This window comes from Felis catus, chromosome A2 (assembly GCF_018350175.1).
Source record: "Felis catus isolate Fca126 chromosome A2, F.catus_Fca126_mat1.0, whole genome shotgun sequence".
In the NCBI taxonomy this organism is placed as follows: domain Eukaryota; kingdom Metazoa; phylum Chordata; class Mammalia; order Carnivora; family Felidae; genus Felis; species Felis catus.
In genome coordinates this window covers 122,201,846-122,486,079 of record NC_058369.1, presented here as the reverse complement: position 1 = coordinate 122,486,079, position 284,234 = coordinate 122,201,846, and the positions used below count along the sequence as shown (strand labels likewise).

General features: G+C 52.2%; 4 protein-coding genes and 1 long non-coding RNA gene across 18 annotated transcripts in view; 1 reads left to right on the top strand and 4 right to left on the bottom strand.

Moving 5' to 3' along the window:
- ADCYAP1R1 (ADCYAP receptor type I) overlaps window positions 1-85,529 on the bottom strand; it is a 100,703-nt gene extending 15,174 nt beyond the window's left edge. For 2 of the 10 annotated variants that reach the window (XM_019825655.3, XM_019825656.3), the window contains exons 1-13: window positions 44,347-44,748; window positions 32,715-32,853; window positions 31,092-31,197; window positions 17,061-17,168; window positions 14,470-14,490; window positions 13,387-13,428; window positions 10,886-10,995; window positions 10,181-10,278; window positions 9,596-9,728; window positions 8,508-8,661; window positions 8,011-8,071; window positions 7,408-7,477; window positions 2,810-2,901 (exon numbers count right to left, since the gene is read on the bottom strand). In XM_019825655.3, the coding sequence (XP_019681214.1) occupies window positions 2,810-2,901; window positions 7,408-7,477; window positions 8,011-8,071; window positions 8,508-8,661; window positions 9,596-9,728; window positions 10,181-10,278; window positions 10,886-10,995; window positions 13,387-13,428; window positions 14,470-14,490; window positions 17,061-17,168; window positions 31,092-31,197; window positions 32,715-32,765 (1,046 nt within the window). In that variant the 5' untranslated portion in view covers window positions 32,766-32,853; window positions 44,347-44,748. Of the gene's footprint in view, window positions 1-2,809; window positions 2,902-7,407; window positions 7,478-8,010; window positions 8,072-8,507; window positions 8,662-9,595; window positions 9,729-10,180; window positions 10,279-10,885; window positions 10,996-13,386; window positions 13,429-14,277; window positions 14,446-14,469; window positions 14,491-17,060; window positions 17,169-22,694; window positions 22,886-31,091; window positions 31,198-32,714; window positions 32,854-44,346; window positions 44,749-85,285 lie in introns of those variants that run through there. The other 8 variants (XM_045052559.1, XM_019825657.3, XM_003982912.6 and 5 more) reach the window with 8 other exon arrangements.
- Window positions 19,708-26,045, top strand: LOC123383930. 2 transcript variants are annotated; one of them, XR_006594358.1, is made up of 2 exons: window positions 19,708-20,240; window positions 23,513-26,045. It is a non-coding gene; the product is annotated as an uncharacterized LOC123383930 (long non-coding RNA). The 2 variants fall into 2 exon arrangements; XR_006594357.1 differs by lacking the exon at window positions 19,708-20,240 and adding an exon at window positions 22,878-23,017.
- A 19,937-nt stretch (window positions 85,530-105,466) lies between the features above and the next one.
- On the bottom strand, window positions 105,467-128,075 carry GHRHR (growth hormone releasing hormone receptor). 2 transcript variants are annotated; one of them, XM_023250472.2, is made up of 13 exons: window positions 127,540-128,075; window positions 115,055-115,157; window positions 114,830-114,937; window positions 114,184-114,281; window positions 113,033-113,130; window positions 112,199-112,331; window positions 110,811-110,964; window positions 110,470-110,530; window positions 109,885-109,954; window positions 109,093-109,184; window positions 108,397-108,526; window positions 107,680-107,721; window positions 105,467-105,903 (listed from the first exon to the last, which is right to left on the bottom strand). In XM_023250472.2, the coding sequence occupies exons 3-13, from the start codon at window positions 114,897-114,899 to the stop codon at window positions 105,778-105,780; spliced, it is 1,074 nt and encodes a 357-aa protein (XP_023106240.2). In that variant the 5' UTR covers window positions 114,900-114,937; window positions 115,055-115,157; window positions 127,540-128,075; the 3' UTR covers window positions 105,467-105,777. The 2 variants fall into 2 exon arrangements, with proteins under 2 accessions (XP_023106240.2, XP_003982958.2); XM_003982909.3 differs by lacking the exon at window positions 127,540-128,075 and adding an exon at window positions 117,267-118,533.
- Window positions 128,076-139,891: 11,816 nt separating this feature from the next.
- Window positions 139,892-153,002, bottom strand: AQP1 (aquaporin 1 (Colton blood group)). The gene is made up of 4 exons (XM_003982907.5): window positions 152,535-153,002; window positions 143,110-143,274; window positions 142,723-142,803; window positions 139,892-141,982 (listed from the first exon to the last, which is right to left on the bottom strand). The coding sequence occupies exons 1-4, from the start codon at window positions 152,922-152,924 to the stop codon at window positions 141,803-141,805; spliced, it is 816 nt and encodes a 271-aa protein (XP_003982956.1). The 5' UTR covers window positions 152,925-153,002; the 3' UTR covers window positions 139,892-141,802.
- Window positions 153,003-171,997: 18,995 nt separating this feature from the next.
- MINDY4 (MINDY lysine 48 deubiquitinase 4) lies at window positions 171,998-282,666 on the bottom strand. Of its 3 annotated transcripts, none has more exons than XM_045052558.1 (18): window positions 282,494-282,665; window positions 274,245-274,364; window positions 270,037-270,272; window positions 266,827-267,022; window positions 260,912-261,342; window positions 231,616-231,674; window positions 226,310-226,416; window positions 223,716-223,832; window positions 222,402-222,490; window positions 213,405-213,506; window positions 211,509-211,572; window positions 210,374-210,439; window positions 204,623-204,690; window positions 191,975-192,038; window positions 188,723-188,884; window positions 182,448-182,628; window positions 181,842-181,914; window positions 171,998-172,430 (listed from the first exon to the last, which is right to left on the bottom strand). In XM_045052558.1, exons 1-18 carry the CDS (start codon window positions 282,554-282,556, stop codon window positions 172,382-172,384), a joined length of 2,247 nt encoding a protein of 748 aa, XP_044908493.1. In that variant the 5' UTR covers window positions 282,557-282,665; the 3' UTR covers window positions 171,998-172,381. The 3 variants fall into 3 exon arrangements, 2 of the variants coding, with proteins under 2 accessions (XP_044908493.1, XP_011278752.2); XM_011280450.4 differs by having other exon boundaries at window positions 266,827-267,073; window positions 282,494-282,663; XR_006594356.1 differs by lacking the exon at window positions 171,998-172,430 and having other exon boundaries at window positions 188,671-188,884; window positions 266,827-267,073; window positions 282,494-282,666.
- Window positions 282,667-284,234: the final 1,568 nt, after the last annotated feature.

Sequence of the window (284,234 nt, the reverse complement as noted above, 5' to 3'; positions counted from 1 at the left end):
TCAGGCACAGCCCTGAAATCTCCTCTCCCACCAGGTCCTGCCCCTTCCCATCCCCCCGATAGTCTCCCCTCCCCCCACAGCAGACACCTCCCAGCTCAAAGCACTCTGGGAGGGGGGCAGTTCTCTCTACAAGGCTGGATCCCATTGGGGCCGTTTCTTCCAGGAAGCCTTGCTTATACACTGATTGAACACCATCTCTCATCTGTCATTTCCTCGAGGACAGGAAAGATGGTATAGTCAAGCTTAGAGCCAAGGGCTGGCGGCACCACAGCTATGGCTTCACTTGCTCCTACTGGATTCATTGCACTACACTGAAAACTAGCTCCCTCAGCTGTAAAAAGGGATGCTTACTCAGCCCAGCAGATCACTGGGTGTTCGTGGGCACTAAATGTGCGTGGACGGAGCTGCAAGTGTTGGCAAAAAGCCTGCAGTCCTCAGCAGCACCGTCTCCTTGATTATCCCTCACTTTCCACCAACAGGGTCTCCTTGACCCTGGAAACACTCATGTAGGTTGCTAAATGTCAGGGGATCAAGGGCCCCTCATCCTGTGTTAGCCCTCCCACCTGGCTTGCCAACCGCACCTGAGTTTTTTGTCTTTGGGGCTTGAGACTAGCACCAAAGAGGATTCTCTGAGATTGCAAGGGGATTTTTTTTTTGTCCACAGCAGAAGCAAACCAACCAGCTGGTTCTTAAATGTACTTAAATGTATAAATCACTCTTACAAATGGCTGTCTATGCATTAGGAAGGCCGGACAGGATCCTACAGCTCCCAGTCTGGGAATATTTCGGAAACCCTGACCCCACACTTCCCTCCCACCAGACCTGGGGAGCTTCTGGCTGCCTACCACAAGATGTCTAAGCTGGTGAAGGGTGCGTTGGGGTCAGTAGAGTGTCCTTATTAGGTTGCAGTTGGACCCCTGTGTGTGTCCCTGTGGGAGGGAAGGAAGGGGGAGCCTCCCAGAGAAGAGATCCCAGAAACCCCAGAAGAAGAAACCCTTCTCAGAAGCAAGCAGAGAGTAGGCGGACCAAGGCTGGAGCTCAAAGGAAAGAAAAGGCCAATTTAGCTGCCAGTAGCTTCAGATGTCAGAAACAACTGCATGGGAGGCATTCGGCCCTAGAGCAGTCCACCGTGTGGCTAGACATAGGACGAGAGCTGACGCCAGACAGGGAGGTGAAGGGAGCGGCAGGGCTCTGTTTTGTGGGTGCTAGAGACTAAGGTAGGAATGATCCCTCTAGGGAAGTTAGTCAGTCACAGGGAGCCAGTCCCACTGGTCCCCCAGTGCAAGGCCTTAGAGACTTTATGACTTGTATGCATGACAAATTTTTGACTACATAAACACATACAGATAAGCAGGGGTTGGTAAAAAAAACAAAAACAAAAAACACTTGCAAAAACATGAAAAAAAAAAGACAGTAAATGGACAGCAAAAAAAAAACAAAAAAAAGGTAGGGGGTCTTTTCCAATGAAATGTAATCATCCTTAAATGCAGGGAAAACAAGGCTGACCAAGCCAGGCCCTATGCAGATCCCCCAGCCCCACGGGAAGGACTTCTACAAGGCAGGCGCCCAAGCTGATCACACAGACCCAGGGCAAGTTCTGCATCTCTGGGGAAGCCCTAAGGATCTGGGATGGGTCTCTGGGTAGTTCCTGCCATACCGTGTATCCAGGAGAATGGCCGGTGGGGAGAACCCTCCGGTGGGGTCTCTCTGCTGCTCTACTTGTCCACTGGCAGCCATCAAGGTTCTGAGCCCCACTGGGTTGGAGTCTCCAATGAAAACAGGACCAAGCCCCCACTGACACCATGAGAATACCTCAGCTCCTTCTAATCTGCTCTTTTCTTTAACAACTAAAGAGGCAACACATATGGCTTCCACCTTGCCCATGGACAGACCCCAGAGAACGCCCTCAGACTTTCTGTGCCCATCTGACCCCACCAGCCAACCACAGGGGTTCGACCTTCCCCCCCCCGGCAGCAGCAGTGTCCCCACACCCCACACACCCAGCTGGTCATTCTCCTGATCATGAGGCAAGAAGGGTGAAATGGAAGCTTCCCGGTCTGATTCAGAATAAGTGGAAGGCTGGGAGAGGGGTGGCAGAGCAAGTGGGGCAAGCTGTTAGGGACGTGACTGCGAAAAGATTTGTAGGAAGCAAAGCCAAACAGCCATGGAGGTGGAGAAAACCCTACCCTCAATGGTAAGTGTTGCCTGGGGAACCCCAGCTATGTCAAACATGTCAGCTGTCCCTCTGGTCAGGGAAGAGGGAGTTATAGGAGGAAGACCAGGCCCGAAGATAGAGCTTCCCTGAAAGAAGGTGGAGAAGAGAAAGAATCCCCTCTTCCAATAGCCAGCAAGAATGTCCACCTGGTTCGCTAGTCGGGGCTGAGCAACTTGCTCAGCCCCACTGGGCTGGGGTGGGGACATCAGGCAACAGTGCATCCAGTGGCATTCATGAACTTCCCACAGAACCAAGATCCCCCAAAGGAAATCCAACTGTGAAACAACTAAGACCCTAACTACCCTAAGGAATCTGGTGTCTTCCATATTGCTTTTCCTCATGTGACACAGGGTCTGACCATCTCTTCCTCTCTCTCTCTTCCCTTCCATGTGATCACCATGTGGATTAGCTCCTGGGCTGGCTAAAGGATAGGCAAGGCAACTACATTTTAAAGGCACTTTAATCAGAAAGAAGTCTTGCAAATGCCGCTGCTGGTTTACCCTGTCAGCAAAACCTAGGCCTTCTCCTGTGACCTCGGTGCAGGGCCCACATAGCTGTTGGAAGTGACTATGGCATTCACACAATGGTACTTACAAGTAGATGCTGGACTCGTTGCCTCCCATGTCTGGAGACTGAAGTTTCTGCACGAGGATGACGATGATGCCAATGAAGAGCACAAAGTTAACCTGAAGAGCAAAGAAAAGACAGAAATGATTCTGGGCAAAGACTTGCCACAGCTCTCGCCTCTGCATGGACTGTCGCTGCCCCAGGAGGACCCTCTCTGATCAGTCAAAATCCCATCTAGACTTAGAATCCAAGATGGCAACGTGAGAACACTTGTTTGCCTCCCATTTACTATTGCTGAAATGACAGAAGAGATAGAAGGAAAAGAGTTTCATAAGAGCACTGAGAAAAACTGAGTATTTCTGGCTCATGACTGAGCCAGAAAAGTAGGCAATTTCTAGAAGAGAAAGCAAATCGGATCGGGGTGATGGAAAACAATGCCAAACAGACAGAGAAGAGGCTCCTGCCGAGGTGAGAGCTGTCCTCTGGAGAAACTCCAAGCTCAGAGTAACTGAACATGGGGAACCAGAAAGGACAACCATAAGTATTATTAATTAAAAAGCTGCCTGGGAACGACAATGACAGCATTTACCTTCAGATGAAGATCAGGGACAAAATCTCTCTAAACAGAAAGGGGAGGACAGGGAGCAAACTAATAGAAACAAGGTGCAATGAAAGGACCATACAGTGACATCATCTGGATGGAGCCAAAGCAGTGCCTGGAGAAAAGAAAAATGCAGAACTTGACACTAACTTACTAAACATAGTAAATATCGACAATAATATAATGAAGCATTCAAATCAAAAGCTAGGGGGAAGTGCCACAGTTTTAACTTACACAAGAAGGAAATTAATAAAGATAAAAATGCATTATAAAGAAATAGGAAAAAGGTAGATGATCAATAAAATCTTTATTTGGGGGCTTTGTTTTTTTGTTTGTTTGTTTCCACAGATCAATTAGAAAGATAAAGCATGCTCTATGAAGTCAGGGTTCTCTCAATGATCTCCATTACAAGCCCAGCGTCTACACAGTACCTGGAATTCAGCACAGAACACTGCTCACTGCAAATGTTAGTCGATCCAAAAGGAGAAAATACAACTAAACAAATTTAGGGATCAGAAGGAGGACAAGACAACAGATGTATAGAATATTTTAAATCACAAGGGAAAATCAAACAAAATGGGAAAATAGAAATTAACAAAATCGAATCAAGAAGATATAGAGGGGGGTGCCTGGGTGGCTCAGTCGGTTAAGCGGCCGACTTCGGCTCAGGTCATGATCTCACGGTCCATGAGTTCGAGCCCCGCGTCAGGCTCTGTGCTGACAACTCAGAGCCTGGAGCCTGTTTCGGATTCTGTGTCTCCCTCTCTCTCTGCCCCTCCCCCGTTCATGCTCTGTCTCTCTCTGTCTCAAAAAATAAATAAACGTTAAAAAAAAAATTAAAAAAAAAAATGAAGATATAGAGGGTGCCCGAGTGGCTCAGTCAATTTAGGGTCTGATTCAAGTTTCTGCTCAGGTCATGATCTCATGGTTCATGAATTTGAGCCTTGTGTGGGGCCCTGTGCTGGTGGCATGGAGCCTGCATGGGATTCTGTTTCTCCCTCTCTCTCTGCCCCTCCCCTGCTCTCTCTCAATAAATAAACTTAAAAAAAGTTAAAAGAAGATGTGGAAAATCTAAGTAGAGCAATGTCCTTAGGAGAAATTGAAATAAACTAGTCAAAGATGTATGCATTAAAAGGCATTAAAATGCAGATAACTTTACAGACCAGTTTCTTAATACCTTCAGGGAAGATGTAACTTACAAACTACCTTATTTGCTTTTGTTTAAAAGCAAATAAAAAGAAAACCTCACAAATTACTTATTAGGCTAACAAAACTCTACTCCAAATCCCAGACAATGAAGAAAGCATATAAATACACACACATACACACACACACACACACACACCACACACCACACACCTAACACTAGAGAACAAAGAACAATGCAAAAACTACAAACAAAATGTTAACAAATAGAATTTAGCAGTGTATTAAAAGAACAAACAGATCGTGTCCATAAAGGTTTTACACCGGAAGTTCAGGGGAAAAAAAACAAATCTACTAATATTTGTCACATTAACAGATTAAAACAATAAACTACCCTTCTCCCCCATAAGATTGGTGAATAGTTCAGTAATCAAAACATCAACAGAGACATGAGAAATGAGCACTCTTGTATTCTGTTCATTTGATATCTATGAAAATGTTAAATGTACGTACCCTTTGTCCCAGAAATTCCACTCCTAGAGATTAATTCTAAAAGATATATTCACACATATTCAAAGATACACACAAATATATCCATTGTAGCATTGTTCATTAGGAAGACAAATTGGAATATTATAAACGTCCATCACGAAGGGATCACTCCAGAAAATGTTTCCAAAACATATTGGATTTCCTGATTTTTAAAAAATACACACTAAAACAAGCCAGGAATAGGAACTTTCCTGGTTAAATGAAGAATAACTTCCCAAAACTATATAGCAAACACCATCCCCATCAAAACCTAGGAATAAATGATATAAATACTAGAAAGAGTAAAATTATTTTCATTTACAGATTATGTAATGTTCTACCTAGAAAACCCATGAAAACCAACTGAAAAGGGACAGGAACTAATAAGAGAGTTTAAAAAGGTAACCAAGAAAAGGTAACCAAAAATACACAATAACTAATAGTTTCCCTATTAGTAGCCCACTAGAACATACAATGACAGAATGAGTCCCAGATTCAATACAAGCACAGAATGGAAAATACCTTGCAGGTAAATTGGACAAGACAACTAAGAAGCTATACAAATGACTCTATGAGAAAGGCTGAATAAATGGAGAATCATGTCATGTTCTTGGAGAGGAAGATTCCATATTTTTTTTTTATTTTTTTTTTTAACGTTTATTTATTTTTGAGACAGAGAGAGACAGAGCATGAATGGGGGAGGGGCAGAGAGAGAGGGAGACACAGAATCGGAAGCAGGCTCCAGGCTCTGAGCCATCAGCCCAGAGCCCGACGCGGGGCTCGAACTCGCGGACCGCGAGATCGTGACCTGAGCCGAAGTCGGACACTTAACCGACTGAGCCACCCAGGCGCCCCGGATGATTCCATATTTTTAAGAAAATCACTTCTCCAAATTAATTTATAAATTCAATGCAATTTCTCTAAAACTCTTGACCAGACTTTTTTTTTTTTTTGCAATTTGACAAGGATATTTGAAAGTTCACTTGAACAAGTAAGTGTGCAAGAAAATTTTGAAGGAAAAAAGAATAAAGAAAGGGATATTAACATACCAGATCTCAAAACCTGCTACCAGGTTAATAATAACAAACACAAGAGGGCATTCACCATGGAAATAGCCTAATAGATTAGTAATATAACATAGAAAGTCTGGAACTAAATACAAGAAGAATGTATTGAATGTTCATGATAAAGTAACATTTTAACATAATAGAGAAATGATGGTCTATTTAATAAAAAAATTAAAAGGGTGGAATGTCTATCCAACTGGGGGAAAAAAACTAAGGAAGATTAGATATCATTTCAGATTAGACAAAGAAATAAAAATTTAGCTTGACTGGGGTGCCTCAGTGGCTCAGTCCGTTGAGTGTCCGACTCCTGATCATGGCTGAGATCATGACCTCACAGTTTCATGGGCTAACGTCAAGCTCTGTGCTGACAGCATGAAGCCTGCTTGGATTCTCATTCTCTCTCTCTCTCTCTCTCTCTCTCTCTCTCTCTCCCCCTCCCCCACTTGTGCTCTCTCTCTCTCTCCCCCTCCCCCACTTGTGCTCTCTCTCTCTCTCTCTCTCTCTCAAAATAAATAAATAAACTTAAAAAAATTAGCTAAATTAAGGACATATATATAATAATCCAACCCATAAAATTGTTATAAATCAGTTAAAAATACTTTTATATCCTAGGATGGGAAAAGACTTCCACAAACAAGAAATAAGTTTCAGAATTCATGAAGACAAAACCTGATAGTTTGACTGTAATAAAATTATGCAGTCTTGTAAACACACTGACGTGTTTAACCAACAAAGCATTACTATCTTTCAAACAGTTAGAAAGACAAGTGATCAAAGCAAGCAAAAGAAAAACGAGCAAAAAAGAAATAAACAGGTAATGACCAGAATAAAAACAAATTTTCAATAAGTGCTTGGAAAAAAAATACTTCACTGCACCAGCAATGTGGAGAGATTCACGTTAAAACGATGAGCTACCATTATTCCCCAGAAGAGTATGCAAAAATGTAAATGTTTGATATTTTAAGTGCAGACAATGATAAGAGGTACTCTTTCCGGCCCAGCAATTCCATTTCTAGAGATTTATTCTAAAGAAATACTCATGCTCAAAATTATGCACACAACTGCTCCAAGTAGCGTATTTTGTTATGAGGAAAAATGAGATAATACAAATGTCCAACACTAGTGGGATAGCTAAATAACTTGCGTATCCATGTTCCAGAATATAATGTAGCCATGAAAAGGAAAGAGGATGGTTTGTAAAGCGACCTCTGTATTTCCTCTTCTCCTGTTTTCTGCCCAGGCCCTGTCTCTTCCCCCCTCCTTGTCTCAAGGATACTCACCATTATGGAACCAACCACAGGGCCTTTGATCACCCACCACAGAGCTGTGTTGTCATTCATATCCCAGCAGCTGAAAGACAGAGAGAAAGAAGAGAGATTAAGCTCAGGGCTGGGATGCCCACAGGACAATGCCCCTGGCCCCACTGTGGCACTTTTCCCCTACAGCTCTCTGAGGAGGGGCTGACTGGAAAGAAAGTGCTCAGGCATGCTTGCAGACCCGAGCCCAGTTCTGGTTCTTCTAGTGCCCCGGGACTTCCCTCTGCTCCCTGTCAAGGCAGGAAGTGGAGCACAAGAGTTGGAGTCACCAATGGGCTCCTGGGCAAGGGCCGTGTTTCCCCTTCAGGCCCAGGGCTTGTGGAGGGGTGATCTCACCCCCAACACTCTTCCTCCTCTCCCTGAAAGGAAAAAAGACACTCAGAGCTGGGCCCAAAAGTAGAAAGGGACTCCGAAGCCCTGCACATTCTCACTAGGTTCTGGCTGAGATGTGACCATGTGGTCCACCTGTGGTAGGGTCAGGGTGTGGGGGTGGGCAGTCAATGTTAGGTCGGAGCAGCCACTGAGGCCCGTCGGGGCTCTCGCCCTGGCCCTCGGGTATGTACTCACCCTGTGTTGTCGAGGTAGAGCCTCAGCACAGCCCACACAGACACACACACGGTTGGGGTCCCTGGGAGAGCAAGAAAAGAAGCTCGGTGATAACAGGAAAACCCACGGGCCCTGGGTTCCCCTCAGATTTGGGGCTCCCAGAAGCCGCTGTCCCCACTCAGACAGGGGGTTCTGACCCATGGGGCAGGTCTCCCTTTTAGATCTGGAGTCTTGGGGACCCTAAGTGTCCTCATACCTGGGCCTCCTGGGGGTTCACGTACCCGTAAGACCCTGGGCTATCTCACTTCTCAGAAGGACTCCTGAGCCTATCACCTCTTTCTGATGGTGGGTTTCTATGGGCAGGAAGAGCAAGAAACGGTCCAAGAACCAGAAGCACACCATCAGCTGCAGGGCAGGACAGGGCCTCCCTCCTCTGACCTAACACACCCTGACCGCGGGACCAAGGACGTACCTGGCCATGAGGCCTGAGCCTGTCCAGGCCACAGCCAGTGACCTACCCCAGCCTATAATGGTGTACCAGTAGAAGTATCTCCTCTCAGGGAAGAAGGTCTCCACCAGCAGGGTGAAGAGGTATAGGCCCTCGATGAACAGCCAGAAGTAGTTGGACACGACACAGTAGTGGAAGAAAACCATTATGGCCTTGCATTCCACCTGCAAAGAGGACAGGGAGGGTGAGGGAGGCATGAAGCTCCCACTGTTGGCCCCCACCCAGCCCTGGAAATCCAGCCCAACAGGACCGGGTAGAATCCTGAAGGTCCTACAGCTCTGACATGCTGGGATTCAAACACCCCATGGGGCTGAGGGACTCAACATTCCTGGATTCGAAGAGTTAAAAATGTAGCATCCTATGATTCTGAGTCGAAGCTGCCCATGGAGGCAACTCTACACATGCCAGAAAAGAGTTGGGCCGGGGGCGAGCACAGAACCCTCTCCCCTCCCCAGGCTCATTCTCCCAGGTCTTTCCTGTTCCTTCTCCAGCCCCTCCAGGTAAGGTGGATACAGAGGACCCTGCAGGAGGCTCCTTGGTAAAATAAAGGTTTTGGACATCAAGGGGGAATGCTCTTGGCCCCCAGAAATCTCAGAGAGACACTGCCCCCCCCCCCCCGCCCCAGCTCCAAGTATGCCCTCCTGGGTCAAGACCCTATGCTCTGGGATGTTCTTTCCATCTTATTCCATCAAAGCCTGTATTTTCTGCTTACCTCCAAACGGTATGACAATTGGGGAGGTAGTCTGGAGAAAATCCAAGCCAAGCAGCCCCTTGGCTCTGTCATGGGTTAGTTAAATGCCCAGGGGCCAGGCCAGCCCTCTCTCTGAACCTAGTTTCCTTCTTGGGCAAGTGGGACTTGGCATTTCCACTCTCCCTTCCACATCTGTTCTGCCAAGTACATGTACAGAGAGAGGGACAGGAAACGACATCATACGGGGATCTCACTGGCTACTAGCAACCTCAGGGTCATTCCCGGATTTCCGCATTCACTGGGGACAATGCCTTAACCTGCAGAAAAACACCTGGATGACCGGGTGCCGCAGGGAAGGGAGTCCTGGGAGGGCAGGAGGCCTTTCTGCCAGGGCCCGGCTCACTCACGGTGGAGATGAAGCAGTGGTTGCTGTCCTGCTCCGCATAGAGGATCCAGTCTTTGATGAAAACGGAGATGGCCCTCAGCATGAATGACACGAACAGGTTCATGTGGATGAAATTGCGGGTGCAGTGCAGCTTCCTATGCCAGCAAGCCAGGGGAGGAAGAGGCCTTGAAGCAAGGAACCTGTTCCACCCCTCCACTCTGTGGTCTGCTTTGGGCCAACTCCGCGGTTTTGTCTCAGGGGGTCCCCACCTTGCCACCTCCTCCCCACCTCTCTAAAGCCTCATTCACTGCCAGACTTTGTTGCCTGGCTCCACTATTCCGAGAGGCCAGACTTTCCCCTCCTGTCTATCTAGGATAAAAGTGAGGAACATAGGTCTACCTTGCTGGTGGCCCTGGACACGTCAGTGGCTGTCTCTGGGGTCAAGTTTCCCATCTGTTAGCCTAGGGGTGGAGGAAATGTCCTTGCCCTCTAAGGGACCTCCAGGGCTGATATCCAGGGGCAGGGGTGGGGGGTGGGGGGGACAGAGAAAGGGCTCTGAGCTAGGGTGGGCTGCACTAGCTCAAACACAGCTGGGGGAGGGTCTTACCGGAAACGACACAGGATGACCATGGCAGTGGTGAGGGTGACAAGGGAGGTGCTGTAGCCAACTGTGTACAGGGCCTTGACCGACAGGTAGTAATAGTCCTGGAGCAAAGCACAAAACACTCAGCGTTCCACACGGGGCTTGCCCCAATCCCCCAGCCCCCTCAGGCCAGGGCTTTCCCACCTCGGGGACCACTACCCAGCTCCTCCTTTCTTTCTTGCCGCCTCCTCTCCCTCTACTACTCTGCCCCTCACCCCATCCCCCATGAGTTTTTTACTCCCCTCTGCAGTGTCTGTATTCTGCTGACATTCGGTAAACGCTGGCTAAATAGAGGGGCACCAACCAATCAGAATAGCCTTAGCCTGGAGAAGTGTCCAGGAGGCCCCCTGCTGAGCCCAGCATCAACCTTTCAGTTGTCGGGCCACAGGAAGGTTGAGCACCCTAGAAGAGTAGCCAGAGAGGTAGGGGACATGTGGTGGGGGCTGGAGGAACTCAGACAGCAAACCAGATGCTTCTTGGCCCAGAATGAATGAATAAAAGTCTTGCCCTCTGTGTATCTGCCTTGGGTACACAGCAGGTGCTCGTGGGCTGCCTGGGGACCTGAGCTTCCTGGGGTCCCAATAGGAGGCAAGGCCTTTGCTGGGAACACCCTGCCACGGGCCTCCTCGGCTCCACCCCCACCACCTCCAGGTGGGGACAGATACTCACCTGGTCCCCGGTCTCTGATTCATATTCATCGAACCCACAAGCATCCACATAATGAGGGAACGGCTCCGACCATCCATCCTCAGTGCAGTTCCGGCTCACCACCCTCATGTCTGCAGTAGAACAAAAACTCAGTGAGGCATGGAAACGATTTAAAAGGACCCTGAAATTCTCACTTGAAAATTACTTCTTCAGTGGGAATTTCTGGAAACCCATATGCCCATCCAGGAAGCATGGTGACTGAAGGTTCACAAAATCTTCCAGTGTCTGAGGGAAAATAGGGATTGCTGGTGCCCTTAAGCCTTTACACAAAGGACACTGGGGAGGACCAGGCACTGCAGATCTCTTAACAAGCGGTGAGGGGACCGAGCCAGGATGAGTCCAGCCTCCTCCTCTTCTGGAACTGGCAAATGTTCACCCGGGAAAGGCCTGAGCCCCTTGCCTAGGCCCTGCATCAGCACTTGTCAAATTGCAATGGGCAGAAAGGAATGATGTGAGGTCATCATTGCAAACCCCGCTGCGTTCCAACCCCCAGATTCTGGTCCAGTAACCACCTCAGGTGTCTGTGATGTAGGAGCTCCTGTCATACACGGGGAGCTGCGAGCCTTCCAGCAGCAATATCCGCACAAAGGGGACACACGGCTTGCTTAATTAACAAGGACCAGACCTCCATTAACCTAGCGCCAGATCTTATTAAGATATGTATTTAAGTTTAAAAAAAAAAAAAACAAACTTTTGTCTTCCCAGGTTTAGAGGTCTGTTTTCTGTCACTAATGCGCTTTAATTTTCTTTTGATAGACTTTAAAGGCCATTTTGTAGGACACCAAAGCAGAGGGAGTCATTTCCTGTCTACAGAGTGGAATCTAGATTGGTTTTTGCCCTGCCTGGGGCCTTTTAGCCTTTAATGATTGCTCATTTCATCCTCCCCTCTCCTGACTGTTTGTAAGGGTGAACCACAGACACCCCATGGAGGGGAGAAGGCAAGCAGCCCCCTCCGCCTCCATCCCTGCACTTGAGTGTGGCCCCAGGCTGTCCCCTGTCCCCAGACTGGCTTTCTGGGAGCTTACCTGGTGTATTAGGACACATGGGAATGTTTTTTTCTTTTACAGGATTCAGGGGCCAGAAAATTGTGTACAACAGGTAACATCTATGGAAAAGGGGCCTCCAGAACCCGTGTTTCTGGAAGGATCCCCCTGCTGTGGCCAAGGCCACCTCTGGGGAGCTCAGGAAGGAGGAAAGGGCAGAGACCAAGACCAGAAACCCCTCCGCACTTTCCCAACCTCATGTCCTTGCCAGCTGAGTTGGAAGAGCTGGGGCCAATTCTTTTTTACCAAGAGAGTCAGAAACATACTTCCTGGGACTCTGGGAAGCAGCAGAGGGTGGGTGACCCCTTGCATAGAAGACAGCTCTGCCCCGAGTGGGGGATTACTGGTTTCCATTGCTTCTCGAGTCTGGAGTCCTGTGACACAGGATGAGGAGGACGTCTGCCAGGCCCAGGGAAAGAAGGAGTCACTTCTGTCCCACATTTTGATGCCAAATTCTTTCTTCCAGCAAATCCATGTCAGGCTGTTACTGGCTGGCGACCTCCTTCCAAGTCCCACTGAAAGTCTGCATGTCCTGGGGGAATCAGGGCCTTGGCCAAGTCCCTTCTCATTTCTGGACCTCATCTCCTCTCTGCTTTGCCCACATCAGGGTGGTGGGAAGAGGAAAGGGAAGCTGCTTTGAAAAGCAATTTTGTAAAAGTGTCCTAGAGGTAGAAGCCATTTCCTTTCTTTTATTTTCCTTCTTTCTCTGTTTCTTTTTATAAGACAGTGTGGGCACAGAAGCGTATAAACCATTTTGTTCAGAACTATTCCACGAATTTGCCACTCTATTGTTCTGATGGAAATCTCCAGAAGATGGAGTACTCTCCAGAATGTCAAAAACTTGTAGTGGCTGTGCCTACTTCACTAGGCTATTTTGCCCCAGCAATTTCATAGGAGCACAGAATTTTAGGGCAGTAGTTCTCAAAGTGGGCACCCTTCCCAGACCAGCCCATCAAGCAGGAACCGGGAGACTGGCTAGAAATGAACATTCTCAGGCCTCACCCCAGGCCTACTAAATCAGAGACTCTGGGGGTGGCGTCCAGGAATCTGAGTTTTAATAAGCTCACTAGGTGACAGATCACAGTGAAAGTTCGAGAACCTCCACCGCACCTTTGGAAGTTCCAAACTATCAGGGGCCATCTGATCTAGGGGATCTGTACTTGGGAGTCCACAATGAGGCTTCGAGAGAGCTGCACTCCCACAGAAATTATATGCACAATGTTCTATCTGAGCACACGAGTGCAAGTTTCCCTGGAGAAAATTCACAGCTTTTTCAGAGAAGGAGAGCGACCCGTCAAAGATCACACAGCCACAGAAAGGCACTGACTGCCCTGGAATAGGGGCCCCCAAGCTCACGCGTCAGCAGGTGCCCTCCCTCCAGCCAGCCCCTGGTTGGCCCCAGCTTACCCATAACCTCACCTGAGAGATCCAAGGAGTTACTGTCAGGGAAATCGAACTCTCCTGCAAAGCACAAAAGTGGGCATGAGTCAGCACACACAGCCATCCACATGTGGAGCCATACATGGTATACTCTCCACCCTGGTAGCCCAAGGCCATCCCTGGTCCAGACGACAGAGGTGGGGTCTTGGCCAAAAGGCCTCAGCGCACATGGCAACCACACACCGCTCTGACACACCATGCCTTCTAGCATCAATCTCATTTGCTTTGTATTTCCGTGATGCTAATGATGGCCCATGACTCAGTTCTCCCCACCGGGCAACAGGAAGTGGAAACGGGATATTGTCAGGAAGGTGGGAGGGCCTCTGGACTGGGAGGGGAATGGAAAAGGATGACTGGCCCTTTTCCAGAAAAAGGCAAGGAGCAGCAACATGGGTCCCGGCCTTGGGTCTCTTCTTTGGTCTGCAAGCCTCCGTCTCAGCCCCAAACCTATCTCATCCTGGATGAGCCCAGGACTTCATCCTCAGACATTTTTTTTCTTTCTCCTGACTCTTTATTCTCACCTCCATCCTTTCTTATCAAGAATCCCCTGCTGGCAATGAACCCTCGTTTCCTTTCCACTTCTCAAAGTCCTGCTTTTAACACGTAGCTGACATGCCACCCTCTCCAGGAAGCCTCTCCGGACCTACTCATTATCCCAGCTGCATGCTGCATAGCGAGGTCTCCCATGCGCTCAAGCCTGCCCTACATTTCAACTTCACAGCCACCAAGGATGTCAGTATCTACGTGGGCTCACACACACATTCAGGCCTCTATGTATGCTTGGGCACACGGGTAGGCTCATTTTCCAACCCCTCCATGAGTGTGTCTCATACTCCCAAATCAGCCCGTGAGCACCCAACACCAAGGCACCTGTGCCTTCCATCTGCCTGTGTCCCCCACCTCCCGGATGGCCAAAGGTGGCTGGTGTGGGGAGAACCTGGTCTCTGATAAGCCTCTGCTTCCGCCCCCACCCATTCCCAGCAGTCAGAACTGGGCTCTCGCTGGATGGACAGACGGACAGATAGATGATCAGCAGCCTGTCTTCTCCAAGGTTCCTCTTACCAATGGTTTCCATCTCCCACACTGAAACAGAGAAGGAGAGACAACACAGAGGTGAACAAGGGGGCTAATGGTGAGTCTGCTCTCACTGGGTCCTGTCGATTTCCTCCCTCTCCCGCTCCCTACTCCCAGACTCTGCTGGGGACCCAAGGCCATGAGGACTACAGGCTAGGGGTGGGCCAGACACGGGACCCAGTTAAGGAGAAATGAGAGGAGGAGAGAGATCAGTGCTCTTGTATCTTCAATAACCTGCAAAGCAACAACTACTACAGCGAACAGATTCAGCCTTGGAAACCACAAAACAAGAGGAGAAATGCCATTCTCAACTTTCTAAGTATTTAAGGCAAATCTCACTGATCCAGCTTTGTGAACAGAGATGCTAAAAGGCCCTGCCTTAATGAGCCATTAAGAATCAGGTGTAAACAACACATTCATCGTGCAATTGCCAGAGGGAGGGATATAGTGCGAAGGTCTTAAATCTTAAAATCTTAATTTACTGCTGATTCATGTTGCCTTTTTTGTTGTTGAAAAGCAGCAGTCTTGCCATGGTACCTGACTCAAAGTGGATGTGTAAGAAACACAGTAAATGGTGAATGAGAGGAATACGTGCACGGAGGAAGTGATGAAGGCGGTTTCCATAGGAATGCATCAGAGATGCGGCTGAGTCACCTGCGGTCACCACACCTGATGCCCCGCCATGCACATGATACCCCGCACCCCAGCGCTTCCTGAGTTTGTCTCCTCTTTCAAATTCATTTCTTGTCCTGCTCTGGGTCACGCCCAGTCCCCCAGTTTTCAGGATGAGACAGCCCAACTGCCACCCTCCCCCTGGGCTGGCAGGTCTGGAGGTGGGAGGTGTGGCTGAAAGCTCCACAAGGGGAAGTGGGGGGGGGAGGGGAGGGGGGGCATTGTAGCTAAACCCTGCTTCCGTGGTCTTTGCATGGGGCCTTGCACCCCAACATACTGCCACCTTCTGCAAGTCCCTTCCCCTCTGGGCAGGGTCAGGGGTATTGTAGAGTAAAAGTCCCAAGAGTAAAAGAAAATACGCCTCTGCCTCTCACAGACAGGATGGGGGACAGAGGTAGGCAAGACTCCCTAGTGGACTGGAACTTGGAACTCTCCAGTTCTAGAAGGACATTGGCCTAAGCCTTAGGCAGGTGAAACAGGAAGCTGAGGGCCAGGTGGCAAGGTCCTGTGCATGACCACACAAGTGACTCAGATCCCTCTAATCCCTCCATCCTCCTCTAAACAAGGTTCCAACCCAGGGCTCAGCAGTCAGTGGGCCAGTTCTCAGGATATCACGTGCCTAGAGTCCAGCCCTGCTTCTTCTCCCTGCCCCTACTACCTTGGTGCCCTGCTTCCCTTGATGGCCACAAGGAGTAGGGTGAGGACCAAGGTCCGGCTATAGGCCCCTCCCAGAGTCAGTGTGGACTGGCTGGACAGCAGCCTTTCTTAGGAATCTACAAGGTCCCAGCTGAAAGGTGGGAACTGGCCTGGAAAACCCAGCGGACTCACCCCCAAAGAAGAGATCTGCATGATCCCCTTTTCCTCAGACCCCTGCCCTTGGAGATGTAGTCATTAAGGCCTTGTGCCTTTAGGCAGAGCACTGCCCCCTCTCCTCTGCCTCCTGTTCTTACGTCTTTTTTTTTTTTTAAGTTTATTTATTTTGAGAGAGACAGAGACAGCGTGAGCAGAGTAGGGGCAGGGAGGGAGGAGAGAGAGAGAGAGAGAGAGAGAGAGAGAGAGAGAGAGAGAACCCCAAGAAGGCTCCACATTGTCAGTGCAGAGCCCGACATGGGGCTCAAATTCACAAACTGTGAGATCATGACCTGAGCCAAAATCAAGAGTTGGATGCTTAACCGACTGAGCCACCCAGGCACCCCTCCTGTCCCTACGTCTTGAGTCATACAACTCAGCCACTGCCCACCCCTAGGACTCTCAAATTGGTCTGGGGCCCCTGAGTATCTCCATAGCATATCAATGGCCCCCCAAGACCTGAAACACAGACACGTCCCAAACTGAGCTCTTTGTGACAACATACCCAGTATCTAAGTGGGTATGTGAGTGTGGACATGGGCGAGAGTCTTACATCCAGCTGCCTAAGGGTGTCTTGTTGTGTGTCCATATCTGGGTGTCTCTCTGAGCCTCTGAGCATCCGTGCATGAAGTATATTGATAGTAACACCAACTAACATTATTGACCATTAAAATGTGTCAAGGCCTGGACTGAGTGACTACCACATGCGTTCCTCCACTGATTCCCCAGTCACTATGCCACATTCCCATTTGACAGCCTAGGGACAGAGGGGTGAATTGCCTTGCTCCAGGCCCCACTTGGGTAAGTGATGGAGCCCACATCTGAGAGCACATTGCCTCACGCATACGGCACATCTCCACATCGACCTGGGGGCCCGGTCTGCAGGTGCCTCCATGGCCCCGTGTGGACCAGGGTCTGTGGTTTCACCCTCCCACCAGTATGGGAGCTCTGGAGTGGGGAATATCGGCCTTCAGGGTGTCCCAGGTAGGTCGGGGGCCCAAGTGTGGGGAGCAGACTAGACCAATTGAGGCCTAAAGAGGTCCCAGGGGGAAACTCACCTTGGTCTGGGTTGAAGATTCGGAAGAGTTCAGGGCAGCTGACGAGGACCATCTCCCCCACACGGGCAGGCTTCCAACACGTGAGGTTATCCCACATCCCGGGGCAGCCTGTGCGGAAGAGAGCCGTGGTGAGGGGGGCCCAGCCCCACACATGCACATGCACCACACACACGCACACGTGCAGGGGTTCACATGTGCACACATACACCCTCGTGAGCCAGGCCCTTGCAGTGGGAGGGAAGAGTTTCCTGGAGGGAAGGTGAGGCTTACTGTGTGAGGCAGGGCTCAGCCTCATCCCTGAACACCCCTCAAAGAGGAGCTGGGACATTTAGGAGTTCCTGGGGTGGGGAGGGAGCTCTCATCTGACTTTGCATCTCCCACAGCCCCACGGTGCTGGCAGGACTGCAGGGAAGAGAGAAACAGAGCAGCAACAGGACAGGGCGGGATCAGTAAGCATGAGAGGCCGGGGGTCTTTACAGCAACCTCCCGTCATCCCGCACCAGCTCCCCCCAGTCCTCCAGGCCTCCACTATCACTCTGGGGGCCAGCTTCAGCTCGGCCTCCTTGGTGGGCCTTCCCTGCCCCTAAGGGGGTGGCTGGGAACTGGCTGGCCAGAGGGTGCTGCTCCAGGGCCGCACCTGCCTTCCAGATGGCAAGGCTCTGACACCTGAAGGAGGAGGGCAGAGGCATCCAGGCAGAGGCCTGCATGGCCACAACCCGGGACTGTGAAGGGACGCAGTGCGGGGGGGGGGAGGGGGCGGGGGGCGGGCGGGGGGACACAGGCCCAGTTCAGGCAAATACTGAGAGCTGGAAAGGGAGGAGGGAGCAAGGACAGGCTGAGGGGTGTCTGGGAATCATCCAGATTTGGGTCTCACTGGACATGCACTGCTGGGAGCAAGAGAAAGATGACGAACTTGACGACCAGATAGTATTTGGGGGCTCAGCAGACCCTCCTGCCCCTCTGCCCACCACACATCCTCTCTCTCCTTCCAGCTCCCGCACTCCCTGTGGCCGCTTTCTCACCTCCCTTCATGCCCCACCCTTTCCTGACTCTACCTCCCTCTCCACTGAAATGTCTCTGGCCTGGGCCACCAGCCACCCACAGCCCACCTCGTCACCCTGGCAGGGCTTGCCCTGCTGACCCTGTGTGAATGCAGGTGCTGGTGGCCACCCTGGCCCTGGCCTCTCCCCTCTCACCCTGGACAAGACCACTGGCTCATGGACTTAAGGACAGAGCTACACACAGACAACCTCCCCATCCCGAGTCCTGCACTCCCTGAAAGCAGCCTCCCGTGGCTGGATATCCCCAGCATAAAGGGTCCGGGGCAATCCAAACCCAGCATGTCCAAGACTCAACTCAGCATCTCCTACTAAAGCCTGATCTCCTGTCTCAGCCCCAGCTAGACACCTAGACTTGATGTCGCCTCGGTTGACCCTCTGGCTAACCTAGTCGTCTTCAAACTTTAGCAAGCACCCTTAGCCCGCATAATTAGCTAAATCTCTCTTTGTAAATCTGTAGATCACGCATTCTTTCTTAGAAAAGAACAGAGCCCTTCTGCATGTCACCAACCTGGCCAACCTCCGAGCACCATAATGTTGTCTTTATAGCTGGCACCATGGAGTGGGCATGTAATCAAGAAATGTAACAGACCACCGCACTCCCTTAACTGATTAACTGCCCTATACCCATTTAAACAAATCCCTGTTGGTGGGGGGGGGGGGTGGGGGGGTTGCCTCGGAGGCTCAGCTGGTTGAGTGTGTGACCTCGGCTCGGGTCATGATCTCACAGTTCCGCGAGTTCGAGCCCCACACGGGGCTCCCTGCTGTCAGTGCAGAGCCCGCCTCAGATCCTCTGTCCCTCTCTCAGCCCCTCCCCGCTCATTTTCTCTCTCTCAAAAATGAATAACCATTAAAATTAATTAATTAATTTAAAAAATAAAAAAAATCTCTGGGCCAGGCAGAAACCTCAGAGTTGGCCTTTGGACAAGGCTGCCTTCTCCCCAGTGGCCAGCTTCCTGAACAAAGCCTATATTCCTTTCCAATCAAAATTCATCTCTCGAGCATTGGCTTTTTGAGCAGAGGGTAGCTGAAGTTGGGTTTCGGTAACAGACCACCCTTGCTGTGTCTCCTTCTCCTTGTTCCAGGTCTAACTGAACACCGTATCCTGTTGGTTTGACTTCCAAATATTTGTGGAATCCATGCCCTATTCTCCATCCCCCTACCCCCACCTAGTTAAGGGGCAACCTACCTTTCATTGGGACCATAGTCTCCTCCACCCCACACAGCTATGACAGTGATCTTTCCAAAAGGAAGATCCAGCCTGGTCATACAGCCCACCCCACCTCAAGTCCTTAATATGGCCCCCAAGGCCCGGCCCTCACTTTCCCCTCACTTTTCCCCTGGCAGTTCACCCAGGGAAGGGGCATGAAGTGAGAAGGGCATGGAGGAGGGAGCCCCAGGGAATCCCACATTTACCAGGTGGGCAGTAGAGGTACATGTGGTGATGTAATTCCTAAAAGGGGACAAAGGTGGAGGAGAGAGGTGGCTACATGGGCGGGGCGGGGGGGGGGGTCTGACAGCAGAATACAGTTTCAGGAAGAGACCCACATCCTGCTGAGGGGTCTATAAATAAGGGCTTTGGAGAGGGCTTCTCTACCAGATAAGAGACAGCCAGTGGGTGACCCACAGTGTCCCACCCCACAGAGCTGTTGTGACGACTCATGAGTTCATACATGTAAAGCTCTTAGAACTCCAGGCTCACTCAATGCATGTTCACCGTTGTTACTGTCATTAATTTCATTATTTCAATTAGGTGTCCCTGAGAATCATTCCCCTGAGACAGGCCCAGGCAGGGAGAAGCAGCAGAGCCCTGTAAGGTGAGGAGAAATGCCAGTGGGGTGCCACCAACAGGTCACAGAGGATGCCTGGGCAGGCACTAGCCGGGACAGGGGGTCTAGGACTGGCCTCATGTGCTCCCAGCCTCTCTGTTGGGGCCCATGACAGACTTATAGGAGGCGTTTGGACAAGAAGGCACCCAAAGCTTCCAAGTGCAGAAAACCCAGTCTCTCAGAATTCAGATCTGACTATTTTGGAATTCACACCCAGTCACGTTGGCATATAGTCTCCTGCTCCTGGAATGACCAAGCTTGGGAGCTGGAAGCACCATAGAAAACTCTGAAAGGTAACAAACCAAGAAGACAAGGACACTGGGGCCAGAGGGGAGCAGGGTCCCAGGCCTCACTGGGACCACCGATAATATCCAGTGATCGCCGATTCCTGTCCACCCTTCACAGCAGGACATCCAGCCGGCATGTGGCTGCTTATGACATCATGTCCTTGAAAGAGACCCAACAGCACATCTTTGGCTGCCACGGTCCATGCTGATGGTGGAATGGCTATGGAGTGTGGCTGTGTCTGGCCCGTGCCCTAGAAGCCCCAGCCAACAGATGTTCCCTTAATGTGGAACATTAGGCCCTGGCAGTGCCAGCTGCTACTGCCAGCTGACATTCCCAAGGTCTCGGACCACTCTAATTTCTCTTTTTGTTTTTTTTGTGTGTGTGTGTTTATTTATTTATTTTGATAGGCAGCGAGCATGTGCAGGAGGGGCGGAGAGAGAGAGAGAGAGAGAGAGAGAGAGAGAGAGAATTCCAAGCAGGCTCTGCACTGTCAGTGCGAGGAGCCCAATGAAGGGCTCAAACTCACGAACCCGAGAGATCATGACCTCAGCCAAAATCGAGAGTTGAATGCCTAACTGACGGAGCCACCCATGCGCCCCTCAAGCCACTTTCAATAGAGGGAGCATAGTCCTGAGGGCTGAAGGGCAGGGAAGGATAGAGGGCTCAGGCAGAGGTGCCAGGAGGGGAGAAGGGGACCCCCAGGTTGGAGGCCAGAGGTGCACAGGCATGGTGGGAAATGCATTCTCAGTCCAGGGCTGCCCTCCCTGGCCCCACTGCCCCGACAAACATCTACCAAGGGGTATCTGCCAAGGTGTGCGACCCTTCCCCGTGGCCTGCCACACTATCAAAGCCCTCCTCATGCCTCCTTAGGCTCCCAGCATGGTTCCCCTCCAGGGACTAAGGGTCCTAGGAGCAATTCCTACAGCGTCAGGGCAGATGGAAAGACTAGAACTAAAATCCGTAACTCGATTTTAGTGACAGAGCCAGACACGCTCCACAAACTGGGCCCAATCCCAGTACCTGGCCTTAGAAGACTGTAATATCATGATATAATAAGAACTATATGTTTGGTCTTCGTCCCAGGTCCCAGGCAGAGCTCCTAAGTCCTTGGAATTTCCTCAAGAGGATGAGACTGTCTTTTGTTATTCATAAGCCCCTTTCAACAACTCCTGAGTTTATGCTAATGAGGTGACTCTTGGCTGCTGTGGCTGGTTGCCAGGGGAACCAACCACGTGATTTCAGCCGCGCCCACCAACCTCAGAGGAGGAGGGGCTAATCACCAATGGCCAAGGGTGTAGTCAATCATACCTACATTACAGAACTTCCATAAAAACCCTAAACAATGGGGTTCCAAGAGTTCCAAGAGTTCCAAGAGTTCCTAAACAATTGGTGAACACATCCACATACTAGGAAGGTGGTGCACCCCAAACTGCACAGGGACAGAAGCTCCTGCGCCTGGGATCCTTCTGGACTTTGTGAACCCCTTCGTCTGGCTGTTCATTTATATCCTTTAGAGTAAACTGGTAAACATGTTTCCCTGAGTTCTGTGAGCCATTATCACAAATTATTGAACCTGACAAGGGGGTCATGGGAACCCCCAATTTGTAGTCAAGTCAGACAGAAGATTGTGTAACATGGGGACTCATGATTTGCAAAATTGGTGTGTGAAGTGGCAGGGGTGGGGTGGGGGGCAGTCTTGAGACTAAGACCCTTAACCAGTACGGTCCATGCTAACTCCAGGTAGTTAGTATCAGAAGTGAATTAAATTGTAGGGAGACCATCTGGGGCCCACAGAAAACTGGGGAATTGCTTGGTGTGGAAAACTCACATATTCAATGTCAGAAATGCTCTGAATAGAGACACAGTTCTCCTTTAGGGGAGCATGTCCCTGACCCCATCGGGAGCTCACAGACCTCTGCCCACTGGGGGCAGGAGGAAACTCCAGTGGCCACATCAAGGCTTCCCAGAATGCCCATGCACACTTCTACAGCTCCCCCTCTCAGCCCGTCCCTGAGGGAGGTGGTGTGGGCTCTGATGGGGCCTGCTCTGAATCCCCCCCAGAAACCCTTTCTGGGGAGATGAGGACAATAGGATCTGGGCTCTGGAAAGAGCCTTGAGTTTCTCTAAGTAAGGACAGCAACTCGTTTTCCTCCCACCCCCACAGAATATATCCAGCTTCTCTATCCCCATCTGTTCGGGATACCGAAACACCTTTTCTCCTTCTCTTCTCCCTCCTCCTTTTACCCTTTTTTTTTCTTCGCATTCTCCCCTTACCCTCCCTTTTATTCTCTCGTTTATTCAAGAAACTCTGTGTCTGTTATGAGTCAGACGCTGCAGAGCAATACAGGAGTGAATAAAACAGCCCTAGTCTCTGCCTGCACAGAGCTTATAGTCTGGGGGTCATGACAAACATTTTGCATTTTATGCTAAATGCTAAGAAGGCTCAGATGATGAATTACTTTCCTATGCTACTGCAACAAAGCAGACTCGGTGACCTAACTGCCCCAATTTCTTACGGTTCCGGAGGTCAGAAAGTCCAATATAGGCGTCACTGGACTACAATGGAGATGTCTGCAAGGCTGCGTTTCTTCTGGAGGCTCTAGAGTGAGTCCATGTCCTTGTCTTTTCCAGATTCAAGACATTCTTTGCCCTGTGGCCCCTTTCACCATCTTCAAAGCCAGTAGCAAAGCATCCTCAAATCTCTCCTTCTCTGACCCTCCCACCTCCTTCCTTCCCTTATAAGGACCCTTGTGATTATACTGGATCCACCTGAATAATCCAGGTAACTCTCCCCATCTTAAGATCCCTAACTTAATTACACCTGCCAAGTTCCTTTTGCCATGTAAGGTAATACATTCACAGGCTTTGGGGATCACGACGTGGACATCGTTGGTGGGGGCATTGTTTTGCCTCCCACAGATGCGTTTTAAGACAAGGAGTCACATGGTCTGATTCAGCTGCGTGGGAAGGTAATACATTTCAAGAGCAGCAAATCAAACATGGAGACATGTCTGTTAGGATATGGCAGAAGTCCAGGGGATGGCGGAGGGACTTGATGTGGAGCCAGGACAGCGGAGATGGAAAGGCATTCTGTGTAGGTGAGCTGGGAGGCAGAACGGATGGGCTTGGTGACAGACAGGCCAGACATGGCTGGCAAGTGCACTCATCCACATTATGCGGCTGAGTTCTCACCAACAGTATGTGGAGGTGACGAACTGCTCTCAAAGGCTCCCCTCACATAGTCCGCGCCCTTTCTCTCCCTCTCCCTTCTCTGTAGCATCCTTGGAGGCCACACGTTGAGGGTGGCAGTGTCCTGAGATGGAAGGAACCCAGATCTCTGAACGACTGTGCAGAGTCAAGCCCCACCTCCCACCTCTGCCAATCACACCGCCTATGACGTGTGCAAGCAATCGAGACTGGTGTGCTGAGTCTCTGCAACTTTCAGGTTTTTTTTTTCAGTTGGTTGGTTTTTGCTTTTTGTTACTGCAGCAAGAAGTCTAGGCTACCTTGACTAATGCAGTGAAAGAGAAGGAGGTACCAAGGATGCTACCTGGATTTCTGGCTTGAGGGTCTGCGTGGCTAGAGAGGTTTGCCATTCCCCACAGGGGAGAGAACCGAGTGAGAAGCAAACGGTGGAGGGTATTGGGCTGCAGCTCAGGAGTCCCGTTTGGAGCGCGTTCAGTTTGAGGTGGTGCCAAGAGCCAAGTGGAGGTAGATTTCAAATAGGCGGTTAGATAAAAGTCCAGAGTGCAGAGGGGAAGTCGGAACTGGAAGCAGGGAACAGGGACCGGTTGGCACAGGGGTGCGTGGTAGGGCCACGGACCTGGATGACAGGTCCCGTGAGGCGGTGTGCATTAGAGAAGAAAAGGGAAGACAATAGGGCCTGGCCTCAACAGAAGAAGGCATGCCAGCATTCAGAGGAGGGGCTGGCAAAGAAGACGGAGGAGGGGTGGCCAGAAACATAGGGAAAACCAGACGTTAGTGACATAGCAGCCAGGAAAGCAGGCTCCAAGGAGGACACGGTCAAGTACATCATACACTGCTTCCCTCCCCTCCTCCCCCCTGCAGAAGAGGTCAAAACTCAGAATGGCTCCTATCCCCTGCGAGAGTTCTTTGCTTTGACGCCCCCAAGCCTCCCGCTTCACCTTTCCTCTGGTTCCCCAATTCTACAAAGTCCACCTGTGCCCTCCTGGCTCAGTCTGCCTGCCCCCACCCCCCGCCCCAACTCAAAGTCTCTATGGCACCACATCAGAGGAATTCAGACACCTCAAGTTTCCTGCTCCAGGGGACAGCCCTGTGCACTCTTGAGGAGCTGCTCCCACTAAGACACTGCACAAAGCAGCCAATGAGAGGAAGTGCCTTGCAACAGCAGGAGGGGAAAAGACCACTTGGGCACACTGAACAGAGAGAGAACACAGGGCCATTAGCCTCAACTGGAACAAAATAAGGAGCTAATCGCAGGTTGTCATGGTGATGATTTCGTCCAGTTCCCCACAGTGCTCAAAACCCATGAGACCAGGGGCACCAAAGGGACTCAGACAAAGACGCCGTCCTCCCTTTGAGGATGCTTGGGTATTGTTAGAACAAGCCCCTCATTTTAGCACACAATTCAAGGGTAAAAAATGATTCAATTTACTGCAATTTACTTTACAGCCAATATTTCTGATCCATAAAATGGGGACCAGCTGTGATCTCAGTGCAAGGGGCATCATCGGGGGTTGGGGACTGAAGATGCAGCCCTCCCCTCTGGAAGTCAGTGGTTCTCGAAGTGGGGACCCCAGACCAGGAACACCATAGAGAACTTGCCAGAAATACAGATGTTCAGGCCCCACCCAGCCCCACTGAGTCAGAAATTCTGGGGCTGGGTCCAGTAATTCTGTGTTTTAACAGCCTTCCAGGAAGTTCTGATGCAGGCTCAAGTGTGAGAACTACAAGACTAAAGAAAAACCAGTTTGGACAGAAACGGAAGCCTTTGTCAGACAGGGGCAGTAATTTCCTCCGGGTGAGGGTCCCTGTAGACCCCACTTCTCATGCTGGGGGCCCGTTCAGTCTCAGAGCGGCAGGGAGGTGCAGTCGAGAAGCTGATCTTGCTCCTGGGGTGAGGAGCCTAGGCCCAGCCCTGAAGTGGCCCCCCTTCCTCCGGGCCTCTCCTCTTCTGGTGAGAGTGGAGGTGGGGGCTGGGACGCAACACTTTGCACCCAGGACAGGCCTCAGGGACTGGATCAGAATAGCAACAAGCAGGCTTTCTCATCTTCCCTCCAAGCCTCTTCCCTCCTGCCCCAGCCATGGCCACCGTAGGCTTCTTCCATCTTTTCCAGAGTAGGGGGGACCCCCAAGGAGGACCACACCCAAAAAGCCCACGGAAATGCAGAGAGGGCCTCCAGGCTGTGGAAGCCCACAGCCCTGCAAAGGGGAAGTGCTGGCTGGACTCACCCTGCACGGGCAGGCCACTTGGGCTGAGCAAGGAGAACAAAGCCACCAAGCCAGCAGGCTATGCCTGTGACCTGTGTGGGTCCCGGGGACTCTCAAGAGTGGAGGGAGACACCGTTCCCACGCACAGGAGTCCTTTCTCCTTCTCTCTGGGCACAAGAGCACTGCGGCACAAAGGGCACCCCCCGGCTAGAAGGGCAGACCTGGGTCCTGTCCCAGAGCTGGCTCCAGCCTTCTGTGTGACTCAGCCAGTGACTGCCACCTCCAGCCTCGACCTCTCCCTGGGTCACGTGACAGAGCTGGACTCAGTGCTGTCTCAAGCCCCATTGAGCTTTCAGGGCTTAGGATGAGGTACAAAACCATTAAATATAGCTCCTCAATAACAGTCTCAATACACATCTTTAAAACACACCAAGGACACTGTGAACAAAACCACGTAGTGGTCCGTGGCCTGACCTGTATTTTCTACCCTCTTCAGCTGTCTGCTGAGCTCCGGTACCTTTCCCCGCTACCCCAATCCCACCCCTACATCTCTCTGTCCCTTGGCTTCTACTCCGAAGGCCACTCTGTGCATTACCATGTCCTCTTTGGGGTGTCCCAGGGACAGACAAGGATTTGACCAGAAACAGCTGCCTTCGTGGGAGCTGCCCACAGCCCCAACCACACACGCACGGTAGCATGGAACAACCTCACCTCCAGCAGACCAGTGTCCTCCTTCCAATGCACTCACTTCACTGGATTTACAAGATGATGGGGAAACATACGAAATACATATAAATATATTTCTAGAACAGGTCAGTGCATTACTGTGAGTTCACAACTCACAGTTACTGGAACAAGCCGACAGATCTTCTTTTTCCATTTGCAAGTGCATCGTGCGCTTAGGGACAGAAGGGGCAGGGGAGGGGCAAAGAAGGGGTGCAGCGAGAGGGCTGGCCTCTCTCAGTTCACCCAAGCACGGACTGGCAACCCCATGCCAACTGCCAATTCTCCGTTACATCTGACTCTTGGCTAAGAATGAGCTCCCAGCCTGGCTTGCTTGTGCTCTGGGACCTGTTCCCTCATCCAAGACGACGTGGGCACCCCGTGGATGCTATCCTCTGCCCACACCAATGGTTCTCAAACTTGGATATCCTGTAGAATCATCTGAAGGCTTTTAACACATACTTTTAATAACCTCCCTCCCCCGCCCTGCCCCCAAACGCTGATCACATGGGCCGGGGAAGGGCCTGGATATCAGCATCTTTAAGTGCCCCCCGGGGTTTCTAACGCACTGCACCCAGCACAGAGACGAACTGCAGCCTGTATTTCACAAGCAGGCTGAATCGGAAGGTCCAGCAGCCTGGCTCGGCTGCACAACAAGGATGCCGCAAGGACCCGAGGCTCAAATGGAACACACTGGGGAAGTGAAGGGGCTAGCAAACTCTCCCCTGTCTGCTGACAGCAAGACCGGTGCTCTCCCAGAACTTCGACACTAGAAAGATGCCCAGAGGCCACATGCTCTGAAGCCCCCTGAGGAGGGCTTCTTCCAACCTCAGCTTGTAGGGGAAAACCCCTGTTGACCACGGGCCTGCAGTGAACCGGGCTGGACACTCCTGGGTCTCTCCTTCCACGGCACTGGCGCTGGGGCCTGGGCAACCCGGCCAAGCGGGTCACTGGAAGCTGAGGCCTCATGCTATCCTGGCCCCTAGAAACACAAATGCCCTTTAGCCTTTTTGTAGCCAAGTGAAGTACAGGCCTCTGGGGGCACGTTGAAGGCCCTCCTCACCTACCTCTCTCTCCAGCCTCATTGCAACTTCCTCTTGCCAAGTGATATTTCACTGCACAAGGCAGGAGGGTGTGGTTCCGCACCTCTTCTGAGCCACAGAACAATGTAGAGGTTAAGAGCAAGGACTCCAGAACTACCAAAGGCACACGCCGGCCCCTCCTTCCCTGGCTGCGGGACTTACCAGGTAACGGGCTAACAAGCTCACTTCTGTGAGTCTGCGGAGCCTCAGCTGTAAAATGGGAGGGAAAACTCTGCCCAGCCCACGGGTGGCTGAGGTTACGTGAGCTACACCATGCAACGATGTGCGAGGGAAGATTCGGAAGCTGCCCCTGGTATTTAAGTGCCAGCTGTTTCGGTCCCCACCCACCCTACTCACTGTTCCCTTCCTACCTTTATCGGGTCGTCCCCCACCTGGAGGTCTCTCTCCCCTTCCCATGCTTCTCCATCAGCCTTCTGCAGCCTGGATCTGGTTCCCAGCCCCTCCTCTGGTCTTCCAGAAAACCTTTCCAGATTGTTCCAAAATGCACTGCCCTGTTTCCTGCAGAGACTTCCACACTTCCCCAGAACTCAGATCTAGCAGAAGATGGGAGGGACACCCTAGAGGCAGTCCACACTGTAAGATGACCACCCTAAGTAACTATAACATACATCTCTGCCGAGTACTCAGCAAATGTCACACGTCACCCTTAGCACTTTCCACGATTGGCACTAAATGCAATAATCTTATTTGATAGGTATTATTTTCTCCTCCATTTTGCAGACCGAAAAATGAAGGTGTTGAGTGCCCTTCACAAGGTCACTTGGCTGGTGATGGGGGCTAAGGCCTCAGGGTATCCTATCCTTCTTCCGAGGCAGTGTATCCCAGTGGTTGAGGGCACAGAATGCCTGGATATAAGTTTCACTTCTGCATCTTATTGAACTGTCTCTAAGCAAAGTATAAAACCTCCTTGTGCCTCAGTTTTCTCATCTATAAAATAGGGGTAATAATAGGCCCTACCTCCTCGGCTGCTGCAGAGGGAGAAGAAAAGCACTAGCACAGTGACCAACACAGGGTAAGTCTATATAAGTATTGACTATTAACATGATCCATCCCACCCCCACGTTTTAATAGAGAATGTTCTAAGCCACAGAGAAAGAAAGGGCCACAGAGATGGTGGTCCATCTGGGCCCTCAGCCTCCTTTTCTTTTCCACCTGTTGGCTGCCTTTTGACTTTGCTTAATAAGGTTTCAGCTTATCATGTGAGTTGAAAGAATGAGTGAGTGAATGAGTGGGTGAACAAAATAAACGAGAGTGACTGAGAGTGAACGAGGGAGTGAATGAGTGAGTGAATGAGTGAATGAATGAGTGAGTGAATGAATGAGTGAATGAATGAGTGAATGAATGAGTGAACAAATGAGTGAATGAATGACTGAGTAAGCAAATAAGTGAGCAAATGAGTAACTGCCTGAATAAGAGAATGGGTGAGTGAATGAATGAATGAATGAATAAACAAATGAATGAGCAAGTGAAGGAATGAATGAGTGAGTCAATGAATGAGTGTGTGGGTGGATGAGTGAATTTCTTCCACAGACCTGGGGTCCCTCACCCAAGTCCAGTTTTGAGGGTGACCTGTGGTGGGTCCTGACTCACAGGGCCCCTAGGACTCTCAGCCAGACCCTCTCTGTAGCCCACCCCCAGCCACCCCCTCTCTGTAGCCCACCCCTCCAATTCAGGGTTCCAGATACAGGGAGTTACCAATTCCCCTCCCCCTCCTCTTGCTGCTGGGGTCCCCTCAGCCTAGAATGTTCTTGCCACTCATCCATCCCTGGGCTTTCACTTGCCATCACGTGTCTGCTCCTCCCTAAGCCTAGCTTACGGGTTTCAACCTCAGGAATCACCTGAGGAGCCTTTAAAAATCATGACTATAATGAGCTGTGGTTCTGATTTAATTGGTTTGGATTGTGGCTTGGGTACATTTTTCTAAAAGCTCCTGGTGATTCTGATGTGCAGCAAGGTTTGAGAACCAAGAATCTGGTATAAATACCCCCTTTTCCATAAATCCTTCCCTATCTTCCCCACAGAGAACTCCTTTCCCCCTCTTCTGAGCATCACTGTGTGGGGGACAGCGAGACCCCCTCCCCCCACTCCCCCTGGGGAGGGAGTCCATCACTACATCTGTCTCACTCATGCTTCTTCTTCAAGAACACCCCTGTGGGCAGGCCTTCATGTCCTTTCCTAACCCAGGGCTCCCCAAATTGCTGTACAATTAACCTGCACCCCACCCCACCTCCACCTCTACTCTTCCCTCCTGGATGCTTCTCATTGTTCAACCCCAAGTGTATCTGAGACCTGCCCTGGGCTGGGAAGCAGGGCACCTCGCCTGATACCCACTCCCACCCCTGTGTGGTCTAAAGAGTCCCTGCCCCCAGGGCTCCCTGCCTCCCATCTCCTGGACTAAAGGCTTGGACCAGATATTCATTTGGTTTCCTGCAACTGTTGTGCCCATCTGGGCCCCCTGCTTCAGCCTCCCTGGATGGCGGGGCCTAGAATCCACTTTCGGCCTTGGTTAGGGCTAAGCCAGAGCCCGGCCCGGAGGGAAAGGCCAGCATGGCCAGGAGCAGCTTCATTACCAGTTAATGTTCACTGACTGTACAGGGAGCTCAGCCCAGAGGGACCGTTACATTTAACTGGGCTGCCGATTAATCAAGTATTTAAACAGATGGTGCTCAGAAGAGCTCCTCATAAATGGGGAGGATCCAGAGGGAAAAGTGGAGCCCTCTAGTCTGGGCAGAGAGCCCAGCCTCCAGCAACTGAGGTGCAAGTGAGGCCGGCAAGACCTCCAGGGATGCCCCCACCCCCAAATCCCCAAGCTCCCACACAGACCCTCTTCCTGGCCCCACTGGGACTCAGGAAGCTGAGGGTGCCTCAGCCCCATGGGCCTCGGTGTCCCATCTGCAATGGGGAGTCGGGAAGGGAGGGTTACACAGACCCCTGGTTCTCAGCCAGGGGTCATGCCACGCCCTCAGGACATTTGGAAAAGGTGCAAGGGATTTTGGGTTGTCACTGGCATCTAACGGAGAGAGCTCTGGCTGCTAAGCGTCCCGCAGCGCACAGCCCCATCCAGCACCAGAAAGCAGTACCCACCCCCCCCCACCCCGCCCCGCCACAATGCTAACGGCAGCCCCAGGAGAAGGACTGCAGCCAGGAGAGGGGTTCCTCCTGCAGCCTTGTTCTCTGGCTTCTGATGGAGTGAGCAGAGGAAGAGGGAAATGACCCCACACTGCCTGCCCTGAGCTGCCCAGGTGCTCTCTGGCTCGGCCACTGGCAACAGCTGTGTCCCTGCTGCCACCAGGCCCGGGCTGCTTGCTAATGAGCTCTCTAACGGCAGCTTCCCAGCTCAGACACCAGCCCCCATGGGAAAGAAGTGGCCACAGCCAGACACCCAGAACAGCCTCCTCCAGAATGAGACATCCAGGGCAGGCTGTCCCCGAGGAGGGAAACCTGAGGGTCCTGCCCAGAGCAGATCCAGGACTCCTCGCCCCGAAGGGCTTTCAGAAGGACCCAGGTACCTGAACCTTCCATAATTCTCTACAAAATGGCCAGAGGCTGGGACGCCAGTTTCCAAAGGTTGGGCTGGATACGCTGGGGACGCCAAGCCTTCCTCACCACCCTACTCACCTGGGAAGGAGTCATTCAAGCCCATCAGGTCGTTCACCCTCTGGATCTTCTCCAGGCACATGGCTTGCTCCTTCTTGAAGATGCAGTCAGAGTGCATGGCAGTGACCTGCGAGGGACACATGGGATGGACGGTAGGAACGAGCCGGGAGGTTCATGTACAAGCCCTTTTACCTAAGCCCCAGGGGCAGTGTGTGAGGGATGGGGAGCAGAAGCAGGAATAGTGCCAAAGAGATTTCCAGGCCAGCAGGGGCCCCGGACTCCACTTTACCACAGATTCCCTGAGGCTCTTCTTCACCAATTCAATGTGTGGCCTTCAGTGGACTCCACCCCACCCTGGGTCTCAGTTTCCATGTGTTATAATAATATCAACAAACACATATATAACATTATATTATGCACATGCGTTATTCTGTCATATGCACGTACACCTCAAGAACACTACAGAGTTGGTACTATTTTCATCATTCTCCATTTGACAGATGTGAATCTAAGCACAGAGACATTAAGTAACTTTTTCGAAGTCACACAGCTTAGTAGACCATACAGCAAGGCTCTGAACCTAGAGCAGTCTGGCTCCAGAGACCACGAGGCTATTGGTGTACCTTAGGGAAGCAAGTAGGGGGTGGGACACAGAAGGGGCTTAGAAAGCTCATCCTCTCTCTCCTCTGGGGACTCAGAAAGGAGGTGCACTCCCAGGGGTGGCAGGCAAGGGAGCAGTGGTTGCATTCAGCGGGACCTACTAGCTGCTCTCATCTAGTCCTGCCCACATTTTACAAAAGCAGAAACCAAGACTCAGAATATTAAAAAGTTCCTGCCCAAGGTCACACAGCCAGCTAGCGGCAGGTACTACATTTAAGCATAGGACCAAGTAACTTCAAAGCCCATGCATTACTATCATGACAGCTGTGTTCTAATACTATCACTTTAACTTAAAACTCTGGGGCAGGGATGGTCCTTCAAAGGGATGTCTGCAAATACGGAGGCAGGCACAAGGCATGTTGAAGGATCCAGTCTAGTCTTGACTATTCACAGATGTTTTGGCTTCCGGGGAGAGGGGCAAGCTTCTCCGTGGTCACGCAGTAAGGCAGGAAAGAGGCAGGACTGGCATCCAGGGCTCCGAAAACAGCTCATCCACTGCTGGTCTAAATTCCCAGGTTGAGAGGCAGAAGCCAATGCCTAGGAACCCTCCTCCCTGACCCTTCCCGTGTTCAGGAAGAGGCATGAGCAAAGAGCAGGCTTCTGAGCTCTAACCTAGCAGAGACTCATGGGCTGGGGACTGGGATCAAAATACTTTCTGCCGCTGTGACTAGGGCCCCTGCATACAGTGAAGCAGGTTGTATACTGCACAACTCTAAAGGTTGCCACACATGTCACCAACATAATAGATTTATAAATTGTGTCACAATTTCTGGCCAAATGAGTACAGGGTCTTGAGGAAGGGGCACCCTTTGTAATTCACACAAAGGCACTGAATGGCCCAGTGGGGGTTCAGGCAGAGACACCAGCCAGGTGAACTGAGCTTGGCTAAGGGCATACAAAATACGCAGCTTCTTCTCTGGAATGAGGGTTCAGATGAGCCTGGGGCTCCAAATGATCACAGAGGGGAGGGTCCTGGGCTCTTACCACAGGCAGCAGGAGGAAGGCAGCCAGAGAGGCCTGCAAGATGCTGGCCATGACGCTTCTCAATCCGGAAGGAGGCTCAGGCCAGCACTGCTCGCCTCCCACTCAGAGCAGCGCTGGGCAGCCCCAAGGTGTCTACAGGCTAGAGAGAAAGGAAGGCATGAGTCCTGTGGGTCCAGTGGCAGAGGAGGGGCAGGGACAGCCCTTCTTCTTGACACCCCCCCCTTACCTGTAGCAAGGCTCTCAGTCTCCAAGGGTAACCCACCCCCCGCCTTTGTCCATGCATTCTTTTTTTTTTTTTTAATTTTTTTTTTCAACGTTTATTTATTTTTTTGGGACAGAGAGAGACAGAGCATGAACGGGGGAGGGGCAGAGAGAGAGGGAGACACAGAATCGGAAACAGGCTCCAGGCTCTGAGCCATCAGCCCAGAGCCCGACGCGGGGCTCGAACTCACGGACCGCGAGATCGTGACCTGGTTGAAGTCGGACGCTTAACCGACTGCGCCACCCAGGCGCCCCTGTCCATGCATTCTTTATTCTTCTATCAAACAAACGCCTGCTGGGCTCCTACTCAGTGCTAGGCTCTGGGGATGCAGTGGGAACACACCGGCTCAGGCCCCCATCAGACTACCAGAATGGTCTGGATGGCTTTCCCCTCTGCAATGGACGACTGTCTCCCCCTATCTCCCTCCACTGAGACAGAGTTTTAGCTGGCACATGTGTGCCCACCCAGCAGGGACATTTCTTGGTCCCTCTTGCTCTCAGGTGCAGGCATGCGGTGAAGCTCCCACCTACGGAATACAGCTGGCAGGGCCACGTGTCACCTCTGTACCACCTGTCCATAATGCAGCACGAGCTCTCCGCTTCTGCGCCTTCGCCCTTTCCCGGTGCTGGACCCTACAAGCCTGGAAGGTCTACCTAGCGCCGGACTGCTACGTGAGAAAGAACCTCTCGCCACAGAGGGTCACTGTGTTCCAGCTGCCGAGCCTGGCCCGCTAGCAAACAGAACCTCCTTTCACCCTGCCTCAGCCCACCTGACCTCCAGGATAAAGCCTCTGCCACCGCAACATACAAAACCAAATGAGTGCTGAAAAGCATGCTCCAAGGGGGGGGGGGGGACTCTAGAGGACTGGGGCTGCTGGTGGGCACCAGACAAGGTACAGGGAGTCGAGTACGGAGGGCATGGGAGCCCTGGCACATTCCCAGGGGAAGAGCCTGGTCTGCTTCTCAAATCAATCGTAAACGCATATTCCTTTCAACCTTGCAATTCCACATCTGGGTATCTGTTGAGAAATATTTACACTTGCCCAAAAATAAAAATAAAAAAAAAAAGCACATGCAACAGTATTCACTGCAGCATGGCTTAAAATAGCATCAACAGCAAAAAACGAAGCAACAAAGCATTCATCAAGCAGGCACTGTTAATAGGTCCCAGTAGCCATGCAATGGAATACTACACAGTAATTTAAACATTGTTATTTTTACTACTATTAAATTATTAATAAAACAATTCCATATGCCTGTGTCAGGGCCACCACTAACCCATAGGTGCCTGGTTCAGAGACCCGTGGGGGCTGCGTCCTTAGTCACTGCATACACCCCCCCACAGTGGGCAGAGCTGCCGTTACCCCGGTTCCTTTGTGCCCCTGGCCCTCTGCGCACCCACGCATCCTCCTTCTCTGCTGGCCTCTCCAAGCGCAATCTGGTGACAAGCAAGTACCCACAAAGGAGAAAGAAAATGAGCCACAGGAATGTGCAACAAAAGGCAGCCCTGTCTTGCCCACCTCTTGCTCGACCTACTCAGGGCCCACTCAGAGATGTTGAGGAAGGCCTTGGGTATCCCCAAGATACGCTCTGAGAGGCCCCGGGGGCCCTGAAGGTGCTGGTGCAGGCTCTCCCTCGCGGGCCAGGAAGGACTGGGCAGGCTGGGGAAGCGCTGATCCCATCATCCCCAGGCGTCCCGGGGCACCAGCTGTGCTGGACTCGCAGGCTTTAATTTCTGCACCCATTCCCAGGGCCCTCCACACCTCTGGTGATCACGGGCTGCTTCTGGCAATGACCTGTCACTGGTGGTCCCCAGAGGGCTCGGGGACCTGCACCATCCGTGGGAGCCTACAGCCCTGTCTGCTGAAACAGGAGCCGACACTCCTGCCCGCCTGGCTGGAACAGAGGGATGCCTGGCCCCGGGCCCCTCAGCACATGCTGCAGGCTGTCCCTCTCTCGGCCAGCGGAGGGCTCAGAGAAGCCACCGTAAGGCAGAAAGCCTCTGAGATCTGAGCTGCCTCTTCCGCACCTACGACAGTGTCAGACAGGCTGGAAGGCTGGTGAGATGTGAAGGCAGGTGGGCCTCCACCCCGGGCAATGCCAGGTAGCCCCGGCCCCTGCATCAGCCCTTCTGGCGGGGGGCCAGCAGCCTCAGCCTCCAGCAGCCAGCCATCACCTAGACCACGTGCTTCTGTGGGTCTCAGCTTTCTTAGCCAAGAGGAAGGCGACTCCTCACCTCAGCTCCCTCGTGGCCAGCAGGGCCCAGACAAGAGCCAGAGAAGGGAAGTGAATATACAGCCCGTGTCGCCAAGTGGACGTAGCGCTCCTTCCTCAGGGGCCACCTCTCCTATACTCCCAGCAAGGCGCCACCACAAACATGAGCTAGCTGCTGCTTCAGCCCTCTTGGGGGAGGCCTCTGCCCTGGGGCACAGAGCGACGTTCCTGGAGGAAGACAGCGGGCAAGAGCACTCAGAAGTGAAAGCAGAGAGCTCCCTGCTGTCAGCGACACCCTGAGACGGCAAAGGCACCACCAGCTTCCTTCAGGATGGGGCTCCCACAGGCGGACACTTGCTTCCTGCTCCCCGATCCCCGACCCTGGTCCGAAGGTATGCTCACACTCAACCGGGATGCCCATCAGGACCACTGAGGAGCATTTAAAACTACCCCTGGCCTGGGGCGCCTAGGTGGCTCAGTCAGTTGAGCATCTGAGTTTTGGTTTTGGCTCAGGTCATGATCTCACAGTTCATGGGATCGAGCCCTGCGTCAGGCTCTGTGCTGGCAGTGTGGAGCCTGCTTAGGATTCTCTCCTTCTCCCTCTCTCTCTGCCCCTCCCCTGCCCGTGCTGTCTCTGTCTCCTTCAAAATAAATAAATAAACTTAAAAAAAAAAAATAGCCCCAGCCCAACTGAGTCAGTCTCTCCGGGGCCGGGGCTCCGACATCAATGTTGTTTACAGCTGTCCAGGTAGCTCTCACGTAGAGTAGGGATTTTAAAGGCCCTGTTTTGACCTTTATTAGAATGAAGAGAGCTGGTCCGGAAGAGCAGGCAGCTTCCACGGCTCTGCTTGCTCTAGGGGCAAGTGGGTGGTAGCAGGCAAGCAGAGAATGAGTTCATGTTTGAGAGCAGGCTGATTTCTGATTATCTCCTCTCTCTCTCTCCCTCTCTCTCTCATACACACACACACACACACACACACACACACACACACACACACACACACACAGGTTCACGGAGAAGAGCATAAACACCTGTCAACCCCACAGAGACAAAGAGAGATGTTTATCCCCAGGGTACCCACTGGAGGCATCAGTACACCGCCACGTGTGGAATACACAAAGGTGGAAGCTCCTTCAGGGACTGCCAGACAACTCCACGCGCATTCACACGCTCCTTCACAGAAATGCAAAGGCACATTCAGAATGCAGAACAAAGGTACGCACAGATGCGACCACACAGCATCGCAGAGATTCACGCGTGTTTATCAGATTCTTGATCTGTGCCCCAATACACACACTGATTCTGCAAAGGCATCCAGATGTACAGAGGCAGTCAGAAATGTCTGGATTCAGGCACGGGCACACACGCACAAACATGCGCACGCTCACGCGCTCGCCCGGGGAAGCCAGACTTGCAGGATGCTCACGCCTGCTCTCCGCAGGCCAGCTCCTTCCTCGGCCACAGCTGCGCTGAATTAAAAACAAGCTGGAGCAGAGGCCCCAGCCCAACCATCCCCCAGCTCTGCTTTGTCACCAGGCTGCTTAGGCGATGATGTGAAGCAGCCCAGTGACGCAGGGTGGAGGGGCTGGGGTCTTCCCAAACACAAGGCCTCGTCTGGGACTCGACCAGTCTTCCCGATTCCCACTGTTGCCCTCTTTTTTTTATTGAGATACGTAACTGGCATATAACGTTATAGTGATTCCAGGTGCACAACGTAACAATTCGAGATTTGTACGTATTATGAAATGATCACCACAATAAGTCTAGTTCTCATCGTCACCACACAGTTACAACATTTATTTTTCTTGTGACGAGAACTCCTAAGATCCACTCTCTTATTCACTCTCCCTCCCCCTCCGACCCACTACAGTCCGCCCCCTGCCCAACTGGACTCACCAGTGAGAGAGAGGGTGGGAGCTCCCAGGCCTTGATCTTCCCATTCCCTCACCTCAGCTGGAGACCTCAGGGATCACCTCCTCCAGCCTTTGCAAGAGGAAGGTCTCCTCAGCCCCTCCTGGCACTCCTGCCCTCCCCCCATCCATACCCTGACACCCACCTGCACCACCCTCGCTGGACGGCACTCAGAGTCTCCAGCTGTTGGCCACCTGCCCCAAACCCGCCCCTCTTGTGGGCCACATGCACGGTTCCCCTGCCCTCTGACACGCGTCCCTTGGGTCTGCCACCTGCAGCCCTGTCAGCTGCTCCTCGTCCCGGCTGCCTCCTTCCTCTGCACTCCTCCAACCTGCCAGTGACCTTCACACAGGACAAGGTCAGGCCTGGCTACTGTGGTCTGGGGTTGGACTCTCCCCTCCCTGAGCACAGACACTGGGCTCTTTTGGCCCAGCCACGCGGCAGACTCAGGATGACCTGGTCACTGATATTCCCAGGTTCGCTTTCCTGGGTCCGGGCTCTGCTGGGGCCACTGGCTTTTACAACTGATCTGAGAACAATTCAACTCTACTCCCTGGCATTTACTGTGGTGGACTTGGGGACCATTTTGCTAGAGGTTTTAGCCTTAGGACTTCAAGCGAGCCAGTTTTGCTGTGCCTCAGTTTGACTGTAAAATAGAAATAATCATAATACCTACCTCAGAGCTATTACTCTGCGATACCGCCAGATTCATGTAAGTAAACCACAGAGTATATAGCATAGCCTGGTTCCAGTGAGGGCTATACCTGCGTTAACCATTATTAAGTTTCTTACTACCTGTGTCCAAGTTTTTGCACCTCTTGGTATCACCTCTATCCCCATAGCCCTGTGTGACATTCCAAATGGGAATGACCAGACTGCTGCACCTTTATTTGCTAATGATTAACATTTATTAAACACTCAATATGTCCCAGGCACTCTTCCAAGTGATACATTTGCATTAACTCCTTTCACCTGCTCAAACCTCTGAGGTAGTCACTAGCATTATCCTCATTCTATAGCTGAGATGACTAAGGCACAGAGAGGCTAAGTAACTTCTCCAAGGTCACACAGCAAATAGGTGGTAGAGCTGGGAAGGGAACCCAAGCAACCTGGCCCCATAGCTTGTGCACGCCTTCCCTACACTCCTGCTATTTTTTGCCTTTGGCAAGAGAAAGATCAGCTCAGAACTCATCTGTATGTTACTAGTGATCCCTCTGACACCTTTGGGGACTTATCAGAACTTCTGCTACCCCTTGCCCATATTTCTATATCTGAAACACCTTCCTTAGGAAGAGTGAATTATAGACACAGCATTTCACACCTGATATGGGCTTTCAAGGCCACCTTCCATTATCACTACTGAGTTACCTGTGGGGAGACTGAGACCAGAGAGGGGGAGATACTTCCCAAGTTCGCACAGCAGAGAGTACTGGAGTCCTGTCTGACAAGAATGGGTGTGTGACAGATACCTGGTCTAGCGGGGAGTCCGCTCCCCCTTCCATACTGGGGAGGCCCTCCTCAGGCCCCATCAGCCCAGTGACTGATGGCAGCGGGAACAGACAAGAGCAGCCGTGTCCTCCGGTGAGCCACTGCGCCAAGCACACAGGAAGACAGCATCATCAGTCAGCACACCGGAGCCAGCGGTGACTCACCAGGCTCCCAACTTTCTGCATGGAGTGGGAGGGGACTCAGAGACCCTCTAGCCATCCCTCCCTGCCCCACACCTACAGGATGCTTTCTGCTGCCCTCTGGCTGAGGACGACCCAGCCCCCAGGATGGGGTGCTCACCTCTCTCCAGCGGCTGGTCCAGGGTCTTCAGGGGAAAGCTCTGATGTCTTTCCACCCTGTTCTTCTGGGCCAGCTTTGCCTTACGGATGCTCCCACAGTGGGAGGGCAGCGCCTCACCTTCCATTAGGCCACACAGATCTAGGTCCTCCTGACCTCATGGGGCTGGGGCCATCTGGGCTATCCCCGATTGAACTCCTCTGGCCACTCAGCATCCCTCCCTGTCACCCTGCAGTGCCAAGCCTGACCTAAGACAGATGATCCACGAGAGCCTTGCTCGCCACATACTCCCTTTATTAATGAGCCTGCCCCCCCCAGTTCCTTCTCTCCCTCCCAGTGCAGGAAACCAGGGAGGGAAGACTGAAAGATAAACATTACCCCCCCCCAACCCCTGCCAAGCTCACCCCTCAAAGGGAGAGAACTACACTTGCTTCTGGGAAGGAACAGGGAAACTCTAGAACCTCTTCCTCCTCGGTAGGGGCAGAGCCGATGAAGAACAGAACCCAATGCCTGGGTAAGGGGCAGCCTGGCAATCGCAGGATAAATCGTTAATGCTGATGCTCCTCTGGGTATTCAAACCTTCCCCTTTCAGAACCTCGCCACTGGGGTCCTGTGCACAGTAGGTGACGGAACGCAGGTCCCTAGAAGGGCCCCCATGGCGCCACCCACACCCTTCATTTTACATGTGAGAAACCTGGGCTCAGGGCAGGGAAGGGCTAGGCTGGAACACATGTGCACCTTGGTACTGTTATCGCATTTCACTTGTGAGGGTTTGAGGCCCTAAGAAACCAGGAGACTCTCCCAAGGTCATGTTGCAAAGCCTTTCCACACTGACTAGTCCAGGCACATCTCCTGTCCTGGAGGGGGGTCCTGGGAGTTCTCTGCCAGGGAGAGCCCCGCCCCCCTCCAACAAACAACAGCAAGAGAGGAGGAGAGGGGGAGGAGGAAGCAGAAGACAGAAGAAGGGGAAAGAGTGTGTATAGCAGGAAGGGCATCCTGGAAGGCGGTGGGAGGTGTGGAGGGAGAGGCTGGAAAGGGAGGGGAAGGGAAGCCAGGAGTAGAGCCCTGTTTGTTGACAGTCTAGTGAGCCCCTCCCAGGCACGGAGGGACTGAGAGCGTCTCACCATCTGTCTGACGCTTGTCAACCAGCAGTCCCTCCTGAGTGGGTATGAGCCCCTGGAAGGGAGGGCCGGCTCTGATCGGCATGTGCCCCCATACAGGGTGGGGACCCAGAGAACTCTGACGAGTGCCTGGTGAGTGGGCTTGGGAAGGCGACCTGGGGGTGCCGAGGGGCTCAGCAAGGTGTCAGGAGGTGGGGGTGGACAAGAGGGTGGGAGGTTGGTGCCAGTCTGCAGGTGCTGGAGACCCTGCCGCCTTGGTCCCTGGGATAGGGTGGGAGCACAGAAGAACCGTAAGCAGGGGAGTGCAGTGAGAAGCTTCCTGGTGAAGCAATACTCCTCAGAAAGCTGGCAAGCTGAGCAGAAGGGGAAAAACCCACACTGAGGCCATTTTCTGGATTCAGGGTAGAGGTGATGGGGGCCTGGGCAGGATCCAGAGACACGGGAAAAACAGGAGACGAACGCCTCCCTGGCCCACTTCAGGGGAAAATGGCAGGCAGGAAATGTCAGAAGGGAACAAGAGGGAGGAGAAGAAACCAAAGGCAAGACCTGGGTCACTACACAGCCTTAAATCAGAAGCTGGGAAATCTGAAGGAGGCTACAAAGGAGCGATTTATTTATTTTTTTTCTCGGTCAAGCCTCGGCAGTGCCCATTTGTCGGGGGGGGGGGGATGTTGAGGACAGGTAAGGCACCACAGCACTGAAATGAGAGCACCCAGCTACTCCTCAAGGTCAAACCCACCTCCCACCACCACCCTGGCTGTATCTGCCTGGGCTGATCTCACCCTTGTCTGAGAACCACCAGCCCTCGATAAGGAGACCCTCCCTCCCGCCTGCGCCATTTCAAGTCTCATTCTGCTCCCTGTGAGTTTCAAGTCCCGTTGGAAACATGAGGCATGTCCAGGCGCTCTCACATCTCCCTCCTGGTGGAGGTGGCATGGACCTGGACACGCAGGGTGAATGGGTAAGGGGGTCCAGGACCTGTCTGGTGAGCTGAAGTGACATGATGTCATTTCATTTTCATGAATGTTGTCTCCAGGTGTCCTCGGCATAGGAGATTTATCACATGGACACAGCGGAGGCCTGTCTGGAGCAGGGGTGCTGAGGTTAGGCAGGGAGCCTCTCCTGGCACGTACCCATTAAGCAGATGGGCACTCAGAGCTCCAGCCAGAGTGGAGGGAAGCATCCAAGGCCACCTAGGGCAGCTTGGGCTCCCAGGACTAAGCCTTGCCTTCTTCAGTCTTTTAAACCACTTTTCTCCTCTAACCTTAGAGCCAAGAGGTTGGCAAACACTTCCAGGAGGTCAGAGCCAGCCTGTCACCTATTTTTGTACAGCCAGTGAGCCAAGAATGGTTTTTCCATTTTTTTAAATGGTCAGAAAAACATTACAAGACTCATATTTCATGACACGTAAAAATTGTATGGAATTCAAAAATTTCGGCATTCGTAAACGGAGTTTGTCAGAACACAGCCATGCCCGTTTGTTTTGTTTACGCATCATCTCGAGTTGCCTTTATGCTACAACAGACGAATTAAGCAGCTACAACAGGGTGTATGGCCAGAGAAGCCTAAAATATTTACTATCTAGCCCTTCACATAAAAAGCTTGCCAACCCTCAATGTAGTCTCATTCAACACACGCACTTTTCTCCACTCCATTCCACGTGCATCTGGACTCTCATTAAGGAAGGTTTTTGTGATCTCCCTCAAGCAAATAAATGTCTGAGTCCCCAGGTATCTGTGTGCCCAGATCTGTGTGAGGCGGTGTGTCCCAATGTCCATATATCTTTCTGCTGTTGCATGTTCTGCCCCACCTCTCTGGCAGGTGTCTTTGGAAACCTACATGCCTCCCAGGCAGTGTGTCACTCCCTCTATGTGTGTCACTGTGGGGGTGGCTGTCACCATGTGCCTCTTGACGGCATCCAGGGCTCAGTACAAATGTCGCAGCTGAGGAGTTTCCAAGCCTGTATGTTGCCAGGCAGCTGGACCACTAGGCAGGCACGTTCGGTCTCTGCACTCAGATTGCTCTGTTCAGGAGTGGCTGAGGTTTCCAGGGCCTCTAGCCCTACCAGTGTGGAGAGCCCCCCAGGCGGCCCTGTTTGGGGCATCAGACCTCTGCTCACATACCTCCCCAGACGGGAAACCCACTGTCACCCCACGTGTTGGCTCCATGCTGGGTGGCTCTCAGGGAAGCGAGGCCTTCCTGGCACTGAGCTGAGCCCCCACTCTGTGCCTGGCACACCTTGGTTCTGCCCTCTGGCAGCCAGCACAAAGCGTCCTCCACTTAACCGGGGCCAGCCAGCCCTTGGTCAATGAAGTCTTCGTCCCTGCAAGGCTAGAGACCTGGGACATTAAATCTGAGGCCACATCCCCAGGAAGAAAGCCACCTTGTGGCCTTAGCTCTTATCTTTCTTAGCCTCTTAGTTGCATATACTGATCTGTAAATACCTATTTTATGTGTTTGTTTATTTTACACAAATTGAGGGAGCGTCCCAAAGTAGGAGCCTGGCAGGGAGGGGTGGTCACATGAAAAAAAAAAAGTGTCCCAAAGTATTTCTCCAATCAATCCCCTGACGGGCTGAACTTTACACAAAAGAGAACTTTAATGGACGCTCTAGCCTGATTAGTCCTCAGAATGTAGGGAAGGGTCCCTTGAGAGGCTCCCCACAGACTCCTGTCCTCATTGCACACAGGGGCAAACAGACTAGAGGTAGCTTGGCCCAGATACAGACCCACCAATGAACCATCTGGAGAAGAAGGGGCCAGGTCTGCATCCTCTGTCAGCCCGCACACCTGTTGATGGATTGGTTAGAAGCTTTGACCAAGGGCCCACCCCCATGTGTTCTGTCTCTAATCATATGTTCCAATTCCAGCTTGTGTCCAGACTGGCACCTCATTGCCCTCCCCAAGGTCAGTCAGTGGGGAGCAGGAGCCCCAGATTCAGCTGGGAACTGGGGGCTCCGCCAACCCCACCTGCAGCCAGCACCAAACTGAGACTGGGACCTCCTGAGAAAAATCTGGGTGCTGCTGTTGCCCAGCCCCCAAACTCACAATTGTTCATCCCCTCCATTAGCTCACATCCATTCCAAAGCCTCTAGCCTGACCTGATGCTTGTCTGCTTCCACCCAACAGCAGTCCCAAGGCAAGTGGCCCTCCATAGACTAGTGTAGCCCCATCCCATTCCCCAGCCACCATCCGCCCCCCCCACCCCCACCCAGGGCTGTTCACTAGAAAAACTAAATGCTGTGGTTTTTTTGTTTTTGGTTTTGGTTTTTTTTTTTTTGGAGGGGGGTGTTTTGTGGGACACCGTATGGCCTGGGTAAAGTCAGGGAGACTAACTGCGCTAAAAGTATAGAAATGGTCTGGAGAATTCCAAGGGGTCCACCACCCCTCTCCTCCCCCTGCAGTTTCCGGAAGGGGGCCTGAACTCCTTCCAGTGGTGAGGCTCCACTCCCCAGCTCCGTGTGAAATGCAATCAGCTTCTGGCCCGGGTTCCCTCCAGAGTGGCTAGCTTCATCCACCGCCCGTTCTGGCCCCCTCAAACCGCCAATGTCCCGCCCAGGATGTGGCCCCCCGCCTCCTGCAGCTGCAGCGGGAGCCTGTGCCTTTAAGGCAGTCGGCAGGGGTCTTGGACTGGCCTAAGGCAGCCCGGGAAGGCCGGTGCTTTTCTCCCAACAGCCCCCTTAGGACGTTTTCTGCGAGACCAATGAAGCCCAGGCATCAAGACCCCAGCCCCTCTGCGCCGCGGGAAACCGAGAGAGGATGCTCTTATGAGCAATCCCAAATGTGTCACTACAGGGGGACATTCTAGGCGGGCCCTGTCCCCCACGCATCCAGCACATCGCCAGCCCACCCCTAAAGCCCCGTGAGGACTGCGGTAGCCAGCTCCCAGAGACCCTCCAGCGTCACCTTCCCGATCCGCGTAGGCGCGCCCGTCTGCCTTGGAAGTAGGGAGACAGGTCCCCTCTGGGTCCCTCCGGCCGCAGTGCCTTCCCAGCCCCTGGTCCTCCCTCTGGCACGGGGAGGGGAGGGAGGTGGCCCCCTGGGGGATGCAGGGATCGCTCGCCCCGAGTACTATCCCAGATATTGGGGGGAGGGGGAGTGGGGAGAGGCTGTCAGATTGTCGCGCACGAAAGGAGCAGCAGTAGGAGGGGGCTTCGTTTTGGAATCGGGAGGCTGGCCGGCGTTGGCCCTGGCCCGCTCTCCGTCGGTGGAGGACGCGGCTTGGGGGGGGGGGGGATCACGGGGCTGGAAGGAGTCCGCGGTCCCCGGGGGGCAAAGGTTCCCGATCGGGGGAGGGCGGGCGCGCTGTGGAGGGGCAGGGGCGCCTGGGCGGCCCTTACCTGCTCACAGCCTGGCCTCGCTGCGGGGCTGCGGGCGGCGGGCCGGCCCGGGGCAGACTCCACGCGGAAGGCGCACAGCGGCAAGTCCGCGCCCCGCGCCGCCTGGGGATGGGGAGCGTGTGCGCCGAGAAGCGCGCGCCGAGCCCAGGTCTCCGCGTCCGTGTGTCGGCCGGCGGCGGGTGTCCGTGGTCCCTGCGCGGCGGCGTGTGCGTACGCGCACGCGGGGACCGCGCTCGCCTAGAGCCGCCGCCGCCGCCGCCGCCGCCGCCGCCGTCAGTCACCGCCCGGGACCGGAGCGCGGCGCCCCCCGTCTGCACCCGCTCGGCTAGCGCCGCGCGCCGCCCAGCCGGCTGTGCCTGCGGGAGAGGCGCCGCCTCCGCCGCGAAGCCAGGCCCGGGGCCGGAGGGAGGCGACCGACCACCGCCTCCGCCGCGCACTTGGCAGGCTTGGGGAGGGGCGTGCAGACCAATGGGCGACCGGGGGAGGGGTTAGGCCGGGGTTGTGCTGGAGAGCGGGACCCCGCCCGCCGGGTTTGCCGGGCCTCGCCACAGACACCAGCAAGAGCTGCGGCTGGAGACCCCGGAGCGAGCGAATGTGCGGAGGCGATGACCTCCCCTCCCCCTCTGTCACCGGCCTTCTACAGCTCAGGGTTGGGCTTCGCTGGGGCTCACTGCCCTCCTTTCACCTTCCTTCCCCAAGATACCTAGAGGGAGAAAGCCCTTTTCAAACTTCTCCCTTCCAGGTCCTCACGAGTCCCTGTCCATCTGGCTGAGCCTGCACTTCCTCCTCCTCCGGGAAGCCTTCCTTACCAGGCAAGTCCAGACTCTGTTCTGGTTACTCTTTGCCCCCACAGCCTGGGCCTAGTAAGGTCAGCTAGCTTTGGCCAGCCTGGATGTCCTCAAATGTGACCCCCTGGAGAGCAGCTCTAAGGCTAGAGACAGGTTGGGGGAGGGGGGCGGGGGGATTACAGCAACTTAAAATGACACTGCTCTGGGGTCAGGCTGCTTGCTCCAGTCCTCACTGTGCCAGGGCTAGCTCTGTGAGCTTGGGCTGCTGACTTGATGTCTCTGAGCCTCAGCTTCTTCACCTGTACATGGGAATCATAATACCTATTCCTGCCCCTGCCCCAGGCCCATCTTGACAACAGCATTAAGTAAGAATGGTACATGTACCCCATAGTAGGTTCTCACTGGTTTTATTTATTCACTAGTGAATAAATTACTATTGCTACTGTTATTGTAGTCCTGCACAACCTCCTGCTAGTACAGGTGTTTAAACTAAGGTTTAATGAAGGGAACTAAACTGGTCAAGGTCATATAGCCAGTCAGGAGTGGAGCTGCAGCCTAACTGAAAAGAGTTGCCCACCCCACTCCCACCCCCTTGCTCCTGCCTGTCCCTGCTCTTGGGTTTCTGGTCACACCCCAGGCTTGAGCATCCCAAGACCTCCCTCCATACCCCCATCCACAGTTCCGCAACCAGCCTGTCCTTCCCCAATCAAGTAAGTTATTGTCCAGCCTCCCTTGGGCCAAACTTTGGGTGTGGCCACCTCATTAAGGAAGCCGCAAGAAGGAGAGGGAGGAGAAGGACATGAGGCTTTCCTTGGGGATTTGGTTCCAAATGAGAAGAGGAATCCATGACGGAGACTTAAAGGAGGTATGTGAGGCCCCAGAAGGATGCAAGAAGTTCCTAGGTTCACACAGCGACTTGGTGGTTTCTCTTCACTGCACAGTGAACACTAGCCCCTGCTGGTACTCCACACTGTGGGTCTGCATGAAACACATTCCTCTCAGTCCAGGAAAACTTCCTGGAGGAAGAGAAGGTCAGTCCTTCTCTGTGTCAATAAAGAGTGACATCCCTCTGGAGAGAAGAGAGCCAGGTGCTGCACTGTAGTCAGACACACAGAGAGGACCTCCCTCTGGACCTGGCTACACCCCTTCCTAGCTTGTTGCCCTAACCCCTGGGAGCCTGCTTCCTTCCTCTGTTGTGAAGATCAAATGAGATGCTGTGTATGAAGGTGCTCTGTAAACTATGAAGTGTCTTGAGAGAGAAGAAAGCCTGCCAGGAGTCTCAGAGTCTGGAGGAAAACAGGGAATTCGGGATAGCAGGGGCCCTGAGAGTGTGAGAAAGGGTGGAAATCAAGAGTCACCTATGGCAGGCCAGCTCAAGCTGGAAATGCCAATAACCAGGGCCCCAGAAGAGGTCCCCTTGGCTCTGAAGTTCTGCATTCTGTTCCAGGTTTATTCCCTCTTTTTATACTTAGTGCTCCAGTTCCCACGCAGGGTTCTGGATCCCCTGCTGTCTGTTCTGTGTCCCCACATGTATGTCTTGGTGTGGGCAGTGAACGCTTTTTTTAATTGGTCCTGGAGGGGGCACCGCTCTAATTCTCTCCAAAGTGCTGTCTGGGCCAGCTGACCTTGTAGATGGACTGCCTGGTAACATCAGCCTGGGGGAGGCATGGAGGTGAACAACAGAGCTGGGGTCCAGGAGGCTTGTCTACCTGCCTTTCCTATGAATGAAGTGCCTGAGCCCAGAGGGACCACAGGACTAGACCTGAGGACACACAGGCAACTTAGTCATCAGACTGGGGACTAAAGCCTATGTCCTCGTGCTCAACTTGGTGGCGTTCTACCTGGTGGGCTGCCCCCATTATGCCGGAGGCCCAGGCTGGGCTTTTTACACCCTGCACTCTTCTCTGCTCATCCAGACAGAGGCTCTGGTCTCTCCAAATAAGCTTGGTTCTCCTTGAGCAGCAGCTACACCAATTCTGTTTCCCAGGCTGGGCTTCCCCAAGGACAGGGCCAGAGTCTCCCGCTTCTTCTGAGCCAGCCAGCCCATTCTCACCCTACCTGCCTGGCTTTGGGAAGACTGGAGGCTGAGGGCCCCACCCTTGGGAATGGTGCCCTCCCAGAGGGCCCCTTGAGTCACCTTCTCTCTCCTAGGGAGGGAGGCTGGGGGTCTTTTCAACAGCTATTCCCTACCCTGAGGTGCTCCCTGCCTCAGCTCCCTTCCACAAGCCAGCCAGCCAGGCGGGCAGCAGCTGAAAAATATGGGTTTTAATTCAATTTACTGAGACATGGCTGAGGGAGATGGATGTCGGGCTGCCCTACCCAGCATTCATCTCTCCTGCACAGCAGTGCCCTCCATGACTCCTGGCCCCCTATCCCAGCCCAGCACAGCCCTTACGCTGCTCAGTCAAGGAGACCACACATTGGGAGGACACGGAGGCATTTTCACTGTAGATAGCTGACATTTGCTGAACAGTCACCTTGCCTTGGGGCCAGTGCTTCTCAACAATCGTGGTGCTACAGAGTCCCTGGGGAGTTTTGAAACTATACCTATGCCCGGGCCTCACCCGAAATCATTAGGCAGTTGGTCTGTGGTGAGGCCTGGGCAAAAGTATTTAAAGCTCATTCCAATGTACAGCTGAGGTTCAGAACCACTGTCATAGGCCCTCTGCTAAATGCTTCACATGTGGGCATCCCAAGGTGGCATCCTTGCATGTCCAGAACTGGTTATATGTGTACTGGGATACTGTCCCTCAGCCTGCTAGGCAGGGAAAGTTTGATTCCGAAGGCCTTCTGATCACCTCCTGCATCCGTGCTGGACTCAGACAGCACAGGGAGGCTCTGAGAAGCCTCAGGTACACCAGGGAATGCCTACTGGAAGGCCCGGAAGCACAATAGGACAAGTAGCAGGGAGGCTTTGGAATGCTCAGCCCCCCTGCACATGGGTAAATGATGCCCATTGCCACCATCAAGGTCCCCTCCCCCACAGAGACACAGGCCACAGGGACATTGCAGGTGTCAGGGCCTGGGCTCCCCTGGGATGGTTTCCATTCCAGAAACAAGCCCACCAGGTCAGGTACTGTCTTATCCCCTGCCCTCTCATCTGAGGTCAGCATCCTTATCCCATGAACCAATGCCATCATCAAGCACCTTTTCAGTTCCCCTGTGGACACTGGTCCTCAGGACCCTCGGGATTCTCTGAGAAACCAAGGCAGAGAACATTAGGCTGCCTATATCCATGGTTTTTAAACAGCGCTCCAGGAGCCCTGGAAATCCTTGAAGCTGCCTCACCGGAAGGCCTCGAGTACAGGAGGAAAGGAGACTCATCTTCACAGCTGAGGAGTCCTGAGTCTCACTGTCCTGCCCCCCGCAGGGCATGGCAGGGGATAAGGATGGACCTGTCTGGTGTCGAGAGAGGTAGGACCAGGGGACCAGGGACTTGGAACCTAAATTCTAAGTGCAGATGTGACTGGTTAGCACCCCATTTCACAGACAAAGCAAATGAGGCTCAGAGAACAGAAACGACTGGCTCAAAGTTACAAGGCTAACTGGTGACAGAGCTGGGCCACATACTACATACATCTCTGGACTTTTCCCTGTTCCATGACAACTCAGAGAGTTGGGAAACGTGGGTGTATTGGGAGTCTGATGGCCAAAGAAGTAATCCCTTAAAGCCCAGAGTAAAAGCGAGAGATGCGGTCTTCCTCCCCCATGTTCACAAGTACTCAAATGCAGCCTCAGGCTCAAATATGCATACTCCTGAATATACATACTTGTGACACATGAATGTACTCCACACACATACACGTGTGTATTTCCATCCAATATCTATGCCCAGAGGGACATTCACAGAGGGTCCAAGCATGTGCACACGCACCCACAAGGGCACCATCCACAGATCTGCGGTATGAAAGTACATCTTGTCTACCAAGATGGAGAGATGTTCTCTCTCCTGCAGAATTGCATGCAGGCTGTGGGCCTGTCTGCGGAGGCCTAGCTTCTTCACTGTCAGCCAGTGACATTTCTCGCTCATCTTCCATAGTCCCCTCCCGGGGAACTCAGCTGTCTACCCGTGGGAGCTGACTACCCTGCAGGGGACCCTGGTTGAAGGAGCAGGCGCTGTCTGTTCTCCTCTCCAACTCCTCTCTATCCACAGGACTTCCTTTGCTCATCCCTGCCCCGTCCCCTCCTCCATCTTTGGCACACTGGAGTTGGTATAGAGTATTCGTCTTCTGCAGAAAGAACCCCTCCTGGGCATCCTACAAATGGGCCATATTGTGTGTGCTTGAGAGCCATATTGCGCACGCCCTGCCCTCTGATTGCTAGGGGCTTGGTCGCTGCCCTCGGTCTGGCTCCAACTCCTACTGGGATGCATACCCGCTCCCCTCTGCCTGCCCTCCCCGCCCCCTTGCAGATCCCACACTCAAAGCCAAGTCCCGCTTGCTCTCGCTCCAGTTTCTTCAGAGCCTGACTTGGCCGCCTTGAAAATAACAGTGCACCCAGCCCACCACCAGTCCTGGCTTTAACACAGGGCCTCGGCAAGCACGGAGGTGTGGAAATTACAGATAATTTGTGTGGGAGGCAGCAGCAAGCATGAGGCACGGATACAGCCGTTCCCAGAAAAGCAGCTCAGGATAATAGGGGCCTGAAACAGCCTGAGCCCTGACTCGGTGTCGTGCAAACGATGCTGATAATTATATTAAAAGTAGGGCAAATAGAACGTTCTTTGACGACCAACTTTGGGAGCAGGTTGGCAGCTGATGAAACAACTCTTTGCCATGGCAGATGGGAGCATTGTCTGCAAGGAATTCACTGGGGCACTGGGGGCTCTAGCCCTGAGCAGGGACCGGGAAACTAGTTGCAGCCGGCAGGATGGGGTTGACCCAAGGCCTTGCATACATTCAAGGGCAGGGTTTGTATATCAGGTTTCCGTTGCTGTGTAACAAGTTACCACAAACTTAGGGGCTTAAAACAAATCACACTGATCATCTCGGTTTCCTTGGGGCAGGACTGCAGCCGGGACCCCTGCTTAGGGCATCACAAGACTGCAATCAATCAGAGTGTCGGCCAGGCCTGGGGTCTCAAAGGAGGCTGGGGCTCTTCTCTCAAGGTTGTTGGCTGTCTGTTGCTCATGGTTGTGGGGCTACAGCCCTCGCCTTCTAGAGGGCCCCTGCCATCCCTGCCATGTGGTCCTCTCTACAACATGGCAGTTTGCTTCTTCAAGGCCAACAGGAAAGAGCCTACTGCCTCTCTGCTCTTGATTTCTAGACCCTCTTTTAAAAGGTTAGTTCAGACCCTCTCAGAGTAATCTCCCTTTTGGCAAATTTAAAGTCAACTTATTAGGGATTTTAACAACATCAACAAAATCCCTTCCCCTTTGCCACATTACTAGCCTAAGCAAGAAAGTAAAATCCTATTATATTTATAGTTCCTATTCATATTCAAGAGGAAGGGCTTGTATGGGCTTGTATACTGGCAGCAGCAATCTTGAGGACCTCACAACTCTTGTCTACCACAGTCCCCATCACCTGGAGCCTGGAATGTGAGGAGTGGGGTGGGGGCAACCCATTGACCAAAGATCCCTGAGGCCAGAGTCTGTGTCAGTTCTGTTCCATCTCCAGTGCTTGGCATGAAGTCAATGCTCAGGAAATATTTTCTTGGTTGAATAAGTGAGTCACCAACTCCTAACTCCATTGTACAGGTGTGACAGCCAAGGCCCAGAGAAAACAAAGAACTGTTTCAAGTCACTCAAGGCAACAGATGACAAAGGTGAACCAATGATGAGCACGACCATGTGTTGAGTATTTACTATATGCCAAGCACCATGTTCAGCTTTTTTATTAGCTCCTTGAGTCATCATGAAGCTGTAGGATTAGGGATTATGATTACCCCAGGATTACAGACAAAGAGAACAAGCCTCAGGGAAGTAAGATAACTTGTCCAAAGATGCTATTAGCACAATCATAAAGCCAGAACTCAAGCTCACTTGGCTTGATCCAAGTGTCCCTGATGTCCCCCCTTTTCTACCCTGCACTGCCTGTGTCTACGGGCGGGACAGACAGACAGCATCATCAAAAGGCCAGGTGTACGGGATGGTCAAGGATGCTCAGCCACCTCCCCCCCACTCCCTGCTTCTCACCACCATCACCACCCTCCTTCTTCCCAGGGGGATTTAGTCCTCACATTATCACTCCATTTCACACTGGGCCACAATGTGTGTGGGGTTCTAATTATTCATAATTAGCTAGCCTGATTAGTCCTGTCATGACAGGATTGTCTCTTTCAGTTCTTTCTTTTGTGTTCTGAAGGCACTTCTCTGGAAAGGAGGGGACTCATCTGCATGAGTAGGGAGAACACAAGGGAATCTGACTGGGTTAGCAAAGGGACTTTTTATGGCCACAGAGACAAGCACCTCTTGGAGCCTGCCCCTCCCACCAGATCCCCATGGGAAGTTTTTTTTTCAGCCCCAGAATGCAGAGAACAAGGGTCCTGCACACTGGAGGACTGGGCCTGGCTTACTCCCCATACATGCACCTACATCACCCCCTCACCTCTGGGAAGTCTCTGGTCACATGTCCCTGCCCTCCCTGTGTGACAGCACCCTCTCTCCATCACACTCTACCCTCTTACCCTGCATTATAACACAGTGGGTAAGCATAGATTTTGGAGCCAGACTCCTGGGTTCAAATCATGGTTCTGCTAGTTGGACAAATTATGTAACTTTCTGTACCTTGATTCTCTCATCTCTAAAGTGGGACTAAACAATAGCATCTATTTTTTCACATTATTATAAAACTTAAATAAGTTATGTAAGGCATTAGAACAGTGCCTAGCACAGTGCAAGTGCAATAAAATATTAATTATTCCTTTGTTTGCTCTTTTTATTTACAGCACTTAGTGCTACCTGCACTTAGTTGCATATTATTTATCTATTTGTTCAATATTTGTCTCCCCTAAGAGAGTGGAAGCCCCTCAAGGGCAGGGTCTCTCTTTGCTCATTGCTCTATTTCAGCACCTAGAGGGCTTGGACAGTGTTTGTTGAATCAGTGAGTGAGTCCCGCCTTCCATCTTCCCAGGCAACAGTTTTATTATTCTCTGAAAGTTGCTCCTTAAAGAGAATAAAAATGCAGCTCTCTTGCCCTCATCACCTTCTGACCTCTGTCACCCTGGTTCATGACTTCACTCTGGAACCACAGACCCCTCTGTAATACAAAAGCCAAATTCTAGAATACGCTCAAATGCGCTGAGACCCGTGTCATATAATTTGGGGATCGTAGAATTCATAGATTCCTAGAATGGACTCCAGGATTTGGAGAATTCCAGAACGGAACTCTGGAATCCCAGCTTGTCATCTGAGAATTACTGATAGGACCTAGGAATCTTGGAAAGGAGGCCCAGAATTTCAGAAGAGATTGTTGGAATCGGGTCATTGGGAGAATCTGGTGCGACCAGCTGGCTCTGCTTTGCTGGCTTCTTTGCAGTGATGAAAACACAAGTGATGCCGGTGCTCAGAGCAGAGGGGCAGGGACAGGGGCCAGGACGGCGGTGGGAAAGGGCTCCCCTGTGAGGGTTGCTAGGCGCTGGCACTGGCCGAGACAATGCGGCTGGCGGGGAAGGTAGAGCCCAGGGCTGCATCCTAATCAGGATGCAGGGGGAGGATGGGAGGGAAAGGTTTGGGGCGGCATACAGTGGGGCGGGCATGGCCAACCCTAATCCCATTACAACTGGTCATCCAGCTGCCAGGGCTGGCTAGGCACCAGGCCCGGCTGTGCCCTTTTCTCCAATTGCAGTCTCAGGCTGCTGAGGACTTTGGATTCAGAATGTTCTCTATCTTACTTTGAAGTCCAGACCCCAGAACAGGAGTATGGCTGCATCCTGAGCCCCAGGGGACTAAGAGTTAAAAGGGAGGTGGTGGCAAGGGGACTAGAGAGTGGAGGAATTCCTCAAGGAAATGGACTGACCCGGAGTAAAATGGTAGTACTTTGTAAGAAATTTTGGATATAAGACAGAGGTTCATAATGGACCTGACGTGTCCAATAAATGGACACCTGACGTTACTTCTACCCTGAGAACTATCTCAGCCCCAAGGCAACGCTTTGACCCATCTAGACACTGAACCCTGACCTTGTCTCAAATTGGCCTCTAATCCCAGTCTCAGAGGAAGTCCCTGCCCTGGCCACAGACTGACTTATAACCCTTTGCCCTCACCCAGGACCAATCCCTGATCCCAGCTATGGATTCCTCCTTAGTGAGCACACAGATCTCTGAAAATAGACTTCACTTCAAAGAACCCCAAAGACCAGCAGCGTTCTTTAAAACAGTGAAATAAAGCCCCCTGGCTTTTGGAAACTCACAACTACAAAGACCACTCGAGCTGAACTCCCACTCAGAGCCCAGAGCGAGCTGACTCACCCTCACTGTGTGGAGGGGTCTTCTGCCCAGAGGTAGCTCTGCTCCACCCCGGGCGTCTTCCAACGTGAGCGAGAGAGTCTGGAAGGAGGTTGATGGACCAGGGTTAACCTGACCCAGAGGTTGGAGGCAGAGACGCTGACCATGGTGAGAAGGTTGGGTGAAGTGACCAAAGAGGTGGCCGTGGGGGTGGTGGAGGTGGAGTGGCTCTGGGGACACTGATCTTGATGATTTCTGACAGTAGAGAGGACAATACACGTGAGTATCTGTAAGCTTGGCAGTAGCCACCTGCCCATACGGGTCTCCTAACTTCCCTTCCTCAGTCGCACTCTCCTCCTTTCTGCCACCTCGGCTTCAAAGCGTGGCTGGTTTCAGCATCTTGCAGTAGGTCACTGTTTTCCTCAGTGAGCCTGGCGCTTTTCGAGGAGGAACTCTGTACCAATTCAAGTAACAAATAAACTTGAGTCTCTGTATGCTTCCTGCTCTGCTTTCTGCATCTCCAAGGTGGGGGGACAAACTGGCCTCTTCCATCAATACGGCTGCTTCCCCCCTTGGGCCCTTAACACGGCCGACCCACACGCCACTCGCTCCCAGGAAGATCAAAGGAGTCCTGGCGGGAAGAGATGGATGGACCCGCAGCTGCAGTCATCGGGACAGAGGAGTGAGAAACCGTAGACCCCAGAGCCGGGGCTGTGCCAGCCACACCACACAGGCGCAGCGTGGCCAGGATGTGAAGGCTGCGGGGCAAGGCCCTCTACCCCCTCGACAACTTTCCTCCTTTAGTGCCTTGTCCGAATCTCCCCACCGGGACTCATTCTTCTTCAGTGACGAGTGGGAATGTGCAGTGCAGAGCGCCGTTGTCTGGTGGTAAGAGGCCTGCCTGCTAATCCGGGTCACAGCACTGCTTCTGACCGATGCTTCTGCCCCCCACCCCTGCGTTCAGTTCGCAAGTACTGCATTCAGTACAGGGGGGGGCGTCTGGGTTAGGACACGTCTTTATTGCCAGGCTGTTGTTTGCAATGCACACCCTTCGGCGTTCTGAATCCCGTTCCAAGTGCTAGTGGCGTTGCCCGGCCACTGTGGCATTCAAAACGCGCCTCTGCATTTTCAGCGCTGCCCACTCTCTGCTCCCTTGAGAACCATTTGGGGAGGTTGTCTCTGCAGGGCTTGCAAGGGGAACAGCCTCGAAACTGTTTCGCCAACATCAGCCCACCACCCACCTCCAGGCTTTATGAGAGAAGGCGAGAGGTTTAAACAAAAACCCCTGGGGATACGCGGAGGGTGGAGTGAATTAGTGCTGATCACACGTGTTACATTCACGAGAAACCCCTTTATGGACCTATCCGTCCAGTGGGAGCGACAACAGCCACCCTCACTACACGAGGAGATAATCCTGCACCCCCAAGCTTGTTTAAGCAAGGGGGTCTTTCTCCTTCTTGCCACTCAGTGGCCGTGGTCGTATTTCTAATTTTGTGTTACCTCAGTTTTCCCAGAGGGAAAATGTGAAGGATAATGGCATGTCGTTATGCTACGGGGTTGTCGTGAAGATTAAATGTGTTTAAACAGACGGCGCCTAGGATGGTGTCTGGTATCACTGAGTCCTCTGTAAATAGTAGCTATTACTACCTCTACTTTCCTGCCCCTCCCACTGCTGTCATCACTGCGCTCCCCCCCCCCCACCTCCCCCTGACCCAGGGCCTGGCATTCCATAGACACTCCATCTGTGTTTGCTGAGCTAGAGTGCCTGCAGCCGTGGCGTGTGGCAGGGGGGCGGGGGGGGGGTGCGCACTGTCACCAGGTGGGCGAGTGCACACCCCAGCCCTTCCCATGCTCACTGTGCATGCCACTCAGCGCCTCAACCTCCCTGACAGGCTCAAGGGAGCCGAGCAAGCCCTTCTGAGACTAGAACTCAGAAGAAAGTAGAACTCGGAAGTAAGGAGAACTGGAGCAGGGAGTTCTTCTCGTGCTTTCTTCCCATTTCTTCCCCTCTAAGGTTGAACACGTTGCCAGGATTCCCTCCCACCCCCGCCCCAAATGGCTGCCTTTCTGGTCGCTTGACTTATGACAACCTTGGTTGGGTAGAGAGTCCCAGGTCAACTGACTCAAGTAGGACATCTCCCCAGAGGTCCGTATCCGTATGTCCAACAGCCCAGCTGACATCCCAGCCCAGCGCTTCCAACACTAAATGCAAGATCCTGCTCCAGTGTGCACCCCTTCCCACTGCCCCATCTCCATAGATGGCACCACGTTCATCTCCTTGATGAGCCCAAAACCAGAGAGTCACTCTTGGTACTTCTCCATCCTTCACGATTCACCTAGGGAGCCACCATTTAGTAAAGGATGCTCTGTGGGCGAGGCCCCATGCCAGGCACCGAGGTTGCAGTGGCCCTGCCCTCCTGGAGCCTACACTCAAATGAGTACCCAGAACTTAAGCAATGATCATACAAATAATATAATACAACTTGTTATGCTGAAATTAAAGAATAGGGGGCCATAAGCCTAGGGGTTAAGGGAGTTTTCTAGAGTAACTGTCAGTTTATCTCAGATCTGAAGGACAAGTGCAGGGAGGTGGGAGGGGGTAGAAGAAGGTGGGAAGGGGAGAATGCTGCAGCAGCAAAGGCATCAAGAGCAAAGGCCACGAATAGAGGTGGCCTCACTCAACACATGGGACTCAGACCAGTGTGGCTGGAGGACAGACAGCAAGGAAGAGAGGCTTGACTTGAGGCCAGAGGCCCGATCAGATTGTGAGGGTCTTGGGGGCTGATCAAAGGGCAACAAAAGCCCTGAGACTTTACCCTAAGAGCAGTGGAGAGAAGCTGCTGAGGAGATGATCAGGTCTCCTTTGCATTGAAATGATATCACCCAGGATGCAAAGGAAAAACCAGGCTGGAGGATGTGGGGAGACCAATGAGGAAGTTGCAGTGTTGCAGTGGATGAGGAAGGAGATTATGGTTTGGGCTCAGGGAATGGTGGGAGAGGGGGGTAGAGAGAAGGGGGGTGCTGGAGACCATCTGAGGAGATGAAATCAGCGGGACTACATTTCCCAGCTTCTCTTGCAGCTGAGTGTGAGCCTGTGACAAAATCCTTCTCGATGGGACGTGAGCAGAAGTAATGTGAACAACGTCCAATTTGTGCCCCCAAAGAGGGGCTTGACCTCCTCTTCCTCTTCGTCCTTTCCCACTGGCTGCCATGGGGATGTGATGGTTGGAACGAGAGCACCACCTTGGACAAGGAGAAGAAGGCTGCTTATGAAGAGGAGCAAAAGCACCCATTTGAGGAGGAGCCTGGGTGCCCAGTGGTTATGGAGCAGCCACAGCAGCCCAAATTGTCCACCCAAACTTTTATGTGAAAAAGAGGGAAACTTCCATTCTGTCTGGGCACCGCTTATTTAGGTCTCTCTGTCCTAGGTGCTGAATTGGACCTCCATCGAGTGGCAATTAGACACTAAGAACATGGACAAGAAAGGCAGGGCTTCCCTCAGGTCTTGAACTTATGCCACTGAATGCAGGTGATTGGGGTTCCTCAGAGAGCCCTGAGGGAGAAACAGGCTGCACGGTGGGGTGAGATGGGGTGTACAGATTATGAACTTGATGGGCAAGCTGAGCTGGAGGCATCCTAACAGGAGACAGGAACAGACGTGAAGGGAGCAGGTAGGGAGCTTCAAGGACAGGAGGCAGTTGGAAGAAAGTGCAACCAGGCAGTTCCTGGAGGACTCAGCAGTTCCCAACCCCGACTGTGCAAGAGTAGACAACTAATTCTGATTCTTGGGCCCATCCCCGAGATTTTGATTTGTTAGGTCTGGGACAGGGGCTGGCATCCATGTTTATTAAAATGGGTGGGGTGCCTGGGTGGCTCAGGCGGTTAAGTGTCAGACTCTTGGTTTCAGCTCAGATAATGATCTTGTGGTTTGTGAGTTCAAGCCCCGCAACAGGCTCTGCACATATATGTGGAGCCTGCTTGGGATTCTCCCTCTCTCTCTCTCTCTCTCAAAATAAATAAACTTAAGAAAAAAAAAAAAGCTCCCCAGGTGATCCTCACGGTGCAGGGGGTGGGCAGAGGAAGCAGGGGTGTGGCCATAACCAAAACCACAGGAACAGATGAGATGCCTCAGGAAGGATGGTGGAGTGAGAAGGGAATCTACCCGCCCTCCCTCCCATGCCTCCCAGGACAGCGGAGGGGAGAGAATGAATGATCCAGAGCAGCCACCCAGCTATCCCCATCCTAGTCCTCACATGGACTGCAGTAAGGAGAGCCAAATAGGAAGCACAATGGTCCTCTCAGGAGTGATAAGGCTTTAAAGCAACAAAACTGGTTCTTTCCCCTCCTCTCTCCTTCCTTTCCTCCTTCCTGGGGCTCCCTGCATGTCACTTGTCACTCATTACTCACTCAGGAAGCTGCTCTAGCCTTCACTGGACCTGGAAGCTGACCTGGCCAGAGCCTGCTAGCAAGGGGCTCCGCCTTCCCTCCAGGGAAGGACCCCCTGCCCAGGGCAATTCCATGAGGCTGTCACTGCAGCCACGTGCTCTGTCTGCAATGCCAGGCCGGCCTGCGCAGTGAGCACGCATACACACACACACACACACACACACACACACACACACACGAGTGAGTCATCGGGACATCTACTGCCTCCGCTCTTTCTAGCCATCTTGTTTTCCTGGACTTCAAATTGCTCATCTGTAAATATCCCTCCACTGGGTCCCCACAGCACATGGCCAATGTATGTTCTGGGAGGTGAAAGTGGAAGGTGGCAAGGGTCAGCCAGATCTGGTGTGAACATCCGTGCTGCCGTGCCCATTGTGTGACACTGGGTGAGTTATGCAGCATTTATCCCCTCTGAGCCTGTGTCTTCATCTACAAATTACTTAGCATAAAACCTAGAACATAGCAGTAGTCAATAATATATATTAGCGACTTTTGCTCTTAACAGGATTTTACCAAATTCCGAGAGGGTTGTGAGCTAATATGTCAGGAAAATGCCTGACCTGGAGTATGTATTCAGTGCATACTGGTTCCCTTTCTTCCTTCAAGTTTAATCAAGTAAACCTTCAGCGCGGTGCAAGTGTAAAGTCCGCAGACTGCCAGTTCTCTGTAAGGGTGAGGTTTCTGCCAGTGTCATGGGCTGGTGGGGGAAAGGGCTTTGAGAACCAGCCCCTGTCATGACCATCTACAAAGTGGGAAGTCAATCATTCTGCTTGGGGTTACTCCTGCAGGAGCAGATGTGAAAGGTCAGACACAGGGCCAGGGAATAAAATGTGCAGCCTGCGGGGTGGGGAGGAGCTCTGGGGCAAGAGGTCAGTGGTGGCATGGGGTCGGGGAGGGGGCAAAGGAAGGCCTACCAGACAATGTCTCTTGGATGGGTGGGTACATGAATGGATGGAATCCTAGAGCCCCCGCTGGGACCAGAGGACCTGGCAGACTTGAATAATCAGATTCTGAGCACCTGCCCTGAGGCTAACAGATCCTCCTGCCCCTATCTCTGACTGCTGTTGCTCCCCTGGGCCAGGATGGTGCAGTGGGCCGTGGTGGGAGTTGCTCTCCCAATGCCCGGCCCGGAGTCACCCCTCAGAGCCCTGAGTTGGAGGGTTTTCCCAGGGCTGGCTACGACCTCAGCCCACAGTCCCCCCACTGGGACATGTCAGCAGGGCCTGAAGAACTTGAAGGCGTTTTTCATGTATCCGGCCCCAAAGTCCTGCTCTTCCCACCTTCCCCTTTTATTCCTTCTCTTTCTGCTCCCCCAAATGAGAAGTAGGGTCCAAACTGAGGCCACGTCTCCTTGCACTCTGCTGCTTCCCTCCGGGGCACTCCCTGCCTTCCTTCCCCCAGCACCTGGCCTACCTTTTCAGGCAGGCCACCAGTCACTACCTCTGTCTGCAGAGCCCGGCCACGGTATTAGAGTGCCCTTGGTGGAGCCTTGAGGTGCTCAGAGAGGGAGAACGTGCCTGCTGGAGTCCAGCATTCCTGAGGCCCTCGGTGGCAGAATGGCTTCCAAAGATCCAGGCCAGTGAGCTCACATGCTGGGCTGCAGGCTGAGCCTGGTCTCAGCGGTGGCCAGTCAAGGGACGTAAGGGGAGTAGCTGCTGCCTGGAGTTGGGGTTCTGGGAGCTCTTAGTGGAGGCTCCTGAAAGTTCTGGCACATGGATGGGGTTCTACTAACGTTTGTTGCATACATTATTCCCATGCGGGGGTTTAAACACCGTCCTCCAACTCCCCTCATTTTGAGACTGAGCGATGTAGTCATGGAGAGTAGATGGCGGTTCCCCCCTGTCCCTGCAGAGGGCCACTCTCTTCCTACTTTACACCCAGAGTCAGAGAGCTCAGCTGGCCTTGCCAGCTTCTCCTCTGGCAGGATACGCTCTTCTCAGCTGGCCATCAACAAATCCACTCCAGGTGTTAGCCTCCGACAATGCCCTGAAAGCTCCCTCCTGCCAAGGGCACCCCAGCAACTGAGTGGTCAGCCCCGCGGCCCCAAAGGTATGAACAGAATTGGCAGGAGTTCAGACAGAGGCCCTCCCTATTAACGTCACGCGCCCCCAGCCAGCCCCTGTGGGTGTGAGCAACACCAGGCACTCGGCAGAAGCTAACACAATCGGACTGCAGAAATCCATGAAAAAGAATGGGTTTTCTTACTGCGCTCCGAGGCTTTAATTTCCTGTGTTTGCCCCCAAAGGGCTTTTTCATCGACAAAGCACTTGGTCCTGTGGGCAGTGCGGTTGAAGAGAAGTTGCTGATGGAGAGATTAGCGATGGGGGACACACAGGGGCTGGTGTGCTGAGATGCCGGCCCTGAGGTAGTGGGAAGAGAGCCAAGATCAGGCCTGGACTAGGGACGGCGGTGCCCCAAATGGCCAAGAGTGAACAGACCAAGGACAGAAGCCAGGTTGGGCTGCAGTCAGGAGCCAGGTGGCAGAGAGCAAGTTGCCAAACCAGAAACAAGTGCTCTTGAGAACAGATTCCTGGAGACAGAGACCTTTTTAATCGGCTGAGAGAGATGGTGAAGTTAGGGATGCGGGCCAGCTGGAAGCGTCTGAGAGGCAGGACACAAGAAGCTCAGATCAGAGTTTCTACCTATTGCTCCTCATGGGTCCTGAGCTGCAAACTGTCCGAGCCCAGAGCTGAATTTGTGAGCTGTTGCAAGGAGGAGAAACTTCTCTAGGTGAAGAAAGGAGAATCCTGGGGAAGACAGGGCTGGCAGATTTGTGGTGGGGAGGGAGGGAGAAGCATTTTCTGTCTTCAACCCTGGAAGGATGCGTATGGGTGGTCTGCTCGGCTTAGCTACAAAGAACTGTAGGCTCACTTGGAAGCAGTTAGGATTACAGTCAGACATAAGGAAGGACTTCCTGACAAATGAAACAAGCTGCCTGGGTCGCTCTTCCCACATCCCTGGGCCTTCCTTTTACCTTAGCTGGGGCCACTTGACATGGCCCTTCCCTGATGTTTCAGAAACCAGGGATGCCTCGTTCTAGGGACTTGGCATGAATCTGGCCAGCCTGCAAGGCTCCAGCCCAGACATCCTACCTTGGGCCAGTGAGTTCTCCTCCCCACTTGCTCCAACCAGCCAGAGGCTCACAGGCTGTCCATTGAGCCTGAAAACTGACCCCACCCTCCTTCCCCAGACATCTTCCTTTCCTGCCTAGTTTTCCTCTTAAGCCACTGGCTTCTCTCTCGGTCTCCCATTCAGCTTCTTTCTCTGTGGCTCACCCTCCAAATGTTGGTGTGCTCCCGGGCTCCATCCAGAGCAACCTTCTCTTCAACATCTATACTCCCTCTGGGTGATAAAATCACCCCCCGTGTCCTTAAATTTGACCTGCTGATGACTCCCAAATGTCCGTGTCCGCCCCAAATGCCTCCCTCCCTGCAAATCCCACTGCCTTCTTGACGTCTCTAGTTGGATGTCTACAGTCATCTTGAACTTAGCAGGACCAGCACGGAACACTCGGGCTTCCTTCTCCAGATGCCCCATTTCCGTGAATGGCATCACCCCCTGTCTTCTGTTCAAAGCAAACCTAGTGGGCATTCCTGATTCCTTCCCTTCCCTGCCCCCTTCCCTACATCCACCCATCAGTGAGTCCTGTGGAGCCCAAGTAGATCTTGAATTATCCCACTTCTGTCTGACTCCTTCTTTCCCATGATAAGCTAGCCATCATCTTCACGGGACCTGGTTAAGCACACAGAGTCTGGAGCCAGCTCTACCCTTACTCCCTGTGTGGCCTTGGGCAACTTACTTAACCTCTCTGGACCACAGCTTCCTCACATCACAGTGGGGATAATAACAATATCTCTCTTACAAAGTTGTCAAATTAAGTTTAAAATTAAGTCAAGTGATGTATGTAAAAAAAGAACAGTGCTCAGCACATACGAAGCCATTTCATCAACATTATCACTGTCTAACTCAGCACCATCCAACAGAAACATAATATGAGCTACAAACCGAAGCCATATGTGTAGTTTAAATTTTTCTAGTAGCCACATTTGAAGAAATAAAAAGAAGCAAGCGGAGTTAATTTTAATAAAACACTTTATCTAACCCAATATATCTAAAATAGTATGATTTTCGGGCGCCTGGGTGGCTCGGTCGGTTAAGCTGCCAACTTCGGCTCAGGTCATGATCTCACGGTCTGTGAGTTCGAGCCCCGCGTCGGGCTCTGTGCTGACAGTTCAGAGCCTGGAGCCTGTTCCAGATTCTGTATTTCCCTCCCTCTCTGCCCCTCCCCTGCTCATGCTCTGTCTCTCTCTGTCTCAAAAATAAACATTAAAAATTTTTTTAAATAGTATGATTTTCACATGCAATCAACATAAAATGTGAATATTTTACACCATTTGTATTGTATCAAGTCTGAAATGCAGTGCATGGTTTACACCCACAGCCCATCTCAGCTGAGGCTAATCACATGTGAATGTGCAAAAGCCTCCTGTGGCCAGTGGCCACCGCATTGGGCAATGCAGGTCTAAGCAGTGTCCATGTTTCCATTCTTCTTCTGCAGTGGAGTTTCTTAACCTGTGCACCGCTGACATTTTGCACAAGTGGTGGAAACAGAATTTGAACCCAGAGTATATATAGAAAGAGCTAGATGTGAGTACAGTGTGACCCTGGGTTGTTTAAAAAGAAGAGCAGCCCTGGGAACACCAGCATTTAGACGATTTCACAACCCCACCACTGCTGACATTTTGGACCAGATGATTCTTCGCTGTGGGGCTGTCCTGCATGTCAGATGTTTAACAGTATCCCTGGCCTCTACCCACTGAGTGCCAAGAGCACCCACTCCTACCCCAAGTCAGAACTGCCCAATATCCTGGGGTGGAGGGTCACTCCTGGGTGAGAATCACTGCTCTTGGGTCTCCTCTGTTTAGACTCCTCTACTGGCTTCTCACCACACTGAGGATAAAGTCCAAACTCCTCACCACGGTTGGCAGAGTCCCCAGATCTGGCCTCTGTCTGCTAAGTGCTTCTCCTCCTCTCTCCTCGGCGCCCACCACACTCCAGTCTTCCCAGCCTCCTTGCAGCATCTGAATAGGCCAAATTTCTTCTCTCTGTGGGGCCTTTGCCAAGCTGTTCCCTTGATTTGGCCATGCTTGTCCCCTTGACCTTTACTCTGCTGATCCCTTATCACTCAATTCTCAGCTTAGGCTCAGTGGGGCCTGCCAGACTTACCCACCCATCCCCAATCTATCATGGCACTTTGCTTACCATCCATCTGCATGGTGTAAGCCTCTGCATGCCACCTGATTGATATTTTTAGGTTATTATTGACTGTTTCTCCTCTACAAGCTCCAGGACCACAGGAACCTTGTCTATCTTGAGCATCACCAGGCTCCCAACATCCAGAACAGAGCCAGGCAAAGAGTAGGTGCTCTCAATTAGTACTTGTTGAAGGAACCAATTCCCTCTCTGCTCTGGCATCTGTCCTCAGCTTAGAGACGCCAAAACCTCCCCCACCCACCATGCCAGCAATGTCCCTTGATTCTCCAGTGGGTTGATCAGAGCTGCTGCCTCTCCAATTTCTCCTTGGCAGGCCCCTATGGATGGCAATTCAGGTCTGCCTCCTGCAGCAGCAGTCTGCAGAGGTGTTGAAGGACTGAAAGCCATGCACTGCACAGCCATGTCTGCCCAGAGAGCGTGCCTTTTTCCAGTTCACAGGAAGGGCCATGGGAGCTGACAGCATCCTTGCTTACGTGGCTACCCGATGCTTCCTGCAGCCCAGTCTCGGTGGAACACCCCATCATAGCAGGGGTCCCTTCTGGTGCCCCAGGCCAGGTGAGCATCCAAGGACCCAGCCTGGATGCGGAATGCCTGGATCTTTCCTCCAGACCTGGGAAAACCGTGGAGGTGGGACACTAGCCCTTTCCCCAGTCCTTGTCTTGGGAGCCCTCCCTACACCTCAGCTGTTTACATGCAGAAGCCACAGTGCCCAGGACCCTCTCCTCTCTGCACGCCCCCTCAGCCCCCCCTCGCAGAGCCAGCTCTGCCTTCCACATCTCTCAGGACAAGGGTGGAATGGTGCCTTCATGCACGAGTGACTATAATTTAGGAAAGAACTGCCCAGCCACCAGAGCCTGCAAATCCTGGGAGTGGCAGATGGAGAGGCTAACAGAGCAAAGCTCCCCCTGGAGAATGGTTCTCAGCAGGGGCATGGAATTAAGAGTAGAGGGTGGTTTCAGGATCTTGGAGCAAAGGGTCCCGGAGACTTTGCCTAATAAATGCCCTTGAGAGACACACCCTCCTAAAGACTGTTCAGGGCCCATTCCACTGGCCTCTGACATCTTGGCTGGGCTCTTGTCTCAGGCCATTAGAGTCTGGAGGGCTGGAGATCACCCCCCATTCCTTTGATATATGGGGAAACTGAGGTCCAGGGCTGTGAGATTCCAATGGAATGTTCTGGAAAGCAGGGGTCACCGAGAAGGCAGTGTTAAGAGGATGAGGCAGGGGGAGGGCAGCCAGGGCCTCTGAGCTTCTTTCCCACGCCCCCCTGGCTCCAGCACTCCCTCCTCCCAACCCTACTCAGCTCTCGTCTGATTTGCTCCCTGTGACAGCTGGGGAGGCTGGGCCTTGCCCTGGCCCCTGCCATCAGCCATCTCCGTGTGGCACTAAAGATGTGCACAGGAGCCAGGCCTCGGCAGCAAGCTTGGCAGGCACTCGGCGTTGCCTGGGAGACCACGAAGGAGGAAAGCTGCTCCACATGGCTACTGAGGGCCAGATGGCTGGTGGTCCCCGAGGTGCCTCTCCCGGGGGCCACCGCCTCTTTTGCATCTAGCTGGGGTCTTCTAGACACCCACAAGGCAGATGGGAACACTGAGGTCCCGAGGAGGGGGGAGAGCCTGACTCACTGACACACTGAGGGTCAGTCGCAAGGAACCAAGGACAGGGCCAGGGCCCAGGAGCTGCAGCCCAGGAACACAGAGCCAGGGGCACATTGTCTGCATGGCCAAGTCTCCCACCATGCCCCTCTGCAAAGAGTCGCTGTTCAAGGGCACTGGTATACCTTGCTCTCCGGAGCAACTGGAATGAGCAGCCGCGGAGTTGGGGGAAGCCTCCCTGCCCTGGATGCACCGGAAGTGAAACACGGAAGGACCAGAGCTGGGCTCTCTGCTGGGCCGTCGCTGGGGAGCCAGAAAAGGGGTGCTGAGGTGGGGGCAGCGGGGCTTTGGAGCTGCGGAGGTGTCACCCTGCCGAGGCAGTCCACCCCTTCCTTCCACACAGGAGGAAATCAGAGTGTGTTGGGTGGGGAAAGAGTTCAAGTCATCCAGAAAGGCTGTCCAGCTGGTTCCCCTCCTTGAAACTGGGTGAAGCAAGTCTGGGGCCTCCCTCAGACCTCCAGGGACCCATGGCGTGGGGGCCCGTCATCCTCAAGGTGGATGTGGCTGTTTTGCTGAAGGCGATTCTAAAACAGCCATCCGTCAGCCCTGCTGTGCTCAGGTCACAAGCCACCCAGCCAAGCGCTTGGAGATGCTGGGCTGGGCAAGGCCCTGGGTACTGACCCTGGAGAAGAAGAGCTCATCCATGGCCTGCCCATGGAGACCCCAAGACTGGCGGGTACCTCTCCCCGACCCCCCAGCCCATGAGTGGGTGAAGCACACATGCCTGGCTCGGGCTGGAGTCCGAGGCTGGGCCTGTTCAGGGCTTTGGGATAGGGAAGCCGTGGCCGTCTTCCCAGGGAAGGGGAGGGAGCTCCCAGCGCAGATCCTGACTGGTCTCCTCTCATGGAGCAAGGGGATGGCTGGCTGCTTTTCAGCACTGACATCAGGCCTGAATTAAGTAGGGAGATAGCCAGGTGGGCTCTCGGGGTTCACGTAACCGAGCTATTTGCCCCACAGCCCTCTCCTCCGAGGCACAAACGGAAATCCCCACCTGCTCGGGGCTGTCACCCAGGCAGCCAGGCAGCCTCTGCTCCCCCCCACCCCCACCCCCCCCTCCCCGGGCCTCCCGCCCCCAGCCCCCGCCTGCTGCCTGAGCTGTCAGCCCGACTACCAAACAGGCTGATTATCCCCATCTGGGGAAAACAAAACATGTCAGCAGTCGTGCCTGAGAAGAGGCCTGTCTTATTAGTGAGAAGTAATCTTAGGAAAACTCCCAGCTCTGATTGCAATAGGAAGTGAATGAACGCATGCAGCTTTCTCAGCCTGGCTTTCTCCTGACGCCCGAACAGACTTCCGCCAACATCACGTTCTCAGAGAAGCCTTCCAGGCCTAGGCTGACCCTGCCCAGGCTGCCTTCGGGCTTCACTGGACCCTCCCAGGGCCTGCGGTGAGTTTTCAGTCAATATTCCCCTGCATAATCCTAGAGCTTTGGTCTGTATTTCAAAAGTGGGCCATCAGTTGTACTGCTGGTCACTTTGTAGGAATTCTGGAGATAATTCTGGGCTAGAAGACTTGCTGACTCCTCCAGGAGGAGTTCTGTTCCTCCTTGAATGGGGTGACCCAGGTAGGAGGTAGGGATGCAGCAGGGTTTCAGATCAGCTTGCCTATGATTTCCTGTCCCAGCACTTGCCTATGGGTCCCCTCCTCCTGGGAGGCTCTTCAACCTCACTGGCACGCCTGAATTTCTTCTGTCATAGCTGTCCTTCAAACCCCAGCCAAACAAAAACAAACCACATCCAGTCCTCCCCAGCTTACAGGATCCTCAGCCTGCAGGCCAACCTTCGTACTTCCACCTGGCCTAGTGTTCATCTGAGCGTACATCTTCACCCCACTGCCTCTCGCTTGGGAGCTCCCGTAGCAGGGGTTATGTCAGCCACGTCTGTCTGCCCAGGACCCAGCCCAGGGCCCAGACACAGTTAATGTCTGAGAAATGTGCTCAGTGGATGAAAATGCACGTTTCCTCTGTCCCAGCCTGGTTTCTCTCCCTGCTTCCATCTACCTTAGCCGCCGGCTGCTGCTCCCACCTTCTTCTCAAGTTCTAGGGAATTTGGTGGGATACGTTCCCATCTTCTTCCCAAATTCCCTAGACCCTGGGGAACGTATCCTTATGTGATACGTTACCCAGGGCCTCCTGCGATCCTCTTGGGAGGTGGGGGGGAGGGAACTTTCTCTGAATGCCTCCAATCTTGCAGGTCAAGTGGTAACTATTTCACACATTCATCTGATCTAACACTGAGCACCATGGTGTGTTTGTTAGAATGTTCCCCACTTTACAGATGCAAAAACTGAGGCTCAGAGAAGACACAGCCTTGCCCCAGGTCCTTGGCAGCAGAGTAAGGATCTGGGTTCCAAGCCTCTTGCTCCCAGGCCAGGGGCTATGTCCTCTGCAACGGGCTGCTCCATTCAGTGGGGTCTGATGACCAAGCCTCAGGCAAGAAGTCCTGCCCCTGGGAGAGCTCAGACCACAGCTCCCCTCCCAGGGTGGACACTCCACCTGAGACCATTTCAACCCAATCATACATCATCATTATCATCAGCTAACTGCACAGGGGCATTTACCATAGGCCAGGTGCAGAGCTAAGTGTTTTGCAAATTGATAACACGCTAAAATTTCCCAACAACTCTTTGAGGTCTGTAATTCATAATTTCCACCTTGCAGATGAGGAAACTTGAGGCACAGAGAAGTTAGCAAAGTTGCCTACAGTCACAGCTATTAAGTGATAGAGTCCGTATTCTTAATGACATTCAGGCTAGAGACAGGAAATATGGGTCACGTGTCTCTGCCGTGCAGCTACCAGAATGATGCCCTGGGAGGGAGGAGGGGTCTACCATGCTGCTTAGCCCACCCCCCATGTGGCACATTATACGGTTCCAGCTCTGATCCCCTACCTTCCTGCTGTTCCTGAGAGCGGGCTACCCTCCCCCCCATCCCCCATCCTGACTGTGAGCTCATCAAGGGCAGGGGGGCCAGATTCACCCTCTTTGATTTCCCCCCACAGAGGAGCAGAGACCGGAGTTGAACAAAAGGAAGCATAATGGTTTTACATATGCATCTATGATGCTTAACTCTGCCTGCTTCCAAAGCAGATGTAAGGTGGCTTAGAATATTGGGATGCATAATTAGGACAATACAATTATTCTTCAAAACAGAGCTGTTGGAATCCAATCAGTAGGCAAGATGGAGTTCTACCAGGCAGCTGGGAGGCCCCAGGCTGGGATGCAGGAAACTAGGTTCCTGTCCCCATCTCTGTCTCTACCACGAACAACCTATAGAAATTGCTCCTCCTTCTGATGCCTCAGTGTACCTATCTACAAAACAGGTAGACCAAGTATATCACTCAGAGATTGAAGTTGGTCACTAGTTTTTCAAACTGTGCTACCCAGAGCCCCAGGGGTTAATCAAGGACATGCCAGAGGCTGCTGGGGTGGGCTTCAAGGATAGGAGGCAATAGGTAGGCCCCAGCCCACCATCCCCACTGCAATCAGAGTGACTACCATCATGTATTTTAGTCATTGGGCTTCTGCTAAAAATGTCTGAAACCCCACACCAGACAAGACATTCTGTAAAAATCCTTCCATGTTTAAAGTCCTCCCTCCCTGCCCCCGCCCCATGTTGCTGGCCCACCTACCAAAACCAAGCTTCCATTTTGGGCATAGCTGGGCATTCCTGATCTCAGGGGACATTTAAGCCCAGTAGGTGAGATCCAGGTGCCCCTTATCAGGGACTATACCGTTCAGGGGCTCACACCTGGCAGGGCTAGGGTCCCTTCTCTCTCTAGACAGAAGCTTATCTTGTGCCTCTGAGTCCAAGACTTAGGTGTTGGTGCAGGGACCATGGACTTCAGGGCCCTCCTTGACCCCCCCATCAGCCCAGCTCTGCAGGGCTCTGTGCTGCGGGCAAGTGCTGAGAACACTATCTCCTAGCAGAGATCACATCAGACGGGCGGGCGAGTGGCCCAGATAAGCTCCTGTCCACCAGCAGGGACTGGATGTTCCAGCCACAGCAGCTTTGAGAATGACTCAGCCGCTCCTAGACTGGTTGGTGCCCCCTGTGTGGACCTCAGAGCCTGTGCTATCAGCTCCCTAATACCCGGGCGCTGACTGCCTCCTCAGTCATGGGCATGGCTGTGGGCACTGATCTTTAATCACTGCAGCAGGGTGAGTGGCACAGAGACATCCACGTTCCCTGCAGTGTCCCTACGGCCAATTTGCTGGTATACTTTGTCACCTCAAAGTCTGGTCCTAGCCTGAGCCTCCCCCAAGTCCTGCCATGGGGTATTCACGTAATAGGAGATCTGAGTGGTAACATACGATTCAGGTTTAGTCTGCATGGTATTCCTGCACCCCTGGAAAGGGAGTCCTGGGTCCCAAGACCGGGGTGCAGAAATTGGTAACAGAGTCAGGCCTGTAATGGTCTAGACCTCTGGCTCTGAAGTGAGGGGAAGACAGAAAGGGGGTAGGAGGGCCAAGAGGACAGATGGCCAAGACATAGGACACATGGGCTGGGAAAGGGTAGAGAGGCCAAATGGTTAGCAACTCCAACCCATGAGCACAAGATGGGGGGCCTCCCTGGGGCCTTGGGGGCCCAGGGCAGTCTGCCCCCACATTGCTTCCAAGACAGTTTGCAGACCCCAGCCTACCCAAGGGGCACCAGCAACAGCAGGTGGTATGCGGGCTCTGGGCTCTTCCACCAGCTAACCCCATGCTGTGACTCTGGAGGCCTCGTGACCTCCGCTAGCCCCTGGCCTCACCACACTCCCTTCTTCAACACCAGACACCCATGACCTTGCCCCTTGGCTTCCTCGACTCCACCCATTGCCATTCCTCCTCTGCCTCCCCTTGAATGACGGTGGTCTCCAGACTTGGGCTCTTTCTTCTCACTCGTAGCAGAAATTCTCAGGCAGCACTTAGACTGGGGTCATAGCACAGTGTCTGTGGGAGGGGGTAGAGATGTTCCCCATAGGCTCTGCTACGCACGGCCACCCAACTGAGCACCACGTGCTACTCCACATCTATTTGCCAGTGGGCCCACATCCCTCATTTGTACCCCGCCCCATCTGTCCCACCATCCAGTGGACTGTCTCCACACTGATGCTTCACAGATGCTTGGTAGTCAGCCAGTCCAAAGCCAAGCTCATTGTTATCGTGTTCTCAGTCTTTGCAAATGGCATCCATCCCCCTGTCAAAACCAGAACCATAGGTAGAAATTCACCTTTTCTGCATCGATGACTCCCATCCCCATCTAATCCACCCCAGCCTATCCCTCGTCTACATTACAAAGGTATCTGGTCTCTCCTTTCCAACCACAGGGAATTGCCCAAACCAGGGCACCATTGCCCTTCACTGGTTACATTGTTCTCCCAACCGGTCACCAAGCCTCTACTCTCACCCACTATCCAGCCAGGGGTAGAGTAAGTTTTGCCACCTGCTAATTTGACCAAGCCGTTCCCTTGCTCTAGAATCCTCAACGGCTCTCTATTTCCCATTGTATCATGTCTAACACCCCGGCCCAACTATTTCTGCAACTGGTTTCCAAGTCTATATTTTTTTTTTCTTTCCTGACTTACTGGCCACTCCACCCTTCACCGATCTAACTAGGTGGAGTTTTCCTTCATCTCCCCCACTATATCATCTTTCATTGCTAACTCTGCCCCAGCTAGGGCAAGACAATGCCTCCACCTGAGGGCTCTTCCTCAATCCCCATGTCCAAGTCCTGAAGAACCGGCTCTATCCACCCCCTTACAGGAGCCTCCCCAACTGCCTCAATCCCCACTGACCTCCCTTTTCAGTACTTCCCTGCCCCAGTCAACTGAGCCTGCCCTCTCGTCAGAGCTCTCACCTGAGCCTGGGCTCTTCTCTGGCTGACCTGGGCTGAGGCTGGTCCCTCCACCAGCCAGGGGCTTCCTGGGGGGTAGGACCCAGGTCTCCTACCCCAGTCTTTCCAGCAGGTCAAGCAAATGAAGGCCAGGATGCGGGGGAGGGAGTGTGAAGCAGGGCCTCCTTCAGTATCTGGAAGGACCACTCATGCCCTCCAGACTTTTTTTTTTAATGTTTTATTTATTTTTGAAAAAGGGAGACAGAGTACAAGATGGGAAGGGTTGGGGAGAGAGGGAGACACAGAATCTGAAGCAGGCTCCAGGCTCTGAGCTGTCAGCACAGCATAGGATGCAGGGCTTAAACTCATGAACCGTGAGATCATGACCTGAGCCAAAGTCCAATGCTTAACCGAATGAGCCACCCAGGTGGCCCATGCCCTCTACTCTTTTATTTTTATTTTGCTCAGAGAAAAACTTTGGGACCCAGTGGTCCTGCGTGAGTTCTGCACCATGTCTTTTTGAGGGAGGAGGGGTTTAAGAGCCTACATCTCACAGCAGGGAGGCCAGGGTCTAGGACCCTGACACCTGACATCTACCCCCTCCCTGGGCACCCACCAGGCCTGGGGTGGCCACTTCCGGAGGCGCTGTCAGTGAGAACACTCTCACATTCAGGGGCCACTCTCTTCCTCCCTGCCCATTGTGCAGCCCAGTGCCCTCCCTTCTCCTGAACTGGAGGCTGAAAGCTTCAGGCCATTTTAGTCCAATTTTCTCCTTAAATAGCTAGGTGATTGAGGCATTAAGATTTGGAGTATGCTGTTCAGAATCAGCAAGGAGCAGTACGTGGGACAAACAGGGACAGAGACAAGGCAGGAGCACTTCCTCCTGTCCCCCACTTCAACACCCCCAACTCCCTCCCCAGAACCCAAATCAGGGGGAGCCCTCCCTGACACAGGGGGTCCCAGCTTCCTTTGCTGGGCACGTGACCCTGGGCAAAACACCTATCCTCCCCCATTTCCATCCTTTCACCTGTACAATGGGCTTTAATGTTCTCTTCAAAGAATTAAACAGAGATTAGAAATGTTTTTAAAAGTCAAGGAGGAGACCAGTGATTATAAACTGTTGATGTTCTTGTCTAATATCAGCTTGGATCCTCTCTCCATCCTTGGCAGGTTGTCTAAACCAGGATCATTCTCCCCCTTTCAGTGGAGAAAAACACAAGTGTGCAGAAGTTCGATGTTCGCCTGTTACCCCACCCATTCACAGAACCCCAGGAATAATAGCACATATTTATGGAGACCTGATGATGTCCCAGGCTAGGGCCTCCTCTTGGATTATCTCATTCAAAGCTCATAACACCTCCATGAAATAGTCCTATTATGATCCCCAGTTTACAGATGGGCAAACTGAGGCAGACAGCATTTAAGCAACAGGTCCATAGAGACATTTAGCGAGCAGCTGACACAGTGCCACATTCCTTCACTACCAAGTCTCCTTGACTCTAAGGGCTGAAGGGAAGAGCCTGGTTGGCTCTGGTCAGCCATGCCCCAAGGGCTTGGATTGGGCCTCCTGGGAGCCACACCCACTTTCACAGGAGGTGGGCCAGATTCAGAAACCTGGACACAAACTGGTAGATTCCTCTTTGTCAGGCCAAGCACCCTCTGGGATTCTCCATCCTTGCTTCTATCCTTTGATCTCTCCCCTTCTGCTTGTCTCCACCCCCACTTCCCCCACCCCCCCCCCCGCCACCCTCTTCCACCTGCTCCTACCTGTGACTCCAAATCTCTGCACCTACCTGTCCCTACCATCCCCAAAGCAGCTCCCCTTCCCCAAGATAGGAGGGGTGTAGGGTTAGGCTGCTCACTGCTTGCCCTGGCTGCAGAGCTGGTGGGCTAGGGGCGTGCGACCTCCCACTCCACGTAAGTAAGCAGACAGAAGGTCTGGAGGGCCCTCCAGCGTGCCCCCGTGCTTCCTGCTGAGGCAGAAATGAACCAGCAGGCCAGAATTGGCACCCACACCTAGACTTTCCTCTAACACTCCCACCCCTTCAATCTCATCTCCCCTCTTCCTATCCCTGCTTCTTCCTGGATGCATTCGGTCATTCACTAAGCAAACACTGGTCACATGCCTATTCCATGCCAGGTATGGGGCTCAGTGCTGAGGTTCAGAGGTGAACAGGACACAAGCCAGGCCCTGGGCCTCAAAGAAGGGGATGGGCACAGTGGTCATTTCCCTACAGCGTGTGAAGGGCTATACCAGGGGCATTAGCAGGGAGGCCTGTGGGAGCCCGGGTAATGGGGCTATTCCCTGGGAGTTAGGACAAAGATGTTAGGCGCCAATTCCTAGATATTTCTTGGTTAACCTGACCTGCCCCATCTCATCTGAAAATAAAAGTTAACTCCCAACCTGCAGGACATAAGTGCTGAGGCCTGAAGGAGGTGCAGGGACTCCTGGTAATGAACCCATCCCCCTAACCAGTCTCTGCCCTGCCCCCACAGCCCTGTCCCAGCCCAGGAGAGGTCAGGGGCATGCCTCCCCAGCATTTTGATTAGAGAGGAAAGGAAGCACCAGATCCCCAGAACTTGAGCCCCTTACCAGGTGGGAAACCTACACCCACTCCCCTTGCCTCATAGCAAATTCTCCCTCTACCCAAGACCAGCATCATGCTCCAGCTGGGCACCCACCCTCCTCCTCTGCACCCCACATCCAAGCACTGACTTGGCCCTCTGGGGTCCTCACCCTCCTCCACGGCCAATTCTCCACCAGCAGGGCCTTGTGCTGGGTGAGAGCGAGGTTAGGACAAGGAGGAGGAGAAAGCCTGGAAACACACCAGGTGTCAAATGCTCCCCCTTCCTCACCCTCACACGGTGCTCAGGAAGAAGGAGGATAAGGGCAGGGGCAGGGACCTCCTGACCTCTCTCCCACTGCACAGAGGGGCAGGGGAGACTTCAGAGACTGGAGGGTGTCCCCAGCAAGCAGCAGGAGCTCAGAAGGCTCTGATGGAGACATGAACTCAGAATCCTCGAGCAGCTGGGGAGTGGCTTTGCTTTCCTGCTTGGGGCCCAGGTGGGAGCCAGGAGAACAGAGAACCTGCCTGCTCCCGGTCAGCAGAAAGGTGGCCTTATGCAAAGTACGTAACCTCTTTATTCTATAAAGGAGGACAACTAAGACCAAGAGAGCCTTTAACAAGGTCTTTAACAAGGTCACACAGCAGGCAAGTGACCCAAGTATAAGGCATCCTACATAGATCAAGTTCCTTTGGGATGGTCCAGTTGATGAAAGGCCCCTGTGGCTGGGTGGTGGGCTGTGGGATAGGCACTGCTACCCGTGACAAGGGCCATCTCCTTCCCTGGACTACCAGAAGAAAGATGGCCCCCACTCAGGTACTGCAGAGGAAGAGCCACTTACCCACCTGCCAGGCTCAGGATACGAAGCCAGCTCATGATGCTGCCGGCTCGCCCTTCCCACCTCCCTCCTGCCTCTCCCGTACCCGGGAGGGGTCAGAAACTGACTGGCAAGCTGGACAAGGGGTGGGAGAGGGAAGATGCACAAAGAAGCCAGCTACGTGCCCCCTTCCCACTGCAGACCTGAGCCAGGCAAGGGAAAAGGGCTGTTAAATCAATTTCAGACTTATAATTAACGTCTTCTCTGCAGCCTAAGAGTGAACAGAAAAGACAGGGGATGTGCCCAAGTTCTCATCTTATAAAACAGGAGACAAGTTCCCCAATAATGCATTTTCAAGGGGCTCTAGGACACAAAAATAAAATTGTTTCCAAAAGACACAAGCTCTGCTTGTTGGACACATACAGGTAAAGCACCAAGACTGGTAACCATCCGAGTAAATGTTAGCTAAAATGATTATAATTCCTAGGTCCTCTTGGTCTCATATAACTTTTTTTCATTTTTAAGTGTATTTATTTATCTTGGGGTGGGGGTGGAGAGGGGCAGAGAGAGAGGGAGAGAGAGAATCCCAAGCAGGCTCCGCACTGTCAGTGCACGGCCCAACACAGGGCTCGAACCTACTAACCATGAGATCAAGACCTGAGCCAAAGTCAGACGCTTAACTGACTGAGCTACCCAGGGCGCCCCTCCAGTCGGACCTTGATGGGGCAAGGTGTTCGCCATGGGTCCCAGCAGCACATGCAGTCTGGGTTGTCTTTCTGCTGATCTGCACCAGGTACCTACAGCTGCAGCCCTACGACCAAGGTATTCCGTGCCCTTGGCCAGGCAGGTCCCAGCCCTATCTCGGTCCCAGTACCCTCATCTGGCACAGGATGAGGCAAATGAGATTGTTTCTAAAGGCTTAGTCCCTTTTAACTGTTTAGGTGCTAGCAAGGGGCCCCTTGTCTTGATCTTGAGAAGTCCTATGTCTAGGTGGGCACAGGACTCTGGTGAGGAAAAAGGTAAAATTCAGGAAATTTCGCAGAATCAGGACTCCTGGCTTCTCCTGAACAACTGAGCCAGCACGTCCACATGGCAACAGTCAACTGGAGTGAGTAGGCACAGTGCCCGTCACCCAGAAAAAAAAAAAAAAAAGCTCTCCATCTGGCTATGGTCCCTATCACTCCCCATCGCCCCCATTCTTAACACCAGCTGCCAGTTAGCACTGGCCGTGTGCTGTTGTTTTAGTGGAAAACTATTTCTTTGTCACTATCAAAAGTGGAAAATTGAATTGGAGGGACATATGTTATAAGAAACAAATAGCAAGGGGAGACTGTTGCCTCGGAAGAGTGTTTAACCATCAGATGCTGGATACTGTGCCCTTACGTGATGACCCAGCCCAAGGCTTATGGTGGTCAAGTTTGTGTCTCAGGCCACCCAGAGGACCCCCTGGCCCTGCATCACCCCTGGCTGCTGCCCCCATAGGACCAGGGGGTCAGCACTGGCCCCAGCCACCAGAGATTTCTCCGGGGGGGGGGGTTCTCCCTCACCTGTCTTGACCCCCACGAACACATCCTTCTCCAGACCCAGAACGTCACGTGGTAGCAGCGGCGAGGCCCACGTTTCCCTCAGAAGAAGGAAAGCTTACGTGGTGCAGAAGCCAGCTGAGACACGGGTCGAGCAGGGAGACATGAGGGCCCACAGGACCTTCTTAGGCCAGCGCCTTCGTCTGGGTCGTCAGCCTTCGTGCTCTGCAGATCCCCACTTAGAGAACCAGCTGACAGTGGGACACATTCACCCCACTCAGGCCCTCTCCCTCCTTCCCTCTGCTGGAGTTGCCATGACAACCAGAGTTCACCCTCTTTGCCAAAACACCGCAAAAGCACAAACAACAACAAACGCTCCACCTTCCACTGGAAGGAGAGGAGGCAATGGCCAGGTGTAGGCAAAATGGGAAGGAAGGCACATGGTGCGATGTCCTGCCCTTTTCCCACAGGCCCCCAGAGGAAGTGCGTGGCTGGGAATTGGGGAATCTTCAGCTGGCAGAGTCGGAGTGGGGTGGGGCAAGGGTCTGAAGGGAGGTTTCATTTTCCTCCATTTTCCACATACTCACTCACTGCTTACATCTGTCCTAGCAGCTCCTCCACAGTAGCCACCTGGTCTGCCTCCATTCTGAGGCGGCAGGCAGAGGACAGAGGGGACAGTGCAGGTGCCCAGAGGACCAGCTATGGCCCTGGGATGTATGTTTATAAATATTTTTTTAAGGTTTATTTATTTTTGAGAGGGAGAGACACAGGAGGTGAGCAGGAGAGGGTCAGAGAGAGAGAGGGAGACGCAGAATGCGAAGTAGGCTCCAGGCTCTGAGCTGTCAGCACAGGGCCCGACGCGGGCTTGAGTCCGAACGGTGAGATCAGACCTGAGCCAAAGTCAGACACTTAACCGACTGAGCCACCTAGGCACCCCTGTCCTGAAATGTATGCTTAGAACAAGCCCAGGCTCCCTATCTCTACCTGGCCCACGCTATGTGACCTCAGCCAAAGGCATTTCCCTGTCTGGTGCCCTGAATCCATCCTTAAATCCCATTATTAAAAGCCAGCTTGAGAAGGAGTCAGGATCTCGTTCACCCTGAGGTATAAGGCTGATAAGGCTATAATCCCAGGCTGGGCATTGGGGAACATTTTCTAGAAGCCATGTTAACCCAACAGCGCTCTCCCACAGCATATAGGGCCACAGGAATGGTCACCATTGGAGCTTAAGAACATCTTGCCCTTGGTGCCATCCCTCTAAGATGGACCAGATTAGGAAGCAGTGTTTGGCTACAGAAGGGACCCTGAAGACCTGTGGAGGGAGGAAGGCAGGAACGATGAGGAACAGGAGGAGGGCAGAAGCCAGCCTTACAGACTTGGTATTTGTATATAAGAGCACAAGAGAGGCACAGCCTGCTTCGAGCCCCACCCTCAGCAAGCAATGTGTCCTTTAGCAAACTGTTCCCCTCCCTCGGCTTTGGCCTCCTGGTTCTGAGGGGGGTTGGACGGGACTGTTGTGGAGACAACAGTGTTGTGATGTTCCGCAAGCCTGGGGGTGTGAGGGGACAGGGACATCCCCCCTTCACCTCTGACCTCCAGGTGCTCAGTCTGGGGGTGTGGAAGGAAGAAAGGACTAGGACAACGGTGGGTATGGAGGTGGTGAGCAGAGGCAGGCATGGTCCTGACCCCTGTCCCCGAAGATGGCCAGGACCCCAGCCACCTGGGGCAGGCTAAAGAGCTGCTTCTGCCTGTAGAATCCTGCAGCCCCCGCTGCCTGTGCCGGAACAGGGAAGAAGTCACCGTACCCTGGGGGTTCACACCCACCCCTAATGCCAGAGGAGACCCGCAGGCAAGTAATTGCAATTCCCTGCAGCATCTGCGAGGACGGAGTCCGCCTTAGGAAGCTTCTGGCAGGAGGAACAAGGCAGGTGAGTGTGAGGTGGGCACATTTATACCTGAACTTGAGGTAGCTGAGCGGAAAAGGCTTCCCAGAGAAGGGGATTAACAGCCCATGGCCACGTGAGGATGTCATGTGGGGGGGCAGCAGGAGCAGCGGCCTGCAGGCAGAGAGAGCCTTATGAGCCAAAGCCTAGAGAGTGGGACCAGCCAGGTGCATAGGGAACCCCAAGGACGGGTGTGTGTGTGAGCGTGCACATGTGTGTAGCTGGCAGAGAAGAGGGCAGAGCCCAGCCTTGGCCATCCCACAGTGCAAGGACAGAGGGGAAGGGGTCAGCCGGGAGGCAGGGAGATCAGCAAGGAGACTATGGTTGTCCAGAGAGGAGAAGACAGCCCTCTCTCCAGCACCCCTGACACAGTTCTACACCACAAACTTCCCTGAGCACCTACTTAGCTATAATGAGCGACTCTTTTGTAAGGCTTATGTGCACCAGGCCCTGTTCCAAGAACTTTACACATATCTCCTGGTTTAATCTTACAACAATGAATGGGGAAGAGGCAGGGAGAAGAGAGAAGACAGAAGAGACAGGGAAGGAACAAGGTGAACAGATAGGCCTACCTCCAAGGCTAGGAGGGAGAAAACACGTCATGCAGTGTTTGGAGTCTAGAGTATTCAGGGTTAGAAGCAGGGGATGGGGCTGCAGAGGTTGGCTGGGGCCAGACAGCAAGACTCACAGGCCACATGACAGGGTCAGGTTATCTCAAGGGCAATGGGCAACCACTGGGCATGATCAGATTGAGAGAGGTCTCTCTGAGCCCCACCAGTGAAAAGGAGAGAAGTCGGGCTGTTGCCGTCCAGGTGAGACATGATGCGTGGCCTACACTGGTCAGGGTGGTGGTAGAGACATGTGGGTGGGCTCACAAGGTGCTGAGGAAGTAGAACTGGCAGTGCATGATGGTTGACTATCTCGTTGGCAAGTGGAAGGACCCGGACCCCGGACCACAGGTGAACGGTAGGGGCATACATTACTGCAGGACTCAGCAGGGAGGGCAGGTGTGGAGGGCGCCGTGATGAATTCAGCTGGAGGTATGCTGAGTTTGAGGGGGCTGGGGACCCACATGAGGACAGCTCCAGGACACTGCTGGGTGCACGGGTCTGGGCTCAGGGGGGAGAGCTGGGCAGGAGAGTAGTAGCAGGGACCACCGGCATGGAGATATGCCAAGAGGTCCATGCAGCTGTGTCACGACACCTGTACAAGTAAGCCCTGCGGGTTGCCCCCACTCCCACAAAGTCCGACTAAAGTGACAGAAGAGGACAGACAACCAGAGAAGAGACAATAAGAGACAAGGAAATTTTGGAAAAGCGGAAGTGCCTTGGCAGAATTGAGAAAGCAGACACCTAAGTGCCCGTGGAGGGGAGGCAGCAAGGAGCAAGCCAGATCTGCCTCGATGCCTGGAAAGCCTCTGGAAGGAGAACTGCCAGATTCCTCTGAGAGCAGGAGTGAGGCTGGAAACAGAAGGAGCAGCATGAAAGCAGTCAGAGCCGCCCTCCCCATCCCCCCTGCAAGTTCCCTCCCACGTAGCTGAGGAGAGAAAGCCTCCTCTCCAGAGAGACTAAACAAACCTTGGTGACACAGGGACTGTGAAGTGGAGGGTGGGAACAAGGCACCATACTGAAGCGGGGACTGAATACAGAATTGTGGACCTCCGGCCCCCATCTGCTACTCCGCCTGCAGAAGGCTAAAAACCCCCAACAGAAATTAGAGATCTCCTCTTGGAGTGGGCAAGAGGGGGGTACCACTGAGCTCAAGAGCAAAGACCTAGAGATAGTAGCATTTAGGCTCGACACCCAGTCACCTCTTGGGAAGCCTATCCAAGGACAAGCCCTGTCTATGCACACAGAGCTTCCTGTCAGATTGTTGGTGCCTCTGTCTTAAGTAAGAAGGGTCTTATCTGTCTGCCCAGGGTCTCCAGACATTTCAGAAAGGCCTCCAACATGAAAGACATGAGAGAGGGAAGGGGAAGCAAGAAAGGGATGTGGCAGGTAGGAAAAGAAACTTAGAGGAAACAGAGACAAGTAGAGAGGGAAAAACTAAAAATAGCTAATATTCTCAGAAAATCAAAAAAATGTATTACATACCTGGCAGGGGGGAGAGATGAACAGAATGCTATTTTTTAAAGAAATATTCAAAGAATGTCATGAATGGATGTTGTACTTTGTCAAATGCTTTTTCTGCATCTATTGAGAGGATCATATGGTTCTTATCCTTTCTTTTATTAATGTGGTCTATCACATTGATTGATTTATGAATATTGAACCACCCTTGCAACCCAGGAATAAATCCCACTTGATCAGAGTGAATGATTGTTTTAAGATACTACTGGATTGGATTTACTAGTTTTTTGTTGAAAATTTTTACATCCATGTTCATTAGGGATATTGTCCTGTAACTGTCTTTTTCAATGGAGTCTATCTGGTTTTGGAATCCGGGTAACGCTGGTCTCATAGAATGAGTTTGGAAGTTTTCCTTCCATTTCTTTTTCTTTTTCTTTTTTGGCATAGTTTGAGAAGAATAGGTATTAACTCTTCTTTAAATGTTTGTTAGAATTCCCTGGTGAAGCCATCTGGCGCTAGACTTCTGTTTGCTGGGACTCTTTTTGCTTTATCATGAATATCCATTCACGATGAAAACCCTCAACAAAGTAGGTTTTAGAGGGAACACACCTCAACATATAAAGGCCACATATGAAAAATGCACAGCTAATACCACCCTCAATGGGGAAACACTGAGACCTTTCCCTCTACGGTCAGGAACAAGACAGGAATGTCCACTCTTACCACTGTTATTTAACACAGTACTGAAAGTCCTAGCCTCAGCAATCAGATAACAAAAAAGAAATAAAGGCTTCCAAATTGGCAAGGAAGAAGTCAAACTTCCACTATTTTCATATGACATGATACTCTATACAGAAAACCTAAAAGACTCCACCAAAAAATTGCTAGAACTGATATGCAAATTCAGTAAAGTGTATACCAAATCAGTGTACAGAAATCTGTTGTATTTCTATACACCAATAACGTAGCAGCAAAAAGAGAAATCAAGGAATTGATCCCATTTAAAAGTGCACCAAAACCCGTAAGATACCTAGGAATAAATGTAACCAAAGAGGTAAAATATCGGTACTCTGAAAACTACAGAACACTTATGAAAGGAATTGAAGAAGACACAAAGAAATGGACAAGCAGTCCATGCTCATGGATGGGAAGTATAAATATTATCAAAATATCTATACTACCCAAAGCAATCTACACATTTAATTCAATCCCTATCAAAATACCACCAGCATTTTTCACAGAGCTAGAACAAACAATCGTCAAGTTTGTATGGAACCAAATAGCCAAAGCAATCTTGAAAGAGAAAAGCAAAGTTGGAGGCGTCACAATTCCAGATTTCAAGTTATATTACAAAGCCATAGTGATCAAGATAGTATGGTAGTGGCACAAAAATAGACACATAGATCAGTGGAACAGGATAGAAAATCCAGAAACGGACCCACAACTATATGGTCAACTAATTTTTGACAAAGCAGGAAAAATTATCCAATGGAAAAAAGTCTCTTCAACAAATGGCGTTGGGAAAACTGGACATCAACATGCAAAAGAATGAAACTGGATCATTTTTTTATACCATATATGAAAATGCATTCAAAATGGATGAAAACCAAAATGTAAAACAGGAAACCATCAAAATCCTAGAAGAGAACACAGGCAGTAACCTCTTTGACATTGGCCATAGCAACTTCTTACTGGATAGATCTTCTGAGGCACAGGAAACAAAAACAAAAATCAACCACTGGGACTTCATCAAAATAAAAACTTCTGCACAGCAAAGGAAACAATCAACAAAGCTAAAAGACAACCTTCAGAATGGAAGAAGATATTTGCAAATGACATATCTGATAAAGGGTTAGTATCCAAAATCTATAAAGAACTTCTAAAATCCAACACCCCAAAATCAAAGAATCCAGTTAAAAAATGGACAGAAGACATGAATAGACATTTTTCCGAAGAGAACATACAGATGGCTAACCGACACATGAAGAGATGCTCAACATCACTCATCATCAGGAAAAAACAAATCAAAACTACAATGAGATATCATCTCACACCTGTCAAGATGGCTAAAATTAACAACACAGGAAACAACAGGTGTTGGCAAGGATGCAGAGAAAGGGGAATCTTCTTACACTGTTGAAGGGAATGCAAACTGGTGTGGAAAGCAGTATAGAGGCTCCTTAAAAAGCTAAAAATAGAATTGCCCTATGATCTAACAATTGAACTCTAAGGTATTTACCCCAAAGATACACAAATACTGATTCAATGGAATATATGCACCCCGATGTTTATAGCAACATTATCTATAATAGCCAGATTATAATAAGCAAATTATATATATTATATTATAATTAAATTAATATAATTATAATATAATTAATATAATATAATTAATATAATTATATTAATATAATCAAATATATAAATAATATATAATGGAATATTATAAAGAAGATGTGAGATAGATAAATATAGACAGCTAGATAGATAGATGATGGAATATTACTCAGTCATAAAAAAGAATGAAATCTTTTGGGCATTTGCAATGAAGTGGATGGAGCCAGAGAATATTATGCTAATACTATGCTCAGTGGAATAAGTCAGTCAGAGAAAGACAAATACCATATGACTTCACTCATATGTGGAATTTAAGAAACAAAATGGGTGAAGATAGAGGGGGAAAAGAGAGAAGCAAACCAGAAAACAGACTCTTAACTATAGAGAACAAACTGAGGATTCCTGGAGGGAGATGGACGGAAGTGCAGGTTGAATGAGTGATGGGTATTAAGGAGGGCACTTATTGTGATGAGCACTGGGTGTTGTATGTAAGTGAAAACAAATATTCAACGAATGGGCAAAAGAACGTGGAAAATAAAAAGAAAACTATACAGCTGAAATTAAAAAAATCAATTGAAGGCCGAAAGATTAAGCTGAAAACATCTTTTGGAAAATAGAACAAAATGGCAAGTTAGGAAATAAGAGAGAAAAGATAAGAAATTGGAGGTTCGAATCATAAGGTCTCATGTCTCGCTAATAGGACTTCTGGATAAGCACAAACAGAGAGAACAGAGGGGAGAATGAAACAAGATTTTCTAGAACTGAAGGATGTCTCTACTTGGAAAGCACCCATTCAGCAGCAATGAATCATTGACGATCCATACCAAGGCATAGTATCATGAAATCCAGAGGGTCAGAGACAAAGAAAAAAACCTGAAAAGGAGAAAATGGGAGGACAGATCATATAAGGGGTAAAAACTTAGACTAGCATCAGACTCCTCAACAACAAAACTGGAAAATAGAAAACAACTGAACAGACAAAAATCTTTTGAGATTTCAAAATCTTTGAAATTTATTTGCAAGCTACAATTCCAGGCTTTGCCAAACTATCACGTAAGTAAAATAGGGGTGTGTGTGTGTGTGTGTGTGTGTGTGTGTGTGTGTGTGTGTGTTTTAAGATAGAATAAACACATATTTATTCTGTATGGACATGCAAGGATTCACAAAATTTATGTCTTTTGTGCATTTCTTAAGAAATTGCTGGAGAATATGCTACACCAAAGGCAGTTAGCCAAGAAATAGGAAGGCGCTGGGTCCAGGACACCGTGGGGTCAACTAACGAGGAAGAGAGGGAACTCTTCAGGCAGATGGGGAAGGACAGTTCTAGAATGACAGCCAGAGAAGAGACATGATTTGTATGTGTAGATTATCTGAGGAGGCGGGTAGAATTGAGAGCAGTTTTAGGTTTTGCTGGAGAGTTTGGGAAGAACCATGGTAGGTATAGGAAAACTAAGTAAGCAACAAACAAGAAATAACTTCAGGGAAAAAATTAGTCCTATGGATTCCACTTCTGAAACATCTCTCAGCTGTTTCCCCTCCACTTCTCCTGGATTCCAAAATATTTTAAAATATTAAAAGTAATTTCAACTAAGCTTGTTGTAATCGTTTCACAATGTCTCCTTATATCAAACCATTATGTTGTACATCTGAAACGAATACAATGTTATGTGTCATGGCTCAATAAATTTTTAACTTAAAAAAAAAAAAAGGCTTGATGATGAACAAAACATGACACTTTTCAATTCCACGGGACATGCCCCTGGCCCTGCAGGACACTGAGAGTGAGTGCCTTACTTACCTCACCCTAGTCCCCGCTCAGCGCTGAAGCCAGGCTCCCTGCCCAACACAGGAGGGGAGGGTCAGACTCTGCGGGAGGCAGAGGTCCTATCTGGGGAAATTCTGCATGTATTTCTGCTGTGCGGAGGTTGAGTATTCCTGCTCTGGAAGAAGTGACAAATGTAGGTCTGAGAGTTGCAGAGGGGAAGGGAGGGACTGCCATGTGCTCCTTGAAACGGGACTGCAGCTGTTTAAGAGATATATGCCCTATCTGCCAGGGGTGCTGACACTCTTCCTTTCCTCCTCCATTCCTTTGGGGCTTTCTCCGTGGGCTTGTCTTTAAAATTCAGAAACTGTCAGGGCACCTGGGTGACTCAATCCGTTAAGGGTCTGACTTTTCTGTTCAGGTCATGATCTCATGGTTTGTGAGGTCGAGCCCTGCATTGGGCTCTGTGCTGACACTGCAGAGCTTGCTTGGGATTCTCTCTCTCTGTCTCTCTCTCTCTCTCTCTCTCTCTCTCTCTCTCTCTCTCTCTCTGTCTGCCTCTCCCCTGCTTGCTCTCTCTCTCAAAATAAATAAAAATAAGCTTTAAAAAATAAAATAAAATTCAGAAACTCTTAGAATGATTAAATAATACAATAAATTAATTAGCTGAGTCTTTGAGGACCCTGTGCCCCACCTGTCCACTCCAGGTGATAAGGGTCCTTCTCTCTGCTTATCCAAATCCTCTGTGGACTCCAGTCCCAGTTCACCCCTTCTTCCCCTTCCGGGAAGCCCCTGAAACCCCTTCCTGGACAGCAACATGCAAAAGAACGAAACTGGACCAGTTTCTTACACCATACACAAAAATACATTCAAAATGGATGAAAGACCTAAATGTAAGACAGCAAACCATCAAAATCCTCGAGGAGAACACAGGCAGTAACCTCTCTGACATTGGCTGTAGCAACTGGGATCTCTCCTTCTATGTATTCCATAAGCACACACTTGAGAACCACCTACTATATGACAGGCTGGGTTGCAGAGACACAAGGATTGATTTTTTTTTTTTATTCTACTTGAGGAACTCAGAAATAATACCAGCACATAATTAAAGTAAAACTGTACTTGAAGGTTAGAAAGAAGTCAGCAAGCTCTGCTTCACCTTCTCCAAGCTCAGCATCACCTCTGGGTTTCCATCACCCTTAATCCTTTTGGGTAGTTCATCTAGTATTTAGCTCCATTTAAAAAAAAATACAGGCGTACATGGTATTTTTTGATATTTCAGTTTGGGGCATTAGCTCCTGACTTCCTGCCATGGTAAATAAAGACGTAAATCTCCTATCTCTCCCCTGCTTCCTTTCCTTCCATCCTCCCAATAATGTCATTTTCCAATTTTTCATTGCATTAAAGTACCACTGAGCCCAGGTGTGCATTATAACTGCATTCTTTTTGTCTGACCCTTTTTTTTTTTCTGGAGTTCACAACTGCCTTTTTTTATTTGCCTGATGTCTAGTATCTATTGTTAATTGTGAATTCTAAGTGTTCAATATCTCTGCCACTCACCTGTCAATGGTAGTTTCCGGTCAAACACCTCAGGTCCATTTTCTCTCCATTTTCTTTTTAGAACCTGGATGTGTTGTTTGCAGGGCCTGATACTCAACTGTCCTGTGAGGGCACTCCTCATTTTCTTGCGGACACGTGCCTTCACTGGACTTCCTATGTTCAAGGCCTCATTTCTGGAATCTTCTTTCTTTCTCTTCCTGGGCTTGCTCCCTTGTTTCGGTGGTGTGCATCCTCCAATAATTTCCTGACAGTGGGGGCATAGGAAGTAAGAAATTAAAACACTAATCTTGATTTACTGAGTTTGGGGCACCTCTTAGATCGTGCACCCCAGGCGAGCACTTCACTCTCCTTGCCCTAGTTCTGGCCCTGGTGAGCATCAGCATTGTTTCTTCCACCCTGCCAGGGCCTGAACTGTGGGGCATAATCACTGCACAAAGGCACAGCATGAGAAACACTGCTCAGATGAAGGTGGGCTATATCCCAGGGCAGTCCTGCACACCCAGAGTGCTTCCAGAAAAGACCGGGCAGGATCCTGACTTTGCTGGCTCCCTCTGCTTCCCGGGAGCAGCCTCAGGAAGAGTGGAATGGCTCTGTTGCCCTTGCCGTGCGCCGGGAAACTTCTACGAAGGGCAAAATGTCATCTGTGAAACCTTCTCTTTCGGAAAACCGATCCAAACAGTCCCTTGACACAGAACCCTTCAATTTTCTGAGGGAGTAAATCGAATGCCTGTTCATTGCTTGAATAGCTAATGCTCATTATGGTTCACACTAGTTTTAGGGATGTTTGCGATGCAGTAGGGCTAAATGTTGCATAATAGCTGATAATCACTTATCGTGTGCCAGATGTGATGCTGGGGCTTTGGATGCCTGATCTCCACGCACTTTCATGCCACCTCATGAGATAGATGTCCTTGTCACCCGCATTGTGCAGATAAGGAAACTGATATCCAAAGAGGTCAGGTGACTGGCTGGAGTTCCCACAGCTGAAGAGGAGGAAGCTGGAACTGGCACCCCGTCATCCTGCCCCCCATGCTTGGAAACACCCTGTAATTCTGACTCTACCAGCAGAAATGTCAGAGGCCAGTCCGGAGCCAGGAAGCCAGGGTCTCAGGATGGAGTCACTACATGAGTCTGGGCAAACACACCCACCCACCTGCTGTCTCTGGGCCTCCATTTCCTCCTCTGAGCAGAGGGTTCAGCAGCTGTGCTGGCTCCTCTGGCCCTGATACGCAGGGATCCCGTGACTGGACTACCATGTGCCCAGAAGACACAAGTCCTATCGGTATTTGCTCTGAGAATGCCATGGAGGAGAGTGACCTGCAGGTCAGTAGGTCAGGGGTTCAGCTCCAAATTCTGAAGGGAAAGACAATGACAGGGTTCAGGGCTGGGGTCTTGTTAGCCACCCTGTCATCTTCTTCAGGACCTCCTGGTCAGGGAGCTATCCTAAGTCCCAGGCATTGCTTTCCCCTTGTCCATGGATCGCCTAGCTCAGCAGGGGTAGAGGCAGTGGGTGTGAGGGCGAGCAGATCTTGGGGGGGTGGCTGAGGTGGGCTCAGACAGAGCAGGCTCAACCAGAGGCCCCTGGGGTGGCCGGACCAGGAGAGGATAGCGCTCCAAGAATCTCCCAGGTGTTCAGGAGAAAGGAGCCCTTGGGAAATGCTGGAGGTGTGCCTTGATCTAAGGCAGGAAGGAAAGGAGAGGAGAAGAGAGACCACCGAGGTCCCCACCAGCCAGTGGCAAGGGGTGATGGAGAGGAGTGGTTCAGGGAGCTATAAGGCCCAGCAAAGCCTCTTACAGGGAAGCAGGGCCCATCTGCAGAGCTCAGACCCACCAATGGTCAGGCACAGCAGCTCTGAGGTGCTAGGAGCCAAGCAGGTAACCAAGAGGAAGAATTAGCCCTCCCTGCCCGCCACCCCCCCCCCCCAGGAAATGGAGTGGGGACCATGTCTTCCGGAGCCCAAGGGAACCTCGGAAGCTGTGGGAAGCCACAGTTGGGGCTGAGCTGCCAGAGACATCAGGGTCTGGTGACTAGTGCTTCTTCCTAGGACGCTTCCTGCCTCCCTGTGGCCAGGTGCAAGGTCAGTAACAGACTGGAGCCCTGCCCTTGACCCACTGTCTGGGCCATGTGGTTTCTACATCCATCCTGCTTTTCCTGTGTGCGTTGGGGGTGAGGGCACGACGCAGATGGGCAGCGCTGACTCTAAGTGGCCTCTGCTGGGTGGACGGAAGAGGACGTTGAGCCTAACTGTTCTAATGAGCCATTAGAACATCTCACTCTCCACATCTCACTGTGATGCCACTACCCTTTCCCACCATGGGAACACACAGTGGCCACCAGGTCCCACACTACACTGGAAATCAAGAGGCCTGCACTCTATCACCAGCTCTTCATTGCCTGGCTGGGAGACCAGGCGTGGACAGCAAATAGGGGGCTGCAGACAATCATCTCAGTGGGTCTTGGTGCATCAAAAGCCGTGACTCTGTGGGGCTCCTTGGTGAGTCTGTATAGAGACTGGAGTAGCCCTCTGCCATAAGCAAGGTCAAGGGGGCTTATCAGGATCACTCCTCCATGCCCCCAGCTCTGGGGGATCCCGTGACTTCCCATACTCGTTACAGTGGGACAGCACCCTTCCCCCTCGGTTGCCCTTGGTTCAGAAACACTTGCACCTCACACAAGATCTCAGGACACCAGTCACCAGGCAATGTGACAGATTCAGAGAAGTGACTGGCCCTGTAGAAATGGACCAGGTCAGGAACACACCTTAGACTAGCTCCCTTAGATCTATAACCTCCTGAGCACGGCAAGGTCCCAGCTCCTCCGCCTGTCTCCCTTTTCCCTCCTTCCTGGCCCCCTCCTTCCAGAACGTCTTGGTCCCCAATTACTCAGAGCTGCGGGAGGCCTGCCAGGGAAGAAATGAAGAGCTACACATCAGCTATTCTATATTTACCACCTGACGGCTGAGGAGGATCTATCTTCTGCACAATTAAATGAAAAGAGTTTTAATATCGGCAGGCAAAGGACTCAAGCATCAATGGAGAATTAGGTTAGAGCCAGCAATTGGATTAGCGCCCAGCTGCAAGTGAAATGAGGTCTCGGACACGGGAGGGTTATCCTTCTCCTGGTGACAAGCCCTTCCTTGGGGGGGCGGGGCAAGAAGGCTGGGTTCCTGGGACTGGTCCCGACCCCCAACCCACGGGACCAAAGATCAGGAGGGGCAGCCTTTCCCAGAATGCCCTGTGAAGAGGAAGCCCCCAGCCAGGTGTGGTAGATGAGGGGCAGCTAGGGTCCCCACAGCCAGTCAGCCACCATGCCCCCTCCTGAGGATTAGCCCCACTTCATCCACTCCCTCTCCTGCCATCAGGCACTCCTTGCCTAGTTCAAGTCCACATTTCCCTTCCCTGGAGCTGCTGCAGCCACCGCACTATCTCTTCTCTCTCCTTCCAGTCCAGCCAGTAAACACACACAAATCACTCTGCCCTGAGCCAGCTTCCCTCCCTCGTGTCCCCAGGTGGTGGTTGTTAAGGGCACAGCAAAGACTCCAGTCAAATCATGGTCCCCTCCCCTTTTTACTTTCCCAGCTTCACACTGAGTCACTTTCCTTATACTTATCAAATGTGAAATGCATGACTGCACCCTAGTTTTGCCAGGTGTTCATTTGGTGGCAAATTCCAGCACAGCCTAGGGATATCACGTTGTTTCTGGCCACTGCCTACCTTGGCGTGTCCACCACTGCAACCCTGACAAAGCAGCCCAAGTCTTGGCTGGAAATTAAGGCCGGTCCTTCCCATTGGCTCCCTGGAGGTGGGCATCATGGCTCCAGCTCCAAACAGGACCCCAGAGACATGCCGTCCAGCCCAGTCCCGTTTGTGCAGGTCTCCAGAAGGAAAGACTCCGCGGCCAGCTGGGTCTCTTCCGGCCGCCTTGCCCCTTTCTCACTAACAGCAAGTTCTTCCTTCCTCTTTCCTAAAGTCTCTCTGGGAAGAGTCCAAGTGTGCTGGCATTATTTCAAGGGAAGACAGAAATCGGCCGGTGATTACCAGAGAATACCAGTCATTCTCCCCCAAGCTCCTCAGTCTCAACAGCCCTGAGCATGAATTGGGGGGGGGGGGGTTGTCTCAGCTTGTTATCCCCACCACAGGATATAAAACTGAGTCCTCAGGAAGTAAAGTGGCCAGGGGAGAATTAGATATGGCATAAGACTGTCCCGAGAGTCCCTGACCTCCAAGTGCGTGAAAAGTACGCAAGCTTGCTGCCCACCGGGCGGCTCCACGGCCAGGTCTGTGCAGAACTGGGGGTTAGGGGGTCAAGAACAGCACCTGGTTTTCTCCTACATTCTTAAGGCAATTACAACTCACCGCTGTGAACTGGTTTCCTGTCTGATCCCTACGAACAACACCAGCTTCTCCAGCTGCCCCAGCTTTGACCCCGATCCATGGGAAAATAATCCAGGAGTATGACCTGAAGGTGTATGTGCCTCTTGCGTGGCAGAGCCTCTGGACAACAGGACCTCCATGGGAACGGAAAGTACCCTTGCTTAAGACAAAGGTAGCGCCATATTCAAATAGCTTCCCACCCGCATTGGGTTGCTGGGGCTGTCGTGAGAAGTACCACAGGCCAGGTAGCTTAAGTAGCAGAAATGATTTCCCCACCGCTCTGGAAGCTGGAAGTCGAAGATCCAGGTGTGACTAGGGCTGGTTTCCTCTCAGGCCTCTCACCTCGGCCTGCAGCGGTGTGTTTTCACCACCTCAGCCCTCAGCCGTCAGGACTCCCTGAGTGCTCTCCTAGGAGGCCTCCTCCCAGCTGCATCCGCCCTCACCTTCTGGGCTCTAATCTCCCACAACCCTTTCCCCGACTGCCCAGAGAGACTGAGCTCCCCTGGGCCCAGCTGGCAGCCCTTCCCCTCAGCCTGGGGCTCCCGCAGGAGAGCGGGCATCCCCCCCGGGCCCTGCACAGGCCATGTGCTGGGAAGAACTTGGCCCAGTCTGAGAGGCCGGAGGCGGCAGGCGGGATGAGAAGGGTCTCGTGATGAGGCTGGGGAAGCGCCAGGCTGCCCCGGCTCTGAAGTGCTGTTTGGGATCTGGAAGCAGAAAGAGGCCTTCGGGGCCTCTCGCTGGACCTACTTGTGCTCCCCAACCCCTCCCCTGGCCCAGGCTCCCTCAGTGGGAGAGGACAGCTAACAGATGTTCCAGATGTTCCAGATGTTCCCAAGGGCTCTCCAGCCTCCAAGTCCAGAAGAAGGCCAAAGGGCAGCCTTGCAATTTCCTGGCAGAGGAACCAGAGCTAACCACGGGGGCCGGCGGTTCTGTCCTGTTTCCGTGTGCCTCATCACACTTCCATTTTCTGTCCATCTGTCTCTTTATTGCCCTACTAGTCTGCCCCTCTGTCCACTGGTCTCACAGCTGCACAAGGCTCTGTAACGGGGAGGAAGTATCTAAATCAGGGACTGTTCAGGTATTTGTGCTTTTTTGACTGATGTTTTTGTTTGTTTTCATTAGTATATCCTCAGTGCCTGGAACAGTACTTGGTACGTATTAGAACATACATTCAACAGAGATTTTTGAATAAAGGAGTGACAAGGATGAGCAAACCTGGTCTCAGACACCTGGTTTGCTGTGTGGAGCAGACAAGTGGTGGCCAGAGGAAGTCCCTTCTATAAACACGGTTACACAAGAAGCATGTGTGGGGCCTTAGGAGCACTGGCCACGAAGACAGGGAGGGTCAGAGGCAGGAAACTTGACTTCTAAAGCCTGGGTCCAGAGGTCAGAAAAACAGAGATGGAGAAAGACCAATGGAAAGCACACAGTGGTAGTGAGTCCCCCATCACTTGAAGCATGCTGCCCAGAAGTAACCAGAAGTCCAGGATGCTGCCCGGATGTAACACACCTAAGGCCCTGAGAGAGCAGGTATTCTCAGACTGGGACCCGGGCAGGCCTCTCGCCTTCTCTGGACCTCAGCGTCCTTCTCTACAGTATGGCAAGAAGAGGTGCAATCTTGAACGTCATGACAGCTCTTCCAGCCTTGAAGATCAGTATTCTTGAGCCTTGGGAGAGTCTGCCCCAAAAGAGTGAGGAGGGGAGGAGAGAGGGCAGTGCAGAGCCCCGGTGGAGGCATGCAAAGGCCTCAGTGAGAATTGGCTTTGCCCTGACTCCCGCACCTCTAGCCAGCCCTAACAGGCCCTCAACCCTGAGTGTGGTGGCCCCAGGAGCGCTGGAGGAATCAATAAAGGCCCATCAGGGTCAGGGGTCATGGCATCCTCCAGGGAAACCCAGACTAGAGGCAGCACGTCCAAAGAACACATGTCTGCCAGTGGGAGGGCCTTGGACTGGGCCCCAGTCCCTGCCCAGACTCTGATTCTCTGTGTAACCGTGAGCAAGTCACTCTCCCTGAGTCCCAATGTCCTAACATGCAAAGGACAAGTCTGGGCTTTGCCACGATGGGGGCAGGAAGGAGGGAAGATGAAGCAGACAGGGTCCCAGCCTGCAGGAGCTCCCCGTGTGACTGAAAAGCAGGACGTGACGCACAGGAAAAGATAAATATGGCAAAATCTGTCAAATGGGCCTACTAATCTCTGCCCTGCCTTTCTGCCTCTATGTGAAGAGCAAAAAATAAAAACCTGTATCTGCAGGTCACTTTTCAGTCCTGGAGTCCCCCCTAGTTCATCATGTCATTTGATCTCCAAGTTGACCCACCCACCTTGAGAAAGCAGGCTGGAAGGAGTTAAGTGATCCCCCCGCACCCCCCCTCCCCACCAGCCCTCACTCTGGGAGCAGTTCTCTGCCGGCTCTTCTATCCCTCCGCACCACTCTCCTTTCCTGCGGGTGCCCGCAGCCTCTGGTGCTTCCCTCTCACACTCCTGTCATCGGTGCCTATTCCCTTGTCACCCTCTCCCGCCCCTCCCCTCAACAGGCTGCAAGCTCCAGCAGGGCAGGGGGGCGTCTCTGTTCACATCTGTATGTACCGTGCCTAGCACAAGGCCTGGCACCCAGGAGGCCGTGCTGGAGCCAGGCCCCAAATCAGATCTGGATCCTGCCTCAGGAGAGGCCTAGAGCAAAGTGGGAACATCACAGAATGAGTTCTTTAATGACTTTGGCTTCAAAGAATCAGAGATGGAAGCTCGAGGGAAGTCATGGGAGAAATCAGAATTCTGGACCTCTTTACGCCTATTTTAATTCTCTTTCAGTTCATTTCTACAAACATTTTTCTAAGGCCTACTCTGTGTTAGGCACTGTTGAACAAACTAAACAAAACACCCCACCCTCGTGGAGCTTACATTCTAATGGAGAGAGAATAGTGATACACAAGAGAGATAAATCAGACTGTATTTTGGTAGTAGGTGCCATAGAGAAGACAGTAAAGTGAGGAGGAAGTGGCAGAAGACATGCTGGGCACGTTGGCTGGAATTGCAGAGTGCCATTTGGGCTGAGGGAAAGGAGTGGCCCTGCGGGTATCTGAGGAGAAACTGCTCCAGGCAGAGGGGATGAGAAGTGCAAAGGCCCTGGGGCAGGAACAGCAAGGAGGCCAGCATAGTAAGAGCCAAGTGAATGAAGGAAAGAATAAAAGGAGAGGACTCCAAAGAGGCAGAACATGGAAGGAAGGCTTCGTAGCCCTGTGTGGGCCGTCATAAGGGTGTTGGCATTTGACTTTGAAGACATGGAGAGCTACTGGAGGGGTTGGCAAATAATAGGGCTTATTTTGAACCACAGGGTTTTGGGGGTGTGGAGGTATGAATAGCCACCCTATTCTCTGAATCCAGCCCTAGCTAAGTCTGACTAACTCCAGACTCATGCTCATTCTGGAACCCCAGAGGGACCTGTTAGCTCTGGCAGCAGAGGCCTGGGGCCAGAGCTTGGGTCAGGGCAGAAGAAGGGAAGCCAGAGGCCCAAGGGACAGCCTCAGTGGGGCTCCAAGCAGCTCTGCGAAGGAGTGTGGCTCCCACAGGAGAATTCACCCTCCAGGGCATGAGGCATGTGGCATCTGCCTGCTGTGGACTGAGTAAGCAAAGGAGAAAGGAGAAAAGAAAGCTTGGGCTGGGCTGTGGTACAAGACCCAGGATTGCTCCACAGGCTCAGTAGAAGTCACGTCCAGCCTCTCCTCAGTCTGTCTCCTCCCCAAGCCCCCAGCAAGCCTCCCAGGAGCCACCCTGTCACAGGAGTAATAACCTGCTTCCAGTTAAACGCACAGAATCCCTTAGGCCCTAGGGGAAGCAGCCTCAGAGGAACTCGGCTGGAGCCACCACTTGGGATACAGGAGGGGGGAGGAGGTGACCACCACGGAGGTGGAGTGCAAGGCTCAGGGTGCATTCTGATCACTGCCTACCCGCGTCCCAGAGGAAGTGCTGCAATCCTGAGTGGAGAGGGTCATTCAGACATGGATTTGAACCCGCTTAGCATGAACTGCATGACTTTGAGCAGCAGATGAAGCTATCTGAGCCTCAGTTTTCTCATCTGTGGAATGGAGACGATATGCTACTTACTTCACAAGGCTTAAAAGATACTGCACGGAAAGTGCTTTGCAGAGAGCCTGGCACATTGTGAGCCTGTATTACCCAGCGGTCTGTTTTATCTCTGACCAATCAGAAAATAAGGTAGCTTCTCTCCCTGCAAGCCCCACCCCCAGCCAGGCTGGCTCAGCGGTAGGGGGAGCAGGGGGACTCTGGGCTCAGCCAGAGGGGAGATCCGGGGCTGGCTGCAGCTGATGCAGAAACCTGAATAGGACACAAAACCTACAGGACTGTTTCTCGAACTTGTTTTTACGTCACCCCCAGTGAGAAATGCATTTTTCATTGTGATTCAGCATAAACATGCCTATATATGGAAAATAAGTTTCACGAAACGTACTTACCCCCACTGGGTGTGATGTACTGTATTTTTTATTCTCTTGCATTTCATTAAAAATATTAAACGGTGGGGGCTGCCCGAGTGGCTCAGTCAGTTAAGGGTCTGACTCTTGATTTCAGCTCCGGTAACGATCTCATGGTTCATGAGTTTGAGCCCCACATCTGGCTCTGAGCTGACAGTGCGGATCCTGCTTGGGATTCTCTCTCTCCCTCCCTCTCTCTGCCCCTCCCCCACTCAAACGCTCGCTCTCTCTCAACATAAATTTTAAAATATATATATATATATATATATATATATATATATATATATATATATATTAAATGCTGATCACAAACACAAAAAAAGATTAAGGGGCTGGTGTGAAGCAGTTGGGCTCGTGACCAGACCAGCCTGGTTCAGGGCTGTGGGTGCTAGTGGTGAGCGTGTCCACAGCCATGTGACTGTCCTCATTAGGTCCCCGCAGGGCCACCAAGAGGCCTGGCCAACAGACCCAAGAGGCAGCCCCTCCTGTCAAGGAGGGCTCCTGCGCCCAGCAGAGCCGCCTGCAAGGGACCGGGTTGGGGGGTGAGGCGGGTCGGAGGGCTTCTTCCGGGTGTTCCTTGCACCAAATACAAATGCTAAAAACCAGATGATCAAACCTCCTACGGGCCCTGTTCCTACTTGGCCCACAGCGCGCCCCTCTCCCTGCCTCGGAGTCCCGGCCCTGGAGTCCCAACAGCTCTGCTAGTTAGGACCTTCAAGGCCCGAAGCTCCTTACCCCACCTTTGGGAGGCCAGGCGGATCTAGCGCCAGTTCGACCGGGACGGTACCTACCTGGCGGGCTGCTGTGGGGATGCAGCAAACCGAAGCACAGAATGAACGGCACTGTGCCCGACACTTCGTAGGTGCATGACGAATAACAAATACGCAAGGCTGCCTTCCTCTCTCTGCGGCCTCTCTGCCCAGCCTCCGCCCCGCCACCCTCCCCCGAAGTCCCAGCTCCTTGCAGAGCCTCCTCCAGAGGCGCTTCCGGGCGCTTGGCTTTGTGAACAGGTCTTGCGGCGGCGGCAGCAGCCTTAATTTTAGCTCTGGGCTGGGTAATTTCCCGTGATTACGGGCCCTGTCAGCGAGGCAAACTCTGCAGCTGCTGAAAAGCCAGCAGGCCTCGCCGGAGCAGGGCTGGAGCACATGCCCGCACGCACGCCTACGCATCAGGGGGCCCGGTGCTCGCGTGCGCGTGCACGCACGCACGCGCACGCCCACTGTTCTTCCAGGACGGGGACCCGGGGGACCTCAGCCAGGCCGCACGCGAACTGTGTGCGCCCCGCCCCCACCTCCGTGGATTCCTACAGGAGGGGGTTTACACAGCACACGTGCACACACGCCACCTCTCCTGCAATGGATGACAGGCGTGGCATTAAGGACAGGAAGACAGCGATAGGGAAAGTTGTAGGGCACGGACTCTCACCTACCCCATTCTTCCAGAATCTTCCTTGTGTTCCTTGCCTGTGGTGCCCGAGGGAGGAGCACCTGAAAAGGAGATGTCCCATCTTTTCTATTTTATGACCTCCTAAGGACTCTGTGTGTATGTTCTTGTGTGTGTGTGAGTGTAAATGAGTGTGTAAGTGTGTGGGTGGGTGTGTATGAGGCAGGCCAGTCATCTTTATTGGATGTCTGCTATGAATCTCGACCTTGACTCTGGTGCCCAGAATGCAGCAGTGAATGAGACAAAATGCAAATAACATACAATCGATCTCGATTACTTGCAGATTCAGTATGTGTGAGTTTGCCTGCCAGGTAACCTTATTTGTAGCCCAAAGTCAATACCCACCTGTTGTCAGTCATTCTCGGATGTACACAGAACAGTGAAGAACTTGAGCGGCCCGGTGCACCTGTTCCCAGGTGAGGTCCAACAGGGTGACACTCTGCCTTCTCTTTTCAGCTCACACAAGATAAACAAGTGTCTTTTTCATGTTCTGTCTAGTGGCATGTTTTTCACATGTTTGCACTTTTGGTTGGTGACCTTGCTATTTGAAATGACCCTCAAGCGTCATGCAAAAGTGCTGTCTAGTGTCCCTCGGTGCAAGAGGGCAGTGGCATGCCTTACAGAGAAAATATGTGTGCTAAACAAGCTCCTTCCAGTCCTGGGTTCTAGTGCTGCTGGCCATGAGTTCAATGTTAATGAGTCAATGATGTATGTTAAATAAGGTGCCTACAAACAGAAACACACAGAAAGCAAGGCTACATAGTGATCAGTTGACAAAAATGTTATGAACAGAGGCTTGCAGGAGCCCCACCCTGCATATCTCCTGGGAGCAGTGTTCTGTATTTGCTAATTCGGTGTTCCCGGTGACTCTACAGGACATAACTACTGCAAATAATGAGAACCAATTGCAATTACTGCTAAGTGGCATGAAGAAAATAAAACAAGGACATGCAATATGACAGTGAATGATGTCACTAGATGGTCAGGACAGGCCTCTCTGAGGAAGTGACATTGACGCTGAATAGGGACCAAGTGGAGGGCAGCAGCCATGGGAGACGCAGGGGCAAGTGTCCCAAGTGACAGTTGTGCGGAGAGAAGCACAGTCCCAGGGGTTCTGGGGACCGTGAGAAGGCGGGCGTGGCCAGAGCGAGGGGGGAGCACAGCTGGGGAGCAGTGCTGGCCCAGGCCAGGCTGTGGAAAGGAACTTCCTTATCACTTTGGGAAGCAGGGGGGGTGCCAGGATGCGCTTCATCCCTACCGTGGGAGCCCTGTCCTGTAAGGACCAACAGAGTAACAGCGAGGGGCCGTGGCAAGGCAAGTGGTTCTGAGGCTTCAGAAGCTTCCGGTGGAGATTCGGGCATTACTCCTGGGATCCAGGTGAGAATGGGCAGAGGCAGACGCGGTTGACATTCACAGAACTGGAGAGCAGCAGTGGGAGCCATCTGCCACCCTGCCGGGTGGGGGATGCCTGCACACCCACGTGGGGCTGTCGGGGAGGCAGCCGGGCCAGGGGTCTGCACTTGGGTGGGAGCCCAGGCATGTGCAGCTCGTGTATGCCCTACAGGAAGTTCTTCCCACCGAGGCTGTGCCAGGGCCTCGGCGAGGCTCCCTTTAAAGGGATTGCACCGGACCCTGCTAACCATCCCTCACCCCTTCCTCCGGGACACTTCCCGTGCTCCAGCAACGCGGAACTAAACCCAGAGAGACCTCTACATACGCAGCACTATTGTCCTTTTGAAAGATCTTATTTTGATCAAGCAAGTCGCGTGCCCTGGGTCTCCCCACCTTCATGTCAGCGGCTCCTCCTCCCAGGATCTTCCCCCTCCTCAAGTCCTTCTCATCCTGTGGGGGTCCAACATCCCACCGCTTCTCCCAGGAGGACTTCTCTGATTGCTCTGACCCCCAACCGACCTCTGACATTTGAACCCCCACAGCCCTGCTGGCCTGAGTCCCACAGGCCTGTTCTCAGCACACACTCAGGCCCCTGAAAGCAGAGCTTAGGTCTCCAGACCCACCCCTCCGTTCCGCTCGATCCCCAGGGCACAGCCCTGGTGGGAGAGTGTGCGGAAGATCAGAATACTAAGGCTGGGGTCAGGATCAAGATCAAGACTTCTGCAGGGCCCAGGTGGAAGGCTTTGGTTAGGACTCCAGGTGGGCCCAGTTTGGACTGAGGAAGGGGCTGCAGAAAGGATCTGGGCTGTGGACAGTCAGGGCTTGGCCTGGGGGACGAGGCCAGGACTCCGAGTCAGGTCTGCCTGTTCTAAGCCAGATGGTGAGCCAGACCTGTGCTCCCGTGGCCGTCCACCCCCCCACCCCCACCCCCCAGAGTCTTGGCCTCTGAGTTGAGAGGCTGAGCAGGCCTTCGGCCTTCCCAGAGGCTGCCCAGGGGCTGTTTGCTTCCACCTGACTCCACAGGCCACGGGAGGCCCGAGGGGCCCTGCCTGGAGGAGATCTGCCGGGTGGGAGCCCAGAGCTGCTCCGTGTCAGCACCACGCCCAGCCACAGCGATGCCACCGCTGCCAGCCTTTCCCAGCCCCGTCACCATGGGAATGTACACAGGCCTGCACTGCTTATGCAATCCTTATAAGGCAGGGAAACGGCTGCCCGTCAGTCCCACCAGCCTGACCTGCTCCAGGGGACGCCCGCAGGGAAGGTTCGTGATCTTGGGGTGCATCATCACACCTGTCACCCCCCCCCAGTCTGCCACATGTGCACACACACACAGCACACTGACTCTAGAAGGGAGGGAGGACAGGGAGGAAAGAGAAAAGCGGCTGTGGGGGCTGGGCAGAGGGGACTAGAGAAGAATTCTGACAGATGCAGGCAGCTGGCCATCCGGACACAAGTGAAAGTTCCACCACTTCGGCCCCGGGACCCAGATGTCCAGTGTCATAGAGACAGGCCAGCTACCCGATGCACCATCCCATCACTTCCCACAGCTGGAGCCCCGAAGAGAGAAGGAAAGGCAGAGAGAGATGGAAACAGAGAGAAACAGACCGATAAGGACAGAGAGAGAGAGATAGGGAGAGGGAGAGCCAGAGAGATAGAGAGAGAGAGGAGGTGGGAAGAGGGGAGAAGGCACAGAGACACAGAGCGGGAGAGCTCAGGAAGAGAAGTAGCCACACAAGAGATTCACACAGAAGGCAGAGACAGAGCAGACTCTCAAAAAAAAAAAAAAAAAAAAGTCCAAACATGACCTGCAGTTTGTGATTTCTTGGTTTCCAGAGTCTGACTCTACCTCTGCAGGCAGTTTTGTTCCTAATGGTTCCAGGACCTGGGCACCCTGCTGTCCCAGAGTTGGGAGGGTGAGATCCACCACAGGACCACCCAGCTGGACACACCAGGCTTCCAGAGGGTGGGAGCAAGTGCCTGGATCTTTCGGTGTCCCCCTGCCACCTGCCTGGGGGCCTCTGCACCTGCAACCTCGTCTTGGATCTCTGTCCAACTGGTCCCCTGCTCCCCACTCAGCGTCACCCTACCCCTACCTGGGCCCCCTCTGTACTCACAGGCTTTATGCTGGGGGACCCCAATGCCCGAGCTACAGAGCCCTTCCTGTCGTTCCCTCCAGGGTCCTTCTCCAGACTCCCAGCAGCGTGGCCCTTCCATTCCCGGGGGACCCATTCCACGGGGAGAAACCACACCAGCAGCCACACTCATCCCCTCCAGTGCGCCCACCTGGCCTGCCGGATCTCTTCCTCAACACCCCCTGCACACTGCCACCTCTCCCGCTGGCCCCCTGGTCACCAGCACAGGCCCTTGTCTGCAAATACGGTGACGTCTGAGCAAAGCCCCACCTGAATAAGCTCAACTTTGCCTTCTCTCTGCCTGGTAGTGCCCCCCAGGGAAAGTGGTGTCACTCCAAACTCCCAATCTCGGACTGGAGCTGGGCCATCAACACCGCTTGACAAGTTCATGTATTTCTTACCAACCGGCTGTCCCCACTCCTGCCACTGCTATTTCCAACCTTCTTTGTTCTCCTCAAGACCCCCACCCCCTTCCTCTCCCATCCCCCAGCAGACCCGGTGAATGTCACAGCCAGCAGACACCCCTTTCCCTGGCCAAGCCGCCCCTGCCCGGGTTCTGGACCCAGAACCTTCTCATTCCTTCTCAGTGACGAGGCTCCGTGACCTGCTGACATTCCCCACCCCCCTCCTCCCTGACTCCCGAGCCATCCAGGACCTCCTTTCAACAAAACAAAACGCATGACTTGAACCCCACACTATGCTCCCACTCCCAGACCAGCCTCAGGAAAGGATACGTCTCCACAGCCTGCCCCTACTTTCTCAGGTCTCACTTGCTTTCCGGCAGTGGAGAGTCCCTCTCCTGCCACATCTGCTCTGGGAGCCGCACTGCAGATCCAGACCTGCTTCTTCTCATACCGCCTGCCACCCTCTCTTCCTCGCACCCCTCTCTGTCTGGCCCCAGGACCCCCCGCTCAGCCACTTTGCTTTCCTCCCACCTCTCCACCACTCCTCCACCCCTCGGGGCTCCATCTGTTCCGAGCCCCTGCCTGGCCCACCCCCGGCCCCCACCCCTCCATGGCGTCACTGCTCCTCCAACAGGTCTCGAACCCCACGGCCAGCCCGGCTCCCTTCTCAGCCCCAGCCTGCTCCTTGGCACCCAAGCGCATGTCTCATGGGCACCCCAAACCTAGCCCACACTGAGCCCCTACTCTTCCCGCTGAAATGTGCTCCTCTCCACCGCTGCCCATTCCAGAGTCTTCCCAGAAACCTCCCTTCTCCTCATGACACACGTTCATCCATCATTCAGTGAAACAGCTTTTGAATCTGCCCTAATCTTTCCTACCGTCGCCCCATCCCAGCCTCCATTTTCACTCTCCCTGCTTCCAGCTGAAGTATCTGCCTGCAATTCAGTCTTCACAGACAAGCCAGAGGGATCGTTTTTAAAAAGTCTTGCCCTATATCACATACTTCCAACAGCTCTTGGGATAAAGCCTCCTTAACATGGCTTTCCTGACTCTGAGTGATCTGGGTGCTGCCCACCTCCTCCTTATCTCAAGCCCTTTCATCACTATAATCCTGCCGCAGTATACTTTCTGCTTCACCCCCTAAATGCGACACTCCTTCCTACCTCAGGGCCTTTGCACAGGCTGTTTCATTTACCTTGGATTGTTGTCCACTTCTTCATCTGGCCAACTCCTACCCATGGTTTTAATCTCAGCTTAGGTGTCACTTGCCCAGGAAGCCCCCCCCCTTTTTTTTAACACCCCCAGACTAGATTTGGTCCTCCAGGTATTTGTTCTTCTGGTCCTCTCTCTCTCCCGGTATGCCTGCCACCATTATCATGCAATTGTTTGAGTGGCATGATTGCCTCCCAGCACTGGACATCTGTCGTGTCCGTGGCCAGCCAGCATATTCTGAACGCCCTTCCTATGTCTGAGGAGCCGGCCACGATCTGCGGGCCCTCCCCAAAGGCAGAAGTCAGAACTGGCTCTCCCAGCCTCCCCACCATGCAGGTAGTGGGCAGGGTCAGGACCAAGGCTGCGGCCTCAGGTTTAGAGGAGAGCAATCAGAGGAAACCAGTGCTGGGTTGAATGGAGTTTTCAGCAAGCGTGGTACTGGAGGCGTTTGGCTTTTCAGGACAGCCGCATAGTGTGTCTGGCATTCTGTCCCCAGTAGCACTGGTGTGAGCATCTGTGTCTGCTACCGAAAGAGGTGCAGTGGGGAACTCGTCACAGTGATCCCCCGGTGTGGGCTGGGCACCGCCACTGGCTGCTGTCCGGGGCACAGGTGGCTCCCCAATGTCCCTGACTACATTGTGTTTCTGTTTCACTCAGCCTGAGGGGTCCTGCTGTTTGTGGTAGGGAGTCCTGAGTCGTATCCTCTCTAACCAGCCCTGAAACCTCCTGAGGAGGAACATTCTGGAGTTATTTGCCCCTGTTTTCTAGGCTCTAGCAAGGTGCCTGCTGCCTAAGTGAGTACTTCAGAAACACCTACCAAGTGAATGAATGGGCAGCCAAGAGCCCCAACAGAAACGCGCAGGAACATTCCTGGGGAAAACATACCCCGAATCTGATGCCCACCCTCCTGTCCTGTCAGACCCTTCCTTCAAGCATTGCTCCCCAAGCTGAAATCAGCCACATTCTTGCTTCCTGCTCAGCAGATAGTGGTACTTAGTCTAAGGTCTATACAACCAACCCGAGTCCCCTCCCCCAGGAAGCCTTCCCTGACTGCCCCTGCCCTCATCCACACTCTGTCCTCTGAGCTCATACATCCTCGAGAGTCTGAGTCTCACATGCCTGTTCTTACATCCAGGTTAGAGTTCACCCCTGGAGATCACCCCCAACATTCATGAGGGCTTTCTGGTGACAAGGAACGGGTCCCTCATTTTTGTCCTTGCCTCTGCCTCACAGTGTAAGCAAACACAGGCTGACCACAACAGGAGAAAAGTCAAAGTTCCCCCTTCCCTTTAGGAAATTCCTTTCAGGGCCTCAGGAGCAGCTCACTGGAATGAAGACCAGTGTGGGTGAGGGCAGTGTTTGATGGCAATCCCTGCCTTCCCACCCTGCACAAAACCAGGGCCCCGGGGTAACCTCCTTCTGGTCTGAACCCTGCAGAGAGACTCCAATGAGCACCGGCTCTCCTGTCTGTCTAGCACTCCCTCTTCTGATCAGCTTCGTCCTCCTCAAAACTGGAGCCCTCCCTATGCTGGCCAGACCAGAAGCACCTTCTTCCACCAGCCCCATAGGCTCACTGTGCCCCAGACCAGGTCCTGGCTGTCCTGCGCCCTGTTCCAGAGTGAGGTCCTCAGACAGGCAGCCCCGTCAGCCCAGCCAGGGTTCTCGGCTGCAGTTTTTCTGCCACCTGGTGGCCAAGTTAAGCATTGTTCTTCTCAGCTCCCCTCATTCAATGTCCCTTCTGAGCCCTCAAAAATCACCTAATGACCCTCTCCTTCCTGCTGCAGATGCGGATCCTGAGCCCTGAGAAGGGAAGGGTGTGCCAGTCAAGGAACCAGACCCAGGAACCATCACCATAGTCCCAGTCCAGGGATCCCCCTGGTGGCAGAGACGAGAAAAGTGGCAGGAATTTGAGGTTCCGGTTTCAACTGGAGGGAACAAGGACTAGATTTCCAGCCATGCATGAAGCCTCTAGAAAAGGGATGGAAATTCAGAGAACTGGCTTGGGAGCCACTTGCACCAACAGAAGGTTTGCCAAATAATTATTGGTTAAACAAAGAATAATCAGATAGGCTTTACAAATTGTGTGGCCGAAACGTGTGACAAATACTCTGTAGCAACTATCCATCGGCTCGTTTGTAAGTAACCTTATTAAGAGGTATTCATTCACATGTCATAAATTTCACCCTTTTCAAGTGTCCAGTTCAGTGGCTTCAGTCACAGAGGGTGAGACTGTCACCACTAGCGAATTCTACACATGTCATCACCCGTGAAAAAACCCCTTGGCCACCAGCAAGCAGTCAGTATCCACATTCCCCTCCCCCAGCCCCCGGAAACCTCTAACCTCCTCTCCGTCTCTACAGATTAGTCTATTCTGGGCATCTCGCATAAATGAACCCCACAACATGGGGCCTTTTGTGACTGGCTTCTTTCACTTAGCACAATGTTTTAGGGTTCATCCATGTAGCATGTGTCGGTTCTTCATTCCTTTTTATCATAGAATACGCCATTTCGTTTACTCATTCAACCAAGCGATGGCCATTTGGGATTCCATCTTTTGGCGATTAGGCATAACGGGGTTCTGAGTATTTGCATACAAGTTTTTGTATAAATGTAGGCTTTCCATTTTCTTGCCTACATACCTTGGAGTGAATTCGCTGGGTCGTATGGCAACTGGACATTGGACTTCTTTTTAAGCTTATTTATTTTGAGAGAGAGGGAGAGTGTGAGGGGCAGAGAGAGAGAGAGAGAATCCCAAGCCGGCACCCACTGTCAATGCAGAGCCCGACACAGGGCTCAGTCTCACAAACCAAGAGATCACAACCTCAGCCGAGGTCAAGTCTGACACTTAACTGACTGAACCACCCAGGCGCTCCTCAACATTGGACTCTTTGAGGAGCTATCAGACTTCCCACCAAAGCAACTGTACCATTTTTCACTCCCACCAGCAATGTATAAGAATTCCAATCTCTCCATGTCCTCGCTAACACTTGTTGTTGGCTATTGTTTTCAGTTTAGCCGTCCTATTGGGTGGGAAATAGTATCTCAGTGTGGTTTTGATTTACAGTTTCCCAATGAGTAGTGACATTCGGCATCTTTTTATGTGCTCACTGGCCATTTTTATATAGTATATGTTCATTTTAAGCATACAAAATACAAATTGATAAATATGGTATGATCTCAAGATGGTTCAGAAGTGCAGAGGGGGAAAAAAGTCTTTCGGGAAACATACCACAACATCAATAGTGACTATCTTTGAGTAATGAGATTATGGCTGATTTTTATTTTCTTTTTTAATCCCGTCTACATCTCTCAATGTCCTGCAACGAGGATGAACCACTTTTACGATCTGAGACTAAAGGAAGGAAGGCATGACAGGGCTCTTGGATTGGGATTCCATCTTGACATTCGTCTGACCACAAAGGCACTGGGTAGTTGTGTATCATGGCCAACAGCGTGACCTTGGATGTCACCTGGCTGAGTCTCCTTTCACTGGAACCCTCATGACTTGAGGGAAGCAGGCATGCATCAGAGGAGGAATGGCAGGGGATATTGATGAAGCTAGGGAATGCTTCTTGCTGGGGGCCAGGGAATAGGGCTGCTGCATTTCGCATGATAGATCTGCTGTGGGCCAACCAGGAATGGGAGAGATTTCATCCTGACCTGCAGATCCATTTCTGCCTATTCTCGGTACTCAAATCTCCCATCAGTCAACAAACATTTCCCAAGACAGCACCGGGTTCTCATTCTCCTCCCTCCCGCCAAGGAAGAGGGTGGGGGAAGGACTGACCACGAGGACGTGTTACATCAGGGGCCCTCACTTGAGTGGGGTGCAGCAGGCTATGGGCTCAGGAAGGCACTCAACAGAGAGCATATGGGAAACGCCTAGAATAGAGAACACTCCACCCCAGGGGAAAATAAAGAAAGGGACCCAAACAATTTCCAGAAGAACAATCCCAAAAGGCTAACAGGCACTAGAAGAGATGCTCACACGCATTAGTTATCAGAGAAATGCAAATTAAAACAACAATGCGATGTCACTTTACGCCCATTTGACTTGCAAACATTAAAAAGCTGGGTAACGCCAAGTGTTGGCGGAGCTGCTGGTGGGGGTGCAGATTTTGCAAGCATTCTGGAGCGCAATCTGGCTCTGCTTCGTCACATAAGCAAAGGCATAAGTGATGACCCCACACTTTTGCTCCTGGGTGTGTGTCCCGGAGACAGGCTCACTTGTGCAAGTGTATGGGGGGACATGCATGTGAATAGTCACCTGCAGGGTGGGAGCAGGGGAAGCAGGACAGGTCACATGTGGGCGATGACACCGTGTGGCACCATATGGCAGTCAGAACAAGAGACCAGATGAGCACACAACAACACGAGTGGATGTCTTAAAGCATAGTGCTGAGGGGAAAATGTTAGAAGCAGGATGAAGCATATAACTGACAAAATTTATGTAAATTAAAAGTATAGACACACACACAAAATACTACATATTTTGCAAGAACACACAGAAACACAAATATTCACATTAAACACATTGGAATGTTTGCCTGTGGGAGGAGAGGGGTGGGAGTGGAGATAGAGACAAGGAAGAATAAATTACACAAGAAGATGCTTGCACAGGCGAATAATGGAGACGTAACAGGAAAGAGGAATGATGAAGGTCCTTCTGCACCAGAGGCCAAACAAAGGCTGTAGACCCCTGCCCTGTGGAGGCGCATATATTCACTCCAACGAACTCTTGTATCTGTCCATTTACAAGTTTATTGGCTCCTCTGGCCTTGGGTTATAGCCCAGACTCTAGCAGAAGGAATTGGAGGAGAATGGAGACGGAGGAACCAAGGAGGTCAGGGGTAGAAACACAGGGACCTAGGGTCAGGTGGAGGACAAGGTAAGAGGGTTACCCCTGCCCAGGGCTGGGCAGCAGCTGGGGTGGGGACATGGCCCAAGGGCTCTCGGGGGCACTGGTCTCTCTTGCTTCTACAGAGGGAGGGGGGGCTATTGTAGCTGCCCGAGTTCAGGTGTGGACTCCAGTCACGTGATATGGCCAGCCTAGCATACAGATGTCAACACCTTCACCCCAGAGCGGGAAGGCATCATCCACTTGGTGAAGGCCCTCCGGGCTGGCAGCAGCTCAGGATCATGGCCATGCCACCTCCGTGAGATCTCAGTCCTCACCTCCAGGGACAAGGAAGAGGATGTTAGGAAGGCCCCACTGCTACTTCTGTGCTCCACCCCAATGGGACTGAGGGTACAGGGAGAGACCATGCAGGAGAAACAGACTTGTATTCCTGGGAGAGGAGAAGCCATGGTTGGCTCAGTAGCCACTGCTAAGTATTGTCTCTGAAAGATACTACTTCCTCCTTCCTGTGGATATTTCTGGCCATTCCCTTTAGCTCTTTTCTCTAATTTTTAGCACTGCCTTTGGGTGGGTCCAGTTAAAGACATTTTCTATGGATGCTTTCTTCAGTTTCTGGGCAAATAACCACACTGTCCTCCATGAGTGGCTTACACCATCCCCTGCTCTGGGATTCACTCCTGCCCTTGCCTACTGAACTGAACTATGGCCCCTGGGAACCTGCCCAGGGGATATAACCTTAAAGGAGAAAAGACTCAGAGCCCCGTCTAAGGAGCTACAGGTGAGGGGACTGAGATTCCTGAAAGAAAAGCAACTGGGGGGGGTGGGTGGGGGGCATGGGAATCTGTATTGTCACATCTCCAAGGGGCTGTTGGAAGGCAGAGGGGGCTGAGAGGCTGTGACCCTCCTGACAGAGCTAAACTTGGGCTGTAGTGAAAGACAAAAGGGAGACAGGTTTCTGTTCAACATAAATGTGGGTTTCCCCACAGGTGCCTAACAACAGAAGAGCTATTGTTAAGTAGTAAGCTCCCCATCACTAGAGGCATGTAACGATCTGGTCTCCAACATGACTTCTTGGGACGGATCCCTTCACAGCTCTCCATGGATGCCGCTTTCCCAGGTCCCACCAGCCTCAGCTAGGGCTGTGCCTCACCCTTTCAATGTCTGCAGGATCCATGAGCCACCACACAAAGATACTGCAGTCCTGTGTCCGCACCCAGACACCAGATAAGACTGTGTGAGACTCAGAGAGGCTGGGGTAGAAGTAAAGAGTCACAGGGGAGGGAGCCAGTCTGGGACAGAGGTGGCAGGTGGGGGGCGAGCGCTGTTCCACAGCTGCACCCAGGTCTCTGGCAGAACAGAGCCCACAGCAAATCCATGCCACCAGAGGGAGCCCATGACTCTGCCTGAGCACATAGCGGGGCCTGGCTATCCAGGGCACTCAGCTAAATTCTCCCACCTCTCCCACAAAGCAAGTCTGTCCTAAGGGACAGATGCAAGGTGCCTTCTGGGTGGGATGTTTTAATTCTCCTCTCTCTGCCATCTTTCCATATTTCTACATGTGTATCAGCACCATCTATCTATTCATGGGTATGTCTATCTCTGCTTGGTCTGTTCTTTCCATCCGTCTGTCTCTTCCAGGTGTTTCTCTCAGTATCCCCAGCTCTGCTCTCGATCGTCCTCCCTGTTGCCACACCTGACTCCATTTTCCTTGTTCCCTTTATGTCTGCCTCTGACTTTCTCTGTTCCTCGGTCTCTGCTTTCTCTGTCCCTCCCAGAGCTGATTTATTCCCTCCTCCACTCTCCTTTTTGTTGTTTTAGAAACACAGTATTGGGGGATCCTTTTAGACTATCCTGGTCCTAAATGGACAGTATACTTGGTCCAGCCCAGAGAAGGGATGGATAAAGGATGTTTATAGGAAGCAATCAGGTTCAGCTTGATCTAGAAGCTCAGGACAGACTAAGCTTCACAGAGGATCACAGGAGTCAGAGTTTGGCTTGAGCTGGGACTTATAGGGCCTGGGAAGAAGAGAGGTGGCCTCAGGTCTGGTGGAAGGGAAAACTCAGTGACTAATGATAGCTGGAGAGTTATATACCTCTTGGTTGAGGAAGCAATACAGGATGGCAACGATGAAGCCCTGTGGAGCCAAAGAGAAAGGGCCACATCAGAACTTGGTCTGACCACAAGGTGCCCAGAGTCTTTCTACTACCTTTTCCTGTGTCCACCTCCAGGCTGTGGCCTGGGCCAGGGCTTTAGGAAAAGGGAAGGCATATGCATTCATCTCTATGTGCCAGGCACATTGTCTCATGTAATCATCAAGCAAACCTGCCAAGACTATACTGTTGATCCTGTTTCTCTGATTTCCTTCATTTCTCTATCACCCAGTATTGAGCACAGATCCTGGCACATAATAGGTGCTCAATAAGTGTTAGATGCATGAATAGATGGACAGATAAGAGGATAACAGATGCAGAGGTGGAGGATGGATGGATGGATGGGTGGATGGGCGGATGGATGGATAAGTGGATGGATGGATGAGTAGACGGGTAGGTGAATGGATAGATGGATGGACAATAGGTAGTTAGATGGATAAGTGGGTGAGTATAGATGGGTTCAGGGGTAGTTGAATGAACAGAGATGGATGGATGAAAGATGGACAGACAGATAGTTAAATAGATAGAGGAGTGGCTGGAAGAAAGAATAACCAGCCTAGTAGCCTTCAACCTACCATGAAGTCAATCAAACCTGTGGGCAGCACCACCTCCCTCCTGCCCAAGGACTTAGGGGGAAGAGTGCCTGTGGGGGCCCTCACCTGGAAAGAGCCCAGTCCTAATTCCAGGGGGAGGCGGATGCCCAGGCCGGCACTGTCGGGCAGAAAGTTGAAGATGACATAGTGAATTCCAAACAGCGGGATGAGGAGAAGCGTTGACTTAGAGAGACGCCTGCAGGAGAAGACGAGCCCTAGGCACCCAAGGCTGGAATAAGAAACTCCCGTGTGCCCCCTGCTCACTCCCCCTTCCCATCAGTTCCCCATATGGACTCTATGCACTAGGCACCCCGGATGCCTCGTCCCCAAATACACAGTGTGGTACAATGCAGGGCTTCCTTACTTCAGGACCATGGATCTTGCTGTCCTTGCTGCCGAATGCTCTTGTTTCGATTGACTCCAGTCAATATCTATGCATCTTTCAAAGTCTAGTTCAACGACCACTTCCTCCAGGAAGTCTTCCCTAACCATACCTTACCCCCATCCCCTCATCTAGAAAGGTTCTCCTTCTGCAGACTCCCATAGAAATGGATCCCAGGACTCATCAGCCCCTTTGGCCTGACAACTGGACGTTTGCTTCTCTCCTCCCTACATTGTGATCTCCTAGAAGACGGGGGCCAGATCTGATCTTTTTCTGGAAGCATGGCGAGGAGCACGGACCAGGCCAGTGAATGAAACAGAACCACACCAGCTCTCACTCCGGTTATGTCTCCGGCATCCCATCATGCACACACACGTTACCGGTACTGAGACTGGGGGTGGAGGCTGCCCTGAGCTGGCTCCAGTTTCCTCAGCAGGATGCGGATAATATTGAGGAAAAGACCAAAGTTCACCTAGAAATAGAGGGGCAAGAAGGCAAAAGGCAAGAGTCAGGGGTGCCCCTGCTGGGATGGGGCCTCTTTGGGAATCGGAAACCCCATCCTTGAGACACAGGGATGTGCAGGTGGGTGGGTGTACGGGTCACTGCTCTAGAGCTTGTATCCTGGGGCCTGGGAGGTCCCACGTGGAGCTCAGGGGCTGAGGAGCTCTGGGCCCCCCTTGCTCTCCAGCCCAGGGATAAAGGGTGGGAGGTTGGGCCCGGTCATTCTGCCTCCAGCATCTCCCAGGGTCTACTCTGGCACAAAGCAGGTGTCCCTCACTTTTGATAAAATTGGGGGAAATGCGCACATTCACCAAGGCCACGCAAACCGGCCCCCCATGCCCTGTTTTCAGCACAGGAGCAGGCGGTGGGTTCAGCTACAGCCCTCTTTCCACGCCCCACACCAGCCTCGCTGCAGTAGTAGATGATCTACAATCAGGGCCCCAAATTCACCACAACTCTGAGCTGGAAGGAGCCCAAGCACTGGTGGGGACCACCCCCCTAGTTTTACCAATGGGATATGAGGGCCCGAGAGGGCCTCACAGAGAATCTGGCAGAGCCAGGCTGAAGAACCCAGGTATCCAGATTCCCAGCCTGGAGACATGTTTCCTTCTGTACAGCAACCCCTCGGCGGACCCAGGGAGAATGAAGCAGAGGACGCTGGCTGAACTGACCCCAACAGAGAGGACGATGGGCCCCTTGATGATCCACCAGTAAGGGGAGCTGTCATCCAGGTCCCAGCACCTAGGAAGAGGACAGGCTAAGACTGATTGGGGGGGGGGGAGGAGGGCTGCCAAAAATGCAGTCGCTGAAAAGCCCTTTTCTGTAGTAATCCAGCACCTTCCTCCTCTCCATGCCCTTCCAGCCTTATCTCCTCCCTCAGCCAGTTAGGCCTCCTTCCAAAGGGGTGCACCAATCCATGCTGGGCTTACCCTATCTCTCTCCACCTAGCTGCTTCTTGCTGGCCCCAAAACTTCTCCTGTTCTAGGAGGCCCCTATTTACTGTGCTTCCCAACCCCCACCACTGCCTGAGCACAACACCCTGAGAATCTGAGGCCCCCTTCCACCCCAGGACATGTCCCTTCCACGCTATCCACAATAGCCTACCCATCTCACACCCAAGCCTGGGAGTTCCCTGAAGGCAGGGCTGGGGTCTCCTCCTCCTCTCCCCAGCTTGGAGAGCAGCCACACTGCCTGACTGTCCAGCCCATGCCCCAGGGGACCTGGTGCCGTGTGCTGAGGTCGCCACCCACACTCACGCAACATCCTCAAAGGCCACCTTGCAACACACCCACATGCCAGTGAAGAGCAGGGGGAGCCCTGTTGGGGGGCACAGGGGAGACACAAGTAAGGAGTCTGCATCCTCGGCTTAGAGACCTGCCCCCACCTGCCACCACCACCACCACCAGCGACCCAGGGCACCGGGAAAGTGGGACCAGAGGAGAGCCCAGGGGCTGGGGAGCTGGCCCCTACTTGCTGGAGGATTACAGGCTGTCCCTTCCCCTCTCTGGGCCTTGGGTCATCATCAGTAAGCTGAAGGGACCTTTGGATGAACTTCCTGGACATTCCCAGCCCTCCACTAGCCAGCCCTGGTGCTCACCCCAGCCAGCAAGAACCAGCCACCAGAAGGCCCTCCTTGTGCTGGGCGACTTGGAGGCTAGGAGGCAGGTCAGGTACACAGCTTCCACCAACAGCCAGCTGAAGTTGGTCATGGTGGTAAAATGGGCAGTGGCCACGGAGACCTTGCACAGAACCTGTGGGCCGGGGGCCTGGGTTCTTCAGAGCTGGGTGCCCACTGGAGCCCCTACCCCACTCAGGTCCCTCAACCACAGGCTGCCCCAGAGGAGACGTGGTAGTATAATGTGGTGATTAAGAGCACAGATTTGGGATCTGGGTTCAAATTTACCACGTATTAGCTGGGAAACCTCCCCATAGCTCAGCTCTTCATCTGCAAGCAAGGTCAAACTTCTAGAGCTGCGGCTATGGAGCACCATTCATTCCTGGCAAACATACAGGCACTCACCCATGCATGCATTCATTCATTCAGTGCATGATTCGCTCTCTCAGCGCTGAGGAACACCGCCTCTGAGCTCAGATGGCCCGAGTTTGGCCCCAGTCCCACTTGCGTACAAATGGGACTAAAATGAAAATGTAAGTAGGAAATAAAAGGTGGTAATATATGTAAAGCATTTAGTGCAATGCCTCTACCTAAGTGCTCCATACACATCTATTACGTCCGTTCTAAGTTCATTAAGGTCATTGTTGGTTTGTCCGTTTGTGCATCTGTTCATTTCTGGCAGTTTTAGTGCGCCTGGTGTGTGCTGGGCCTCCATACTGGCCCCCAGCTTCCTTTTATTTTCATTCTCCGCTGCTTCTTCCACCTCCCCACCCCCATCTGACTTCCCTGGTTCTTGGACATGCTCCTGTCTGTGAGAGTCTGTTCACCCTGGTCCCTCCATTTAACATGTCTTCCCCCTTCCCCCCAGCAGCTCCAAAGCCTTCTCCCTCAAACCCAGCTTTCAACCTCCCCTCCCCCACTGGGTGGTCCCATAATCTGGTGCATTCTGCCTCCCCAGGCACCATGGGTGCTTCTTGAGGGAGGGACCCAGTTCCACCCAGCCCGGGGCAGACCCACACCCAGCCACAGACAGGCACCCTAGGGGGAGGTACAAAATGAAAGGACTGGTGGGGTGACAGATGGGCTAGGTCGGAGTACAGAATAAGGCATGAAAAGGGGAACCCGAAATATGGGAAATGGCACAGATTGGCCCCAGGGTCCAAGAAATGGGATGGGGATTTAGAACCTGACTCTGGGGAGGGGCAGGAAGGGAGAGGGTGTTTCCTGTTCTGTGATTGGCCACGGCAGAGCCCCAGAGTCAGCCCACGGGACCAGGTGGGCTGGAGGGGCCCTCCACCCCTGCATCTAGGTCTCTAACACAGCCTTCCCTCCCCCCACCCACCCCAGCACCCTCCAGCCCCAGCGACTACAGTGGAGAAGCTGCAGTGATCCGTGTTCTCGCTGTGGAACAGGGTGGCGTCCTTCAGGAACACGGCTCCCGCCTTGAGGATAAAAGTGGCAAACAGCTGGGTGTGAATGTAGTTCCGGGGACAGTGGAGCCTCCTGGAGGGGCAAGGAGGGATGAGGGTGAGCATGGTGGCAGGCGAATTGAACTGACTTGGGTCAGATCAGGCTGGACTTGAGACTTCAGGGTTAGCCATGCAGGACAGCTGGCCAACCACGGCCCTAGGCTCAGCGTAGGTGAGAGGACAGAGTACCGGTCTCTGCCTTCAGGGAGCTCATAGTCTGGGGGACAGAGGCAGAAATGGCAGGAGACTGCCCAGGGGAGTCCCCTGGGTGCTCAGAGAGATGAGGTACATCCCCATGAGACGGAGAACAGCACAAGCCATGCTATGGGGCTCCGACTCTGAAGTTGGGGCTTGGGAGGGGGGCTTAAGAGGGGCAATGGTCAAAGGGTTGGAATAGTCAAGAAGGGCTCCACAGGGGAGGCCACGAGGATTCTTAAAGCAGATGGGACCTGGGCTTTGAATTTTGACAGATATAAATACATCAAGAAGAAAGCAGGTGGGCATGCCAAGCAAACAGAACAAGTTCCCTAAGAGCAAAGCTGTAGCCACTGCAGTGAGCCCTCAAGTGTGAGGAGTGGATGAGAAACACTCTGGCAAAAGAAAAGGAAAAGTGAGGAATGGCCATGGTGCCTAGATCTGGGAACCTCTTGAACATGAAGGCAAGGAATGAGGTTTGGCAATGTGGACAATAGAGAGGCAGCAAAGGCTCTTGAGCAGGTGAAGATGACCGCGAACCTGAGAGCCAGCAGGATGGTGATGGCCACGAAGAGGGTCACGGCCGAGATGCTATGGCCCAGGGTATAGATGATCTTCACTGTGGAGAAGTAGGATTTCTGGGAGAGTCAAGACAGAGAAAGTCTCAGCAGCTGCACTTTCTGGGAAAGGGAGGCTTGGCAACCAAGCAGGTGAAGGCTGTCCATTCTACCCCGGAACTCCCCACTGGGGGGGCAGGGGCGCCCATGAGAACCCTGGCAAGCTCCCTCCTGAAGGGAAGTGTTGGTTAAGCCTGTCTTGCACCTGACCTTCTGGTGAGACGGGGTGGGGACAGGGGTGAGATGACCAACTCTCAGTATTTCTGGGGGTGCGGGGTGGTGGGAGGGGGACAGGCAACAGAGAAACTACATTTTCCCAAGGAATGACAAAAGCCCAAGGGGAAATGGGGCTTGTTTATCCTGCTGCCTCACCATCTTGGGCATACAACATTCCCCAAAGAAAACCACAGGGACAGCCACAGGGAACAGTTATTTCTATGACCAAGTATTTAGATTGACCAAAGTCCAGCCTGGACACCACCACCCCCACCCCAACATGGAGATGGAGGGTGCGGGCCAAGGGAGGGGATTAATGACCCCTGAGGGATGCAAACAATCAACATCCACATCTATCTTTTCATCTGAAAAATGGTCAGACTCATGCCTTCCCTTAGCTGAGGGGAAAGATATAGCGGATTGTGGGCATGGAAGCACCTTGCAAAGGCCCCGCTCAATTCAGGCACGTGGGATGTGCACAGTACTCCACAGACTGGGGACTAGAGAAGGGAAGGAGCTTTTGCAGGACTACTAGGAGCCTTTGTTTCCCTGGAACCACTCAGAGCTCCTGTCCCGGAGGCCTGGGCGTGGAGAGGGCACGCCAAAGAGAAGGCAGCCAGCCTATCTCCCACTCTGCCCTCTGCCTCCCTCTCTCCTAGCACAGGTGTCACCCTTGAGCGGATTAGCAAAAGACCAGGGCTCTCTCTCTTCCAGACACTGCCATCTTCTGGAAACTGCTGTAATTAATATGCCAACCTGCGGGCTACAACGGAAATGGCGGCTTCTACAGTTGTGCAGTCCACCATCCATACAGACCTCCATGGTGACCCTTCCTCTAAGATGCCAGGAGCCTCTTACCTCCTCAGTCAGCAGCTCTAGGGGCACAGGGCAGGCCACAGGGTAAGGTGGGAAGGGCTCAGACCAGCCAGTGATAGTGCAATCCCGCTTCACAGCCCCTGCAAGGCATGCCGAGGTGAAAACAGAAATTGGGTTAAAACTCCTACTCTCTCTCCAGGACAGGTGGAGGAGTCATGGATCATCCGGTGACCCTGGCACGGTCTGCAAACAGCTCCTCCGAATGGCAGAGAGAGGGTAGCCTTCCCTCCAGGGGCCTGCCCTTCCAGACTCCCCCCACTGGGCAGCTGGTAGCATCTTAGCAGTCAGACAGGCTCCGCTGCTCCCCTCCACCCCCACGGCTAGCCCTCCTGCTAAGATCCAGAGAACGTTTACTCGGGGTCCGGCTCTGGGTCCAGCACTTCCATGCCGTGCTCACCAATCCTTACCCCTCATGAGGTTAATGTTCTTGTTTTTCCCAGGTCACAGGTCAGAAGCTGAGGGTCAGGAGGTTGACTGACTTGCCCAAGGTCACACGGGAAGAAGGGAAATGGTGTTCAAATCCAGATTTACTACGCCCAAAGCCAGGGATGAGCCTGCCATATTCTGGCACCACCAGATGAAACCACCTCGAATCCCCCTGCCTCACCACCATGCCCAGAACCCTCACCTGGCTCTGAGCTGAAGTGAGAGAAGAAATCTGGGCAGGGGAGAGTCACCCACTCGCCAGAGCCTATCATTGGCCAGCACAGCAGTCCATCCCAGGTCCTAGGGCAGCCTAGATAGATGGGAGCAGAGCAGACTCAGGGGACAGACCCATCCAGCATTCAGAATGATGAGGCTGGAGGAGATAAAGGAGTCTAAGAAGCCACCCCCTCCCTCCCAAGCACCCTACCCAGAGTGGTGTTGGGCACCCCTTCTGCTGCTTGTAGACACAACCTCTCATCCTTTCTCAACTGGGTGATGAAGTCACACTCCGGGTGCACGTGGCCCAATACCTGTAGGAAGGAGTTAATGGGGTAGGCCAAGCCAATTAGGTGCTCCTTTTGGTTCTCTGGTGCAAATGACCTTAGGACAGAGACAAAGCCTGATTCATTTCTGTGCCCCTGCTCCTAAGCCAGGGCCTGGCTCATGGCACTTATAAGCGTACTTGGTGGAGGAGGGACAGGAAGAAGAAAGGAGGGAAGTGGGGAAGGTAGTAGGGGGGACAGCGATGAGGGGAGGGAGAGAAGAAGAGAGAAAGATGGAGGTTTGGACAGATGCTTCCCAATGTCATGTCATGGAAGTAAGTTCTGAGACACACTAAACACAAGTCGTCCGAGGATCTCACGGAGCTGGCTGAGTCAGTGAGCCATGTATTAGGGCCTTTCCTCTTTCCCTGCACTCCTTCTCCCTGACACAGTCCTGCATAAAGTACCTTGGTAGGCTGAACAATGCCTTCCATACACACAAAAATGTCTACATCTAATCCCTGAAACCTGTGAATATGCCACCTTGCACAGCCAAAGAGATTTTGCAGCTGCGATTAAGTTAAAGATCTCAAGATGGGGAGATTATGCTGGATTATCTGGGTGGACATGAGGTCCTCATAAGAGGAGGCAGGAATGTCAGAGCCAGATAAAGAGATGTGATAATGGAAGCAGAGGGGCAGGGGTAGGGAGATGAGAGAGTGTGTGCACTATTACCATGCAGTGCACACAGATGAGAGGAAGGAGGCTCCCTCACTGCAGAAGGGAGGGCAGTAGAAGTTACCTGCATGACAAAAAAAAAAAAAAAAAGGAGGGGGATGGGCAAAATAGGTAAAGGTTAGTGGGAAATTCAGGCTTCCAGTTATGGAATGAATACCACACAGGAAGGAAAGGTATAGCACAGGGAATAAAGTCAATGGGTTATAATAGTGTTATGTGGTGACAGATGGTGAGCACAGCATAACATAAACTTGTGAAATCACTATGTGGTGCACCTGAAACTAAGCTAAAAACTAAGGTATCATGTGTCAACTATACTTCAATTAAAAAAAAAAGTTACCATATTGCACCCAATACTCAGCCCTCGACAGATCAGATCTCAGTCAATGCGCAACAGCCCTAGAGGGAAGATATCGTCTTCTTTATCACAGAAGAGACAAGTGAGGCTCAGGAAGGGTGAAGAACTTGCCTGGACCACACAGTTCCTTTCACCATGCCAGGATTCAAGCCCAAAGGCTGTGCACTTGGGGGCAGGTGCCACACTGTGCTTGGAAGGTGTGGGAGCCCCTGCACACACATGCTGTCACACGTGCACACACACACACACACACACACACACACACAAGCCAGTGGAGGAAAAAGGAGACCTCAGCCCACGTGGGGTGAGCTTCCCACCCAGTACCTTGTATGTCCTGTCCTGGTCCCTGTGTCGCTTGCAGTAACTCCTAGAAAACATGCTGGGAAATCCCAGCACATTCAGGGAGGGCCCCTGTCCCCCACCCAATTCTGTAGCATATCAGTCTGCCAAACGCTTCTCCAGCCCCAGGGCGTATCAAGAGAAGAATAGTCCCCTAGAATGTGGGAGGGGAGCAGCTGTTCTCCACATACTGTTCAGGCCCACACCCTCTTAAGAGGCAGCAGCCAAACGGGAGCGTGGCCCCTGGGATGCTGGGGAGAGGGAGAGGTCTGGAGATTCTGTGGAGGACTTCGGGATGGGTAGCTCAGAGAAGAGAGAACGTGGGGGAGAAGGAGAGGCCCTAACTGCCTCCCCGATTGGGAGTCATGTCTTGGACAGACAGAGTCTCTGTGGCCCCCAGAGAGCACAGACGGGCCTGGGGGGAAACAATAGGAAGCTCATTCAGCTCAGCCAGGTTTTCATAGTCAGAGCTACCCAGAGACAGGCAGCTGCCTGGGGAGGGAAAAGCAGGGGATGGGAGGGAGGAGCACCCATCTCAGGAGTTCTCCCAGCCACGGCCTCCGCAGCCTGCTTAGTAGGAAGAAACTTGTGTGGTGGGGAAGCCAGTGGGGATCTCCACCAGGCTCCAGCTGGACCCCCCCCCCCGCCACCCCCCGTATGGCCCTGTGGCTCTCAGGTCTGGAGCCCAGCAGGAGAGGCGGGGGGGGGGGGGTGCTACTCACAATTGGTAATGGACTCAGCAAGCAGAGGATGTAGGCAGCCCACGCTCTGCTGTCCATGGCGGGGCTCACAGGTGGCTCCCTCAGTCAGGTTGTCCTCGCTGTAAGCCTCGGGCCTCTTCCCTCCCCACCGTCCCCTGCTGCTGCTGCTGCTGCTGCTGCTGCTGCTGCTGCCACAGCTTCTGCCTCCCCTACCCTGGTGGCTGTTTACACAGGCAGAAGCCAGCAAAGGGGACAGAACCAGCTAAATATTCACAGGATTGTAGGACACCGTGCATAACTCAGCCCCAGCCCTGGAGCGGGCCCCCATGTCCCCAACAGGGAGGGGCTGGGCACCCCACTCCCTTCCGCTCCGTCTTTGAGTCTGCCTGTGTGCCTGTCCTAATAGCAAAGGTCCAGAGAGGTGACGGCCACAGGCACTTCTTGCCCCGGCAGGTCAATATTCTGTACCGTTTCGTCCTCTGAGCCCAGCCTTCTGCTGACCCACAGTGGAGAGAGCACCCTCAAATGACAGAGGCTCAGAGGAGAAGACCCGGGCCCCGATGTCAGGGAGCCCCCGGTTTAGTCGGTGAGCCCAGCTTCATCCACAGGGCTGAAGGGTGGGCTCGGGGCTGTGGCGATGCAGCAGGGGTTGAGGGTAGGAATGAGCTTAGAAAAGGAAACGTGGTCATGAAGCCCCTGCACGGGCTGGCCAAGAAGGTGTCCCATCAGCAGGACCTGGCTTGTTTCCCCAGAAAGGATGCCAGCCTGGAAGGCGGGGTGGAATCTACAGACATCGAGCCTCTAGACTTCACCCGGGGGCTCGTCAGAGTCTCCAGAAATCTTTATGGCACCAGGGGGAAATGAGCCCGAATGGGAGGTTTGCAAGGGGATTCAAGGAGCTAGACCACCCTGAGTAGAGCAAGACAACTGTTATCAATAGCAAAAACTAGAGGACTTACCATAGCTGCTCAAATGATTTTGAACGTTTGTTACCTGGTTGTTTTTATTATTGTTTTAGACTTTAAAACATGGAATCCCAATTGGCCGAGCTAAAGACAGTGTTCTAGGTGACACCGGATCTCGTACAGCAGCTGGGGATTTGGAAGCACGCTGTATCTCCCAGGGCCCTGAATGCCACTGTCCCTGGTGGCTCCCGACATCTGTGTGCAGGTCTGCAATCCCAGAGCTTGCTGGTGACGGCAGGCCTGTTTACAGCCGGGACGCGAATCATGAATGATGAAGCCTCCCCCACCCTCGCCACGTCTAGGGTGAGGTATCATTTTACATCAGCGGGGCTTTATTTTTCCATTTGCATTCATCGCCGACACAGCGTCGAAGAAAAATATTTTGAAAAGAAAACATGACCCACCCCATGCCCCAGACCCACCTGCCCTTTCCCAAAGGAGTTTCTGTGCTTCCCTGTGAAAACGGTGCGGGCAGGAGGCACACACACGGCTCTCGGCTGGTCTTCGGGATGAAGCAGAGCTGCTGGGGGGGGGGGGGGCGGGGAAGGCCAAGTGAGGACTCACAGGTGCGAGAGCAGCGCTCTGAGGAGGTGTGATTGATTTAAAGGGAAAGCTGAAACCTACCGTCCATCAGCTACAAATAAGCAACAGCGGGAGCACGCATGTTGCCACCAATAACCGTGGGTAATTAGCGTCAATGTCATTAGCATTAATCACGGTTCATAATTGATATGACACTTAATAATTATTATGTTCTAAATGGGAGCAATTTCATCCCCCAGGGAATATTTGACAGTGCCTAAAGGCAGTCTATGTGATCACAGCCAGGGGTGAAGGGTGGGGAGGAAGAGTGGCAAGGTGCAACTGGTGTATAATGGATTGAAACCCGAGAGGCCGGTGAACGTCCTACAACGCACGGGATGACCCCCACGACCATACAACAAATTATCTGGTTTTAAAGGTCAATGGGGCCAGCAGGGCAGCTCAGTCAGTTAAGTGTCCGACTTCAGCTCAGGTCGTGACCTTGCGGTTTGTGAATTCGAGCCCCATATAGAGCTCTGTCAGCGCACAGCCTACTTCAGATCCTGTGTCCCCCTCTATCTCTGCCCCTCCCCAGCTCATGCTCACCCTCGTTTTCTCTCTCTCTCATAAATAAGTAAACATTTTAAAAAATTAGAAAAAAAAAGTCAATAGAACTGAGGTTGAGAAACCTTGATCCAAGGATCTCCCGAGCCCATTGTCCTTCTGAATAGACCAGGGTCACTGAACTCCCATCTTTAACTATCTCTGTATCTACTCAGGCTCAAATTCTGCCTCCGCCACTTGCCAGCTGTGTGACCGTGAGCAAGTTATGTAACCTTTTTGAGCCTCAGTTTCCCCACCTGGAAAAGGGGCATGATACGCTCTTTAGGGTCAAGCTAGGCTTGACAAGAAAAGAAACAAGAAAAGGCATATAAATTACCTTACCCAGAGCCTAGCTCACAGGGGGACAGTCACTAATAGCAGCATGTAGTAGCAAATAAGGTTAGAACAATCGATTCTTTCTTCCTTTGTATGGAAAAAATAAGATTAACTCTCTAGCTCACATTTATGAAACATAGATTCTGCAATGTTTAAAGCCCTAACTATAAAAAAATAGTAAGATTTTTTCCCCAAGAATGGAAATCTATTTTTATGACCTCAGAAGAAAGACAACTTTCTTATATAAAAAATAAAAACCACAAAGAAAGGATTAATAAGTTTGACAACATCTACATTTTTAAAAAAATGTATGCTCCAGAAAGGACACCACGGATAAAACTGCAAGCAAGCTGCATACCTAAAGAAATATTTGTGACCAATAATGACAAATGTCAAAAACATTTAAAAAAAATCTACAAATCAACAGTAAGGAGAAAAACAACCCAATCGAAAAGTGAGCCAAAGATATAAGCAGGCAATTCAGAAAATAAGTAAATTACAGGACCAATAAAGAGATGTGGGGATGCTCAACATCACTAATACTCAAGAAAATGAAAATTAAAATAATAACGAGCTGCCCTTTTCCACCAATCACATTGCCTAAAATGTTAATGGCTAATGTGATATTTGCAAAATAATGTGGGCAGCTGATACTCATACTTCGCAGATCGAGTGAACATTGGTGCACCCATTTTGAAAAGAATTTGATATGATCCTCTGGTTTTTAAAGTTTATTTATTTATTTTTGAGAGAAAGAAAGGGCATGTGTTCGAGTTGGGGAGGGGCAGAGAGAGAGAGAGAGAGAGAGAGCGAGAGAGAGGGAGAGATTCTTAAGCAGGTTCCACCCCAGCAAAGAGTTCACCTGGGATTCCGTCTCACCACAGTGAAATCATGACCTGAGCTGAAATCAAGAGTTGGACACATAACCAACTGAGCCACCCAGATGTCCTGATCTTTTAAATCTGTGCATAAACATACTCAAAAACTAGAAGCTCCATTTCTGAATATTTGCCCCAGAGAAAAGTATTACATAGTAAAAACCAGATAACAACACAAATGTCCAATGATAATGGAATAGCAAGAGAAAATGTGATCTGTTCATATAGCAGAAGACTATAGAACATATTACTAAATACTATTAAAATACTATTAAAAGGATGAAATAATCTATTTGTATTCACATGGAGAGATTTTTTTTTTAAGGTATTTGAAAACTTCTGCTTGCAGCCAAATCAGAGTAGCAGAGACGAGTTTACCCTCCTTCTGCCCTCACAATAGGACATCCAGGAGCTCCTGGGTGGCTCAGTCGGTTGAGCGTCTGACTTTGGCTCAGGTCATGATCTCGCAGTTCTTGAGTTGGAACCCCACATTCAGGCTTGCCACTGTCCGGGCAGAGCCCACTTCAGATCCTCTGTCTCTCTCTCTCTCTGCCCTTCCCCCACTTGTGCTCTCTCACTCTCTCAAAGATAAATGAACATTTAAAGAAAAAAGAATCTTTAAAAAAAATAGGAAATCCAAACAAAATATACAAAATTTTGGGTTTCAATAGGTGAAGAAAAAAGCACACATGATAATCTCAATTGATGCTGAAAACGCATGTGACGAATTTGAACACCCTTTCAAGACAAAAACGCTGGATATGCTAAGACTAGAAGGGCACTTTCTTAACATGATAAAGGCCACAAATGAAAAACCCACAGTGAACATCATGCTCAGTGGTGAAGACTGGAAGTTTTTCCCCTAAGATGAGGAACAAGACAGATGTCCACTTTCGCCACTTCTATTCAGTGTAGTACTAGAAGTTCTAGCCAGAATAATGAGGCAGGAAAAGAAATAAAAAGCACCCAGTTTGGAAAGGAAAAAGTAAAATTATCTGTTGGTAGATGACATGATCTTATTTGCAGAAAACCCTAAAGAATACACACACACACACACACACACACACACACACACACACACTACTAAGGTTAATAAACACTTAAACAAAATTGCAGGATAAAAATTGACATGCAAAAATATGTTGGTTTTTTTGTACATTAAAAATTAAACAATCTGCAAAGAAATTATGGGGTGCCTGGGTGGCTCAGTCAGTTGAGCGACCCACTCTTGATTTCAGCTCAGTTTGTGTTCTCACGGTCATGAGATCAAGCCCTGAGTTGGGCGCTGTGCTGAGCATGGTGCCTGCTTGGGATTCTCTCTCTTCCTCTCTCTCTGCCCCTCCCCTACTCATGTTCTCCATCTCTCTAAATAAATAAATGAACATTGAAAAAAATAAAATTAAGAAAACCATTTCATCCACTTACAATAGTAAATAAGACGTTTTGAAAAAATTTAAACAAGGAGGTGAAAGACTTTTACAAAAAAAAACACAAAAAAACTGCAAAACATTACTGAAAGAAATTAACGATCTAAAGAAAGGAAAATATGTCTTGTGTTCATGGATTAGAAGACTTAATTTGTTAAGATGACAATACTACCCAAAGTAATACATAAATTCAATGAAATCCTTATAAAAATCCCAATGGCATTTTTTTTCAAAAATACAAAAATCCATATTAAAATTCATATGGAATTTCAGGGGAACCGTGAAGAATCAAAAGAATACCAGGGGGGAAAAGTTAGAGACCTCACACTTCCTAAGTTTAAAACTTACTACAAAGCCACAATAATCAAAACAATGTGGGACTGGCATAAATATACACATCTGGACCAATGAAATAAAATAGAGAGCCCAGAAATAAACCCATGCATGTATGGTCTATTGATTTTTGACAACCCTGGCAAGACCATTCAATGGGTAAAAGACAGTCTTTTCTACGAACACTGCTGGGAAAACTAGACTTCCACATGCAAAATACAAAGTTGGACCCTTACACCACATACAAAAATTAACTCAAATAGATAGACCTAAATTTTTTTTATTTTTTAATTTTTTTTAACGTTTATTTATTTTTGAGACAGAGAGAGACAGAGCATGAACAGGGGAGGGGCAGAGAGAGAGGGAGACACAGATTCGGAAGCAGGCTCCAGGCTCTGAGCCATCAGCCCAGAGCCCGACGCGGGACTCAAACTCACAGACCACGAGATCGTGACCTGAGCCGAAGTCGGACGCTCAACCGACTGAACCACCCAGGAGCCCCTAAAGACCTAAATTTAAGAGCTAAGACTATAAAACTCTTAGTGGAAAACATAAGGGAAAATCTTCATTACCTTGGATTTCACAACGATGTCTTAAGTACAACACTAAATGCACAGGGAACAAAAATAAATACATTGGATATTACTAAAATTAAAAAATTTTGTCCGGCAAAGGGCACAATCAAGGGAATGAAAAAATCCCACAGAATGGGTGAAAATATCTACAAGTCATATATCTGATAAATATTCAAAATATATTCAAAAAATATAAAAAACGCTTATAACTCAACAACAAGAAAATAAACAACCCAATTCAAAAATGGACAAGAGACTTGAATAGACATTCTTCAAAGATGATATACACATAAAAAGAAGCTCAGCATCATTAATCGTTTGGGAAATCCGAATCTAAACCACAATGAGATATAACTTCACACACATATTTTATTTTCAAAAATGAGAAATAACGAATGTTGATGAGGATGTGGAGAAATTGGAGTCTTCATGCCCCACTGGTGGGGATGTAAAATGGTACAGCTGCTGTGGAAGACAGTTTGGCAGTTTCTCAAAAAGTTAAACACTTCTATCCCTAGCCATATATACAAAAGAATCGAAAGCAGGAACTCCCAATAGGATTTGTAGATCGAAGTTCATAGTGGAATTATTCACAATAGGCAAAAGGTGGAAACAACCCAAGCATCCATCAATAGATGAATGGAGGGGCGCCTGGGTGGCTCAGTCAGTTGGGCGTCCGACTTTGGCTCAGGTCATGATCTCGTGGTTCGTGAGTTCGAGCCCCACATCGGGCTCTGTGCTGACAGCTTGGAGCCTGCAGCCTGTTTTGGATTCCACGTCTCCCTCTCTCTCTGTCCCTCCCCTGTCCGTGGTCTGTCTCTCTCTGTCTCAAAAATAAATAAAACGTTAAAAAAAATTAAAAAGAAATAGATGAATGGATAAACACAACGTAGTACATACACAATGGAATATTACTCAGCCATACAAAGGAATGAAGTAGTGATATACACTTCAACATGGACGACCCTTGAACACATTATGCTAAGTGAAAGAAGCCAGTCACAAAAAGACAAATACTGTATGATTCCACTTATATGAGATAGCTAGAGTAGTCAAATTCATAGACACAGAAAGTGGAATAGAGGTTACCAGGGTCTGGGGAAATGGGGAGTTGTTACCTAATGGATGCAAAGTTTCTGTTGAGGATGATGAAAACTTCTAGAAATAGACAGTGATGCTGGTTGTACAACATTGTGAATACCTAATACTTCAGTACTTATGCCATTAAACTGTACACTTAAAATGATTAAAAGGGTAAGTTTTATGTTACGTACATTCTACCACAATTTTTAAAATGAAAAAAAGAATTGATTATTTTTTTTCATTTCAATATTTATTTATTTTTGAGACAGAGAGAGACAAAGCATGAACGAGGGAGGGTCAGAGAGAGAGGGAGACACAGAATCCGAAACAAGCTCCAGGCTGTGAGCTGTCAGCACAGAGCCCGACGCGGGGCTCGAACTCACGGACAGTGAGATCATGACCTGAGCCGAAGTCAGACGCTCAACCGACTGAGCCACCCAGGTGCCCCAATAATTGATTATTTATAGCAAAAGTAATAAAAATGTATTGTGGGATTTATGGCACATATAGAAGTAAGAAGTATGAAAACAATAGTCAAAAATGAAAATGGAAGAAAATGGAAGTGTATGTTTGCAGTTTGTATATACTCTGTGAAGCAGTGTAATATAGTTGAGGGTATACTCTAATAAGTTAAAGATATACACTGGAAATCCTTGAGCTGATACACAGACATATGCAAACACACACACACACACACACACACACACACACACACACACACCAAAGAGAAACAGTTAAGCAGCCAATACCAGAGATAAAATCAATCATATAAAAACTGGTTAATCAAAAAGAAGAAGGAGGAGGAGGAGAAGGTGGGGGGAGGGAAAAGGAAAGGAAGAAAAATGAAACAAAGTGTACAGTACAAATAAAGAGAAAATAGCAAAACTGTAGAGGTAAATCCAACAATATCAATGAATACATTAAATGTAAATGGACTAATCACCCCAATTAATGAGATCGGTAGATTGAGAGAAAAATCAAGAAACAGCTAGAGACAAATCAAGAAACAGCTATCTGCTACCTGCAAGAAATTCTTTTTATTTTTTTTTCTTATTTTTTTTAATTTTTTTTTTCAACGTTTATTTATTTTTGGGACAGAGAGAGACACAGCATGAACGGGCGAGGGGCAGAGAGAGAGGGAGACACAGAGTAGGAAAGAGGCTCCAGGCTCTGAGCCATCAGCCCAGAGCCCGACGCGGGGCTTGAACTCACAGACCGCGAGATCGTGACCTGGCTGAAGTCGGACGCTCAACCGACTGCGCCACCCAGGCGCCCCAAGAAATTCTTTTTAAATAAAGGCCCAGGTAGGTTAAAATGTAAATAATGGAAACCACAAACTACACATGTATTAGGTTGGCTAAAATTTAAAAACTGACAAAACCAAGTGTAGACAAAGATACAGAACAACTAGAACTTCTGCATGTTGCTGGAGAGAATGTAAAATAGTACCCCTTTGAAAAACAGCTTAGCAGTTTGTTTTAAAGTTAAGTGTACACTTGCCATCAATCCTACTTTTAGGTACCTATCCAAGTGAACACTTGTATACAATTGTGTATAGCAGCTTTATTCATAATCACCCAGAACTGCAAGTGACCAAGATGTCCTTCAACAGATGATGGTAAACAAACTATGGAGCATTCACGCAATAGGTAATAACTCAACAGTAAAATGAGACAGGCTATTGATTCCTGCAACAAGATGGATGGATCTTAAATCTACTTTAATAGGTAAAAGAAGAAAGCCAAACCCAAAAGGCTACCCACTCTGTTATTCTTTGCATGACATACTAGGGGAGAGAAATGACTGGGCCAAAAAGATCAGTAATTACTAAGCATGGGGGGTAAGAGAGGAGTCTGACTATATTGAAGCAGTATGAGGGAATCTGGTAAGTCAAAGAAGTGTCTGGTATTATAATGCGGTGTTGGGATATATGATTCCATGCATGTCAAAAATGCATTGAACTGTACATCTCAAGGAGTGAAAATCAACCAGAATGGCAGAGGTGTTCAGGATGTCATCCAGTCTATGGCAAATGAATGTGCCTGTATTACAAATATACGACATAACCACACTCTAGGGAGTAGGAGAGAAAGGGGTTGGCCTAAGTGTTTGCCTGGACTCTGTGGGGGTAAAGGTGAAAAGTACCACACATGAATTCTGCACTCTATTTGGTGAATTTGTTTTTCACAAAGGTATGGGTTAGCAGTCCTGAAAATACATTGCATATGTATAGTAGGGTGGAGAAAATAGGTAAATATATTGGAGATGGTAAGACCCAAATAAAGATACTGTGGTTAATGAGAGCCAAAGAAGTTACAACTAAGTAAAGAAAAAAAAAGCCAGAATGAATACACAGGGCTGGATTGGGGTCAAAGGTATTAGTATAAAATCATGTTTCCCTTTAAGGATAGATATAGACAGACAGGAAGAAAGGTAGGTATGTTAATAGGTAGGTACATACATACATGGGTGTGAACATATATGGATGAGTATATGTTTATATATTTTCTAGCTCTGTCCAATGAGAGGGCCCAGTGTCATCCTATATTGGATCCTGGAACAGAAAAAGGACATTAGTGGAATCTGAAGAAAATGTGTAGTTTAGTTATTGTATTGTATTAATGTTAACTTCTTATTTTTGATAATTGTACCATGGTTATATAAGACGTTAAAATTAGACAAACGGTCTGCACTACCTTTGCAATTGTCCTGTATGTCTAAAATTATTTAAAAAATTTTTTTAATTCTCTTAATGTTTATTTATTATTGAGAGAGAGAGAGAGTACAAGCAGGGGAGGGGCAGAGAGAGAGGGAGACACAGAATCCGAAGCAGGCTCCAGGCTCTGAGCTGTCAGCACAGAGCCTGACACGGGGCTTGAACCCATGAGCCAAAGTCGGACATTCAACCGACTGAGCCACCCAGGTGCTCTTAAAAATTATTCTAAAATACAGCGTTACCAAGAGACATAGTTAAATTAAGAAGATGAAAAGGCAAGCCATTAAATGAGAGGAAATATTTCTAAAATACATATCTTATAAAGAAATCATACCTACTATGCACAAAGAATTCCCACCGCTTAATAGAACACAACTGGATTTTAAAAGAATGGTTAAGATGTGAATAGTTGCTTCACCAAAGACGAGATGAATGACAAGTAAGCACGTTTAAAGATTCTCAACAACATTAGCCGTCATAGAAATATAAATTTCACCACGGGCTCCACTATGCACACACTAGAATAACTACAGGGAAAGAGACGGACGGTTTCTTTCTTCCCCCCATTGCTGTGGGGATGTCAAATGGTACAGCCTCTCTAGGGAAGAATTTGGTAGTTGAATATAAAGTTAAACATACACTTATCTGACCCAATAATCTTACTTCCAAGTATCTATCCAAGAGAAACAAAAACATATGTTCACACAAGGACTTGAACCCAAATTTTCACAGGTTCATAGGGATGGAATGTGAGGAATGGTCGAATGGAACATTTGCATTAACTCCGATATTGCAGTGTTTAAGAAAAAAATTTTGTGCACCCCACGTATACAATTAAAACTAAATTTTCTCTCACCTGATGGGTCTGTCTGTCCCACAAGCAGGTGGGCTCCTTGAGGGCAGGGACAGGTGGGTTCTTCCCAGAGACCCTAGGGCTCCCAGCACAGGGCCCAGATCCAGAGCCACCGAGGATTTGCCGTCGCTCCTGTCTGGTGCCCCCTGGTGGTGATGGTGAGCAACTGCTGCCTCTTCTGATGCCAGCAGGCCTGAGCAGGCTGCAAAGTGGTGTCTCCCGGCATGCCCAAAGCTGGGGCTGGGGTCTTGTAGCTGGTGGATGGGCCTCAGGGACCGGCTCCTGTTGGATATTTGACCCTGATACCCCTTCTGGGGTGGCCTATAGGCACAGGGTACTTGAGCAGGCCCTATTCCTGCCCGAGTGTTAGCCCCTTTTCTTATTCCCTGACTCAGCCCTTCCTTCTCCCAGAGACAGGAGCAGTTGAGCACAGGAGTAGGGTCGGGGCCTCAGAATGGATCCCTATAGACAGAAATCCCCGCTTCGGCCCTCTGAGAGGGCACCTCACCTAACTGGGGCTCTGCAGGGGCTGTGGCTGCTGGAACCATTGGCCGCTCTCACGCGGGCTCGTGATTCAGCTCTGCATGGGGCCAGGGTCAGAGCTCAGTCTCTGCCCAGAGTCAGAGTTCAGCCTGCGATCTATTTGGGGTCTGGGTTAGACCAGGGTTGAGACTCAGATGGGGGGGCGGGGAGGGAGTCAAGGTCAGAGCTGAGTTGGGTGGCTGGGCCAGAGCTCAATCTCTGGTTGGGATCAAGAAGAAAACCAAGGCTGAGAATTCTGGGGGCACCCCTAATAACGCTGCTTAGATGCTTTGGGGTCTGAATGGTAAATCATTTTCTGTTATGAGGCTTTTAGGTCAATCTCACAATCCCAAAGTGATTTTCCTGCCCAACAGAGATTATGGCCCTGCAGGAGCACCTACTAAATGGGGGGCAGTGTGGGGTGGGGCAGCGTGAGGTGTGGACAGGCAGGCAGGTAGAGCTCTGGCCTTCAGCCAGGCAACATGAGAACAATGTGACACTTTGTTTTCCTCCCACCAAAGAAGGTGCTTTGATTTGTGCATGGATAACTTATTTCTTTATAAACTTTAAACTTCACCACAGACTTTGCCCTTCTTCTCCTCAGGCAGGCTTTCTCTAGCCACGCCTGACGAGAGGGGCTGTCTGTGAGGGAGACAGACCCAGCTGTCCCTGGCACACATGGATAATTGTCCTTGTTTTGTAGAAGGGGAAACTGAGGGGCTGGAAGTTTCATGGGAAATTGTCCTCTGAGTTGGGACTGGGATTCAAGTCTCCGGGTTCCCGGCCCCAGGTGCCGCCTGTGCCCCAAGGTGCCCACTGTAATTCACTGTATGATTCTGATTCAAATGTCTGGTGGCTTTTTTTTTAAGTGTATTCATTTACTATTTCTGAGGGAGAGAGCACAAGCGGGGAAGGGGCAGAGAGAGAGGGAGACACAGAATCCGAGGCAGGCTCCAGGCTCCGAGCTATCAGCACAGAGCCCAATGCGGGGCTCGAACCCATGGACTGTGAGATCATGATCTGAGCCGAAATCGGACCCTTAACCGACTGGGCCACACCAAGTGCCCCTTCGGTTGCTTATTTAGGTGTTGAAGAGGTCATGACACCCATGAAGTTGCTGGAAGCAACTTCCCACCTGCTCTCCCCCTCCCCAGATAAAATCCCTCCCTTCCCTGCCTTCTCCCCTCCCCTCTCCCCACCCCCCCTCCCACCCCCCACTCTACCCACTCAGCCATCCAGCTCTTTTCTCTGGGCACCTAGCACTGATGATCCTGTGCTTTCATTTGCACACCAGGGTGGCCTAGTGCAGTCAAGACAGCAGGGCCGGGCCTGGGAGGCACACAGAGAAAGCAGCTCTTGTCCCCTGCTCCTCAGGCCTCCTTCAGAGGTGCTGAGCCGTGGGTGGGTACAGGAGGTGCTGGTGCTCGGTTATGATCTGAGGGGGGCCTGCCCTGCGGTAGGAGGGGGTGGTGAGTTCAAGGAGGACCCAGACGGCCGCCCCCCCCCCCAGGGCCTTCTTCTGGCCTCTCCCTGCAGCTTGATCCGCACCCTCCCCACCCAAATCAGCTTGGCCCCACCCAGACCCCTTATTTATAAACCATATGTCCCTGTGTCCCTGCCTGCCTCTACTGTTTGTCCAAGGCTTCAGCTGCTTCCCCTGATAACCCGAGGTCCTGGGGAACTGGGAGGAGCCCAGGGCAAGCAGAGTTCAGGGATGCTCAGCTGGGGCCCTCCCTCTGCTCAGGAAACTTCAGGGGCCCCCATGGACATTTCAGGGCTTGATGCATAGAACTTCCTCAAAAATCGGTAGCTGTCCCCATTTAAAAATCTAACTTCTGGGGCTCCTGGGTGGCTCAGTCAGTTAAGTGTCTACCTTCGGCTCAGGTCGTGATCTCACAGTTCATGAGATCGAGCCCCACGTTGGGCTCTGTGCTGACAGCTCAGAGTCTGGAGCCTGCTTCCAATTCTGTGTCTCCCTCTCTCTTTGCCCCACCCCCGCTCACACTCTCTCTCTCCTTCAAAAATAAATGAACATTAAAAAAAATTTTTTTTAAATCTAATTTCCACTGTTGCCCCCAGAAGCAATTCCAGGCTGCTTGGCCAAACACTTCAAAGTCAACTGAGGAAATTTAGACCCAGAATGGGGTGGGGGGGGAGGGGTCACTGGCCCTCACTCACACAGCAAGGCAGTTTGAAGTTCTCTCTACCTCACCACACTCCCTTTCCACCCGGACAGTATGGAGAAAGGGAAAGAACTTGGGCCCAGACCATGGGTCTGAGCCCTGACTCTGTCCCCTCTAGCTGTGCAATTTTGAATCGGCTGCCTAACCTCTCTGATTTATAGTTTCTTCATCTATAAAATGTAAGCATTGTCTGTTTTGTTCAATAGTCAGTACCCAGAATAGTGCTTGACAAACAGTAGGAGCTCAGTAAATACTTCTCAGGTGAATCAACAAGTGAATCCCTAACCTCTCAGCTCATTTATGAGTACCAAGCGAAGCAATACGTGTGAGGTTCCTGTTCAGTGTCAAACACACAGCAGGACATTCCAAATGGGTTTCCCTTTGCCTCTTGACTGATCACTCTGAGGGCTCCTGCTGCCCTTCTGACCCTAGTCCAGGATCCCAATCTCCAAAGCCTAGATCCATCTTGAATTCACTCAGGCACCAAGAGCCTCGGCCTAAGGAGTTTTCTCGGCACACCAGGCTGGCCTCCTCTCCAACAGCCCCTCCAGCACATTCCCCCCAATCCCCTGCCCGCCCCAAGGTCCCTCCGCTCGCTGCCTGGGGAAACAGCATCCCTGGCTGCCCCTCGGGGTCCAGCCTGCAAGCCCCCATCCCCTGGACACCCCTTCCCTCCCTTCCCCTTTGTTCAGGGAATGTTTTCCTCCCCCCTATAACTGTGGAGGGACACGGGTGGGCAAGCTGAAGGGCTAGTATCCGAGCCAGGAGCCAGGGGAGTGTGACCGCCGTGCCTTCGGCACCCGCTACACTCAGGGCATCTCTAGGGGCTGTAAAGGCCTTTGCAGAGATGGGTTAGGACCATGTCACAGGGCCACGGAAAGGCTGAAATAACAAATGGCCTCAGTAAAAGGCAACCAGAGAGAGGCGAGGGTCAGGGAGCCATAGAAGAGCTCCAGCCCAGCCAAGAAGGCGCCCCCCACTCCCCACCAGGTGACTTTGGGAAGGCACCTTCTCTCTGGTCTCAGTTATCCCAGCTCTTTCAAGAGGATGGCAGTATGGGTGTGGGGGTTTGAGCCAATTCCCTACCGCCCCTGACGGCTCTCTGGCTTCCTAGCATCATCACACCTGGGTGCCCCACCCCCACACGTAGAAGTGGCTGTCCCGGGACTCCCAGCCGGGCCAGCTAAGGAGTCCCTTCCCAACCCCTCGTCACTCCATCGGGCCCCAGAATCTGCCCCGTAGGGCCCACGAGAGATTAGCAGACTGCAGGAGGAAAGGGGGGTGATGTAGCTGGGCTTTGAAAATAGTCCCCCCGGGAGTGCTAAGCCTTGGGAAGGGGCCTCTCTGGCTTCCCCCAGAGTTGGGTTGAGGCGCCCAGACGGTGTTTCCACCTGGATAAGCCCCAGGGCATGTGGAAGGAGGGCCAGGCCCGTGAGGGCTCCTGCAGACCTCCTCCTCCCTCGGGCGGGGACTGGGACTGCACCTCAGGTGGCACTACCAGGGCTGAGTGGCGCAGGAATGGGAGTGCCTCACTGACCCACCACGGGCTTTCCTCCCAGGGCTGTGCTGTGGAAATGCAGTTGGGGGGGGGGGGTGGTGCCTGGGATCCCACAGCACGGCAGAGACACAGGAAAATGGGAAGGACAGGCAGCAGGTGCAGGAGGTCCCCCACATTCAGCACCTTCCAGAGGCGGGCTCCTGGCTGGCCGCGGGGGGATGTGGAGACTCCCCAAGCATGCTGGAGCTTCTGACGACAGCCGACGGCCTCGGTCCCTGTGTGTGTCTCCACAATACAGCTAAGCAAGCACAGAGCCCAGGCGTCGTTAGGACAAGGCTCAGAGATGTGAGCTGGGGTATGAATGAGACCCCAAAGCCAATGTGCGGGGAGAGATTCCAGCTGCAAGGTTTTAAAGGCTTCCGAGCCAAATCCTAGACCTGGGAGGGCTTTTCAGGACTCTCAACGCAATCGTCACGGTGTGGATGGGAAAACTGAGGTGCAAAGAGGGGAAGGGAGTCATCCGAGGTGCTGCTGCTTTGCTGTAGCCGGGAAGGAGCCCTGGTGTCCCGAGCCCATCCTGACATCCCTAGATTGGCCTGTTTCTGGAGGCTCTGGATGAGCTTGGGCTCACCCCCGGCCTCTGCCACCTTTGCCCATGGCTCCAGGAGCTTGGCATGGAAACCAGCACAAGCTGGTTCCAGCACAAAGGAAGGCCAGTCAATGATTCATGGAGGCTCCTTTCCTGGAGACCTTCTCTGGCTATACCCAGGCACTGCCGCTGGCTCCTGTACAAGTGCCCCAGGGTGGCAGGACAAGGCAGGTGGGGATTAATCAGTGATGGGCCAGAGGAAGTCGCTCTGGGGATGGGAAGTCACAGCCCATCCCCAGTCCCCAGTCCTCTCCCTCTCTCTTTTTTTGTGACTCTCAACCTTTGTAATCTTTCTGCCTCTCTTGATAACCGACCACCTCTATCTCTCACCTACCCCCCTCCCTCTCTGCCTGTCTCTCACGCACACAGGTTCAAGCACACTCTTATCTGCCTCTTCTTTCCCCCCATGTCCCCAGCACCCTGACTCTGAACTCAGAACATCTCTCTCCTCCTTCGTCCCTCACACCTGCCCTCATGAGATGTCTTGATAAACTTAGCCATCCTGAGGATTTAAATAGCAGAATCCGAAAGCTGCAGGGCCCTCAGAAATAATGCCCAGGCTCACATTTACTATATGTTCTACAGAAAACCCGTTCTTCAAAACAGTGATACAAGCTACTTCCAAAAGAAAGGTCTGTGGACAAATGAGTTTGGTGAACACTGGCCTAAATAAGTGTATTTTTAATTGCAGGCCTTGTCAGAGCCTCTACTATAATTTCTGTGATGAGTGATACGGTCTCCAAACTTAGCCTAATCACCGTGAAAACCAGTCAACAGCTCCAGGAGCTGGGGTTCCCATTCTGCAAGGACCAGAGGGAGCAGGTGATCCATCTAAGCTCAGGTGACCTACCTGAGCCATTCACCCAGCCCTTGGTCAAGCATGTGGATAGCACCGGCTGGTAAAAATCCCCACGGCCACTAAATTCGGTTTCAAATCTAACTCTCTAGGATTTCTCATTTTCCATTTCCAGAAAATCTCAAGGGCAGCCTGCGGTGACTTCACATTTAGGGAGAAGGAGGGAAATGGGCGGGGGAGCTAGGAGCCCTCGGAATTTTCTAGAACTAAAGCTTCGGGCCTCATGGAGGCCTTCCTAGGTTTGGTGTCTCTAGGTCCCACATTCCTGGAGGCAGATGCAGCTGATCCTCCCAGTCCGGGAGGTCACTGCCAGCAGCGGAAATTCTTGGAGTTCGTCTCGGATGGAAGGTGCCACTGGCCCATCAGTCACAATCCAGGCGCATCAGTGACTCCCGGAACTTCACGAATAGTTTAACAGAGCCATCCTCTCCCTAGAGCCCAGGAATCTTCTCACAGGGTATGGAACAGAGACACCTCTTCAGGTCTGCAGGAGAGAGGAGTGAAGTGAGGCAGGAGACAAAAAGATCCGGGTGTCCAGAGGCCTGGGAAATGCCTGCGCTGCCCTGTCTTTGTGAGACCCAGAAATGAGGGTGAATGTAGGAAATCATGAGTGCTTATTCCAGAGTCGCAGGCGCCCGCTTGACAGCCAGCAATGCCAGGTGGCCAGCTGAGGTTAAGGGGCCGTGTGCCCTATGACCACAGGAGAGGCTGCCTCTCCAAAGCCAGCCTTGGTCAACGTCCTGAGCCAGCGAGACACGAACCCGGCTCGACCCTCACCACATCTTCTTCAGCATGGAACTCACCTCCCAGTGTCTGGCTTCCCAAGGAATGTCTGCTGAGGAAACATGTTATGTGAAAATAGAGGTTGCCAGTATTCTTATCAAATATATAATTTAGTATACATTTCTCACTGGAAAAAAAAATTCTCACCGACACACGAAAGAAAAAGAAAGAAAGAAAGAAGAAAAAGAAAACCCCCACCACAGTACCTGCTGTCTAACTATCCAAGCAAGCAGCCCTGATTTGGGGAGGGAAAAGAGGGTGGGGGCTGGTCTCTACCACCCTCCCAGGAACTTGCTTTTTTCCCAGAAGGCAGTTCGACATCCACTGCCGGGAATCCAACAGATACCCGTCTACTCTGCGGGCCTGCGTACAGTGCCCTCATATTGTTCAAAATCTCAAGCTCCATTTAAGGGAGGTTTCCTAGGAGTTCAAACAAATAACAAAAGTTGTTGAGTCGGTCACGTCATCACCTGGCATTGTAGCCTGCACAATCCAGAAGACCCTGCAGCAGGTTCCTCCGGCAGCTGAGGCCTTCCTGGTTCCTGCTTTAGGGGCTTGACATCATTGTCCTCACACACACACACACTGAAGTGATATTCAGAATACATGAACACCCTCAACAGGCAACTTTAAACAGGTGATTACAAGTAAGTTTCTTGGTATTGTAAGTTTCATTTGTTTGGCTTTTCCATTTGAGTTCCTTAAAGACATAAGTTATTTCTATCTATTTATGTTGCATTATATGAAAAATATGTTAAAAAAAACCCCAAAACCTTGTGTTAAATAAGATGCCAGGGGCATATTGGCCACATCTAGAATGTTCCAGGCTGCTATAAATGGTAGGCTGCCATCCTTGAGAACTTTTGCATTTTTATGAATTTTGGGGGTTTGCTTTTGGGAGCGGTCTGGACTCATTTATTGAATTCTTTGAGAGTCTCTTTCTCTTTCTCTCTCCTCCCTTCCTCCCTCCTTCCCTTTCATTTTTCTCCTCAAAGACAATACCTTTCTCCCTCCAACTTATAGATCTATTTGCTTACTAGCTTGTAGAAAAAATATATGCCAGTTTCCCCTTAACGAACACAAGCCAGGCCAGCCTTTTCGAGCTAATATTCTACATGGGTCAGGTTGGCTTTAGGCAAACCAAGTACAGCACCTAGTGGACATGACTGTGGGCTGAGGACATTCCTCCAGCCTTTGACTATGTTGTAGGGACTGGTCGTGGGCTAGGCTGCAAAACTGGCAGAGTGCCGGGTCTGTGCACTTACCCAAAGCTGCGCCATGGTTCTCCCATGAGTGAGAATTGCTGCGAAGGTTCTCAGGACAGATCAGAGGACGACTCCAAATATAGTAGTATTACAGGAGTGCATTCTCTCTCTCTCTCTCTCTCTCTCTCACACACACACACACACACACACCCGTACACACCCACACTTTCTAACTTAGACCTTGGACCTCTGTATATATGAATTGCATATTTCTCTCTTTACTAGAGACGATATGCAAAGTATATAACAGCCACATGTGGTAATCCAGCAGAACTACCCCACAACTTCAGTGCTAAATAAAGTCCTTGAGGCCCCCGACTGATGGGTTAACCTTTTAAGCGCTGGGTTATGGACAGGTCCACAGGAGATGAGGGATGAGAGAAGGCACAGGGTACTCAGAGAGGCCAGATGTGAGGAGGGGTACATGAAGAGCTCCGAATAGATGAGAGCATTTTGATATTTAAGAAGTGGTGAGACCCTACTGACCCATATGGCTGGAGATCAGTTTGTCCTCATCTCGTTCCCCATCAATACACTGGAAAGAACAGAAAAATAAGCAAAATCCTATATGCGGAGAATGTGATTTTATCGGAATGAAGTAGAATCACCTGACCAGAACGAGCTCGTTAAAATTTGGGGGTACACTTCACCAGTGGCCTCTCTGCACACCCAGAGCCCAAAGTGTTGGTGGGAACCAACAGTCACTTAAGGTCTGGGGATGATGGCCCCGTAGGCAAAAACCTCACCGGCCTTTCCCACCTCGAGAATTACCCCCTTTTCAGCACTAAGGGAAGGACAGTAAACATCACCACCTGTGGGTCCTCAGCCCCTAAGAATTGCCCCACCCTGGCCCCCAGCTCACAGCAAATTCCATTCATCGTCTTCATTGTATTCTAAACCTAAAGAAAACAAGGCATCATGCCCAGCAGCTCGTCCATAAAACATTAATCACTATCCCCCTCCTTGAGAGGCTCCTGACCAGTGAAGGTGTGACCTCCAGGAGTGATGGAAAAATCCTAATGGGTCAGCACGAGGCTGGGCCACGCCAAGGGAAGGGGCCCCTGGCATCAGTTCCTCCAGTGCTTTTCCAGACCAGCCCCTGGCTTTGGTTCCAAGGATGCTGAGGACCATCCTGAGAACCCCCAAAGGGAGAGAACCATCCCCAAAAGGGACCATGGTCCTTGGGGCCAAGTGGCAAACAGCTGCCTTGAGCCACCCACACCCTTTCATTTGGGCCCTCTTCGAGCCCATGTGGGCTTTTGAGGTGGATAATGACACTGGGATCAGGGCCTGAGTCACAGGCCACCGACCCAATCGAGGCTTCATGGCATCTATGTCTGACCGGTTGCTACTGACCTCAGTCCAGAGCAATTCTTCTCCCATAGACCATTCAGCACCCCGCCAGGGTCTGGAAAGAGGAATCCGTCTGATTCCTGGAGGAGAAAGGGAAATATGAAAAGGGAACTATGGGTCTACAAAGATCCCAAATTCCTGGATATTTAGAAACCCAGAATGGATAGACCCAGTGCTTGAGGCCATACATATGTGTAGCACAAAGGCACCTTCAGGTTGATCTGAACATCCATCACGGGCCTCTGGCTGATGTTCCCTCAGAAGGGCTTTGGAAAATTATGCAATCCAGACCCGGGTTCCTTGGCCTCAGAACTGGTGGGGCAATTGTGGAACCACAACGTTTTGCTCTTGTGAGTTTAATGAAGGGACAAATAATCTAGGACTCAATGGCTGCCAAATTACATCCTGCTTCCCTCTGGGCCAAGTGCAGAGGGCACAACCTTCCGGGCCCACTGAGCCACCTCCACATGCAAGTCTCCATTGGATCATGGGGGAGTCCAGTGGAGGAAGCCATCTGTTGTCTAATCTCAGCAGGGACGCAGCTGAAGGGGTGTGATAGATGCTCTCCACCAAAGCACTTCACGTGTGTAGTCACCTGAATGCTCGGCAGCTGGGGACAAAGGCTGAGTCATGGAATCTTCCAGGAAAGTTACTCTCTCCATTAAAGTTTGATGAAGAAAACAGACAAGGGCTCTGGTTGCCTCACTCCAGTTCCAGTTTTTCACCTTTTTTCTGTGCTGGGTTGGGCAGAACATGAGCAGAGCAGAGTGGGGATGACCCTTGGGGGTTGAGGTACCTGGAGCACTGAACCCATGGACTGGAAGATGAGAGGAAGTCCGGGACAGGCAAGCCCCAAAGGTTTTGCCCCAGGCCTGAAAGGGCATCTGAGGCTCCTCCAGAGTGCATCATTTTCCCTCAGGGTACAGCATTGCCCTTCCCCTTCTCATATACTATGGTGACAGAGGGTAACCTCTGAACAAGCAAGTTTATCAGATATTTTCCTCCAGATAGAGGGGCAGTCAGGCCTAGGGGCTTCTGGGGAGGCTGGGATAGGGCCATTGTCAGTGGAGCTGCCTGGGACCAGGTGGTGCCTGTGTGTCTCAAGCAGACACCATGTCCAGCTGGCTCCAAAATGAAATGCACTCTTCCTGGTGCTGGAGTCCCTTCAGCTGGCCATTCTCCTTCCCGCTTCTCACTCTCAACATCCTGCAGGTAGAGGAAGACCGGCTGCCTAGTTGGACCAGAGCCAAACTTCATGGAGGTCATGACAAAACAGGCCAGCACCACATAGTGGAGGAATCTTTGAAACCAGAAGCCAATCTTTGGAACCAGGCAGAGCATATTCAAGTCCCAATTCTGCCACCAACTTGCTTTATGGCCTTGGGTGAATCATTTTGTCTTCAGGGGCCTCAGGGGCTTCTGTAAACGGGGGCAGGCAGTCATCTCTACCTTCCAAGGGTGTTATAAAGATTAGAAAGACTGTATGTGAAGACCCAGGGAAGTTTCTCACACAAAGTAAGTGCTCAAGAACTACCAGTTCCCTGATCTCTTCTTTAGGTCCTGTCTCTTGGCACTAGGGTTGTAAACATTATAACTAAATAATCCCTAAGCAAAGCCCTCTCCTAGATGGCTGGGGGTGGTGAAGGAAGACCAGGGATTGAGGTAGGGTTCCCAGGGCCCCTGGTGGGGACTGAGAGGGCTTCTCACCTGGGGAGATGGGTCAAGATAAGGAGACAAACCAAGAAGGGCTGTGAGAGATAGCCTTGGCACACCCTCACAGGTGGGCCTGGGTTGCAGTGGGCTAGCCCATATCCTGTTTTCATGGTATAACCATCACCCTCCACTCACACCAGCCTGTCCTCAGCCTGGGAGGTACAGGGGCACTTTACATGGGCTGACACAGCACAGATGCCCTTTACAGGGGCCCAGAAAACACTGGAAGAAGAAAGCCTGTTCCAACAGTACTGACTCAGCCATCACTGGGGTGACCTAGCCCCTGGCCCTGTCTAGACACCCTTGCATTACCATCAGCCAGGCCTCCACCAGAGGGAGGCAGCAACCACGTGTCTCCCGGGAGCAGTGTTGAGATGCCAGGATCTTTGCAGACACCCCTCCCCCGATCAGCCCACACCTCTGGCCTGATGAGATTTCTAGAAGGTTGATGGTCCTCAGAGACTTCCAGATTCTAGGCCTCCGTGGGATCTACAAGCCCGCTAATTGGAATAGGGCCTGTTCCCTATTATGGGGCCCTCAGTTTCCCAATATAGTCCCTGCTTTGAGATACCAGCCCTAAGTGTGTATGCAGGGGGCAGAGAGGTGGATATCAGGAGTCTGTGTCCAAGTCTCAGCCTGACACAGACTTGTCTCACTGAGTTTGGGGCATGTCTCACTGAGCATCCACCTCCCTTTCTGCCAAATAAGGACAACCACACCTGCTGCGCCTCCAACAACTGAGAGAGGCCCCGAATGGGGGAAAGGGTTTTGTGAGTTCCAGAGGGCCCAGAGCGGCCTTGGAGCTACTTGAGGACAGATGAAAGAAGCATAGACAGAGGGGGCTTTTCACGGTTCCCTGTCACCCTCAAGGCAGAGGCCAGCCTGCTCTGACCTCCCTTCTCTTCCGCCTTGGGCAGACACCTTAGGATCTGACTAAAGCTACAGACTTCTTCCACAGGAAAAGTGCACATCCTCACTATGTGTGGTACATGCTTTATGGGGGCTGAAAAGCCCACAAGGCCTCAAGGGACTGGGCTGCTCCCCGCTCTTAGCTTCCACAGGTCACCACTCTTCACCGGCCACCTGAGCATCACCTGTGCCGGGCACAGCTTCACTCGGTTCTGATGGCCAAGCTCCCGGCAAAACCTTGGGTCCCATTACCCAACACAGGTGTGGGTGGGGTCAGAAATGTGAGTGGAGGGACGGAGGGAGGGACAGCTGATCAGCCCCTGGTGCTCCCTGGGCCGTGCTCCCAGGAGGGCAGAGGGACTGATGGGGCTGTCACGCTTCAGTCCTTTCAGGCTCCAGAAGCAAAAGTGGTCCCTATTAGGTGCAGGACCCTGTGTTGCTCAGATGGAGTCCTGTGAGGCTGTGTCCACCCACTGAGAGCAGAGATCCTGAGGGCAAGAGGGCAAGCAGTGGCTCCCCCCACCCAGACTGAGTCCCTAGAGTGGGCATCGATCTCCTCTGGGAGCCAGAGATCCTTTGTTGGGAACACGGTACCAAAAGAAGAAAAACTACAGGAAGCCTCGATGACCTTGCAAGTCATTTTCCTTTATTGTGTTAACATATAATGAAATTCCAATTCCAAAGAGACATATATGCAGAGCAGACAGATGCAGAGTCTGGTATGCAGCAGTGAGAACCAGGCAGGAAGTGGGTCTGCCCCCTCTCCCCTCCAGCACGGCCCTCACCCCTCCTGGCTTCTAACCGCCGCCCAGGCAGAAACCGAGCAGCTGGGAATAAGAGGGGTCAGTCTCACGGTCCAAGGAGTAGCCAGAGACATGGCCTTGGTTGTCAGGCCTGGCCAAATCATTAACTAGCTGTGGGACCTCGGGCCTCAGTTTCCTTATCTGTTAAAAGGGCTAGAAGTCCCTGCTGGGGAATGGAGTGTGTAGATGTTGTGACGGGTTGGTGACCATTAAGGGTCACCTGGTTGTCCTGCTGCTTTGGGATAAACCGCAGATTGAATCACTTGGGTTTTGTCACCATCGTGGCTCCAGGCGTGCCGGGGGACCTGCTCTGGCCCGTGGGATTGAAGAGACCAGGTGGATGGCTGCCCCTGAAGCAGACCCTGCACTCTGAACTGTCCCTGGGCTGCACTGGTAAGCTACCTCATCAGGCCAGGGCTGACTGTCCCCTCCAGGTAAATGACAAGGGAAGGCTGTGCCTGGGGTGACACAGGGAGCCTGTGCAGGTCTCCCGGCTGCCCAAATGCCTCCAACCAGGAGTTTAGCAATAAGGGGGCAGGGATCTGCTCCTCCTCTCCCCTCGTCATTAGCTGAGGGCTTGGAAACCCCGCTAAGAGTCCAGCAAAGCCCATTCGCCTCTGTGTGCTGACCCACACCACGGTCACCTGTCCTCAGGCTTAGGGCTTCAGACGACCAACCGCCCTTTAAGAAACACACACCTGCATAAGCGTGAGCTGTGTCTACACCGGCAGGAGGAAGTGGAGAACCGAACGGTGATCGAGACGATGCAACGATAGGTGAGAAAGGTCAACTAAAGCTCAGTGAAGAACATGGGTATTCCTCCTTTGCGCGCCCGCCGGCCTCATTCCGCGATAGCAGACCCTGTCCCCACTGCGTGGGGGTCAGCCCTGCTCCCCCGGGAGCCCTTCTCACGGCCTGGACTGCCTCTGCTTTGAAACATGTATGCATGTGTCCCTGTGTTCACACAGGTGTCTACGATAGCTACACATTTGGGAAAGAACCAGGGCAAGTGGAAGAAGGGCTGCTCCACACTACATCTTCTAGAACCCACGGAGTATCTACACTTACAGAACAGAGAGGCCTCTGGCCCGTATGGCTCTCCCTGACCCTTCCACTTTGCAGATGGGGTCACTGAGGCCCCGAGACATGGACGATCCCAAGGTCGTACAGCGAGTTTGGGGGGTGGGGGTGCAGGTGGAGCCAGAAGCAAGCCAAACTGCAAGAATGAAGCCTGTGTGCCACTTGCCCCCCACCCCTGCACCTCCTGGGATCTCTTCCCCTCAAAGCACCCTTGGGGACAAAGTGCATGTTTGGGAAGAAGGAGGGCCACGCCCAAAGGCACAAAGCAATAACGGTGGTGCCCCAGACACCTGCAGCAGGTGAGCTGTTGAGCAACTCTGGGATGAGAGGGATTTTCTGGCATACCTTCCATCACACTCTGAGGGGACACCTTAGCAGAGTGGGTCCCTCTCTTTCACTTCCTCCGTGACTTCAAGGGAGTGAGTGGTTGGTAAATCTTGGTCCTCAGGAAGCCCAGAGGCCAGGAAACAGAGAAAGAGAAAGAAAGTGACAGAAACAGCCCCAAATCAGGCTTGACCACGCAGTTCTGGAGGATCTTTGGGAAGTGACGGTGGCCAGCCTGTCAGAGTGTCTAAGACATGGATTTCACCCCTCCCCTCCCTCTGCCCGCCCCTGCCCCGCCCCCGCGTGGGTGCCCGGGGCCAGGGCCTCTCTATTTCGGCTTCATCTCCACCCTGGAGTTGATGTCGTCGCCATCCAGGTCATACTCCTCCACCTGGCCGCTGGTCCACACCTTCACGCGGTCTGTGAGGTCACTGCTGCGCGGGGCCAGGATGAAGTCGTAGATGAGCACAGCCAGGGCTCCCCCGATGAATGGCCCCACCCAGAAAATCTAGGAACAGAGAGGGCATGCTCAGAGGGCGTCCACTGAAAGCCTCCTCTCCTGGGACGCCTTTCCTGAGTCCGCCCCCCCCCCACCCCCGCCGACCCCATGGCATGGGTTCTCTCCCACCGGTGCCTGGGTTTAGAGGCAGGTGGTGTTGAACTCCAACATCCCGATTCCAGTGCCCCCAGAGCTGGTCCAAGCCAGGACTGTGGTAGCGGGCATCTCCTTGCCTTTATGTACCCCAACTCAGGGTGCCTGGTGTGACCAGACCAGCCCCTTCTTCAGGGTGGCCACGGCCCCACCCTCCCCAGCTTTGGAAGGGCCACAGGAACATCTAGTTTGATCAAAGGTTGGTCTGAGACAGAAACATCCACAGTAAGAACAGCTATGTCCATGGAGTGCTGACTCTGTGCTAAGCTCAACCTATAGGCGGTGAGGCCACTTGTCCCAGTGCTACCCCCAGTGGGGGGTGCTACGATGCCCCACTTCACCGCTCAGGAAATGCAGGCACCACAAGGGCCTGGAGCCCGCCCCAGGTCACCCTGAATGGGGTGCCGCTGGGATGCTGGCCGGCAGCAGCCCAGCCTGAAGTCTGATCCCACCACCCCCATGTCAGGCCTTGGTTTTCCAATTTCCTTGGCCCTGTCTGTCTCCCACAGCGTCTGTGATGAGGGAGGACGCTGCAGGGTGGAGTTGGAACTGCCATTCGGCACCTCCACCTCCCAGGGGATGGTGAGACCCCTTACCCAGTGGTCCTTGAAGTTATGAGTAATCACTGACGAGCCAAAGGACCGGGCGGGGTTAATGCCGCAGCCTGTGTAGTCGATCTGCAAGGGGAAGGTCAGGGAGGCAGAAGGGGGAGAGCCAGAGAAACACAGACAGAGGGAGAGGAGGCGAGGCAATGACACACAGAGAGAAAACAGGGGGGTAACAATCAGGCTCAGAAAGAGGGGCACGCTGACCCAGAAAGATGGTCAGGGGGTCCCTGTGCTGCCCTCTCCTGAGCAGGACCCTATCCCCAGCCCCAAAGAGCTGATCATCCCACCCCCCTACCCATGAGAGGGTACCCCGACCACCTCTGCCTGGCCCTGTTCTCCCCACCCTACCCCCAGCCAGGAAGACCCCACACTCACCGCGAGCAGATGTCCCAGGGCCACAGAGAGGCCGATGGCGAGGGGGCCCGAGCCCCCGAGATCACGGCGCCTCCTGTCAGTGGTGGCCAGCACACAAAGCACCAGCTGCAGGGTGCCGATGATTTCGATGCCCAGGCCCTGGCCAGAGTTCACACCGGGGGCCAGCTGCAGGAGAGAGGGACAGGGAGGTTGGGTGAGTGGGCAGAGGAGGGACTCTGTCTGAGACCCGTCCCCCGGGCCCAGGCAACTTGGTGTCCTCAAAGCCCATGACATCAGCCCCTGGCTAGGCTCAGAAGGGGCCAGGCCCCTCCCGAGAATACACCTCTGGTAGTGGACACCAGGCTCTGTCCCTTCCACGACTTTGAGGAGGTGCCAGCTCCGCCCCTGGTACCTGCCTCCTCCCTGCTGCACTCCGCCTAGAGGCCAGAGAAGCCTGGGGTGAGGCAGGGCATCTGCCCACCTCCAGCCAGCCAGAGTGCCCTGCGGGTACCGAAGCCATAGGCAAGGGGCAAGCCCCACACATGGGAGGAGACGGTCAGGGATTCTCAACCCTGCAGGGAGCAGAGAAGCAAATGACCGGAGACATTGCTTCACACCCCAAAAGTCCAGAACATTCCTCCCCATCTCCTGCTGCATCTACAACTCCCAGAGTTGAGAAGGGTCTTCCTCAGTTAGCTGGCCCCAGCTCCCCTTAGTCTCTCTCCCTGTTCTGGTCTCCCGCGCTGCCCTGCCCTGTCTCCTACCCACCCTCTGTCTGTCTCTCCCGGTTCTGTGTCTCTCCCATTTCTTCTCAGCCCTCCCTACATTCCCCTCCCTCTCCCTCCTGGAACGCCCCCCCCCCCCACCAACTCCCTGGCCACATAGGCCCCGCCACCACCGTCTGGCTACCACTTGCTTTTGGGCCACTTTTAGAAACATGAGTCATGGAAAAAGAAGGGAATGGGAGGCGTCATGAGGTCACCGGAGCCCTCCCTCTGCAGCTGCACCAGGGAGACCCCTCCCCAGGGACCCCTGCACCCGCCCCTTTGTGGGGGTCCCAGGGGCCAGGGGCACCCGTACAGGAGAGCTGGGCCACGTGAGCAAAGGCTCACTGGCAAAGATGCCTGGATGTGGCCATGTGGGCTGTCTTCCCCCAGGGCAGGGCTGGTGTGCCCAAATACGCCTGAACTTGAAGCCTCATCCTGGGGGCATGAGGGGGGCATCCTCCAAAGCCAGAGGGCATTTTTACAAAACTCTAGGTGGGGGGCCCTCCTCCACTCCCACGCCCAGTTTTCTCAGCCCCACCCTGAGGCCATCTTACAAGAACAATTCTCTTCCCGCCTTTGTCTGCAGCCCTGGGTCACAGGGAAAGTGACTCACATCCCCTCCCCTGTGTTGCAGCCCCAGATCTAGGCCTTTCCTGGCCGACCCCAGAGCTTTGACCCCTCAGCTCAGCCAGCCCGGGGGGCAATGCCCAGCTTTGTTCCCATCCCTGTGTTCAGGTCCTGACTCTCCTACTTGTGCTGCCATGGCCATGGCCTTTCCCCAGTCTGACCCTCAGTTTCCCCATCTGTAAAACAGCTTTTCCTGCCCACCTTCCAGAGTGGCCGGAGTTTCAAAGGCGATGGTGGGGGGTGTCGCGGGGCATCTGGAAAGGGCTGCTGAGGCAGGAGGGATCAGGACAGTTGTGGCTTTGTTCTGGTTCTCTCTCACCTTATCCCCAGGCCTGGGGGACAGCCAGAAGGGGCGGGGCCCTGCACAGGGTTGTGGAGGCCGGAGCGAGGCCTGCCTGGAGCCAGGACAGGCTCCATGGAGGTGAGGTTGGTGTGACCGGGCCAACTTGTACAGATGCCCGTCACACTCACACCTGCTGCTGCCCTCCTGCTCTCCCCGCTCTCTCCTCTGCTCCCCAGCGCCAGCCTAATTGCTAGCTGGCCGGAGTCCTGAAACCAGGCCTGGCATGCTGATTAACGGAGCCATCGTTCTAAGTGGTTCCTGCCTCCTATACTCCCCGTTCCCCACCCTCTCACAGACTGGGCCTGGGCGAGCTCATCTCCTCCCCCAGTTCTTAACCAGGTCTGAGTACCCCAGGCCCTGCTCTGCCCAAAGGCATGCCTTCTCATGCAAAGTGAGCAGAGCACAGGAGCCGGGGGCCATGCCCAGCACTCTTGAGTCCACAGGAAGCAGGAGAGGTGGCCACCCGCCCTGGGAACTCTGGGTTATACCCCCTTCCTGACCACCCAGGGCGTTTAGCTCAGAACCACGCAGGTTGACGATCTTCCTCTCCCGATACCCATCACCACCACCACTAGGAAGCCTCCCCTGATTGCTTCAGTATCTACTGGCTACTTCTGCTTTAACCACCAACGCACTTGTGTGACTTACATCTGGAGAAACTTGATAATTCAGAACTGAAAAGGATAGTTAAAGGTCTGTTGAAACTTGATGTCCAGGAAAAGTAGGTAAACATTCAAAACATGTTACTGTTTACAACCCATTAAATTGGAAACAATTGCTTAAATAAGGCTAATCCCAGTTGTGGTCACTTGGTGTTGGGAAAAAAAAAAATATGTCTGCACATCCCCAGGTAGTTTTGCCCAGCCGAGGCTTTATATTTCACTGATTAAGCCCCCTTCCAAACAACAACAACAACAACAACAACAACAACACAGTTTTATGAATATAAGGATAAATAACAGAATAATCCACACATTTAATGTGAAGTATCAGAAAGACGCCAGCTCTGCATTTTCACATCAAATCCATTTACGCCCACTGTCAAGGCCCAGTTCAGATCCCACCAGCTCCAAGAAGCTTCCTCCTATCCCTGGCTGAAATTAATTTCTGCTGCTACCCACTCACGCTGTTAACCCTCCTTCCTCCTCTATAGGTCGTCCAACCCCTGGCCTGGGAGCTTGGTGAAGACAGAGTAGGGAGACCTTCCCATCTTGCTGCCCAGGCCTCATAGGGGACACTTGCTGCATAGCGACAGAAGTAGCAGATGATGCTAATTTTCCAGAACTTCTATCCTCTCTAGAAGCAGCCTGGAAGGGAAGCTCTCTGGTCCAGTGCTAGTTTATTTGCTTTGTAGCTTGGAGACCAGAGGCCAGTCATTAGTTTTTGTGGGTCTTACAGGGCAGCCATGCAAGCCTCTGTAAGAGAATGGATGAGGAGGCTGAGTCCCAGGGACAAGATAGCAAAGCCAGGATCCTTGTCCCAGCCAAGGGTCCTGATGTCTACACGCCCAGCCAAGGGACCTGGCTATTCCCAGCTTGGTCTGAGGAGCAGGCGGAAGATGGCTGTCTAGCTGCCAGTGTGCCCCAGCACCCAGGAGAGGGTGGGGGACAGGGCTGACCTTTCTAGACAATGGGTCCCTAGAACCATCCCTGCTGCCCATGGACAGACTGACCAAGGTAGCTTCCTAGGCCCAGGGCCCCAACTTGACCTGGGCACCCTGGTGTCCCACCCTTGGGGAACAGCAGGCACCAGGCCTGGCTGCACTCTGAGCATACACTCTCAAAGAACAGGGGAGGGGAGACATCGAGGCCTGCCCTGCTCACCCACTGCCTCCAGGACTCAGCACTCACGTGAGGGGGACCTCAGTGGGTCCCTTGTGTCACTCCTTCATGGATATTCCTGTGTGCATGTTCCTGTGGGTATCCACGGCTGTGTGTGCCTCCGTGTATGTTTGTATATTGGTACCTGCAGGATCTGTAGGTGACCAGATGTGTCCGGGTGTAACTCTCTCCTTTTCCTTTTCGTGAGACGTTAAAAGGCTTATTACAAAATAATTGAATGAAAAAGTCTATCAGAGAGCTACATAAATTCGAAACCTGTATGCGCCAAACAACATAGCCTAAAAATAAGCGACAGTTGACAGAATATAAGGAGAATTTGATCAGTCCACCACCAGAGTGAAAGAGTTTAACAACCCTCTCGTAGAAACTGATGGACTGAAGCAGTCAGACAATATAAATAGCACAAACAGGAAGGATTTGAGCCACATAATTAACAAGTTTGATTTAAGGAAACTCTGTAAAGCCATCCACCCCAAATTTGAGAATATCCACTCTTTTTCAGCCCGTGTGGACATTCAGACGAACTAGTCAGGTATTGGCCAGTGTATCTCAACTTTCTCTGAGAATCCCTATCACACAGGGTGCCGCCTCTTACCAAGGTGGGCCCTGTGCACCTGGGGGTCTCTGTGACATGTGGCCCTGTATGGCCGTGCTGTGTGTCTGATGGCATTTCTGAGTGTGCAGCCCTGTCTCTTTGTAGCACACAGGGTCCACTACTTGGCTGGGGAAAGGGGAGGAGGAGGAAAGGAAGCCCCCTTGAGGGACAAAGAGTCACAGATCTCAAAGGGCCCTTATTTGCCCCCAGAAGCCATTTCATCTTCCTGACAAGAAACAATACACAAAGTAATGGCTTCCTCCTTCCCTCCCTCCTTCTTTTCCTTACTCCAGGGCAGTCCCCATCCTCCTGCCAGGGAAAGGAAGAGGCTCTATTGAGGAGCACTTACCCCACCTTCCTAGGATCCCAGGCCCGCGTGGAACCACCCAGGCTTGAGAATATGCTCTCTACACCCACGTGTGTATGCCCCTATGTGCCATGTATGTGTGTGTGTTGAGGGAGAGGGGACGTTAGTGAAGTGTGAACACGTGCACTTTACAGAAGCAGAAATAATCAAGGGCTGGGAGGCAAGCTGGGGGCATGGTCCTGCCCTGCCGTGATCTGCTATACAACCTCACAATCTCAATGCCTCTGTGGCCTCAGTTTCCTTATCAGTAAAATGGAAGCCTCGGCCCAGATTTTAGCCCCGGACAGTCTCCAGGATTCCTCCCTGCCTGACATGGGACCCCTAGCCCCAGGACGGACCCACAGTCACCCTCCCGGCCAGGATCCTGAGTGCAGGATTCCCACAGAGCCATGTGACCTGGGGTCTCAATACGGCACACTGCTGTACCCCCACACAGCCAGATGCCCCCAGAGCTGGCTGCGGACAGATTCTACTTGCACACCTAACGATAGGGAGCTTACTGGCTTGCCCCTTCCTGATTAAAAATAAAAATTGCTTCTTTGCACTGAGCAGACATCTGCCTCTCTAGTTGTCCTGGCGGTGGAATTTCAGGCACTGAAAGGAGCTGCTAATGGGAACAGGGCATTTTCCAGGCCTTTCTACCATTTTTGAGTTGGGGTTCTTAACCCCACAGAACTGCAGCTCCTTGGTTACATAAAGAGAACCCCTCACTTATCCCCCTAAGCATCACTGTGGGCAAGGACACCCCCCCACACACACACACACACACATCCCTGGGGAGAGGCCCGGGCTGAGGGGACAATGGCCATGACAACATTTTCCTGCCGACACCTGCGAGTGTGTTGGCTCAACCCCAGCTATTCAGGAGACCCCAGACCCACTGGCGCTTCCAGAGGGCAGGGACCATGACCCCCAGGGAGGCTCTACCAATAAGAACAGAGGAAGCCCTGAGCCAGTCCCTGAGGGGTGGACATATGGCACGTTTAAGCCACCTGGGGAAAGCCCTGGAGGCTAATGCTGAAGGAACCCTTGCTGAGTGGGGCCCTAGAGAAAGTGGGGAGCACTCTCTGGGACTGAGCTCGGGTTAGAGGGCCCTACATGCAATTGGCCCACAATGAACTAATGACTCAAGGTGTGAGAGGAAGGCTGTGACCCAGGGGCGTGAGGGTGAGGCGCGTCCCCTCAGACTGAGGCACTCCAGCGGGCCACGTCCCCTCTCGTGGCACTGCCCCTTCGGACGAGGATTCGCAGAGCGAGCCCTGGTTAAGGCCAGGTATTGGGGTGGGCAGCCTGGGGCTGGCAGGGCTGCTCCGAGGGCCCCCACTGGGGAAACAGCCTCAGAATTTTCTGTGGCGAGGGAAGTCTCCACCACAAAACTCCTGCCTCTCGATGCCCTCCCCCTCATCTGGTTCTGGCTGGAAACAGTAATTATATGTCCCAGCTGTGGCACCACCACCCAGCCCCCAGCCCCCCTCTCTGGGCACATCCGTCTGAAAACTGGCTTCCCTTTCCCCAGCCCACCCCCAGCTCTGGAGGAGGCAGAGGGGCCCTCAACCCTGGAAGAACCGGTGGCCCAGCGCGGGGGTGGGGGGGAAGGGGGCCAACAGGGAAGGGACAACCCTCTGGCTCTGTGGTTGGGGAAACTGGGGAAGGGGAGAGTTTAGGGCTGAGGCCAGGCCCAGGCCGTGACCTCCCACTGCCGCCTTGCCTGTGCTCACAGCCTGTGCCGCCCTTTCTCTGCCTGCAACCCCCTTTTCCTGCCTCCACATTCAGGTTCCCCATGGAGCTTCCTCCCCGAAAGCCTTCCAGGCCCTTCCCACCGCTCAAAGGCAGAGAGGTTCCTTTGCCGCTCTGACAGTCCCAACACCTCTTATCACACCTGCCTCCTGCCCCATATCGTGGGCAGCTGTGCGCAGGGCTTATCTTGCTCGCCAGGGTCTGCCAAGGGTAGGGAGCTGGTGACTCAGCCCCCAGCTCAGCCCCCAGCAGTCCCATTTTGGTTTGCAGGGAGCATGGGTGAGTGAGCCAGAGAGGGGAGGAATAAAAAGAGCCAGCTAACAGTCAGGACTCCCAGGTCCAGGAGCATCTTGCATTTTCCAGAGCCCAGCCACGCCCTGCCATGTCCCTATTTCACAGATGGACACTGGGGCCACACAGGCGAGCTTGTTGGCCTGAAGTGTTTCAGTGTCTGACAAGGACAGAGGGAGACGGGGACACCAACCCCTGCCTCTGAGACTGTCACTTTGGGCCTAAATTGGGGTTTGGCTCTTAGAAACAGCCAGGATCCTATAGGCTGGACAGAGGCCCATGGTCTCTCCAGGGTGCATCCCAAGTCCTGACTCAGTGAGAAGAGAATTGTCCCACCATGCCACCAGGGGCACCCCCTGACTCACTCCAACCACTTCCTGCCTCCTTTCCCTATTTTCCTTTGAAATCTCCATGCCAACAAAGGGCCCCACCTAGGTTTGGGCCAGGGTGGGGTCCGGGGCCCAAGGGGCTACGGGAGCCTCCAGCAAAGCCTGGGGGAAAGAATGTGTCACTTGCTGTGTAGACTGGTCTCTGCCCCTCTCGAGGCATTGAGGCCGCCTGCCGGGTCCCTTCAGATCCCTTCAGATCCCAAGTCCGGTGTCCCAGAGGAGGCCTTGAGAGAGATGCTTTCTCTGTTTCTAGGCCTAGAACTTGTGCTTCTGGACCCCAAACTTCCATTGTGTGGACAGGAGAGTGCCTGCACCCCACCTCAACACTCAGTATCCTTGTGTTCAGTATGGCCTCTCTTAGGCTCTTCGTAGCCAGACCCTCCTGGGAAGGCTGATAAATTCAAGTCTGCAAAGTGAGCTTGCTGGTGGTATGGGCAGGGCCGAGAGAGATCTAGAGACCTGGGTTCCTTCTTGGAGTCTCAGGGTCCTCAGCTCCAGTGAAACTCAACAGGTGAGCAGGAGCAGGCCTTGAACACGGTGTGCTTGCCTCTGAGACCAGGGCTGGCCCCTGCATGAGCTTATCCCTTTTCCCCCCCCATCTGCAACCTGCCCAGCCCAGGCATCTGGGTAACTCTGCAAAATGGAGGTCAGAGAAGGGAAGGGACACTGGATCAGGGTGTGGCCAGATCAAAATGACACCGTGGGTGCCCACCCTCCCCCACATCTGCCCGTGATGCCTGAGTTAGAGCGCAAGGTCTGACAACAGATGCCTGTCCTGCCTGTCCCTTGAGAAGGAGGGTCAAGAGGGGGCAGAAGGCCTGAAGAGATTCAACCCCTCCCCTGCGAGGCCCTTTTCCCCACCCCCCATCGCGCCCAGCCCAGCCCTAGTGTGAACTTGACCCTACCCAGGGGGCACTCTCCGAAGTCACCTGGCTCTGCCCCTCTGGAGAGGCTGAGGCTTGGAGGAACGTGGCCTGCCAGAGTTCTGTCCCTTCTGCCCACCTTGGCCACGTCTTCCCTGACTAAAGTCTAAACTCCAGCCTGTAGGCTAATCTTCAATCTTGGGCTGAGCCACAGTTAGCTCCTCGGAGGGGGCTGGGTAAGGTGTCACTGTGACACAAGAAGTGCTAATTCACCCATGGCAAGGCCATGCCCTCACCAAGCCTCCCCCAGCTGAAGCGCCCGGGTCTGAACTTCGGCTGGGAAGCGTGAGAACGATTGCTATATAATCACCCGCCGAGGAGCCCTTGGCCGGCTCCCTCACCGTCCCTACACCCGCCTGCCCTGCCCGGGCCTGGCCAGCCTCCTTTCTGTAGATCTGATTCCTCCTCTGTGCTCCTTCACTCTCCCCTTCCCTGGGACGGCACCCTCCAAGCCTTCCTCAGCCTCTCTCAGGCCAGATTCCCCCCTGCTGTGGCCCAAGCCAGGTCTGAGTTTGCACTTGGCTGAGGGTCTGGAAAAGCCCAGGTCCGCGACAGCAGGCAACTGCCGCCAACGGCCAATTAGCTGTGCTAAGCGGCCCGGGAGGAATGCTTCTCAGCAGCTGCCACCCAGTCGCCAACCTCTGCTTACCACCAGCGCCCCCAGCCCAGACCCCACTCAAGCCAGGAGCAGTGGGCACACACAGGTACACGCACACACCCCCACCCACTCACGCAGTGGCCCTAACTCTCCCAGGCACACTTCTAGACACAGACGCACGCGGGGGCACACAAGCTTACACAAGCTCAGAGACCCATGCCAGCATCCACGTGCACACACCGCTCACACACACACACACACACACACGCACGCACGCGCCATGCCTCACAGTGCCCGGCGACAGAGAATGGAGCCCAGACAGGAGGCAAGATGTCCCCACGCTGGCCGCCACCCCACACTGCAATCCAGGAAAACCACCTGCAAACAGCCGAGAGAGTGTTTTCACCCCCGGTCTTTGTCCACTCCCTGGGAACCAAGGAGCAGGAGGGGCTTTTTCCTTGAAGGCAGTTCGTTCGGGGCCCTGTGTGACCGTGGGGTGCCCACCTGGGTCCTGCTCACGCACTGGCAGACCTGACACGGACATGCCCGGCATCTAGGTCAGGGCAGCAAAGGGACAGCGGACAGCGGCTCCTGGGGGCCGGGCTGTGGGAAGAGGGAGCTGGCTGCACAGGCAGAGCGGAGGGGGCGCCGAGAAACTACAGCCGAAAGGTGCAGCACTGTTGGCCCGAAGGTTAGCTGCCTCCAGAGCTTATTCCCCACAGTAGGTGCCCACAGGGGACATTGGCAAGACTATTGTTCTCTGGGTCTCGGCTTCCCACAGTGCCTGGCAGAAAGCAGGCTCTGGGCTGCAGGTGTAGCTGAGCACCAGCCCCAGCTCCGCATGACCCCCAGAAGCCTCTTGTCCCCTCGGCTCCTCAGTGTCCCCATCTGCACAATGGGTGGAGGGGGAGACCTGTGCCATCTCTGCCCCGTTCCAGAGCCCTGGTGCCTGGGGCGACCTCACATACCTCGTTTCGGCCGAGCGAGTTGTCCGGCAGGGAGGAGGTGACGCCCGAGAGGATGGCAGTGGCCACGATGGCCCCCACGCACTGGGCGATGATGTACATGATAGCCCTGAGGATGCTGATCTGGCAGCTGAGCAACAGCCCCAGCGTGACGGCCGGGTTGAGGTGGGCGCCACTGATGTGGCCCACGCTCTGGGCCAGGGTGGCGATGCTCAGCCCGAAGGCCAGTGACACCTTCACGTTGTCCTGGGAGGCACCTGCTGTCTGGTTGTTCTTCACCGGGTAATGGAAGCCCAGGGCGGAACCGATGCTGATGAAGACGAAGAGGGTCATGGCCAGGAACTCGGCCACCACGGCCCTCCAGAAGAGCTTCTTCTTGAACTCGCTGGCCATGCTGGCAGGGGGCTTGGCTTGAGACCGCTGCCTGGTGCTCGACTCCCTTTGAGAGCTGAGCCACAGCCCGGGCTGGGCCTATTTATAGGGCCCCGGGGGCAGGAGAGGAGGGGGGAGCACAAAGGGAGGAAGGCCTCTCCTCGCTCCTGGCCCGCCCCACACTGCACGGGCCTCCTCTCAGCCATGGATGCAGACACAGCGCTGCTGTCGGCCTGCCAACTTTTTTCCCTCCCTCCTCTCCCTCCTCCCTCCCTCTCTCCCTCCGCCCTCAGCCCTGCCCAGCCCAAGGAGGCAGGCAGGAGGCAGCCACTGCTCTAATAGGCTTTGGGAAATTCCTCCAAGTTGGCCCCACTCAGGGGGCCACAGAAGTCCAGGTGTCCTTGCCCTATGTGCAAAGCTCAGGGGGTGCCCGCAGGCAGAGCCAGGAGCACTGGATGGGGCAGGCTGGACTCAGCAGGTGGACGGTGCCTTCCCTGGAGGCGGGGCACCATGATACTGCTTGCCTGGCATCCCCATCCCATCCCAGGGTGGCGTTAGTCTGGAGTCCCCGGGTCCAGGGTTCCCTGGGGGCATTCTGGGCCTCCTGCATCCCAGACTAGGTCTGGCCACTGGAAGTCACTTTAGGGATGTCCCGGGCCCCAGAGCCACTGGCCAGGTCCAGTTGATGGGGGCTCAGAGGCATTAAGACTCACAGAGAGCTTGTCTGTGGCCCACCCTCCACTCTGGGGTCAAGGGCAGACTTTGGGGGCCTTCACGCTTCTGGAGAAATTTGAACCAATGATTTCAGGGCAGGTGGGGAAAATGGGAGCAGTCTAGGACTTTCCTCTCAAAGGCTGCAAGCCGGCAGACCACTGGGGAGAGAGAAGGGACGGCAACCTAGCCTGGAGACAGGAAGGAAAGAGGAGAAAAGACACAAGATAAGGGGAGAGGCAGAGACACAGACTGAGAAGGGAAGACAGACAGACAGACAGACAGGGGAAAACAGAGGGAATGAAAAAGTAAAAGGGGAAGTAGAATCCCAGCAAAAGTGGAAGTGAAAGAGAGACATCTCCAGGCCAGGCCGAAAAGGAGAGACAGACAGGGAACACAGAGGGTGAAGAGATAAACTAGAAAGAGAGGAGACAGGACTGGACCCAGAGGCAAGATACAAAGGGGGAAAGCTGGGGGAGGGGACAAGGCTGCTCTGCAGACCCCTGTGGTCCACCCTGTGCCCTTCCTGCACAGCCTTAAGCCAGAGGCCCAAAGGTAGCTGATAAACTGTGCAAGCAACTAGACTCCCACGGGCAGGCAGCTGCTGCCCGTCCGCCAGCCTGGGGCAGTCAGGGTGTGCAGTTAGGGACAGAGCAGCCAGGTGGGGCCCTGGGAGGCAGGCAAGGCCCGGCCCAGGAGGGAGGGGCCCACTCTGGCCCTCTCCTCCCACCTCCTGCCTACCCGTCCTCAGTCCTGCTCCTGAGTATTGACTTCTCCTCAGTTTACAGGTGGCAAACTGAGGCCCAGCAAGGGGAAGGACATCTCTAAGTTCTGCATGTGCCAAGGGCAGGGCATGAATGGGCATGCGGGTCTTTGGCCTCGTGTCCAGGGGCCATCTGCCGAAGATGACACCATGCCCTGTTGGCCACCCTTTTGCCTGGCTGCGGCACGCGCCGCAGCCACCCTGGAGCGGCGACGAACCACCCAGGGATCAGCCCGGGATTTGCCGGGAGCAGGAGGCCCCCCGGGGGTGGAGGTGGGGGGAGCCGTGGCCACCTAAGTGCCTGTAAGTACAGGATGGAGTGGATGCAAGGCATGGAGTTGGCACGGTGGCCAGAGGGCCCTGCACGCTCAGCAAGGCCCGGCGGCCGGAGGTCATCGGTGCCTTATTAACCAAAGAGAGGGAGCCAGCCGGACTGGGCCGCTTCCCGGAACCTCCTCCACATCCTTTCCTCTGGGCAGCACTTGCTCAGCTCTCCACACCCCAGGAGGCTGCTGCCTTATGCCTGGCCCTGGCCATTTCCCACGACCCCTCCGGCCCCCTGAGCGTCCTGGCCCACATCTGTCCCTGCCCTCCACTTGGTGCGGGGAGGAGTTCAGATGCTGGCAGGTACCAGGACTCAGCCTGGAGGCTGGAGGCAGGCAGCAGGGGGAGAGCTGGCACCAGGCCCACAAGGGCCACCGGACTCAGGCTCGTGCGGGGGTGTGGAACTTCCTGCTCCGGTTTCCATGACAGGCTCCACGGGCCGGGTCAGGATCCGTGAGGAAGCACCGTGTGCTGCTATGCACCTGAGAGTCACCTGGGACATTCTCATTTATCCACCAAATATTTACTTAGCGTGCCTCATGTGCCAAACTGCTCTGAGCACTGGGGTGACGGCTGCAAAGCAGACCGCCCAGCTCCCTGTCCTCCTGAAGCCTGCGTTCTAGCATGGGCAGGCTCCATGTGGGCACTCCAGATGGTGGAGTTTGCAGCTGTGCAGGGCACACGTGCATGAGTGTGTACTTGCCGGGGACCTGCGTCCTTCTGGAGCAGGGCACGACATGGGGGGGTCCGGAGTAGCAAAGCACTTTTGCCTAGGCAAATTAGGCACCCACCCATCTCAGGATGGTATGAGGGTCCTCAAGACAACACCCTGGACATCCACTGCATCTCCTGCCCCCTCCCCCATGCCCACCTGGCCTCTGCCTTAAAGACCACCCACCATTATACTCCATTCCTTTGGGCAAAGGCATTGCCATCACCAAGAGAGGCCGTCAGAGTGCAGACATCTCTAGAACAATGCCCACCTCCTTCACCCACCATCTCCCATAATGGAGAAGGGCCTGTGTAGCCATGACCTGACCACTTCAGTGCAAGAGGGAGAAATGCCACTGCAGCCCAAGACCCAGGAAGGCTGCAAACCCCATGGCCTTCTTCTCTCTGGTCTGCCACAAATCCTGGCTAACCAGGGAATGAAGGAAGGGAGGAAGGGAAGGAGGGAACAGTCTTGGGCTGAGGGCTCATCTTCACCACAGCCCTGGGATGCCCAGATGTTAAGTGATTGGGCAAAGAATGGCAGAGCTAGGATTAGAACTCAGGACCCCACCCCCACCCCAGCCCAATTCCCAGAACCCCAGTCCGGTTCTCTGTTCGCCTGTCAGGAACGGCCCCTGATGGCCCTGATTACCAGACGGAAAGCCAAGTTCTGATGGCCCAGCAACAAGGACAGGACCGAGAGATCCAGGCCCCAGGATGGGCAGGGAACATGGGGGCGGAAAGGAAAGGGCCATCTCCAACCTCTCCGCACAATTGGGACAGGGTGAGGGGTGGATGGAGAAGGAAGCACTGAGCTAAGAGTGGACACTCAGAGTGCTGGGAGAGACCAGAGCCACCCCTGAGCCCTACAACCCCGGGGAGCTTGGGCTCTGAGGCAGGGTGTTACCCACACCTCAGCTCCTCCCCACCGCGTGGCCTGCCTCCGTGAGCTCCGTGTCCCTCCCACGGACAGTGGCACAGGCCCAGCCTCCAGATCCCACAGGCCCGAGCCAGGCTACATAAGGGGAGACTGCTCCCCTCCCCAACTCCTGAGTCCCGGGCGGGGCTTGAAGCCACTCAAGGCCGGGCACTGTCTGGCCCTTCAGGAGCAACAGTCTGAAATCGTTTTACCAGATGTGCCTTATTTCTGACGTGCCCGGCGAGACCCACTTTCCAGTCAGAGCTGGCTGTTTCCAGGACAATCTGGGCCGTAGCTCCACCAAGATCCAGCGGGAGAACCTCAGGCTTTGTCCAGAGATGGGTGCACAGCTTCTCAGATGCATGGAAGTTGGGGGGGGGGGGTCCCAGGCTGCATGGGGGGAAGACACCCATGGGTGTGGTCACAGCCATCACTCTTTCAGCCAGAAGCTTCTGTGGAGCCCCGCGCAGAGGGGCTGAGGGGAGTGGACCCTCCCTACTGGGCGGGGCAGGGGTTTCCCACCCACAGGCCTCGGTGTGGGAAACAATGACTTCATTCCCTCCGGGAGGCCCACCAGGAAGATGGAGCTGGAGGCGGAAGGGAATTCTGACAGCAGACTGGCTTTGACCATGCGGTCACCATCGGCTCACCAGCATTTTGGATGAATCTTCCAGAATCGGTCAGGCTTTCCTGAATTGAGGCAGGGTGCGCTAACAGAGGGTGGGAAGACAGGACAAAGTCCTAGGGAGGGGGTGAAACATAAAAGAATGCCTTCTCCCACAGAATCCCTCTGCCTCCTCATGGCTCTGCCCCTCCCTCAACAGGGTGCTCGGTGCATCCCTCCCCTGAACTTGATCTAGGACCTGCCAGCCCCTCTTGGCTGCACAGACGGGGCCCTTCCCCCACCCCTGCCCCCCGCACCACTGCCTGGAAGACATGGGCCAGGGAGGCATGGACCAAAGTGGGGACTCTACATTAGTGTGGAGTCATCCTTCCAGTGAGGCTCAGCCAGACCCCCACCCCTGAGCCTGGGGGAGCAGAAAAGGGACCAAGGCCCAGAGACCAAAAAGAAGACAGAATGTCCCCCACACTGCTCAGCCCAGTCCTTAAGGCTCTCCACTCTCCACCCCTTCCCAACTCCAGACAAGGTCCCCGGTCCAGGCTCCCTGTCCCCGGATATTTGCATGTCCGCTCTTCCTCCTGCTAGGCACCCTCCTTCCTTCCCCTTCCCAGCGGCACCTCCTCTCCTGACCCCCTCTTCCATGGCAGCACCCTCAGTTAAGGCAATGCACCTTGGCCTCCAGACCTGGTTCTCACCCCCCCACACCCCTGCCCCCACCCCATCCGCTGATGGCCCTGCTGGTGAAGCTGGGCTGCAGGACAGGGCTGGGGTCTTCTCACCCCTGGCCCACCACGCCCCCAGCAGAGCTGGGCTCAGGGGATGATCCAGGAGATATCTGCACCCTGACCATCCGATTTCCCTGAGAGACAAGCACCCACCTCTCAAAGCCTAGAATTCCTCCCTGACAGATAACTCCTGGCCATTTAGGCGTCACACGATCCCCCTTAAATCAAAACCGGATTTAGCGGGCCACCAGTGATTCACCAGGGGCAGAACAATTTAGTAATTTTAATTTTCCAAGCTACTTCTCCTCTCACCGTCTTCCCCCACCCCTGCCTTCCCTGAGCAATACTGTGTGTGTTGGGCCTGGGGGCTGGGGGGGAGGGCGATGTCAAGCCTATTTCTGGAAAGTGGAATCTTCTGTTTGGATGTTCACTCAACTCTTCAGCAATATCCCCGCTTGATGCTGCAGAGGAGGAGACAGAGAGACAAGATTGGGACAGTCGCCCCCAGCCCTGCTAGCATCCATGAGAGTTCGACACACCACATTCAAAGATGGGAGCAGGGCTTCGAGGATGGGCTGGGCTCCCAGGACTGAATAAGGGTGCCTTGAGGACACAGGGCCGCCCCCTGTCCCACCCCCAACTCTGCTTGGACTGGAGGAGAAAAGAGGGAATGAAGTCACGGTTTCCCCAGCCCTGCCCTGCGGGCGAGGAGGCCATGCCGGGCCAGGAGGGCGGCATCCCTCACTTCCAGAAAATGCTGGCGGTGCCCCAGTAACACCCTTGGGGGCCAGGTAGGGCAGAGGGCTCTGCCTGGAGCCAGCCTCTGCAGTGTGGGTCCCTGGAAGGGGAGTCCTCGTCCTGTGTATAAGCGACTTCGGAGAGTTTCCTTGCCCTGGGCACACACACACTTCCCCTCTCCACTGACCTCACTGCTACTGCAGCTTCCGCTCTACTTTCCAGGCCCTTAACCCCTCCTGCCTGGGCCCTCAAAATCTCCTCTCTGTGCCTTATTACATCCTAACGCATCAAGATTGGGAAAAGACGCTCCGCTGGCCGTGGATCTGATGCCCTCGTTTTACACATGGGGAAACTGAGGCTCGGAGAGGCAAGGTGGCATGCCCAGCATCCTTTTGTGAGTCAGGGGCGAGTTAGGACTAGAGTCCGGGTCTCCTGGTGCCTGCCGAGGCCTGGCCTGCTAGCCACACCCAGCCTCTTCCTCCCCTCTTCTCTACTTGGTGAGAGGCTATCTCCTCCTTGGACTCCAGCAAGGACTCAGAAAAGCGCCTTCCCTGAGTAAGAGGAAAGAGACCTGGGCAGCAAGAACATATCCATGAGGGAGCCTGCCATCTACTCCCCCAGCCCGCAGGACCTAATGTTTCCATCTCCCAGCAGGGCCTGAGCCAGTGTAGAGGTAGGTCAACCCCCCACCAATGCCGTTGTCCCCCAAATGTCTAACCCCCGTGGCTCTTTCGAGTTCTGCTCAGTTTTCAAGGTTTCCCAGCCACCCTGCCCCCCTCCCATCCCCCCCCTCGCCTATAGCCAATGTCCCCAGAAGGGGTGTCCACATGCTCTCAGCAAGTTCTGCAGGCAGGAACGATGCTCCCTCTCCTCCTCCAGCCCCTCTCCTGGATGCCCCATGCCACGTGGCCACCTGGCCTCACTGCTTTGCTGTGGATCCCACGGCCACTGCTGCTCTCTACTATATCTTCCTTGGCCGTGTCTCTTCCCGAGAACCGCCACGGCTGCTGGCTCCTGTCCCAGCTGCCCCTTGGTCCCATCACCCATGCCGGGTTCCCTTTGCTTCCTCTGGGTCCCGCTGCTGGGACCGGCTTGGCGCTTCACAGGGCCAAAAGCCTCACTGGATTCTTTGGCTTCTCCCCCAAGCAAGGCCCGGCTGGGTTCCCGCCATAGGAGCAGACGCGGGCCCAGGCGCAGCCTCCTGCTCCTTCCTGGGCCCGACAGCAGGGCCACTTAGGTGCCAGCCGGTAGCGGGGCTTTCGGGAAATTCCTGTTTCTCCGTGCTAGTGGCTGTTCTCACAACTCACCACCAGGATTCACCTGTTCATCTTTACACCAGCACAGTTGTAAAATTTAGCTTTTCATATTTGTTTATGGAGGCAGAGGCCCATGAACGCAAAAGAGCCCAGGGTCCGTGAAAGTGAAAACATGGCCTTGCCCCCCACCACGGCCACCCCCCACCACTACGGCTAGACAGCAGTGCGCAGGGCAGGGACAGAGATGAGCACACTCCCGCCAGGCTCATACTGACCCTTCTAACAAGTAAAGCATATTCCCAGGCTGAGCTGTGTCCCCAGCCCTCTCCTTCACGATGAGTCCTCAATCCCTCTCACTTGCCCTTGCCAAGCCACACCTGGCTGGGGTGCCACTACACAGGCTTAGCTGTCCCTTCCCCCTCCTCTGACAGTGCATGGGCTTGCATGCTCAAATGTGGGTGCATGTGCGTGCGCACACACACACACACAGCATGTGCTTGCACACACGTGTACATACGCACGGGCAATGCACACGTACACACCAGCATATACATCGGTTGCCTGCACAACACGTTGCACGCACATGTGTATACACATATGCAAACACGTGTGCATACTCAAAGCCACCCAAGTGCATGCACAACCTCACGTGAGCACAGGCTTGTAAATACACAGAGCAGAGATACACATGGTGGCCATGAACCTTGCACCTCCTAAACCCTCTGCTGTGTATCCTGCGGACTCTGCTGCCTGTACCCTGAACCCTGGAGACTGCACGGTCTCTCTGGCACCTTCGAGCGCTCATAGCTGTTACCACCTGTGCTGTTCATAATCCAGGGGCCTCTCTCAACTCATCTCCTTATCGGGGAGCTGACTTTAGATGGTGGAGAGGAGGAGGCGTGAGCAAGAGGAATGCAGTGGTAGGCATTTCTGTAACTGCATGGCTCCAAGGTTCCTCTCTTGGGAATACACTATGTGTGTCCTAGTCTCTTCATTTCCAGCCAGGACCCCCTACCCTGGGAGGGGGACGGGGACTGGATCTGACCCAGCTCTCTGCTCACAGCCAGATGGGGAGCAGGCTCGGTGTACAGAGAAGCTCGGGAAAGTTTTCAACGGTGAAGAGAGCCAGCCATCTGCCAGCCCACCAGCCAGTGTCAGGAGGGGTGTGCTGGGCCCCCGTGGAGTGGGGATGGGCAGGTGCAATTCCGGGACCACCCTTTTCACTCTTTGGCTTCCTAGGATGTCATGATGCTGTGGGCTGGGGCCGGTAGGGGTGAGTCTAGGAAGGTGGGAGGTGCCCACCCTTGTCCCTCTCCATTGCAGACCCCTCCCTCTGTGGTCCGCTCTGGGGATTCTATTCATGTGAAGCCAACATTCCTGGAGCCCACAGGGCCAGCAAGATCATCTCACACAGGCAGATCGCTGTCTTGCCTAATGAGAAAATGATCACATGGCCCCCTGCCCCGGGCCCCTGCGCCCAGCCAGGCTCTGGCTCCCCAGCCCTCAGTGTCAGCAGCCTCACCCCAACACATGCACACCTCCCGCTTGTGCTGTTGTTCTACAGGTGTGTCCATTGGGCAACTCACAGGGTCCCTGTGGCTCCCCATCCAGAGCCCCCCTGTCACCAAGGGTTGGGCACCTCTGAACGCCCAGGGTGTTAGACCATTAGGATAGGAGGGCCTTCAGGTCATTAAGACTCTATTGCACAAAAGTGAACTGAGGCCATGAGCTAAAGTGGCTTCCCCAGTGTCACACACAGTGACCGCCCCCCCCCCCCCCCGCCCCGTCCCACCAGCAGAGCAACAGCCACCAGGGCACACAGTGGACCAGGAAGGACTTGCAGCATGAGGGAGGCAGGACTCCCCACCACACACACCCTGTTTCATCACTGCACACCTCCTCCAGGCCAACCTCACTGGCAACTTTAAAGAACCAGGGCCTCAGGGGTTGGGGATACAGTGTCTGGAATTCAGGAAGTCCAGTCCCCTTATAGTGATCCTGCCTCTGCCCAGGCCAGGCCCAGGCCTAACAAAGGCTAAATATACAGTGTTGGCAGCATCCAAGGGGTGGGTGAGAGGCCTTCTCCCAAGCACTCCGTGTTCAAGAGCGAGAAGCCCTCAGAAGAGGCCATTTTTAGAGCCAGAGGCCAGGAAAGAGGCCTGGGTCAGCTGCCTGCCTGTATCTCCCACTCATCAGTCTAAGGGCAGGTGGACAGAGGAGGAGACCCAGGCCATAAGTTCTCTGGCGGTTGGGGGCCCAGACTCACAAATACAAGGCAAAGAAGAACCCAGGTGAGCTTATGAGCTGGGGGTGGGGAGTGATCAGTAAGGGTGGAAGAAATCATAGAAGCCTTCCTGGAGGAGGCATGGAATTTCAGGATCCGAAGGGATCTGAAAAGCTGCCTAAAACTGCACATCACCGGACCCAGGATGCTCTTTGATATTCGATATCCAGAGGGTCATGATGTCCTGTGTGGGTACTTCTACCACTCGACAGCTCATGGGAATGGTTAGAGAATTGCTCGCCAGAGGGCAGAACTGAAGGTCAGAATCAAAGAGGGCTGGTGTGAAGTGGGGTCAGGCTTGAGCAGGGCCGCTGCAGAGGTAAATTTCTTTGGTAGAGAAGTCAGGGTAGGAAGGGGAAGAATCACTGCAGGTCTTATCTCATCTACCTTTTATATCTGTTCTAAAAGCACTTGGGGATTCCATCAGTGCTTTCTCAGACTATACTGCAAATGTGAGTCCCCTGGAGGGCTTATTAAAACACTGCTCCTGATTCAGTAGGTCCGGGTGGGGCCCCAAGATTTTGCAGCTCTAACAATCTCCCAGTCGATACTAATGCTCTCTGGTCTCAGGACTTTGAGCAGCAAGTGTCTGAATTACAAAACAAGACAAAACTCCGGATCATAGTCTAGTTAAAATAAAAACACAGAGAGGCAGGAAGCTTCTTGTGACACCAGAGAGAGATTACAATGGAGCATCACTTTCCCTCTGAGCTTCCAGGAAGCAATCGCAAGAAAGGAAGACATGTTTACCAATGGTTCCTCTATGGTAATAGAGACAGCCGCCTGTGCTAGGGAGGAAGTTTCTCCCCAGATTCTGGCTGTTCAAGGAACTGATCAAGGAGACCTTATTATCAGGAGATTTGAGGAGCAGGCAGAGGCTGTGCTTTAGGGGCATTGTGGGCCTTTCTGTGAGAAGACCTGAGCCTGGGCACCTCAGTGGGGTGCATCCTGATGGAGAGTCACAGTGCGGATAACACGATGCCCCTCGGTGCCCGGCCTGGGCCAGCACCACGGTCAATGCCCATAGGTGACCATCCTTCCACCACTCGGCTCAGCCCCGAGCTGGCTCAAGTGGAGAGAAACTCACAACTCTGATGCTCCACCATGCAGCCCTGGGTGTGCGAGGCAGGGTAGCCGAGGCCCAGGCCTGAGGCTCAGGAAGGGGTGAGGTGGATTTGTGGGCAGCGGAAGATCCCCACCTCTTCCCAATAATCAGGAAAGGCTTCCTAGAGGAGGGGACATGGCAGACAGATTTGTTTATGCAAAGGAAGGGAGGTGGTTTGGGAAGAGGAAAGGCCCAAGCAGAAGGATGGATGGATGAGTGGGCTTCTAGCCATGGCAGGGGTGGGGCGGTTCCCTCGCTGCCCCTCTCCCCAGGGCTGACTGAGACCCTCAGAGAGGGGCTGCTGGAAGAGGGATGGTGTGCTCTGTGAGTCTGTCTGGGATTCAGAGCCTGAATCTCTGCTTTCCCTCCAGGTCAGCGCAGGGAAGGAGGCCTGAGCCCCGCCTGCCTCAGGCGCACCTGGCTGGGGGTGCAGGGGCTCTGCCTTCGGAGAGCTCCTGGCCCAGACCGGTGTGGCGGGGAGCTGGGGCTGAACGAGGAGCTTGAACAATTAGGCCTCTGAACGTGACTGTGGGCACAGCCATGGATGGGACACAGGAGATGACAGACTTTGTCAGCCTTGTGCCACATGGCCTTGGGAGGTGACCGCCCCAGCCAGAGGTTCTTAAGCAGCTGTGTTCCTATGAAAGGCCAACCTGAACGGTCATCTCAGCCTAAGGGGGTGTCAAGGAGAGTGCAGCTGAGTCACAAGGTGCTAGGTTCTCAGCTTTCCTTGCTTATCCCTTCCCCGGGGTGACCAAGGATATACCTCTCTCTTCCCAGACTCCTTTGTGATGAAGGGGACGTGCATAATCCTGATGACTTTCCAGAAAAGGAAATGGAAAATCTTTAGACAAATAAACCCAAGGTGTGTCTGTGTTAGTGGGGAAGAAGGAAAAAAAGTGCTTGGCATTTTCTATGGTTGCCAAAGCCATCGGGGCTGGGGACGACAGGAAGTGGGGTTTGAAGGAGACTCTGAAGCTGGATGCCTGCTCCCACTTTGGCTGTCCGGGCTTCCTCTGAGCGGGGCCAGGCAGGGGGTCTGGCCCATCCTTTTCTCTGGGCCACTGACAGGGAGCCATGTGAATCAAAGGGAAGACTGGGCTCCCATAATGGCTTGCAGGTATAGAAACTAGGGTGCTCACAGACATTTCCAGAGGCCCTGAAGTCTCAGGTCTGGGCTGCTGACTGGGGAAAATAATCAAGGAAGACAGGGGATGAGGGATTCCAGGAAGTGTCTCGCTCCTCCCCCACCCCTCTGCTTGGTGGCCTTCCAGGAGGCAGGGGAGCAAGTAAGAACTTGACATCTGCCATCTATTAGCCTGGAGGCCCTGGGCGAGTACCTTGGCTCTCTGAGACTCAGTTTCCCCACCTGAAAGTGAGAGGTTTGAGAGAGGGGCCCTGCAGGTGCTGCACACAGTGCCTGCCACTGGTGCCCTTGTCTCAGTCTCAGGAGTGGTCACTGCTTTGCAGAGCCACCTCGTCTGATGACCTCATTTTACAAAAGTGGAGAGGGAGGGCCATATGGGGTGACCGGAGAGGGGAGAACATATTCAGTTAGCCCAGAAGCTGCTATGGGGCCATGAGAGCTGGAGAAAGGAGAGGAAGGACTGACATTTGGGGGAGGGGGTCAGGGAAGAGGGGCTGACCTCCAGGGATGGAGTGGCCTCACCGTGTCACCCCATCCCACATGGTCACACTTCTTGTCTCTCCGTGAGCTAGATCCACCCGGATTCCTGCATCCTCCCATGCAGCTCCCAGTCAGAGAGCCAACATCTGCTGGGTGCAGACTGGGAACCAAGCCCAGTTGCAAGCACTGTGCCCTTACTCCCATCCCAACCTTAAGATGTACAGGATGTTATTATTCTCATTTCACAGGGAGGGAAACTGAGGCTCAGAGAGGTTTTTGGTTTGTTGGTTTGTTTCGTCTTTTTATTCTGTTTTGCAACTCAGGCGACACAACCGAGAAGTTAGAGCTAAGATCTAAACCCGGTTCATCAAAGTCCAGGTCCCAGTTTATAGCGCTCCCCACCCCGCGGCAGCCTGCGCAGTCCCTGACTTGGTACACAGCCCCCCGTGGGTGCAGCAAGGACCACCCCCCCCCCAACCCAGAGGGAACACGGCAGACAAGAGGTTGGCCTTCTGACCCATAGGTTCTGGAGAGCCAGGGTCCAAACGACAGTGCACGTGAAGGAAGCAGGAGCCTCAGACCAGAGACTGGGACTGTGCTTTCCTGCCTGAGAGCTTCCTGGTCCTCAGGAGAGGAGCAGTTTCCATAATGCCCACTAACACCCCAAATGGCCAAGCTGGGGGTCCCAGGCTCTGAGAACACAGTTGGGGCAGCCCACGTGGCAGATGCCCTCCCCACGGAGGGACTGGGAGCCATCCTGCCAGCCTGGCTGTCTTCCATGTGTACTTGGAGGTGGCCAGGCCCAAGGGAGCCAGCCGGTCCCGTCCAGCTGGCCCAAGGTCACCAACAGCTTCGAAAACAATGGGCAGTGGGTCCAGCCGTAGCCGGGTCCAGAACAAAGGCCTGGGCACTTCCTCACATTGAGGCCCCCTCCTTCATGGTTTGCCAAGACAGGAGACGGAGGAAGCCTTCATCGGGAGGTAGGGATGTTTTGCAAAGACCATTCCCAGGAGAGCTACGGCCACCAGTGCCAACAGGGGAGCACACAGAAGCAACGGCTGCTCAAGGCCAAACTCTGCCTGCCAGGAAGCAGGGGAGAGAGGGGCCTTGACTCCAAGCCCATGGGCCCCCTCCCCCCACCTCACCCCCTAGGCTGAATCCCTAAAATGCAAGGTGTCTCCCACTGCTGCTCCTCTCTGGGGCCCTAGCTCAGAGGCTGGCGTCTGCCCTCTGGCCCGCCCCGCACGCTGCTGCAGCACGGTCTTCTAAAGCAGCGTGGAGCCACCGCTGCCCTGCTCCGAGACCCCCCACGACTTCCCAGCGCTCAGGAGGCAGCGCCACCCCCTTTGCCGGACACAAAAGCCCTTCAGCTCTAACATTCCTTATCTTCCCGCCGCCCCAGATGCCCCAGCCCCTCCCTTCCTCCTGGCAGCCCTGACCCTGCCCATCTGGGCTGGGGTACCTCTGGCCCTCCTCCTCCCCTACTTTCCTTCAGGGCCCGCCTTCAATTCTCCCCCTCCAAGAAGCCTCACTGACTGCTCCGGCCTGTACAAGTTTCCCTCTTCTAAGCCCTATGCCCCCAATAAAATCCAAGAAGGATCTGAGCCCGGGACTTGGGAATCAAGTCAGGAAATCAATCGGTAACAAAACAATCCTTCCTGAGAGTAAAGTTCCCATACACAGCACAGTCTGTTTACACAACTGTCCTGGCGTGATTATTAATAACACTCCCTCAGGCCCGGTCCCCGTGCCGGGGCAGAGCCCAGAGACGGTGCTGACAACCGGTGTCTATAGTGCCCTGAGAGTATTCACGCTGGGCACCCAGGCAGGACACGAGGAGGTGGGTGCTATCATGGAGGTGAGCCCCATTCCACAGGGAGGCAGGGCTTTTCCTGAACCTCCCAGATGCCGAGAGGCCTTAAAACAGAAAATGCCAGATAAGCACCCAGGATTGCCCTTATCAAGGGCCACAGGAAAGGCGCAGGCTTTAATATCAAAACCACACCCGGAATCAACGGTTTAAAGACCTCAGGCAGTAAGTACCTCTCCACCCCAACACCCAGTGACTGGGGCTTTATGCCTGGAGGCGGGATGGGGGAGGGGTGCGGGGTGGGTGATGGAGGGGCTTCTCCAAAGATGGGGAATGATCTTTGGGCTTCATCCCCCAGGATGAGACAGGTACACGAGGAGCGGGAAAGAAGGAAGACCAGGAGCCTCAGGCCCAAGGGCAAGGAAACAGGGTGGTGTAGAGGGTGTGTGTGTGTGTGTGTGTGTGTGCATATGCACTTGTCGGGTAACGAGAGAAACCTGTAGCTGGGATCTGGGCTGTGAGAGAGGTGTCGATTGAGGGCCCTCGGAGGGTGGGTCCTGCACTTTCAGTTAGGTAATCCCAGAGGGCTTCCTAGAAGAGGGGCCTTGGAGACAGGCTTTGAGGGTCAGGTCAGATTTGGCAGATGGTCATGGGGAGCCAGAGGGCAGGGACCCAGGTGCAGTAAAGAGCACTGGCAAACGCTGCAGGCAGCAAGGGGCTTCAAGCAGCTGCTACGGTTGGGGGTGCATGGAGTGTGGAGCTGGGAGCAAGGTGAGGAGGCAGACAGGCAGGTTGGAATCATCCCCTTACACTTCCCATCACATGTATTCCCTTGAGCCCAAAGGCCATCTGGTGTTCTGGTCTCCAAGAGACCCTTCCATGAAGGAGAAATGTCCCAGCAGGGGTCTTCACGAACAATTCCTATCTGGCCTCAGTTTCCCCATCTGTGAACAGAAGGCCTTCGATGATTTCCCAGACAACAGGATATAGCATAGGTATCTCCCGGGAATGTGGACAGAACAGTGGATGAAGCACTTTGATGCCAAGACAACAGGAAAGGCCAAGGGCGGGCGGCTGTGAGCACCGAGCCCCTGACCAGCGTGGGGCTCTGATTCCTCTCTTGCGCAGAGGTCTCCTGTGAAGCACATCCCCGAGCAACATGCCGAAACTGGCAGTGCGCCACACTGACCCATGGGCAGCCTGCCCGCCCACTCTCCCACCCACCTGCCAACCACCCCTCGTCCTGCGTTAAGCAATCTCCATTATCGCAAATGCCTGACATTTTTGCCTGGTAATTACAGCTCCCACAGCCCCAGGAGGATTAGGGCACGATTAGGGAGTAGGGAGGACTCTGGCAGATGGGGAGAAATACCTGTAAATAGGCTTGGCAGCCTGATTGCCTCCTGCAAGTTTAGGCTCCCAGAAGGGCTCAGTGGCCAGTGAGGATCATCCTGGGGCCTTGGAAAGCAAAGGCCATCAGCATCTGTCACCCCCATCATCTCCTGGCCTCCCCACTCATACTGCCTTTCCTGAGCAGTATGTGCCCCTCAATGTGCCCCCTGCCTCTGCCCCACACTCACTCCCCCATCAGGGAGAGAGATCTCAAGTAGAGCTCTGAGCAAACCTTGTCTCCTGGGAACAGGTCCCAGCCCTGGGCCTGCCGTCTGAGGCCTTCCCCCACTCTGTCCCTCCTCTGATTCTCTGGGACTCCCACTCTGGGGTCACCTCAATGAGGCCCACAGACCTCATGGACTTTCAGGGTCTCTTAAAACCCTTTCAGGGTCTCTCACCAACCTGTCACCTTGAATGATCTGCCATCCAAGTCTCCACTTGTCAAAACCGTGCCCATCCATCAAGACTTAGGTAAGATGCTGCCACCGCCGAGGAGCCCTCCAGTCCCCTCTGGAAATATTAAAAGCAAACACTTTGCAGGTCCTTGTGACGTGCCAGGCCCTACTCACTGTGCATTGACACACTGAATCCTCAGTACAGCCCTGGGCGGGTGCTAATTTTACAGACGAGGAAACTGAGGCCCAAAGAGCTTAGGTCAGGTGCTCACAGCTGCACAGGCAGGAAGCAGAGGGGACCCCTGGTCCTGATGCTGCTTGTCCTTGGACAACACTTCTCCCGCACGTCCCTTCAGTACAGCCTCGTTATGGGGCCAACTTCTGCGTCATCGCACCCTCAGCCCCACAAAATCACAAGTTCTAGAGTACAGCTCTCTCTAACCGTAACCTGAGTCATCTGATGGTTTTATTAGAATGCAGATTCCGACTCAGGAGGTGGTGGGTGGAGCCTGAGAGTCTGCATGTCTAGGAAGTGCTCCAGTGTTGCTGGTGCTCCTAGTCTAAGGACCACACGTTGAGTAGCAAGACTAGAGCCTACACTAGGGCAGACAAGTCTTCCCCTTGCCATTGTTGGCTTAACAGAGCCACGGGACTGTGGGAGCCTAAGACTGGTCCTTCACCATCCGTGGCCCTCCCAGGAGGGTGGGCCCCCTGTCGGTGCTCGCGACGGGCTGGGCCCCCACCGCTAACTTCCTTCTGCTCACAAAAAAGCAGTGGGATGGGGTCTGGATGCACCCCTGCCTTAGGATATCCCCCAGCACCCCTCCAAGCCTTGGCCCAGCTCTGAGCCCCCAAGGAATGCTTGCAGTTCTTCTGGAAACTGCTCTTCTTACCTGTGCTGCTGCCACAAAGCACCTACAGAGACAGCAGGTCTCTGCTCGGCCAACACATCCTGTCCTCTGGCCACGGAAGAAGGTGAAGAAAACACTTGGCAGTGGAAGAGGCCAGTAACTACTGATGACTTCTTTGGAGAGAGGCGTCAGTGTGCCGGGATCCCTTCCCCCAGCCATGGGGCACGGAGGCGTGCATGTCCTCTCCTAAAGCCAAGTGGGGGAGGCTTCCAGAAAGCTGCTTGAAAGCTTACTCTGTGTGCCCACAGTGTGGGAAGGTCCCTGACTCCCACCTAAGGACGGGAGACATTGCTGTTCCCTATGGGAGGCTGAGCAGAGAGACAGGCTGAGGTGGGAAAGGTCTGACCTCCAGAGCTGGGGAGGCCTTGCATGGTTCAAACGTGGATCTTGCAGAAGGAAGACTCGGGTCTTCTTAAGAGGTGAAGGAGGAGGTTGACTTCACCAGAAGCTGGGTGTGACCAGGTACCAAGAGCTGTCGTAAGCAGCAGCTGGAGCATGAATCACCTGACTCAGGAGAGGTCGCTAGTGACTGGAGCCCCAGAGAAGCAGGGGGCAGAGGAGTTTCCACTGATGGGGGAGTATGGACTTGAGCGGTCGTGAGATGGCCCTTACTGCTCACACAACTGGGAGGGCAGTGCAACTGGCCGGCTCTTTCCTCCAGAGACCAAGAATTCACACCTCACTGAGGTCAGCTTGCTCACTGACCTGGCGGGGCCCGGCCCCCCCCTGCCCCATGCACCTGGGGCACAGATGGGGCAGCCACACCCAGCACCGCCCTTGAGTGGGGTGGGAAGCCACCCAACTCTAGAACTCTCAACATTTTCTGTGGAATTCAGGAGGGTGTTAGTCCAAGTTCAAGGGTATAAGAAAGGCTAAAGATGCTCTTCCCAGAAAGTTACACATACATACGTGAACACAAAGATTTTAATATAATTTGGGAAGGAGACTGTGGACCCGCTGAAGCCTGCCCACAGTCTCCGTAGAAAACCATGCACCTTGGGTGGAGAACACCCACCTGCAAGGAGGCACGGGCCTCTATTTCATTCTTGCAGGCTTGGTGGCAGTGCTGTGGCTCTACTCCAGGAGAGGGTGGCGCTGGGCTTTGCCCCTCTTCCATTCCAGGAAACCCCAGGCCCAGGGTGTCACCCTGCGCATGTACCTGCATCTTGGCTTCTAGAAGAGTGTTTTTATAATTTGTTGGGACTGGGTTTTTCAAGCAACGCTGGGAATATTTTGATTTGTCCAGCCCTGCCAATGGGACCCCGGTCAGGAGGTTAAGTGAGTTTCATTGCAAAGACACACTTTTCCTTCCCGGGTTGATAAACAAGCCTGCTGCAGGGAAACCGACTTCCTCCACTGGCGCTCAGCTGGAGCAGCCTGTCCCTGGCCAAGGAAAACAAATGCATAAACATTTCGGGGACATATAGGAAGCATTTCTGCTGGACGCCTGCTGCGAATGGCCGCTGGAGTTTACACAGCAAACCCCAGTGGGGCCTCCGCACAGCCTGGACAAGGCACTCCCTGCCTCGCACTTCCCTCCCAGCTCCTCCCAGCTTCTCCCCAAAGACCCACAATACGATAATACAATACGACAATCCGGCCACAGCTCGTGCCCAGCCCACAAGAGTGCAAAACAGGCCCTTGAGCTGTCACCTCCATACGCCTGGCACTTAAAGAGAAAGGGGTCTCCTTTCAGCCGGCACTGCAGAGAGAACACAGTCCCTGAGCTGTTGTGTCCAGAGCCCAAGAGGGGGCACACAAGAGGCTGGGGACCAGCTGCCGTCCAGTGTCCAGGACTCTCCCAGGCCTCTCCCTGGGCCAGGGCGACACAGGAGGAGCTCACACCCTGATCCTTCTGTGCAAACACCCACCTCTACAGGGCCCATTGACAGCAATGGCCCACGCCCCTGCTGTGCGCAGCAGGGGCGGGCACTGTTGCAGGCTCTGCCCTTATGCCGCTCAAGGCTTCTCACGTGGACGGACCTCGTGACAGAGGCTCCTGGAGCCCAGTGCTCTGTCTCTGTGTGCCCTTGCTCAGTCCCACTGTTAGGAGCCGTCGCGAGGGGTTTCTTGACTTTGGTTTTGGACACATCTCTCTCTCTCTCTCTCTCTCTCTCTCTCTCTGGTCTTCTCTCCCACCTGCCACTGCCTCTCTATACTTCTTCATACTCCCTTCTAAAGCCAGGAGGATGTAAATCAATGGAATCGAGGAGGCTGCAACTGTACAATTTTCCCTTTATGAATGATTGTGTTTTTCCCATTCCCACCTGTCCTACCCTTGCTCTGGGGGGGTCTCCACAGGCTCTGCCCACCCACATTTCCGGCAGTTCTCTTCACAAGGGGCTCTGTGGCAGCCACATGGGGGAGACTCCCCCCGCTCCCTCTGCTCATCCCCATCTTATTGCCCTCTGTGGCCAAGAGGTCCCTCCCTAGAAGGTTCTTCCCCCCATATCCACTTGGCCAGGTCCAGCCTACCCGCCAGGTCCACATGACCGTCCTCCCGGGATCTCCCAGGGATCTGGGTCTGCCCTGAGACAGGTTCTAGGGGACCTGAGTTGTTTCTGGTCAGCAGGGCTTACACTGGTACCTTAGACCTGAGGCTGATCAGTAGAAGACAGGCTAGACCAGAAGCTCGGCCAGGGACCCTACTGGACCACCTGCCTGCACAGACCCTTGTTAGGTGATATCTCCAGGGCTCTGGGGCCCCTCCGCCATCACTGTTCCCACCCTAGCCATGAACCACGCACACCTCATGCTTCCTTCGCCATCACAGAATGAATGAGTCTCTCTCTGTCCTTAGCAAGGGTTTGACTTCTGCTTTATAAAAAGCCAACTACCGGAAATAATGAACCCGGGGTCCCCAGGCTGACCATATCACAGGCTTGATGAGGGGACAGGCGGCCCAGCGGGGTGCAAGGGAGGGATGCAGACAAAAAGTGGCAAAGGCGGTCCAATCCTTGGCAGTCACGGCTCAGCTGAGAGGAAGCCACATAGCAGCACGCTGGGCCCTCATCACCGTCCTGGGGGCCCTTCATGGAAGGGGCAGGGAGGTTCTGGACACTTCTGGAGCATTGCTGGTCCAGACAGGAGGGACGCTCTTCTGAAGGACTTGTCCCTGAGGCCTGGGGCTCAGCTGTCACCCCCAGTGATGAGTGGTGGAGCCATAGGCTTACCCACAGGAAAGGTCACAGGATGGGGTCGGAGCCGTTCCAGTTCACCGATGCCCCCTTCCACCTATGCACAGAGTGACAGATACAGAGTTAGAGCTGCAGGGGCCCACAGAGGAGCTGCCTCTTGTCCTCACTCACCTGAAGTTCCTGTCTCAGGGGCTTTGAGGATCTCTGGTTCCACCCTCCCTACCTCGCCTCTCCACATTCACACACGAACCTACATGCTAGGCCCTTGTGAAACACAAATACACCTCGGACCCCAGAGAGCCATGGAGAAGACAGAAGCGACAGGTCATTTGTTCATTCATTCATTCATTCATCCCACAAGGGTCTACTGAGAACCTCATCCGTGCCTGGCACTGGAGGGCCCTCAGCTGATGCAAGTAGGTGATTCACATGCACGGATCCGGCCACCTTCCAGGGGTACTGATGGTGACACTTTAAAGCACATGGGAAGACCGAGATATGGGAGAAGGCTGGAGTGTTGTCCCAGAGAAGGAGAGAGGTGGGGGCAGAGGGTGGGAAGCAGGCAAGGTGGCACACAGCACAGGACCTGAAAGCCTCGAAGGAATCTGGGCTTTGCTCTAAGAGCCACCGGAAGCCAGTAGAAGACTGTGAGCAGCTCGGTAAAACACAGACTTGCATTTTTAAAAATTACTTCATGAAGCCTTAAGAAGCAGTGAGTACTGGGGTGCATGGGTAGCTCAGTCAGTTAAGCATCCAACTCTTGATTTTGACTCAGGTCATGATCTCCCGGTTCAGGGGTTCGAGCCCCACATCAGGCTCTGTGCTGATGATGCGGAGCCTGCTAGGGATTCTCTCTCTCCCCTTCTCTTTAACCCCTCCTCCGATCATGCATGCTTTCTCTCTCTCAAAATAAATAACAAACATTAAAAAAAAAAAAAGCAGTGAGTATAATTTTACTGTAGCCCAGGGCTGGATACAGTGTAATACTGGTTCAATTCCAAAATCAGAATTATTGGAGGTGAGACCACAAAACATCCCAAAACTTGATTTTAATACATGGCACCCTAGTGTTCTAAAACAGTGGATGGGATATTTCTGCAAGCTCTGGCACTGGCTGTATTACACATATACATACATCCTAAGGTTATATGAACTAAGAAGCAGGTGTTACACACCTCAACAGCAGTCCTAGGGTGCAGACTTTGGGAACTGGGGTCTAGAAATGCTTTTCACAGTGTGGGGCTTGAGGAGAGAGCAGACATTTTCAAAACCTGAAGTTTGTCTTCCAACTGAAGTCAAAATCTTGACTGCCAACAGAGGAGGGTTAAAAAAAAAAAAAAAAAAGGAAGCTTTTCTCGCTTTAATTGCACATCTGCATTGCAAAGTCCAGTATCGCTGAAATGGGAACTACAACCAGGGAGCGAACGGGTTCTCCAGAAGGAAGCCTGTTAGACTTCCCGATCGAATGCTTAGACGCACCAAGAGGTTTCGGTAGCCGTTGGCTGTAAACCCAACCTTCTCCGCCTTCATGAATAACCCAGACGCCCTCTGAATTTCTTTCTCCTCCCTTCCTCAGGCTTCCTCTCTTTGTCTTTCTTCATGTGTGTGCCTTGCTTCAATTGCCACATCAATGGCTCTGGTTTTTAGGTGGGGAGGGACGGCCCTCCCCAGGCAGTGGGATTACTTTCCTCTTGACTACGGGCAGCCTCTTGGTATCTGTAAGACTGGATTTTCCTCTGTTGAATATTTTGCACACTTTATACCAGCCCATGCCTCTTCAAATGGGCAAAAAGATTTCTTGTCATGTGAAGAAAAAAAAAATCTTAGTGGTAATTCTGTGTGTCTTGTTCCCGTGGAAAGGTTTAGTGTGGGAGATATTTGCACATCGTCTGTTTTGGAATGATTACTATCCCGTTGTTCTTCTAGCTTCACCCAGCACACTGTGAGGACAGACGGAATCTGAGAATATAGTGCTCGTCACAGTCTAGACACGAGACACAGCCCCGCCTTGTGTGGCACATGCCGGTCGATGTCCCCAGAACTTCTTATCCAGTCTATACAGGAATGCCGAATTGCATCTTTTTGTTACAATGCTTGGCATAGAAGGCTGAAATGGTGGATAATGGCAGAAAACGTGCCAAGCCATGACTGTTACACTGCTTTAGCAAACTCGTCCTTCAAAGCTAGATCTGCGTGCTCTTCATTATTGTTGATAATGGCCTATGATGCTGAGAGAGCCCACCCAAAATGGGGTTGGCTGGCTTTTTCACAGCCAACCCTGTCCCTCCTGTATGAAAGGCTGGGAGGTGCCTCTCGCCAGCCGAACCGTTCGATCCCTGGGATCCATCTGGTCACAAATGCTCAGAAGTGGGTCTGGATGTGCAAAAAAGTTTGCACACATTTCTAGAAGAGGACTCTTCTCAAGACTAATTATTGGAAGACCTACCTCAGCAAGACACATTCCAAACATTACCTGTGATGACACACACAACCCTCTTGTGCTCGTCCACCGACCCTACCTCTTGCTCATCGTCGATCACGTCACGTGAATCGAAACGGTCGGTACCACTCGTTCCTTTGGCTGTGGGGGCATTCAGTGATTCTGTGGTGTCTGGGTGCTTTAGATTTTTTGAGCTGCTATGTGTCAGCACTGGGGCAGATCCAGAGGAATCTATTAGGTGGTCTGGGGTTGAGCCACTCTGATGGACTCCATCAGCATCATAGCATCCAATCACTGCTTGAAGAAGCACTGGGACTGCATCTGGAGACTCTTCAACACGACTGGGAGAGGTCAGGCCACTCCTAGGTAGTCAGCACCCAATGCCTGTGCCGTTTGGGACTGGAGTCAATGATGCCCCAGGGTAGCCCCTATAGGTCCAGTCAGTAGCAATGATGGATGCAGCTCTCACCTGCACAACTGAGCAGGCTGCGGGGGTAAGACAGGCTGGGAAAGCTCTGTGCTGATCACAGGCTCCAAGGGACTAGGCTGACCTATTGCACCAAGTGGGTTACGAGTACTTCAACCATCCGCAGCGACACGACTCGGGACTTAATTGATTCTACCATGCAACTTGAGATTTTCAGTTTTCTTTCTCTGTTCATCATATGTGCAGTTTTGAAGCATGTCAGGAAAAAGCTTTTATTGTTCCATTAAGATTTATAGGTAAGCATCAGCCTCTGTAAGTTTCTTATCAAAGCCTTGGACACTAGGGACACACCCTGAATCCAGACCCCCCCCAGAAGGCGGCAGAAACGAGGTGTGGAGGAGAGCAATGCTCCACCCACAGCCTCACTCCAGGCAGGCATCACAGACCCAGATTGTGAAGGTGAAACTATTGCCCAGACCACAATGGTTCCTTGCCCTAGTCGTGGCAAGAATGGGCATGGAGGTGGGGGAGTCAAAAGTACACCAGACTTCTTGTATCCCTAGAAGACCTACCCTCAGCCTGGCCCCCGCAGCCCTTCTCCACAACCCTCGCCATCCCTCCCAGTCTTCACCCCTGACTCTGATGAGCAGAGAGAGGTCCCTCCTAGGAGCTCCCAATCTGCAAATTATCTCCGATCCTGGCAGCATGGCGTTTGGCCTCAATGCAGGGTCACATTTGTCTGCTACTGGGCACGCCACAACAATGGTCACCGAGTCTTACAGTTCGGGGGGCAGGGGGGGTGGTTATGTTTAGTTTTGAGGCTTTTTACAGAGGTTAGATAACTCACTGCAGCCCAGCCAACAGGGGCCAATAGTGGGGAGAGCATTAGAAGCGCCAGAGAAAAGCAGTTCAGAATTGCTAGAAAATCAGAAATGTTTTTCAACGGCAAGGGCTGAAGACACAGGATACTGTGTTTGTGTGGGGATGAATGGTTCCCCAGCAGGAAAGTCCACGGTCAATTACAAGGACCATAAACAGAGCTCTGCATATGCAATTAGGGCTAGCAGAGAAAGGGGAGGGATGAAATGGAACCACAGACAGCGCAGCAGGCAGAATCCCAGCTCACTCATCCAGTGTTAATTCAGGACGTAAGAGTGAGAGTTTACAGCAGGCTTGCTCGGCCTTGGACCACTGACATTGTGGGCTAGGTGATTTTGTTGTGGGGGCTGTCCTGTGCATTCTGGGATGTTTAGCACCCTCCTCCCCAGCCATGATACCCAAAAATGTCTCCAGACATTGCCAAATATTCCCTGGGGCATGCAATCACCTGGTGAGGACCACTGGCTTAGGGGTTGAGCTCAGTGAAGATGCTGTGGTCCCTGGAGCTCAGGGAGGCTCAGCATCACAGAGAGGGCCCACCTCATGGCCACAAATGAGGCCCTCGCCTCCCATGGGCCATCCCTATAGAAGACCAGCAGGTACCTGCCTCCCCACCCCGATTTTCAGCATTGATGACACTAGTGTATTTCAGCAGGGGGTTCTAGGGAGGACACCTAATAAAGCCTGTAGCAGCAAGAAGAAGAGGACAGACCTGGCTTTAAAGCCCCCAGAGCTGACCAGTAGAAATATACCACGGAATTCCTCTTACTCACTGTGGATTTCCAGACAAGCATCCTGTGGGCAAGTTCCCCTTCCTGTGCCCCAGCCACTGGGAGCCAGAGCACTGTGGAATGAGCCCCATAGGCTGGCTCTCACCTGTGCGCCTTGGCCTGTGCTGTGCCCTCCCCCTGGAATAACCATCCCTCATCCCCGCCCCCCATTCTTCAGGATCAGATCCAGGACTCCTCCTTCCAGAAGTGTTCTCTGACCCCAAGCAGCCTGAGGGTCCTTTCTCAGCACCATGTTATCATGGGGTCTCCCTCCACCACTAGACTGGAAGCCCCTCAAGGGCAGAGCTGGTATCACTCGCCTCTGTGCCCTCCAAGGCCTCTCAGTGCCAAAGCACAGGCTGCTGGGGTGCCGTTAAATGAACACACTCCTCCATGGCAGCTGCTTTTTCTGAAGCCCTGGGCGCCTGGTGGGGAAACCTTAGTTTTTGTGCACACTGCACTCTCCCTTGCCTTTGACCCAGGCAGCCACAAAGCCCTGCCCACGGACCTCGTCCTCTCCTGTCCCTCCCCCTCTGTTTCTTCCCGATTGTTCCTCCTCCCCACGCCCCCACACACACATGAGCCCCTATGGTCTCCAAAGGAAAGGGATCCTTATACCCAATCAAGAGATGGGGAAACTGAGGTCTGGAGCAGAACCAACCCTCCTGGAGGTCACACAAGGTGACAGCAGCAGAGCCAGGACTCAACTGAGGTCTCCAGAGTCCCATTATGTACTCCTCCCTTGCATCATGATGTTGAGTATTCTGTGAACCCAACCACAAGGACACGATGGGCAAGGGTGTGTGCAGGTTGCATGACGGAATCAGAAGGGGCAGCTGGGGCCGTGGGAGCACCCAGGGAACCCTCCTTTGATGGGTGAGAGCCACTATGAAGAGGGCACCTGAGCAAGAAGGGCGTCCACGGAGGCGTGAAGACTGGCACAGGCCCCCAGGCAGGTGGGGACACAGCTGAGGGAGTTGGGCACTCAGCTCCAGCCCCTGGAAGGCACTGTTCCCAACTGAAATTATATTTTCAATTTCTTGTCTGAGCCTCCAAATAGAAACATCTGTGGCGCAGCCCCAGGCCCTGGTTATGAGTTCTTTCCTCTTTCCTCTGGACCATTGACAACTGTTTCATTTTCTCCCACTCTAGCTAGGCTTGAAGCTCGAGAGGTCACTCTGTGCAACTTGTTTGGAAATGACCATAAATGAGTCTGGTTTTGCTGAGATGGTTACAGAACAGGGGGAATGGGACCGTGGAGGACAGACCCTACATTCCTGACACGAGTGGCGGCAATGGGAGACCTCCTGAGGCCGGGATGCGAGTCACACTTGAGAGCAGAGGTGGCGCAGGACCTGGGATAGTTCGACTTAGGATCCTCTTCCCCGAAGGCAAAGCTGACAGTCTGGTCTTGTGCAATGTCGCTGTGGCAACAAAGCCAGGTAGCGGGAAATCACACTGCCCGCTCTGTGACCTTCCCCAGGGCTGGGACAGCACGGGCCTAAGCTCCAGGACCTGGGTTGTCTGTGACTCGAGGTGTGACCTGGGGCACAGACCTCCACTCTGGAGACCCCCCATCTGTGAAAGGAAGGCCCACATCAGGTGGTGTTCAAGGGCCTTTCTGTGGATCTCGGCAAGTTGCTGGCAGATGGGCCAGATGTGTGGTGTCCTCGGTGCTGGCCCGGGTGAGCATCAGAGGTCCTTATGGGGCAACAGAGCTGGGTTTAAGGGTAGCCAGCACATCTCTCCCTGGATTAGGACAGGGTCGATCATGAACTTCTATTCAATGGTGAACTCTCTAAGAGCAAGAATCCAGTCTTATCCGGCTGTTTCTTCCATGGAGTCCAGCCCAGAAGTTCCATGAAGTTGAAGTGATGGGCCCACAGGTCTGGTCCCTCCTGTGGTAATGACCTGAGACGTGGCCTGACTTCAGGCCATGGTGCCACAGATACCCCCTTCCTGTCAGGGTGGGGACCTCCTGTGGGAAGCAGGGCTCATCCCCCAAGAGACAGGGCCCTTTCTCCCCAGGGTCTTCACTGACCTTGAAGGCCACTTTCCCAAGTTTCTCCCTTTGAGCTGTTTGAGAATCTGGGATGAAAACAAGACGCAAAGCCTTTGTAATCCAACCCCTCGGAACAGGATTCCAGGAGGCTAGGCCTGCTGTTTCCCATTATAGTGGTATGTTATCTGATGGGTACTTGAGGGGGGGGGGGCGGGAAGAAGCCAGCATTCCCACCATTCACTCACCCACTCAGCTTCTCTGAGAATAGTACTGGGAAAAACCTCACCACCTTAATTGCCCAGGTGGACCCGCCACGGTGGGACAAGTGACAGGGGAAGCAGTAGGCATAGGATGGATGCTCATACCTGGGGGAGGGGGAGAGGGAGGGGGAGGGGGCAGCCCACAGTCAGGAAGAAAGGACCCCTGGGCCAGCGTGTTACAGCAGGCCAGATGCTAGAGGGTCAGCACTTGACTTGACATCTGACTCACAAGGCAGCCAGGAAGGGCGACGGAGGGATAGGCGCTACCCTCACCGGGCACCAGAAGTTCTCAAAGTGTAGTCCGGGGCAAGCAGTGCCAGCAATCCCTGGGAACTCCCCATAAATGCACATTCCCAGGCCCTACCTAAATCTCCTGAACCAGAACCCCTGGGGGTAGGACCCACTGATCACACCCTCCAGGGATGCCTGCTAAAGCCTGAGGATCACACCCTAGAGTAAATCTTCCCAATGGGTGAACCAGAGATGGGTACGGGTGTGTCAGAGCATTGATCCGCACATCCATCAAGGGGCTGGGTAGGGTCTGGGCCAACCAGAGTCCCCAGGCCAGTGCTGTGCGCTACACAGTGTGTGCTACACAAATGTGATTTTTGACCTGAGACAAGGACTAGGAAACACGGCTAGATGCCTTGCCCAACCCCCATGCCCTGACAGTGAACAGGGACAGAAAAGGGAAGGGCAGGGACTCAGCCTGGACCTTACACCCCAGGCCAAGGGCTCACTCCTGGCTGCAGGCAGTGTTCCCAGTTTCCTCATCATTTCACCGTTTCGTTGCATGGGACACCACTAGAGCTGGGGTGGGTGGGGTCCTGGGAGAAGGGGACAGCTGACCGAAGGGGAAGAGGCACTCTGGGCCCGCGCTCACACTCAGATGGCTCTGGCCTGAGCTCCCTGATGGACCAGAGCTCCGAGTTATTGTTGAGCACTGGACAACTAGGGCTGAGCCCAGAAAAGTCCAACCGCTGGGCCCATGGGAGGTACTGGGTGAGTCCTGCAGTGGAACCATTCTTGGGGGAAGAGGAGTTTTTCCAGATGGGGTAGCTGGAGAGGTCCCGGTGATGCTCCCCAAGCCCGGACCCCAGGAAGGATAGACAGACAGATGGAGGTCCTCAGGGCGGGGGAGGTGGGCGGAGCCTGTGCCTAGCTAGGGTGCGGTCCACAGCCCTGCTTGGCAGGCTCACCTGCAGGAAGGATGCCCCGTGGCCTCCCACCCGGTCCTGCAGAGGGTGCCAAGGCCAGTGTCACCTCCTTTTTCCACTGCCGCTCTTCTCTCATCACCTGGAATGAGTGGCCCTTTGTACATGAAAGGAAAGCGACCTGCATGGGCCTTTAATCCTCCCGACGAAAGAAAAGCCAGCACATGACCCCACAAGAATGCTTTGTGCCTGGCTTGGTGGGCAGGCAGGTGGACGGATGAACAGACAGACGAATGGATGGGGTGTCATGAGGGTTCCCAACATCTCCCGCATCCCCTCTCTGGGGTCTCCACTGGGAATGGGGCTCCAGTCAAGGCTCACTTGCGGGCAGGTGGGCAGCACCCCTAGGCTGCAGACAAGCCCCCTGGATCTCAGGCAGTCAGAGCCACGGGGCCTCAGTATCGTCCACATCGTCCTCCATCCCAACCCAATGATTTCATAGTCAGGGACATGAGGTTCTGCCTGAGGTCACACCGGTCACACCGGGCCGCTAAGGCAATAATAATAATAGTAAGAGCTGTTTACGGAAAACCTGGTAAAGTGCTAGGTGTTCTTCACAACAAGCCTGCGCTTGGCTCGCCCGTTTTCCCTGTCTTACAGCTGACAGCGTGAGGCACAGACAGGAAGACCAACAGCTCATGGCCGGAAAGCAGAAAGACCAGGGTTCGAACTCCAGAACCCAACGCTCACCACTTGCAAGTTCTACCTCTTCCCCGGAAAGCACTGGAATCCAGGCCTCCTCTTCCCCTCCCTGTCCCCCCCACCCCCGCCCACTGCTCCCCGAAGGCCTCCAAGGCATTGCCCGAAGGCTTTGTGGAGGGCCTGCCTGAGGCTGGGGGTGGCCCTCCAGAGTGCCGTTCCCAGTCCTGGGGCCTGGCCAGTGGGCTCATGAGTGAAGTGAGCCCCGACTCACCCCGAGTCTGAGCTGGACTGGAGGAGTCAAGGACCCCCACCCTGTGTCTGAGACTATAGGGCCCCTGGCCCGGGGTTCAGAGCGCCCAACCCGCACCAACAGAATGACTGGGGCTGCTCCTCTCTAATGCCGAGGGTGCTGCTGCTACAGGAAGCCATCTGTGAGCTACACCCTAGGGGCCACTGAGGAGTTGGGCCCTCTCGCCGTCCTACCCGGCGCCTTCCTATCGCCGCCCCTCCCCCTACCCGTCCTTCCTCTTGGTTGGACCTAACAGCACTTGCCACATGTGGTGGCTACCTCAAGAAGCACCTACTCACACCATCACCCCTGCCACGGGGGCATCCTCAGAAGCTATCTGGAGACCGGTCACCTCACAGGTCACACACACGTCTCCACGTGGGCCACAGAGCCCACAAGACGCTCCATACAAACAAGCCCCGGGCACTGTGTCCTTCCATTCTGCAGGGGCCCCGCCTCACCGCACACTCCTGGCTGGGGAGACCCAGAAACCCACCCTCCTTCCCACAGGTCCAACCACCCCCAACCACCACACCTCCCAGCCACTCAGGTGAGGTTCCACAGCCAGAGACAGACCGGACTCACCTGGTTCTGATGCAGAGCTCGAGGGGCGGGACGAGGTCATTGTCTCTGTCCTCAGGGATGGTCTGGGTGGTGTCTGGGGGGGCAGGAGAGAGAGGCGCCCGCTCATCAGCCCAGGACCCGAGCTCGGCCTACGGTCGGCACCGACAGCCCAACTCTCCGGCACCTGCCCCACTTCTCATCTCTATGGGACCCACCCTTGTTCTCACCTATCAGTTCTCTTCTGAACCACAGCACTCTTCTCATGGCCTCCTACCTCCAGTCTTCACCCCCACCCTCCTGCCCCCTTCAGCTGCCAGAAAAAGTCTTTCTCAAAACACATCTGATCTCATCACTCTCCTGCTCCAAAACCTTCCATGGCTCCTCGTTGCCTGGAGAATAGAACCCAAACTTGTCGGCATGGTATTCCAGGTCCTCTACTACGTGGTCTCAACTCCACCTTAGACCCCCCAGTGCCATCAGTGTCTCAAGGCCCAGCTCTGGCCCCTCCTGTAGGAGGACCCGCCAACACACGATCTCTGATCCCCCAGTCCAGACCCGGGTCTGCATGGTTCTCTGCCCCAGGGACGTGCAAAGCCCGAGGGTGCAGGCCAGCGGGGGGCAGCGCACCGACGGTCAGCCGGATCTGCTCCTGCTGGTTGGCCAGGCCGTCGTAGTAGTACAGGTCGAAGAGCCTCTCAGCCCTCCAGTTCCTCAGGAGCTCCGGATGCAGGCTGAAGAGGACGCTGAAGTGGCTCTCACTGCACACCACCCAGATGGGGAACCTCGGAGTCTTCAGGAAGCAGCCCACCTGGAAGAGGCGGAGGGAGCGGACAGAGATGTCTGCGCCAGCACCAGGGAAAGGGCCTGAGCATCATCCGTCCAACCCCGGGGTTGGGCTGGCCTCAGAGAGACCCTGCTGGGGATCACGGCCTGCGTGCCACGCTGGGGGGCCCAGGCACCACTCCCAGACACCAGCTGGTCTCCCGGAGCCAACCCCAGCACTCTCTGGGCCTTTGCCTCACACACAGTCCTGCGAGATACCCCGGCCGGAAACCCGGGCACCCCTGCCACTTCCTCTCCCACACCTCACTGGTTCACAGTGCGCCCATCCTGCCTCCAAAACTCCCTCACAGCCAGCCTCTCCTCCCCAGACGATGGCCTCCGAAGCGGTTCTTCCACACCCCCGGCTCACAGCCGCACCAGCCTCTCACCAGCACCCCCACGCACCAGCATGGTGAGCCTCTGTGCCTCTGCACCCACCGTCCACCACCTAGAGCACTGCTACACGGGTCCTCCCCTGCCGGGTCCTGCGTCGCCCACGTTACCCAAGCAGGGAGCACGAATCACCTCCTTGTAGCTCCCGGGCGGGGGGGTTACCAGGTACTAGGTCCCAGGTACCCGCCTTCTCTCCTACAGTGTGTCACTGCCTCACAGCAATGCGCCGGCCTGCCCTGCACACTGGGCTATATACCCCTAGCAGCAAGGGCAGAGGTTCGAGGTCAACATCAGCAAATGTTTGACAAATGAAGGTCCTCATGCATGAAGTGGATCTTCAACCAGGTAGGACTTTACCTTGAAGGCAGGTGGGCTTAGAGCCCCAGGGGGAAGGGAAAGAGGGCCTCTGGGCGAGGAGTAGGGAGGGGATGCCAGGAAAGATGTCCAGAGACACCCGGGGGCTAGCAGGGCATTTGGGAAAGAACACAGGGGAAAGGGAGGATGAGGGCTGGCACTTTCTGATGAGAGACTCCTTTGGAAAGCTCCCCACAGAGACTTCCATGGCAGAGGGGTGTTCGGGAAAGGCAGATACGATGGAACGTGCCTTACACCCTCAGTGCTGCTGCTGTTCTGCCAGCAAAGGGCAGAGAAGTGGCAAGAGCTCCCCGCAAAGCCCTGCTCAGGTGCCCGGCTGGCTCTGCCCCTCGGACCAGCCATCCCTGTGTGTGCTCTCTCCCGGTCACCTGTGACTCCCTTGAGCGGCACCTCTCCCCCACCCCGGGCCCAGGTTTATTCAGCTCTGCACACACCACGGGCCAGGCTGATTCTGGCCTAATCCCCACCAGCCCCAGGGAGATGTTTGCATGCTCAGGTATTTACAGCCACAGCCTGCGGATTAAGGAAAGAATGGGAATTATTTTTCCAGTGGGGAGAAGGGCATACTTTCTCTGGCCTGTCACAGAAGAGTGGCCGAGCGGTCTTCCTGGGGCCTCTTGGAGCCCTCCTGGGAGCTGGCTTTGGGCTGGGGTGTCTCGGACAGGGGGGCTATGCTCACAAGGCCCTGAACCAGGTCCCTGGTGAAAGGCTTGCCCATAAACAGCCGCCTCCTCCAAAGGGTAGGAAGGCGATCTTTACAATGCACTCGTTTTCCCATTTTCCAAGCGTCCTGCCCCACCCCCACCTGGCCAGTAGGGCTCTCACCCTGGCCCCTTGTGACATTAAAATGTGACTACAGAGCTCGCTCGTTGGTGGATGCGGGGGAATTAGATGCCTTAGAGGACGTGGCCGGACGTGCCTAAACCCCACTGCAAACTTGGCTCCTGTTCCAGGCTCAAAAGAGGCTTTTCTGGCAAGGGCATCACCTCGAACAGGGAGCCTTCTTGGGGACTCACGGCTCATTCACTGCAGGAAAAAGAACCATGCAACCTGCCAGGGGGCAGGCGTCTACATAATCAGCCACCCTGAATTTTCCAGCAGAGGGACAAAAGGGCAGCTTGCCATTTATTTATTCAACGGTCAAAAGATTACAGGCAAAAAAGCTGCCCAGAGACTTTATAAATGAGTTTTCTCATTCAGGAGCCCCTTCCAAGTGGGTGACATTTTCCAAAGATGAAATTCACTTCCTGTGGGTTTGGAGGTAGCTGACCAAAGGCTTGGGGTGAGGAGTGAGGCTGGGGGGCACATTTCCCTCAGTACAGTCTGAGGCTTTCTCCTGGTGGGTAGACGTAGTACAGCGAACATTCAGCACAGTTAGCAATCACTTTTAAAGGGGGATTCTTCAATCTTTTGCAAGGGTGAGGTGAGCGAATGCCCCACCCCCATCCGTGGACTGCCAGCTTAAAAGCCCTGATTCAAAAGAACCAACATCTGATTAATGGCAGGGTTGCTGTCTGTCATCTCTAAGGGTAACTGTCATTCAACCTGACACACTCTGGTCCTAGGCACCACGTTCGACAGTGGGGGTACAGTAACGAAGGAAGCAGCAACCCTCTTGTCCTTACGGGGCTCACCAGGTTAACGGGGAAGACAGACAGTAACCAAACAATCATCCAGACACATCTGCACTGCATTTCACTGAATCTAAGATGCCATCGAAGTTGCCATTATATTTTGTTTCACTAAGAAAGAAAGCAAGCTGGCACTTGAAGTCTGACACACCATCGACTGCATTAATGCATCAAAATCTCGGAAATGTTCAAATGTGCACAAAGTTTGCATCTCAAGGGGCACCTGGGTGGCTCAGTTGGTTAAGCGTCCGACTTGGGCTCAGGTGATGATCTCACAGTTGGTGGGTTCGAGCCCCGCATCTGGCTCTGTGCTGACAGCTCAGGGCCTGGAGCCTGTTTCAGATTCCGTGTCTCCCTCTCTGCCCCTCCCCTGCTCATGCACGCGCTCTCTCTCTCTCTCTCTCTCTCTCTCTCTAAGATAAACAAACATTAAAAATAATTTTTAAAAAAATTTTTTAAAAGTTTCATCGCAAAAGCAATGAAATGTGACACTTTGAACCAAGAAGAAGCCTCTCCGGGAAAGAATTGAGATTCTACAGTGGAGAATGACAAGGTAGCAGGGGACTGTGAGAGCAGACCCCTATTTAGATGGAGTGGTTAGGTCAGGAAAGCCTTCCCTTAGGAAGTGACAGTTAAGTCAAAATGTGAAGGGAGGAAAAAGCAGGGGCAAGTCTCATAGGGTCTTGTAAGTTGTGGGAAGTTTGGGATTTCAGTCTGCATTAGTTTGCTCGGGCCGCCATAACAAAGTGCCACAGACTGGGTGGCTTCAACAGCAGAAAGTTATTTCCTCATGGTCCTGCAGGCCGGAGGTACCAGATCGGGGTGTCTCAGGGCTGGTTTCCTCGGAGGCATCTCGCCTGGGCCTGCAGCGGGCCGCCTCCTCCCTACGTCTTCACGTGCTCTGCCCTCGTGTGTGTCTATGTCCTAAACCCCTCTTCTTACGAGGATACTAGTCAACTAGATTAGGGGCCACCCTAATGACCTCATCTTAACGTAATCACTTCTCAAAAGCCCTCTTTCCAAATCCAGTCACATTCTGAGGCTCTGAAGGTTAGGACTTCAACGTGCCAACTTGTGAGGGGACACAAGTCAGCCCTGAACAGTTTCAGAGGATTGGAAAACCACTGACAGGTGGAAAGCGAAAGAATGATGTCATTCAATCTGCTCTTCTAAAGATCACACTGGCTTCAGTGAAGGGACAGAACTCAGGGGGGGGGGGGAGGGGTGGTGGCAGTGGGGACAGGGGCCAGAGGTGTCACTGGTGTCTAGATCAGCAATACTGGTGGCTTGGACCATGGTAGAAATGAACGGACTGGAAAAACAACTTAGGGCAGGAGCCACATGACCTTGTGATGGGTCAGCCATGCTCCAGGGGTTGAATAAGTGAGTGGATGGTACTATTTGCGGAGCTGGGGAAAATGGGAGGAGGCTGCAGCCGGCAGAGCCTTCCCCGCCAAGCTCAGTCTTTGCTCAGATCCCTTCGTGAAGGCAGCAAGGCACGTGCCCTACAGGGCATGGGAGAAGCACTAAAGTTAAACTTCTGGTCCCATGCTGTCCTTTCCTGGACTGCCAGTCCCCCACTGCCACAATCACCATGAGCCAGGAGGGGCTGGCCTTCCAACTACAGCTCGACAATGCAGTGCAGCCCACATTTGTGAGCTCGAGGGCAGGGAGAATGAGGTGCAAGTCAGATAGGCACGACCAGCCCACTGGGGTCATGGAGAGCCGATGGGGGTCCAGAACACAGCCGGGCTGTGGCAAGAGGCTGGCTAGTTCAGCAGGGGGTGCTTGGCCCAGAGCTTCCTCTGCTTCTCCCCAGACATACCGGGGTGTGGGCATCTAATAAGCTCACCAATAGGCAGGACCTCCCTACCCTCCAGCCCCCACATATTCAGTAAGGGTCTTAGAACCTTCCAGCCAGAGGCTGCACTGAGAAGCTCAGGACAGGCTGAATGACAGTCAGTTCCAGTTCTGCCATCTGAGAGAGAAAGCCTTCCTTAAAGAACTTGCAGCCTCAAGGCAGAGGAGCAAATCCCCCTTGCTGCAGGGAGATATGAGCCCCAGGCTTCAGCCAAGCATATAACAGCAGAGGGGCATCCGTGTGGATTCAAAAATCCGGATCCTTGTAGGGCCTGAATTCCTTCAATCAGCAATTTATTCCAAGGGAAAGACGACCCCCAATTGATGTTCCCATCAATTATCCTCCACAGACCAAAGGAAAATAGTTTACTTTTTGACCAAGGCCCTCAACACAAGAATGAAACCAGGGCTCATGGTAAGCCTGGGGATTCCACGAGCCTGGCCAAGGTTACCTTTCTCAGCCCATGGAATTTCGGGCTAAATGCTTTCAGAGCCCACCCAGGGATGCTCAGGGGCCCTGGTGCTTCTTATGGGCCACGTGGCCACATTCCTGGGCTCCCTCCTGACACCAGCAAATCAGGGAGGGAGCCCTATCATTCTTTTCTCCCTAAGTCTTTGGAAGCCACAGGTTGGCTTCCTGTCCGTGGGAGAAGGGGTGTCACCCAGAGAGGGAATCTGGATGTGCAACCATGCCACATGGCCCATTAGCAATGGGACAGGATACCTGACCCTGTGGTCATGCAGGAAGAGCACCACGAAATCAACCAGAGAATAATGTCTTCTCTGAAGACACAAAAACTGATGTTCAGACAAGGTCCAGCGGTAGGCTAGACAGGAACCCAGGGCCCGGTGGCCCTGCCCACCCTATAGACATACGGTCACCCTACCCTGCCCAGCTTTGCCTCGGGCCCAGCCCTTTCCAGGACCCTGGCTGCAGGGAGAGGGGAGGGAAAGGGACTAGTACACTAGCAAATACATGGGTGGCCTGTTAGGGGTTGAATTGTGCCCTCCACAAAAATATGTTGAGATCCTAGCCCCCAGTACTTCAGAGTGTGACCTTATTTGGAAATAGGGTTGTTGTAGATGTAACCAATTAAGCGGAGGTTAGTGGAGTAGAGTGGGCCCTTAGCCCAACATGACCGACATCCTTCCTTCTAAGAAAAGGAGGAGGCCCACGGGGAGAAGATGGCCACATGACGACAGGCAGAGATTGGCATGATGAATCCACAAGCCAAAGAATGCCAAGAGTTGTCAGAAAACGGCAAAAGCCAGAAGAGAGGAGGATGGATTCTCTCAGTAGCTTTCAGCAGGGACACGGCCCTGCCAACACCTTGATTTTGGACTTCTTCGGGGAGAACTTCTGCTCCCGGACAATCTCTACTGTTTTAAGCACCCATTTTGTGGTGCTTTGTTGTGGCAGCCCTGGGAAACTACGACATGGCCGAAGAGCTCAAATCCCCTGTCCCCGGAGAAGACCCCATCCCAACACCTGCCCCCCCCAACACGTACACACACGTGTGCGTGTGCGTGACAACTGCACCCACTCTGGCCCACAATCACACTATAAATCCCCAGGAGTCCCTTTGAAACAACCTTTCCCAGAAGATGGTATCGGCTGGCTTTGGGGGTGAATTACGTGCCTATACTCGATAGCGGTGAAGCTATACTGCTTTCCAAACCCGCTGTGATTGAGCCTGGACCAAACTCTGACCAGCTCTGGGACCTGGAGTGGAACTTCTTCCCCCCCCCCCCCCCGTTTTCCTTCTCACCCGTCCCAGGGAGCCGGGCCCTTCCGTCTCCAGAGACCTGAGCCGCCGGTACCTGGCACACGTTGTAGTGCTCAAACAGAGATAGGAATCCGATGTCACTACGCGCAGCAATGCCTTTCAGCAGTGTGATGTTCCCGTTCCCAGAATCTAGCTCAACCACATCGTTGAAAACATTGGACACCGCTTTCCCGGTCAGGAGCAGATTGACAAGTTCCTGCAGATTAAAGAAAGAGGGAGGGTTTGTCCAGGGGAGGTCGAGAACAAGAGAAAAGGGGTGGAAGAGGAAGGCAAGCAAGGAGGGAGAGAGACCGAAATTACAGGGGGCTGGGACTGAGTTCCTACGAGCCCTCGGGAAAGCTGCCAGCGGCCCCAGCCGAGGGATTCTAGGAGCGCATTGATCTTTACTCCATAGGCTTTCATTGAGTGCCAGCTGTGCACAGGACCCTGTCCTCAGCTCTGGGTGGCAGCAGGGGAGTGGGGGTGTCCTGTCAGGAGGGAAAGAATGGCTCATGACCTCAGGTGTCCGGTCTAAGCGGGGATCAGGTGTGTCCCTGCACAGCTGAAGCACAATGTAGGATGTGACCGGGGCTAGAAAAACGTGTGCATGGCACACTCCAGGGCCAGGCACACATGGGAACACATGGCTGAGTCACAGCCACTTTGTGGAGAAGCCACATTTGGGTGGGGTCGTGAAGGATGGCATTTTTTTTCCTAAACTTCTTTTATTTTGAAGTAACTTTAGATTCAGAAGGATTCGTAAAAATAGCACAGAGAGTTCCTGTGCACCCTTCACCCAGCTTCCCCCAATGATAACATCTTACACGACCAGAGCCCCTTATCAGCAGCAGGAAGTGGACGATGTTGTGCAGCACCAGTAACTCGGCTCCAGGCCTGATCTGGAACTCACCAGTGACGGTGGGGTCTTCGAGAAGGGAGGGAGAGTGGAGGGCGGCAGAAGCAGAGAGGTGGAGGCGAGAAGCCCCAGTCTGGGTTCTGGCCCTGTCTCCGCCATCATCGCCAGGGTGGCATCACATGTTCGGCAGCCATGCGACTTGTGCCGCACGGCCAACAGGTCAACATTCCCTCTGACCCCAGAACCGGGAAACGGGGACGTGTGGAGCCCTGTTCCTCCGGCAGTCTCCTTCAGCCAGTGTCCCCTGCATCAAGGTGGCAGGAAGCGCTCTTCCTTAAGCAAGGCAGCGAGGGGTCCAACCCCCTGTGAGGAATGGGGACACTGGGTCTCGTAGATGGGAAAGGATTTACCCAGGCCCCACGGCTAGTTAGTGACAGCGCTGGACTTCTGTCCACATTTTCCGGCTCCCTGCCTGGTGTCCTTCCCTCGCCCCTCACTTGTTACCCTCAGGGTACCAGCTGGCTGCTAAAGATCCCAGAAGGGCGGCCGCTGAGTGTCTGCTGCACCCCTGGAGAAAGAGCTAAGTGAGCCCAGCCTCGGCACCTGGGCAGGCTGGACCCTCTGCGTCACCCACCCTATCTGCTCTGGAGTGCCTATAAGGCCAGCAGGCGGCCATCGCCCCCATGCTACTTGGGAACGGCCAGAATAGCCCTTTTCCAGCATAAACTTTGGAGGTGAGAGTTCACAGGAGTGTTTTCCCCTGAAGTGTAAAAGCCACGCTCCCGTTAGTAAATCCCTCCGTCAACACCAAGACCCCTGCCCTGGTGGCAGTAAAAGACGCCCCCTCTGATGGCCAGAGAGCGAACCCCATTGGAGGCAGATAGCAAAGGGGCCCCATTGTGTCCTTGCAGAGGAAACGAGAAAAAATTTGGAGGAAATGTCTGCTCTGAGATACTGTACCTCAGGGGCAGTGGCCGCTAGGAAAGGCACGGCCTTTTTCAGATGGGTTCAAGTATTCCCATCTGGTTTTCAAGGAGAAGTAAAAGGCCCCTGCACCCCATCTGTGTCCAACCTTCCTCAGAGCAGAAGGCCCTCTTGAAATGAGGGAAAAGGGGCGACACACGGCTCCCTGCCCCAAGTCTCAAAATCATGCAGTGGCAAAGCTCAGTGGTCATGTAGCCCCTTGCTACTCAAAGTGTGGTCTGTGGACCAGCAGCATCACCTGCTCTGGGAAGCCTATTAGAAATTCAGAACTTCAGATCCCGGGCTGGACCCACTGAATCTGAGCCCGCTCTTCAACAAGCCTCCCTGGGGCAGGGCTCATATACACATCAGAGTTTAAGAAGCACTGGTCTAATCCAAACTCCTCATGCTACAAATGAGGAAACTGAGGCTCGGGGAGGGGAAGAAAATCAGCCCAGCTCATTTGTGTGTGAAACCGTGAACACAGCTCAGAACTAGCCAGAGATTCTGGTCTGGCATCCTCTGCACTCTGCTTGAGTGCCCACCCTTGGTCACATCTCTCTTTCCCTGCTGAGGGGGAAGCTCCCACAGAGAAGGCAGGCACCCAGAGCGGGCACTGGGCCATCCCGGACGGCCACTTACCCTGAGGCCTTTCTCTAGGAAGGTGGGCATCAGTCAACCCCATAGTCCCTCGGGTTGCCGGCACAAACTGCAGCTCTGGAGCTGGCCCCTGCACAGTACCCAGGTGTTTGCAGAGATGGCACAAGTGAGCCAGGACCGTCGGGACAAGGTCCTCGTTTGGGCCTGAGCAATTCTGCCCAGCCTGTCTGTGCTACACATGCTGTTCCCGTGTGCGTCGAGGAGCAGATATAACGATGGCCCGGGGGCCACTCTGGGAGGCCTGGCCATGCCGAGAAAGGCACAGACGGGAGTCAGGAATAACATCTAGCTCCCAGTCCTGATGCTCACTGAAAGGATCACGAACAGATCTCTTCTCTGGTATCACCGCACATCTGGGAGGATCGATGATAAGCAACTGTGCTAAGGGACCCCCTGCTCCATCAGGCCCCCCGAGGGCCCCTTTGTGAGGCTGCAGAGGGGAGGGTTATTGCCAGGACGATGTCCTGTGCAAACATAAAGGGTGCCATGGCCCTCATCTCCCCAGCTGGCCCAGAGCCCCCGATGTGCCCCGGGGCTCTGGCTGGGGCTCTGGGCTATGCAGCGCCTGGCTGTGTCCTCAGCCCCTCTTGTACCCCCTGCAGTGCCAAGCACACAGGTCTGGTGCAGCAAGCTCTCCAGAAGTGGAAGCTGAACTGAGTGGCCTTTCTAGGTCTCCATGACAGTGAAGCCCAAAAGAGGCTGGCACATGAGAGCCGCTTGGGGGAGGGGGGAGGTGGGGGGAGGAGGGGAGCTGGCACGGGCAAAGAAAGAAGGGAGGAGGAAGGAAAAGAAGCACCCAGCTGCCCGGCGCCCCACTGCACCCCCTACCTGGGTGCAGTATCCATGTGCTCCAATCAGGTGGCTGGTGGGGACGTCGAAGTCCTGGCGAACCCTGGAAAACACAGACGGGATGGTATTAGGATGCCTCTGCCTGACGCTCCTGGGCAAGCCTCACCGGGTGAGCTCCGGGTCTGGGGGGAAGCCAGGACTCCTCAGTTCACACTCACTCTGCTCTGGGCAGTGGCCTCCACACTGGCTTCACCAGGGCCACTGCCGACACGGAGAATGGCGACAGAGGAGTGACACGGCAGAAAGGCCCCTGCAATTGGAATCCAGCGTCCTGCTTTCACATCCCAACTGTTGCTTACTAACAGTGGGGGCAGGGACATCCCGGTCCATCTCTGGACATCTGTCTGCGCGTCTGTTCAGTGGCAGCAACAGTCTCTAATGCCTGCTTGAGTCCTGAGACAGTAACTGCCACCGCCTGGGCACAGACCCTGTACCCCATACTACCATTATTCCTCCAACCCCTAGAACAAACCAAGGCTTTGAGAATACTGACTTGCCCGGGGCACTTGGCCATGGGCTTATGGAGCTGGTGGAGGACCCAGAAGCCAGTCTTGGAGGCCTGTGCTCCCCTGACCCCAGGTTACCACAGTGGCTCTACCCTCAGAAGGGGGCCCCTAAAAGGCAGGAGGTGAAAAGCCCCTTTGCCAAAACACATCCCTCGAACTGGAAGAAACCGACTTCTAGGGCTCTATGGAGCTGGAAACCAGGTGTCATTGTCAGCAGTGACTCTGTCATACGCGGGGCCAGCACCAGGAGGCAACCCCACCCCTCCATGAATCTCAAAGCTCTCCTACCATCTAGAAAGCCCACCACTAGGACACAATTCCTTTCACCTACCCCCACCTAAATCCTCCAGAAGACTGTCATTGTCCACCAGAACCGCGGATGAGCAAAGAGGAAAGGAGCCGTCATCTATGGAACATGCCCGGGGATGCTAATTTCAGCCTCGTCCCCGGTGAAGCAAGGATGACTATATTTTACAGGCATGGAAAGTCCCAGCACGGCATCGCTGGGGGTGACACGAGGCTGCTGCACAGGCCCCGGGGCTTGCTGCCAGCCCAGCACCGTGCCCGCGGCCCGGCCTGCCTCCTCCGGCCCCACCCCAAAGAGACCACAGACAGACCGCCCAGAGGAAAGGGCTCAGCAATCGCGATGTTTGTTTTGCCTTTTAGTGCAAGAGAAGAGAAACCTGGTCTCAATTTTATGCTTTAAATCTAAGATCTGCCGAAAGTCCACAAACCTAAACCACTCTGGCCCCTGTATCTTTCCCAAACGAGTCTAGAAACTCAAGCTCCATGACCTTTGTAGGAGAAAACGCTTTCTTGTGGTTTTTAATAACCGTGGCCAAATGGGGATGCTTTGCGGTCCACATGGGCAGATGGGCTGGGGTTGGCCCTGCAGGGGCCCAGCGGAGAAGCACGGAGGCCTGGGGGTCCTGGGAACGGCCAGGGAGGCTCACCCACCAGAGACAGCCCAGCAGGCCCGGGAAGGAGCAGGCTGGGGCGCCAAATGGCCGCGGGCAGCGCTCGACTGGCGCTAGCTCAGGCAGAAGAATTGATGGAAACGCTCTCTGCAGCATACACGGGCATCTTCTGAAGAGAAGAAAATAACCTCAAAGGAGCCCTGGGTGGACCGATAAGCATCGCTGGCCCCAAGCCAGCCTGAAGCTTTCAGAAGCGGTCTGATCTTCATAATCTCACAGCCTCGTGCTCACCCAGCGGGTCTGAGAGCCTGCGTCAGCTGAGCACAGGGGTACAGGCGGAAAGGACAATGGGAGGAAATGGTAATTGCATCCTTAGGTGCAAACACGATGGGAAATTCAGGAGTGAGCACGGAGCTTGAAAGGGAGGAACGTCTGCATTTCACATTAGGGCATTCAGGAGACGCCAGGGAGCAGCTTAGGGCTTAAGAGATTTACAACTCTGGCAAATCTAGATGCCCAGACCTCCCTCTAGGGGAAATCCCTGGAGAGCTGAGTGTCAGGAGTCCTTGAGCAAAGGAAAAACGGCTTCTGCTCTGCCCAGAGACAGGGCAATTCAAAGGGCATGGCCATCACCAGGCCCGAGTTCCAGCCCTGGCCTGCGGTGTGGTGGCAAACCTCTCCTCTCCAGCCTCAGTATCCCCTTCTGTGACATAAGGGACTTGCATGCACCAGATGAATGGTGTCATGGGCTGAACTGTGCCCCGCACCCCCCCCAAAACTGTGCCCCACCCCCCCACCCCCCCCGCCAATTCATATGTTGAAGCCCTGACCCCAGTACCTGAGAATGTGGCTGTATTTGGAGACAGGGCCTTTAAAGGAGTGATTTAAGTTCACTGAGCCCATTAGTGTAGGCCCTGACCCAAACTGACTGGTGTCCTTTCAAGAAGAGGAAATTTGGACACACAGAGGGACACCAGGGATGCATCCTGGCAGGGAAAACACCATGTGAGGACACAGAAGGTGGCAGCCACCTACAGGCCCAGGCGAGAGGCCTCAGAGGAAACCATCCCTGCTCACGCTTTGATCTTGAACTTCCAGATTCCAGAGCTGTGAGTTCCTACTATTTAAGCCACCCAGGCTGTGGCATTTTGTTACAGCAGCTCTAGCAAACTAACACAAGTGGCCCCCAACATCTGTTTAGACTCAGAGCTCTCTCTTCCAGTGACATCTTCTAGGCAGAAGCCAAATGCATGAGCTACTCCGAAAGCATCCCATCCTTCTCCTTCTCCTAGCCTCTGGGGCCCCTCTGGGGTACCCCCAGGTGTCCAAGGCATGCAGTGTCCTGGGAGCAGGGACTGAATCAAAGGAGGGGCTGCCTGAGCTCTGAGGCTCCCACACTTTCTGGGCTTCTGAGCCACAAGCAACGATGAGCCCTTCCGTGGGATTGATAACCATTCCAGTCTAATAGGCAGGCTGTCCCTTCCACAGGCTACCTGAGGACTGGACAAACGCTGGGCCCTAAAGTAATCCTGCACAGCCTGGGGACACAGGTGCCAGGAGCGGGGAGAAGCCAGGGCTTGATGAAGCCTGCCCCCTGAGGCTGTTGCGCACTGGGGACCCCTTCAGGGAGGAGCCTACCTGGGTTCTGGATTCCAAGAAGCACCGTGTAGGAGAAGCCTGAATGGACTTGCCCAGGGCAGGGAACCTTAGGAGGAGGGGCTCAGCCCTAGCTGCCCTACCACTGACCTCTTCAGCATTCTGGGAGCAGAGGGCAAGACCCTGGACCCGCGGTCCGAGTGACGGCCCCCCTCAGAGGTATCCGGAGGAAGGGGAAGAGAGAGCTCTTCCTGGGATGCCAGCAAGGACCACTTCACCCAGCTGTGCCCCCATTGAGAGGTCCCAGAGACAATGCACTGTACCCAGAAACAGAACGAAGAGGACACCAGGGCTGGCAGGGCCCTCCGGGCTCAGCACTGTGCAGATGGAAAAATAGATGCCTAGCAAAAGAACACAAGTGGACCAGAGCTAGTGACAGAGGCCAGCCCAGATTCAGCCCCCAAAGCTGGGCTGGGGCTCTGCTGCCTCCTCCCAGTCATTCCTTGTCACACATCTCAAAGGGACAGAGGTTCTGCCACTGAGCAGCTTACAATGCTTGAGCCTTGAACCTGCAGAATCTGTCATCTCCCTCAAAGACACCATCCCCTCTGAAGCCTCATGAGGCCAGAAGAGCAAAGGCCCCCATCTCCATCTTTCTAAGGGGGAAACTAGAGAACCAGAAAGGAGAAGGGACTTGCGGTCTTGTGGTCACACAGGCAGTCAGCAGGCCAGGACTGTGTCCCCAGTGCCAATGTCACACAGTGTCCCCTGTGGCCTGGAACACGGGATGGTCAGCCTGGCGGGCCAGCTCCAGGCAGATCCGGGAGCCTTCAAGCCCCACTCCTGGTCCCACCCTCCCTGACTGGGGCATGGCTTGTCCCTTCACCCTACAACCTCCCCAACATGCATCTGAACATGTGAACCTGAGGATCTTGTACAGAAGTTTCTGAATAAGCAGAAATATGTCTAAGTGGCCTAGAGACACGGTTCCAGTCTATAGTCAAAGCCACTCACCTAAAATCAATGTCTGCGAGGTGGAGTCGTGGCCAGCTCGGCCTCAGACTGGCTGAGTGACCTCAGGCAAGTCCCTGCCTCTCTCTCAGCCTGTGTCTTCACTTATAAAACCAGAGGACTGGAACAAGGGGTCTCTAGGGACCTTCTGGGATGTGAAATTGTCTGGTTCATGACTCTGATGTTTAAAACATCAAGCCTAAAATGGGTGGTAATTAACTCAGGAGGGTCAGGCCAGACACCTCCCCTCCACCTGACCCCAAGGTGGCGCCAGGCCCCAGGGCCACCACCACACCCCACTCCGCCCCCTCCCCTGAGAATTCTGTTGACTTTTGAGGACAAATCAGTAGGGAGAAGGGCAGCTGTGGAGCAACTAAGAGAACCTGGGCTCTGAGGTCAGGGGGCCCTGGATTCAAATCCAGTCACTGCCACTTCTTGGCTGTCCCCTCTCCGAGGCTGGTTCCCCCAGCAGGAGGGGTGGGACGGTGCCTCCCTCTACCACAGACTGCTGTGAGAACTGAAGGACATGAACTATATAAAGCATCTGGCATTTGGTAAATGTCACTTCCTTTTTCCTACGATAACAACAATAACAACAACAACTAAAAACACAATGACCGAGAGGTCACGATTCCAGTAACCTCAACTACTCGTATCGCGGCCAAGAACCCAGAATACATGGAGGCTTGCGAGCAGTCGAAATTTAGCTACGAATATCTAACAAGGATTTGGGTAGAGTGGATGTTGACTATTTTCCCAGGAAGGCCTGCAGGGAGTGGGCGATGAGGCAGGACACCTGGCTGTCAGGTGCACTATGTGACCTTCAGCAAATGGCTTTCTGTGTCATCCCCTGCCGGGGACAACAATACGCACATCAAAGAGTTGTTTCCATAAGGGTCAAGGCCATAAAAGGGCCTTGCACACTGCAGAGAGCCCCACAAGTTGGAGGGGATGGCTGTTATTTCCCCTCTCCAGGCAGGGCCCTGGAGAGGAAGGGCCAAGTGCACGGGTGGAGAGAAAGGAGCCGGGAGGAAGGGAAAGCAGAGGTGTCCAGGCCCTTCCCAAGCTGCCTTCCGCCTCACCACCCACTAGACCTCTCCCCACGTGCTGGCACCATCCTTTCCAACCAGACCTTATGCAATTGTTCTCTGCAAACCCCACCACTGGCCTTTGCCTGCTTTGTTCTCATTGCCTGCCAAAACCCTTCCCACATATCCCTCAGAGCCCTGCTAAATGTCACCTCCTCCATAAAGATAGCTCCCTCGTCCCAGGACAGATGTGCCCCATCTCTCCTCAGCTAGCCCTTTCCTAAGAGCACTCGCCAATGCTTTTCCTGCGCCTGGTTTGTCCCTCCTGGCAGAAGGACTTTGAGGGCCAGGGTTATGTTGTGTCCATCTGCACCCCCCCCCCACCGCCACCTGGCACCCAGGCTCTAACTCTGCAGACGCACAGCAAATGGGCCCTAAATTATGTGAGCCTGGCCCACACCCGTCCCAGGAGAAGCTCTAAGGAAGGCCCTGACGGAATAGGCTCCAGAAGCTGAATCCCAGGAGATGTGCAGAGGCAGGCGGAAGGAAGCTTCCCACCCAAGCAGCCGAGGTTGGCCTGGAACAGAAGATTCTTCCAAAAAGTTAATTGCTTCTCCCTCCTCCTGAGGCCCATGCTCTTTATCTGGACACCCAAGCCCTCTGAGGAACATGGAGGTATAGCTCTTAGGTGAATGGGTAGGAGTGCTAGATGCACAGAATGTCAGGACATTCTCTCAGCTCTGCCACTAAGTCCAGTGGGGTCTGGGCTTAGTCGCCCTCCTCTGCCATGGGAGACTCAGCGCCCATGGGCAGACCTCCTGCCCTCGGCCACACCCCACTGGCACTCACCAGCCGTGACTTGCCACCCTAGCAGCCTGGAACCAGGCTTGCTTTGCCCAGACTATGCCGGCTGAAATTAAACGGAGAATGAAGCTGTTGGACCGCTTCTGGTTTGGTATGGGCCTACTTGGGGGTCTCGGTTCCCTCTTCTCCTTCTAAGTCGGCAGACACACTGGGGCAGTGCCTGTCACTCCTCCCCCAGTCCAGATGGGGATGCGCGCACAGGGTCTTAGCCTGGAAGCCAGGACACTCAAGGATGGTGTCAGCTTGCCACCAACCTGCCCTAAAATCTTAGATCCTTGGTTCCCACATCTGTAAAATGGGATAATGGCCTCAGGCCTCTGGGCCTGCCCCCTTGGGTTACTGCAAGCCCCAAAAGCCCAAGGTGACAATGAGGACCTCTCTCTCCTCCACCTCCAGCGAGGCTGGGTCTCTAGCCCCTGCCTTCCATGTGCCGAGAGGGCTTCACAGGGCCCCCAGAGGGAGCCAGTGAGATCTACAGGACGCGGCTCTGGTCCACTATGGAGGGGACACAGGAGCAGGTGGCCAGAGAGAGGAAGGAGGGTCAGTGTAAGGAAGTGGGGTCTGAGTGGAGGGTCTCCTATTTCCAACGGCAAAAGGTACCCACAGCCCTTTGGGTCTATCTGCCGCGCATCACCTTGGCCTCTTCAGACACATGTGCTAAAAGAGCTCACTAGCATGGCCTCTGCCCTAATCTGAATCAAGGTTAAGCTGACTTGGAGTTCGATGAGGAAGTCCCTCTCCTCCTGTTCCCTAGCTATATGCAAAAGATGTTGGCATGTCGGGTAGGCAGGGCCCTTAGCCACCATGTCGGGTCTCTCATGCTGCATGTGGGAGACCCAGGTGAGGGAGGCCAAGGGCTTTGTTCAAGGTGCACAGAGCAGTTGCTATCTGTGTGAGGTCGGGGCGCCTGGTCTGGGTGGTTCTGTGTGCAGGACATTATTGTGGGCTGGAGGAGTCCAGGCGGGTGCAGCGGGAGGGTGGAGGAAGAACCTGAGGGGTATCCCATCTACCCCCTCCCATCACAATAGCACATCTGGGACCACCAAGCCTGGGATTCTCAACAAGAATAGCCCACTGCTCAAATCCTTATGCCCCAAGCCCACCCACTGCGAAGGTGGTCTCTGACTCAGTGAGTTCCGCTGGATCTGGAAACGTTGTCCTTTCTTTTCTTCATTTCTGAGAGGAACCAGTGGGCGCCTCCATTAAAGCCCAGGTCTGACCCGCCCCCAAACTCACATCTTCCCTCCTGTTCTTTGACACGTCCCAAAATCCAGTGCATCCCTTTCCCAGCCAGCGTGGTACACTTCTGTGGGTTCTGCCTGCCTTCTGGGCCCCCGTGACGGATAGAGCCCAGGCCCGGCCACCATAGGTGTCAGGAATGGGGTCATGGCTGCCGGCAGGGCTGAGGAGTGCTGGGGAGAGGGCCTCCTCTCCGCTGGGCCCACCAGAGCCCACCACACAGCAGGGCCCTCCTGAGGACACAGACAAGACAGAGGGAAGAAGTGTGACAGGACAGAAGGAGGGACGCGATGTCCCAAAGACACCGTCTGGTTCCTGGATCCAGCTACTCTTAAAGCCCTGGGCTTTTGATATGAATCAATTAGCAGCGCTGTTTTCTGCTTACACTGGCTAAGAATCAAGTTTCCATCACTCGCCTTCGCATTACCAACACTCACGGTTGGCTTTCATTTCAGGGCTATTTCCACAAAGAAAGAAAAGGTGCTGTTATTTTTCCTCTCCTGGAGAAAGTTACAAAGAGCAACAAAGCCACTATGGTGTGGCTGCTACCCCTCACCGTGATGCCTGGCTGGCGCTGTTAAAAATTACTTCAGCACATGACAAACTACTGCCTATTTTGGACTTCCAAGACTGCCTTTGGACGGCCCAAGTTGCCCCTATAGCGAATGCCAAGGGTCTGAGGCATGAAAAGGGTCTCTTCACAGTTGTTTCCCCCCACCACCACCCAAGCCTAAGCCACCCAGTGGGTATCTCCGGGGCCCTCCCCTATGCCAGGCCCTGGCTCACTGCTGGCTCCCTGGGGGCCGGAGCACCCTCGCACCGCACTGTGCAGGTCTGGCTCTGAGCCAGCCAGGACCCCAGGGCCCTGAGCATCTTTGGGACTCGTGAGAGCATGCTGGGGAAAGTTCTAGGCTGTGTGGTTTGGAAAGCGGTGGAGCTAGGTTAGCATGAAAGCCTGTACAGATTTACTGTAAGCAACTCAAGATCTTAGGAAGGAAAACAGATGGCTTGAAATCAAGTGGAAAAAAATAAAACCTTCACAGGGTTTTGCAGTGAGCCCTGGTAAACAAAACTCAAAGGCCAGCTTTCGCTACTATTCTTTCAGCCTCTGACGGAGAAGTGACCAGGCTGTGCCGGGCTGCGTGTACATCTGCCCTTGGTGCCCTCACCCTGGCCCCACCCAGAGCTGGCAACAGCCCATGGACAGAAGGCACTGACTTGGGTGCAAGGCCTGTCCCTGGACATCAGGCATGAGTCTGAGACCCTTGCTAGGAGGGAGGGGCGGCCGTGTGACCTTCATAGCCACCAGCACCCACATCACCTCACACCCAGCCCCACAACCTCACAGAGCCCTCATGCACACACACAGGACCACAAATGCACACTGTGTTTGTAAAGAGTGGGTGATTCCCAGCCCCACACTCCACTCCTCCTCAGCTGCACAGCACGTGATCTGAGAGACTGCCCTGTCTGGGCTACCAGGACAGGTTTTCAACTACCCAAAGTGATAACAGATCACCCTGAAATGGCATCAAAGGGTTTGGCAATGCTGAATCTGAACCCCAGAGCAGGAAGGCCCTCGGGGATGGTCTGGTCCTACGGCTGTTAAGCTTTGTATGCAGAGCTGGGGCTTCTCCAAACAGGGGTCTCCTGGGGCCAGGCTGGAGACTGGGAGGGGCAGGCAGGGGTCTCCGCCTCCCCACCCCATTCACCCTACCTCCCCTGGGCTCTACTCAAAACAGTCCTGGCTACATCTGCTTTTCATAGTGAGCCTGGGGATATAGTGTATTTGGAAAACAGTCAGATGTCAGGTTCACAATAGAAAGAATTTAAGTGGCTCTAGTTGCCCCCCGCCCAGGCCTAAGGCACAGGTTGGGTCAGCCATAAACGTGCTGGCAACAGAGCAGAGGTGGGGACTCAGGTGTTCCGAAGCTACATCGGCAGCCAATGAGTGGGATGCTGTCATGGGAGCCGTCACCCACCGGGCCACCCGGGACAAGCCTGTCAGCTCAGCCTGACAAATGGAGCCCGTGCTGGATGACATCCGCCCCCGTGTGCCCAAGGGTCCACAGAGAAAGGCCTTTGCAAGTTGCTAGCCCCTGCGGCAGGCCAGGATGGGGTGGCCTTTCACAATCCCAGGACCGTTATCACTGCTAAGTGAATCCCAGCAAACCTCCAGCCAGGTGTGGCATCCCTCCTGAGAATGGGGATCAGAGGCTCTGAGGAGCCGCGGAAGCACCGCTGGAGCGTGTGACTGAGACGTAAGGGGCCTAGACCAATGCAGGAGATCCCCCTTCTAACAGCTTCTTCAGAGGAGCCCAGAAAATGCCAGCAATGCTAACATGCTATTTCAAATAATGTCAGCGTGACTCTCTCACAGGATCTGGGCACCATTTCGAGTGGCTCTTCTCCTCCTCACCATCAGTCCTGTCTTTCCTCCATACACTTGCCACCCCTTTTAGGAAGTCCCCCAGACCGCGGGAAGGAATGGCCGGCTCCACTCCATGATGTCGCCAGCAGCCCTGTACCCAAAGCCTGCCCCACTCCCCACCCGAAGCCCTCAGATAGTCTCTCTAAAAGCGGTTTTGAGCTTGAACAGATGAGAGACAGCCGAGTGTCTTCTCGAGCACATCTTTGGTTGGCGCCCTCCCAGGCAGGGACTGGTTCTCCCGCCTCCACTTCTCTTGCCCGCTCTGAGCAACAGCACACAGCACCCAGGGAGGCCCCGGGCAGCTCAGGAAGTGCCTGCCAGGGTGGGCACCACCGCAGGTGGACCCATCACCACTCGCAGGGCCTCCCCGGGGCCACGTCTGCACCACCAGGCACGGGGCCAAGACTGAGGGCGAGACGGACAGGATGGGGCACGAGATGCCTCTGAGCGCAGCTGTGACAGGGCCACGCCGGCAGCGGCCGTTATCCGAGCGGGCTACCCACCGGGAGCCGAGCCAAGCGCTCAACATATAAATCTTTATTTAATCTCATGAAGCAGGAATTAGCATCCCCCTTTCAGACAGTGAGAAACTCAGGTGCAAAAGAGTATAGAGTCAGGCCTGAAATCAAGTGTGTTTGACGCCCAAGTTCCTTAAACAGAAAACCCAAAGAGTCCTGTCCGGGCCCAGGCTGTCTGGGCTAAGCTGTGTGAGCTTGGGGCAGGTCTCGTTTCTTCACCTGAAAGACAGCGATGCTGACGGGAATCATTAGTGCCACCTAACAGGGCTGCCAGGGGCGGGAAACAAGTGTGCTGTGTAACACGTTGCAGCAAAGGATTGGGCACACAGGAAGCTTCCTAGGTGTCGGTCACCATCGTTCCTGCTGCTGCTGCTGAGAATATCTTCCATGCTGTCTTCTTGGAAGGGAAGGGGAGGCCCAGGATAAGACGAGCCCCCCCAGTGCCTGCTGGGTAGAACGCTAAAGCAGATCTCTACCAGGGAAGGTCCTCAGGAGCCCTGAGTGGGAGGGAGATGGTCTCAACATACTTTTACTCCTTCCTCTGCCCTGAGAGCAAGGGGAAGGAGGTGACTCCAGACGGATCTTATGGGTCTCTGTGCCTGTGTGTGTCTGTGTGCATATGTATGTATATCTGTGTGTATGTGTCTGTGTATCTCTGTGCATCTCTGTGTGTGTATATGTATGTATATCTGTGTGTGTATATGTCTGTGTATATCTATATGTGTGCATGTGTCTGTGTGCATCCGTGTGTCTCTGTGTCTGTATCTCTGTGTATCTATGTGTGTGTGCATCTGCATGTGTGCATCTGTGTGTGCAGTGGAGAGGAGGGACGTGGCAGAGCTGAGACATCAGGCCTGGTAGCATGAGGCCATGCAGGTCCAGCAGGGCAGCCACGCCTCACACAGATGCCCCCAAGGAGCCAGAGCCTGGGCGGGGACTCAGCCCTGCCTGGCTTGGTTGGATGGGGCAGGGAGACAGACACAGACACAGCCCAAGTCCTCCCGCTCTGGACAACAATGAAGAATAGCCTGGCTATGGGGGGTGAAGGCCCGTGCGCATGGAGAAGGCCTCCAGAGCCATTCCCTGCAGGAGCACACCCAGGCTGGTGAGCAAGACCGTTAGCAGCTGCCCCAGTGACCAGAGCAGAGGCACTCTGATCACAGAGTCCTAGACCTTCAGAGCCGGATGGTTCCCTGTACAGGTGGAGAGACTGAGGCCCAGGAGATCACACAGCCAGATGTCACCAGGCATGGGCCTCCTGAGAGCCCAGCTTCCCCTCAGGTAGCTCAGGGGTCTCACCCACATACCCAGAGACCCCCACCCAACGTGGTCAGGCAGGGATTAGCAAACTTGCGCCTGGGGAGCAGACAGTGTGGCTTATGGTCTCTGGTGCACGTGAGCCCGGGCCAGGAATGAATCGTATCATTACGGCCGGATTAGAAGAAAAATGCCATTAGAAAATCTGTGTGTGCACCACATTTAATAAGGTCAGTAGCAGCAAGCAGCAGGCAGGCCGGCAGCATGAGGCCACAGAGCCCCCGCGTCCTCCTCCTACCCAAGCCGGAGCCTGCGGGGCACGGGACAGGCCCTGGCCCGGCCCGGCCACCAGGAGCAAGTGTCTCCTTCTGCCAGGGCCTCCCCAGCCTGGGCACCACATGGCTACTCTTTCTACCTCTCCACTCCCCAAGGCCCACCTGCATGGGGTTGTTCCCAAATCATCCCCCACAGCAAGCACCCCACAAAATGAAAATTCATTCCCTGGGTCTTCATGGCCTCTGGAGTCTGCTCTCTACTTGGAAAAGGAAGGAGTAATCGATTGCACTTTACAAAACTGTTAATGTGCTGTTAATCTGGTCCCCTCCCTGGTGACATAATGCACAGATGACAAATACGGATTAGAGGTCTAGAAAGCTCATGGAGAATGGACATGATGGAGAAACTCCAGCTCTCGGGCAGCGGGGCGGCCACATTTGATAAGGGTACACGGAACTGAAGTCCTCCACTTCCAGGGCCCACGTGTATCCACCTACCCGTGTCCTCAGGGCTGGCCCTGGACCCAGACCTTGCAGCTTTCAGACTGCCACGGCCTACGGTGAGCCCCCCGTCCTGAGTTCATGGAGGCCCTCAGTCCTTTCCCAGACCTCCGTCTCAACTGCCCATCCCCATCCACGTCCCAGGGGAGTCCACATATGCTGAAGTATGTGCCCACCGCAGTCCTACGGGGGACCCAGCGGCACTGTTGGCTGTTTGGGTGGGGGTCCCTCCAGGCAGCCCCAGCACAAGTGGGGAGACCTAGAAGGTAGCTCTGAACACACATGTACGTAGCATATAACTGCTCTCTCTCCTCCACCAGCCGACCATCCCCTGTTCTACTATTTCCTTCATCCTCTTGACGATGCTCACAACATGCCTGCTATGCACCAAGCTTGGTCCTGGGCTTCTCAGGGGTGGGGGTGAGGCAGCAGTGAACAAGACAGACAAGCCCTGCCTGGGGGTTTGAGGGAGGAAGACACTCACAGCTCCGTGGACCTGGACAGGATGGCAGACAGGGCGAGCAGGATGCATCCGTAGGGACCCGCTTCAAACTGGGAAGAGGAGAAAGGAATGAACACCCACCAAATCTGCACCCTCTTCTTCTCACCTCCTCGGGGGCCACACCTAGGGAGCAGCCTGACCCTGAGCCAGCTGCCCCAGCCGGGTCCCAGAGGTCACCAGGTGGCTCCATGGCAGGCCCCCTAAACGATGGGGAGCACACCAGCCTGAGTGACAATGGGGGCAGACGCAGTGGCCGCCAAGGTGCATACCAATGACGACCGAGTCCCGGAAGTTCACAATACAGCAGCCTGGGCAGCCTCCCTTACCATGCAAGTGTTTGTCACAGGCCTGTGCTCTACAGTAGTGTTAATACTGCCCTCTGCCACACAAGGAAATGGGTCAGATACCGAGCAATTGGCCCGGGGTTAAACAGCTGCTACACAGCCCAGGGGGATTCCAGCAGGCTCTATTTGATTCTGAATCCCTTACTCCAAAGACCTGCACTGTGTTAAGAGTGGCAGGGAGCAGGTGTGGGGCAGAGTCAGGGTCAGGAGGGCTGAGTGACCCAAGCCGTTCAAGTACAAGGACAGGTCCTGTCTTGCAAAAATTTTTGGTATTTTGTTCATCATGGGTTTTTTTGTGTGGATTAATTTGGATATTTAAAAAATATTATTGATACTGATTATTGAGGATTTTGGTACCTCCCTGAATTTTTTACCCAAGGGGAGCACCTCATTTATCTCCCCCAGGTCCCAATCCTGGGTTAGAGCCCACAGCCTAGAGCCTGGCTGCCTGGGTTTAAATCCTGGTTGTGCCACTCCTAGCTCTGTGATCATGGGGACAGTTCTTAACTTCCTTGTACCCAGTCTTCTCACCTGTGAAACAAGGACAATTATACCAGGACCCACTCTCATCAGGGTGTTGTGACGATTAAGTGAGATCATCCTTATAAAGCCCGTAGACCGGGCCCTGCCACCCATGTGGGCCGTTAGTATGGTGCTGGCTCTGCACTGCCCACCTGTCCAGTAGCCTCCTGCGAAGGGCTATGTCACGCTGACTCCCTAGAGAAACACCACCCCCCAGCTGCAACTGTGTGAAGACCTTACGTATCCCCCCTCTCGGGATGACACCACTTCTAGTGCGTTGTGGATGAAGACGCTGCCTTATGATGGTCAGTGTTCCTTATGTGTGGTCAGTTTCTTTTTGGACTTGAAACCAGACCCTCAAACACGTTTGTTTTGCTGAAACAATAAGAATAATATCGTCGAGGGGCGCCTGGGTGGCGCAGTCGGTTAAGCATCCGACTTCAGCCAGGTCACGATCTCGCGGTCTGGGAGTTCGAGCCCCGCATCAGGCTCTGGGCTGATGGCTCGGAGCCTGGAGCCTGTTTCCGATTCTGTGTCTCCCTCTCTCTCTGCCCCTCCCCCGTTCAAGCTCTGTCTCTCTCTGTCCCAAAAATAATAAACGTTGAAAAAAAAAAATTAAAAAAAAAAAAAAAAGAAGAATATCGTCGATCCCCTTTCCATTTTTCCCTGGTTGCCAGGAAGCTCAGAGCCAAGTAGGGTATTCAGCTGTGGTAATTATTTCAGCTCAAGCTTCTGATAAAATTATCTTTTCTTTCCTTCAAAATACAGTCTTCATTTCCATACTGCAACTCAATTCGTCATCTAAAAAATTATTGTGTGGGGCGCCTGGGTGGCTCAGTCAGTTAAGCGGCCGACCTTGGCTCAGGTCACGATCTCACAGTTCGTGGGTTCGAGACCCCCGTCAGGCTCTGTGCTGACAGCTCGGAGCCTGGAGCCTGCTTCACATTCTGTGTCTCCCTCTCTCTCTGCCTCTCCCCTACTCGTGCTCTGTCTCTCTCTGTCTCTCAAAAATAAATAAATGTTAAAAAAAAAATTTAATAAAAAATAAAAATAAATAAAAAATTGCTGTGTGAACTTTCGTGCCACGAGGAGGCTCCCTGATAAGGTTATGCTTGTGAACAAGGTGGACGCGGATCTGCCTTTGCGGGAAGTAACTCAGGGAAGAAAGAACAAGAAGCAACTTGAAAAGGAGGGGGAAATACAAGGTGCTCTGCAAACACACAGAAAGGGCCTTCAAGCAGACTAAGGATTTAGAGAAGGAAGGAATGCAAAGGAAAGCCTTCAGGAGGAAGTGATATCCAAACCCAAAGGACAAGAAACAATCAGAAGAGAGGGAATGCTGTTCCAGGCAAGACGAACAGCGAGTGCAAAGGCCCAAAGGCAAGAGAGGGCAGATTTACTACGGTTGGAGCATAGAAAAGCCCCAAGAACATCATCTTTTTATAATTAACTTTTTTTCTAGAAATTCATAAGTAAGAAAATATTTTGGTGGGGGGGGGATATAGAAATGGAACAAATAAATCAACAACAATCTTATATCAACCTCATTGTAATTCTCTGATCTCAAACCAGTCACTTAACTTCTGCTCTCCTCAGTTTCTCCATTTGCAAAACGAGGATGATGAATCCCTACTTTGCGTATTTCCTTGGGTTCCGGTGCACGTTCTAGGAGACCACGGCTGTAGACGTGCTCTGATGACTGCAAACGGTAATGCTGATGCCCTTGTACAGCAGGACGCGGGCCCAGGAGGGCCGGTGCCCTGGTCACAGCTCTGCTACTGACCTGCATGTTGCCTCGGGGAGTGACAAAGCTCTCTGTCTCTGCTTCCCCAACCAACTGCTGCCATGGACCCACCCATGTGTTGGGGGAGCCATGGCACCCTCTCTGTCTGCTTCCCCCTCAGCCACACCTGCAGCTGCAGGGCTGCAATGAACCAGGGGACACAGAAGCCCGCTGTGCACCCCAAGTCTGCATCAACATGGAGAACGGTCAGTACTATGTGGGCCAGCATTTTCCATAGTCCTTGGAACGGCCTCAAGGGGAGCTTCCCATGAGCTCTGGATGTGCCCCTCTGTGCAGACTGGCTAGCAGGGAGAAAAGACGCCTGCCTGGGGCTTCTGGCCCCCACCAGAACATGACTGAATGGCACCAATATTCCATTTTGGTAAAAAATAAAAAAACATTAAAAAAAAATTTACTAAAATTATCTCATCAAATCCAAGCTGCCAAGACATGGGAGGCCACAGGGCAAGGTGCCTGCATTGAAAGGAGAGCTCTCCGGGTGGGCAATTGGGCCCGAAACTGCCGTTAGGGTCCGGAAAAATGTCTGGTGCCATTTGGGAAGAAGGGGCCATCCTCCAGCGCTGCTCTGGCCCTGGGGAGAGCGAAGCCCACCAAAGAACCCCAAAAGGAGGCAGGGGCGGAGGCTCGCCCAGCTCGCAGGGGGCGGCCAGACATCTCACCCGAGGGTGAGCGGTAATGAAAACACAGCAAGGAGGCTATTTATTTTGGGCAGCGATGGTTCAGTGTTCGTTTCCAGGCCTGGCACGAGGAACCCCTCTTAGGCCCAGGCCATGAAAAATGAATTTGGTGAGGGTAGTGCTGAGGCAGCTCAACGGCTTCCAGAAAAAACATAATTACACTGTGGGGGAAGGCACCACCTTCCAGGGTGAGGAGGGCCAAATACTGACCACTGGTACACAGGGACCAAAGCCAAGTGAGGAGGGGGAGCCACTCTGGATCCAGAACAATGACAGAAAGAAGGCAGCCCCTCCTCAGCACAGGCCCACCCTCTGAACCTCTTCCAAAGTCACTGTCTTGCTTGGGCTTCACCGAAACCCCGGGGTACAGACAGAGGGAGGAGAAAGGCCCCATTTCATAGACGAAGATGCAGAAAACCTTGGTGCTGAGGCATCACCCCAGGGCCATCGGTGGGCCCCGGTAGCATCTGAGCTATATCCCCAGGGCTCTCCTTTGCCCCCTCGAAGCCTCCAGGGCACCTCCCTCTCCTGGCACCGGTGGGTCCACGCTCTGCTTCACCTGATGGTGTGAACACAGGAGCCCGGGGGCCTGCCTCCCTGGTCAAATCACATGCACGGAGGCGATCAGGCTTTGCTCGTCTTTTGGACGCACTGCTGTATCCTCACAGCACTCTGAGTGCATTTAAGAGTAGAATCCTTGGGGCGCCTGGGTGGCTCAGTTGGTTAAGCGGCCAACTTCGGCTCAGGTCATGATCTCGCGGTCTGTGAGTTCGAGCCCCACGTTGGGCTCTGTGCTGACAGCTCAGAGCCTGGAGCCTGTTTCAGATTCTGTGTCTCCCTCTCTCTGACCCTCCCCCGTTCATGCTCTGTCTCTGTCTCAAAAATAAATAAACATTAAAAAAAATTTTTTTTAATAAAAAATTTAAAAAAAAGAGTAGAATCCTTTCTGCTTATTTAGATCACCTGATGCTTAATTTAGAAGGCATTCTTGTCCATGCATTTAAGTTTCTTCTTTAAAAACCACCGCTGGACAGTAACGAGCTGGAAGTTACCTGCTAACTGCTCCATCTTCCATTTTCTAGATGAGGCAACTAAGGCCCAGTGACTTTCCCAAGGGCCCCATGTGGCTGAGGAATAAGCTAGCAGGGGCCCTCAGGTCCCTGCCCCAGGACCCCTACAGCTGTGTGCACCAGCTGGGAAGTGCACTGCATCGGCAGACAGCTCACTGGGTTATGTCCGTGAAGAACCAGAGAGAGCCAGAAACAGGGAGCAGGTGGCAGCCAGTGTAGGCCGGGACCCCTCCCATGCCAGAGCCCCTCTCTTGCACCTCCCAGAAAGGCCAGGCGGAACGGTCAGTGCAGAAAGACAGCGTCCTAAGCTGGGGACACGGGCCAGGCTCCTCGGACTGAATCATCCCTGGGCAACAGCTCTCGGGCAGAAAGTTTCTGAAGAGTCAGCACCTCGGTGACCACACACCTGCCTCGCAGTGGTCTCAGGACAGGCCCCATTTTCCTACCCAAGCAGCGTCTGTGACCACTCTTCCCTGGCTCCGCCCAGACGCACAGCGCCTTCAGGGAACAGGAGATAGTAAGAGAGCAGAATGTCCAGTCCCACCACCCGGGCTCGCCAGCAAATCTCTAGGCAAAGTCGCCTTCTTGGGAGCCTAAAAGAGCTCATCCCACAGCCCAGAAGGCTGAAAGAAAGGCGAAGAGGCATGTGCCATTTGCTTGCACACCAGGAGAGAAGGCCTCAGCGCCATTTCTTTCCTTCCACCCTGACACACAGACGTCAGAAGATGAGACCTTGCAGTTGGGAATCTCAGAGGTCATCTTTTGGCCTTGGCTCACGCTGCACCCTGCCCCTCATTTCTACGTGTCTACAACTTACCAGTCTCAAGGTTACCTTAAATAATCGTGATAGTGGTGACCATTATATCAACAACGAAAGCTAAAATCACTGACCACACTGAACCAGGCACGCTAGTTCTAAGCACCGTTTTTATCAGCCCCATTTTACAGATGAGGAAACTGAGGCACAGGGAGGCTAAATAAGTTGCCCAAGGCTACAGAGCTACTAAGCAAGGGGTGTTACCTGGATTGGAACCCAGGCAGAAGGCTCCAGTAATCATGTCCTTTACCAGGGAGGCTTGGGCTCCTTCCTCCACAAAACCAGTGAGGCTACAGCCCTGAATTCCCACCGTACTTTGTGCTGTTCAGGCCCTGGATGTGTTCCGCCCCATCTCACAGCAAGGGGTGGGGGCACAGATCTCCGCCAGCAGACAGGGTGCTGGAGGCCCCACCCAGCCGGGATATACTGAGCAGGGTCTCCATACAGAAAGCAGACAGCTCTACCATGCACATCCCCCCAAATAAACCACTGTTCATACCTGATGGATGCTTTGTTGAAGAAAAGTCACCAGCTCCTCATAGCAGGTCAAACTGTGCAGTGTGAGCTGAGGAGACACAGACCCACAGGGTGAGCTGCCCAAGCCCCCTCCGATGGTTCCACATCCTGGATTATCTCCCACCACCCCGGCTTCAGCAGCTACAAAACCCACTTGGAAATGTCCCTGTAGTCAGACGGGTGACCTTGAGAGCTGGGGCGGGGAGGCACACAGGCCCAGACCCGTGTGCAACTTAAAAGGCTGACAGGGCCCAGCTGGGGTCTCGGGGGTGAATTCCGCCCTGCCAGCCACACCAGGCCTACAGAGCCCTGGAATGGAGGTGCTGCGGAGCCAAAGCCAAGGAGCCCACATTGTGCCTGCCCCCCACTGACAAGCGGGATCTGAGAAGCACCTGGAGGTGCAGGGGAGCCGGGGCGAGAGACCCACCCAGCTCTAAGCCCAGCAGGCAGTGTCCTGAGTTTGGCGGGAAGCTGCGGGTATGAGGCTCCTTTGCTTCCTCAGGCAGGATAGGAAAAAGCCATTTGTAGAGAAAACACCCACCAGGTGAGACCCCCAGTTAGGATCCCGGGGCCACATGCGCCCAGACTCAGGTCAAATGAAGCAAACTAGGTAAAACAAAAAGTCCTCAGTGCAGAGGAGGTCCACTCGTGGAAAACGTCACTTTGTATTCTCACGTCTCTCATTTCTTTCCCTTACTAGGTCACACCAGGTCTGGCTTTATGGCCGGTGCTCTGTCCCGCACAAGCTCTTCCCCACCCTCGAACCCCCCTCCCTCTCCATACCACCCCACTGCCCTCTCGCAACAACCCCAGAGAGGATGCTGAAGAGACACAGAGGGACAGAGAGGGCTGCGGTCCGGCCAGAAGGCGTTACGTATGGCCTGCTCTTCTCTGTGACAGGGCGCCTGTTGGCCTCTTGGCCATAAAGCCAGTCCTGGCAAAAGCCCACCCCCGAACTCCTACCTCTGCCCCCACCCCAATCCCAAGTGGAGGATCTGCTAGCCTGGGCTGCAGGGAGGGCTGGCCCATCCCCAGCTGAGGGAGGATTTACTTATATGAAAGGAGACCGTCCCCACACAAAGCCAAAGGTTGCGTGATAATTTTCCAGAAAGCCGTACTGTTTCTAAGACTCCATCTGCTTTGTATTTCCCTGTTGGACTGAAATGCTGTGTTCCTGAAGCCCTAAAAAGGAAAGGGAGATGCATGAGTCCTCTGCATGGGGAGAAGACATGCCCTTGAGCCAGGGTGAAACCACATGTGCCATTAAATGAGGACAAATAAAAAGGTGGCTCCAGAGGAAAGAACGGGACCAAGGGTTTCTCGTTTCTCCCCCACTTTGTACTCACCCACTAGGCTGGGTCCAAAGAACTCCACTAGTGGGGGTGGGAAAAGGAATGGAAAAAAGACGGCAGGAGGAGAGCTTAGGGTAACCAAACCCAAGTCCTGGCAGGAGGAAGCCTGCCTCTCACCCACAACTGACAAATAGATTTCCAGACTGAGGAATGCTGACTTGTCCTTCATTTTCAGGGCTGGGAGGAATTTCAGCCTCTGGCCTGAGGCTTCCCACCCTAACCCCACGTCCGTTTACACAACACCCTGCGTGTGCAGCCCAGGAAGGCGTGCACTAAAAGTGGGGTTTGGGGCCCACTGGGTCATTAGCCTGCTGCCTGGGCTGGGACCAGCCACTGCCCCTCTCTGGGCTCCTGTTTTCTAATCCATAAAACAGGGAGAAATTGAATTTTTGTCCCATCTGCTTTCAGCACTGCCATGCAGATCCTAAGGGCCAGGGCTAATCCGTTAACTGGGACACGAGTACCAAGGACAAGCACTCGACAGGAACAACAATACCCAACACTGAGATGGTACTTAGTACGTGCCAGACATTGTCCTGAGTACTTCACATTTATTATGCACTATGTATTCATGTGGGTAAATGATTAAACTGGTAATATAGTCACTTATTACATATAACTTATTTAATTCTCACAGTCACTCTACCAAATAATCATTACTATCATCCCCATTTGCCAGATGAGTAAACAGATGAAGTGCAGAGAGGTTGAGTCAATTGTCCAAAGCCACACAGCCAATAAGCAACAGGAGTTAGCTTCTGGAGCCCCTTCTCTTTAATTTTTTTTCAATTTTGGGTTTTTTTTGGTTTTTTTGTTTTTTTTTTTTTTGAGAGAGAGAGCAAGCATGGGGGGGCGGTGCGGGTAGAAAGAGAGAGGGAGACACAGAATCTGAAGCAGGCTCTAAGCTCCGAGCTATCAGCAGGGCTTGAACTCACGAGCCACAAGATCTAGACTTGAGCCAAAGCCCACCGCTTAACCAACTGAGCCACCCAGGCACCCGGGAGCCCTCTCTCTTTAGCAGTGTGCTCTACGGACCCTTCTACCCCACCAGAGTGTAATCTTTGGCCCCCAAAGGCATCCTTTTTACTAAAGCTTAGCCACAGGCCTGGGATGGACTGATGCTCCCACTGTGAAGGGCCAGACTGAAGAGCAGCCCATGTGGACTACACGGATGGCGTCCTCCACCTGCGGGAGGATGGAGGCAGTGGGGTAAGTCTCTTCCTCAGTGGAACAGGGGTCCAGGTGACAAAGTGGACAGGAGCATGCTTTGGGACTAGGAGAGTGGTATGAATCAGAGGGTGACTGGTTACCGAGAGGCTGTTTGCCTAGGACACGGGGTCAGAAATACAGAGGGGAGCAGGCTGCCTAGGCCAGAGGGTTGTGTCCCCCAAAGCTCCCCAGGGAGGAAGGCGAGACAGATGCGACCCCCGGCAGAGAGGAGAATGGAGCTGGAGCTGCATGGAGACCCCTCCAGACCTCTCCCAAGTGTGGGGCTGCCTCTCTAGGCTCACACTGGCATGGGGCACATGATAGGCACCCAGGAGGACGCACAGACAGCCTGTTGGAAAGACAATTTCCCCAAGGACAGGAAAGCACACAGCCAGCTTGTCTGCAGCCGTGCCCCACGTGAGTGGTAGTGACAAGGCCCTGAGAAGCGCTTACAGTGTGACCACGGCTCTCTGATGGCCCCCGGCCCGCCACACAATGTCCGCGATGGCCAGGGCGAGGCAGTGGGTCCTGTGGGCATTGGAAGGCTGCAGCGGCCTGAGGAGGAAAAAGAGAACGTGTTTATGCCGGTAGGGACACAAGCCAGGGACCACGTAGCCCTGTAGCAGATAGCCGATTCCTTCCTCTGCCACACAGAGGGCCCCAGAGCTCAGGGACTCCCGGCAGGGCCTCCTCAGAGGAGGGCCAAGGGAAGAGCCCTGGGGGAGGGGCCCCGGGTGGGGCTGGAGGAGGAGCAGGCTGAGGAAACAGCCCAGGGAGCAAAGGGGACCCTGGAGGCTTGGCAGGGCCCGAGGTATGTGTAAGCCAGTGCGGTGCGTTCTGACAGAGCCCAGGAGGCTGAGCTGAAGGCATTCTGGAACTACGGCCACCCCGAGGAAAGGTAGCCATCCCTGGCAAAGGTCTGGTACTGCCCTGACCCAGCCTTGACCAGTCCCAATATCCAGGCCCGTGGAGACAATGGTTTGTGCAAGCAGGTGCCCTTCACTCCCACGAGCCACAGGAAAGGAGGTCATGGGTACAGAGGGGAGAGCAGCCTGCCTTGCTGGTTAGCTATAGGGCGTGGGATGTGGGAGAGGAAGGATTCGGGGTAATCTCTGGGGCTTTCGCAGGTGCATAGTGGTGCTGTTCACTGAAATGAAGAATACAGGCAGAGAGGAGAACTGGCGGAGCAGCTGGAGGTGCCCATGGGACCCCCAGGTGAAGCTATCTGACCCATCTAAAGCCCAGGACAGCAGCTGGCACTGAGTTTAAGTTTATGAACCACCAGCATGTGAGAAGTCCTCAGCACTTTGAGTGGCTAAGATTCCCCAAAGAGATGATGGGGAAGGGCAGAGGTGGTGGCCAAGGATGAAACGCCCCAGAACTCTGGCATACCAGGGAGGCAGAGGAAGGCAGGAAGTGGCAAGGCAGTAGGGGCTGGGCTGGGAGACGGTGCTGTTACATAGTTTTAGAAGCAAATGGGCTTTGAGCAGAACAGGCAGCCAGCAATGTCAAAAATGGCAGAGAGACGTCTTACGATAAAAGGGGTAACAGAGAAACCCTGTTGTGTGACACGAGCAAGAGGGAAGAACAGGCAACAGCCTGATACAGACACGTCCTTCAGTTTCACCTTCCCAGGGCTCCTGAGAGCTGTACTTCTTGCCCACCCCTGGAGTCCATGGATTTCTTCTAAACTCTTAGAAAAATTACATTCTTACAAAAGCAGCCTGTTAGGCTCTTCCTAACAAAGGTGCCTTGATGAAGACCCCGCTGGGGCTCAAAGGAAGACACAGGGCGGAGCGGGGGTGGTTTTCTATGTTTTCAGTAGCCAACTAACATCTGAGCTCCGTGCTGAGCTGCGGAGGTGGGGGAGGAGGAAGAAACTGGAGAAATGGGAACGAGGAGACCCGGACACAGGTCACTATGGTGGGCAGCACGTGGTCACTCCCCAGTGCCTGAGACACAGAACCAGTTGTCTGCATCCAGGCTGTCAAACGACTAAAATGGGAGGTGATGTGACATAGCCCTCCCTCAGTTTCCCCTTCCATAAACTGGAGATGACAAGGGGACCTCGTTCATAGCATTGGGAGCTTTAAGCAAGACGATGTGTGTAAGGTCCATAGCCCAGCACCTGGCACGTGGTCAATATTCAATAACCAATACCTATTACTGTTGTCTTTATGGAAACATCAAGTCCCCACTTTGGCCATGGTGACAGGAAGGTGAACTCCTGACATCTGGTGTGAAAGTAACAAGCCACCCTCGACCCACTTGAAAAATGAAATGGCAGACTGCCTGGTACTTCTGTAGCCTCTGGAGACCCGCCAAGCTCCTCGAGGAAATGGTTACCACGCCATCACCAAGCCAGGCAGCCCGAGCTGTGCGGGGAGCACTGGCCCGGGTCACCATCAGCTATGAAAACAAAGGTGAGGAAATGTTGTTCTGGGTTTCCGGAGAGGTGATGCCAAGGACTAAGGGGGAGCCAGGAAGGCAGGGCTTGTCAGACAAAGGAGAAAGGATTGGACATTTATCTCTTTGGATTCAGAATCTATGAAAGTGGGCTTCGTCATCCCCATGGATCCTGTTTCCTGCCCTGCCCCCACCCGGGTGACCGTCACGTCCTGTCAATCACACCTCCTGAGTACCCTTGCCAATCCCCTTCCTGCCCCCGTCCAGGACCGGGATGCCCTGCTCCCCAGCGGGGTTGTTACAGCTAGTGCCCGACCAGCATTCCGCCCCATCTCACCCTTGTGGGCTCTTCCCACATCACAGGTGCGACGAGGGTACTCCCCGGTTAGAACCCTTGCCGTGGGTACGAGTTGTGCAAAATCGTCTCTGCACTGTAGACTCTGCCTAGAACATCTATGCTGGAAAACCTGCAGACAGGGAACTAAGAGGTCACCTTTCAACATTCACTGTGTTCTACACGAACTTGCTGAAGCAAGTCATGTGCTTGACCGAAAGCTTCTCAGTGCAGCCACAAATGAGATTCAACAGTCGACACATATTGAGTGCTTATCACATGCCAAGCGCGGTTAGAAACACTTCACGTGTATTCTTCCATTAGTCATTAAAGCCACCCTGTAAGGGCAGTAGCATCCTTGCCCCTTTCAAATGCGAAAACTGAGGCACAGCGACTAAATGATTCATCCAAGTGAACCACACAGTCCGTAAAGTTGGAAAAATCAAAACAGCATTGAGGGAGGAAGGAGAACTTGGGGAAGTGGAACCAACTGTCTGGAGCTCTTGCCTTAGGAATCAGCATCCCTCTGCCTTCGAGCTCAGCTCTTCAGCACCGGACAACACTGGCTCTTCGGTCCGGCCCGTGTCTTCCTGATCTCTCTCACAGACTGATTACAGCCCCTCGGAACCTCTGCATTTCTACACAAAAATCCTCATTCTTTTCACTGGCTTCCTTCTGGAAACGCTTCTAGTCTCTGCATCCTTCCCTGAGTCTTCTCTAGCTTGCTCTCTTGAGACACGTCTTTCTAGAGAACAAAGTGGAAGAGTGCAGTGGTCGGGCCCAGGTTTGGTTCCAGGTTTGGTTCACAGGCCTCGGGGAAGCCCCTCGCCCTCGCTGACCTTCGCCTTCCCGCACAGAGGCAGACCCTGAGCCAGATGCCCCCAAGCATCATTCCAGCATTGCCATCTCTGCCGTTTAACCAGCCACAGGGTAGACGGGGCTGTCCGTGCCGAGGACGAGAGGAAGGAGGCGCTGTGGTGAGTTGCCCCGACTCCAGCTTCACCCGGTTAACTCCCGGCTTTCATCTGCAAAACCTCAATGACAGGGGTGGTCCTGTGTTGTCTTCATCAGTCAGACACACGTTCATCAAACTCCTACCATGAATCTAGCATCCAGCCAGGCTCCTCAAGCAAGAACAGTTTCTTTAAGCACCTACTTCCTCACAGAAGTACAGACTGAAGATACGTGTCTATGGATGGTGGAGGGCATAGGGGAGTAATACATCCTACATAGTTGCTTATAGTACTTAAGTCCTTCAGATTAAAGAGATGTTTTGATCCTGATTATCTCGAGATAGCCTACAGCATCTACAGACAATCCAGAGGAAGGCCTGGGAACGACTGCAGGCTTTCTGCTCCCTCTCAGGGTCAAACACTGCTGCAGGGGAGGGGAAGAAGGCTGGTCTGGGGACCATCTGACCTGGGGTCCAGGCCTGGCTCTGCTCCTAGTGTCCAGCCAGACAGGCCCTGGGCAAGTGCCCCTCCTTCTCTGGGCCTTGAATTTCACAATTCCAAAGGGGAGGAGGCGTGGGGCCGTCAATCTTGTCTGTGGCTCTCTCTAGGCCTGCAGGGGAGTGGGGCTCATGGTCTTCCCACGGCCAGCCACAGGCACAGCCCTCCTCAAGTGGAAAAACACGGAGTCCTGTCACCGGGCGCTGTCCTTCCCGATTGAGGAGAGGCCAGCTGCCGGCCTGATGGAATAGGTCCTAATGAAGCCAGACAGTCCTGCAGAAAAAAACACCATCCCTGCCAAGAGGCCTTTATTTCAGCATGACTTCCCTGGAGGGCGCAGTCACATCCTCCAGGCTGCTTTCACAGAACCATTACCCCCATCAGCTGTGAGTGTGGGCGGAGGGTGCGAGGAGGGCCCAGAGTGGGGCAGCTGCAGACACCGCCTCGCCTCGCTGTGGCGAGCCAGGCCACCGTGCTGCTCCTGAAGAGAACAGAGCAGGTCGCCTGCGTTGTTTTTGGTTTTTTTTTCAGTTGGGTCATTTCTGAAATCCTGGAATTTCAGAGTCAAAAGGAAGCATTGAAGCCTCAAACCCAACTCAGCACACACGGCCCATGCAGCAACACCAGTGACCCAACCCATCCATATTAAAATTGTATGAATACATCAATGAGACTGGAGGAGCCGGGGACTAAGGTTGCTGCAGGGACGGGACTAAGGTTGCTGTAGGGACTTCACCCGTTGCTCACGTGAGGCACTGGGTCCCCTAGGTGTTTCCATATTACTCTTTGTACTCTTCTGTACTGAGTTCTTCCAAATTAGGGGAAAAGGGGAGGGTCTTCCCAGAAGCCCTTTGTAAAACACAGAGCCGCACCTTGGTCACCGAGAATCTGTCTGGGAGTCCAGCATTCGAGTGTTTCAAACTCATGACATCAGCCTCCTGGTGCCAGCCACTCCTGACCTCTCTGGCTCTCCCACTGCTCAGCGTCTCTTTTGGGGCACAGCAGCATGGGATGGCAGACAGGGCTCGGCCACAGATGCCAGGGGTGACCCTGGGACAGCATCTTCCCTCTCTGAGCCTCAGTTTCCCCATATGGTCCCACCTTCTTGCACAGCCTTTGATGATTCACAAAGGATTTCATTTGTGTTTCCTTGTTGAGTCAAAGTTAGGCAAGACAGAGATTCACCAATGAGAAGGTGAGGTCCTGCAGTCCAGGTCTCTGGACCCAGCCTAGCATGCCCCACCCTGGAAGGGGCTAAGGAGCAGAGCCAGGCACCCCTTCCCGCCTCAGCATGGGCACCTACAGGATGCACCGAGACCCAGGCAGCAAGGACAACTCTGGGTGGCCTCTGACCTGCAGGGCCTCACCATCACAAAGCAGCAACCCCAACTCTGTTCTCACTTCTCTCCTCTGCTGCCGGCCCTGGGCACCAGCCCCTTGCTCCTCCGGCCTTTGCTTGACCCAAGTCCTAGCTTGAACCAGAAGAACTCTCCCCTTCCACCCCCAATCACCTTCCAGGCCCTGAGGCAGTCTCTCACCTCAAAACCCCATAGCAGGGGAAGGGGGAGAAGAAAGCACAGGACTGTGTGTGTGTGTGTGTGTGTGTGTGTGTGTGTGTGTTTGTGTGTGTAGACATCTGGTGCCCCTCGCCAATAGCCCGACACCACTGGACCTCCCCCATCTTGTCCCCCTCTGAACTACTTCTGCCTGAGCCCCTGAAAGAGCTCTGATGGATGGACACAGAAAGCCAGCCCACTGCACTCCACCTGTGTGGAGATCAGCCCTAGTTGCAGTGCCCAGGGAAGCAGGGATTGGGAGTGGGAAGGGGAGGGACTTACCAGGAGCACCCATAGCTGGGAGGCTCCAAAGAAAACTGAGGTCACTCTTCTGCAGCATGAATCCTTCCATGCTTCTTAGAGGAGGGGGCCCTGGCCAGCAGGCCGAGCTCTATGGATACTCAACACAGGCCTCTTCTGGTCCAACCAGGCAGATAGAGTGGGGCTCCTTCCCACCTGGAACCCCCCCCACACACACACACACACACCCCAGCCACTCCTCCTTTCCCCTTCTCCCTCTGCCTACCCACCGCTGCCCCCAGGACCCAGCTCAGCCCCACCAGCCTGGCTGCCAAGGGCCTTCAATCTAGGCTGGCCCCAACTCCTCTTGCAGGGTCCCAGCCGACAGGGAGTCCATGGAAGCCAAGGCCGCACTCCCTCCCCTGCCTCCCAGCAAGGCCTTGGTGGAACTCTCCATCTAGTCGGTGCTTAAACAGAGGTCTGTCAGTATAAACTTGGGCCTGAGTCCACGTTTGGCTGGTGTCTGAATGGCAGATGGCGGGACATGGAAGAGAACCTCACTTACACAGCTGGCCCAGTTTTCTTTCCACCCAGAGCCCAACTTGCACCCACAACCAGGTTGGCTTTTTGCTTTCCAAGCCCTGGATGCACTCCCTGGTGTGGAGAGCAAAGTGTTCCCTGGAGAATGCACCTGTGGATCCAGAGGCTCGCATACTCCCTTAGTGGTGGGTGGGGTGGGTGACAAGGAACGAAGCCTGCCTTGTGCCCTGGGCAGGAACAGCCCTGCCTGGAACCAACTTAAACACCCCATCCTGACCACTGGGAAGCAATCCCCAATGTCCCCCAAGTACAAACTCCAAGTTCAAAAGCAGCTCTGAATGAGAAGGGGGCCAAAATGAGTTATGAGACATCTCCCATGAGGGCCAAGGCCAACACTTAGCCCAAGCGGATGGTAAGCCTCCAAGGCCCCTCTGGCAGCATGTCCCTGACCACCATCCCCGGTCTCACCCTGCCCCTCCAAACTCTGCCCCGGCCACCCCAGGCAACTCTTGGCTCCTGGCCCTGCTCTCCCTGCCCTCAGGCCTCTGCACATGTTGTTCTCCTTACCGGAACACCATTCCCCTCCCCTCCCTGTTAGTCTGGATAACTCATGCATTTGTCCATGTGTTCATTCAACAAAAATTCTGAGGGCCTCTTCTGTGGACTAGGCCCTGGGCTGGATGCCAGAGACAGGCTGTGAACCAGGCAGCCCAGGAAGGCCCCCTGTTCTCATGGGGTTTGTGTTCCCAGGGGCTGGGGGATTGGGGGGAGCAGACAATGGACAGGTAATGATGTCCATGAACAAGGGTGCCATTTGGTGGGGAGACCTTGGAGCAGGCCTGGGTTTATCTCAACCAGGGAGGTCTGGGAAGGCCTCCCTGAAGTCATGGCCTCTGTGTGGTGAGGAGCCCAGAACCAAGTACGAGGGGTTTGCTGCGAAGGGGGAAACTGAGGGAGAATAAGCATGTGCGAGGATGTGTGTCAAGCCAACTGGGAGTCCTGATTACCTCCAGACCTTGGTGAGACTCAAATGTCACTCCTCCAACAAGCCTGCCGCACCCTCTTCATGTCTGGGTGAACCCCAAGCTTCCTGCACATCCCCTGTAGGCCTCCTATCTGCCTGGCTCTCATGGTCAGTCATAGGTGCCATGAAGGCAGGGCCACAGCTGTCCTGTTGAGCCGTGTATTCCCTCCAAGCACCTGCCAAGTCCTCCCTGCATGCTTCTTCTGAACGCAAGGAAGGAAGGTAGGCAGGTGGGGACATGTACACTCAGGGACAGTCCCCACACCCTTTGAGGGCAGCTCCCTCATTTAGCAAATTCCACTTAGTCGGGAACATTCCAGAACATCAAGCACTGTGCTGCCTCTCTGGGAGAGTCGGCAGCAGGGTCTCTGTCCACACTGTGGGCAGCGCTTTGCTGGCTGGCCTTCCAGAGCACGCAATGGGGAATGGCCGTGCACAGACAGGAGCAGCTATGTGTGGACTGGTCGGGGTATGGAGAATAAGGTGAGATCCTGCTGTGGAAATGTTATATCACTCTGCTTCTGGTTACAGTTCTGCTATGCTGAGAATTAGCATCTTTTAGCTTAAGATAAAACACCTTGATGATTACTTGGTAATCAGACAAATTATATTACTGGACACATTCTAAAATGCCAAGCATGCAAAGCTGCCTTCCCTTGGACCCTGTCTAAGGCAAAATCCTCTAAGCTGGTAAAAGATGTTTCATTTGTCCCGAGTTTGGCAGGATGTCTGGGGAGCCAGCGTATCTCCCAGGAAGCTGAACATGAGTGAATGGGGAATGAGTTGCTGTCTTTATAACACCTAAGCTTTAAAAAAAAAAAAAAATACGTACATCAAAGAACAAGCCCCTTTAATTAAAATTCAGGAACTGGCAAAACTAAGCTGTGATTTTAGAATTTGTTTAATCTCAACTTTTGGGAAGAGAATGGGGGTATCTACTAGGCAGGACTCTTCTGGGGTGCTGGAAGTAATTTTCTTTTGTGATCTGCACGAGAGGTTCATGAGTGTGGGATTTTGCAATAATTCATTGAGCAGAACACGTCTGAGCCGTGCACATTTTTGACATGTGCACTTTCCTGCATGCATGTTATATTTCAACTAAAAGAAAGAGACGCACCAGTTCTGTAGGTCTGAGGGGAACTCAGAACAAGCTAGTAACTGGGCACACAGAGAGACAAAAGTAAGACCGCGGTCTCCTCGAATCGGCCATCTAGCCCCAGCCCTGGCCGGCACCTTGCCAATCCCTCCATCTTAGCACTGACCACGCTATAGAATGAGGGTTTTCTATCCATCCATCCCTCACAGAGCATTCTGGAGCATAGAGAGTGCATCTATTCCTGTCTGTATCACTTGTGCCTGCACAGAGATGTTCCAGAAAAGTCTGTTGAGTGAGAGAGAAAATGAGAATGAGGGGGGGTCCATGTGCAAACACTTAAAGCGTGAGGTGGAAAACAAACGGCCAGAGGGAGTGGAAGCAATGTGCCGCGGGGCTGGCTGGAATGTGTGGTAATGGCTGTTGGCAGAGTTGAGGTAACATGGGGTAACATGAGGTAACTGAGACCTGGGCTCAGTCAAGGGGTCAGGGGGTCAATGTGGGTGTGGATGGGAGCTGGGCAGCTACCGCACTCAACTGCTGAGGAGGGGGTGGCCTTAGTTTCGATGCCATTCCAGCAGCTGCTTCCCACGTGGAATGGGACTTAACGACCCTCCCTTCTTTTAGAGGCAAGTGCATACGGGTCATTTCAACTGGTCAGCACTGGACCTGCTAGCCGGTCGCCATTTCCCTTTTCAGAAGACGGGAAATATCAGGGAACACACATGCTTCCTTGCTTGTTTTTTCTGGACACTGAGGAGAGGCCTTGGGAAAAGAAGATATTGCTATTATGAGCACTGACTTACCGAACGCAGTCAGCTTTGCTATCTCCTTCAAACAGGAGTTTTTGTAGGACACAGCCTTGGACAGCTGCCAGAACCCCACAGGGACCCCCCTGCAAAGAAGGACACACATTAGTACCAGCGAGGACTGACCAGGGCAAACCTGGCTGTTCCTCCAGAGCCAGCCTGCTCCCACCAGTTCCTGCCCCTCCAACACGGGCCTTTGATGTGCTGAGTACTTCTGCAAAGCACTGAGCCTAGTCACAGAGAGGGGGTGACAAGGGCCACGGTGCCCAGCACTGGAAGAAGAGCAAGTCTGCAATGTCTCATGGGAAGAAAACAGGCCTTCACTACCAGTCAGGTGTAAAACCAGGTTCATCACCATAGGTTCCCAGTCATCCAGAGAAATGCTTCCATGTCCACAGGCTGAGGGTGTCAACAGTTTACTCAGCTTCGAGGCCCATCCTAAAGGCCTCCCCCTCCAGGAAGTCTCCCCTGATCACCTCAGTACCCCCTGCAGCAGCCTCTGCTTATGTGAGCAATCTTTTGCCCAGGTGTGGCCTGCCTCAGCACCCATTATGTGTGTCTCTATTGCCCCCCCACCCCACGTTAGAGGAAGAAGGCTCCCTGAGGGGTTCATTCCTATAGGCATCAACAAGTACAAGGAATATCAGAGTAGCAGATGTGGGTGCCCTTGAGCTGGGGATGCAAAATGAGCTGAGCTTGGCCACACTAGGGACAAAGGCTAATGGTCTTGGGGTTCTTCCTCGGGCAGTGTGTGGGACAGGGGAGCTTCCTGGGATTTGAGAAATGGAACCTCGTTGGGCTGCTGGATTTAGAGTATCTTCTAGCCCTTAAAGTGTGTAACTTGGTAAATGTGTACACACCATGTCCCAATCCTGCTCCCGTCTGCCTACACTTCCCTGTCTTGAAAACACCTCCTCCTCACACACTTCTTCTCGAAGCCTCTCCTTTATTCAGGCTGCCTCCTGCCTCAAGTGTCCTCTCTCCAGCCCTGCTTGCAAAACCATTTCCCAATACTCTGCCTGTGGACCCACTCTGATGCCCCCAACAAACACAGAGCCTCCTTCTGCTCCTCTCAGAGAAGATTCTGGACACTGAGGAGAAGTCTTCATAGAGTAAGGGTCACACTCCCCAGCTCTTGCTCTGCCAGCCACACATGAAATTCCAGCACTGGGTGACAACCTGGCAAACACAGGGCTAGTTGGCACTGAAGAGCTCAGGAAATGCTCGCAGGACTTACCAAACTGGGGGACATCTGCCCCTGTCTGTGATGGGCCCACAGAAATGTCCCTGGGAAACTTAAAAGCAACCTGCCTTGTTCTGCACGATGCCGTATTTTAACGAGGCTTTGTCATTAAAGGAAAAACTCTGAAGTTTCCATTCCTCATTGAAACAGCAAAAGCTGGAACCAAACAGAAGGGCCTTTATGTCCTGTCAAAAGAAGAGAGAGTTTCGTCAGTTGTCTTAAAAGTAAACAATAACACACTGCGCGGTCTACGGATTCCCACAGGAGCTGGTCTTGCATTCTAGCAGGGCATCCCGTTTTCCAGCAGGGTTATTTATTTTCTTTTTCTTTTGCAAACTCATTATTATCTGAGAAAAGAGAAAAGTCGATCCTGAGGGCCTCATCTCTGGAACGTCCATAAACCAAACCAGACTGTGTTGACCTGGGCCCAAGTCTTGGTAGGTTCTTTAGGGGAAACTGAAACAGAAACTTTTAGTTCTAGAAGGGATCTTGGAGGTTCTTGGCTGTACACGGTAACCACCTGTGGATTGTTTAACCATCCTGATGCTCAGGCCACATGCCAGGCCAACTAAATCAGAACGCTTGGGTGTCAGACTCCAGTATCTATGATTTTAAATGCTCTCCAGACAATTCCAATGTGCAGCTACATTTGAGAACTGGTGCTGACAGACAGGCTTAGCAAACTACGTCCCACAGGCCAAACTTGGCCCCACACATGTTCTGTGGATAAAGTTTTATTGAAATACAGTAACACCCATTTGCTTACATACGTTGGCATTTGCTTCTATGCTGGCTTTTACGTTACGATGGCAGAGTTGAGTGGTTGTAACAGAGAGCCAAAAATAAACGATCTGGCCCTTTTTGGAAACAGTTTGCCAGCCCCTGCTCTAATACAGGGAAGAATCTCCTCTACAATATTACCCACAAGTGGTCTCCCATGAACTCAGCTTGAACCCCAACAACCCAGGGAGGGGTTCCCACCCCCTCCCAAGGCAGCCCCTCCATTTTTCCACAGCTCTGTCTTCCCCAAACTTCTAGATGACACTGATCTCACAGTTCATCTCCCATAAACCAAAGCCCCACCCTCCAGAGCCCCAGAAAGTGCCAACCTCTCCACCTGACCAGCCCTGGAAGGCAGAGCCTCTCCCTGGATACCCCCTCCTTATGCCAGCTCCCTCCTCTCTCTCCACCATGGTTTTACATCCAAGGTCTCTGAAGGGCCAACTCATGGGTTCTGTTGCCACCTCGCCAGGTCAGATCTTTCTTATAGATTCAGACTATTTCCTTCTAGAATCGGTTCTCTTTTGCTTTTCATTAAGAAAATCTCAGCGACAGAAGCATTTGTCAACACGTCAGCCCATCAACATGGGCTGGCGGCACACAGGAGAGAAGCCTGGGCGAATTCATCTATCCGGGTTTGCTTTTCCTTCTTGTGCCAACAACAATCATCCGTGTATTTGAACTGAGTTTTTTGAGAGCCTAGAAACTATAGGGACTTGAGTTTTCTGACTGAAGCCCATGTCTGTTCTCTTAATCACAGAACGACAGCCCCCAGCTAGGCACAGCATGGTCACCAGGTCACAGAGTTAACAGCCTGGAAACCTGGGGGCTATGGATGCCATGTGCCCTGAGCCCTCCTTTTCTCTGGGTGGGCCTTAGTTTTTCCAGCTGCTTTTGGAGATGCTACTGCTGGGTGGTCTGAAGTTAGGGGCCTCTAGGGCCCTTCCCAAAATAGGAGTGTTGTGTTCACAGCAAATAATCACAGCCTCGTGGCTACAGATAGCCAGAGCACTTTTCCCAGGCTTGGGGCCATGTAAAAGTGTCCGACCCCCCAACACACACACCCATGCCCTCCACGGTTTGAAAGAAGGAAAGAAAAGGGAAGAGAGGAAGGGGAAGGGGAAAAAAAAATCTCTAGAAAAATCTTTGACTTTTTTATCTGTGTGCTGAGTAAATAGGGGGTCAGCTGTGTCCCCAGACATTTTAGCTTTTCCTCCTGGATCCTGGCTGAAAAGCCAGTGGGATAGTGTAAGAGCAGCATTCCATCCCACAGGAACCACTGGCCCAGGGGAGGGGTAAAGCCATCTGGCAGCTGAGATGGTGAGGAATCCAGGGCATCCCTGCAGAGGAGGCCGATAAGGCCAGGAACCTGCCCCTTAAGTCCTCTCAAGTCCCTCCAGGAGGCCACTGGTGTGAACCCAGTGGTGCTGAGGAATTGTTAAAACCCTCCTGTCCTTCCCTCACTGCAAGCCCAGCCTAAGCCCAGCATGGGGGACGAGCGCTAAAACAGAGCCGCTCTAATGAGGACAATTCTCCCAGTGCCGTCACAACTCTGGAGTGGCCCACTGCAGATGTGCAGAAGCGGCTCCGGGCCAAAAGAAGCACGAGACCCTGGAATGTTTGAGTGGGAGGAGGCTGTACCCACACTTCTTCCTGGAGAAGACCACACCCCCCTTTTCCTGACTCTCAGTTCAGGTTCTTCTATACCACACCCGAATTTCCACTTGAACAACGACTGAGACATAAGATGGTTGGGGTCAGGGGGATCATAACCACCTCACCCACACCAGTTCACATCAAAACAGCTTCAATTCACACCACACCAATTCACACCAATTCAAATCAAGACGTATGAACGCGCACTTTCAAGTTGACAACGCACCTTGGCCACTGAGAGGTCGATTGGCTTTGACACTATCTGCAGCTTGAGCATGGATGGGACTGGAGACAGGATGACTTCTTCCCTTACCAATTCATCCTCCACATCCTCTGAAAGAAAACCGGGGCACGTAAGCTCCTTGTTATGACCCACGGGGAACAGAATAAGAAATAACACCAAGGGCATGGATGAGTTTGAAGGAAGGGAGGGCTTCCCCACCCTCCACCTGCCTCTCCCCCTTGGGGCTCCCAGGCCTTCACAAGAAGGAAAAAAGACAGAGTAAGGGCCCTGGTTCCTTGTCGCAGTCCCATGCTGGTCCATGGCACAAGGATGCCGGCGGGCACAAGGTGGTTACCGGTCCACTAGAAAGCTCTGCCTGTGGACATGCAGTGAGACAGGAGCCTGGGGCCGAAGCCACAGAGTCAGGCCCAGAAGAGCCTCACTCAGACACATTTCTTACAAAAGATAGGCATGGCACGCAAACCTGTGCCTGAGGACAAACATGAAGAGGGCAGAATTAGGGGGAAAAAACACCACTGTTCCTGATAAAATAACAACAGATTATCACTGTCGCAGCTTTCACTTACCAGCCACTTGTGTTTTAACGCCTAGGTCCCATAACAGCCCAGAACAAGGTAATTATTGTCACCCTTACTTACAGATGCAAAACTGAGGCTTAAAGAAGTGAAATGACTGGCCTGACATCACACAAAAGGAAAAGCGACAGAGACACGATAAAACCCAGGCCAGCTCCTGATCGTTCTGTCTTCCTGCCAACCAGGCCTCCCTGGACCTCCAGCTGGAAGGGCCACTAAGTCACCTGCCACTCACAGTCGTCTTACAGCTGAGGTGACGGAGGCCCAGAGAGGGTCCCAGCATGGGTCTCCCAGCCGGGCCTCCCTCTCAAGATTGTACCCACAGCCGTAGCATTTACCAGAACACTCAGAGGAAGGACCCAAGTGTAAACAATCCAAGGTAATTATGCTGGCAAAACAGAGCAGACCAGTCTCCAGAGAGCCTGTTGAACCATCCCCGCCTCCCATTTTCCTGAGACTAAATGATTATTTAAAAAGTACACCACACGACATAGAAATCAACATTATCTCCTATAATTCTGTATATCTAGGACTATAGAAATGTCATTGTCCCTGCCCCACTTCTTCTGGAGAGGCTATCCAAAGGCCAACACCCCCAGGACACATGTTTTATATCCCATTCTACAGGCTCCTTTTCTTCCCTTGGGGAGGAACAGGCACAGCAGCACAAGACCAGCTCCCAGAGTCCCAGGCCACTGAAAAGGAGACCCTCCCACCTTTAGGCTGAAAACAAAAATTAAAAATAAGCCTGGAATTTAAATGAGAATCTGAATTTTTTTTTTCAACGTTTTTGATTTATTTTTGGGACAGAGAGAGACAGAGCATGAACGGGGGAGGGGCAGAGAGAGAGGGAGACACAGAATCGGAAACAGGCTCCAGGCTCCGAGCCATCAGCCCAGAGTCTGACGCGGGGCTCGAACTCACGGACCGCGAGATCGTGACCTGGCTGAAGTCGGACGCTTAACCGACTGCGCCACCCAGGCGCCCCGAGAATCTGAATTTAAATGCAAACTCTTCTTAGTTAGGGTCTCTGAAAAAGCCACCCTGTGACCATGGTCTTATAAAAGCACCCTGAAATAATGACCAGATGTTCACTTAGCAACATGCATGGGTCTTAAAAACAGGGTGCTGGGTAGAGAAGGCAAGAACACAAGTAAGATATACACACACACACACACACACACACATATACACATATATATACACACACACATATACATAACACAATATGATTTACATCCATTACAAATATATGCACACAAACACTATGCATTTTGCAAGAATATGCAAGAAAACAGATACCAACTAAATACACGAGAATGACTGTTTGAGGAGAGGAGGATCATGGGAGGGCGGGGATGGGGCTAAAAAATGAAGGAAAGGCAGGAGAGAGAGGAGAGAAAGCGAGGGAGGGAAGGAAAGAAGGATGAAGGGAGGAAAGGGAGAGAGGCCAAGGGGAAGGCTTTGCAAAGATCAATACTGAGAATGTTCCCTGAAGGAATAGAGATGTGTGATTAATTCAACCCTGGGCAGCTGAGGCCCAAAACAGAGTAGGGGAGAGTAACCTGAGTGATTCCACCAGGCCCTGAAGGGCTCCTTGCAATCACTCAGGCCAGATTGTTTCCTGGAGGCATAGAAGGGGCAGTATTTAAGCCTATTTGGAGGTTTCTGTTTAGTCTAAGGTTGTCCGGAAAGGAGCCCGGGCCGAAACGTGCCTGCTCGGGGCTCCATGAAGTAAATCTGAGGATGAAAGTTGGGGGCCCAGATTGGGTGGAGCCCCTAAAAGGAGGCAGCCTCCCTTGGCTTCTGCCAGGAGGAAGTTGGCCCCTGTGCAGGGATTTGGTTCAGGACCACATAGCAGGCCTCAGGCCCAGATGTGGTGGGACCGCCATGCAAAGGAAAAACAAAGCAGTCCAGAATGACATGTTGGCCAAGCAGACAAAACCATCTGCAAATGCCGGTGGTTTAAGAATGCTATTTTTAAGGCCCTGGTATAAGTGTCTGGTTGAAAGAAGCAAGGGAGCTTGCTTCCCATCACTTTATCTACCCTTTGGAGGAAAACGTATATATGTGGTAATATATAATAAAGGTCCATATACCTCTTTTTCCAGGTACCCTAATCACTATTTCCCGCTGACTACAGATATCTTCTCCTGGAAGTGCCCCACCACCCCAGACTCCAGAATCTCAGCACGGCACCCCTCCAGGCTTCGGTTTTGATAACACACTCCATCTCCCCAGTCCTCCTCCAGGGACTCAGTCTGAGACCTTAGCCCTCTCTCCCACATCATGATGATCTAGCCTCCCAATCATTCTGCCTCCAGGATGTCTCATACCTCACCCCCGCCTTTTTCCCCTCCGCTGTTACAGGAATATGTCATTCTTTTTCTATCTGTTCATTAAGCACTTCATTGAGCATCCATGAGGTGCCAGGAATTATGTGGGAGAGTGGAGGTCCAGGATGAGTAAAGCATAACCCCTGCCTTCAAGGAGCACACTGCCTGGGGGCGGCGAGAAGCCCAAACAAATAATGGAACATGAGTTCCACTTAAAATAGGGACAGTGTGAGGGTTTTAAGAGCAGAAGAGGTAAATAGCTCTTCCTTAAAGGGTCAGAGAAGCTTTCCTTAAGAGCTAAATATTTGAGCAGGGTCTTGAAATACCCAGAGGATTTCACCAGACAGAACAGGGGCCCAATCACATCTTTTCTCGACTATTCCAAGAACCCCCTCCCTGGTCTTCCAATATCCAGGCTCTTACTCCTAAAATCTATCCTCCGCACGTATCCAGAGATAGCCCCAAAGCCACAGCCCTGCACACATTACTGCCCCCACACAGAATTTTCAAGTGCTCTTTACTGGCTAATGATTTATGGTCAAGCTCATTAGCACAGCACTCAAATCATCCCCACTCTTCCACAACTTTGTTCCCAGCCTCATCTCCCCCTGACCCTACAACTTCCCCTCCAGGCCACTCACTTCAAGCCAATCACTCCCTCACCCTGCAGGCCTTGCATGTAAGGTCTGTTGCACATCTCTACTTGGCGAGACCTTGCTCAACCCTCAAAGCCCCGTCTAAATACTACCTCATCATGCAAACCTCTGGAACCCACCACAGAACTCAGCTTATACGTGTCTAGAAGCAGTGATGAACTGCTGATCATCTGCTTTATATGTTGCTGTCAGAGGACACCTCTCTTCCTTTGTCCCACCCAACCTGGCCCTCCAAGAAAGCAAGCCCACGTTTTATTCACCTCAATCTGCTCAGCCTCATCTATGCCCTGACATATAACTGCTAACAAGTCTGTGGAACTGCAGCAAAGGAAAATGAATCAGGGTGGAGAAGAAAATGCCATTCCTCTAACCAAATGTTGTTCCTTTCTCCTCTTCACCCCAAAACTTCTGTCCCTTTCCCTTGGTGACTGCGTTCCATGACCTCTTACCTTCTATTTCTTTCTCCTTTTCTAAATCATTAGCTGAGCCACTAGCAAAGAGGGGTCTGCCTCCCTCTGGAAAACACACACACACACACACACACTTCAAACAACTGAGTTCTGAGAGAATTGCTAAAAGCCTTCCTTCCAGTAGAAGCCCTTTGGGTTCTGAAGGCCAGGAAGTGCTTCGTTTTATGTCCAAACAGGAGTGGCTTTCACTGGAAAATCTTCAAGTGCAGTGCTTTACCGAAAGGCTTCAGATGCCAGCATTTGCTGGCTCCGGACCTCATTCTGCATCGCCGTGGGCAGAACGGCCCCTTCCCCGGCTGGCCAAGTGATCCCCACCAGCCACTTCTGATGATTAAAACTCGAAGGAATTGTTACCTCTGACGCGAGCTGAGCAGAATAAATAAACCCCTGCCTCATCATTCCTAGAGGCCCCTGCCTTTCAACTTCATCAAAGCGAACTGTCAGACTGCACGTCGCACACAAGTAACTTCTAAAGAGAGCGCTACTTTCTTCCTTCGCTTTAAAAGGAGTGCTTAAAAGGAGAGGAAAGAGGAAAAGTCACTGAACGGCTGTCGTCTGCCAAGATGGCCAAACAGGTAAATCGCTGGCTTTCGGAAGAAGAGCAAATGTCAACAGCACTCAAGCCTCATCTTTTCGTGCCTGGTCACTGGTTCGCCATCGTCCATTCTACTGCTGCTTTGCCAAGCCCTGCAAACACATCGGTCTTTGGGGAGTGGAGAATTACACAAAGGCGAACAAAAGATTGCTTCCAAACTAAAGAGTGGGTGGACACGTTCTCTACCTTGATCTGAGAGAACAGTTACGTGGGTGTACATATATGTGCAAATGCACTTAAGATGTATGTACTATGCACTTCACTGTATTTTATGCCTCAATAATACATCGATAAAAGTTTTTAAAGGATGGTCTCCCCCAGGCAAAGCTGTTGTCTAGAGACCTTTGCAGGTTCTGAATAGTCCTAAAAGAACCTCCAAATGCAAAAAAGGCTCCTCTGCATCCCACCCACCCCCCAGCCCCATGTGGGTCCAGAAATGCCCAGACTTCTTATAAGGATTTCTCCAGGACAGAAAAACAGAAAGCAGAAGAAGACAGCAATCCAAAAGAGAGAAGCCCGCTCTACTCACTGGGCCAGCCTCTCCTTCCTGAGATGAGGTGGGAGGAAAGGAGTCCCCACCCACTGCCTCCCAGACGGAGCAAATGAAGACCACTGGACCCTGATGGGCACAGCATACAGGCATCAGCTGCACTTACCAAGCTGCAAAACGCTCAGCTCCCCTTCAGCCTTGCTGGACACTGGCAATTGATTTTTCCTAGAAAAAAAAAAGAAAATGTCAATGTACCAGAGGAAAATATAAGCAGCAGAGAAGAATGCAGGGAGCACTGGCTGGGGGTTCAGGAGATGGGTTCTCTCTAGCCCTGGCCCTGCCCTTCATATGTACCTTGCCCCAGTCACTCTCCCTTCTCTGAGCCACAGGTTCCATATTGGATGGGACCAAATTGCCTCCAAAAATGCCTTTCAATTCTGTGTTCTCACACACACACACCCGCCAATACAGGATGATAAACCCTGTAGTTTGACACTTGCCAAGAACCAAAATGCAAGCGTATCTTGCTGATGTCATTATGATACTGCTAGAAAACACACACACCCACCCACCCACACACACACACGCACACACACACATAAGTTCTTGTAATCACTGCCCAGATTTTTTCATCTCATTCTATTTTCTTTTTTGTTTATTTCCTTTGTCCCAGCTTTTTTGTAAAGCTATCAGCTACCATTTATAAGAAACCTCTAAAGTGCACCAAAAACCTATTCTGTGATTCTGATTTGTAAGTTCAGGTATGTACACGTGGAGCTTTCTAAAAATGGCCCACCTGTATTTTAGCTCTCTTTAGATATTTTTTCCCCTCCAGCATGCATCGATTTGTACTAAAGTAAAATCTTTTCTTTTAAAGAATGTATTAAAAATAACAATATTACATCACTCTCTGAAAACCCATTCACTACGTTAAAATGACAGCTCTTTTGAATGTGGAATTGAAATATATTTTCCTCCAACATCCTTGCAGGGTAAGATATGATTGAAGTAACAATTGTAATCTCGCCATGGTTCATTCTATTGAATTGGCTTCCTCCTGAAGATGTATTGAAGGGGTGTGAGTGGAAGACCACGGAGGACTCACGGTACCAAATCTGTAAGCACGTACTGCTTTGGACTCTGGGTTTCTTTTTCTGGCTCCAGAACACAGAGCTCCTTCCCCCACCCTCCCAGGCAGCCCTAATCCTCCCCCACTGGCTCAAGCCTATTTTCCTCAATTCAAAATGGCAAAATTCCTATGTCCCTACATGACCAGGATTCTGCGAGCATTCTCCTGGGGACTGGTAAAAGAACAAGCTGGAAAGAGCATTTAAGGCCTGTAGGGGCAGTAGAAGGAGGTGACGGAAGAAGCAGTGCAGATGCTGTGTCAGAGCCCCTCTTCCCCAGCCTGCAGCAATGAGAAACAGCATGCTCATCAGAAGCTTCTGGAAGCGTACCTCTCACACGGCAACTGGCTATGCCACTGAAGGCTGAGGACCGGAGTCCCACTTTTATCTGTCCCTTCCATCACTATTCCGTCCGGGGACTAAGGCAGAATGCCTCCCTCCTGCACCTCACTATCCGTTTCTGCAAAGCGAGGACTGAGCATGGTACTAAATGGCCTCTAACACCTGCCTTGAATCATTTCAAGCGGGGAACAGCAGGCACAAAGCCATCTCTGGACTACCCCGGAGAAAGTAACATCTCCCTTGTACCCATCTCTGTTCTCTGCCTCTTCATCTGTCACCCGGATCATTGGAATGGCCTCCTCACGGGTTTCCTGACCCCCAGTGTGATGCCCCACCCCAGACCATCTTCACATGGGTGTCAAAGGCATCTTTCTAGAAAGCAAACCTGACCATGCCACAGCCTGGCTGAAGTTCTTCCAGGGTTCCCCATCGTCACCACCAACAACAATAATATTTATAAAAATGACAGCAATCATAGCAGCAAACACTCTCTGACTCCTTTGACTGTTCTAGGCACTGTGCTGAGTGCTGTGCAAGCAACAAAAGCCATCTGCTCCTCAGGACGGCCTTATGAAGTAGCCGTTGTGCTGAGCCTCAGAGAAGTCCGGTAATTTTCCCAGTTACACAGCAAGCAAGTGGCAGCACAGGAATTTGAACCCAGGCAATGACCCCAAAGACAAAGGCAGCAACCACCACACATATTGCTTCCTTAAAAAATAAAATCCAGGATGGAGTGCCTGGCTGGCTTGGTCAGTGGAGCCCATGACCCTTGATCTCGGGGTCGTGAGCTTGAGCTCCACGCTGCGGGTAGAGGTTACTTAAAAATAAAAATAAATAGGGGCGCCTGGGTGGCTCAGTCGGTTAAGCGTCCGACTTCAGCTCAGGTCACGATCTCGTGGTCCGTGAGTTCGAGCCCCACGTCGGGCTCTGGGCTGATGGCTCAGAGCCTGGAGCCTGCTTCCGATTCTATGTCTCCCTCTCTCTGCCCCTCCCCCCTTCATGCTCTGTCTCTCTCTGTCTCAAAAATAAATAAACGTTAAAAAAAAATTAAAAAATAAATAAATAAGTAAATAAACAAACAAACAAACAACATAAAACAAAACCCAGGCCCATTAGGGTGCCCTATGGGCTATCATGACCTGGCCACCTACCACTCCACCCTCTGCACCCTCACACTCCACGCGCATCTCCTGAATGCTGAGCTACTCAGCCTCTGCCTCTATACCTTTTCGTAAGCCCTTCCCTTCTGCTAGAATATACTTTGGCAAACTCATGCTAATCCCCTACAGCCCAAGTGGGATGCCACATCTTTCTCAACTCCAAACGTGCGTTCCTTCATTTCTTCACCCTCTCATTCAGCAAACATGTGGCAGTTATCCGGCAGGCCAATCTCCCTGCCCAAAGGAGACCCGGGCATGCAAAAGGACGAGACATAAACTGCAATTTGACATGGTGTGGTGGGCTGGACAACAGCCCCCAAAGATATCCTGTGAATAGTGCCTTATATGGCAGAAAAGACTTTGCAGATAGCATTTACATTGAGGATCTTGGGATGGGAGAGGGTATCCTGGATTACCCAAGTGGGAACGATGTAATTACAAGTGTCCTCATAAGAGGGAAGGAAGCAGAAGGAAATACGACCCGGAAGAGGAGGGGTGGTATCACACCAGAGGCAGAGGTTGGAGGGACGCACTCTGAAGACGAAGGAAGGGCCACAAGTCAAGGACGTGGGTGGCCATGAGAAACTACAAAAGCAAAGAAACAGATTCTCCCTTGGTGTCTCCAGAAAGAACCAGCCCTGCCAACACCTTGACTTTAGCCCCAGTGGAACTGATGTCAGACCTTGATCCTCCAGAACTTAGTGCCATAATAATAAACTCATGTTGTTTTAAGCCACTAAGTTTGTGGGAATTCGTGACAGCAGCCACAGGAAATGAATACATACGGTAAGAGAAATAAACAAGGAGGGACGAAGGACCATGGATTTTCTGGGTCAGCTCTGTACCCCGCATGCCCAGCACCTGGTCAGGGCTCCATAAATGGGTGCTAAGTACCAGAGTGACCCTCACAGAAGTGAGGTGACTCACACAAGGTCACGCAACTTAGGAGCGCCCAAGCCAGAACTCAAACCCAGGCCGCTGGCTCCAAATGCTTTATTTTGTTCTTTCTTCTATCTCATGCTTCCTTCCCCTGTCCGGAACCCTCCATGTCTTCCCGTGGCCCACAGGACGAAATTCAAACCTCCCAAGTGGACCCCTTGGCTCCTGGGGGCCAAGCCTTGGAGGATGTGGGTGGCCAAGAGCCACGGTGAGAGGGTGGTGATGATTTTCCTGCCGCATAGGGTACAGCCAGGCCTCTCCTGGGTCATGGGACTTCCACCCAGAGCGCCATCCATCAGCCGCAAAAGCCCAGCTCAGATGCTTTGTGCCCATTTCCCATAGATCTCATCACCAGAGGAGACTTCAATTATGCTCACACTCAGGGAATGTGTTTATTGTTCCTTTCATGTGTCCCTTTGTGGCATAAGCATTGCAAAGTTTAAAAGGTCAGTTTAAAAGCATGTTCTTGCCTTTGAGTGAAAAGCTATTATGCAAAACAATGACAAAAAGATAAATCAAGGGGTCAAAACACTTTTTCAAAATGTGATTGTGCAGATAACCCAGAGACATGTGTCAGAGTGTGCATCTAATAAATCCGCAGGAGCCGGCTGTAGACACCCAGCTTGTCCGCTGTGTCTGAGGTCACCACTTCCTACCCAAGCTCCCCTTTGTGGCCCCGAGGGAGAAGCAAGGACCAGGGCGCTGCAGGTGTTCAGGGCTACACGGGGCCAGGACTCAATCCCACGTAACTGAATCTTGGCTGGGTAGGAAGAGCTACTTGGAGACCTGAGTTCTCTTCCCTTCTCTCCCAAACTCTGCATGCCCGCAGGCAAGTCATTTACCCTCTGTGGGCATCAAGTGCCTCATCTGTCCCTCAGGGGAAGCCTGAGCATGCTGGTCATTGCAGGACATGACCAGGTGCAGGGGCTCCATGAAGCCTGAGGTGCCGGGTCACACTAGTTTTGAAGATGCTCTACTGCCTCTACAGTCCCACATTCTCAATATTTCACTAGCTCTTAACATAAAAAAAAGAGACGAGGAGATGCTCCTTCCTGAATGTTTGGTACTGGACACGTGGCTAAATAAGTTACGGAGTACAAAAGAAAGGTGTCCCATGAGAATAAAGATATTGACCACTTACTATATATTCTATTTGATGAAAACTCAGAACCCAGTGTGAACGGAGTCCAAATTGACCCCACTCACGCGGCACAGGAATCCAGAATAAATAACATAAAATTTTCCTGAGCCAGTGATATCCTAGCACACCTAACTAACGCAATGTAAAAGTATCTGGAGGGGCACTTCTACAAAGCAGGTCATACAAGATTCCCCAGGGGAGACAGATTTTTTTTTAAGCCCCACTGAAAATATGCTCAACACTAAAAACTGGTAAATATATGAGAAAATCATGCATCATAAGTGAAAGCCAGATGACACAGCCAATAGGACTTCCAAGAACTTGAGATGATAGAACAACAATCTAAAAGAGACTGTAATTAGAATAGGAAGACTTTTTAAAAAGGAATGGAAATCAGAGGCACCTAGCTGGCTCAGTTGGTAGAGCATGTGACTCTTGATGTCGGGGTTGTGAATTTGAGCCCCACACTGGGTATGGAGATTACTTAAAAATAAAATCTTAAAAAAAAAAAGAAAAAGGAATGGAAATTATAAGGAAAGACATAGACACTATACAAAAAGAATGAGCCATTTTGAAAAGTAAATACAATCATAGAAATAAAAAACTTATGGACATATAAGGATGGTAACAGATAACAACATATGAAATTTACATAGAAAATGCCGTGAATCTGTGCTAGAGGAGGGAGTGAGGGAGGAAGACAGGGACAGGTCATGGACAGCTCTTCTCTGTATGACACCATCACCTAATAAATGTAAAAGGAATGAGAATATGATAAAAATTAGACAATCACCATTTTATAAACTCCTAATATGGGAAAAGATTATCAATGGATGGTAAAGCCACTGGTCAAAAAGTTTTTGAGGAATAGGATAATCATCTAATCTGAAAGTTACTGATTCCTCATTAATTTCAAAAGGGAAAATTTCCTTTATAATGATGGAGAGATTGGCAGGAACCACCTTAATGGAGTGATCCAATTTAGCATCAGCAGAAATCAAACAAGCTGACATTATGTGCTCCTGATGTGATGTAATGGGAAATACACAACATCACATATGTATTGTCCTTGCCCAAAACGTGTTTAACATAAACCTAATAACGAAACAGACATTATCTAGAATGTGGTCATTCCATAAGACAATAAGACTATACTCATGAAAAACTAAGAACAGAAAGGAAATTGTTTGAGATTAAAAGAGACTAGAGAGACATGACAGCCAAATGCAGGTAAACCTTGAATGGATCCTGGATTGAAACAACTAAAGCCTAAGAGAACATTTTGGAGCCATGTGGGGGAAATCTGATTATGGGCTTTATGTTAGCTGATGTTACGGAAATTTCTTGGGTGCCTTAATGGTACTGTGGTTAGGCAGTAGAACATTCTTGTCCTTAGGGAATGCAAGCTGTGATATTTAGGGATGAAATGCCACAATGTCTGAATTTTACTTTCAAGGAAATCATCAAAAATGTATGGGTTACAAATATGCAGAGAGGGGAGAAAGGAGAGGGAGAAAAAACAAATGCGACAAAGTCCTAGAATCACTTAATGTAGGTGAAGGTCGTATAAATGTTCATTTTTCCATTCTTTCAACTTTTCTATAGGTTAGATCTTCTGTAACATTGGGGGAAACTTGGGGTAAGCTTAAACAGGAGATCAGATACAATGAAGAGATAAGAAATTACTAGGGGCCATCAGATGACATGACCTGGAATGCAACTCAATCCAAAGAGATCAAATATATGAAAGAGCAAAGAAGAGACATGGAGGGAAAAAACTTTAATTCCAATGCCCATGTAAAAGGAGTTCCAGAAGGAAAAATAGAGGGAGTGTGAGAAAGGATAACTGCTAAGAACTTAGCAGACATAATCCTCACAGAAACCTAAGAAGCCTCAAATGGCACATGTGGAAATAAATATACTCCTAGAAATGTCATAGTGAAATGACCAGAATATTGACGACAATGAGAAAAATCTTAGCGGAAAGGCAGGCTATCTATAAACAAAAACTACTTTAATAAAAGACATCTTTAATATTCAAAAGATTAAAGGTAAGGACAAAATGAAGACATTTTCAGAAAATCACTGAAAAAGGTTACCATCACAGACCTTCACTGAACAAACCACTCGTGGACTTACTTTAGCAGGAAGGAAAGTGAACCCAGAAGAAAAGAGCAGGAAGAAAGCAGTGGCGAGAAAAGAAATCCATAAACATGTAGATAAACCTAAATGAGAGCCGATGATAAAAAATCAGTAACAATAGCACCAGTTAGGGGGTGGTTAAAAACAAAGGGATAACGTTAGACAACAATGCACAGGAAACATGGGAACGGGAAATGAGCAACTGAAGCTTTCTAAAACCCTTGTATTTTTTGAGGGGGTAAAGAGATTGATTAAACTGAAACTTTAAGTCATTATGATAAGAAATATTTTAAGAGTTACTGCTAAAATAGTAAAAACATATTTATGTAACTTCCAAATCAGAAAGCCCAAGAAGAAAAAATAAACACCACTTGATTCACAAGAAAGCGCCACTGTGGAAAATTGAATATAGAATTACCACATGATAGACTTCTACTCCCAGGTATATACCCCAAAGAAGTGAACACAGGGACACATGTTCATAGCAGCACTATTCTCTATGGCCAAAAGGTAAAAGCAACTCAAATGTCCACCAGTGGAAAAAAAACTGTCCACCAATGGATGAGTGGATAAACAAATTGTTGTGTACCCACGCAACGGAATATTATTTCACCCTAAAAAGGCATGAAGTACTGACACAGGCTACAACGTGGAGGAACCTCGAAAACATGATGCTAAGCAAAAGAAACCAGAGACAAAAGGTCACATACTGTATGATTCCATTTATGTGAAATATCGTAGATTGGGAGTTGCCAGGGGTGAGGGAATGGGGGCAGAAATGGGAAGAAACTGCTGAATAGGAAGAGATTTACTCTGAAGAGAAGAAAATGTTTTGGAACTAGACAGAGGTGATGACTACCCAACATTCTGAATGCACTAAATGCCACTGAATTGTTCGCTCAAAAATGGTTACTTGAAAAAAAAAGGAAAAGAAGAGGAAGAAAAAAGATTTTTTTTTTTAATTTTTTTTTCCAACGTTTTTTATTTATTTTTGGGACAGAGAGAGACAGAGCATGAACAGGGGAGGGGCAGAGAGAGGGAGACACAGAATCGGAAACAGGCTCCAGGCTCCGAGCCATCAGCCCAGAGCCTGACGCGGGGCTCGAACTCACGGACCGCGAGATCGTGACCTGGCTGAGGTCGGACGCTTAACCGACTGCGCCACCCAGGCGCCCCGAAAAAAGATTTTTAAAAAAAAAAGCATGGCAGCATGAAAGTACAGAATACAAATGAATTCAAGTGTATCAGTAATTATAATAAAAGCAAACAAATTCGACGGGCCAGTTCAAAGAGACACTCAGACTTTTTTTTTAAATAGCAATATGCTGTTTCACAAGGTACGTGACACAAAAGGTGAACCATAAAGCCTGGGGAAAAAAATAGATCACTTGTAGGCCAACCATTTAAAAGCTAACGTAACTGATGCTGTACCATCAGATTAAAAATAGACAAAATAGACTTTGGAATAAAAAGCATTATTAGTGATAAACCTACAGAATAACAAAAGGAAATTCAACAGGAAATTCAACAACAAAAGGAATTCAACAGGAAAATTTAACCATTTTCAACCTCTATAAAATGGGTTAATTACAGTCCTACCTCAAGCGACTGTGGTGGCAATGAAACAGGCTAATCCATCAAGTACTGAGAAAAGTGCCCAACACAGAACTGCCACATGCTCGCAAACACGATGAAACCTCGATTCCAAACACCTACACGTATAAATACAAGTACAAAACTATGAAATAAAATAACAAACAACTGCATCAGCCATGAGTCTGAGGCAGATCTTGGCCGAGAAAGGATTGAAGTATATTTTAACATTAGACAGTCCAGGAGCACCTGAGTGGCTCAGTCGGTTAAGCGTCCGACTTCGGCTCAGGTCATGATCTCATGGGTCTGTGTGTTCGAGCCCCGCATCAGCTCTGTGCTGACAGCTCAAAGCCTGGAGTCTGCTTCGGATTCTGTCTCCATCTCTCTCTCTCTACTCCTCCCACCCCTCTCTCTCTCTCTCTCAAAAATAAGTAAACATTAAAAAAAAAAAAGAAAGAAAGAAAACCCAATAATGTAATTCACACCAACAGAGGGAAAAAAATGGAAAACAATCTCAATAGATGCAGCAAAAACATTTGATTAAAAAAAAAATACTCATACATATTTTTAAAATAAAACCTAGCAAAGAGGCGCCTGGGTGGCTCAGTCAGTTGAGTGTCCAACTCTTGATTTCGGCTCAAGTCATGATCTCACGATTCGTGGGATCGAGCCCCACGTCGGGCTCCGTGCTGAGTATAGAGCCTGCTAAAGATTCTCTCTCCCTCTCCCTCTTCCCCGCCCCCACTCAAAAAATAAATAAAGATAAACCTAGCGAGCCCAAAGGACAAGAAGGGTTTCGCTCTACTTGACATATATGTACTTCAACCTGACCAGACATCCTAACACTGAAGCCCTGGAAGCAGTAGCCAGCTGAGGATGTCACACCCCATGGGACTCGAAGTCTCCCAGAGGTGCACCAGAGGCAGTGCAGCAAGACAAGCGAGACCGACAAGCCGGCGGGGGCTGCAGAGCCCAGGTTTCCCAACACAGGTTTAGCACCCTTGCTACTGCCCGACTTCCAGCAGCACCTCCTTTCAGGACTAGACGGTAATGAAGCAGAGAGCTATTCCTCGGTCAGTGGACACAGAGGCACTGGACGAACAAGCCACAGGACCAGCTCGTGCCAGAGAAGATGCATCGCTTCAAGTTGTGATCGCCTCCGAGTCTCAGCTTCCCTTTTGCCAGAATCGTCTTTGGGAAGCTACGAGGGCCCTAACACCTAGTGATTCCGGACTTTGGCTCTCGGGACCCACCCCTTCCCCACCTGCAGACACTCCTTGGACACAGGAGGGGGTGAGGGTGGGGGGAGAGCAAGTCCTTAGGGGGCGCCCTCAGAGGAACAGCTGTGTTAGGTTCTTTTCCTCACAGTGACCTTCCACAGCCTGTGCTGAAATAAAGCCTCTCCTTAAGGACTGAACTTCGGAGGAGTAAGCTTTAATGAGGCAGATCCCTGAGGGCCAGCTGATTTAAAAAGAATTAAAAAAAAAAAAATCAAAGCTCTCTGTAGAAAAAAAGACTCTTCACTTGCCCGCTCTCCAGTTCTCTTTGGCTTCCTATAGAGGCTCAGCCAAGCTCCCCCAGGTAAAGGTACAGAATCATGGTGACCTAGATTGGGAAGAAGCTTGGGGGTCACCCGGCATAACCTTGGTTTGATGGATGAGGAATCCGAACTCTGGGGAGAGGAAGGGAGCTCATCCAACGTCCCCACTGCCCAGATGCCCCCCGGGGGATCCATGTCCCAATCTTGAGAAGCCCTCTATCTCCCTGGGCAACCCAATCCGCAGACACTTTTTAAATTAAGCCCTAAAGAACAGGAGGCCTCATGAAAGGTGGGGCTGTTGAGAAGTCATCCTGTGCAGGATCACAATGTTTAACCGATCTCAGTTTCATACCCTGCAGTTGCCAGTTCCCAAACTGTTGACCTTCACTATATAAAAGGAATCTTTTTTTTTTTTTTCCTTTCCCCCTCTCTCTTTTCTTTTTTCTTAAGGATGTGGAAAACTTGACTAGAATTGCCTGGTCTGACATTTCCTGTGAGAAAGCACTCTGCTTGGAATACTGTGAAAGCAATCTGCCTTAACAATTCAATCCAAATAAATTATCTTCCTGAAACTAGTGAAAAAAGTTAATTGGGAATTGGGCTGCATACCCAAGTCTCTCTCATCCGGGTCCATGATGACGAAGGTTGGACAAAGATAGGGATCGCCCGGTGAGGACAGATCTGGGGAAGGGGAGGGGGCACGGATGGCCCCGCATCCTCCTGGAAAAGCCATCTGCTCAGCCCGTCTAGCTGGAGAGAACACACGTACTCCAGCCTCCTGGACCATTGTTCTTTCGGGGTGACGATTTCTCAGCTTAACTATCTTTCCGTATGTGCCCTTCCCCACAGGCTTTGGCACACACCCTTGATGAGAAGTGTGCAGAGCCAGAGCAAGATCTGAAACCAAGTCCAACATTTATTTCTCTTTCCTTGAGTCAGGCCGGATTCTGGCACATTCCAGAAACAGAGAAGAATTTTACCCAGTTACCAAGACATCAGACTGGGAGGGTTCCTTCAAGGGCACACAATTCACAAAACAAAACTGTACTAGGTGTGACCTTCCCTCGTATTATTCTCCCCTTCTCCCAATTGGCACAAGGCCTTAGCATACAACTGGTGTTTAATGAATGCCCCCTCTGAAGGCTGACAAGTTCTCAGAGTTCACCTAGATACGGCTCTTCCATCTGGAAGGGCTGGAAGGGCCAATCCAGACCATCTAATGTAATCCCGCAGCCCTGTCAGGGATAGGAGTAAGGTGGTGCAGAGCTTTTGCTAAGGACCCTGGCTAGTGGGCAAAGCCAGAAACAGGCCTCTCATCTCAGTTCGTTTTCATCCATCCCATGCTGGATATCGGAAGCACTGACTGCACTTCCTTAAGACCCGAATGCATTAGGACAGGTTGACTGCTCTTCCCTTAAAGCCGCTCGCAGGGGCTTTGCAGCTCTCCCAATTGCTATCTCTTGCCCTTCTCACAGGCTACACTCTCCTGGGTGTGGCTGAGCTCAGTTCCACAAGGAGACTGGTGCCCAGAGGCAGACGTTGCCCAACAGGAAGCGAAAAAGTGGGTAGAGCTGGTGTTACACCAGGGAAAGAAAAATATCCTCTTGAAGGAAAGTGGTCTCTATGGAGTGGGTCTCTGGAGCATGGCCAAATTCATTGAACTATTCATTCACCTGAGCTATGCAGTTCACCAAGCAGAATGCTGCTAGCCCACGATCTCCCTTGGTCTTGTCTCCTCCCCTCTGCCCACCAGCACACGGCTGCACAGCTCAGCCAAACCTAGCCACCATGAGACGTTGGGTGAGGCCAACGACCAGGGCCAGAGCTAGAGATGTGACATGGTGCCTGGCTCATGCCACAAGGGCCCCGAGGTGTGAGCCCCAGACTGCACACCCAGCAACTGGGATCACAAGCCTGCCTCTGATTAGGGCTCCCGGCCTCAGAGTGAGGACCCAATGGCAAGGCTCTACCAGAGACAGAGACTAGCCCTGGCCCTGCCCTCCCCAAGGCTGGTATAAGAGCCCAGGATGGAAAGGATTGCCTCTACAACCTTGGTCCTGTCCCAGGGAGTCTATAAAGTCACACTTGGCATTATAAAGGGGAAGGTTCTGACATGCCTCCTGAAAGACATTACATAAGAGTTGCCGCTGGTTTCCACCGTGGATTGGGAAGCTGCGTGGAGATGTTTACTTAGCTGCTAGGGGCAGCTGCTTTGGGGCACTGTCCCTGCCCTGTTACTGTCCTAGTAAAAGCCAACACATCCAGGGAAGGAGCTGTCCCAATGACAGAGGTCAACTTTCTCCAAGTCTCATTAAACAGTGATTCCACTTGGGTTCCGTGTGGCTAAATATGTCAAAAAGCGGCCTAAAACAACTTCTGCGATGAAGTATTTCCATTTTGAACACACAAAACTCTCCCCTGCATAAGCAGTAATAAAAAAGCCATGAGTCACAAATCTGAAACAATGCTGTCTGGGTGCGTTAACTTCTTCTCAATTTTAAAATGGAGAAATTTGAAGAAATAAAATAAATTTTAAAACACATACAAATAAAAGAGAGAAATTTGGGTTCATTTCCTTTTAGAAAACCTTTAGAGTAGGTTTACACTTAAATAATTCTTCTTGTTGGAGCTCATGTCTTCCCCCCAAGTGGTCCTAGATGGATATCACCTTCCCTAGGCTTCTATTTTCCTTCCTGTTACATTCTAAAGCTTCTAAATGTTCCACAGTTTTGTCCTTACGATAAACATGATTGATCTGGGCGTTCAGATCGACTTCACCAAGCCCTTTCAAAGCATAGTTTCTCATTTAATTCCCCCCAGAGGCCTATGTGGGAAGCAGCATTTTCACAAACGAGGACACTGAGGCCGAGAAAGTTGGAAGTTGTCTGACACAAACCAGTTCCTGACACACAGGTCCATGGTCAAGTGAGGAAAACAAGCGCCTATACAGTGCATCTTTCACACAGCGTTCATGTTAAACGCCAGAATTTTATTTCAAGATTATATCTACATTTAAATTTTACGAAATTGGTTTTAACACTCCCACTTGGCCAGAAAACAAAATAACAACACCACCACGCTGAACAGCATGTGACTGACGGTGACGTTAACGGGGCTTAAGCTCCACGGGCCCTCACCTACGCAGACCCCTTCCCAGAGGCCCAAGCAATGTGCTGGCGTGGCCTTCTATTTTTATCAAATTTGCAAAAATGAGATACTTTTATATTCTTCGTCTTAAGGAGGCTGCCAAAACAGTTTACGTTTCAGGCTCTCCACACTTGGACCTGAACCAAGTTGGTCCCCCAGGGTTCTGTTTTCTGTTTCCAACTTTGTTTTTATGTTGCTGACCTATGAACTCCCGGTGACCCACTGTACCAGATGTCTGACACCACAAGGACTCCTCCGACCCAGAGACCCTGTCATTGTCTTGGCCGCGTTCATACTGAGGAAGGCCCAGCCAAGACTGGCTCTCAGAACATCTCTTTCTCCCAGCTCACAGTGCCCCATCACAAAAGAGGAATCTTCAGGAAATTCTGACCTACTCCAAAAGCACAGAGAACAGGTTGTTTTCTGGAAATTTCTTAGAAAAAAAACGAGAAAGAAACATGCTGCTTTAAAACCAAGTTAGCTTTGCTAACTTTGAGCATTACGCCACTCACACACATAAAACCAGAGAGCTGTGGAATTTCCATGGGTGGACCAGCCCCAACTCAGGACGAGCACACCCTGAGCTAAAATTAGATGTGTCCCTGAGCCAGTTCGGCTGCTTCCCTGTGCCTCTTCTGGCAGCCATTTTCACTTGAAATGGGGTGTGAGGGTCCCTGGGTACCGACCAGAGGGTGGGTCCCCTCCCTCCCCACCTGCCGGAGTTACAGCCTCTGCCTCTAATGAAGAGCTCCCAGCTATTGAGCACGGGTGGTTCTGTGCAGGAAGCCCAGCGGATGGGGGTATTCAGTGGGGAGCTGGGACACTGCCCAAAGGTAGGGAATCCACGCTGCAACTTGACGAGCGAGCACTAAAGCTGAGGAGCCCAGAGAACACCTCACACAGAAGTCAGGAAACGGGGACTTAGAATTTTAGCACAGGACAAGTATTCCTTCCCAATTCCTTAAGAGGTAACACATTAGTGTGAGTTTGTAAAAGGGGGGAGGGGGGAGAAATGCAAGGAGCACAGTCTTTTCTACTTAACAGAGAAACTTCGGCTGAAGCAGAATGAAGCCCTTTGGCAAGGCTCTGGCTTCCCTGGTTTCTAAGGATCTGAATCCAAATAACACAAGAATGAGACTGAAGGCACACGCCCTCCAAAACCACACCTAGACTCCTTGCTTCTCCGGGCTGCACCCTTCTGCCACCCATCACCTGTCCCCAGGGGGGCAAACGTGAGGGGCCAGAGATGGCAGCCCCTTCTGGACCGTGTGGGCGAGAAACGGCCCCGGCAGCGCAGCCGACAGGAAGAGCTTTGACCAAAGGTATCTGGAGCTTTTTCCAGAACAAATATAAAAACCATGTGAAGCAGCTGGACTCACGTCAGGCAGTCTCCTGTTGGAAATGTCACGTTGAGCCTCACGATGTGGGTGTAATAAAAAAAAAAGAAAAAGAAAATCGGAGGTTGCAAGAAAACATCCGGAGGGTCTGCAGAGGGAAGACCCAGGCAGCTTGTACTGCCAGCTTGTGGGTGTGTGGGCTCCGGTCCTGGCAGTGTGGGTAGGGGAGGCCAGAGCTGGGGGACAGGCAGGCGTCAGCTTCGAGTGCCCACCAGGATGACACTGAAGGAAGCTGCTTTCTGTGTATCTGGACCAGGTGTATGGACTATTGTTTCTGCAACAGCCATTGGTTCCTTGGAGACCAAAGGGCTTGAGGATGCCCACATAGGACAGAGAAGGGGCTGTCATACCACTTGCCGGGCATGTTGGGGCATTCGCTCGGTGCCTCTTGGGCTGGCCCTGGGCTTTGTATCATCACCTCGCCCAGATTCCAACCTTTAGCGGCACACCACGACCCTGTTACACTTCTTTAGGATCTTTTCTGAGAGATAAAAGATAGATTCTATTGACTAGTCATTTTTCCTATGTGCTCCATGCGCGTTTTCCCTTTTTAATTGGAAAACTATTGAACCTACAGGAAAAATGAAAGAACAATACAATGAACACCAGTATACCCTCCACTTACAGGGACAAATTATTAACATTTTACCACATTTGCTTTTCTCCCTCTCCTTTCCTCTCTCCCTCCCTCCCTCCAAACACACGCAGACACACAGAAACACACACACTTCTTTTTTGTTTTTTGCTGAACCATCTGAAAGTGAGTTATAACGTCATCCCTAAATACTCCATCCAGCCTGTATCTCCTAAGAACAAGGACAGTCTCCTACAAAACGCATGTGGGGTTTATTTGCATAACACCGCTTTTTAAAGCCACGATCCTCATTTAGGCTCTCCCACATCCCGACATCTGGTAAATACACCTTTCAGAGTTATTTTCTTTAAAAAGATGGAGAGAACAATCATAATGTCTTTATTTAATGGGCCAGCTCCCCTTTTGGTTTTTATCTAAAATGGATACTTTCAACTTCTCTTTTCTTCTTTTAAAACACTCCTAGGAGTGTATTGGGTTTTAAGGATGCCTGACCGTCCACATCTAGGCTAGAAAGCGGCCTGAGATTTGTCAAGAAGCTGAGGGGGGGCCGGGGGGGTGTGGAGAGGCTCTGGGTTGTAGCACCCAGATGGATATCCTTGACTTCCGCTGGCCTTGGTTCCTAGACACTTGTCAAAATGCCCATATAAGTTCATCTGCCCTCTATAGAGTGGCTTGTGGAACGTGGGGTTCAGTGTGCCATTGCTCCGTGAGGAGGGGAATATGAAATTATGAAGGTGATTGTAAGGCCTGCAAAAGAGCCTCCAGTCTCAGATGATGGCAGAGAACTTGGTCATGGTGTCCATTCAGGAAGTTTTTTGGTTGGTTAATTTTTTTTTTCTCATACAAAAGAAATTTTATTTGAAGGCAGAAAAGCTGAACTAAGTAGATTATAGGAATGCCACCCTCCTCTCATGGACTTCCCATTTCTCTTTACACCTTCACAGAACCTAACGAAGCCCTGAGGCCCAGTGCAGTAGCCCTGAGATGGAAGACCACAGCCACGGGGGCCCAAGCAAGGGCAGCCAACTGTGCCAGCCTAGGGGGAACTTCTAGAAAAGAGACAGGCAGGAGCACACCTCTGTGTCAACCTCAAGAGCTTTCAAATGAGGGCCCAGCCTCACCTTGGCCTTGAGTGTGAAAGGGAGGAAATGCCTCATGGAAGGCAAATTTAATCCACACATGCTCCCTGAAGACCTACTAAGTGCCTGGCCCCAGGGGGGAGACCCGTCCTGAGGCACAGGAACCCAGGTCATGCTCCTCTTCACCGCCTTTGGCCATGGCCCACATGGCCCACACAACAGATCGAAACATTTCTCTTTGACCATCATAATCTCCCATAATCTCTAATCTTACTTCCCACCTCTTCCTTACAAAATTTCCATTTATTCAGGAATATATCCATCCACTTAAGAAACAGTGTGTTTTGGACAACCAAAGAGTAGGAAAGATAGCCAGTATTTATTAACTATTGTGGGCCAAATATTCTATATGCATTATTTCCCTTATTCTTCATGACGATCCCGTAAAGACAGGTATAATATCCCATTTCTTAGATGAAGAAACTAAGTCACAAAGCGATAAACAAAAACATCATGCCCGAGGTCACCCTGTTAGTAAGTGGCAAATCTGTCCAATTCTAAATCCCAGGTTCTTTCAACCTCACCAGGCTGAGAGTCACTAAATCTGTTAAAGATGGAGAGCCCTGTTTCAAAGTCTCAAAACTCAATAAAATGCAACGTTTTCCAAACAGCAGTCCTCAATAACTTAACAAAGCTTTGCTTCATTGGACTAAGTTTCAAATAATCCAAAAACTCTTCTGAGCAGAACTGGCTCTTTCACTGGGGCTTTCAAAGCTACTCTGAGAACTTGTAATGCCCCAGGCCCGGCATCACGACCTCAACTACCGTTGTGGAGTGGCAGAAAATGAATCTGGATACTGTCAGTGCAGCCCCTCCCAGACCCAACCCAAGGACACACTTCCTGCCTCTTGGGAGTCTCTGTGAATGGCTGGTTTCTCCTGTGTGGCTGGCACCCAGCCTTGGGCTTACAAACATGCTCACATCTCTCCGGTCCTGGAAAAAAAGACCCTGTTCCCTGACCCTCCCCGGTCTGGAGCTGCCATCCTGTCCCCGTGCTTCCCTTCACCTCTAAGCTTTTAAAAAGCTCCACGCTCTGTGTAGACGACCTCACCCACACCATTCCTCGATCTGCAGCAGTTGGCCTCCTGCCCCCGGTACCCTCCTGAAAGAGCTCTCTCCAACACTTCTTCTGTCAGCACACCTGGTGTGTCCTCCCCCAAGGGAGCACAGAAGCGTGGGATTAGTGATTCTGCGGACAGAAAAAGTCACCTGAAAGTAGCAGGCAGCATCTCTTCCAGGCCAGGTGCCGCAAGGCTCCCAGCCTCTCCTGAGGGTCCAAAACTGTCACCTTCCTGCTTCCTAGAGACCCTCTCTTCCCTCACCTCCGCAGTCCTCCTGCTCTGACCACTGTTTTTCCTTATCACACCAAACACATGGCTCTCCCACTCAGGATTTGGACCCGGGTGCCTTTACCACGTACCCTTGGCAGTGCCCATCGCTCCAAGAACTTCAGCTTTTGGCCCCATGCCAGTACCTCTCATGCTTCCATTATGTGTTTCCTGGGATCTACACTTCTGCCCCACACCTGACTGTGGACATGAAGGCTCAGCTGGACATGCCCGGGATCCGACTCGCCTCCCCTTCAGGGCCCCATCTCTGCTACCTGCTCACCCAGCCTCCCGGCCCTCCTTGGCCCACAGCCACTACACCAGTGTGCCCACCTCTTTGCCCCTGCTTACACTGTCCCCTCAGCAGGGGATGCCTCTGCCTCCTAAATTGCCAGATCAACTCTCTAAGTCCTCACAAGTGGCAGCTCCCCCACAGCCCTTCTTCCCAAGACAGGGGCCTATGGACAGTGGTTGAGACTGAGGCCCCAAGAGCCAGACCGTCTGCATGAACTCAGACCGGTTGGTCATTCTGTGCCGCAATTTCCCCACCTATAAAATGAAGACGATAACTCTCCCCATGTGGCTATCAGGATTAAATAAAGTAATGTATCTAAAGCTCTTGCCACAGGACTTGTCAAATGTGAGTGCTCAAGAGCTTAATTATCCCTGAAATAATCCAGACCTTAGTTCCATGGCTCTCTGCCCTTGTCCCCTTGTCACTTGCCTTTTTTTAATCCTGTATGACAGTCATTTGCATGGATGTCTCAGCCTCTTTGGGACAGGAACCTATCCATCATCTCTCCTTCCAACACTAGTCGAACAAGCAAGACGTACTCCATAAATGCTTTGTTGAATTGAATAAAATTAAATAACATGTATTTAGATTGAGATCAAAAACTGTTTACTCTATTGGGAAAAGGCTCCACTTCTGAGGGACCCATGGCTGCAAAAGTGGCCTCAACAGGAAATGGAAGGAATCCCATGGCTTTAGTAACTTCTTGTGGAATGAGCAGAGAAAACAAAGTAGAATTTTCTGGAATGAGGCACACACATGGAATCCAGCTATACAGGAAACTGCCCTGGCAGGCCATCTTTGCGATCTGAAGAACTCTACCCAAAATGCCCTTGACAGAACTCAGGATCAAAGCCCATCTTTCTACAGTAGAGGCACCAGCCTGAGTGAGTCACAGCAGTATTCCATCCCACGGCCGCTGTTTGGGAAAATGAGCTGGGGAGTCACAAGGGAAGGTCCGCTCCATCAGAATAGAAAGGGATTTAGCAGGGGAAAGACATCATCAGCTCTCTCTGCCCCAGTCCCCGAGGCAGTTAGCCTAACAAAGTTACACTCAGGGTGCTAACAAGAATGCCCATCTTTTCCCTAAACCAAAGCCCCTTCCCAATCTTTAGGGAAAGCTATGAGCTTAGGCTCTTTCTATATGAGCCCCCATAGATGCACATCATCCATAAATGTCTACAAATGCAGCAGAACCCAATACAGGCTCCAGAAAAAAAGGGTTCAGGAGGCTCCAGAAAAAAAAGGTTCAGCTGAACCACCAACTGGGTGGTTCAGTTGGTTAAGCATCCAACTTTTGGTTTCGGCTCAGATCGTGATCTCATGGTTTGTGAGTTTGAGCCCCGCATCAGGCTCTGTGCTGGCAGCACCAGCACAAAGGCTGCTTGGGATCCTCTCTCTCCCTCTCTCTCTGCCCCTCCCCTACTCATACTCTCTCTCAAATAAATAAATAAACTCTAAGAAGGAGGGGGGTGCTGAGGAAAATTGAGAGAGTTGCTTTAGCTTTCAGGAATGAGACTCCCAGGAATACCAGCACACTTTTTCTCCAGAAATCTCAGACTGGGAGAAAAGTGGAGAACAATGAGTATGTCCAGGCACCACGGTGAGGCCCTTGGCAATTTCCCAACTTGGCTATTCCAACCCTGCTCACCCTTCAAGGCCCAGCCCAGGAACACCCCCTCCTCTAAGACCCTGTGGCATCTGAATGGGCACCATCCACTTGGCCTGGGACAGATGCTGCGTGCTACTTTTAGGTGACTTTTTCTGTCCAAAAAATCACGAATCCCACTCTTCTGCGTGTTCCTTGAGTGAAGGGAAGACCTCACACTTCACTTCCCCCTCCCCAAGGCAGAGCCGATATAATCCAGTTGCATCCAATAAGTGTGGAACAGTTCTGAGCAAAGTTGAGGGAGGATGGGTCATAGACAACTCACCCCCACACTCAGGCAGCTGACAGTCCAGCAGGACGAACAAGGTAGCCTGTGAGCTCTCTTCAGTGTGACATGTGCTGTGAGAACTATGAGAAGGGGGTCATGTCCAGGTTTTGGAGCAGAAAAGAGATCAGGGAAAGCTTCCTAGAGAAGGCAACATTCAAGATGACTTAAATATAGGACATCACAGTTGTGACGGTTTGGGTTGGTGGGCTGGCGGGTTGGTTGGTTGGTTGGATGGATGGGTTGTTGGTTGGTTAAATGAATGTATGAATAAAAAATGAATGAGTGAATGAATGAATACCAAGTGACCCTGAGGATAAATCTGTGATTGTTTCAATTCTACTGAAAATTATCAGTTTAAAGTTTTATGACACTGTCCCAAGCAGATCAGCATAATTTTTGCTTCCTTTCTCCTTCCTCCTTTTGCCCAATACTTATTGCCAGGTCCAGGGATATGGCTAGAAAAAAAGGAAGGGAGGAAGGGAGGGAGGCAGGCAGGCCCACTCCAGTCCTTGAGGACTTCATGGAAGTAAAGGTGAGTTATGAAGTCACCACACTATAGTGAGGGTTTTCCATGATACCCAGGAGCAGAAGAAAAGCTCACAGACTATGCCGACCAGGCCACCATTAGAGTGACATATGCAAGGCACCTAAGGTGAAAATTTTAAGGAGGCACTCACTCCCAGGTTCATGCAGATGAACCACCCTGAGAACGAGCGCTCCTTAAACCCTGCACCCTAGATGCCCCATTTGCGTCACTCTCATCCTGGTCCTGTTGCTGACCTCTAGATGGACCTCTTTGCAGTTCTGGTAGCCAGGGTCTAGTGAGCTAACTGGCAGACCAGCAAAAAAGCATCATGGAGGGAGGGGGGAAGAAAATTAAAAAGCACCCAGGAGAGAAAAATCTCCATATACTACCCCTGCTGGCAGCCATCTCTCAAAAATTATCCCTGAGCCTTAAGAGCCTCCTTCTATCCAGCAGTAGCGGCTTCCCTAGGCGATGCCCTGGACAGAAGACCCAGGTGCCCTGGAGCTGAAGGTGGCCAGCAGCGAGAATTACCCCACAGGGTAGGGATATCTGCCCCTGTCCTACAGGACTCCAAGTGGCCTGAAATGCGCACTGGGGCAGTTTCTCCTATTTAATCTCCTGCACGTGCGAGGAAACGAGAACTCGTATTCCCCCGCGGGTGGGGGGTTTGGGGGAGCACACATGTAGGGTAAATGTGGGTGAGAGGTGGGAGGGAGGCCAGCTGAGCACAGAGCAGCCGTACCCACCATAGAAGAGAGGTCCCTGGAGTCAGTTAGGAAGGTGAAGCCGGACCAGCACAGGAGCCGCAGGCCGGTACCTGTTCACACGGGGCCTCTGGGACACAGGAAAGCAGATGTGTATGTGTCAAGAGTCAGCTAATTTCGAATCTTTACAGACTGACTCCAAATAATGTGCAGAGATCAATTAAACTGGAAGTCCCACCCATTACTCATCCCATGCAGTGCAGATGGCGTCAGCCCCGGGATGCTCGGGTATGGGGAAGAGCCCGTAAACCGCAAATACCACATCCTCAGCTAAGCCTCTGCCAAGCCCCAGATGGCATTGTCCACTCCCTCTCAGGGCGCAGCCAGGCATCTGTGTGCCTGCCGGCCTCTGCTCACGATCAGGAGCCTGGGAGGGGATGGGGATCCGGGAGGGACCGGGATTCGCTCCTAGCTCCTCAGGGTGCACTGTCCTTAAGAGGGGCCTGCTGAGGGCCTGCTGAATGAAATCGCCAGCAAGGGTCTCTGGAGTCCTGATGACTGATGACGATCTGCCGCCACCTACTGTCCATTCTACAAAACCCGAAAAATCTGCTGGGGCCCCCTAATGGCACTCACTGAACCCCTGGAATCGACTACTGGCTTCCACACAGAAGCAGGGACACTGATACTCGGGGCTAAAGCGGAGTCCAGGCTGCACAACAAGGCAGTTTAATTACATTCCTCACCCGATGTCACTGCTTCACCGTGAAGTCTTTGCGTTAACCGTGGCCTCTCCAAGCCCAAGGCCCTCTTCCCTGTCCGCAGCACTCCCTAACCGCTCCAATCTTTCACTCCTCTGAGGGCCACAATCGAGCACCCAAGTACGGACAGCTTCACGAAAGGCCCTGGGCTTCAGAGGCAAGGAGCCATCTCACGCTTCTGTAGCCCTAGTGGTGGCCTGGGCACCAAAAGGGCTCAAGAGGCACCTCCCGTCTGATCGACACAGCAGGACGTTAGCAGCCACGAAGCCAGTGACAGTTCATCTGGCATTCTTGCAGCAGGGGCTACAGTATCATGATGGGAGGGGCTGTCTGTGGGCCTGAATTAAGCTTCATTCCAGTGTCCCCTCTAGAGTCTGTCTCCCAGCCTATAAACGAGCCTGCCTGGCCTGCCTCAGCAGGGCACCCTATGCACCAGAGGTGATGGCCATGAACAGGCTTTGCAGCTTGTCTGCCATAACCCGGGTTTGGGGCACCTGGGCGGCTCCGTCGGTTAAGCATCCGACTTCTGCTTAGGTCATGATCTCACAGTTTATGGGTTCGAGCCCCATGTCGGGCTCTGTGCTGCCAGCTCAGAGCCTGGAGCCTGCTTTGGATTCTGTGTGTCTCTCTCTGTCTCTGTCCTTCCCCTGCTTGTGCACTCTCTCACACACACATATAAATAAAAACATTAAAAAAAAACAAATAAATATTTTTTAAAATAACACCAAGTTCTGGGCGAGTGTACAAGGAGCCACAAGAATGACACAGACAACACTGGTGTCCCGCCCAGGTGCCCTTGCCTCAGCGTGCCCATCCCGGCTGCTGTCCATGTTGGCTAACAGCTCACAGCTGCGTCCTTCTCCACAGAATCACCCTTTGCCAGACTCACCCAGGAGGTGGCACACTGCCCATCGCAACTCCCCCCGCCCCCCCTCCCCAGGACGGGTGACCCTTAGCCAGTGACTGACTTGGGAAAAAAGCCCTCTCCTAGCTTAAAGGTGGGGCCAGCTCTGGGTCAATTCACACTCTCATCTCCCTGGGAGATCAGACTAAGGCCCCACATCCTGGCTGAGACCTTCCCCAACCCTGTCCGCCCCCCCCCACTGACTTTCTCCTGAGAGCACCCCAGTAATTACATGCAGTCACCCCTCCATCTCAGGCTTCTAGGGCACTGGTTCTTCAGCTTCACCTGAAGCACATCACCTGGAGGGCTTGTTAAAACACACTGCTGGGGGGGCGCCTGGGTGGCTCAGTCGGTTAAGCGTCCAACTTCGGCTCAGGTCATGATCTTGCGGTTTGTGAGTTCAAGCCCCACGTGGGGCTCTGTGCTGACAGCTCAGAGCCTGGAGACTGCTTGGGATTCTGTGTCTCCCTCTCTCTGCCCCTTCCATGCTCATGCTCTGCCTCTCTCTGTCTCTCGATAATAAATAAATGTTAAAAAAAAATTTTTTTTAACAATAATACAAAAAAAAAACACACACTCACCCCCAAAGTTCCAGGGCCCCATTGCTCAAACTGCATGAGGGGACGCACATTTGCTCAGGGGCTCTGGTGCCTAAAGACTGCTGCTGTGGCCCCTGCCATGGGTTGAACTCCCAAGGGAGGCCAACAACTTTCAATTTCATGCCCATGTCTACACACACCGTGTCTCCAAAGGAGATTGGGCAAACAGTGAGTGGCTGGAGCTTGTGTGGCCCATGCATACCCGGAAAATAAAAGCTGAAGCCAGTTCCTATTGCCAGATGCCCAGAGTGACAGGTTTTGAGCAGATGTGCAGAAAAACAACCACAGCACAGTCCATGTGGCCATCAGAAGGCCCAGAAATTCACTCTGAGGGATTCTTACACAAATGACCGGCCAGCACGTCCTCAGAGAGGTCTGTAAGCACCGCAAGGGCTGGTCACCCCCAACCAGACCATCAGCTTTCACAAAGTGCCACTTGGGGAGCCACCAGGCTTAGAACACCCAGCTCTGGGGACTTCTAAAGAACGAATTCCTCTCCCGTGCTCTTGGTCCTTCACCTAAGGTTTCCTGAGGACCTACTTTGGCCAAGGCATGTGGGTGATAGCCACATATGTAAAGGTACAGAGGAATGTCCTGCCCGCAACATAGCGCAATGGCGGGAAGCAGAATGAGGCAAGGGTTACAGGACTGCCCAGGTCGCAGCCAGAGTCCCAGCAGATCCAACTGATGAGCACAGAAACCTAACAAGGGCAGCCCTGACAAGCCAGTGACAAATGACAGATTGTCTCAACCACAACCCCCACAATGGGAGCCCAGAAGACATATTTTCTGAGTCTCTTCTTAGATCGAAGGACACGGGAAAGGAACAAAAATCAAAGCAGAAAGTGGTCCCTTCAGCCACTGAGTTAGATCCAAGGAGTTAGAAGGGCCTGACTGCATAGATATCCATGTCCCCTAACATCTCCGCAGGTCATATCATCCGCCACCCCCCCCCACACTCTCTCCCAGGACACATGCTCCCTGCTCCTGCCCCTGCCTCTGCCCCTAAGTGTGACTTCCATGGCCATCCCTGGGCCCGACGTTGCAAGGCCCACAGAAGGCTCCAAGTAGCCACCTTTCCTCAGCTTCATTAGGGCAGGGTGATGGGGCAGCGCTGCACACACAAGCCGGCCCTGCTGTCATCTCACTGTCTTTGCCACGCTTTAAAATAACTGCATACGCAGGGTGCCCGGGTGGCTCAGTCGGTTAAGTGTCCAACTCTTGATTTCGGCTCAGGTCATGATCTCACAGTTCGTGGGATGGAGCCCCGTGTTGAGCAGTGTGGAACCTGCTTGGGATTCTCTCTTTCCCCTCTCTCTCTGCCCCTCCCCAGCTCATGCACTCTCTCTCTCTCTATCAAAATAAACAAATAAACCTTAAAAAAAATAAAATGAAATAATTACATACCCACACATCTCTCTCATCTTGAAGAACTCACAGGTCTGATACACACTATGACTCCGATCCACATTTACTGAATCGAATGAAATGAATGGGGAAGGGGGTATAGGTGGGCAGGACTGATAGAGGGGGGTTGGGAAGGACAGGGAGCTAACTACGGCTTTTAAGTCAAAGGTGCTGCATACGGTTATGTAGTATGTGCACTGTACAAACATGCCCAGCTGAGGGGACAAGAGGCAGCTGAAATCCAACCCATATTCCATCCACCAAACTGAGCCCTGGGACCTGCTTCCACCCAGAACCTTGAGAGGTTCCTTGAATTCTCTGGCCTCCGTTTCCTCGTCTGTAACATAGGGATAATAACTGCTGGGTGGGAGGATGCCCACTCTGAACCTGCAGTGTCTTCTGGGAGTTTGCAGGGAGCTCTACTAGTCTACCCTCCTGCAGACCTTTACTCTCCTCCCTCTATGCACTCCAGCCTAAGGAAGGAAGTGTGACATAGCTGACCAGTTAATTTGGGAAAGAAAGAAAAGGGGGACATTAAGCTCAGCTGTAGCCTTTCTCCTCTTGAGAGTGAGTTGCTCTCCCGGGGGCAGCCGCTCCCACCACGTGGCCACAAGAGCTGACCTGCCCATGGCCTGAGATGAGGTGGGGAAGTCCATCTAGTTCTGGGCCCACGAGGCCTCGGGGTCTGTTGTGTCTTCTATCTTCCCCTTATCAATCACAGAAATGATATGTATGTTACTCCAATCTAACTGATACCCTTTGTTTTGTTTGTCAATTTGTTCAGAGCTCAGGAGAAGAATACTATTTAATAAGCACACAAAAGAAAAAAAACCAACAATGAATAATATTCACCTCAACCGATTAGTATAAAGAGCAAATGGGATAATACATATAAGCACTTAGCACAGTGTCCAACAAATAGAGAGTAAGTGGTAGGTAAAAAACAAAGCCCCCCAAAATGTTTGTTGATTGATCAATATAAGGGTCAACACTATTAAACATGTGTGAAACACCCCTGATTATACTTCTGGTATTGGGGCTGGGGGATGTGAATGCACTTTTACCTGCTTACTGTAAGACAAAGTTCACAGCATCTTTCAAGGGTTTACTAACTGGGGTAAGGCCACAGTGGTTATAAGGGGCAGAACTGCCAGTCCATGGAATCTGAGTCCAGCCCATTGGATTCCAGAGCCCATGTGCCATACCTCCTAAGAGCACTGCAAACAGTAGGTGTTCAATGAAAACCTGATGACTGAAGCAGAGGGCCCAGCATAACTCTGAAAGTAAGAGCCACAGGCCAGCAAAATGCACAGGCTGGAAAGAAACCTGGACCTCATCTACCCAGTGGCCACATTTTACTGTCAGAGACAGTTAAGTCCAGAAACAAATGACTGGCGCAGGTCAGCCAGGGCAGAGCGAGGACTAGAACCCAGGCCACCTGCTATCCAGCCACTCCTGTTTCCCCTCAACCCACCATCTCCCCCCACCGATCACCGCAGCCTGAGAATGCTCCCATCCATTAGGTTGGAGGCACTGTTCCCTTTCAGGTGCGCTCGGGTTGTGGCATGGGAGGGCAAAACAAGGCCCGCTGAGTCAAACCACAGCAAGCAGATTTTAACTCAGTGTGAAGAAGAATTGTCTCGCAGTCAGAATCACGCAAAAGTGCTGTGGGAACTGGGGAGCTCCCCATGGCAGGAGGGATTCAAGTGGAAGCCAGTCACCACCCTAAAGGCTGTGGAAAGGATGTCTCTTCAGGGAGAGAGGTGACGCCATTTGTTCACGTATTCCCCAGACTCTGGAGCTCGCCGCCCGGGTTCTAACCCGTTCTGCCTCTTACCAGGTGTATAAGCATGCACAAGTACAGCCACTTCTCTGGGTGAGCTTCCTCGCCTGTGAAATGGGAATTATAATAGTATATCCCTCCTAGAACCGTATGAGGATTAAAAGAGTGAATTTACTCAAAACACTTAGAACAGTGTCTTACACAAAACAGGTCAATATCAAAAGTTGATTGATCTTGTTACTGCTGCTGGTGATGGTAGAAATAGTATTAAGCAAATGCTCATCGAATGCCCTCTGTGTACCAAGCACTATTCTAGGAGCAGGGAATATAAAGTCTCTGTTCTCATGAAATTTATTTTCTATTGTGAGGGAGACACATAGTGGGTAAGTAAATACAATAACTTCAGGTAATGATAGGTGCTGAGAGGCCAAAAAAACAGGCTGGAAATGCGGGGGTCAAGGTGCAGTTGGTCAGAGAAAACCAGTCTGAGTCCAGAACATCTGACTGACAAGAAAGAGCCAGTCACGAAATGATTCGGAAGTCGGGCCTTTATAGCAAGAGGACAAGTCAGTTCTACCCATGTTGGGTAACGGGAAAAAAGACCTGTAGAAAGAATAAAGATCTAGAAGTAGCTCCAAGAGGGCGCCTGGGTGGCTCGGTGGATTGGGTGGCCACTCTGGATTTCAGCTCAGGTCATGGTCTCGGGGTTTGTGGGTCTGAGCCCCACGTCAGGCTCTGCAGTGTGTCAGCACAGAGCCTGCTTGGAGTCCTCTCTCTCTCTCTCTCTCTCTCTCTCTCTCTCTCTCTCTCTCTCTCTGCCCCTACCCCACTTGTGCTCTCTCCCTCTCTCTCTGTTTCTCAAAATAAATAAATAAACTTTTAAAAAAAACTTTCAAGTAAAAAAATAGAAGTAGCTATATCAATGCTGAAACAAAGGAAGAGAAGGGGGGACTGGCCCCACCAAGATACTAAGCTATAACTACGAAGTCATAGTAATAAAAGCTGTGGTCATGTGGTTTTAGATTTTTAAAAAAGGACGGAAGACCAATAACCCCAATAGAGAGCTCAAAGACAGACCCACATCGAAATGGGAACTTTGTAAAGAATAAAGGTGGCCAGGGGCGCCTGGGTGGCGCAGTCGGTTAAGCGTCCGACTTCAGCCAGGTCACGATCTCGCGGTCCGTGAGTTCGAGCCCCGCGTCAGGCTCTGGGCTGATGGCTCGGAGCCTGGAGCCTGTTTCCGATTCTGTGTCTCCCTCTCTCTCTGCCCCTCCCCCCGTTCATGCTCTGTCTCTCTCTGTCCCAAAAATAAACAAACATTGAAAAAAAAAAAAAAGAAAGGGGAACTTTGTAAAGAATAAAGGTGGCTTCATGAATCAGTGGGGTGAGGAACAGATTGTAGATGGTGCTGGAAAACTGTCTTACTCTGTGGAGAAAAATAGAAGCGGATCTTTTCATCCTACCACATGCAACAGGCAAATGTAAATGCAACAATTATCCCAACTAAACTAAAAATTATCTGAGAGGATTAAAAATTCCCAATATTCACTGCTGAGAAGAGATAAGCTTTAAATCTATACCGGGCCATAAAGAAATCCCAACAAATATCAAAAGACTGAACTCACACAGAGTGTATGTGACTGAAGTGAAAACAAGCCAGAAACCAAAAACAGAAACCAGAAAAATACCCCAGATGTTTGCTTCGGTCAATATGTGTCTAAATAACCTATGGGTCAAAAGAAGAAATAAATCACAACGGGAATTAGAAAATATTTAAACTAAGTCATATGAATAGACAACATATGAACTCACGGAATACAACAAAGAATTGCTTAGAGGAAAATCTGTCGCCGTAAAAGGTATCACAAAAGAAGGCTGAGGGGAGCAGAGGGTGGAGGAATGGGTGAACTGGGTTTTTGTGTGGTTTTTTTTTTTTTTTAGCTTAAATAAATTATAATCTTTTAAAAAAGAGGGAAGGATCCTGGCAAACCCCATAGGGTTTTGGTCGGAACCCTTAAGTAAAAGGCTATAGAATGGATGAAAGTAAAAAGATAGAAAAAGATATTCCATCGCTATACTATAATCAAAGGAAGGCTGGGGTAGCTCTCCCTAAATAGACATTAAGGCAATAAGCATTACCAGAGATAGAGATTTCATAATGATAGAAAAGTCTATCCGACAGGAAGATACAAAACTTCTACATGTACACGCATCAAATAACATAGCCACAAAGTGTGTTAAGCAGAGTAGGCCCAGCTTACTAGGGTCATAAAGGGAGTTTATGGACTATAATCTATTTAGTTTGCCTGTACCACCAGCACCCAAGTGCCTAACTCTTCACGAGAACAGAAAAAAGGGGCACCCCTTCAAGCATATCCTAGATAATGGAATCTCATCGTGTTGTTGCAAGGAAGGAAATTTGCTAGCCAATCTCCTTCACGAATTTATATATAAAACCCTACATACAAATATTAATAAATTTAATCAAATAATATATAAAAAGATAATACATCCAAGTAAGATTTATTCCAGGAATGTAAGGTTGGTTGACATTCAGAGATGAATCAATATAGGAATCATCAAGGTCTATTGTGAAAGAATAAAAGAAGAGTAACACACAAAAAAAGTTTGCCCCCAAGAGCCTTGTGGGAGCCGATACATCACCATGTCTGGGGCCTCCCACAAGAAACATCTCTTATGCCACATCAACCTGGCCATGTTGCTGCAGGTAAGTCTGGGAATCATGTGCCAAAGTCTCGAGACTGTGAGAAGAAAAAGGGACCAAGGAACCCTCCCTCCTCTGAAGCTTCCCGTATGTACGCACTCTGGGCTGTTCTCTCCCTCGTGGGGGGACCATACCCACTTTGTGGACTTCACAGGCTTGCTCGGAGAGCCCAAAGAGCCACGGGGGACTGGGCAGATCTCTGGGAAAGCCATCACCTCAGCACAGCCCGCTCACCTGAGGGGCAGGGGCTGGGTCCCCTGCCGTGTGAACGCTCTCTCCAGCCTCTCCTGGGTCATCCTGGCACTCCCACCTGGCAAGGAGAACTTCGAGGGCATCCTGTTGCCCTCCGGGCCACTGTCCACAGCCGGGCTGTCCTCTGCAAGATCTCGCCACCTGCCGCTCCCCCTCTGCAGGAGCCCTTTGCTGGGCAAGTGAGGGGGGCTGCTGGGTGTGGTTTTCTGTTTTTCTGAGGTCAGCTCGCTGAGTGGGCCCAGGGGACTTCTGGAAGTGGAGCCAGTGCTGGACGCCAGGCCCTCCTGGGCTGCAGGATGGGCCGGGGCACCGGCGGAGAGCTCAGGCACTTTCTGGCCCTCTTCCTCGGAGGCCTGGGGGGCGCCGCTGCTCAAGGACAGGGACCGCCTCAGGGAGCGCTTGCGAAGGGAATCCTGAAAGGGGCAAGGACAAGGGCAGTGAGGATCCCATCCCCTTCAAGGGAGGTGGGAAAACACTCCATCCCACACGACAAGCATTTGCCCATGGCGTTTCCTCCCCCTGGAACGTCTTTCCCCATTCCCAACTCCTCTTAAAATCCCACCTATCCTTTGAGGAGGTACTCACAGGCTGCCACATCCATAATGCTGTCACCGTGCTCCACGTGCATAAACCCCAAGAGCGTGCCTCGGCTCTTCTCCCACAGTCTTACAGAGAACAGCGTCCAGGAGCAGGTGCAGCTGTAGCTCCAGGGTCAGATCTGTTTCCCAATTCCTGCATCACCACCTACCTACCAGCCATGCTCCCTGTGGCAAGTTATTAATTTCTCTGTCCCCCACTGCCCTCACCTGTAATATAACCTGTCCACAACCCACAATCTGGAATTTCTCTCTTTTTTCTTAATGTTTGTTTATCTTTGAGAAAGAGACAGACAAACAGAGCACGAGTGGAGGAGGGGCAGAGAGAGAGAGGAGACACATAATCCAAAACAAGCTCCAGCCTCAGAGCTATCAGCACAGAGCCTGACACGGGGCTCGAACCCACGAAGATCATGCGAGATCATGACCTGAGCCCAAGTCAGACACTTAACTGACTGAGCCAACCAGGCGCCCCTAATTTCTCTTTTTTTTAATGTTTATTTTGAGGGGCAGAGAGAGAAGGAGAGAGTCCCAAGCAGGCTTCAAGCTGTCAGTGCAGAGCCCGATGCAGGGTCTCGGTCCCAAGCCAAAATCAAGAGTCAGAGGCTTACCCAACTGAGCCCTCCGGGCACCCCACACTATCTTGTAATTTCTAAAACCTCTCAAAACAAGTTTCTTCTGGAATCCTGTGGCAAATTCTTCTGAACTGTTACGAGGTTGTTTATAGTCTTTTTCTAGTGTGAATATTCATATCTTTAGTTGTAGAAATGTCAATATTTTTGCTTAGGGGGTGCTACCCCAAACCCTACTGCAAAGCATTAGGTGATATATGGTTCGTGCATGGTGTTTCTTTCCTGAAAATAATGAAATTCTGAATTCCAAAACACATCTGGCCCAAAGGTCAAATGAGGGATTGGGGACCTATAGCATCTATTTTCCACAAGATCAGAGTATGAAGGGAGACACCCATGGAAGGCACTGGCACAGAGCCAGACCCATGAGGGCAATCAACAAACATCAGCCACTGCTCTCTAGTTTTTCCCCAGTCCCCAGTCACACAGGGCCTTAGCCTCTCCTGCTGAGAGACCAGGAACAGCAGAGGCCAATCTTCATTCATCTCTGGTGTCCAGAGTTCCCAGCTCAGTGACCTATACCTAGTAAGCGCTCAAGGCTTGCTTAGTTTTTGAAATGAAGGAATTCGAAAGGAGTCAACAGAAATGTCCTATTTTACTGTCAATGATCAACCGATGAAATGGGAACACAATTTACCAATCTAGGATAGGGGAGCGGAGGTAGAGGGGACAAAAACAGACCTGCGAGGCTTTTCCTGGGTTTAAAATTTGGGATCTCTCAGAGTTTCCAGAAATAATCCTGAACCCAGTGGTAAAGCCCGAGCTGGAATAAAAATAGCTAATTCTGTAGTATTGTTGCCTAGTGGAAATTACTAGGCACTACAACCCTCCGAAAGCCACCAGGGCATCCCTGCCACACAGTGCAGAAAATATTAGTCACCATTCCCAAGGAGACCCAAGCTCTGGCCAAAGGCAGGGAACCCAGCCTCTTACTCATCCTTCGTAAGTACAGAGCTGACCTAGTAAGTAAAAAAAAAAACAAAAACAAAATGATGAAATACCTAGCAAATCTTGCTCTTCTCTCTCGAGCAACCAATTAAGTATGGCCAAGGTACTCACAGGTCCACAGAACACTTTCTAGAAAGCCTGGGGAAATTCTACAACAACCTGTCCTATCTTTCAATGCCCTTCATAGGATTCAGGTACGCCAAGGGAAAAACACACCTCCCGAGGCAATCATCCCCCCTTCAGAAGTTTGGGTCAATCTCCTAGTGGTAAAGCAGATCTATGCAATCTGCCTCGCATCTCAGTTGTGAAGGGGGTCTCAACTGCACGGATGTGATGGGATGTCACTGTAGGACAGGACCCCAGCATTCATCTGGTCCACCAGTTCTCAAAGTGTGATCCGCCAGCCTTAAAGGTCCCCAAATCCTTCTAGGGAGCTCAAACTACTTTTCATAACAATATGACATGAGTTGCCTTTTTCACTGTGTTGACATTCGCCGTAATAATGCAAATGCCCTGGTGGGAAAAACTGCTGGCCAGTAGCACGAATCCAAGGGGTGGCACCGAACTTTACTAGCACTGGAGGTATTTGCCACCACTTGCAATAACAGTACATAAGTAAAATGCTAATTTTGCTTAAGAAAGTCCATGATGAGGGGCGCCGGGGTGGCTCAGTCAATGGCTAAGCATCCAACCTTGGCTCGGGCCATGATCTCACGGCTTGTGAGTTCGAGCCCTGCATCAGGCTCTGTGCTGACAGCTTGGAGCCTGGAGCCTGCTTTGGAGTCTGTGTCCCTCTCTCGCTCTGCTCCTCCCCCGCTTATGTTCTGTCTCTCTCTCTCTCTCAAGAATAAATATTTTTTTTTAAAAATTGGAAAAAAAGAAAAGAGAAAGAACGTCCATGCTGAAGCATAACACTTACTAACTGTATTCAATCTCAACCCTATGGTCCACATCTCTTTAATATTCCATGGGATAAAATGGGAGGTATATATACGCACTCCGCTGGGTGCAGAGGACCCGGCTGTCTCAAGGAAAAGCACTTGTGCAACCATCTGAGCTGTGAAACGAACTTGCTAATGTTTTTCGCGGAACAACTGACAGACAAACTATGGCTACTCAGACTTGGGTATCCGGCAGGCGTTTTCTTGAAAATAAACTGAGCCTGTCACTTCAAGCGAAACGACTGATGAACGGTCAGTGATAAAATACAAATTATCAGGTAAAAATGAAAATTTGGGGAAACCTGAATCGGCCACGGTGAGCTTGAGGGCTTTTCAGCACTTAAAAATTTTTTCTGATGAATTGGGTGGCAACATCAAGCAATGTGATTTTTTTTGATGTGGGTTGTTGGGTTGTTTTTGTTGTTGTTGTTTCTTTTTTTTTTTTTTTTTAATGAAATGTGTTCACATTCAGAAGACCTCAGGAACCCAGATAACTAAGTAAGCCAATATTTTCCAAGTGAGCAAATGCATCATGTTACTAAACTAGGCAGTGGCAAAAGATTCATTCAAAGTGCGAGGCAGACCGATAGATATTGGTAAGGTACAAAAAGTTCCTGGCTATGCTTTCAGACTCCACAATAAGAAACCACAACTTGTCTAGTTTGGTGCAGCATCAAAGAATACCCCTGGTTTCCGGAAGAGACTAATAACACGCTTTTCCCTGTTCCAACTACATATCTGTGTGAGGCCATATTTTCTTCATGGATTTCAACTAAACTATCATAATGGGACAGACTGGATGGAGAAGCAAATATGAGACTTGAACTATCCTCTACTAAGCCAGACAAAGAGATTTGCAAAAATGTGAAACAGTGCTCCTCATCTCACTATTGTTTTGGAAAATATGGGGGGGGCGGGGTTTGGTTTCACAACATGTTATTTGTATTAAATGTAATGGGTTTACTATTGTTGATGGTTTAGTAAGTAAATATTTTTTTTAATTTCTCAGTTTTAATTTCTAACATGGCAAATGTCAATAGCTATAACCCACATAACAAAAGCTCTTCAGGTCCCTCAGTAATTTTATGAGTATGGAGAGACCCTGAGACTACAGTGGTTTGAGAACCACTGATAGGGTGTAAAACAATGTCTCCAGCAGAGAGCGTCCCTGGTTTCCCCTTGACCCAACTAGTCTAGTGGCTTCCGACATGGCCTGCTCTCCTCCTGAAGCATCTCTGACTGAAGTTCCTCATACGGGCCTCCACCTGCTGGTCCCAGGTGTGCTCTCAGGAGACATCAGGCCAGGCTACACCACTCACCCCAACAAAGGGCCAGCAAGCCCACACTGCGCTCTGCACACAAGTATGGCAGAGTCCCTGCTCTCAGGCGGCCCACAGCCTAAGCTCAAGAGGCCTGATAGGGATCATCTCACTCGCCACTCCAGTCCACCCATTTGGAGCACCGGCCGAAGATGCCCAGGAGATTGTGACGTCACATCCAGGCTTGACAGGAAAAGAACACTGAGCTCACTAGCAATGTCTGCTGCAGGCACAGCATCGGGCACTTGCAGGCATTTGCCATCCTGGGACCGGGTTATTCCTACATCCGTGTTGGAAGAAATCTCTTCTGTTCTGCCCCTCCTCCCACCTTCTGTCTTCTCTTCCCAAGACTAAACATTCCCAAATCTTGCCACTTCCACCAAACTCTTCACCTTCCTGGCGGCTTTCCTCTAGGCATGGTCCAGTCCCTCTCCAAATACAAGACATGAGGATGGGACATGATGTGAACGTGCACTGTGAGCCACACACTGGTTCGCCTCCTTGATCTGGACACCAAGACTGTAGGACCATCTCCAGGCTGTGAAATCCCAGTGCTCGACAGAGCCTTAGCCACCTGATCTAACAAACAAGACCACGGCCAAGAGGAATAAAGACCTTGACCAAAACCCCACAAGACGCAGGCAGAGGCAGGGAGAGGGCCGGCTTCTTTATGTCTTGATTCCAAGTGAAATGGGAGAATAACACCAGCCTCTAGAGCCACAGCCCACATCTAGCCATGCAGCACAGGACAGGACGTGAGCAGCCATGGACACCGATGACCTATGTGGGTTTGCTCAGGCTCCCTCGTTTGACTAATACTACACTGTGACTTGGTGTTTGGTTTTCCTTTGGTTTTCTGTTTCTTTGCTGTTTCACAAACTCCTTTTATGTTCATTCTCTCATTTGGTTTAGTCCCCCCACCTAACGCGACCCTACCAGAGCCCCTCCTTAAGGAAGACTATAAAAGAATGATGTGAAATTATTAGAATTTCTTTTTAAAGCAAAGCAAATGAGACTATTAGGGTTGGGATTTCTTTTACCCTTTTAACTATGATGTCTTAAAAAAATAAAAAAGATTTTCTCTAGACTCGGATGGGTCACCCACCACTCCTGAATGGCAAAGGTAAAACTAGAAGATACATGTGTTCTCACTCAGCAAAGGAAGACAAAGCTATGGCATCCACCTCATTGACATGGTGGGTAAACTGAGGGCAGGGAAGGAAACGAGGCCTGGCCATGATCCCATAAGGATCATACACTGCCTGGCTGACAGTCATGCACTGTCTTTTTGACAGTACAACCAGAGAAGACACAGGCAGGTGTTCCTCCCATCCCAGCTCACAGCTCCCCGCTTCTTGGACTACGTCGTGGGGAACCCTCCAATGATCCCAGGCAGCTCCTTAAGCCCTGCCTGCCTCTCACTTTCCACTCTCACACGAGCAGTGAGATCAGCAACCCTACCTGCGGGGAACTGGCGATGGGCCCGGTCATCATGCCTCGGACAATCAGGCCAGACTTTGGCTTGATCTTCTCTCCCATCCTTTTCGTGTCCAGGGAAGGTTCTGACAACTGAAGCCTGTCCATCTTCTCCCATGCAGGGGCCACAGGGGGACTTTCACCTGGGACAGCCTGCGTGGGCTTACGTTTGTGTGGGGGCCTTTTGGATGATACAAAATTACCAAGTAAATCCCCATCAAGATTGTCATGTCTGCAAAAAAAGATATATCTCCATTAAGACAGATTCCCCAAAAGGAACAGCTAACATTGATAACAAATTCCACATTCAACAGGCACACAGAGCAAGCCCATTCATAACTATGCGAGGGTTCTAACCAGCCAGGGTTCTAACCAGCCAGTGCCTATCATTAAGGTAAAGAACAGAAAATACTTTCATATCAGGGCAAATCTGACCTATAAAATAAGACCAGGAAACAAGAAACAAAATCAGAATTGATGACCCATGACAGGATTCCTCAAATATCCTTAGATATTATGTATCCTCAAATATAAAGAGCATCCTTATTCCAGACCCAAGTTATAGAAAACCATAGCCCTTCAATACAGTCATGAGTTACATGGAACCCAGTCTTACTGTACCTCACTGAGATTGGTGGATAGAGACCTGTGGTGAATTTTCCCACAACTATTCAGTTAATGTCCAGTTAAGCTGGGCATGCTAATGCCTTCTTTCCTGGGTTGCTCGGCATTGAAAGAGAGTAAGAAAGATAGATTGTGTGTGTGTGTGTGTGTGTGTGTGTGTGTGTGTGTGTGTGTGTGTGGTGTGTATGTGAAAGACAGAGAGCAAGAGAACAAAAGAAGGTGAAACAGGGAGGTAAGCAAGGAGGAATAACAAAAATGAGAAAGAACAGAGCCAGAGACCCAGATAAAGAGGATGTTCGCCTATGATCTGTGATGGATCACCCAGAGCCTTTCTGACACAGGCTGGGATGCTTTCTACCACTAGACTCTGGCCTAAAGGGGCGCTGACTGCTGCTCTGTGCCAAGCTGCTTATCACCAAGCACTGGGTCACATGTGAGAGAAGCGGTCATATGTGCCATGACTGGGGCATGTCTGGCAAAGGAAGGGCTCAGAACCAGCCTGGAGAAGCTGAGAACGACTTGCAGAGAGGACAGCACGGAGTCTGCAGGAATGAGTAGGCAGGAGATAAGCAGAGGCCCCGGGCACTAACACAGAGGCCTGTAAAAGCAGGACAGGCCCAAGTGAGCCACGCAGGCTGACTGTGGAAAGAGTTTTGCAAGTTACCCTTAGGAGTTTGGATTTTTCCTGGAAGCCATGGGAAACATCTGAAGGCCTTTCCGTGGGGAAGCCAGCAGAGCCAGACTCGTTTGTAGGAAGCTCATGCTCTCTTAGGTGGAGGGTGCACTCGAGCAGATCACTAGAGGCCTAGAGACCAGGGAAGAGCCGGTGGGAGTCAGTGCAGGCAAGAGGGGAGGGTATGAAGTGAAGCACTGCTGTCGGGGCAGAGAAAGTAGGCAAGAGTCTAGTGTCATTAAGGATTCGTGAAGGCAAAAATGATAGACTAGGAGAAGTCAAGGATAACACCCAAATATGTAGCTTGGGCAACCGGGTGGAACTCGGGAGCCTCGACTACTTTCTTTTGCTGGTTCTTCATCGTCTCAGAAATATTTATTTTCCCAGCCAGGCGGTGAGCATCTCCGAAGAAGAACCATCTTCTTCCGCACCACCCTGATTCACTTTTACATCCGAAGCCTTGTGTTAATGTTTTTTAACGGTGCTCATCCTTTGGCAGCTCGATGCCCAGACCCTATACTTTGGCTACCGTCAGGAAAGAAAATGCTTCTCAACAAAGCCGGAAGGAAACACCCAGTCCCGGGGAGTTAGACTCACTGGTGGTGACTACAGGCGGCTGTTAAGTTTGTAATGTAACATAACTGCTTTCCAAATAATGGAGGTTCAATCCAGAATCCCAATTCATTTTCTCCCTAAGAGGTCCAAAAGGCCTTATTTTTCAGATGTGTCTAATTCTACAGTGTTAACTTGCTTTGGGGATTCTGTACCTGTTTTGTTTCGTTTTTAAGAAAATGCAAATGAAGCAAGCCCCTGACAAATGTTAAACATCTGAACCATGAGCATCCCCCTCGCATCCTCCTCTACTCCCATGGCCTTCAGAGAAAGGTAAAGTGCCCCACAACAGGGAATTTGAAAGCACACAATGTGGAAGCTGAATAATGGCCCCCCAAAGATGCCCTGACCCCAGAACCCATGAATGCTATCTTACGTGGAAAAGGGACTTTGCACATGTGTTAAAGTTTGAGATTATCCTCTCTTATCTGGGAGGGCCCACTGGAGTCACAAGGGCCCTTGCTAGACGGAGGCAGGAGGTCAGTGTCTGGAGTAGGACACAATGACAGAAGCAGAGGCTGGAGTGATGTGCCCTCAAGACAGAGGGAGCAGCCACAAGCCAGGGAATGCAGGCAGCCTCTAGAAGCCAAAAAAGGAAAGGAAACAGATTTGCCCCCAAAAACTCCCAGAAGGAACAAGCCCTACTGACACCTTGTCATTAACCCAGACCAGTTTTGAACTTCTGACCTCAGGATTGTAAGATAATATATTTGTGTTGCTTTAAGACATGGTGATGGTTAAATTTCATGTCAGCTTTGCTAGGCCATGTTGCCTAGTTGTTTGGACAAATACTAGCCTTGATGCTTCCATGAAGGTGTTTTTAAGATAGGACTAACATCTACAATTAGTTGACTTTAAGTAAAGAAGATTACCCTAGATAATATGGGTGGGCCTCATTCAATCAGTTGAAGGCCTTAAGAGCAAAACTTGAGGTTTCCCAGAGAATTCTGCCTCAGGACTATAACACAGAATACTGCCTAAGTTTCTAGTGTACCAGTCTGCCCTACAGATATCAGACTTACCAGCTCCCACAATCATGTGAGCCAACTCCTTAAAATAATATATATATGTATATATAATACGTATACACATATATATGTGCATATATATTTGCATATATGTACACACACACACACACACACACACACACACACACACACACATCCTGTTGGTTCCTATTGGTTCTGTTTTTCTGGAAAACCCTGACTGTTACAGCCACGGCATTTATAGCCATTTGTTAGAGCAGTGACAGGAAACTAACTCACAGTGTAAATAAGAAGAGATACCTGGCTTTGCTTGTTTCTGACAACGATGTTCTCCATCCTGCATCTTCCTCTGCAAGGTCATATATATTCACCAGCGTGGTCTCTGAGCATCTCGGTGGTGATCTGATATTTTTCTTTGGAATTGAGAGTGCAGGAATTGGTGTTTCTTGAGTGACATTGTTAGCAGTATTCCCAAAGTGATCCAGAAAGTATCTGGTAATGAGTTCGAGGTTTGTTTTTAGAGGATTTTCCTTTGCCTATCATTGGAAGAAAAAGTATCATTAACCACAGGTACAACTTCAGGGGAAAAAGGTGGAAAAGATGACTAGTCCAGTTCTTTGACATAGTTTATCAGCTTCTTATTCATTCATACACTCTTTCTTTCAGCAAGTATTCAGTGACTGCCTACCATGTGTGAGGTGCCATGGTATAACAGAGATGAAGACAAAAATCTCTATCCTAAAAGAACTATCATCCGATGCATGGGTCAGGCGATCCGATGAACAACTGTAATAAAATATGATATGAATAGAAGAATACCCAAGAAAATTTCCTCTTGGTTTTTCTCCTAGGAGTAATTTTAGAAAATAGATATCTTTTCATTTAAAAAAAACTAAACCTTTTTTCGGGATCATTAACTCTACAAGTTTATAAATGTGCTCTAAGGTTGTGTGCTCTGCATTTAACACTGGACACTGGGGACCACAGGGACTCTTCTGCAGCAGTCTATTGCAAAAAACATGAGAGGCCATCAGGATTGACTCAATCTACACCAGAATCTTGAAAGAAAGAAAGAAAGAAAGAAAGAAAGAAAGAAAGAAAGAAAGAAAGAAAGAAAGAAGAAAGAAAGAAGAAAGAAAGAAAGAAAGAAAGAAAGAAAGAAAGAAAGAAAGAAAGAAAGAAAGAAAGAAAGAAAGAAAGAAAACTCTTTAGTGAGTGTCGGTTTTAGAAAGAAATGATATCAGTATTTCCCAATCCTGACAATACCAAATATCATCTTTGGAGGTTTTAAAAATACATATTCCCAGGTCCTGCTGTGTCTTACTAAGCCAGAATTGCAAAGATTGGAGTCCTGACTTGTCTTAAAATTCCCCTAAGTAAGCTGGACGTAGTTATCCAAGCAGCAATCCACAGGCTGACCTCGGGCCATGGAACTGTGTCAGTCCCCACCCCACTTGCCCAGGAACACCAAGCTGTTGGGAAGTGTGGTCAGACATGGGACATTTGGTGAGTCTGCAATCGGAGCAATATAGCCCCTGACAAAGAACCTGGCACAGAGAGGACCCTCAGGCACATCCAGTCCTTCCCTCTTCCTATTCCCCTGCTCTGCACAGCAAAATCCTGGGACCCACACCCACAGCCAAATGGGTTATGACCAACAGCAACAGATTTATCAGGCAGTCAAAATAAGGGGACAGCTTTATTTTTTTAGAATGGGGCCCAAAAGAACTATTTTGTCTGAGTCTAAATGAAACTCACAAGGAAGAGAGTCAGGGGAAAGGCATTGCATAATTAATTTAGACCGTCCTATTTTTCTTTCAATACGAGAGATTTATAGCCCTGCGTTACATGAATTATACTTTGTGGCTCTTCACAGCCTTTATATGAATCTAGACACCATTTTTCAAAAACTTAATTTTACATTGGCATTTTTATATATTGTATCTTTAATAGGGAAAAACAAGTTCCTGGAACTAACGTTAAATTGCAGGGCTTTCCTAGAAGCAGGCTAGCTTTGTGCAAATGTCAAAATCATTATGCAATAGATAGGTTAATAAATATGTCTTTCTGTAAAATATAAGCTCATTTCATTGTATAATAACTACTGTAAAAATCAAATAATCAGGGCACTTACCAAGATCTAATGAAAATATCTTAAGTATCTTCAGATAATTATTACCTTAGGGAGACTATATTATAGTGCAGAAATAAAAATAACTTGAATGGCAAAGATGATTCCAGGAAATTAAGTAAAGTTGCATTTACATAAAAAATCCCAGTGCATCAGCAGGGTTATTTGATTTTCTGGTTACCCGTCTCACTTTCTATGGAAAAGCCTTTCTAAAATATACAGTCTACTCTGCTGCCTTGAAATGCAGCCAATGGAGATCTGCTGAGTGTCTGGTGCTGGGGTCTACAGGACCCCAGCTGACCACACAGAAGCGGTGGAGGGGCAGCGGTATCACACCGGGACCAAGGATGAAGGGCATCGATCTGATGTCTTTACTGAACCTATGCCAGGACTTCACCTGGCTGCCACTGCCCTTTTCTCATCAAAGTCAGGCACAGGAACTTGTGGCAACCTAAGTGTTCCTGTAGGTTGATACCATTGTTCGTTTGAGGGAAACTTGGCCTGGGTTCCTCCCTGGGCTATGTGACACGTGCGAGGGCAGGTTTTGAGCTGCTCTGAGGTTTTTCCAGATGTCTCAGAAATAGCCTTGGAGGGCTGGGGGTGGGGGGGGCGTCCCACTCCCATTCTAACCTCATCTGCTAAGATATCGTTTGAGTACAAGGTTACAATTACAGGAAGCTTGACTGCCATTACTATAGTAGGACTGAGAATCACATCTGGTTCTAGCTTCACCCCTACCCCGTAAGTCACTGTGAGATCTTGACAAGCCACTTTTCTCTGGCTCACAGCTCCTCCAGATGGGTCTCCCATTCTGTCAGTAATTTCAAAGCTTTGGGGCACACGGGTGACTCAGTTCAGCGTCCAACTCTTGATTTCCGTTCAGGTCATGGTCTCATGAGTTTGAGCCCTGCATTGGGCTCTGCGCTGACGGCGTGGAACCTGCTTCAGATTCTCTCCCTCTCTCTCATCCCCTCCCCCACTCACACACTCTCTCTCTTTCTCTCAAAATAAATAAACTTAAAAAATAAAATAAAATAAAAAATAGAAGCTGCTTAGTCCAGCCCTGAGGGGCTGCCCTAAAAGGCCAAGAAGCAAGTCCTCTTTATCCCCAATCTAACTAGGGGGTTTCCCTTCTTTGTTTTGCATATTTGGACTTCTGCAGGAAATATCATTTTATTGCCTTTTCAAAAAATTATGATAAATGCTTAACTGCATGATCATTAGATTCTTTCCAACTCTGACACTATTCCCTACCACAAGGCAATACCTACTGGAGAGCCCGTTCTTCAAGCAAATTAGAAGATACCGTGTTCAGGGCGCCTGGGTGGCTCAGTCGATTCAGCGTCCAACTTCAGCTCAAGTCATGATCTCGCAGTCTGTGAGTTCGAGCCCTGCATCGGGCTCTGTGCTGACAGCTCAGAGCCTGGAGCCTGCTTCAGATTCTGTGTCTCCCTCTCTCTCTGACCCTCCCCCATTCATGCTCTGTCTCTCTCTGTCTCAAAAATAAATAAACATTAAAAAAAGAAGAAGAAGATACCGTGTTCACGGCAGAAAAAGCAATTAAGCCAGAATGGTAGCTTCATTCATTCAGTCAGTCATAGAATCCACAAATACACATGGACCATTTGCCGTGGCCTCAGGCAACACGTTAAGTAGGGGATACAATAGTGAACAACAGAGATGCCCTCTCTGGCCTCCTGCTGCATCCAAGGTGGTCGGGAAGCAGATACTAATTAAACTACCACACAGTCTATTATAAGTGTGCTGAGCACAACAAAGGAAAAAGTACACGGCGCCGTGCCGTGGAAGCTTGTAACAGCCGGTAGGGGGAGGGAGGGACAAGGCCGAGGGGTCAGGGGAGCTCCCCCAGCCCCCCAACCAAAGAAGTGCTGTTCCATTTGCTACCTCAACTCCGGTGCACCAGGGTTAGCTGAGCCCAAGCCCCAGGTCTGCCTAATTAAATGTCACAGTGGACTCAAAAATAAGCTATTACTCAGAACTGAAGAAGGAAAATCTTACACAGGCAGGGAACGGAAAATTTTAGTATAACCCAACACTATATTCTTTAGTCTGACTAAACACAGCCTCATGAGGGAGGAGGGAGCACAGGGAATAACTGTCATAGGCCCAGGTTCAAAGTGAGCTTCATAGCCACACACGCGCAATAAGCCCACAGGGGCGGCCCGGGGCCTCCCTGAGGCTGGAAGCCCAACTCACACTTGGGATTTGTCGGCACTTGGCTGGGTCTGTTTCTCCCTGGCCACAGGCACGGCAAGCCTCCCGCCACCCATCTCCGACAGCTTGGCCGGGCCCACGAGTGCTCTGACAGTGCCAATCTCAGTTCCAGAACATTACACCACACCTTAAAAGCACGTACCTTGTTCTCCTTGTAGAGAAATTCAAGATGCAAAACCTTGCGGAGATCGTTTCTGCTGTTTATGCTGAGGTCGGAGCGTGGGCGTTCCTGGTCCATGGTCACACATGTCTTCTTTAAGCCCTGTGGGAAGAAATCGGAATCATTCTTTTCATTTGAAACCAAAACCTTTCATTCCCTGATGCAGGTTATAAACAAAAGACTGTTGACGTTCATTATGATCATTCCTGTCCTGCCTTCCTTGCAAGGATACTGCAAGCACCAGAAGCTGACTTGAGAATTTATTTTTGTATAACCTTCACACCCGACATCTTCATAATTATTATTCTGAATCTTACAGTGACCCCATGGGCTGAGCTAAGGTTGGACTTGTTGGCCCATTTTAAAGAAAAGGAAAGTGAGATTCAGGTTACTGACTCGCCCAAGGCTGGCTCAGGAGCTCTGGGTTTGACAGATTTGGAGCCACAGAATATGAAGCTTTAAAAGTAAACAAAAGGAGGAGCGCCTGGGTGGCTCAGTCGGTAGAGCGTCCAACTTCGGCTCTGGTCATGACCTCATGGCTCACGAGTTGGAGCCCCACATCGGGCTCGATGCTGTCAGTGTGGAGCCTGCTTCAGATCCTCTGTTGCCCTCTCTCTCTGCCCCTCCCCTGCTCGTGCTCACTCGCTCTCTCTCTCAAAAATATACATTAAAAGAAAAGATTCTCTCTCTCTAAAGTGTAAATAAATAAATAGATAGATACATAGATAAATAAATAAATAAATAAATAAATAACAAATAAAAATAAGCAAAAGGAAAAAAGAAATAAGCAAAAGGCCAATAATGATTCCTTTCTCAGGTGGGAGCAAGGGTTGATTTGCCCGGGTAACACAGTGGGATCACATGACAGGGGGTTCCGCCATCCCAGCCTGTGAGTCAGCAAGGTCAGGCCTGGGGCCCGCTGGAAGCACATGGTAAACGTTTGCTGAGTTCCCAGGAAAGCCACTTGCCGTCATCCAGCCCTGACCTCCCAGAAGGCCCAGCTAAAACATAGTCTGGCAATGACAGGCGCTATGCTTCCCAGGAGCCTGGCTTCTTCATTTGGAAAAGAACCGACTACCTGCCCGCCTCCCCAGGCTCCGGTGATCACAGAGCGGTAGAGAAGGAAGAGATGCCTCACCAACAGTTCAGCCTGGCACCAAGGGGCCCCTCTGCTCTTCACGATCCAGACCCTAGTGCTAGCCAGGCCTCAATTTCTCTCCCAGCCTGTGTGTTCAGAATCTCACAGAGGCTCCCGCTGATGGGCAAACAAGACAAGACCTGTTGCCTGTCATGAAACGAGGGAAGAAGAATGTGTGAAAACAAAAAGAGGTACCAACACAACCTTGAACCACAGAGAATAAAAAGGAAGTTGAGGAGGGAGAACAGAAAGAAATGGGTGTACATGTTGGGGAAAAGGTAGGGGCACGTGTAGGCACTCCAGGGAGAGGGATCTAGAAGGAGAGGTGGGGCTCACAGCAAGCACCTTCCCCACGGCTTTCCTTCCAGTTGGAGTGAGGCAGAAACTATAACGAGAGTCCCTCTCTGCTAGATAACTCTTCACGTTTGTCAACGGTTCAGATCGGCAAGTCTTGGCACACTTAACAAACTCGCTGGGACCGTGGTACACACTGACGTCTGAAAACCACCAGGGCAGTGGGCAAGGATGCCCTGGGGAATCAGCCAGTCCTTGGTCTCATTGGTTCGTTTAATCGTCATGACTCAACAAACATTTCCCACGCACCTACTAGGTGGCGGGCTCTTCGAGATGCAGGAGATACATAAGGAATAAGACAAACCCCACCCCTTCACAGGGTGCAGAAATTCTGTTGGAGAAGCGGACCACAAACAAAGGGGTACACGTACAGTGCAGCAGCTGCTGACGTGCACTACTATGCACAGATAAAACGGGGAGAGCAGAGACACAGAAGAGGGACACTGTTTTCCATAGTCAGCTACTTATGCTCACTCCTATCTTCCGGTTTTCCCATCTGTGAAATGAAGGGAACGAATCACTGGTCCACTAGTTCGGCTGCTGGAGGCAGAGGAGGAAACGGATCAAAGTCCTAGCCCTCATGGAGCTTATATTCGGTGGGGAAAAGGGAACAAACATAATACGCTGGCGGGCGGGGAGAAAGTTTAGCAGAGCAAGAGACAGAAAGGACCAGGAGGGGGTGAAGGAAAGGTGTGATACTTTAATAAAAGGGTAGTCAGGAAAGGTTTTATGATTAAATGCCATTAGAACAGAGACTTGAGGGAAGTAAGGGAGCAGGCCATGCAGACACTTGGGAGAAGTGTGTTCTCCGCAAGGAACAGCATGTGCAAAGGCCCCGTGGCAGTCACAGGAGGCCAGTACAGCTAGAGTCGCATGACCAGGGGAAAGTCGCAGGAAATGAGGTCAGAGAGGCTGCCCAGAGCCTGATAAGGAAAGGCCTTGTTGACTTTTGTGAAATGGTGTGGTGGGGGTGGGTGAAAAGAACAGCATGGACTGATTGTATTTTTTTTAATTTTTTCTAATGTTTATATTTATTTTTGAGACAGAGAAAGACACAGCATGAGAGGGGGAGGAGCAGAGAGAGGGAGACACAGAATCCGAAGCAGGTTCCAGACTCTGAGCTGTTAGCACAGAGCCCGACGCGGTGCTCAAACTTTGTCACCAGCAAGATCACGACCTGAGCCGAAGTCAGACGTTCAACGAACTGAGCCACTCAGATGCCCCTGACTTGTATTTTTAAAGGATCACTGGCTGCTAGGTTGAGAACAGATTTTTTGGAGACAAGGTATTAAGCAGAAACTAGTTAGGATGCTATCTAGGTGGCTTGGACCAGGGTGGTTGCAAGAGAAGTGGAAAGAAGTGGCTATGTGCTCTATGTGCTCTGATGCTAAAGCCAACAGATGGGCTGATGGACTGGATGTGGGGGATACGAAAGGGAAAAAAGCCAGGAATGATTGCAAAGGTTTGGGCCCAAGCAACCAGAAAGACAGCGACACTGCCTACTGAAATGGGGAAAATTGCAAGACACAGAGGGAATCAGGAATTAGGTTTGGGATGTGCTGAGATATTTATTGCATATCCACGTGGAGATATAAAATCGGCAGTGGGAAAGAAGGTAAGAGTTCTGAGAGAGACCTTGGCCAGAGACAGGCATTTGGGAATGATCAGCATATTGACAGCACTGGGATCCAGTAGACCGGCAGAGGCACCTGGAAAATGAGAGAAGCCGAGAAGATTGAGTCTTTGAGTCCCCAGCACATTCAGCTCCAGAAAACAAGAGGGGCCAGCAAAGAATCATAGCAGAGGCCAGGAAGTGGGAGCAGGTGGTCTCCAGAAGCCAAGCAGAATGAGCTTCCAGGAGGGAGCCTGCTTCGGATTCTGTGTCTCCCTCTCTCTGCCCCTCTCCCTCTCATGTTCTGTCTCTCTCTGTCTCAAAAATAAATATAAACATTAGAAAAAATTTTAAAAAAGTACAATCAGTCCATGCTGTTCTTTTCACCCGCCCCCACCGCACCATTTCACAAAAGTCAACAATCAACTGTCCAAACACAATGTTAGATCAAGAAGTGTGAGAGGGGCGCCTGGGTGGCGCAGTCGGTTAAGCGTCCGACTTCAGCCAGGTCATGATCTCATGGTCCGTGAGTTCGAGCCCCGCGTCGGGCTCTGGGCTGATGGCTCGGAGCCTGGAGCCTGTTTCCAATTCTGTGTCTCCCTCTCTCTCTGCCCCTCCCCCGTTCATGCCCTGTCTCTCTCTGTCCCAAAAACAAATAAACGTTGAAAAAAAAAAAAATTTTTTAAAAAAAAAGAAGTGTGAGGACTGAAAATTAAAGATCATTGGCAAATTTGACAAGAGTTGTTTCCAAGGATTGGTGGGGACAGAAGCCGGATTAGAGTGGGTTAGAGCAAGCCCGAAGCAGGATTAGAATCGGAGCACACACAGCTCTTCCATGGGGTTTGGTTATAGAAGAGAGAAGAAAAATGGGCCAATAGCTGGAGGGACTTGAGGGTCAGGATGGGATTCTGTAGGAGCGACAGTAGAAAAGGAAAAATATATATGCGATAAAGAGGTGACGACAGCAGTGTTCTTGAGCAGGCTAGCAGGGACAGGCATGCAGGGAGAGGGTGGCCTTCCCCAGGGGTATGGAGAATTCCCTTGTAGGCGCCGGACAGAGGCTGGAGTGATGGCTCAGGCCCAGGAAGGCTAGCAACTGTGGTGGTACAGGCTGCTGGGAGTTTTCTCAAGACCGCTTCTGCTTCCCCGGTGACCTGAGAATGGGGAAGAAGCTTTGGGATTGGAGGAGAGAGAAGGTGTGAAACGGTCATCCAAGAGCGGAGAGAGGGAACGGGCTGGAGAGGGCTAACCAGGTACGCAGGCATGCCTGGGGCAGGGGGATGGTGAAGGGCCGTGAAAACGTGGACACGGTGCTGTGTTTTCCTCCAGCCCCGCTCAGCTTGCGGGGCAGGCATGGGGGAGGCCCGGCTGAATTTGAAAACTTGGGGCGGGGTGGGGTGGGGTGGGGGGCTATGATGCAAGAAGAGGAGGGCAAAGGAGGTGAGCACGTTGTTGAGGGTGTGACTATAATGAAGGGTGGGTAAGAAGTGGGGAGAGGTCACCACAGGGCTGGGGGGCAGGGGGTCGGGCCGGGGAAAGCTGGCAGGAACTGTGGAATGCAGACGTGAGTGAGACTGAAGAACAGTTTATGCCGGGCTGTTGAGGGAGGTGAGCCGCAAGTGAGGAATGACAGAGTGCCCAGACAGATGACAGAAAGGGTGCCCTGCTGGGAACCACAGGCCTAGGACATGACCACTTGGAAAAGGGTGGCGGAGGTGGGATGGGGACAAGTCACCGCAGGAGAGGGAGGCTGGGGCACCAGAAGAGTCACCTTGGAAGGCCCTGACATTGCGGGAGACTATCATGGCTCTCCCTGAGGGCCGGCCATGCTTGGAGGGGCCAGTGTAGCTGGATTCGATGTAGGGTAGGGGGCACATGAGGCAGCAGTAGAAGGTGAGGTCGGAGGCACGGCCTGCAGCAGGGTCGTAGAGAGCCTTGCAGGCCCTGGTGAGGCTTTCCCTCGGATTTTCTTCTGCTTGAAGTAAGAAGCCCGTGGAGGGTGTTTTGAGTAGAGGAATGTGACAAGATCTAACTTGTGCACCAGGGGCGCGTTTCCTCATGATCGTCTTTACGTGAAAGGGAACAGGTATTCCTGTCTTCCAGGACGGTTATGAGGATCTGAGAAAACGAACAGACGACTAGAAGGTACCTCACACCACGAAGGGACCTCTCTAGGTTCTACCTGCCTGGGGCCAAGCCCGGAGGGGAGTACATGGTCTCTGCTCTGGAGCAGAAGGTGAGGAGGAAAGCAGTCGCTCTGGACTGCAATCCCAGCTCTACACAACCTTATCTTTTTTTTAAGTTTATTTATTAATTTTGAGACAGAGGGAAAGCACGAGTGGGGCAGGAGCAGAGAGAGAGGACAGAGCGAGAATCCCAAGCGGGCCCCACACTGCCAGCGCAGAGCCTGATGTGGGGCTCGAACTCAGGAGCCGTGAGATCACGACCTGAGCTGAAATCAGACACTTAACTGACTGAGCCACCCAGGCGTCCCCACAACTTTCTGAGTGACTGTGAGCAACTCCTTTCTCATGTCAGAGCTTTAGTGTGCCCAGATTTAAAAAAACAAAACAAAACAGTGAGAGAGAGAGAGAGAGAGAGAGAAAGGAGCACCTGGGGGGCTCAGTTGCTTAAGCATCCAACTCTTGGCTCTCAGCTCAGTTCTTGATATCAGGATGGTGAGTTCAGGCCCCATGCTGGACTCCAAGCTGTGTGTGAAGCCTACTTAAAAAAAAAAATGGCAGGGAGAGGAGGCCCAGTGAACCAGACGACTGCCAAGGTTCAACCCAGATCAGGCGTCAGTTCTGTGGACTGGTCTAGTGGGTGAGATGTAGAAACAGACGTATAAACCACAGATGTATAAACTATAACGTGACTGCCAATGAGCAAGCCACAGACAAGGTTAAGTCAGTTATTCCAACGGGACTTATCCAAGAAGACCTCCTGCAGGAAACAGACTTGGGGGGGCCACAAGTGGAACAGGGGAAAGCAAGTGGGAGAGGATGGAACCAACGCTGGGGTGCTAAGCTGGGGTCAGACTACAGGGGAGAGCCTCAGGTATCCACGGAGGACTTTAGATTTCATTTGTACTCAAGAAAGGAAAGCCAGGAGGAAAACTCTCTGAGAGTTTTGCTTGGTGGCCCAGACTTAAAAGAAACGATGGGGGCGCCTGTGTGGCTCAGCCAGTTATGCATCCGACTCTAGGCTTGGGCTCAGGTCATGATCTCGTGATTTGGTTTGTGAGATCAAGCCCCACATCAGGCTCTGCGTTGGTAGCCTGCTTGGGATGCTCTCTCTCTGTCTCTCTCTGCCCCTCTCCCTGGCTGGTGCTCTCTCTCTCTCTCAAAATAAATAAAACTTTTTTTAAAAAATTAAAAAAGAGGGGCGCCTGGGTGGCGCAGTCGGTTAAGCGTCCGACTTCAGCCAGGTCTCGATCTCGCGGTCCGTGAGTTCGAGCCCCGCGTCGGGCTCTGGGCTGACAGCTCAGAGCCTGGAGCCTGTTTCCGATTCTGTGTCTCCCTCTCTCTCTGCCCCTCCCCCGTTCATGCTCTGTCTCTCTCTATCCCAAAAATAAATAAAAACGTTGAAAAAAATTTTTTTTAATTAAAAAAGAAATGATGATGGTGGGCAGCCTCACAAGGCTGTGTCACTGATATCCAATGTGCGCCCAGGACTTGGTGACGGAAGGTCAAGTAACCATAAAAACAGAGCAAATACAATGAAGACACACTGCATTTTTTAAAAATTTTAATTTTTTTGATTAAAAAAAAATTTTTTTTAAGCAAAGAAAGATACTTTCAAAACAGATGCATAAAAGAGATAGGGGTGTAGACACTGCTGAACACAGGTACCCACTATGTACCAGATGCAATGCCTGGGGACTGCCCATATATTATTTATTTTTTTAATGTCTTTATTTAGAGAGAGAGAGAGGCAGAATGCAAGTGGGGGAGGAGCAGAGAGAGAAGGAGACACAGAATCTAAAGCAGGCTCCAGGCTCTGAGCTGTCAGCACACAGCCCAATGGGGGGCTCGAACTCACAGACCGCAAGACCATGACCTGAGCCAAACTGGGTAGCTTAACCAACCAAGTCACCTAGGCACCCGCCCATATGTTATTATTAGTCCTCATCATAAATCTGCAGAGTGAGTCTTATTAGGCCTGTTTTACAGATAAGGAAATTGAGGCAGTGAGTAACCTACCCAAGCTCACACTACTAACCAGTTGCTATTTTTGAACCCTCCACCTGATTCCAAAGCCCTTCCCCTTTTCCATTCAAAAAATTATTTTGTTGGGGCACCTGGTTGGCTCAGTTGGGAGAAGCATGTGACTCTTGGTCTCCAGCTTGTGAGTTCCGGCCCCATTTTGGGTGTAGAGATTACTTAGCGAAAACTAAAATAAAATCTCTAAAAAAAAAATGATTTTGTTTCTATGTATGTTTAATCCAAACAACTGCCCACGGCCCCTGCTCCACAGGACACCGTGAGTGACAAGCCGTGAGTCACTCTGTATAGTTATAATGAGGAATACGGGCTGTTCCTACACTGGCATCCGCAGTAACCTCTTTCCCACGGTGTCCCCACCTGCATTGCAGATGACTGCTAAGGACCTCCCCAACTTTTGAGTACTCCGGAAAGTCTTCCGGTGCAACACAATGGAAGTTCAGAACAACTAGGCTGCAACCTCGGAGCGCGACTGAAGGGTTCACCCATCGGGAACGCTTTTCAGCCCCTTGGGTTCCCCCGGCGGGGGGACGTTCTTTCCCGGTGCGATGGAAGTGCCGGGACGGGCCACGGGGCCCCGACCAGGCGGCTGTGCTTTAGCAGGCCGCCGCCCACCGGCCCCGTCCCCGGGGTCCCGCGCCACGTCCCCCGCCGGAGGGCGAGATGCCTGCGCAGGGCGGAGGCCGCGGGCCGGCGTGGCGGGCGGGCACTGCGCGGGGCCAGATGGCTCCTGGGAAATGTAGTCTCGGCAGGCCGGGAAAGCGGCGCTCCCGTCGGGCATCCCCGGGGCAGGCGGCGGCAGGGGCGGCTCTCCCTCCGCGAAGTGCGGGGCTTGCAGAGCACCCCCAGACTGCGCCCCAACCCTGGAGCGGCGGCCCCGAGCGGCGGAGGCGGCGCGACCCACCTTTCTGCTGAGGAACTCCCGCACCAGGGAGGCGGCCACCTCCTCCACGAAGAGGCTGTCCATGCCGCCGGCTCTGCCCACGAGGCCGCGGCCGCCGCAGCCCAGAACCCCCGGTCCGTTGGGGCCAGTATGGCCGCGTTGCCGTGGCGACGGTGTCACAGGAGCCGGGAGAGCTCCTCCCCTTTCCCGGAGCACGCGGGCTGGGAGGGCGGGAGGAAGGGGAGGAGCGTCTTCGTTCTGGCTTCTGGAAGCGGGAGAGGGGCGAGGTTCCCGGTTTGGGCTCCGGGCTCGGGTCCTGGCTCTGGCCTGCCCATCTAGGGGCCCTAAAACCAGCCACTGCTCCACGCTGAGTCTGTATTGCCCAAGATGGGAAATGGGGAGAATGCCTGCCTCCTTGTTCCTGGAGGAGTAAACCCACAGTGAGGCGGCCCAGAGAGGGCCACCCACAGCACCACAGCTGGCTCCTGGGCTCACCGAGGCCAAAGACCTCGGCTGGCCTGGACTGTGTGTGGCAAGGAGGCCCAGGACTCTGCGTACTCGGTGCTGAAAGCAAAGGACAAGTCCCTCCCTCACCCGCTTAGTGCCTTCTTCCCTTTAATGAGGCTGCCAGTAATTGAGCACCAAGCATTTTAACACAGCTGTCATCAAAATAAGGACTCGATCTTTACAAATATCTATAATCATTTACAAATAAAAATATGCTTTTCCAAGTTCCACAAAACGGAGCCGTTAAGTACAGAGCTACGGAGCATGACCCGGGTACCAGCAAATACAATTTCTCCAGGCCGCAGGCTGGCCTAAAACCAGCATTAGCCCAGACGAGCAGTGAACATTGGCCTCACTAGTGATCAGCTGTCATCTCTTCGCCTACTCAGATATTCAGTGGAGCTTAGCAATGGAATTGTGAGTGGAAAAGTTAACCCCTAAAAGCCTAAACACAGCATATCTTTGTGTCAACATATAACAACTTAAGCCAGAAAATCATAATTTGTAGGGATACAATGCTTCTGTAAAGCTTTTTTGTAAAAAGAGGAAGGGAGTGAAGACCACATGATTCAAAACAGCCATTGCTTCTGGAGGGGAGGAAGGGGCACAGGGTAGGGGAGAACCACATGGGTGAATATAAGTAATTGTCAATGTTCTGGGTGTTTTTAGGGCGTTTGTTTCATAAGCGTTTGTTCCAGTATTTCTACTGATTTATTAGTTTAATAACAGATGGCCTTGCAGGGACCAATGATGAGAGGATGTTGTGCACCAAGATGTATTACTAATTCTGCACCCCTGAGGTCCAGAAGGAAGGGAGGGAGGAAAGTGGAGTGGAGGAGAATTTAGCAGACATTACATTAGAGGGACAATGTAGATGGCCTTACCTCATAACACAAGATTCTGTGACATGCGTGTGCATACGTACATATACGCATGTGCAAAATCACACACACATCACTGCACAGCAGTGGCTGTAAGCATCGGAGTCTGTGAGCTCCTGCATTTGTGTCAGTCTGACCACAGGAGTTTCTGAGGTCCCCGGATTCTGCCCAGAGCCCTGTTGGGTTCTGACAGCAGAGTCCGGCAGGTGTGGTATGGGCCTCAGAACAGGCCTGCTGCATTCTGCTGTGAGAGTTGAGGTTCGTGGCTGTCTCCTCCAAGATGCTCCAGGGAGGGGACTGACTGTATGGATCCCCCTCCAACCTTGGGCTCCTTGAGAGCAGGGCAGGACTGGGCATTTACCTGGGTCGGGGGC

What these genes read in the sequence shown, in the direction of transcription:
- GHRHR (XM_003982909.3), bottom strand. Translation starts at nt 117,323, where the DNA reads ATGGACAGCAGAGCGTGGGCTGCCTACATCCTCTGCTTGCTGAGTCCA. An exon ending in ACCATCCTGCTGGCTCTCAG is followed by an intron (nt 112,332 to 113,032) that starts GTTCGCGGTCAT and finishes TTGCCCCTCCAG; the next exon opens with GAGGCTCCACTGTCCCCGGA. An exon ending in ATTGCTTCCTCAACCAAGAG is followed by an intron (nt 105,904 to 107,679) that starts GTATATAACTCT and finishes TTGTCCCTGGAG; the next exon opens with GTGAGGACTGAGATCTCACG.
- AQP1 (XM_003982907.5), bottom strand. Translation starts at nt 152,924, where the DNA reads ATGGCCAGCGAGTTCAAGAAGAAGCTCTTCTGGAGGGCCGTGGTGGCC. An exon ending in CCCTGGGACATCTGCTCGCG is followed by an intron (nt 142,804 to 143,109) that starts GTGAGTGTGGGG and finishes TTCCCCTTGCAG; the next exon opens with ATCGACTACACAGGCTGCGG. An exon ending in ATAACTTCAAGGACCACTGG is followed by an intron (nt 141,983 to 142,722) that starts GTAAGGGGTCTC and finishes CTCTGTTCCTAG; the next exon opens with ATTTTCTGGGTGGGGCCATT.
- MINDY4 (XM_011280450.4), bottom strand. Translation starts at nt 282,556, where the DNA reads ATGGACAGCCTCTTCGTGGAGGAGGTGGCCGCCTCCCTGGTGCGGGAG. An exon ending in CAGAGAGCCGTGGTCACACT is followed by an intron (nt 211,573 to 213,404) that starts GTAAGCGCTTCT and finishes TTTCCTTTTTAG; the next exon opens with GGCTTCAGGAACACAGCATT. An exon ending in GAGCTCTGCATCAGAACCAG is followed by an intron (nt 172,431 to 181,841) that starts GTGAGTCCGGTC and finishes CTCTGTGCATAG; the next exon opens with GTGGAAGGGGGCATCGGTGA.